This window comes from Leptodactylus fuscus, chromosome 3, assembly GCF_031893055.1.
Source record: "Leptodactylus fuscus isolate aLepFus1 chromosome 3, aLepFus1.hap2, whole genome shotgun sequence".
NCBI classification, from domain to species: Eukaryota; Metazoa; Chordata; class Amphibia; order Anura; family Leptodactylidae; genus Leptodactylus; species Leptodactylus fuscus.
In genome coordinates, this window is record NC_134267.1 from 114,322,662 (window position 1) to 114,611,019 (window position 288,358).

The following is a 288,358-nucleotide window of genomic DNA, read 5'->3' on the forward strand; positions in this document are numbered from 1 at the left end:
CATTATAGTCTATGGGGAAAAATTCTTCGTTTCAGGGGAACCCACAATTCGACTAAGGAGAGTCACCATGTCCACTATGATACCCCAGAAAATGATGCCAACACCCTGGAATGCAACTGGGACAGCATTCCTGGAGGCATCTAACAAGCCCAAGTCCCGATTATGTTGGGATCCCTGTCAGCTTGCGATATGCGGGAGCTGACTTTTTCCCATAGGAATGCATTGACCAGCGTTGATTGGCCAAATGCCATACAGAGTACAGCATTCGGCCAATCAACGCTGGTTCTGCCGGAGGCTCATCTGTGAGGAGGCGGAGTCTAAGATCGGTCCACAGCAGTCTCCATTCTGGTCTGATCTCAGATGTAGCAGTGTTGAGCGCACAGCTCTGCTACACCTGAGATGCTGTGGTCTGCTACACCCTCAGAGGCCGCAGAGCTGAGTGTGAGCTGAACCCTGCTACATATGAGATGTAGCAGCGTTGAGCGAGATGCAGCAGAGTTGACTGTGTGCTGAACCCTGCTACATCTCAGATGTAGCAGAACTGGCCGTGACTGGAGTATAAGACATGATGTAACAGCAGAATAGTGACTGCAGCTCTAGAGGTGACTGGAGTATAAGACATGATGTAACAGCAGAATAGTGAGTGAAGCTCTGCAGGTGACAGGAGTATAAGGCATGATGTACAGCAGAATAGTGACTGCAGCTCTGGATGTGACTGGAGTATAAGTGATGATGTCTCTATCTCCTCCCTAACATTATACATTAATCCCTTGAGGGCACAGCTTAAAAGTGCCTTAATGATCAGGCCTCATTTTTCAAAACTGACATACACTATGTGATCAAAAGTATCCGGACACCTGGCTGAAAATGACTTACAAGTTCGTGGCGCCCTCCATTGGTAATGCTGGAATTCAATATGGTGTTGGCCCACCCTTAGCCTTGATGACAGCTTCCACTCTTGCAGGCATACATTCAATCAGGTGCTGGAAGGTTTCTTGGGGAATGGCAGCCCATTCTTCACAGAGTGCTGCACTGAGGAGAGGTATCGATGTAGGATGGTGAGGCCAGGCACGAAGTCGGAGTTCCAAAACATCCCAAAGGTTTTCTATGGGATTTAAGTCAGGACTCTGCGCAGGCCAGTCCATTACAGAGATGTTATTGTCGTGTAACCACTCCGCCACAGGCCGTGCAGTATGAACAGGTGCTCCATCGTGTTCAAAGATGTAATCGCCATCCCCAAATTGCTCTTCAGCAGTGGGAAGCAAGAAGGTGTTTAAACCATCAATGTAGGCCTGTGCTGTGATAGTGCCATGCAAAACAACAAGGGGTGCAAGCCCCCTCCATTACCGATGGAGGGCGCCACGAACTTCTAAGTCATTTTCAACCAGGTGTCTGGATACTTTTGATCACATAGTGTATGTCATTTTATATGGTAATAACTTTGAGATGCTTTTGAGATTGTGTTTTCATTACACATTGTACTTCATGTTAATAAGACAAAAAGTAGAATGAAATACAGCAATCCAGAGAAGTTCCAGTATTTTTTTCTTAAAGCTTGCTATGCTATGAACCTTGAGTTCTGAAACTCGTAAGCTAACATGGATTGTTCTGATTGATGGTTATTTTTGTACAATGATTATTTTTTCATGCAAATATTAAAAGCTAAGCTTTAAGAAAATATTACTGGAACTTCTCTGGATTGCTAAATTTTCGTTCTAACTTTTTGTCTTTATGGTCATTGACTCCATCTGAGGAGTCAGGAATCCAGGCACAGGAGGTCAATATTCCGAAGTAAGGCTCCGTTCCCAAGGAGTAACGCGCCACGCATTCAGATATGTATACACGTGTCAGAGTGTGAGTGCTCAAAACAGATGCCATTCATTTCAATGTGTGCCACCTCACGCGCGCTACACATTGAAATCAATGGGTTAAAAAGCCTCCCATTGATTTCAATGTGTAGCGCGTGTGAGCCGGCACACATTGAAATGAATGGCATCTGTTTTGAGCGCTCACACTCTGACACATGTATACGTGTCTGAATGCACGGCGCGTTACTCCGTGGGAACGGAGCCTAAGAGATCATTCAACAAGTGAGTTGTGCTGTGTTCACATATACCTACCTGTTACTTCATGTTAGTAATAAACATAGATCAATATTTTTGTATGTATTTATTAAAAAAAAAAAAAAAAGAAAAAGAAAGAAAATTTGTGGAAAATTTGGAAAAAATTGCAATTTTCAAAATGTGAAATGCTCTGCTTTTCAGATAGATAGTTATAACACCCAAATACATTAAGTATTATCTACCATATCTCTGTTTTATATTGGCATCATCTTTTAATCTTTTACATTATTTTAGAGCTTAGAAGCCTTATAAGTGTAACAGCAATTTACCAGATGTACAGGAAAATTTCCCAAACTAATTTTTTAGAAACCACATTATTTCAGAAGGGGATTATAAAGGCCTATTAGCAACCCCCATAAATCACCCCATTTTCAAAACTAATTCAAAAATTATTTAAAAAAGCATTTTGGAATTTTTATAACCCTTTAAGCATTTCAGTAATTAAAACAAATATGGAGGTCAAATTTAGAAATTTTATTTTTTTCAATAATACATTCATTTAGCCCTAAAATTTACACATTCACAAGGGTTTAAAGGAGAAAATACATCTCACAGGTTGTTATTCAATTTCTCCCAAGCACAGAAATACCCTACATGTGGCTGTAAACTGTTGTTTGGACACACAACAGTGCACAGAAAGGAAAGAGCGACACTGGATGTTTGCATACAAAGCAGATTTTGCTGGAATAGTGTTCAGGTTCCATGACTCATTTGCAGAGACCCTAAAGTAACAATGCAATGAAAACCCCCCAAATTAACCCCATTTTGGAAACTACACCTCTGACAGAAATTATCAAGGTGTATAGTGAGCAATTTAAACCCTACAGCTGTTTCACAGATTTTATTAACATTGCGGCGTGAAAATTAAAAAAAAAAAAAATTTCCAATAAGCCATCAATTTAACCTCAATTTTTTAATTTATGATTACAATACCAAAGTTTTATTGTTTTTTAATGTGTTGTTAATTTTGCAGAAGAAAGACCCATTTGGAGGCATAAATCAATTATTTTTGTATCGTAACATGCATAGCATTTTTATTTTTCAGTCGACAAAGTTGGCTGATGGCTTATTTTTTGAGAGATAACCTGTACTTTTTATTGGTACTGTTTTGTGGTGACTTTTTGATCACTTTTTATAGCAGGCAGGCAAGATGTAAAAAAAAAATCTTTATTTCTGACCTTTTCTTCTGTTTTTTTCCCCATCGTTTACTGCATCCACGTGTATTGTAGTCTATAGAGGAAGTCAGCCTATGCATTGGTCTATGTTATCAGCAGGATCAACCATATATTAGAGGCTCCCAGCAGCCAGGGGTCACTGGCCAGACCCTGGCCTGCAGAAAATCCTTAACAACACCTCCCAGTCTCGTCGCAGGGGGTGCCGATGGGGTTCATCTACATGGCGGAACTCCTTTGATGCCAAAGTCATATTTAGCTCCCACAACTTAGAAATCAGGAGAAATGTTATGATCTGGCTATGCACATGATAGGACATGTATTAGTTAACTCCGTGTTTTAACAAAACCTACAAACAGCTCCAAATGCTAGCTAAATTAGTTTACATGTTTGAGGATATCATTTGGAAACTGGAGCACGCTGAGATTTTTGTCAGCACAAAAAAGGCAGATGAAGTTGTTAATGCAGGTATATTCTACTGCCATTGTTGTGTGGAAAACATCAAATTGGCACATATTTTGGAAACTCAGTTACAAGATGAGGCCCAGTGTACAATCAATAAAGGCAAACAAATTTGTATGTTGGAATCCAGGCTCTCGGAGAAAGACAGTTATTATTCTGACATGGAAAAAGAGCTTCTACAGTTGTACACTGAAAATAATCTTTTACCTATAGCATTGCATCCAAGGATTCGATGATAGCAACGCTCAGAAAGAAAACGGAGAATGGGACGAGGCCCATGTCTTCTATTGATACCAGTAGTTCAGTTCCAGATACTAAGATTCAGATAGAGCATATGCTACAATACTCCAATACCTTTGGAAAGGAGACGTAGTGAATGTGGCCTGGACTCAACTTGGAGATTGGGAAGCAGAAGGGAAATCGTTCAAACCACTTCCAATCTACCTACACGTCCTGAAAGGTTGTTGGAACTTTATTGTAACCATAACAAAATGGAAAGGACAAATTTCCTGTTATGGATATGAAAAGAGATCCCAAAGTATGATCCAAATATGGATCTTTTTACAGCATGCTATATTTTTGAGAGCCATTGTAACAACTATTTTGTTGCCCTAGAACATCCTACAGAACTGTATACTGTTGTGGTTGGCTATGCACCTGAACTAGAGATATGAGGCAAAAGGGGTGAACAGACCCCCAAAAACGGCCAGTTTCATGATGAGGCAACAGGAATATTACTCCAGAAATCCTGACATAATTCAAACCCACTATTTAACATGAACTTTTGACTCTCTGTGGTTGGATTGAAGCGATGTACAGGAAAATCATGAAAGATCAAGGAATTAGGCTGCCACAAGGCATGGTATGCATTCTTGTAGACAAGTTCTCGTACCTTGACACTGCTATATAGTTAAGTGCAGTGAGGGAACCATTGCTCATTGATGCAGCTATGATTATTAAGCAGTATAGACAAAATCAAATGCACAACAAAAATCTGTAAAAATTAGAAAGTGTGGGAGCGTTTATGGTAGCCACAAGATGATTTCAAACAGTTTGTTAGACCATACATGCCAATATATCCCACTGCTCCACCACTGTGTTTACAATCGGGACACATTAGAAGAAACTGTCCCCAAGGGGTTTGCATAAGTCATATGAACCCACAGAAAAATGGCAATAACAAGGAGTTCAAGACGAAACCTTATTATGCCTAACAAGCTGAAGATAGATAGGAACCAGGCACATTTGCAAGTGTGGACACTGAAATGTGTGGCACTTGTAAATGCCCCTGATAGACCAGAAACATTAATTGTGGAACCTCACAAGGTCACATAGAATATTCTAATGGAGACATTGCAGGTGGCAGTATATTTCTCAGAGTCTGGGAGTCTTGCCCACATTGACTGAAGGTCAGGGAACCCTACAAATCTGGCTCCAGTATGTCTTATAATACTGGATTCTTCAGGAAGACCCCACATTAAAGCCAGAATAAAAGATCAAGATACTAAAACCATGCTTTTTTATGTAGCTTGTGAATCCCATATAGGACTCACAAGCTACATTTTTTCCTATCAGTATGTCTTTGGAGTATGAGAGGAAATTCATACAATCACAGGGAGAACATACAATCTCCTTGCAGATATTGTCCTTGGCTGGATTCGAACCCAGGAATCTAGCGCTGCAATGCTAACCACTGGGCCACCATGTTGCCCCCACATATTTTATAATTGGGGGTGGAGACTTTATATAGGTAAGGACAATGTGGGTGGGGTGCCTGGAAAAGTGAGGCGCTAAAGAGATTTGTGCTGCAAACTTTACAGAGACTTTACAGACACCAGTTACAGCTGGAATGAGACGGGCAATATGAAATATTATAGTCAGAAACTTCACCAGTAAATCACTAAATGTTAACTGCACTGTATTCACCTCAATGATCTGTAAAGCCCTAAGTAGCTACCACTAATATTGGCATACCTAAGTTGGGGGCACACTTTGACACCTTTGTCCGGGGGCCCCTACCCCCTTCCTAGAGTGAATTCTTGATAGTGGTGGTTACGGGCACTGAAACAATATCTCAGATACATGAAAGGTATACAGCTTTAGTACTCACAACTGCAGTTATCAAAAATACGGTGAGTGAGCAGCACAGCACTCGGCATGTAAACAATACTGGGATAGTATTGCATGCTCCACAGTGGACCCAACACAGTATTACGTGCTCCACACTAGCCCCCCAAACAGTATTACATGCTCCATAGTTGCCCCCAAACAGTATGATGCACTACATAGTGGCACCTAAACAGTAATACGTGCACTACATTGTCCCCCAAACTATATTATGAGCACCACAGTGGCCCCACACAGAATTATGTGCTCACCAATGGCCCCGACATTGTATTATAGGCTCACAGTGGTCCCACACAGTATTATATGTTCACAGTGGCCCATACTCAGAATTATATGCTCACAGTGGCCCCACACAGTATTATGTATTCACCAGTGGCCTCCACACAGTATTATGTACTCACAGTGCTCCCTCAGAGCCTAAACCCCCATTCCCCCTCTTGCTCATCACAGCCTACACCCCCATATACCCCTCTTGCCCACACATAGCCTACACTCCCACGTCACCATCTTCCTCACACACAGCCTGTACCCCCATTCCCCTCTCTTACTCATACGGCCTGCACCCCTGCTGTCTCTTCTCTCCTCCTTACCTACCATCAGTCTCATTCCCAGCATCTCCCTCTTCCTGAGGAACACTACACTGTCCTTTACAATCCAAAATAACTCTGCCCACACAAGCGTCTGATCACATGGTCATGACATCTTCAAAGGTCCTTTAATCCACTAGGATTTAGCATCTACTGCAGGAAGAGACCCGGAGCACATGCTCAGCCCAAGACAGGTAAGTATTTTATTTATTTTTTTTTACACCTCCCCAGGGCTGACATTTAATGGAAAGGGGCCCAGTCAGGACCCTTTCATTAACAATATGTATAGCGGTCAGGGAACAAGGCTTTCCCCAACCACTGCCATGGTGGTGCGGGGCCCATACCCCTCCGGACCCAATTACGGTCACACTCCCTGTGACCATGATTGTTACTCCACAGATAACAATATAATCACCAGCAGGTTCTTGGACAAGGGATTGCCAGTAGATGTGATTGATATTTTCCCTCACATGCAGCTATTATGGTCCACTGCTTAGATCAGCGATTCCTAGCCGGGTGTCCCTGGAGATCACCCAGGGGTGATGTAACAATCCAGTGGGGAAATGGCCACACCTTTCTTTTTAACTACATCAGCATCCTTATGATATTGATGCAGTTGAATAGAATGGTTAATGGCTTTAAAGGGGTATTCCCACGTCGCATACTCGCTAGTCTTTGCTGCTGTAAATTCTTCTGTCTTCCGGCTTTGTTGCATCATTGGTGGGCGAGGTTACATATGCAAAGCCAGCGGCGAGAAGTCGTCGCTTCTGTGCCGCTGGCCCTGCGTGTGTGCTCCCGATGCTTAGGCATCGGACGTACAGCCTTCACAATGTAATACAGACCCGGCATCCGCTGTAATAGAGAGGCGGATGCCAGGGAGTGTAGACGCCGGCACAGGTGCCTGCAACATCGCTACGCTCCTGCCCTGCATTAAGCCAGCAGCGGCAGGAGCGATGCTTCTATTCCGCTCCTCCACACACGCACACCCCTCCGGAATGCTCCTGATGCTGCTGGCTTCATGCAGGGCAGGAGCGTAGCGATGTTGCAGGCACCTGTGCCGGCGTCTACACTCCCCAGCATCCGCCTCTCTATTACAGCGGATGCCGGGTCTGTATTGGCGGCCCCTTTCCTCCCCCCCCCCCCCAAAGTGTAAACTACCCCACCCCCTCCAGGCTCACTCCCGTGCACTTAGCCCCTCCTCTCTCAGAGCAGCAGATACATCACTTGACTTATGACCAGATAAGTCAAGGGATGTGTCAACAGAGAAATGAATAAAGTAAGATAGTGGACAAACAAAGCAGTTTTGCTGAAGCAATGTATTTAGGAAAAGACTTACATTCACATTAACAAGCAGTATAGATAGGATCCTTGTGATGGGACACCCCCTTTAACTTCCTGCTCTATCATTCAGGTATCAGCTAGGATGCCTCATGAAGACCTGCTACATCCATCTGCAGAGAAGAAACAGGAGGACCTCAGAGCTTCAGGGAACTGAGGATCAGTTATGGTGGGTTCACACCAGCGCCCGATCTCCGTTTTGCAGGTTTTCATTTCCTGCCCGAGAAACTGGAAAGGAGACGGAAACCAGCAGTGAGTTTTCAAACCCATTCATTTCAATGGGTTTGCATAGTGTCCACCCGTGAGCACCTGTGAGTCGGATATGCAGGACTTTGTGTCCGGTTAAAAAAAACTTTCGCTGTGGAGAGCAGAAGATGCTCACCGGCGCTTACCAGCGGACACTGAATGCCTGGTTTCCATCTTCTGCTGACAAAAAACCTGAAAGGAAACCTGCAAAACGGAGATTGGGTGCTGATGTGAACCCACCCTAAGTGGAATTTTTTTTATTTATATAGCACAACTACAGTTTGGGTTATTAGGTATCTGTGGCCCATTGAGGGTACATTACTACATACCTGAAGGTTACTGTGGGACATTATTAGTTGTCTGTGAGCCACTGGGGGACATTATTAATAGTCTGGGGACCTCTGAGGGGACATTATTAATTGTCTGGGGGCCAATGTAGGACATTATTGCTTGCCTGGGGGTAAGTGTAGGAAATTATTATTTGCCTGGGGGTCACAGGGGACATTATTACTTTCTGGGGTCAATTGTGGGGACATTATTACTTGCCTGGGAACTGCTGGAGGATATTATTGCTTGTCTGAGGAGCACTGGAGAACATTATTGATTTGATGGGGAGCACTCAAAGACATTATTGCTTCCCTGGGTGCCACTTGAGGACATTATTAGGTGTCTGGAGTCAGTGCAGAGCATTATTAGGTGTCTGGGGGCCACTGGGAAGCATTATTATGTGTGTTGAGAAACATTAGGGAGCATGTACTGTGTTTTGGGCCACTTGGGAACATGATACTATGTCAGTCCTCAAACGGAGCTTGCTGATGGTAAAAGGTGAATTTTTGTATGTGCTGGGTGGAAAGTATAGGATGTAACTTGGAGGGTGCATTCACATGCAATTTTGCTACAGTGACATTTGCATTAAAACTGCAAAGAAAAAATGCATGCAGTTGTGATATGCTGTTTGGTGGGGGTTTCTAAATTTACAAAACAAAATATATCAAAACTATAGGTTTTTTTGTCTTTTACTAAATATTAGGGGTGCCCCGAGGAAAATATTTTTTTCCAGGGGTACCCCAAGTCTGAAAAGGTTGTAAAACACTGAGTTATATAGTAACTAGAGATAGGAGTACCTCTCAAGATTTGTTTTGTTTCAGGTCGAGTCAGTTTATCATGAACCACAGTTTAACTTCGTATATGACACTGAAAGAGCTCATAAGACTCTATCTAGCCAATTATGAGGTCTCTAATAGAGATGAGCGAACAGTGTTCTATCGAACACATGTTCGATCGGATATCAGGCTGTTCGATGTGTTCGATTCGAATCGAACATCACGTGGCAAACTCAAAAAAATTTTGATTCCCCTCCCACCTTCCCTGGCGCTTTTTTTGCACCAATAACAGCGCAGGGGAGGTGGGACAGGAACTACGACACCGGAGGCATCGAAAAAAATCGGAAAAAGTCATTGGCTGTCGAAATCAGGTGACCTCCATTTTAGACAAATAGTGGATTTCAAATCCGGGTCATATGAGAATGTGAACTTTGTGACTAAGAGACAGGGATAGCTGTACAGGCAGGGATAGCTAGGGATAACCTTTATTTAGGTAGGAATGTTATTAAAAATAACTTTTTGGGGCTCTATCGGGTGTGTAATTGTGATTTTTGTGACATAAACTTTTTCCCATAGGAATGCATTGGACAGCGCTGATTGGCCAGAGTATGGAATTCGACCAATCAGCGCTGGCTCTGCTGGAGGAGGCGGAGTCTAAGATCGCTCCACACCAGTCTCCATTCGGGTCCAACCTTAGACTCCGCCTCCTCCGGCAGAGCCAGCGCTGATTGGCCGAAGGCTGGCCAATGCATTCCTATGGGAATGCAGAGACTTAGCAGTGCTGAGCCAGTTCTGGTCAACTACACCATGTGCCGGTCAGCCCATCAAATGTAGCAGAGCCGAGGGTGCACTAGAACCCTTATGCACACTCGGCTCTGCTACATCAGATGTAGCAGAGCCGAGGGTGCACTAGAACCCTTATGCACACTCGGCTCTGCTACATCTGATGGGCTGACCGGCACACGGTGTAGTTGAGCAGAACTGGCTCAACACTGCTAAGTCTCTGCATTCCCATAGGAATGCATTGGCCAGCGCTGATTGGCCAGAGTACGGAATTCGACCAATCAGTGCTGGCTCTGCTGGAGGAGGTGGAGTCTAAGATCGCTCCACACCAGTCTCCATTCAGGTCCGACCTTAGACTCCGCCTCCTCTGGCAGAGCCAGCGCTGAATGGCCGAAGGCTGGCCAATGCATTCCTATGAGAATGCAGAGACTTAGCAGTGCTGAGCCAGTTCTGCTCAACTACACCGTGTGCCGTCAGCCCATCAGATGTAGCAGAGCCGAGGGTGCACTAGAACCCTTATGCACACTCGGCTCTGCTACATCAGATGTAGCAGAGCTGAGGGTGCACTAGAACCCTTATGCACACTCGGCTCTGCTACATCTGATGGGCTGACCGGCACACGGTGTAGTTGAGCAGAACTGGCTCAGCACTGCGAAGTCTCTGCATTCCCATAGGAATGCATTGGCCAGCCTTCGGCCAATCAGCGCTGGCTCTGCTGGAGGAGGCGGAGTCTAAGGTCGGACCTGAATGGAGACTGGTGTGGAGCAATCTTAGACTCCGCCTCCTCCAGCAGAGCCAGCGCTGATTGGTCGAATTCCGTACTCTGGCCAATCAGCACTGGCCAATGCATTCTATTAGCCCGATGAAGTAGAGCTGAATGTGTGTGCTTAGCTCAACTACGCCGGTGGAGTAGTTGAGCTAAGCACACACATTCAGCTCTACTTCATCGGGCTAATAGAATGCATTGGCCAATCAGCGCTGGCCAATGCATTCTATTAGCGTGAGCTGAGTATGCACAGGGTTCCAGTGCACCCTCGGCTATGCTACATCTGATGTAGCAGAGCCGAGTGTGCATAAGGGTTCTAGTGCACCCTCGGCTCTGCTACATCTGATGTAGCAGAGCCGAGTGTGCACACTCGGCTCTGCTATATCAGATGGTCTGACCGGCACACGGTGTAGTTGAGCAGAACTGGCTCAGCACTGCTAAGTCTCTGCATTCCCATAGGAATGCATTGGCCAGCCTTCGGCCAATCCGCGCTGGCTCTGCCGGAGGAGGCGGAGTCTAAGGTCGGACCTGAATGGAGACTGGTGTGGAGCGATCTTAGACTCCAGCAGAGCCAGCGCTGATTGGTCGAATTCCGTACTCTGGCCAATCAGCGCTGTCCAATGCATTCCTATGGGGAAAAGTTAGCTTGCAAAAATCGCAAGCTGACAGGGATTTCCATGAAATAAAGTGACTGATATGCCCCCAGACATGCTTCCCCTGCTGTCCCAGTGTCATTCCAGGGTGTTGGTATCATTTCCTGGGGTGTCATAGTGGACTTGGTGACCCTCCAGACACGGATTTGGGTTTCCCCCCTAACGAGTATATGTTCCCCATAGACTATAATGGGGTTCGAAACCCGTTCGAACACTCGAACAGTGAGCGGCTGTTCGAATCGAATTTCGAACCTCAAACATTTTAGTGTTCGCTCATCTCTAGTCTCTAAGGCAAACACAGCTGATCTACATCATAGTTACAGTAACATGTATGTCTATGGGGAAAAAGATGGTACGTAGTGCACACAAACTGCTAATTTAACCATACACTGCAATTCCACTTTCTTTTGTGCTTTTTAAAATTTGGCCTATTCATATACACATTCCAGTTATATTAGAAAAAAACAATGGTTTTATATAATTAATTGCCAATTTAGAGAAATTGTAAGTAGGTAAGTGTTACAGGCTTGTTATTTTGAGGAAAAATTTGTGGCAATATGCCACAAATTTGTTGCTCTCGAGTCAACAATGTGGCAGAGGCAATTGGAAAATACAGAATTTGGAGAAAAATTTGTGACCTTCTACCAATGGGAGCAGATGCTTCACCATGGATCAGGGGAGTAATTAGCGAAGACTGTGCACCACAGCAAACTTTTGACTTGCCCAACCCCCCCCCCCCCCCCCCCAGTGTAGCACCTCCTTTCCTGTCCCCACAGGAGCACAACAAATACTCTTGCCACAAGCCTTCTAACTTACTTACCAATCCCCGCTCCAGCTCACAGCCACCTCCACTTTCCCTTCTTCCCTCCAGGGGGCCCCAGTGATGTGATATGAGGCCACCAGGGCCCCCTGAAGGGCCAAAGGGGAAACGGAGGCAGCCATGAGCAGGAATCAATAAGTAAATAGGGCATGTTACCTGCTGGGAAAAAGGGACCAGCAAGAAGGATACAGAGGAGGTGGATGACACACATGAAACAAGGGGGAGGAGCAGGGGTGTAACTACCGTGGAGGCGGCTGCCACAGGGCCTGGGCCATTAGGGGGCCCGGTGACAGCTGCTACCGCTGCGTTTTTTGGGTTTATTTTAAATAGGCCGTTACGGGCTCTATTCACTTGCCGATCCTGGCTGGGCCAGGATCGGCAAGTGACACCGCGGGCCCCAAAAATACTATCATTATACTCAGGGGTCTTTGCAGACCCCCTAGTATAATGATCGGCAGACTGGGAGAGGTAAGGGAACATAACAAACAGTGTTACTTACCTCTCCACGATCCTGCCAGGCCTCCTTCCTGACGTCCTTTCTGACGTCTCTGACGTCACATGAACCCGGCCTGCGTCCCGGGTCATGTGATGTCTGACGTCATTTCAGAAGGATGCCAGCGGAGAAGACAGCGTAGGAGCCGGGGGACAGGTAAGAAACAGTAATTTTTTATGTTTTTATTCCCCCGGGTCTCCGATTATTATACTCTGGGGTCTGAAAAGACCCCAGAGTATAATAATTGTTTATGGGTGTCCACTATGGGGTATAATACTGTGTGCAGGGGACACTATTGGGGATGGTATTGTGTGCAGGGGCCAGTAAGGGACATAATACTGTGTGCAGGGGCCACTATGGGACATAATACTGTGTGCAGGAGCCACTATGGGGGATAATACTGTGTGCAGGGGCCAGTAAGGGACATAATACTGTATGCAGGGGCCACTATGGGGGATAATACTGTGTGCAGGGGCCAGTAAGGGACATAATACTGTGTGCAGGGGCCAGTAAGGGACATAATACTGTGTGCAGGGCTTACTAAGGGACATAATAGAGTGCGGAGGAGGGGGTCAGTCGAGGTCTTCGACGTCGGTGTCGGTTGGGGGGGCCCCATGTCAAAAGTTCGCCACAGGGCCCCGCCATTCCTAGTTACGCCACTGGGGAGGAGTGAAAGCAATGCCTTGCCTTAGTAAGCATGGTTACATAAAACAGTCCTTAGAGGAGGATTCAGAGGAGATAGTTGAGCCCTGCATGGTGTTGGAACTGGGCCTTAACAAATGTTGTGGAATCTGCATCTGGTCTTTTTGCATTTCTGGACGGTGGATGCTGCTGCTCAAAAATTGACCCAGTAGGTCATGAAAATGCAATGTATTGTCCTTGTCTATAATTGCTGCTCCACGTGTAGACAGTGATGTGCACCTTTTTCCAGATGGGCATATTTAAAAAAAGGTCCATAGTCTCTGACAAACAGTGATATAAAGCAAGGACTGGTGGCTGGGTATTCTCCACCGAGGTTGAGCACATACTATCAGTTGGCAAAAGAAAGTGGAATCCACTAACTGATATGGCAGCGACTGCATCACTAGCAACTAGGTCAGGTGCAAGTGAAGTTGCAGAACCGTCAGATGGCTGGCCGCATATTGCCGTTTCCTGGACACATATTCCCTTGTGGATGACTGATGGCATGGAAGAGAAGAAGGAGAAACAGTTGGTGATAATAATTGTAATGACAACCATGTTCCAGGTATAGATGAGACCTGCCTACAAGGAAGATCACAGGAAGGAGTAGAACAGTCTAGCTAATCTTCCCTGCCAGTGCAACTGCCAAGTCTGTTTTGCCAAATAAAATGGTGGTGCCTTTTCACTTGATTATGTGGAGATGCATTTCTGCTTGCATATCTTGCGCATTGCCATGGATTTATTGTTTGACTATGTACTTAAAAATTCCCAATGTGATGAGCAACAAAAAGAAACGCTTAAGAAAAGAATATATTGATAGATTACCACACTCCATCAAAGTATGTACTAGGTGAGCAGAGCATATTAATGCAGACGGAATCAGCTATCAGAATAGCAGTTGGTATGTATTTAATAAAAAGAATTTAAACTCTTGTGCAAAAAAAAAATCTTTGACAAAAGATTTTTCACTAACAGTACTGATTGTCAGTAAAAATTATGTTTAAACACTATGTATACAGATGAAACTGCTCTATTGCCCAACAAACGTGGACATAATCATATTGTTGGCAGTGGGACGGTTAACTGACCATTGTTTCTGTGTACTAGCGCAGCTGTATGCTGCCATTAGGCTCACAGGTACAACAACATCATAAATATTCTCCATCACTCCCAATATCTAAGATTCTATCACTAATCTGCTTGTAATTGATTAAATCTGACTAAACTGTTCTAGTCCTAAGATTCTCTCACTCTATTTCTTGAAATTGTAAGCTTTTCAGAACTGAGTGCTCTGTATGATGCAGTGAGATGAATTACAGAACCTTCCCTATCTCCACCATTACTACAAATGTGATCATGCTTTCAAGACCTCATATAATGTATATGACATCAATAATGAAAAGTGTCCACCCAGTGGTGTAAGTACTGCCATAGCAGCTGTAGTGGCTGCCACAGGGCCCACACTCTTAGGGAATATGGTGGGCTACTGCTGCTTTATTTTTTATTTTATTTTACTTTTTTTAATACGCTGCTACCTCCTGGAGTAATCCCAACAGGTAAAAGGCTTTATTTACTTACTGATCCCCTTTCCTGCTCTGCTGCCTCCACTTCCCCTACTGCTCTCCAGGATTCCCTTTGCATCCCATATCACATCGCTAGGTCCCCCTGAAGAGAAGAAGGGAAAATGGAGCGGGGATCAGTAAGTAAGGCCGTGGGCCTGCAACAGGAGTGTTGGTTGGGCAAACCACAACAAGTACTGCTATTATTATACTCTGTGGTCTCTTCAAATCCCCAAATAAAACTTGTGATTAACAAAAAATAACAGTGTTACACACCTTTCCTGCACTCCAGCATTACTCTCTGCTGTCTTCGGCATCTATAGTGACAGATGTCACATGGGTCAGGCCGGGATCACAACGCATAATGATGCCAGTGTAACCCACATCTGTGATGTCATTGAAGAGGACCAAAAACAGCAGGAGAGGTGAGTACCACTGTTTTTTAAGTTTTTCAACTCACTTGGGTCTCCGAAATACTTGCAATATTTGCAACGAACACTGTTGGGCCATGGTGGGACATACTAATGTGTGCAGGGGCCACTATGGGATATAATACTATGTGGAGGGGTCACTATGGGGCATAATACTGTGTAGATGGGCTTACCATGGAACATAGAACTGTGTGGAGGGGCTGCTATGAGACATTATACTGTGTGGAGGGGACCCTTTGGGACGTAATAGTGTGAGGATGGACCCATATGTGACATTATACTGTCTGGAGGCCACTATGGGACATTATAGTGTGTGTAATTGGGGTGTTATATTTTTTTTGTGTATATATATATATATATATATATATATATATATGATAAGAGATAAGATAATCCTTTAATAGTCCCACATTGGGGAAATTTCAGCATGTTACAGCAGCATAGTAATACAGATACGGGATAATACACAGTGATATATTATGGAAGCAGACACATATAAGCTGAGAAGATATACTAGGAGTCCATAGCAGCTAAGGAAACACGGAAGAGAAAGAAGAAGACCTCATGGTCATCGTCATAATCATTAGTTCTCTGTGCGGAGTGATCTTTGCTTGGTTTGATGTAGTTTATACAGCCTGGTCACGGTTGGAAGGAAGGACCTGCGATAGCGCTCCTTCTCACATTGGGGTGAAGCAGACGGTCACTTACAGTGCGGCCAAGTCCCATCAGGGTCCCATAAATGCGGTGGGATTTGTTCTCCCGCATGGAGGTCACCACAGACAGTATCCTTCTGTCACCCACCACCTGTACTGGGTCCAAGGGGCTCCCCAGGACAGAGCTGGCCTTCCTGATCAGCCTGTCAAGTCTATTTCTGTTCCTGGTTGATATACTGCTCCCCCAGCAGGCCACACCAAAAAAGATGGCTGAGGCAACCACAGAGTTGAAGTAGGCCCTAAGAAGTGTCCCCTGGACTCCGAAGGCCCTCAGCCTCCTGAGCAGGTAGAGTCTGCTGTGGCCCTTTCTTTGCAGTGCCTCCAGGTGATCAGCCCAGTCTAGTTTATTGTTGAGGATCACGCCTAGATACTTATAGGTCCTGACTATCTCAATACATGTTCCTTGGATCTCCACTGGGGTCGGAGCACCTCTCCGTTTACTAAAGTCCACCACCATCTCCTTGGTCTTCCCAGCATTAATCCTGAGCTGGTTCTGCCGGCACCATTCAACAAAATCCCGGTTTATGTCTCTGTATTCCCTATCGTCGCCATCGGTGATAAGGCCTACTATTGCAGAGTCATCGGAGTACTTCTGTAAGTAACAGCTGGATGAGTTGTGCCTAAAGTCAGCAGTGTACAGTGTGAAGAGAAATGGGGCAAGAACTGTACCTTGTGGTGCCCCCGTACTACAGATCACAGTGTCAGACACTTGGGCTCTCACATACTGAGGGCGGTTTGTCAGGTAGTCTAGGATCCAGTTGGACAGGTGGTCCACACCATCAAGGTTCAGCTTCTCCCTCAGTAGCCCTGGCTGAATGGTGTTGAACGCACTGGAGAAATCAAAGAAAATTATTCTCACAGTGTTCCCGTATATTGTATGGGCCAGGATAGGAGGCCATGCCCAAGACAAAAGTTTACTATGGGGCCCAGTCTTTGCTAGTTACGCCCCTGTGTCCAACTACCACTGTCTATTGGCAGAGAGGCTGTTAGTTGATGTTAGATGAGGCTAGAATGTCACACTCTGACTCACAAGACATGTGTTTCCTCTGTATTTTTCCCGCGCAATACATTTGGTGGTTACCATTTTAGGCATTTGTTCATTTTAGTTAAAAATCAAATAATTGGTTCACTCATCTTTAGTTCCCTGTAATTCAAATAAAGTCAGCATAACTAGAGATGAGCAAACACTGTTCGGATCAGCCGATCCGAACAGCACGCTCGCATAGAAATGAATGGAAGCACCTGTGATGCCGGCTGGCCGCCGGCAAAGTCAGCGTCACAGGTGCTTCCATTCATTTCTATGGGAGCGTGCTGTTCGGATCGGCTGATCCGAACAGTGTTCGCTCATCTCTAAGCATAACCCAACACTCTAATGGCATCATCAATAGAATAGAATAACAGAATAACAACAGTCTTTTCCAACATGGTGGTATGAAAAATAATTCTCACCTAGTAAGGAAACAAGTATTTTTTTTACTCCTAACCCATCAAATCTACACCAATATAACTAACACTGCTGTGGATTGACAGGCTATGGGTAGTATAGACTTACACACAGCAGTATATAGAAAAAGGCTGTACTTTATTATTCTGTTGAGTACTAAAAAGACGTTTTCTCCTTTTTTCTCTTGTATATGCTATAGAACCTAGCTAGAGACTGTTATGACATTTTCCTTTTCATGTAGAAACATGGCCTGAAATATATCTATAGTACCTTTATGTTAAATAATCACCACAATAGGATGGAATCAAGACCTTGAAAATGTTCAGAAATACCTGTGAATAGTTAGCAAGCACCTTGGTAACACTAGACGGATGCACAAGTGGCTCCGCATCCACTGTGTAATAAACATCACAGGTGCAAAATCAAAGCATTTGTTACTTCCCACTTCACAGAGAAAGAACCAATTATTTTACTCCATACACAGAGAGCGTATACATCTTTATGTATTGTGAAGGATTCCCTTTAGGTATGGCTGTCAAAGAAAAGTAGCTGTAAATATCATAATGCATGCTTGTATCCTTAGAATTTTATCTTGTGATGATAATAATAATTATGAAATAAAAGAAGCCGAAATGAATGAAAAAATTCAAGATCTTGACAAAGATCATCAGAGAACATCAAATGTTTGATAAAACTTTGGAAACCATAAAGTCAGAAATCTTTATCTTGAGGTATGAATTGCAAAATAGAAATGGCAGAATCAGTTGGCATTATAATCCTATGAAAAAGTTTGGGCACCCCTATTAATCTTAATCATTTTTTGTTCTAAATATTTTGGTGTTTGCAAATGCCATTTCAGTTTGATATATCTAATTACTGATGGACACAGTAATATTTCAGGATTGAAATGAGGTTTATTGTACTAACAGAAAATGCGCAATATGCATTAAACCAAAATTTGACCGGTGCAAAAGTATGGGCACCCTTATCATTTTATTGATTTGAATACTCCTAACTACTTTTTACTGACTTACTGAAGCACAAAATTGGTTTTGTAACCTCAGTGAGCTTTGAACTTCATAGCCAGATGTATCCAATCATAAGAAAAGGTATTTAAGGTGGCCAATTGCAAGTTGATCTCCTATTTGAATCTCCTCTGAAGAGTGGCATCATGGGCTACTCAAAACAACTCTCAAATGATCTGAAAACAAAGATTGTTCAACATAGTTGTTCAGGGGAAGGATACAAAAAGTTGTCTCAGAGATTTAACCTGTCAGTTTCCACTGTGAGGAACATAGTAAGGAAATGGAAGACCACAGGGACAGTTCTTGTTAAGCCCAGAAGTGGCAGGCCAAGAAAAATATCAGAAAGACAGAGAAGAAGAATGGTGAGAACAGTCAAGGACAATCCACAGACCACCTCCAAAGAGCTGCAGCATCATCTTGCTGCAGATGGTGTCACTGTGCATCGGTCAACTATACATCGCACTTTGCACAAATAGAAGCTGTATGGGAGAGTGATGAGAAAGAAGCCGTTTCTGCACGTACGCCACAAATAGAGTTGCCTGAGGTATGAAAAAGCACATTTGGACAAGGCAGCTTCATTTTGGAAACAAAAATTGAGTTGTTTGGTTATAAAAAAAGGCGTTATGCATGGCGTCCAAAAAGAAACAGCATTCCAAGGAAAAACACATGCTACCCACTGTAAAATTTGGTGGAGGTTCCATCATGCTTTGGGGCTGTGTGGCCAATGCTGGCACCGGGAATCTTGTTAAAGTTGAGGGTCGCATGGATTCCACTCAGTATCAGCAGATTCTTGAGAATAATGTTCAAGAATCAGTGACGAAGTTGAAGTTACGCCAGAGATGGATATTTCAGCAAGACAATGATCCAAAACACCGCTCCAAATCCTCAGGCATTCATGCAGAGGAACAATTACAATGTTCTGGAATGGCCATCCCAGTCCCCAGACCTGAATATCATTGAACATCTGTGGGATGATTTGAAGCGGGCTGTCCATGCTTGGCGACCATCTAACTTAACTGAACTTGAATTGTTTGTCCAAAATACCTTTATCCAGGATCCAGGAACTGATTAAAAGCTACAGGAAGCGACTAGAGGCTGTTATCTTTGCAAAAGGAGGATGTACTAAATATTAATGTCACTTTTCTGTTGAGGTGCCCATACTTTTGCACCGGTCAAATTTTGGTTTAATGCATATTGCGCATTTTCTGTTAGTACAATAAACCTCATTTCAATCCTGAAATATTACTGTGTCCATCAGTTATTAGATATATCAAACTGAAATGGCTGTTGCAAATACCAAAATATTTAGAACTAAAAATGATTAAGATTAATACGGGTGCCCAAACTTTTTCATAGGACTGTATAAGACTAAAGCCACACAATGAAACACAGCAGAAAAAAAATTCATTGCCTTTCACAGCCTTTTTTTATTAAGTTTTCCTCTGCAGACTTTATACCTATATGGAAAACGCCAACATTTCCGCAGGTATAATTGACATGTTGTGATTTTCAAAAATCTGAGTGTTTTTGAAAACACAACTTTTTTACCGCGCATTGTTTTCAGCAACGTGTGAATGGGATTAACCAGAATCTCATTCACTTTGCAGGTACTGTAAACCACAGCGTTTGCGCAACATGGGGCTTCAGCCATAAGCAACATTTGCATATAATAATGAATGCCAGATTCTCATGGTCCACTTCTCAAATACAAATATGACTTTACCCCTTCAGAAGTGCAAAGACAAACATTAGGAAGGCCCGAGACCATAAATATTGGACAGATTTTCTAGATTATTTACAAGTGCCTGAAAGTGCATGTCAGCCACTTAAGTGCTGCTTCGAAGCATCAGGAATCTATCATTTGAGGAAAGCTGGACGGTTACAAGAAAAATGAGCAGAGCTAAGCTAATGCACTTACGTGTACAAATAGACTGGAGAAGTGGACCTTTTGGCATTTGCACCAACTACTTTTGGATAAATCTTCCTGGATGTGAGAACAGCTAAACAGATGATCTTAAATGAGACCAGAATGTATGTCAGATGAATCTGAGATTTATCACACAATGCCAAAATGCAGATTGTAAAATAAACCATCATGGTATTCATGAGCTATGCAGAAAGACATATATTTTGTGGGAAAAGATTCAGTATTACTTGTACCTTATTTAAGTGAAATCTTTGCTTTGTCTCTGCTGTATCACTCCATGATCATCAGTCATCCCTGTATGAGCCTACATAGGTCATTAATAATACAAATCACTGGACCCGTAATCATAAAAAGAGCAAAGATTTCAATCAGGAAGCTACAAGTTATACTGAATATTTCCCCACTAAAACTATAAATCATCTGTTCAGTTCCTTTTCCTCTGTTCTCAGATCAGACTTCATATTAACATGTAGGTAGGCTCCCTTTACGATAACCATTCCACAAGTCTATGACAAGAAAAGTTACATGTGCCAGCAATACAAGTTTGTAATTGATGACTGATAATGAGAATAATAGTGAGATAATCACCAAAGAGAAGACATCACAACGTAAAAGGAGAGGGAACGGAAACACAGCCCAAGTAAAATATTGTATAAATTTCATGAAAAAACACACTCATGGTTCCATTGGAAAAAGACGTTGCCTGGATCTCCAAAGTTTCCTCCGACCCAGGACACAGTCCTTGAGGGAAATTCAACACGAACGCAGAAGGAGAGTCCAGCAAACTTTCTTCCGAATAAAAATTTTTTCTTTTCTTTATTTAGATCATCATGTTATAAAAGCATATACACTCCAATGGGATGATTCAAAAGTAACATAGTTGTCCAGGACTGACGCGTTTCGAACTATGTCGTTCTTAGGGCTCATTCACACTACGTAAACGGCAGCTTATTCTGAACGTAAAACACGTTCAGAATCAGCGGCGTATAAAGCAGTTCCCATTCATTTCTATGGGAGCCGGCATACGAGCGCTCCCCATAGAAATGAATGAGCTGCTTTTTCACTACGAGCAATCCCATTGAAGTGAATGGAAAGTGCCCGCGTGTACGGCTCGGCATGAGCAGAGCTAGTCGTACACGCAAGCACTTTCCATTCACTTCAATGGGACTGCTCGTGGTGAAAGAAGCAGCCCATTCATTTCTATGGGGAGCGCTCATATGCCGGCTGTATGCCGGTATAGATAGGATCCTTGAGATGGGACAACCCCTTTAAACGGGTTGTCCAGTTTCAAACCAATATTAATAGACAAATGTTATTGTTTGTATAAACAGTTGTACAATTTTCCATTATACTTTGTGTAATTAATTCCTCAAGTTTTTGAGATCTCTGCGTGCTGTCATTTATTCTGTTTACCAGTGGCTAAAAATCTGTCCATAGTTATGTCATATATGGTCCATGGTCATGTGATAGACACACAGGTGCACAGCTTGTTATAGTCACAGCACAGTAATCAGACATCTGCCTGGTAACCAGTTGTGCACCTGTGTGTTATCACATGACCATGTACCTTTTATCCACTGGAAGTAAGCAGAATGAATGACAGTACGCGGAGATTTATATTATAAAAAGTCTCACTATAGCACCTTGTCACCATATAGTAGTTATATAGTGAGACTTTCTTCTCTTATGGTGCATGCCCATTTAAACATAGAGTGTGTACAACACCAAGCTATTCTATTATGGCTGTAGGCACATCCATTAACCACAATGTGCATGCTCGCGCATGCGCCAACAACCTCTTTGTTTCAACCTCTTTTTGGACACTTGACACAAGCGCATTTGAGCCTGCTTGACACTGGAGGTCTGATACATAGTATTTGAAATTATGGATTATTAACATAAAGGTGATGTATCCATTTTCCACGATAGGCAAATTTAGGTTTACACACGTGTGTTTTATATCAATTATATAATCAATTAGTTTGTTTTTCTTTTTTACACATCTTTTAATCCATAAACTTTTTATACCATGGTATGCTCATTCTGAAGTTGATTTTTTTTGTGAATTTACACTTTGATATTTTGTAAATTTTTGAATAATTGGTAGATTTATTATCATGAACACATTATGCACTTGCACTTTGTACTAATATATAATGTTGCCCTTGTCAATGTGATACTGCTTGAGAAAAGTTACTTTTGGGACTGAAACGCCAGCTTGGATTAAAGATTCACTTGATACTATACTCAGAATAATATAGGGCTGCTTCATTGTTGATTAGTTAGATAGATGGAGAGGTAGATAGATAGATAGATAGATAGATAGATAGATAGATAGATAGATAGATAGATAGATAGATAGATAGACAGACAGACAGACAGACAGACAGATAGATAGATAGATAGGAGATAGATAGATAGATAGATAGATAGATAGATAGATAGAAAAAAGGTCTGATATTTTACCAGCATAGTAAGATAAAGAATGAAAAGACTCCCCTTACTAAATGAAGAGGCAACGTTTCAACTTAAGCCAAATGGATGCTAGATAGGGATATCTCTAACTGGGTGGGCTACCTCTATTGAATAGGTACTTGAACTTTTGTTACTTTATAAATCAGAATGTTCAAGTAGCTATCAGAAAAAAAACAGGAGTGCTAATGGAGTTATTTCCTCCCTTTATGTGAGCATTAATTAAAAATGATAAATGAAACTATGTTGCAATGTATTCCTTGAATGCATGAGAATATAAAACCAAAAGAGATAGATAGCAAGTAAGGAGCTCTTAGAGCAAGCAGTGTTGCAGATCAATAGTCTCGTAAGAAGGTGATGACATGGAAAATGTTTGCTCAAGATCAATGTAGTCAGTTAGTGATGTAAACATCTCACCTTAATTGGAGTCTATGGCCTCCCCCAAGCATACTGAAATGCTTCCACGTCATTACAAAGCGCACTACAGTGATAAACAAAATTCCTTTATGCATGTTTGTATGTTCATTTAACAAAAACAACTTTGAAGTCTTATACAATGAGGCAGTTGGTGCACTTGCCGCTCAAGTAGGATGCATGATGTCATGGCAGTAGGAGGATCATAGCTCACTGCATGGAGAATGTGGTAATGGTCTGAATGGCAAGAACATTGATTTATGAGGAAAAACAGTAAACCTCTAGAGTACAGTTTCAAGCTGGCCATTGGCTTGAGATTGCTATCTATAGATAGCTTGGTATATGCTGCTGAATTTTCTATGTGCTAACAATATGATGCCTGTGGTGGTCACAGAGAGAGGATTATAAGGGGTGCCATTAAAATAAGGGAGGCCTTAAATAGTCATTGCCTAAAAGTTTCAACAGCTATTACTCCAAATCTGGCATAACAATGAAAGTTGGGTTCTGTCAATAAACAGGGCTAGTTTTAGAGAAAGCATGGTCCTGGTCAAAAGTCCTGGTTTAAAGTTCTGAAATATTACACTAAAAGAAAAGTTATTTTACTTTGTCAATGTAGAAAGCAGTGTGCAGAGGGCAGCAGCGCTGATCTGCTCTTTCAGGGGAATTGCTAGGGTGATATAAATATTTCTAAGTACATCATGCAATTTTTAACTTATGGGGTCTGAGACCTTAAGACGAAACATTGTTTTGTGAACCTGGTCATAAATGGCTACAAAATATAAGTTAATATTGTGACTTCCCATCGGTGTGTGTGGTTCTTATAATAATATGCAAGACTCTATAATCAGTGTGGTTCTGGTTTTACACTTAATGTTTGTGTTTAAAAATTTACTCTAGATTCCCATTAGAAAGATAATAAATGTTAGATCAACAGGGGTGTGATTGCTAGGAACCCCACCAATCTAAGGCCGGGTTCACACGGAGTATTGTGGCTCGTCATTTGGTACGTACACGCCGCGGGATCTTTTGCGGGCCGTATATGCTCCCATTGTTTTCAATTGGAGCCGGTACCGTACACGCGGCGCTATTTTGCGGTCGTGATTTTGCGGCGGCCGCAAAATAGCACCGCGTATATGGTACCGGTTCCCATTGAAAACAATGGGAGCATATACGGCCCGCAAAAGATCCCGCGGCGTGTACGTACCAAATGACGAGCCACAATACTCCGTGTGAACCCGGCCTAATATCTATTATTTATCCTATCTATCTATTTATCTTATTCAGAAATTATTGTAACAAATGTACCTTATGTCAGTATACCCTAAAGTGAATGTTAGCGGAACACTTTTCCAGGTTGAGAAATCACCTTCTTTTCCAGGACATAGCACATAAGAATGTGTTTTGCTATTTATGGTCACACAAATGTATTCTAATTTCTCTCTTCATTATATATCATTCTGTCTTACACTGAAATCTATACAGTATCTGCTGTGGAAGTCTCATGCTAGTAGTGTATCATGTGTGACCACTAATGCCACTGGTTGGTATGGCACATGATTGTAATACTTGCCAACGGTTTCTGAAACTGAACCAGAAAGGTTGACAAGATGTTAAGGATTCTTTACTCAGATTCATCACTTCCCAGTAAATGGTTTTTGGGAGAAGAGTAGCAGGGTGATGTCAACAGGTGAGACTACAGGAAGTGAAGCGTAAAGTCTGAGGCTCATGACCTCTGAGTGAACTACTCTGATGTTCTTCAGGAGTATCTCAGTAGAGGTCAAGTTCTCCTATTAATTACCATGCCCATACGTTTCCATTGTAATAGTAGAAATCTTAATAAATGGGCATGTGAGGGATCTGCAAGAGATTTTCATGTTGTCCTATTAAATTATAAGTGGCTACTAGTGTTTAATATGTCTCAAACATCAAATGAAGCAGCAATTAATAATAAGACTTGCTACTGATTTGCTAGATTGCTAAGATTTTAGAAGAGATTTTCAAGAGTTCAGTGAAATCTTGTAAATAATGTGGGGAGGGGGTTCATCTCAATCAAAAGGTTAATAAAAGGAAACAGAAATCTGAAAGATATGTACACACGTAGTACTGTGCAAAAAGTTTAGGAAGTTGTAGAAAAAAATCCTCCAGCAAAATAAGAATGCTTCCAACAATAGAAATAGTATATTTTTGTCAATTAACGAAATGCATAGTGAATGACAAGGGTGAATCTAAATTACACGAATATTTGGGATGACCACCCTATTCGGGTAGGAGAACAAAGGGGATACCGAGCCGATCCTCTTGTAGTATGTCAAGAGAATATTGGAAATGACTCAGATAATTGTCTGCTCACCTGGGGGGATGTGAGAGCGTCAAAACAACCCAAAAGCAACACCACATATATGATCCTGGGAAGGTAGACCAGGGGAGAGGCAGCACCTGATGGACATCCCAAAGACGTATAATGTAGCAACAAGAGAAAGACCAACCCAACCAGATAGGGCCAAAGGACAGTGCTCACCCAAATAATTCAGAAAACCTTCTTTATTGAACGACAATAAGTGGATATGGCACAATGCGTTTCGGACCCATAGGTCCTCTATCAAGTGCAAATATACTGGCCTGGATGGCTAGGAACAGAGTACAGTCCTTTGGCCCTATCCGGTCGGGTTGGTCTTTCTCCTGTTTTCCTATTCGAGTAGGAGACCTGAAAGTAATGGTATGGCCCCCACAGAGCCCAGATTTCAACATCATTGAGTCTGTTTGGGATTAAGTGAAGAACAGAAGGATGCGTGCAAGCCTATATCCACATAAGATCTCCAAGATGTTTGCAACAACATACCTGCCAAGTTCCTTCAAAAACTGTGGGAAAGTTTACCTAGAAGAATTGATGTTATTTTTAAAGCAAAGGGTGGGCACACCAAATTGATACTTTGCAGCATTTTTCTATACCTGCCTTACACTTTTGCACAGTACTGTATAGAAGAACATTTTATGTGAAGGAATGTAAAGCTCGGTTCAGAGGTAAAGGTGTCCTGGCCACAGGGATGACTACCTGTACATCAGAAAGCTATACTGTTAAATATGCAGTCTGTCCTGTCAGTTGTTTGCAGTAGTGTCGGGCCCAGTGTTTTTAACGAAACAGAATAATTTGGATTCATCTTTGCCGCTGCAGTATGATTTATGGTAAGTTATTCAAACCCCAGGGTATAATAGATGTATACCCAAAGGAGGTTTAAAAAAAATGTTAAAAAAAACATTTATACTCACCTTTCCTCACCTCTTGTGGACATCCTTGCAGTGTCGGGCAATCTCTGGCTTCCTCCTCCCTGCATATGGTGTCTCAGAAGAGTGCCAGAGCCGGTGTGTGGTGCTCTTCTGTTACATGACAACCCCTGGGGTCATCATTGAGGCCTGTGATTATGGAGATTTTCTGGGCAGTTCGCTTTTATTTAGCATCTATGTATAACTAGTGAATGCAAGCAGGCTCGTTTTTAGACAAACTATGGCCCTGGGCAAAATTAAAAGTGGGGCCCCAAATGCCGATATACCAACAACACCATCATATTTCCAATGGCAGTCCCTTTAATAACCCCTTTTGCCCCCAAAACAATAACAACCACCCCTCCTTATGCCCACGCACAATTCAAATAACCACCTTTGTACTACCTAATAAATTTTCGCACCCCCTCATCAGTTATTATAGCGCCTCCTTATAAATAATAGTCCCTGCTTATAAACAATGCCCCGTATCAGTGATAGTTCCCCCTTATCCGTAATAACCTCCCTCATAAATAATAGTGCTCCAATATAAATAGCCCTCTCATAAATGATAGTGCTCCGTTATAAATATTTTCCTCCATTAAGGCAGAATTATCTATCTCTGTATTATAAAAATTAATTTCTGTCTGTCTTTCTGTCTGTCTGTTCTTTATGTGCGACCAAGCGACTGGACCGATCTTCACCAAATTTGCCACACAGATACTTCAGGAGTCTGGGAAGGTTTAAGACAAGGCTTCATCTCGCTCGGATGTACAATTGCTGAGATACAGCATTCCCAAAACCCTGACCCCCCATCAGCCAATACAAACCTGAAAGTCTTTCACTCATATTCAAACTGCCATTCACACGGTCACTCCACATGTACAATCCAACACTGATATCCAAACTCAGATACACATCAGAGGATTAGATACACAGGTTATCACACAGTATCACACACCAGAGGATTAGATACGCGCGTCTGCACACAGTTCCACATGCCAGAGGATTAAATATGTGCTTCTGTACACAGTTCCACTCGCCGGAGGATTAGATACACGCATCTGCTCACAGTTCCACACACCGGAGGATTAGATACGTGTGTTTGAACACAATACCACATGGGGAGGCTTAGATACACATGTCTGCACACAGTACCACACGGGGGAGGATTTGATACGCACCTCTGCAGTCAGTACCACTGGTTCAAAGGACTTGTGGGAAGGAAAAGCCATCAGCCATACTACCTGCTAGATACTACTGTCCTGTGGAACTCTGCATAAGGTAACTCCCCACTCCAGCACTCCACTCCAATGTTCTAGCAGGAATGGATCCTACAACCAACAACAATCCTAGTTCTGGATTTCTCCTCCCCCTTCCTTTCCCACAGGGGCTACCGCAATGGCCTCTGTCCCTCCCTAGCGGATCCTACCAGAAATGGCTGCCTCTACATTCCCAGATCCCAACTGAAATGACTCCAGCAACCACCAGTCCTGTTCTGGCTTCTCCCTCCCGCAATGGCTGCCAGCTAATAAAAAAATTGTGCTGTGACTTGGAGTGCTTGGGGACAGCTCCTCTGCTAACCCCCCACATGTGCTTCACTAATACCACCAGGATATCACACATGGCGGGCAGCCATTAGGGATTGGCTACCCTTTAAACATGTGCTACCCCTTATGGCTGCCCCCAGATGATGCTGTGGGCCTCAGAATATAATAATTTCACTTTGACATAATTTCAGCTTCCTTATTGAGCTAGAAATATATATATATATATATATATATATATATATATATATATATATATATGCAGATAGGTTCCTATTAGCCCTGACAATGTTCTATACTATGTTTTAAGCAAATTTTAAGTTGTTCTGACCCCAGAGTATAATAGGTAGAAGCTCAGTGGTGCTAAAAAATAAAAAATAAAAAAAACCTTTATAATCACTTTCCCTCACTTCTTTTGAGTCTCCTCACAAAATCTGGCACACTTTTTATACCTCCCCTGCTCCTCCACCTATTATACTCTTAGCTCCGAAGAGATCCAATACCGCAGTGCGTCACAGTGTCCATTTCAGTTTGTCCAATTTGAGTCACCAATTGTTCGTATGTGTTAAAAAACAATTTAGAATATTTGGGTCAAATCTGGCTTGGAACAAATCAGTTCCCCTATATCTAGTTGGTGGATGTTAAGATACCACTACCCAGACACTAATCTAAGGCATCAGAGTTTGAAATCTTTGCAAAAGAGCTTTAAAGCAGGGGCAGTGGAATTATAGAACACATAAATCAGCACAATTGACACAATGTAGATCAGTATTTTACAATTTCCTATGAATTTCCCACCAATATCTCATGTACAGCAATGAAAAATCTAGCATCTTGCTCTAGAGACAGTGCAGTAGGCAATGGGATGAACTATGACACAGTCACCCAGGACTCCATAATAATCCATGGGAAACTCCATTTTACAAAACATTTTTCAAACACATTTCGCATATGGAGAAAAGAGATTCATAATTCCCAGGACATAATTCTGTCTTTTTTAATTAAATTCTCTCAACTATAACATTTCCTTTATTAAATAAAAGTTGTGTGCTCCATACACCTAACACAATACAAGCTCTGTAGGTGTGCTCTCATACCCCAGTATTCTCCATAGGCTTAATACACTAACCCTTGACTTCCCACAACACATATATTTGCCATACCTATTGATTATGTGCTGTAAATGACTGCAATACATACTAATAGTAGTCTTTGTCCATGACTACCTACTTCAAAATCTCTAGTACATTTTGATTTTCCCCCAAGCCAAATATCAGACTATTGGATGTATGTCTTATTTCTTAGTCTTGGAAGCATCCTGTAAATAATTCTACCAATTTCATCTAAACAATCAGGGGCGTAAGTACTGGGGTAGCCAGGGCCCGGGACATTAAAGGGCCCGGCGGGCCCCCAATGTTTTGTTGGTTTTTTTTAGTAGGCCATTACCTGCTGGAGTAACTTTAGCAGGTAGCGGGCCCTATTTACTTATCGATCCTCATTCCTGCTCACGGCCACTGATGCTTCCCCTTCTGTGGAGGCGGCTGTGATCAGGAGCTGGGATCAGTAAGATAGGCCGTGGGCCCCATAAACACCACTATTATTATACCCAGGGGTCTTTTCAGACCCCCAAGTATAATGATAAGAGGACCAGGAGAGGTGAGGGAACATAAGAAACACTGTTACTTACCTCTCCTGGCACCAGAAGGCTTCAGACCTACTTGGTGACATCTCGTGGGCCGGGCTTGTGTCCTTATGCATCTTGATGCACACCCAGCTCAAGTGATGTCTCTTCCATCATTGAAGGTGGTTAACATCAGCAGGGAGTGCTCTGGAGCCCAGGAGAGGAAATTAATAGTGTTTTTTATGTTTGTATCCCCCTGGGTCTCTGATTATTATAATCTGGGGTCTGAAAAGATCCCAGAGTATAATAATTGTTCATGGTTGGCCCACAATGAGGCATAATACTGTGTGTAGGGGCCACTATGGGGGATAATACTGTGCAGGGGCCACTATGGGTTATAATACTGTGTGCAGGGGCCACTATGGGAAATAATACTGTGTGCAGGGGTCACTATGGGGCATAATACCGTGTGCAAGGGCCACTATGGGAAATAATACTGTGTGCAGGCACCACAATGGGACATAATAGTGTGTGTGTAGGGGCCACAATGGGACATAATAGTGTGTGCAGAAATGCGGTTTGTGTGCGCGTGTGCCGTGGGGGCAGGAGGTGGGGGTGCAGTCTTTCAAGGGGGTCCCATGTCAAATGTTCGCCTTGGGGCCTGGCCATTCTTAGCTACGCCACTGTACACAATTCAAATGTATCATGAAAGGAGAAATACACTATTCTCATTTTCAGTATCAATATTATCATTCATTTTATCTTTTTCATTTTGTGTTTTATTCATTGCTTACATGTTTCTACATACTAAACAGAAAACCCCAGGTAAACAGTTCTCATGAAACATTGGAACGGGTTAGAGGAAAAATCATTAATTTATCCAAAGTACTTCACTTCTGGTTTTACTTGTTTTCATCAGCAGGCGGTAGTTATATAAATAACTTAATTGTAGGAATTTTGAAGGACCCTCTTAAAGTACATACGGTAACAGACAATTCTCCATCTTTTTAATAGTCTAAGCATATTTCACTGCATAGAACTGTGTGAATTACACAAGGATCACTGTAAGACATAACTGATTGTAAGGCAATGTTTGCTTCACTTTCTACATTTTCCTAACCATAAATATAGTTTTACAAAGTAATACACTTAGTATATACAATAACAAGCAAACTAAGCCATATTTAGAACAAAATAGCAATGAAAGCTTAAAGGGGTAGTCCATTTTTTTTGCAAATAAATGTTATAGTTTAAATAATGAAAAAATCTACAATTTTTCATTATACTTTCAGACTCTCTGTATCAATAGCTCACAGATTCCTAGATCTTTGCTTACTGTCAGTCATTTTGCTTCCAGTGGATGACCACAGACATGTGATCTGCGGTCCACGGACATGTGATGGACACACAGGTGCACAGCTTGTTACAGTCACAGCACAATAATCAGACATCTGTCTGGTAATAAGCTATGCACCAAGTCTGAATTTATCCTGAGGTGTAAACCGGTACTTTGTTTGGGGGTATAGGGTTTACATTTTAATCTGTTGTGGGGTCTCGTCTAGAGAATGAGAACTCAAGAACTAGGACTATGTTCAAGTATTGCAGCCAACACTTTGCAGATAAGCTGTTGTCACAATAGTTACATATATTATGCAGGTAACCTACAAAACATCCTACAACCTGCATCCTGTATAAAATATGGACCCTGATAGAATATCAATAAAATTTGTCTATTAATTTAAAACTAGGGTTGAGCCAATCTTGACTTTTTAGGATTGATTTTAAAATCCGATTTCCGATCATTTTTCATTGAACCCGATCTCGATCCTAATTCCGATCCCAATGCAAGTCAATGGGATTTTTTTATTAATCGGAGATCGGATTTTAAAAGCAATCCTATTCACCATACAGCATGGAATCTAACAATTGTTAGAATCCACGCTGTGTAGTGAATCACTAAAGTAGCCAGAGGATTTTTTTTTTAATCCTCTGGCCACTTAGTCCCCCCTGGTGTCCACTTACCTCCAGAGATGGCTGGTCCGGTGCCCGGTGCCTTCCTTCTTCTTTGCCTCGCTGCCACTCCACGCTGCTCTTCTCCCTTCGCTGCCCCCTCCCTGCCAGGTTAGGAGAATGTGGGCTGGTTAGGAGAGTGTGGGCGGGTACTGGGAGGGGAGACGTTACACTCTCCTAAGCCACAATCCCCGCCTACCTAGCGCTTTAAACACTAACCTGGGAGGCGGGCAGCGAGGCAAGAAGACTGCAGCATGGAGCGGCAGCGAGGACAAGAAGAAGAAGGGCACTGGAGCAGCCATCTCTAGAGGTAAGTAGCTGCTAGAGATGTTTAGTTTAGCCTCCCATTCGAGTGAATGGAGGCAGCCGGCGCGCAAGGGGTTAAGGCTGTGTGCTGTTTCCATTCATTCCTATGGAACTGCAGCGGAACCTTCACACTGAGTATACAGCGTATACTCAGTGTGAAGGCTAAGCAAAGCATTGTGGGAAAAGATCACCAATCTCGATCCCACATAAAAAGATCGCCGATCGGAATCCGATCTTTTCCGAACACGATCGCTCAACCCTATTTAAAACTCTTTTCCTTTGATATCTGCAAGGATTTGAATCTAAGAAGTAGCATATGTAAAACTGTTACCCTACTGACTGAGCCACAAGGTCTACTAGGTTCAATAGAGGTTTTATTCTTATACCAAGCTTATCATAATCTTATTATCATTAAAAGTACTTAATGAATAAATAGATTAACAAATGTTGTAGAAAAATACAGCCAGTAAATCAAGATAATAGGGCCAAGTACCTAAATAAACCAACATCTTAGTACCTCCTCTGCTAAAGCATCAAAGCCAAGAGAGCCTTGTGCCAGGTAGATATGTCTGAAGGTGCCAACTTTGGAACAGGTGCCACAGGTTGCTAAGCCCTGGTCTACATGAACTCCAAAAATGATAACTAGACTCCTAAGAGCCCATAGCAAATTTTAGACTGTCCCTCTGCTTTTTTTTATCACCCCTTTGTGCTGAACCTAACCATATTAGCTATATTACTATGTTTTTAGCACAGTAATAAATGTGTTTTAACATGCAGCTAAGTACAGTCTACATCAACTATGGCTGCTACCCCAGGGATTGCAGAACATAGTCAACCAGCAGCCAGCTAGCATACTTTACTGTAGTACCAACACCCCCAGCACTACCACTCAACAAATACAGACAAGTCCTTTCTTACTTTTTTTAAGAAATCCTTAGTGAAGTAGTGTAAGATGACCAACTTTGGAAAAAAAAAAAAAAAAAAATTGTTAGCATTGTAACACAAGTTTTTTGTTTTATCTTGGACCACTTTTCTCAGAATTTCTTAAAATATGTACATAAATCATATACATGATACATATATGATATATGGTATGTAAGTAGATTGATGTATATGCCATTTTAATATGTAAGCCCTAATAAGGGTCACTGTATTATGGCAAGGTTTTACAGTTAATATATATGTGTTTATTATTTTTTTTGTCAAGGCTAAAATATTGATGACCTACTGTATCCTCAGACTAAGTCTCCACTATCAGATTCCAATTCCAGTCACCCCTACCGATCAGCTGTTCTCAGCAGTTGATACACAAAGAATGGAATAGGAAGCGCCCCTCTCTGTCTAGTGGCTGAACTAAGTCACTGCAGCTAAGCATGCTTTCATGTGAATGGGAGGTGATCTGCAGTAATCAGGTCTGACCACTACATATAGAACAGGGCTGTCTGCTTCCTGCCTTATTCTCTGTTTTATTTTTAGCTTCCAAAAGAACGATAATTTGAATATTTTTATGATGGATTCCCTGAAATGTCAGATTATATTTTCTTAGTCATAGCAGCTCCCATTGAAACAAAAAACAATCCTGAAATGTGTCACTGTGATAGGTCTAGTTAAAGGGAATCTGTCAATAGGAAAAATTACATTAATCTAATCTCTGTACCTTCTAGGACTTCTGATACTGCTTCCAAATATTCCAAAATATGTTATTTTTATACTGCTGCCACCTAGCTCCATCCCACCCCCACCCCCCACAAATTGAATGGAAACTCTCTCCTTGGGTTCTGCGCATGCCTGCTGATGTCATCATCCACCCAGAAGATGGTAAAGTGGTGAATCTATAGATACCATATTTGGATACAGTATCAAAAGCCCTCCAAGGTAATGTGAATAGATTAATGCTCTTTTCCTGGTGACAGACTCCAAATCCAGCGGCAGGATCACATGACCAGATACGCAGTGATCACTGGATAACCAAGATAACCAATGGGCAATAACAAGTTGCATTGATGTCTTTACAATGTTACAAAGGTTACATCAATGTAAATATTACATTATCGTTTATTCTATGTCACTATCTGGAGTGTCACAAATGATCTATTTCATTTATTGCAGCCCTATTCAGATGTTGTGCTACCAGATCAAGGTGAATGAGAGCTCTGTTAGTGTGTATCTAGGACCGATATATATCACAAAATATTCCAAATGTTTCCATTCATGGTCATTCAATAATAATCACTAGAAAGAGCTCACTGTACATAAACTTATACAGCCACCAGAGGAACCAATAATAAATTCACATGTGGTTAGCTCCTCTAGTGGTAGGAGCAGGCAGCCGGGATTTTACCATCTACTATGAATTTGTAAAGGGATCTCTGCATCAGATAAATGGAGTTCCCTACTCATAGTTCATTTTCTGGGAATATTTACTCACAAATATTTCATTCTGAGCATCTGCGAGAATATTTGCTTCTTTCAGACATTGATGTTGAACAAGAGGGACTGGCTCACAATCTCCATTCTAGTTCACCCAAAAGGTGTTCATTGAGACTGGTCAAATAATTCCACACCAAACTCACCCAACCATGCCTTAATAGATTCTGTTCTTGTGTACTACATTCATACAGGAACAAAAATGGGCCTTCCCCGAAAATGTTTTGGTATGCTTAGTGTCAGGGTCTGGGGTTGCTAGGTGGGGTGGCATACACACAAAAGTCTAGTTTCTTTAATCCAAAACAAAGGTAGAGTTTATTTTTACTCAAAAAGGTAGTGCAGCAACAAAAGGAAACAATACAAAAATAAATACCTGCCCGGCTAGGCTCTAAGTAAACATAGAATCCTGGCATTCTCTAAGCCCAGGGTACTGCCATATAGAGAAATATGATTTGTCACTCCTTACAACACAAGTCCAATGGTGGTGTTCTTTACACTGCTATTTTCAATGCATGGCATTTCGCCTGGTGATGTAAGGCTTGCACATAGATGCTTGAATGCTTGAATAAACTTGATAGTCTTCAGTAGTTGATACCTTTTTAATGGCTAACTAATATTGATGACAGATTGCAACGTTTCGGACCTCTAGGGTCCTTTCTCAAGTAAATTCTATCCCTATGTGTCCTTTGTGTACTGTATATAAATATGCATCCTTCAGAAATGGCTTAAATTTACTTGAGAAAGGACCCTAGAGGTCCGAAACGTTGTAATCTGTCATCATTATTAGTTAGCCATTAAAAAGGTATCAACTACTGAAGACTATCAAGTTTTTTGTTTTTTTATATTTCCTACCCACTGGCTAACACGGTACGAGAACAAACATTTTTCTTATACTTGAATAAGGAAACACATGTCATGAAGCTCCTGGCACACAATTTTTGTGCTGAAGTTAATGCAATAAGAGATTTGGCTATTTTGTGCCTGGGTTGATATGGTTCCTAAATGCCCATATTTTGTAATAACACCATTCATAGTTGATAGTGGAAGTCATTTCCCAAGCTGACTTGTAGTTGCAGTGGTGGCTTCCTATTATAGTGCCGCACTGGGATTCATGAGGTCTTGAGAAAAGTCAGTTCTATCTCAAATGTTTGGAAGGCATGGCAGGGTTGTGGAGTCAGTGTCAGAGCTATTTTTGGGTGGAAAAAAAAATACCGGCTCCAAATTCAGCATCAAAGAAAATCATGAATTATTTTCTATTATATTATACAATTATTGGTATTATATAATTACTTAGATGTATAACTTTTTTGCATATTTACTTTCTTAGACATTCAATAATTGACTTTTTTTTGTGAATTGGAGTTTTGCAACTTCTGCCCAACCATGGCGGTCAGTCATTTATGAGGGTGTCAGAGCCAAAGTTGGAGTCAGGTTGTGTTATAACAGGGAGTCAGAGTCAGTGGTTTGGTTTACTGACTCCAAAACCCTGAGGGTGGGTTCACACTTTGACCATGGGGTTCAGTCAGTGACCTCAGTGATCAGTGAAGAGGGCTGCTTACTAGCGACCACTAGTTGCTCTCAAGGTCATGGGGAATACAGGACATCAAGTAACAAGGCCCCGACACGAGCCTGAACAGGCACTGGTGGTGAACAACAGAGTGCTAGGGACAGATGAGTATGCATATTTTTTTATGTTACATCTTCTCCAGCCTCTACACAAGTTACTCCAATTGTTGGACAACCCCTTTTATTTTTTTATATATATATATTAGTGGGAAAGTTGAGTGGCTTATAAGGAAAGGGGCTATGGCTTGATATGCTTTAAAGTGCCTAAATATTTGTGTAAAAATGTTGCTACATTTCGTATCCAATATCAGCCACTGCGATACACTTGGCACATCTCTAGACTGCCTAGATCTGCCCCTCTGTGCTCCTCTGTGTCCATAGCTAATGTATTCCCCCAGATTCTTATTAACTCCTCCTACTCATTCACCAATAAACAGTCACTGATATACAGTACATGCCTATTGGCATGGGCCACCATAGGTAAGGGTCAGGAGGAGGTATGAACATGACAGATCTACTTTATTGATATTTATATAACATGGCACCAACGTATAGTTGTGGTGATGTATGAATAATACTTGGTTCATACAAGCATTTTTGTCCATATATATCTTACTCTGATTTATATCACATTGCAAATTATTAATATATTTTTGCAACTTGTTTTTGCATATTTTCTAGTGTTCATAGTTCCTATGAGAAAAAACTTACCAACATGGTTTAAACTGATACACCCTTACATGAATTTACATCCAATGGAACCCATAAACTTATTAGTCTCTTTATATTTTGTTCTTTTGTTTAGTTCTTTTTGTTTATTTTTTTCTTTTTTTAAACAATATATGAAAAAAGAACCATAAAGACAAATCCCAGAGTCTTCTATGGCAATACATAATGTAATATCATCTATTATGATCATTCAAGAACCATCAGTTATTACAATCATGGTGTATCAGATGTGACCCACAATGTGTAGTGAGCTGCTATGTACTGACCATATTCATGGAGGACTATGAGGAGTATGTGCATGCCTGTATTGTACTCAATGGGTCAGAGAAAGAAATGTCTCCAACTATTCTGCTATACCTGACTATACCTTACTTCCATATTTCTATAAATCATTTGTTTATGGGACATCTGGTAATGTGACACTATCAAACAATGATACAAAAACCTTATTATCCTAGAAAATCTATAATAAATTCAATAAATGTATTGTCTGATTATTGATAGAATTAAACAGTAGCTATGTATTATCATCAATGTATTGTGTGTGATGTTCCTATATGTCCTTAAATCCATTTGTATAGATACAGAAATGTTCTTCTATTCAATGTGAAGAAGGCTCCATCTTTACAGTTTCAATCAAATCTGAAAATTTTCGATTTTATCTACAAACTGTATTTTTATACAAATATTATTTAATGTATTTAAATAGATGGATTCTAAGCAGGACCGTAAAATATCTGTTCTACCGATCCGGTAAAATCTTCTGTATAATGATCAGATGTCTTGTCAGATTTTACAATGTTCGTGTGGAAACAAATAACGCAACACAACATGTTTTACAGCATCAATACTATTTCGTTTCCAAGGGACAAACCGGAGCTTGTCAATAAGTTTATTAAAAAAAAATCGCATAACAAACTGAACCAAGACCAATAACGGTATCCACTGTACATCATTGCTTATATAAAAAAAAATCTACATAACTCTTATGATATCTAAGAGTATTTTTACAACAATTTAGTATATGAATATGGATTCATTTAATTTCGTTTCAATTTGACATAATCGGACCAAAAATTGTTTAACCATTCAAGATTTTCCATTATTTTTGTTAAGAAATTGGAAATTAAAAGGGAACCTACACCGAGCAGAGAGAGCTGCACTGTATATATACTGCACTGTGTATAAACTCCACTATGTATATACTGCGCTGTGTATATACTCCACTATGTATATACTGTGCTGTGTATATACTCCAATATGTATATACTGCGCTGTGTATATACTCCAATATGTATATACTGCGCTGTGTATATACAGTACTCCACTATGTATATACTGCGCTGTGTATATACTACACTGTATGTACTTGGCTTGTTTAAGTGTTACCTTATGTTTAGAAGAATAGAAAGGCACGAAATGTAGTGAAATATAGAATATTGGGAAGGAGGAAATGCCCAGATCCATTCCTCGTATCAAAAGTAAGAACTTGAGGCTACCAGTCATGTCCTGCAAGAGATGGGCACTAACTGTATATACTCCGCTGTGCATATACTCCACTATGTATATACTGCACTGTATATGTACTCCACTGTATATATACTCCACGATGTATATACTCCATTGGATATATAATCCGCTGTATATATACTCCACTGTGTATATACTCCACTTTATATAGACTGCACTGTGTATATAATTCAGTCATCAATTCTAAGTGAACGTGCAGCTTTATTTCTCACAGACTCTCTATACAGCCTCATACACACACTTCATCCTTTACGGAGTGCCTGCTTGGCAATGGCTAACACAAGTCCATATGTGATGGAAAGTTCCAAGAAAGTGAGAAGCACATAAATAGATATACCCTATGAAATCCTGTATACATATATACATCTGCATATATTTCTAGATAATTCTTAGCTCTCAGTGCTCCTTGCTGCCCCCTGTGTCCTGGTCACTTTGTTCATCAGTGAAGCACACGTCCACATCACTGTCATTGTCCTCACTCTTGGCTTCTGGGGCTTGGTAGGAAGGGTCACTATGAACCTCTTCCTTACTGCTGAGGCTCTGGCCAGGATGTCTTGACTTTACATGTCTCTCAAGGTCCCTTCTTCTGACCAGCACCTTGCCACAATGCTCACATCTGTATGGTGTGTTACCCTCTGCATGCAGACGAATGTGTTTATTTAAGTTACTAGGATCCCCAAAGGGTCTGAGACACACCTTACACTTGAGTGGCTTGTAGCCTGTATGAGTCCTCATATGGATCTTCAGGCCATATTTCCTAGAGTAGAGCTTTCCACAGTATAGGCACAGATGGCCTTTCTTGGGCTTTCCCCCAGCTGAGCTTGTGGCCCCAGATAAAGTCTCCAGCCGTCCAGTCCTGCTCTTCTCTGCTGCTATCTCAGAGAGCTGGTGGTTGTGCATAGCTATCTCACGGTCTATGCTAGTAGTAATGGATCCCAGTTCTGGGGTCATAGCTGGTCCAGCATTGAAGTAAGACATAGACTCTGGATATTTAATAAGGTTGCTGAAGTGGAACTTGAAGGGATAATATGGTGTGCTGTACAGGAGCTCTCCATTGTACACAGTGAAAGGCATGACTGGGATGTTACATTCCGCTGAGTAGGACTTGATGCCTTCAAACTGGGGGATGGAGAACCTCTCTGTAAAGTGCAGTCCTGCCTGGGGGATCTGGTTGTAGCGGCTGCTGGAAGAGAGACCACTATGGAGACCCCTCTCCACATGCTTGAATGCTGAGGTCTCCTCTAGGTGGGATAGAATTGGGAAGCCCCTCAGACCTGTGCTACAAGACAGGACACTGTTTGGGCCATCACTTGGTATCAAGCACTTGGAATGGTGGTTAGTGACCAGACTTTCATTCCCTGAGCGGCTTGGCTTGATGCTTCCCATAAGCTTACTAAACCCTAGGCTGCTGGACTTGGCATCCTCCCGGGCTGTATCGCTGAGAGGTAACTTTGACAGTCCAGTGGGTTTGAAGGCTGACCTCAAGCCTGGATAAAAAGTCATCCCATTCCCCCCACAAGTATTTCCCACCAGGCCTACAAACTGGCCATGGCTTCTTGCAGAGCTGACACTCATGTCCAATGCTCTGTCCTGCTCCTCCTTCCCCAGAGCCTTTTTAATCACCCCCAGTTTGTTCATGGCTGGAGACAAGGAGGACTCCCTCTTAATGGTCTGCTGATGGTTTCCTCTTAGGGTTGGGGTGGGATTGGTCACTCCATCAGTGGCTTTGGGAGACAGGTTGAAAATGTCAGCGCTTCTGATGTGTTCATTGCCGATAAATCCTCTGCCATTATTCAGGGTACAATGGAAATGGATGTGAGCCTTTAAGGTGTTTGGAAACTTGAAGGTTCTCCAACAATACCAGCAGATATAGCGTTCTTCACCTGAGAAAAGAAAGATCAGTCATTCAGTGACAACCTCTGCTTTATTCTATTCCTGCTAACGGAAATATACTGGTACAAGGAATGCGACCTAGAAGACCGTTCACACTCTCTAATCCTGCTGAACTTTGCTGTCCCTCTTCTATTAACCCCCTGCTCCCAGCACACAGCTGCTGTAATGGGATGACTGGGATCTGGCCCATCTGTTGACATTAGAAGAATAGGTAGCGTATGTTAGCTAGTTGTGCTCTCATTCCAGTAACAATGGCTTCATGTAATAATGTCCCCCCACCAACAATACAGTGCCAGAGTCCCATCTATCTGTCATCCAGAGCATCTGTGTACAGTACAAGCTAGCCAGTATGTGTCTGCTTATCTATCTCATCCACCGGATTATCTAGCCATTTGTTCATATTTTAGATATAATATTATTTTTATATAGTTATTTAGAATTGATTTAGTTATCGATTGAATAATCTCAAATATTTCGTATATTATTTATATTTTATAGATTGTTATTTTTGCGTATTTATTGGCTATTTGTTAGATTTATCTATTTATTTATATAATCTATCGATCTATTTATTTATCTGTCTATCTATCTCCTATCTATCTATCTATCTATCTATTTATCTATCGATCTATTTATCTATCTATCTAACCATCTATCTATCCTATCTATCTATCTATCTATCTATCTCTATATGCTTATTCGTTTCTGGTGAAATACACGGATTAGGCAGAGGCCACACTGATAGTTGTAATCCTATTATAAAATCTGCTGGTGTAGCCGGATAAAGAGAAGCTTCCATGGAAAGCGCTTGTATCAATCCAAATGGTTAACATGTTAGATTCCCATTCACAAAGATTATGCTGATAATAATAACATATATTATAGTATGGCAGGATTTGTAGAATAGGCAGCCGCAAAGGTACCAAAGCGGCAATAATGTCACAGTCATGAATTTAGAATTGTCGGAGCCTTGTCAGTGCAATAGACTAATGAATTATTAATAATCGAATTAACATAATTAAAGTCAATCAATAAATAAATAAATAATCGCTATCGCTACATTACTTCAGCTTGCGATACTTTCCTTTCCTACATAGGGTCACGTTTTAGAGGTTGTTTCCAATTTATAGCGATGTTATGCTACACAAGGTGAGAATTTATGTACTATATTATATATGATCATCACAATGATTTGATGTATAATATTGATATTGTAAAATATAAGTGAATAAAATACAGATCCTGCGTATCGCACATCCATTAAGCAGGGTACAACACACTAATGTCATGAGACCGATCTACAAATAGCTAAGAACATAAATAATAGTAGTAATACCGATTCTTACCTTTCTCATCGTGTGTTGGGGTAGCTGTGACAGCGATATCAAAGCACTGGGCCAGGGAGTTAGAGTACCAGGCGGTGAGCTCCTCTCCTGCCTGCACCTCCCGTATGGTCCGGTAATAGATCTAGAGAGAGAAGCTCACCTGTTACTCATCTGCTAGGAGGGATGGGAGCAACAAGTACGGCACAAAGTACTCTATGTAATAAAATATAATACCACAGTGTACACTACAAAGTACTCTACAACATATAATGTAATACCACTAACAACATAGAGTACACTAAAGCGTAAAATACACTACGACATGAGGTAAGCCAAAGCATACACAACATGAACGACACTAGATCATAAAATACACTACCATATAAATTATACTACATCATAAACACATTACCACATAAAATACTCTACCGTACATCATAAAATAGCCTACATCATAAAGTTCACTACAACATAAAGTACACAGTAATGTACAGTACACAATAACATAAAGTACATTACAGCATAAAGTACACAATAACAAAAAGTACACAATAACATAAAATACACAATAATGAACAGTATACAATAACATAAAGTACATTACAGCATAAAGTATACAACATAAAGTACACAATAACACAAAATACACAATAACAAAATTACAAAATAACCTAAAATACACAATAACAAATGACACAATAACATACAGTACACTGAGTTATCCGCTAATTATATCATAATCTAAATCAGAGAAACCCCCCAAGTGCCCCCATACTTGTACCTGTCCTCCTGGTAGATCTGAGAAGGCTTCCAAGTTCTGCTCTTGACTATTTCTTGCCGCTCGTATTAACCCTATCCATTCCGAGGCTGGACCTCCTGATTCATCCACAAGTTCTCCTCGAACAAATCTCACCTGTAATATAAATGTGTATTTTATTAATAATGATGATGATGATATTATTAATTATTATTATTAATTATTATTATTATTAATTATTATTATTATTATTATTATTATTATTATTATTATTATTATTATTATTATTAATAATAATAATAATAGTAATAATAATAATAATCAAGCAATGGAGAAATATTAATCGATAAAACAGATGAATGAGATGGAATATATTTGGTGTGAAGTTCCTAGTTCGAGCCTAGATGAATTGGGAATTAATGCTCCTCTTCTCCCCATAGGGACTAATATAGTAAAATACCATATCAATGTGTCTGAATGGTCATGCAATAAAAGTCATCAGGACAATGCAAACTAATGTGAAAAGCCAATGGAGCCAGATGATGAGGAATAAATTTGGAGAGTCTGGCAGAGCGTTTAAATACAATTAAAAGACATTAAAATCAAAGCGATATGTGTGACAAAAGCTATTGATCTGCGGCTTTTGTACATTATGCCAATTATTTACCAGTAACTTTTAGCTATTTTTACTTTTAATCTATCTTATGTATTTTTCCCCTGCTTAAAATAGCCTTAAACTATGTATCCCTAATTTATAAAGTTATGTTTTATTGATGAAATAAATAATTTCTTAATTAGTATTAAAGTGTTTGTCATATTAAGGCATACATTAATGCAAAGAAATGGATTGATTTAATAAGCCTAACATTGTTATGTCTGTGTAATATATATATATATATATATATATATATATATATATATATATATAATATAACATATAGTAATAATATATATATATATGATAATTATAGAGTAGATCAGGTTATCATATCATGTAAACATGTAAAATGCCAATTATAAATTATTTTATTATAGCCTAATTATTAATTACTTAATTAATTAATTAAAGCAGTAGAATGAGTGTGTAATGTTGTTTGGAATATAAGAAGTTGCCAAGCATGCAGTGCAGGGTGCTACTTGGGCTAGTACCTACCTTCTTCTTGGGGCCAGGCTCCCTGCGGTCTGCCAGGTACTTGCCCAGCTTGAAGCTTCCCAGTACCGGTCCCAGTCTCAGGCCGGCCGGGATGCCAGTGTCTGCGCTGATGGCCGGAGCCCGGCTGGAGTGCATGGTGACAGTGTCAGGGCTGGAGTGACAGAGGAGGCACAGCCGGGCAGCTCCTCACTCTGGCTATCTCCGCCCGCACAGTGACGCAGTGTGTGCACGCCGGCTTTTCTATGGGCTCGGGAGGGCTCCCCCTTGGCAGGCTGATGCTCTAGGGCGCAGAGTTTGGTGAGAGAGTTAGCTGCTCTAGCAGCTGCACAGCTCCATCCAAGGGGGTCACATGGACACTTTCCCTAACCCTCCTGCATAATCAACCCCCATGAATGAGCAGCAGACAATGGTCCAGGCGACCTTCCCATTCCTAAAAATCCAATTTGTCAAGGGCAGAGAAAAGCCCCTGGTGAATGAGAGGTCTGGAGGGACCATTAATCCTCAGCATGGAGCTTTGTCCCCTGGACACTTACGATATTTTAAGTGACAAATCCACTGTATAATTTCTCCATAAATTCTACCTCCCTGTATTGTCCAGCGACAAACCAGCCCTGCAGAAGAAGGGACTGTTTCAAGTCTACTTGGCCGACTCCTTTCAGCTTTAATAGACTTCAAAGATCTTTCATTCTCTTCCTTTGGCTTTATGGCAAAGGACTGTTTAACAAAGGGACCAGGAATGTTTAAGGACTTGTTAACTCCTATTGATTCCTGGCGTGTGCCAAACAAAACTTGGGCAGGTACTTGATGGGGAAACACCAGAAATACCTACAAGTTTTCCTAAATAACCATCATTTCATATGCTTCACTGACCTGAGCATTGAGGCAAGGTTACTTCTTAGGAATGGGGAGCTTATGGCAAGACGTAGCTTCACCCAAGACACTTGGAAGTAGAACATCATGCTGCAAATTACACAAATGTGAACAGACACTAATTCTACATATTTCTTACCTACCAGAAGAACCGTGAATATCACTAAAGCCATCTGAAACAAAAGCCATTTTCTCCAAATACAATTACCTATTCAATATAACAACTATATATCACTTTGCTCAATGTGAATTTGCCTACACGCGGAATATGGAAGGATATATGTGGTTGGAGTAACAATGTAGATCATCACCTTATAGATAGGAGTTCAGGGTTTTTATATCCTCCTTCAAGGCAGGAAGATTGACATCTCCTCACCTCCTCCATATTCCCTTTCGTAAGTCGTACAAAACTACATTTCATGACCAATTCTACAAGTGCATTATTGGTCTTCTTATATGTGTAGCATATAGTATGAAGATAGATGATAGATAGATAGATAGATAGATAGATAGATAGATAGATAGATAGATAGATAGATAAAGTTTGTAACGCATAAGCCGAATGTAAGAAAGAACAGGTAATATATGTTTGTACTACATGAATCCATAATAATATACATTTTTGACATCCATTTGATGTTGTCTGATGGATCTCTATGGGAGCTGCCATGTAACATTCTCCTCTTGCTTTCACCATGGGCACCAGAATACTCAGTTGACCTCTTTGATCACCAGTGTGAATGGTGCACAGAGGGCAATAAAGTGAAGCAGTGAACATGTCCTGGTAACCTCTGCCCCAGCCATTCTGAAGATGCCCCAGCTGAGGTAAAGGTGTCCTACTGCTTCATCTTGGGACAGTCTTCATCCAGGACTTAATGAGTCAAAAGGCGTGAACGACACGCGAGCCATTCTGTGAATAGGGCCATGTAAAGCCTGGCTGTGAGGAAAGTTATTTATTAATATAGCCAATTGTGGCTGGTTCCCATCCAAGGAGAATAGAAAAGGCTGCTCTGGAAGCTTTCACACCAGCTACTCCATTTTTATTCTGTCCTGTGGCTCAAAGTTGAAGTTCCCCAAGTGAAATGACAAAAGGCAATAGGAACACATTTTCTTTGCCTTAAAAAGCAAGGGTGAAAGCAATCTAATGTGCCCAGTGGAGCACAATGCAGCATGAAAGGCTGGGTGTTAAAAGTAAGGGCAGTGTTTGCAGCAAATGGGATGGAAAATTAAATGAAATTAAATAGCTTGAACGACCGTATTGTCCCTTATTAAAAAGACACATTAATTACATGGTTTCAGCTTTATTCCAGGACAATGTCGGGACTCAATCAAAACATTCCACCATGGCTTTTATAGACTCCAGCTAAGAATCTGGAAGTCTCGTTAACGCAGATAAACCTGGCCACAAAGATAACTGGGAGGGGTATTTTATTGGTGGAGTCCTGTTTATGCCAAGCACTGAACTGTCTGCGCCCCTCAATAACACACTGGCACTGGGGGCTTTTACTTAACAGGTTGCCCCCTAATGAGGCATGAACGGGAAGGAACAACAGTCAGCTACACAAGAAAAGCTGCTCAGAGCAATGTCCCACCAGGGACTTCTATTCACAGGACCAAACTGCTCCAGTACAGAGGATGCTCAGACCTTCAGAACCCAACATCCAGGCATGGGCACTAGGCAGCCCCTATCATGTATACCTCATAGGCAGAAAAGCATTGGTTATATATTTATATATACCTAGCAAGCATTACACTAGGAGAAATACTATGTATATATACTTAGCAAGTATTATACTAGCACAAATACTTTGTATATATACCTAGCAAACATTATACTAGCAAAAATACTATCTATATATACCTAGCAAGCATTATACTAGCCCTAATACATCTGACATAAATAATATAGCCTAATGTTATTACATTTATCTACTAGACCAAGTGGACTCATTCATAATGCACAATAATACACATATTATAGTACACAGGTCATCATAACATACAGTAATACATAAATAATGTGTTACAAAGCTGTCTGTCTACCTATCCATATACCTATCCTATAAATAATAATACAAAGCTATCTACCTATCCATATTCTTATGCAATAAATAATAATACACAGCTGTCTGTGTACCTATACATATACCTATCCTATAAATAATAATACAAAGCTGTCTACCTATCCATATGCTTATGCAATAAATAATAATACAAAGCTGTCTGTCTACCTATCCATATATTTCTCCATAATTTCTCCATCTTTAATGTATAATATTTAGTTATTCTACAGCCTAGATACAGAAATTGTAGAGTGTGTATGTATATATACCATATATGTAAAATACATTATATTTTCTATACAGTATAGAGCAATTATATATTTTTCTAGATACATATATGTTTGTGTGCATCCTTTATTACCCACGTTATATTGTATCCAATAGAGCCATCCCCATCATTACTAGCATTCTGTATCACACACCAGCTACCACTCTTTATATCGTGTGAATTGCGAACCTGCTAGCCATCCTGTATTAGTGGAAGGGGACGGGGGGCACACAAGAGGTTATGGTCTGTGAATAGCAAGCATATCCTGACCAACTGTGCACTGAGTACTAGAAGCGGGTGGGATATGAAGCAGCCTTTGAATAGTAATGAAGTTTCTATGGGAATCCTAGCAGATGACATGTTGAATCTGGTGTGGATATGTGTATTATTAATTGCACATCACATTAGTGCTGAGGATCACATAGGGATCCAGTGCCATAGTCATACAGTGTAACATGGGAAGAATTAGGAGGGTCATTATAAAACCTCTGTGTGCTGTGTGTATTGTGCTCTGCTCCTCTCGCTTGACATGCTGCAAATAAAAGTCAAAAGAATGGCTATGTTTCTCTGTACCTTATAAATTCATACCTCTTCTCCCCGCAGCCCCATAGAATGAGCCACTGACTCAATTCGATTTTCCTTGCTGCTGGGCACATTTAAGGGAACCTCTATTGGTGAAGTTCATTTCTAGGCAAATGTATTCAGGGTCTGATTGGGATGAATAGGACCGTGTGTCAGCCGCCCCTAATTGGGATTAAAGCACTTAGAAGCATATGCAGAGAGTGACAGAAATTCTCAGGTCGCTTTGTGCTCAGTCTTCCACCCGCCTGGACACTCTTCCAGAACTGAGATTTATAAAGATCTCAACAGAATGCTGCATACAAGAGGGGGACGGGAAATGAGCAGACTAATGGCTCTCTGTGGGGCAGCTATGATATGCCCAAGGATACTCTGCTGGAAGAAGATGGAGGTTGCTGAGGTGCAAGGAAACACAAGTTGCAGGCAAGCCACATGAAATATTAATATATATATATATATATATATATATATATATATATATATATATATAGTCAGGTGGCGGTATCTGTCAAATTTGGCTAAAAAATCCTTCTGAATGGGGATTGAAAAAATTACCAACTCACTAGCTGCAGAAATAACCAGATATGTGGAACAGATTTTTCAGTTGCAGCATCTTCTTCAACAAATCTGCCCCTCTAAATCAAAAATGGCTTCCCCTTAAAGAATGTAAACCTAAAGCAACAGATGGGCCCCAATAGAAATCTTCCACAAAAATGGCAGATAACAGTAGAAGCTATAGCAGGAGCTCTAGAAAATACAAGCACAGAAAAATCCAACAGAAGTACAAATACACAAGAAGCTGCTCCAACATCACAATCTGCTGAGACCAGCACAAAAGCTGTAACAATTGGAGACTCCTTTATCTGCACTTGATAATGACCTTAATGTGGCAGAGGAAGGGTCCTGGACTGAGGAAATGACCCTTGGAAAAGCTGCTCAAAAACAAACGCCTAGTCTTACTGTAGTAACAATGGAGGGTGCAGCATAATAGCAGCACTAAATAAACTCACTTCTACAAAGGGGTTCTTTAACTGTTGGATTCATCATTTTCTGTTTCCAAACTGCCAGCTTCATTGTATGACATTGCTGTAGTTTATATTTATGGGTTGTGGTATCTTTAGCAAATGGCTTCTGGGTGCTGACAGTAACTTTATCATGTGCAAACTAACCAGCAGAACAGATCTAAGTAGGTATACTCTCTCTGCAGATTTCCAAGACTCTTCTTACATGTGATTCAAGTATATAACTCCAAAGGTGGAACTCCACACCAATAATCAGTTGGCCTGGAAAAAGCAATCCTAAATGTCTCAACATGTTATTAAAGGGAGCCAGTCAGGTCCAAAATATCTCCCAAACCAAAATAGTGTTATTCATTAAGTAATGATTTAATATGATATGCACATCAGGCTCAAGTGCACTCAGGGTAGGCCTTGTTAGATGGGGCAGGCCCTGTTTGCTAGATTTTCTTCTATGCTCCTAATAGGCCAATTTTATGGCACTATAGGGATCATCATAAAGCATTTTTGTCAATTAAAAGAATACACTAATGCAGAGATGCTCCCAAATTTCCCATATTCTGGTACAAGGAATAAGGGTCTGGTACTTAAAAGGGCTGTCCAAGACCCACATTTGTTTTGGGGGGTTAAAATGAAGGGCAGCTATGCTGTAAATACAGTATGCCTTAATAGTCACATCTTGTGATTTTGAATATACATTGTACTACTGTTCACAGGTCAACCATAACATTAAAAATAACTGCCTAACATTTGGTACATTAAACTGTTAGGGTATGGACTCCACAAGTTCTGTAAAAGAGTCCAGCGTTAAATGGGATTTCTTACAAATAATAACATATCCTTAGGATAGATGCTTGTTAATGTGAATGTAAGACTTTTCCTAAATACATTGCTTCAGCAAAACTGCTTTGTTTGTCCACTATCTTACTTTATTCAATTCATTTTGACACATCCCTTGACTTATCTGGTCAAAAGTCAAGTGATGTATCTGCCTGCTCTCAGGGGGGAGGGAGGAGGGGCTAAGTGCACGGGAGCCAGCCTGGGGGGGAAAGGGGGTAGTTTACACTTTGGGGGACCTGGCATCCTCTGTAATAGAGAGGCGGATGCCGGAGAGGGTTAGACACCAGCACAGGTGCCGGGGCGCTACGCTCCTGCCCTGCATGAAGCCAGCAGCAGCAGGAGCAATGCTGCTATTCCGGAGGGGGGGGGGGGTGGCAGAGGTGCGGAACAGCAGCATCGCTCCTGCCGCTGCTGGCTTCATGCAGGGCAGGAGCGCAGCGAAGTCGCAGGCACCTGTGCCAGCGTCTAACCCTCCCCGGCATCCGCCTTTCTATTACAGCGGATGCCGGGTCTGTATTAGCATTGGGAAGGCTGGATAACTGACTGGTCTCACCATCTATGAGCGTGCACGCAGGGCCAGCGGCATAGAATCGACGTCATCTCGCCGCTGGCTTTGCATATGTAACCCCGCCCACCAATGACGCAACAAAGCAGGAAGAAAGAAGATTTTACAGTCGCGAAGACTGGTGAGTATGCGACGTGGGAATACCCCTTTAACACACTGGCTGTTGTTAGGGCAGTGTTCAGACCTTGATGCAGACATATCCATATACTGTGCAACGGCTGAGCACTCCTATTACAACTCAGCTCCTATACATCACAGTGTGCGGAGCCATCTGCTTCTGAATCCACACACTGTTAAAAAGAACAGATTGATGCGGGGCGTTATGTTGGGCCTCCTCCTATCTAAAATTAATGGTATTTCTTAAGGACAGGCCATTATTTACAGCACTTTGTGCTACAGTAGCTCTTCTATGGAAACCCATACATATTGGTGAGCCTTGGACACCATCATGCTATCACTTGTTTTACTAGTCGTCCTTCCTTGGACTCTTTTTGTACACAGTAACTTACGCATACCAAAAATACCCTACAAGACCTATCATTTTGTATATATTACTGGCCCAGTTATCTAGCCACCACAATTTGACATTTGTCAAAATCACTCAGGTCCTTGCTCATGGCTGTTTTTCCTTCTTTCAGTACCTAAATCCAAGAACTCACCGTTCATTTGTTCATACATTCTGTTCTCTATTAGGATTATTGTGCTTGTCTATGATATTGATGCAGACAAAACACAAGTAGCCCAATAAGTGTTGCCAAATAAACTCCCTACCTATAATTGTCTAACTGGAGAGCTATTTCTAGATCCCACTGTAATGGGGACCAATTGATACTGTAAGACCAGAACGAGCATTTGATAGCATTTTCATTTAAGCCTTCTGATTTCCTCACACTCTCCTAGTCATATATATATATATATATATATATATATATATATATACACACCTAATTGCATCTGCATCAATTTCCTAGACAAACACAATATCCCTAACCAAGAACAGACCCTTGTGCATATTATATTCATCAAGTACTAATATTGGTCACTGTTGTCTTGGTTGTACGTTATTTTTCATACATATGTGGGTACCTTATTTTAATACATTATAAAATAAAGGCTATGTTTTATTTAGTTTTCACTTCCACCATTCTGATATATCCAACTCCTTGAAAGGTGCTAATGTATTGTAATATACAATGTAATGTAATGCAGCAAGATAATCAAGAGGAAAGGCTTAGGGCTCGTTCACATCTGCGCCCGATCTCCGTTCGGCAGGTTTCCGTTTCCTACACAAAACTGAGCAGGAGACGGAAACCTGCAGGACTCTTTCATACCCATTCATTTGAAGGGGTTTGAAAGATGTCCGGTCGTAAGCGCCGGTGAGCGTTTTATGCTCCCTGCCGCGAACCCGTTTTTTTAAAATCAGACACAGAGTCGGACATGCAGTACTCTGTGTCCGGTTTTAAAAAAAAAACGGTTTCACGACGGAGAGCATAAAACGCTCACCGGCGCACAAGGCTGCACCCGGTCTGACAGCTTTCCGTCTTCTGCATGCAGAAGACGGAAAGCAAAGAACGGACTCCGGGCGCTAGTGTGAACCTAGCGTCAGTTGTGGTCTATAACTGACCCCAACCAATACAATGGCCCTGAAATTCTGGTTGTTCTTATTCTGTATCTCCAATATTCAAATCACAATGTAATACGACATACTTAGGTACTATATAGAACACTCATATGCACCACACTGTGAAATCCCAATTTGCAGAATTCTTCCTTTCTCAGGTCTTCTCACAGCTATACATATTCAATATGGTTTCTTGCAGCCTCTTAGCAAATAACTTTCACAATTTCAAGAAGCATATGATTCCTGATGGCTTTAGCTACTTTTTGGTCTGCTAACAAATAACACCACTTTTTAGTTCCTGGAAAGAGAACAGATGTGATTTGTATCATGTATTATATACCCACCAACAGTTTTCCATTGAAGGGAATCAATGTAAATATCTGGTGCAAACTATCCCACTCCTTTAATAGATGATAAGTACGGGTTCACACCAGTTCACAAGACACAGAGTTGTATTCATCTTCAGGTTAACTGGTATGGACAATGATAGTTTGAACACCCTACATACTGCAACAAAAACACAACTAAATGATATTCTATGAATGTCTCCCATTCATTATGGAGATCTGATTCTTAACCAGTAGAAAGAAAAGATCTATCACTTGTTTATGACTTTATGGGATAAAACAGATCTTTGTCCTGTCTGAAAGGGAATGTCTACAAAAGGTGGAATTGACTTCCTTTCAAAAGCCTTTAGAGTAGTAGAATGGATGATGAGAAAGACGACAGGGGAAACTTGAACCTAGCAGATGCATGCACTAATTCAGGCCTACATTTACCTCACTAAACCCTTCCTGACAGGCTTTTCTAATTGACTTCTTCTCATGTGGACATTGTAGACTGCTGACCCCATGGATCTTTAGATATCTACTACATTTTTTAGTGTTTTTTGGTCTTGGAAAGTGTTATGTTTTTCAATGTTATGTGTAGTTTTCAGGCCATGAAAGGAGACACCTAAATCACATCACGGTACTGACAGCAACAGCATTGCCATGGACATGAAGCTGTTAGATGGATATTGATGGAACAGCTCTATTTGAAACCCGATTCGGCACTATAAAGAGCTGCTAGAGTAAATGTGGTTGCACTTGTTGAATAGAGGCATTGAAGTGGCATTGTAAAGCCAGTAAGCAGAGTTACTTCCAGGCATTCAGCACCACTGACAGCTCCCTGCACACAAATAACCTCTATTCACAAGCACTCACTGCAGGTCCCTAGCAGTGGCCCTACACAAACATTGTGCCTCCACTGTGACACACAGTTAATCACCTGGTAAATCGGGGGAAAGCCTTTTAAGAAAGTCTTATTGAGGTATTCATTGGCATTTATAACCTCGAAACGCTTGAAAAAGAATGTGTTAAACCTCCCTGGCAATGTCTACAAGTGAATTAATCTACCGGTTCAATGTCATTGTCTACAACAAACTTAAGTAACCAGGGTATTAATCATTCATATGATTAAAAGGACTTCAAGAGCCATTTACATAGATGCTACATCTTCTGGCCTATAAATCACATGTATCATTATATAAGCAACATAATGTAAAAATACCATGCTGAAACAGATGGATTTTATTGGTCTGTGAATTCACAGGCTGCATATAAGCTTGGTGAGTGATTATGTCTTTTCTACATGAACATATTGCCTGAGTGGATGAAGAGCCTAGGCTGTGTGCGTGAGAAATTCTTGCTCTAAAACATCAGGGAGACTCCAGTCTTCAGCTGCTTCTCCTGAATCAAAAGCACTGGAGCATATGCGTTAACAACCTCATAGCCTCTCTGTGTATCCCTATACCATCACAAATGTCCAGACGCCTGGTGATGTGTAATTACATTGTATATACAGAATTGTACTATTCATTCTCATGTAATTCCACATTTGGTGTGTTAGCCTCAAGCACTTTCATATGCAAACATTATATAAATAATCCGAAATTATATGTTGCATCAACTAGTATAATAAATTATAAGACAGATTTTTTTTTTAAAATTTTTCTGTATTATAATACACTAATGCAATAATGCATGGATAAAAGTATTTGCCTTTATATATTGATCCCACCTATGTTACCGTAATAATATAATTGAAGGCTAATAATTTAACAGAAGGGATTGGCGGGAATAAGAGATCCCTGTTTTGCATGAGAGTGTTGAGTTTTCAGACAATGCAGGTCTCCAAATTACGGTGCGTAATTCCATGAAAAGGCATTGTGCACTATTTACACTGCTTTTATATGTGACCATCATATCAATAAACTTATATCAGATATCCATTTATTGCATTTTTTTCTTTAATTTGACCATAACACACATTCTTGTTTTATGTTTGCAGGAATACATATAAAAAGTGTTAGTAAACCAGATTTAAAAACTTGTTCACGCAAATTTTTTTTGACAAGACTATATCAGGAATTAGACACCTTTTTATTACCGGGTGAGGTATTTACAAACTGCACCGCAGTACAAGGAAGCGTCCTATTAATTCTTGGCCAAAATTGTGTTGAGTTGTGTTCCTATTAATTAATGAGAGATCCAAAAATCACACCAAAAATAACAGTTAAAAACACCAAAATTTACTTGGGTTAAGAAAACCATGTAAAAAAAAAACTTGTGGGTTTTCTTTGGAAGCTGTAAGAAGTAATAATAATAATAATAATTTTTTTTATATAGCACCAACCAATTCCACAGCACTTCACAAATCAGAGGGTATGTAGACAGACAATATCAGTAGCACAATAATTAACGTATCAAACATTAGGTGTGAGGGCCTTGATAACAAGATATTACAATCTATGATATACTTATTGAGGGCCATATCTTTTGAACAGGTGGACATATGTAAAAAAAAAAAATGTGGCTCAGGGACAAAGCAGCAATAAACTGAGGTATATAATTTAGCATTTTCTACTTAGGGAATGGTCCTCTTTAAAAAATTTTGCTGAATAAGCAAATAAACCAGCCTTCAAAGCATCTTATGGATAGTACTTTAATAAATACATTACATTTTTTATAATAAAAAATACAACAGATATAACCAAATATATCACATTAAAAATAATTGTATAGCTATAAGTCTATACCTATAATCAGACTATGTTCCAAGGTTCAAAATAGGAATTAATAAAAAATATATCCAGCTGCTGAGTACTCTCAATTGGAATTTGATTTAAAAAAAATACAAGCCAACCTCAAATAGTCACAATAAATGGGGAGATAATAGTTTGTATATACAGTATGACCTATAGTACCTGTTAGTTCCATATGTGAGTATAATGAGCTGAAATATACTGTATCTTTAAATGTCCATTTAAATAGGGCCAATGATCTGCATACATGGATCTCAAAAAGAGGCATAGTTAAAGGCTCAGCATAGGAGGCACATCATAGCTGTAGTAAGTGCACTGGAGGCCTAAAAAGACATGCAACTTACAAGAATGGTACAGCAGGAAGACATCAGCATCCTCCTCTACCATGTATAATAGCGGCATCAGTGTCCTCGTAGATGCCAATACAGTTGAAATTTCTACCTTTGTATGCAGTGATCTCAAGGTGGGCCCCACAAAGTCAGTGGACCCGGGTGGTTTTGATCCTTGCTACCACAAGTATCGCCTTGACTACTTCCCCGATTACTGATGCTGCACCTCCAACAAGTGGAGAAGAATGATCTGATTTAAGAGTAGTGTGCTATCCATTTTAAACATGGACACCATATGGATACACTCAATTCTATGTTTCCACTTACATCCATTTTTTTCACTAACCATGAAAAAAAACAGAGACATACTCTATTTTTGTCATTGTCCAGCCTTTTCATCCACATTGTAGTTTATGCGTCCATAAAAAAAACATGGTTGCACACATATTCAAAGCATTAAAAGAGACATTTTATTAAAAAGAAAGGTTGTTCATTTTTCAGTTATGTGAAAAAACAGATCAAGCATGGACAAAATATGTCCATAAGAAAAATTGTTCTGTGTGCTGACATCTGATACACTAACCGCATGCATCCTTGATAAAAAAAAAAAAGTGTGAATATCCCTGTCTTTGACTATAGAGATCTCTATTGCAGCATCATCCATACTGGTATCAATAAAAGAAAAAATGTTGACAGCGATGTTAGCAAACATGCATTTGATAACTGGTTCTATTTAAAGAGGACCTTTCACCACTTTTGGGCACATGCAGTGTTATATACTGCTGGAAAGCTGACAGTGCGCTGAATTCAGCGCACTGTCGGCTTTCCCGATCTGTGCCCGGTGTAAAGAGCTTATGGTGCCGGTACCGTAGTGCTCTATGGTCAGAAGGGCGTTTCTGACCATTAGCCAGAGACGTCCTTCTGCCTCGCGGCGCCAATCACGCTGTGCTGTGGAGCGGGGAGGAACTCCCCCCTCCCGCTCCTGATAATACTCGTCTATGGACGAGCTGTGTGAGCAGAGGGAGGGGGCGTTCCTCCCCGCTCCACAGCACAGCGTGATTGGCGCCGCGAGGCAGAAGGACGTCTCTGGCTAATGGTCAGAAACGCCCTTCTGACCATAGAAGAGCTACGGTACCGGCACCGTAAGCTCTTTACACCAGGCACAGATCGGGAAAGCCGACAGTGCGCTGAATTCAGCGCACTGTCAGCTTTCCAGCAGTATATAACACTGCATGTGCCCAAAAGTGGTGAAAGGTCCTCTTTAAGGGGACATTAAAAGAGACAGTACTTTTCAAATCATTATTACTGACGCTTCTAATAAATGCATATTTATAGGTCACATATATGACTTTATTAATTTTTTTTTTAGGGATTGTCCAGGAAAGGACGCTGCATGTAACAACTGAGGCCAATCAGCAGCCTCAGCGGTCTAAGGAAAGGTTATAGAGCATCACCCACATATGTCACCTGTGACCTTGTACATGATCATATAAATGATCACAAACACTACAACGACTGAAGTTAACGGAACTCGATCAGATATTGATTACATTCAAACAGCCAGAAATTGAAATTGCCAGTCTCTTTTACTCTTGGTTTGCATTGATAGGACAGCAATCTGTAGTTTGTCATGAACAATTTTAGTCTTAAATTGAGGCCTAACTGTAGTGAATCCAGTCTCCCAGAATCTAAAGCTGTAGTGTAGGATTTGGGTTGTCTTCTACAAGAAGCCCCCCCATTGGAATACTGTTTTCTTTGTTGTTGTTTTTGTTTCTATGCCTGGAAACATGAGGGTCACTATTAACCAGGGGACATTTGGAGGTGGACATTAAACTGAGGGCAACTGGAGGTAAATATTAAACTGGGGAAAACTAGAGATGGACATTAAAATCTGGCAGTATCTGGAGGGGGATATTAAACTGTAGGGGTAGCTGGAGGGCGACTTTAAATTATGGGTGCAGCAGGAGAGGGACTTAATAGTGTGGGGGCAATTTGGCATTATCATTATAATGTGAAGGCATATCATGTTAGGGAGACTGAAGAGGCGTTAAACTCTGTGGCTGCACAAAAGAAATGGATACATTTACTGCACATTCAGTTTTTGAGAATTGGAATGCATGGTTTAATACCTTACTAAGGATCAGGATCATCTTGCCTAAACCAAACTAAGTTGCAATTGATTATCCTTGTATTATATTGGAATAGAACTTGACATTAAGAAGTTGTTTCTCAAGCACACTTACACTGACTATTGTTAAATTATACAGATAATGAACCGTCACTCGGTGTTATGCTGGTGCTCGGAAATGGCCTCTCACCGCCATATTAGTATAACCAAAGAAATTTCCGGCACTCAATTGGTATGCTTCCAAAGGTGAAAATTTATTTTAACAAAAAAAATGAAGATCTTCATTTTCTGGATTTCCCACATGACCACATTTGGCTTCCTACTACTCATATCTCCTACCGACAAACTGACGAAGGTCTTCTAGACCGAAACGTTTTTTGTTAAAATAAATTTTCACCTTTGGAAGCATACCAATTGAGTGCCGGAAATTTCTTTGGTTATATTGTTAAATTATAGTTTTTATATATACTGGTATACATTCAATTTCCTAAATCACACAATTTTCTGTTTAATATCCCATTTCTGTAGTTTTTTTTCCTCATAGTTTGCATTTTGAGCAATTCCAAAATTCAAAATGGTCCTATAGATTTTCCAATGAATATAACAATATTTAAAATTTAAAGTTACACATTTTTTTCAAATAAACATAATTAAAAAAAAAAAGTTTTAAAGATTTTCTCTAACTATCTCAGTCTTTTTTCTTCATAGTTTGCCAATGGATACAATTGTGAATACAGGAACTTTCTATAATGTAGATGACTTCCTTTTTGTCACTAGGTTATCAAGGACATTATATGCACAATAAGATAACATGGCCTCAATAATGAAATCATGCCAAACCATAGAAAACTCCGGCATTCCTGGTTATATCCATTATCTGTCTATCCAGGCAAACATGGTTAGAGAAAACATTCAAAACTCTGAAAAATTTGGGTTATAGTTAGGTTAATTGGAAATGTTAGCCATACCTGCCAAATATGGCAAGAGCAGGAGACCAGGGGCAGACACAGACAGTTGAGGGTCCCTGTGCAAGAATAGGTATGGGTCTCTTGTTTACCAATATCTCAGTATAAATCACCCCCATTGGTCTCTGTAACAATCCAACAGTAATTGTTAGCCATGAAGTTTAATAGTACATGTATTTACTCACAATCTAATAAATTCTAAAAAGCTAAGTTTAGGCTAAGGCCCTACTTTATGGAAAAGCTGCCTTTTTGTTGTGGGAAAAAGTATTAGTCCTTCCTATACATTTCTCATTCCGTCTGTAGCCACTATTAAGTTTGGCTAAAAAAAGAAAAAAAAAAGAATAAAAATATCCAACAAAAAATCAGCATTTCCACAATTTGGGGCCTGAGTCACTGAGTCACCAGGTTGCACCAATGGTATTTCTGCCCCTGTTGCAGATCATCTAATGTGCCTGGTGGTGTCCTATACTTCCATCCAGGAGGAAAAAAATATTGAGTGTTGACGGCGCTCTCTGGTCAAAAATGGATGATCTTTATTGGAGGGTAACAGGCACAATGCTAGTATAACACCAAAGCGTTTTGGGCTTCTCTCAGCCCTTTCTCAAGTGCATTAACTTAATCCCCAGAAGGATAACCGCAGCAAAAAGTATAGAGATGCGTTCAGAACCAGCTAGTTGAATGCTTGAATCTTTTTGCCACAGTTATCCTTCTGTGGATTAAGTTAATGCACTTGAGAAAGGGCTGAGAGAAGCCCGAAACACTTTGGTGTTATACTAGCGTTGTGCCTGTTACCCTCCAATAAAGATCATCCATTTTTGACCAGAGAGCTCCGTCAACACTCAATATTTTTTTCCTCCTCGTGACTCCCATATTCCTATTGGCTAACCGGTAGATGTAAGGCGTGCTGCTCCCTCGACCTGCTTTGTCTGCCCGGTGTGACAAAAACTCTACACATTGGTTGTGAACATTCTTGTCACAACCCAAACAGGTGAGAGGCCATTTGTTTATGAACTACCTCTTTTCTATATACCACCAAAAATTGCTACACTATCATTGGTCTGCTCGGTGCGACCTTGTGTTTTTTTGAATACTTACATCCAGGGTAGATTCCAGGGAAAGAAGGTTCATGTTGTTAGATTTTAACATGTCCAGCCCTTTTGATATAAGGGGAGGTAAGTTGGTGCCAGAGGTATCTGGGATAGGTTTATTACCCTCTTCTCAATGAGAACACATGCATGCTCAGAGTACATATATGTATGTATGGTTGGAGAAATAGCTGTTGGCCTGTTCAATTAGCACCTACCTAAAGTATATGGCCGGCTTTAGTTATTCGGAATATTATGTGTCAGAGTCCATCATAATAGGTATGCTGAGTGCTCTTAGAAGCTCCATAGCTTCCAACATGTGTAAATTAACATCTACTCTAAATGTAATAGTTTTGGGTCTGAGGGGAAGAGTGGATTATTTGGAAAATAAGAGGAAGGAACTTACCAGCTCTCACAACCAGATGCCCACTCTGGGATGGAGAAGGAAGTAGAGGCAATTAAAGACAAAATGTCAGACATTGAAGAAAGGAGCAGGAGGAATAATGCTAAGATCAACAGAGTCCATGAATCAGGCTCCCTACCTCAGGAAACTCATTACAGTACTTGTACCTGATGTCCCTGTACATGTGCTGATCACAGACAGGATCCACAGAGTCCCAAAAACAAAAATAAGCATACCCTCTACTGTGTCCAGAGACTTATTGCAAGAATCCATTTTTATCATGTAAAAGAAGCCATGATGTCAATATTCAGATGAATGATATAACTGCCACACCTCTACATTGATCTATCCCAAGCCACTATTCAGACACAGAGGATCCATCCAGCCATCCAGCCATTCTGCTAAGTTGTTAAAGTTTCCAATATCAAAGGAAGAGTTAATATCAAATTATACAGTACACATGATCAGAATTCAGAGACTAACTAGAGTACAAACTAAATTAGCAGGCACCTGATTCAGGAGAGAGGGGTCTTATATATATATATATATGCCTCCTCAGCTGCTAATTGGGTAAGCTCATAGAACTTCTGACACTGCAGAAGCTTCTCAGGGTGGCACAGTAACCTTAAAGCAATAGCAGCTGAACTGAGATTCCTGACAGTATAATTGATTCGGTAGCACTCACTAGAGTTAACTTCTATGCACTGAACAAATCACAAGTTAAGTTCTTATGAAACGTGTCCACAAGGTGTGCAATGGTAAATTAGTAGGGTGCAGGGATTTCAATATTATTCCAGAGAGCAGCATCAACAGTGATATTTGTTCCCGTTTAACATGGCTACATAGAGAAGGCTTTAACGTCACCATTTGAAGCTTATAAGCATCTTCTAAGGAATACCTTTTATTCATCTTGTCATAAATCCTTCTCCAGCATAGATCTATTCTTAATTGATAGAGGAGAATTGCCCTTGGTGTCCTACTCATGGGTTGGAGACACCACTTGGTCTAACCATTCTTCAATTTATATGCAACAGAGTCTTTCACTAGCTCTTTCCCATCATGCAATTGCCGCAATAATGTTTTCCTTGTAAGCCTTCCATCTTTATCAGGCTTCTTTAGATCATAAATAGCCAGGGCTATTTAAATGACATGTGGGATATAAACCCACTCATATTATGGAATGCTCATAAGGTGGTCATTAGGGGTACCATAATGCATTGATACATTTGTCAACCCACTATAGCAGGAGTAGGGAACCTTCGGCTCTCCAGCTGCTGTGAAACTGCAACTCCCAACATGCTCCATTCACTTCCATGGGAGTTCCAAGAACAGCAGAGCAAGTATGCATGCTGGGAGTTGCAGTCTTGCAACAGCTGGAGAGTCATACGTTCCCTACCCCTGCACTACAGGAAATAGAAAGCCCACCGAATGAGTGAACTCCTAGAACGCCTCTCTATACTAGAGTCACAACTCCAGGCTATCCATAACAACAGTTAGATAATGAGATAATTGCCCTGCATCGAGAATTACAAGTGGTCTTAATGGTGGATTATAATAAATGCATTACGCATCTAAAAACCTCTCATTATGCCTCCCATAATATACTTATTCCATACATGTCTATTAACACAAAACAAAGGAATAAGACCTCTGTTCCCTACATATTGCACATGGTATCCATCAATATCAAACTAGCCCACTCTACTGAGATAGCAAATAGTTTTGCTTCCTATTATGAATCCTTATATAACCTAAATGAGAATATTCATACTTACCAACCCACACAGCAAGATATCTCCTGTTTCCTATAAACTATATATCTACCCTCTCTCAGGTTAGGTACACACATGTGCTGGTCTTCGCTGGGGTCTTCTGTTCCCCATTCCGCCTTAAAAATGCGTAAAAAAAAGTCCTGTAAGCAGGGCATTTCCCTCCGCATTTTCCTACCCTTTTCAGGCGGAAACCCGGCAGACCCCATTATAGTTTATGGAGTCGGTGAGTTTCCGAGGGTAACCGCTTTTTTATGCAGATTAGATGTGTGTTTGGGGGGTCCTTTTTCATCACGCCCATTTTTATGGACACCTTCAGTATATGACTGGGGGAAGCATTATTTTTTTAATCAGCTGCTACTTATATTATTATTATTATTATTATTATTATTGCAATAAGTAGCAGCCAATACTTTTTACTCACCCATACATGCTCCTGTCCAGGCCAGCTCTACTACCACTACAGGGTGCGCTGTAACTGACCTGGCATCCTTCAGTGTTGTGATGTAAGTGTAGCGCCACCTGGAAGGAGATGGCAGTCTGCACAGTAGCATGGATGCCCAAGCCCCAGGTGGCATTGACTCCCACACCTACGATAGTACTGATCCCCTCACCAGCCGCACTTCAGACTGTCCATTCTCATCTTTTGAACCTGTCACAGAAGAGGAAGTCTCCCAGCTACTTTCTTCATCTCGCCCTACAACCTGCAGTAGTGACCCCTTCCCCTCACACCTTCTCCAATCTCTGTCCCCTGCTGTCACTACTTACCTTACTAAAATATTTAACCTCTCTCTCTCTTCTGGAATCTTCCCATCCTCCTTCAAGCATGCTGTTATAACCCCGCTACTGAAAAAACCCTCCCTGGACCCATCCTGCGATGCTAACTATCGACCCGTCTCTAACCTCCCCTTCATCTCTAAACTTTTGGAACGCCTGGTTTATTCTCGGTTAATCCGTTATCTCTCTGCTAACTCTCTGCTTGACCCCTTACAATCTGGTTTCCGCGCTCTGCACTCTACTGAAACAGCTCTCACAAAAGTCTCTAATGATCTACTAAAGGCTAAATCCAATGGTGACTTCTCTCTTCTTATTCTTCTGGATCTCTCTGCAGCTTTTGACACTGTTGACCATCAACTTCTCCTCACTATGCTCCGCTCAGTCGGCCTCAATGACACTGCGCTCTCCTGGTTCACCTCTTATCTCTGAGACCGCACTTTCAGTGTATCATTCGCGGGCTCTGTTTCCTCCCCTCTTTCCCTTACTGTTGGGGTTCCTCAGGGCTCGGTCCTCGGCCCCCTGCTCTTTTCTCTCTACACAGCCCCCATTGGACAAACCATCGCCAGATTTGGCTTCAGGTACCATCTTTATGCTGATGACACCCAATTATACACATCTTCCCGTGACATCACCCCTGCACTCATACAGAACACCAGTGACTGTCTCTCTGCTGTCTCTAATATCATGTCCTCGCTCTATCTGAAACTAAATCTCTCTAAGACTGAACTACTACTGTTTCCACCATCTAACAGATCTGTCCCTGATATATCCATTGCAGTCTCAGGCCTTACTATAACTCCTAGGCAGCATGCCCGCTGCCTCGGGGTCATATTTGACGCAGACCTTTCCTTCACCCCTCATATTGAATCACTCGCACGTTCATGTCACCTCCACCTCAAAAACATCTCCAGAATACGCCCTTTCCTTACCAGAGATACACTAAAGACACTTATTGTCTCTCTGATTCATTCTCGCCTTGACTACTGTAACTCCTTACTAATCGGTCTTCCCCTCACTAAACTCTCTCCTCTACAATCTATTCTGAATGCAGCGGCCAGGCTCATCTATCAGGCTAGACGCTACAGCGTGCCTCCGGTCTGTGCCAGTCACTACATTGGCTGCCTATTCATTATAGAATAAAATATAAAGTTATTACTCTCATCCACAAGGCTCTCCATAATGCCGCATCTCCCTACATTTCTTCCCTCATCTCTGTCTACCGCCCAACCCGTGTTCTCCACTCACTCAATGATCTAACACTTACATCCTCTATTATCAGAACCTCCCACGCTTGTATACAAGACTTCTCCCGAGCTGCACCACTTCTCTGGAATGCTCTACCCCGGACAATAAGATTAACTCCCAACTTCTACAGTTTCAAACGCAAACTAAAGACGCATCTTTTCAGACAAGCCTATCACAATTCCTAATGCACAAAATTGTCTGAACACTGTATAAGCAATGCCGCCCCTGCTACCTCTTGTGTCACCCCCTCTACCTCATAGATTGTAAGCTCTTTTGAGCAGGGCCCTCAGTCCCATTGTGTGAAATGACGTTCTTTGTTATGTATGTCTGTATCTGAACCCTATAAATTGTACAGTGCTGCGGAATATGTTGGCGCTATATAAATAAAATGTATTATTATTATTATTATGGGTCAGTAAAAAGTATTGGCTTCTATCTATTGCAATAATAAAATAAATAGTAGCCAATTAGAAGGAGGAATGCTGTACCCAGTTTATTTCATGAGGTGCCGCCTGAGGTCATTTCCCCATCGCTTCATGGAAGATGTGCCCTTGTGTCAGACCAATAAAAATGTCAGACCAATTATAGGCTTAGTGGTCAGAATAAAATTGGCATTGATATAGATAGTGATATGGAAAAGGTTAAAAAAAATTAGATCACATAAAATGTTAATTTGATTTATATGATATAAATACACTCAGACAAGGTTGATGCTAATGTGTTTATTCAGCAAAGCCATAGAAAGGTGATATAATAAAGCTGAAATAAAGAAAACAGGTGATAGTTCACAGCACACAATAGATATAGTAGAAACCTAAGAGCGATGCACCATGGAACCAGCCCTCCCAGGACAGGACTTGCAGCAAATCACTTTTCAGCAGCACATGCCAGGTAACAATTTCACTTCCTTTTCACCTTCTTTAACTGTTGAAATAGAGATAGCATTAGAAAGCTGTTCACCTGATACTAGATTGATTATTTGTGCAACCAGAGAACAATACTCACTTGATAAGGACAGTTGTCCTTTCTTTCCGTTCCAGAGTCTGAGAAACACTACCAGTGGAACTTACGTGTGTCACTCCTGATACTTTACTGTGGAAGATTCCACCCACTGACGTAGCAAGCCTACTATCCTCTCCTTCAATAAGCTTCCTATGAAAAGAAAAGAAAATCTATTTGTCTTCATGGTTCAGATGACAAACATATCTTGTGCATACTTTTCCCTGAAGTCATGTCATACTCTCCATCATCTTTCCCCTTTTCTACTGTCTGTATCTTGGCAAAGGGAAGAGCATAAGGGATGATGAAGGGCAAAAGGAATGGTGATACCACACCTCTACAGTCTCAAATTACTCTCAGGAATTGCTTGTAGTCTGTACCCATGGTATAGAGCCAAAGTCATAGTCACTACTGCTCTGTTCTACCTTGGCATGGGTGCTGAGCTTCAGTCTATGCTTTTCTCCAGCATGTTTGGGCTATTTAAAGGGGTTGTCCCATCTCAAGGATCCTATCTATACTGGTAGCTTATGTAAATTGAAGACTTTTCTTAAATATATTGCTTTAGTGATGCCGCTTTGTTTGCCTGTATGTGAACTTATTCCTCCCATTGTTTACACAGCATTGCTATAACCATGAACCTATAGGACAAGTGACGTCACTCACTCACTGTTCTTTCTGCCAGGACAATCAGTTCAGCTAATTGCAGTTTTGCTGAGCCCTGTCTGTTATCTCTCTATGTATACACACAGATAACACAGAGTCCATTCTCTACAGGCATGTGCATATTATCTGATCTGCATAAGTATTGTGATATTTCTTAGGCCCTTTCAGCAAGAGGAAGGAGGGCAGAGAAATACAGGAAGTGAGAAGAAGAGACTGTAGGCAGACTGCTGAAACAGTGAGGTGGGAAAACCTTTTTAAGGCATCACCCCCACTGGAAGATGTCTGAAAAAGGTCCTAGCTTGGTAGCATGCTCAAAGGTGTTTCTCTGTTCTCCCCCTGTTTTCCAGTTTTTTGACCTTGGACCTGTATGCTAGCTTTGAACATGCCCTACCTGCCCTAACCTCCTACCTGACCACCATGCTGACTATTCTGTGTATGTCCTGACCTCAGCCTATCCTCTCACCATGTCTCTTGCCTGTCCTTGAGTCAGCTGTCATTGCAGAGGACTACTTGAAAGCAACCTGGTGGTTCCTGATAGTGAAGATCAGATCCCTATATAGGGGTTGAAAACCAGGAAACCACTTCGGCAACTCCCTTAGGAGTAACCCCAAGTGAAATTACTGTCCAGTGACACAGTGGTTGCACTTCACATGCAGACACGTACTGTAGGTTTGTACGGAAGCTGCATATTTAAAAGATAGGATAGGCAATACTTCTACCAAATACCCATACAGATACTTATAATAACAGAAATCATTCTGCAGTTACCTGTATGTGGCAATCTCAATATCCAGTGCCATTTTTACACTCAGTAGATCTTGATATTCCCGTAAGTGTAGAGCAATTTTTTCCTTCAGAGATTTTAAATCATCTTCTAATTTATGAACTTTCTCCTAGTTATTGAAATGGAAAAAAAGTTATTATAGAAAAGTAAACAGGATAGGAAACAATACTGCTACAAGAACCATTGACTATACCCACCTGTAACTGCTCTATCTCAAGCCTGTTCTTTTCTTGAGTCTCTTTAACTTGGGCCTCCAGTGCTGCATTTTTGCTTTTAAGAGACTCTAGTTCTGTTTCTTTGCTTTTAATCTGTAATGAAAGCTTAATGAGAACCAAACATTGCTACTGTTCTTAAAGGGGTGTTACCATCTCAGCCTTTCATGGTTTCAATTATAATACCCATCTGTCTGTGGTGAAGTATCCAGGTTTTTGAAAACAGCCAGAGAGGCTTTTCTACACTGTTGCTGTAACTGCCATAGATGTAAACAGGATTTATAAAAACAGTATCCAAAAATATAGTAAAAAATTGCAGTATAATGGAAACTCTGATGCAAACAGTGCAAAAAAATAGAAAAAAAATCAGGGCACTCACCAGCCAGTAGTAAAATTCACCAAACTTTAATAATCTTCCATAAAAATAGGTACTTGAACAGCATTTACAGACGGGGGTAGGGTAGATGGGATGTAGAAGAAATGAAGCGACGACCGTTTCGTGCTAAATGCACTTCATCAGACTTCTTCATCAGGGGAAGCCTGATGAAGTGCATTTAGCACGAAACGGTCGTCGCTTCATTTCTTCTACATCCCATCTACCCTACCCCCGTCTGTAAATGCTGTTCAAGTACCTATTTTTATGGAAGATTATTAAAGTTTGGTGAATTTTACTACTGGCTGGTGAGTGCCCTGATTTTTTTTCAATTTTTTTGCACTATATTGGACTATTTGTTTAACAGTGAGCACCACCTGAATGCCAGATCATCTAGTTTGAGATCCAGTGATTTGGTGTATGTTCACACCCACAGAACGGTGCCGCTGCTTTTGAACTTTTTTGCATTCTGATGCAAACATAAAACTTAGCTGTGCTGTTTCCATAATGTAAAGGGTACACAAACTTCTATCACAGATACTGATGTTGAGGATTAGGTAAGTTCCTGTCACTTAAAGGGCTGTTCCACCTCATAACTGTATTATTTATACTGCCGCTGATGGGCTTTTAAACATAGCAAACCAGTACTCACCTTTACTCCGGCCTACATTTCCAGCAGTGGCAGCTCTATTTGTCTGTATACAGCTGACATCACAAGTGACATACCATGTGTGCGAGGGGACTGCTACGGCCAAATACAGGTCTCAATGGTGACCTGTGGCAAGTGACTGCATGTGCTGCGGCCTATCATTGACTACAAATAGCCTGTATACAGACAAACTGAGTTGGAGGCCTGGGGAGAGGTGAGTGATGGCTTGTTATGTTTAGGGACCCTTCAGCAGCAGTATTAAAATATACAAGAGTATGGTAGAGGAAGGATCAGAGAAAATGTCTATTGTCCAAAAGCTATCTGAGTTGAAAAGGAAGAAGAAGAAGAAGAAGAAGAAGAAGAAGAAGAAGAAGAAGAAGAAGAAGAAGAAGAAGAAGAAGAAGAAGAAGAAGAAGAAGAAGAAGAAGAAGAAGAAGAAGAAGAAGAAGAAGAAGAGAAGGAGAAGACAGACAATCAGACAGTGGATACTGTAATAGGAAAAAAATCTATTCACACTGAATGTTTCCCTTCAGTAGTACAAAAATGTGGGGACTATCCAGAAAAGTGAAGGTCTCATAGCACAAATGAAGGTAGAACCATAATGCTGGACTCATACATGCATTCTTGGTATATTTTATTGAACCTACAGTAAGCCAGGGATGAATTAAAAAAGAATGGTAATATTAAAAAGGATGCATAACTCTCCACTACCCATCCATAAGGCATGGTGAGGTCTTTTGCATATATATAAATATATATATATATATATATATATATATATATATATATATATATATATCATAATATTACAGGCATCCTATTTCCTGGCTGATGTGGCTTTATATAAGCAATAATACCCTACCAATCCAAATGCACATCAAATGTAAATAGGAAATAGTGAATTGACCATTACACAAAGAACTAACCAAGAACTTTAAATGTTCATTCTTGACAAAATGTATCTTATTTGCAACAAAAATCTCACATTTGGTCTTAGCTTATTGGTAACTGTACTGTGCAAATAGTCCCTATATTGGATCTCTTCAATATGCAGAAGTTTCTAGGCTAGAGGATGTGAGGCTGTGTATAGTGCACAGCACAGAAGATAGAAGACACATTCCTAATGTTAGGGATATGACAAGCCAAGTTCCACATGAAGTGACATCAATGGGCTCCAAGGCCTTTGCAGCCCCACTTACGCTTCTCTTGCAGTTTGCCATGTCTCCTCTGTAAAGTCTCACGTTTTCCGCATGCTTTGTAGAGGCTTGACTGAAGTCAACAAATTTGCTTTTGTACCACTCGTCCATCTCCTAAGGGTAAGAGCAGCATAAGACATAATAAGCAGGAGATATAGACGTGTAGTGTCAGGTCTTCACATAGGAGAGTTCATTAAGGTCTCCTGAACACCAAACCCTTTAATTAAGCACCTTGCAGCACAATGACTGCAGCACAGGGGACCCTCAAGCTTCCCATTGCCACTAGAGGAATGAGGGTCTTGGGCTATGGAGGGGTTAATGGAGGCAGCTAGGCATGAGCTTGGTGTGCATCAATCTATGAGGCCTGTCAGGGATGTCCAATGGGTACATTCTCATCCCTCATATACGAGATAAACAAGCTTTTTTTGTTGCCACAAATATTTGTTAAGTAGAATCTGACATCTAATTCCATCTCCATTCCCCAAACAAGATGTGCTCTAATTTTAACCTGCAGGTTCTTGGCTGCAATTTCTTCATATTCTGTCTGAATGTCCCTCAGAGCAGCAGCGAAGTCTGGGATGGAGAATGCCAGGTCACAGGAGGCGCTCATGTTGTAGATCTGCTTCATCAACTCCTCGATCTCCTGCATTGACAGATACAACATGGACACTGGGAACTGGCTTCACATAGCACCTCGTACACATCAGTAGAACGTGTCCTTACCTCTCCGTGAACCCGCTGCAGAAACGCAATCTCTGTCTCTAAACTTTCCAGCTGCTTTTCCAGGGCAATCCGTCCTGCAGTCGCAGCATCCACATCCTATGAGATATCAAGGAGCACAGCAATGCGACCAGCAGCACACTGCACAATACCTATAGTACCGGTATATACTTAAATCAAAGAGCAGCAGACTGCACAATACCTATACTACCGGTATATACTTATATCAAAGAGCAGCAGACTGCACAATACCTATAGTACCGGTGTATACTTATATCAAAGAGCAGCAGACTGCACAATACCTATAGTATATACTCATATCAAAGAGCAGCAGACTGCACAATACCTATAGTACCGGTATATACTCATATCAAAGAGCAGCAGACTGCACAATACCAATAGTATATACTTATATCAAAGAACAGCACACTGCACAATACCAATAGTATATACTTATATCAAAGAGCAGCAGACTGCACAATACCTATAGTACCGGTTTATATTTATATCAAAGCGCAGAAGACTGCACAATACCTAAAGTACCGCTATATACTTATATCAAAGAGCAGCAGACTGCACAATACCTATAGTATATACTTATATCAAAGAGCAGCAGACTGCACAATACCTATACTACCGGTATATACTTATATCAAAGAACAGCACACTGCACAATACCAATAGTATATACTTATATCAAAGAGCAGCAGACTGCACAATACCTATAGTACCTGTATATACTTAAATCAAAGAGCAGCAGACTGCACAATACGTATAGTATATACTTATATCAAAGAGCAGCAGACTGCACAATACCTATAGTACCGGTGTATACTTATATCAAAGAGCAGCAGACTGCACAATACCTATACTACCGGTATATACTTATATCAAAGAGCAGCAGACTGCACAATACCAATAGTATATACTTATATCAAAGAGTAAAGCAATGCGATCAGCAGCAGACTGCACAATACCGGTATATACTTATATCAAAGAGCAGCAGACTGCACAATACCTATAGTACCGGTATATACTTACATCAAAAAGCAGCACACTGCACAATACCTATAGTACCGGTATATACTTATATCAAAGAGCAGCAGGCTGCACAATACCAATAGTATATACTTATATCAAAGAGCACAGCAATGCGACCTTCAGCAGACTCCACACTACCGTACCTACAGTATATACTTGTATCAAAGAGAAAATCAATGCGACCTTCATCAGACTGCACACTACCTATAGTATATACTTATATCAAAGAGTATAGCAATGCGACCTTCATCAGACTGCACAATAGCTATAGTATATACTTGTATCAAAGAACAGCAGACTGCACACTACCTATACGGTAGTATATACTTGTATCAAAGAGCAAAGCAATGCGACCAGCAGCAGACTGCACAATAGCTACAGTATATACTTATATGGCGTAATACTACACATGATATACTGTATTACACACCCTTGTTCATATCACTTAGATATACTACCATATCATGGCACACGGTATTGTGCTACTATAATGAGGGTAAAGGGTTGTATTGGAGCACATCTAGCAGCTCTATCAATACGTCCATAATAATATATATACTGGCACCACAACTGGTTTTCGTTATTTTTTTGGAGTGCTGCCCTATTCTTAGGATTAGATAGATACTGTATATATTACATAGGTAACAGATAAAAAAGTATTTAGATACTGCATATATAGATATATAGATACAACGATTGTATCTGTACTATATAGTACTACATGGATGGATATTTCATGGATACATATTAAATAGATGTAAAATAGTAGATAAATAGATAGTAAATATATATTACATATATAGAAGATAGCTATTACATATATACTAGATAGATAAATATAGAAATAGCAGATTTCAGTCTTCAGTTTCGATTATGCCTACAAATAACTAGTGTTTTGTAGATACACGATGTTCTAAATTAATACCTAATCATCATTCTAATGAAGCACGTGACTATTACGTCAGTTGACTCAAATGTTAATTACTGTTCTTTAGTAGGTGAAGTATAATACCAAAAATAGTATAACTTCGATTATTCCTGCTGTTATTATACTATGTTATATTCATGTAATATTTTAGTAATTGTTAATACTAACAGAAGTAGAAGTATGACTTTATTTGTTATATTCCCTAATTCCTATTATTATTATGAAGCGATTCTAATAGAGCTTTTAAAAGTAACAAAGCCTATACAGAAATGACACAATGCGATGGTGCGACAGAAAGACACTAATGTACAACGCATTCTATCCCTACATTACTTTCCTTTGCTTAGTTGATACAGACCTGGAATAAACAGGTCCCGTTTATAAAAGCATTCTAGTGCGGGTTAATTTTATTAGTCTGAATAGTGACAAATCTGTAAGGGAATATCAGTTAAGCAAAATGTCGCTTAATAGGCGAAGGTAGTATTATTGTCTCATTAGAATCCAATCGGAATCAGTAAGCAGCATTTACAATTGTGTTCTATGTATTGCCCCTCTATAATACCCTCATCATATAGTTCCCATTCGCCCCGGTAGTCATGTTAGACCCAAACTAGATCCAGCATCCTAGTCCCAGTGATTAGAATGGATTAGTAAACTCTGGGGAATCGTGTGTGGCATATTTCATTGCCCAAGGCTCTCATATTCCCCAGTTAGACAGGACTGTACAGGAGAGAAGTGGATACACGAATTGATGCTCCCACAACATCACACACTTGCCCCTGGCTGATCAGTAAAGTCTAGGGTGAGAAAAGCAGAAGGTGCTAGACCATCACTCTACATTAGGTATAGCCCTGCATTTACACCATGAGCCCCCCTCTGGGGTATAGAGCCTTAGGATGTGGCCAGCACAGGAGTCTACTGGTCCCTGGCAGTTAGAAGGTTAATGCAGCCCTCATTTCCATAAGCAGATGATGTGTGTGCTAAGACAATGCCTGGACTGTAGTATAATAGGTGAGTGAGTATGGCAAGGACAGCTCCTCACAGGGCGGAAGGATTCAATGTCCCCTTCAGCCTTTTTCCTCTCCTCCACTGCGTCTTCATAACGTTTCTTCACGGCGCTGAGCTCCTCAGACACTGATGTCTTGGCAGCCACTGCTACATCCTGTTAAATAAAGCAGAGTCTTATGCCTGGCTAACCTGCAGCATTGCCTAATGCCCCAACCACTGCCAAGGATCTCGATGCATTGCAGAAGACCACAACTAGATTCTCTAAAATATCTTCACCTCAGTATATAGAGCAGCATAGGGACTGGAAATGGAACGTGTAAGATTAAAGGGACAATAACCCTATGGTTATTTACTGGGCAGTTCTATGCAGTCTTGTGTGCTCAGACTGGGGACACTATAGTCTTTTGATAGAAAGTACAGAACTTCACTACTTTTTCTCAAACACACCTAGGTAAAATCTCGTTTTTCACACTAATTTAACATTCTGGCCCTATAAAACAAAGCCACCATTTTATATACTGATACATAGAAGGAGATTTCCCATCTCCCACCATGCAGTGTGCTAAATGCTTAACTTATTCCTTAAACAACCTGTGTCCTAGCAACAGAATAAACAATCCAAGCCAATGGGGGTAACAAGAGACAAAACATCCTACCAGTTACACAAAGCTTTCCCCAGCCAAGATCTGCATGAGGATCACGGCTGAAGACAGCTGAGGAGAAGTGACATGTGGCCCAACAATGCCTAAAACTTTCCATACACTGGCCTCACACAGACTCCCAGCAAGTCAAGATTTATAGACATCCTTATCCTCAACAGATTGAAGGTTAAAAGGCCAATGCACTTGTGTACTATACCAGGCGCCAGAGCCCAGCTCTGTGGATTTTATACGGGTACAAAGAAAGTCATGCAGATATATGGAGCAAAGCAAACCTTGGCTAATACTGGGACTCCAGCTGTTGAGAACTAGAACCTGGGACATGGAGTTGCCTAACTATATGGCAGGGGGTGTAAAGTCTTCAGGGCTTTATATTTTTTACTTGGGTACATATCAGTAGTATACCCTTTGTATCCTGGCTTGTTCCGCCTCCCTGCGCAAGTCCCGCAGTTGCTCTTCGTATAGGGCCCGCAGAGCAGAGGGTCTGTTACAGCGGGTGCGGAGAGCGTCCAGCTCCACCTGTACTATAGCATTCTGCTGCTCCAGGTCACGAACCTGCAGACAATATAGAATCAGAGGGAAATCACTATGTAGCGCCTCTAGAGGTCATCTTATGTAATGAAGACATCAATCGCATCGTGCAAATGGCAGTGCAGAATTGTAGGTTATATGGACCTGAATAGAAGCTGCTAGGACAGGACTGGAGACCTTCTATGATCTGTAGTAACGTTGTACATATTATACAGTATATTAATTATAAGGAGGATAGATAGTCAGATAGATAGATAGATAGATAGATAGATAGAGTAAGAGATGATAGATAGATAGATAGATAGATAGATAGATAGATAGATAGATAGATAATAGATAGATAGATGATAGGTAGATAGATAATAGATAGATAGATAGATAGATAGATAATAGATAGATGATAGATAGATAGATAGATAGATAGATAAAGAGATGATAGATAGATAGATAGATAGATAGATAGATAGATAGTGATGATAGATAGATAGATAGATAGATAGATAGATAGATAGAGAATAGATAGATAGATGATAGATGGAATAGAATAGAATACAATAGATTTTTAGATTTAAAGTTTTTTTGGTTCTTTCTTGAACCATTATAACTCTACTATGAAGTATCATGAAGGAAATATACCTTATATCTCCGTTGACTATTATATTATACATTATATGCTCCAAGTAAATGTACGTTACATCTAATATTTATGTATGTTATATGTCTCGTGTTTTTTTCTATCCACGGGTAATGTAGGTTGCAATATATATATATATATATATATATATATATATATATATATATATATATATACTGCCATGAACTTCTATGTGTTTCTCTCTTGTTATATACTACTGTACCATCTATGAAACTGTATCACTGAAATTTCCCCATTGTGGGACTATTAAAGGAATATCTTATCTTATCTTATGCTAATACCGGACTATAGACGATGTATTAGCGGCAGCTATGGCTGTGGGTCGGGGTCTTACCCTCTCGATGTATTTAGTCAGCCGGTCATTGAGGACGATCATCTCCCGTTTCTCATGGCTCCTGACACTCAGGTATTCTTGGTTTGCCGCACTTGCGGCTTCCAGATCCACAGGGACAAACGCAGCGGCAAAACTGTGAGCGATCATACTGAGGGGAAAGCAAGACAACCCTATAGAAAGGAGTTCTGTATGCGGCATTGTCTTATATACAAGGGATAGTAGCAGAACAAAACTAGAAGATATCTAAAGATACATAAAAGTGAGAAGAAAAGAGCTTCATGCTTATATAATAACATAAGATGTATTAATGTCCCATGTATCTATCTGTGAAATATACCGTCATATATCTAACCATCTATAGTATCAACTAAAAAATTATTATCCTCCAACTATACCAGGATTATTGTATAAAGTCAAGAAAAATTACTAGAGAGAATTCCTATATAATATGTAATGTAACACATTGGTAAGTCCCTGAGTCTCACCTACAGATCCGCCCAAATGATGTGCCCTGTCAGTCGGGTCAACATGCTAGGATATGAGGAGATGGCCATTCATTTTGGCCAGCAAGTACATCAATATAATGTATAGAGCAGACTAAAACCTAGTAACATTAGCTTTGTAACGATTAGTATGACCCCGGTGTATGTATATATACAAAGAAAAGATGTGGTAACAGCAGAGAACTGTACTGACACTCACTAGTTCTGTATTTCCAGATACTACACGATACAGAAATCAGACCTAACTATTCCTTGACTTGGCTACTAGATTCTTATCACAGAATCGAACTGAGAAATGTACAAAGCAAAGCTTCATTCCATATAGACTTTACTGGGCATCAAATCATAGGTTTCTGTGTGTTATGTAAGTGTATTACAGAGAAAATATATGTTTTTCGTACTATAAGTATGTTACACAATGTAAAGCCTCAACATAATATTACACATAAATACATATAAAGAGAGACAGACATGGGAAAAGATGGCATATTTAAGAGAGTTACATAGCCAGGTATGAGAACTGGAGACAGAGATTAAAATATATATATTAGAGATATAAATATAAATGTAACACATAGTTGTGAAATATATGGATACATAGACAATGGAATTACCTAATCCTGAACGGGAAATATCTGCAATAGCACAGACATATTGTTCTATTATGTTATATTAGGTGAAAAAAATCATAAAGGTTACACTGAAAAGTCATTTGAATATGTTACTGTTGCATGAGATTCTATATAAACTACAGTCCTCATAATACTTCTGGTCATATCATCTCATGATCTTAAAAGAGGGTATCAGCAGTACTGTATGTATTAGGCTTTAATACATCAGTTCCTGGATTTACAATACAGTGCTACAGAATGACCTATAGCTGATTTTAATGTGTATTTTTAGATATACTATAGGTCAGATTCATCCATTTTTGACGTGTTGGTATTGCACTCCAGTTGCCATGTCATTTGCTTACATATATTTATACAGACTTCAGCCTTCTTTACTTTATGGCTCTACTTCTGCAACTTCTCAACTTCTTACACATTATTATAATATACTAGATCTGAAGAATTGTAAATGTAGGGGCCTCCAGACAAATGAATCTAATGAACAAACATTTGCAGAGATCTTTAAAAAAATATTGCTACAAATAGTAGTATAATATAGAACAGTGGAATATAATATACAATTGAATGCATCCTAACAAGTTTCAGCATTTGCAAATAAAAACCTACATTGTAAACGTAAATGTAAACTTATTATTTTTTATAGTATTATTAATAAATGCATTTCACCCAGTTTTAGGATCCTAAGTTGATATTATATTAACTTTTTTTATGTCGTTTCTCCTCACATTATTCGAAGCCTGGTTTCAGATGATGGAGTTGTAGTATCCATTCCAGTGTTAGGTCACACAAGAAATAGGAGTATCTAAATTGTAGTCAGTGTGAACCTTGTTCATAGAGCAGGATCTACATGGACGACAAAATACCTTCTTGCAGGTTTAACTACAGGTATAATGAAATCCACCACTATATAGAGGGTTAACTACCCGTAAAAAGTGTATTAGCATAGTATCCTCCTTATATTCAATATTCTATTAGGTATAAAGTCCATTGTTGCTTCAGACATTTGTACACAATACATAGTACTGTGGCTTTACTTGTGTAGTTTAATGTCATACCAAGTCAAGACTCATATAATAATATATATCTATGAGCATGCTGGTATATTGAAGTCCATTCCCTTAACGTACCTAATATATACACTCCTGAGTACACCTTAAATTCAGTGGTTTACACTTACTATAAAAGTAACCTGTGTATTTAATCTGCAGGACTATATGAGGTCAACTCTGCAAGTAAAGAGAACACAAAGTCAATAAGGAATAGAAGGAATGATAACTTCTCAAGATCTACTGAGGGGCTAATTGTGTTTAATGTCCTCATAGACACTTTAGTATCTATAATTTATCATTGAGTGGTTAAATATACAGTATACAGATATTTACTCACTATTTAACATTTTATGTTTCTATTAAAAATGTCCATGTGCAAATGGGATTGTGTGAAATGTCAATAATACATAATACTGAGACAATTATTGCAGTTTTGTTTAACCTTATATTATTATTAGTGTTGAAAACTGTGGAATATAATCGAATGTAATATCTATAAAAGACTGAATGTACTTGTGTTTCCACTGGATAAAGGCAGAGTTCTCTTATCTCTGTGGGAAACAAAGGAAAAACTTGTATTCTAAACTGCTTTCTCCTTTTATCCCGGCAGCTTCTTCCAGGATAGAGCTGAGATCCTACAGAAGATAGTGTGTTGATGTGGCTTTCCACTAATGTATATGGGCATTGAGAGTGCTTATTCATAGGGTTGGACTGATCACAGGGGAGCAGGTGAATCATCAGGAAGACTATGGCAGGGTGTGCCCAGCCCCCCACCCCTGCAGTAAGTATTTAACAATACTTGGGACCTCCAATAACTAATTTTCTGGCAGTTTCTTCTGAAGTATCCCAATACAAGTACTAAGCAACAAGCTACTACTGAAAAATATGTGTGACAGCACAGTCTTAGGAATTTAAGAGTAGGGGGTCAAATAATATTTGCTGAACAAATTGTACTGGTGGAAGCCAGGTACCACAGTCCAGCCCTGTTCATACATATCATAGGCAATGCTGAGTTCTATGAGGAATTTTATATAAAATTATAGAGAAATTGATAGCATAATGGATCCCAAGGATTTTTCCCTGTAAAGAAATTATAAAGAATGTATTTCAATAGTCTTGTGTCTGTCTGAAAGTAAGAATGCATGCCATATTCCTGCCCAGGTGGGTCATCTGGCCTCATCTATGAAAGTATTTCTGGATGGGAATGACAGATCCCACACTCTTGTTATCACCCATGCGATATGTGAACACACCCTATAGATATGGATATGTAGAAGAGAGATGTTGTATTCTATTCATAAGTTCCACATCTGGCAACCTCCCAAACATTCTTACATATTCTAGCTAGCCACATCACAGTTTCCTCAAGATTTATGAAGAAATGCATAATGCCTCCTAAAACTTTCCCAGTAGAGATGCAACATACATTAGTGTGGATTTTGTTGTTTCTAGAATATTAATTGACTCCAGGACCAGTACTTTATTAGAAATAACAGCTCTAGTCATGCCACTTGTTAATATTTAGCTCATTTAGACTGCTTAGGATATACTTAAAATATTCAGGCAGTAGACAACTTTCCTTCAAGGAAAAACCAAGTTAGAATGACAGATTTTTCTCATCTGGTGAAAGGAGCTAAAGCCAGACAAATACTTAAGTATAACAATGTATTGCATACAGCAAATAAAAGTGGCACACAGAAATTCCGCTCCAACCCCCCATACCCCCCCCCCCATCTTCATGTTCTACCCTATACATCACTGTAAAAAGTCGGCAGGACAGGGGAGTTATCAAGGCAAGCTGGGACAAGGACCCCCTCCCCACAGATTTAGTACAACTTACACCCAAACTCTGGGGTGGGTTGTAGCTGAAATCGACAACAATCCCTGTCTGCCATAGAATTCAGGTCTGGTGTACACAACATTTAGAAATTATTATAGTCTGGCATTTTCCATACTGTCGGAGGAATTGAGTAAGACTGCCATAAGACATGCCAGTCTTATTAAATGCACCCCATTGTGTAAAAATAGAATACACTTTTGCAAAATGAAGATCAGACATAACAGACATAAAATTTGCTAAAACACTATTATCACGTCGGTAATAAGTAGCTAAAATGTAAAACATTGTCAACATTTGGCTGACTTTAATCTCTGTATAGTTATGTTTACACTTAGGACTTACAGGTGTGAACAAGCCACTAAGGCTGCTGCTATGTTTAATACATAGACCAGACAGTCATATACTTTTATTTATGAAGTATATGAGGACATATTGTTTACTCTGTAGTATATAAGATGAGTCCTGCAGCACTCCTATTGTATAAGTGCACAATCATCCTGGAATATCTGCACCCTTTACACCTTACATTATTGGTGTTATCTTTAATTATTATATGTTCTCCTGTCAAACAACTATCAGCTCTGCTTATACAGTATATAAGGATATGCATCAATTCTAAATACTTAGAATAATTCTAATACACCAAGAAGAGATTGGAAGTCCTCCATCCTGTACACCCACTGGTTATATTAGTAGTTGCAAATATCACATCCTACTTTACAGTTTTGACTGGCCTGGAAATTAAAATATTAATATATTTTTGCTATAAACTAAAATTAGGATTAGAACAACAATATTCTCAAAAGATAAAGTGACTATAGCGCAAACATAACTGAGATAAATCTTTTCATGCCTGTGTCATAATATTTCCATGTCATTGCTTCAGGTCATCAACTTCATGACATCAAGAAGGACATAAGAGCGATCAGATGTGATAGCTGGGATGTTCAACTGTCATAATACACTCAAGGTTATGGATTTTGGGATCAACAAGTTATGGACAAGTTATCACTAGTAGTCACATGGAAAAACAGTAACAATCTGTACGATAGATAGATAGATAGATAGATAGATAGATAGATAGATATGAAATAGATTAGGTTGATAGATATATATTACATAAAGTCATATGAGATATATTAGTTAAATAAATATGATATAGATAAGATAGATATGACACAGACAGATATGAGAGAGATATGACACAGATAGATAGATAGATAGATAGATAGATAGATATTAGATATATTTGAAAGATATGACATAGATATATAGGCAGATTACACAGACATGAGTATATTTTTTGGGCCATCTCATCAGGACCTTTGTATTGTAGCTGTGGTCTGCTATTTCTGTGTTGGTACATATAGTCTGTATATATTAGGGGATCCCCCTTACCTGCGGGGTCTTCTGCTGGCGGAGGTGGTCCTTCTCCCACCTGTATGGACCTCACAAGTGTCCCGGCTGTAGCTTGTACGTATATATTAGGGTATATATTAGGGTATATATGCATGTATATATTGGGGTGTCCCCCTTACCTGCGGGGTCTCCTGCTGGCGGAGGCGGTCCTTCTCCCACCTGTATGGACCTCACAAGTGTCCCGACTGTAGCTTGTTGACCTCCTATGGCGGGGAGGGGAAGGACTGCTCACCCGCACCCTCACCACAGAGCTGCTGGCATACTCATCGAAGTGGCGGCGGTATGAAGAGATCCTCTCCGGGCTGACACTCATATTGTCGGGCTGAGCAGTGAGCTGTCCGCGGTGCTGATGGTCTTACACGAAGCTGCTTCTTCTCCGGCCCGACTACCTTATATAAAGCCGCCGGACAGGCAGCTCCTCAGGAATGTATACACACCCTTCACTCCTGAGTGGCAAAGTCGCGGGAAGAAGCCAAATTCCCAACTCCTCAAGGATCCCTGGCATCTTGTAAAGCACTCAAGCTGATCTAATGACCGAGGCGCGCCAAGCCTGAAAATAATGGAAAAAAATGACCCATGGAGCATATATGCATCTATTTCTATAATGAGATCGGATCAGAAGCCTGTGAGGAAAATCCTACATAAAGACAATTATTCCTGAATATTAACCCGTGCACAATACATAGCAGAGCTGAGGAAACCGAGCTCCAATCTGCCTAAAATATCTCTTATGTATGATGCATCTTCTAGCAGTATTTCTCTACTTGTCTAGCTTCTATTTATGCACCATCAAAAATGACATCTAGCTAACTAGCTTTTATTATTTATCTGTTACCTATTCTCTATGATTATTTACCTTTATACATCTATTTATCTATCATTAGAAAGACAAATCACAAAGCAACGAGCCCAGCTAAAGTAGAGAAATATCCATATACCTGTATGTGCAACATTATCTATCTATCTATCTATCTATCTATCTATCTATCTATCTATCTATCTATCTATCTATCTATCATCTAGCTAGCTATTTAGTCCATTCTAGTTTATTCCTTTTTACAGCTACCTAATTTATCTCATTATCTATTTATTCAATAATGGATAGATTACCTACCATCTAATATACGTATATAAGGCAGTACTGTTAATGTGATGTACAAGAGAGGGTCAGAATCCCTCAGTGTCATTGATGATGATGATGATGATCATCATCATCATCATCATCATTATTATTATTACTGATTTCATTGTTACTATTGAATCTATAAACTCTGCCAGTATAGAACAAATGCCACATACACTGGATTTACATATAACAATCAGCATTTTATTTATAGCCAGTCTGAGTTTTTATACACAGTCTATTGTACATGATATTCTTTAATTCTATACATAAGATAAATACAACTAATTGCATATCTTCTATAGACAGTGGGTGCTGCAGCTTAACATGTCTGTGGACATGGCCTCCTAATTGATGCACTCCATCATGCTGACTAGGTAATAGCATGGGGACTGTTAGTCATATGATGAATAGATTTAACAGGCGGGTGATTCTGTCTTCACAAAATGTTTCACTAGGCATAGAACTACAATATAGAGAAAGATTCCACTGCTTCCCTGCATGGTGTATTTTGCAGGTTCTCCATGTGGTGGTCATGATTATGTTTAATCAATAAATGTATCAAATAATTTCTGAAATCCATAATACAAATACACAAGAATAAAGGATGTGCACTCACTGTGTTACAATTTTCACACTGGTATGATATAGTAAATGTTTTATATCCAAGACTTACAGGTGTTTAAAAGCCCACATATAATACTTATATACATACTTATGTAATTATTGGATACATAATTTCCATAATCACTGTCATTGTTGTCATTACTTTTAATTTGCTTTAGTAGACAACAATGAACATGCATACATGCAGAGAATAAGAACACAACCATTGCAGATACCAGGCTGGCCACATGTATGCACCTAAAGAAAGTACACAAATAATAAGTAAGTGGATGCTTTACTGGACCCTCTGGTAAAAGTATATACATATTGATAGATATTCATATATACTTTATACATAGGCTAGATAATAGGATCTGATAAAAGTTTTCTGTGTTTAAGGCCAGAGACCCACATAGTGGAAGCGTTGTGGTGGAAATGCCATGGCAAAAACCACACTGCAAATACCATGACATTGCAGAAAAATACGTGCTGTGGAAATGCTGCGATTTCCAAAATCATTGTGAATTCTGTGAAAAGCACTGCGGGAAAAACCCTGGCCCTGGTGTGTGAATTTTAAAAAGCATTTACCACTACCAAAGTTGTTTCTAAAACCATATATGTTGTTGAAGGTGCAGTGGTGGCATTGTAAACGAACTTGTTATGCAAATGAGCTTTTTGGTGCACCTAGGATGTACACTTTTTCACTGTAGATATCATACATATCAATATTTATGTTAGACGGCAGCAATGGGTGGTAACTAGAGTTAGGTGATCCGATTTGTCATGAACTGGGTTCACCCCAACTATTCCAAATTTTTACCTTTTTAACAAAATCAAACAAATTGCTGATTAACTAAAATGGCCGCTGCAACATCTATTGAGCATTAAATACAGAAGAGTGAGCCATTGCATGATGTTCTAGCAACACCTGACAGCCTCTCATCTAATACACAGTGGTAAGTAGACTCCTTACTGATGCTGATGTCATATACACTATATAAGGTGCTGTAAGCTTGAACACAAGTCATCATAGTAATTGTGGAGGTAGGAAAGGGTCTGTATTTCATCTCACTACATCATACAAAGCATTCAGTTCTGAAAAGCTTAAAATTGCAAGCAGTAGTTAGGAATAAGAGAATTTAGTCAGATTTAATCAATTACAGGCAGATCAGCATTAGGAATCATAGATAGGAGTGAAGGGACTACATCAGTGCAGTTCTTTTTTTTTTTTTTTTTTTTTTTTTTAAATGTAGATTGTGGGCCCCATATAGGGATCACAACATACTTTTTTTTCAGTCTCAGTATGTCTTTGGAGTGCAGGAGGAAATCCACGCAAGCACAGGGAGAACATACAAGCTCCTTGCAGATGTTGGTCATGGCAAGATTCAAACCCAGGACTCCTGTGCTGCAAGGCTGTGGTGCTAACCACTGAGCCACCGTGTTGCCCCTATATCAGTGCAGTTCTATCAGCAAAGAGCTGGTTACACCTGCTTAAAGCTAAAAAAAATAATAATAATAATCTGTAATTTAAGTATCTTGGGTCTGCCCACCCAATATACATTATATATACATATACCCAATATAATCTAAAAAAAATTATTGCGTCTTGCTAATTTTTCTGTTTCTGCTCATATATACAGTATTGCAGGTGGCACAAATAAAAAAAATCTATTAGTCTGAATATTGGGTGAACAATAAAGGAAAATGTTTAACAGCATGCACTACTCTGAAAAAACCCTCTTGTTAATTTTTTTTTCTGCTCACCCAATATACAGTGTGACTGAATGTTAATCTGAAAAAAAAAAAAATTAATTTATTTCTTTTCTTTCTTGTATTATACAGCAGAGACCCAGTGCTAATGCCCAGGGCATTAACATCCCCTCGGCACCTTGGTTAAAGCTGACTGTGGTGCAATTTTGCCAAGGATTGCCAGAACAAGGAGGAAAGTCCAGGGCTGGTGTCCCGTTGTCATGATAGCCTCCTGGCATGATGGTGCTCAGTATAATGTACCGTACATTGACTTCAGTGGGATCTCAGTTGCAGTATTGGCGTCCCACCACTATACAGGCACTATTATGTTTTTAAGCCATACCACTTAATAATATATATATATATATATATATATATATATATATATATATATATATATATTTCAGAATGGAAGAAAGAGGTTATCCTAAACCCATCATGCTGTTGTCTTATGTAAGAGAAAGGACAGTAGCATTTACTTGAAATTATTGAAGACTCTAAAGTCAACCGAATACAATATACAATGTGTTTAACTTGCTAGAGTTCACTCTAATTAGAATTTATGGCTCATTGGGGAACTAATTAAAATGACATATTTTTCTGACATCTACAGAAAAGTCATACAAATCACGATGAATATAGAAATACTTAAAGGGATGGCTAATATTCCTTGGAGTATAACATTTATGGGTCTTGAGGCTTCACTCATCGGGTTTGGTCCCTGCAGGATTGCAAATGTGCCATAGGTATGTTCAGTATTATGCTGCAGCTGATGTCAGGAGCCAGAGGGAAAACATACACAGACAGATGGAGAGGAGGTCCCTGTGATATGCTGGTCCCAGTCCCTGACTGTCCATGGTTTCCAGTCTAGTACTGCAATGCTCACTTGTTGTTTAACCCATTCACAGTGAAGAGAAGGATGTTATGTAGAAATGTAAAGTTAACACTGAAACTGTAGCAAATCTATATATCCCTATTCGCTGAAGTCAACTGCATGGCCAGGGGGTCACTGATTCTGTTGTACACTAACTTGTCATCTGTTCTCAGTTTTTATATTGCAACACAGAAAAAAATTTTGAACAAACTTACTTCTCATGATGTGATTTGTCATCTGTCGCATCATAGCTTTTTCTGTAAATAAAAAATGTATGACAATTAGACTAAGACCCCATGTAGCGAGCTGCAGCAAGAAAGTGATGCAGGAAAAACTATGGGGGAAACCATGGAGGCAACGCAATGGTTTTCACAGAAAGTCTGCAAACTTCTTACTTACATTATACCTATAGTTTTCCGCAGGTATCCTTGACATGTTGCAATTTCTTTTCTTTTTTTTGTTTAACTGTATTTTTATTGAAAATTTTAACATAACAAGTAAGAAAACAATTGCGAAGGAGAAAACAGAAATAAGGGAGAGGCCACATCACCAATCCCATGGCAGGTAACCACATAAAGAACCGTAATAAGAAGGTGCAATGAAAAACAAAAATACAGGGGGAGACAGATACATAAAGACAGAGGGGGAGGGGAAGGAGGGGGGGATGAGGGGGAATACTAGGTCACAGGCCTCGCAAGGTGCAATAGGCATCCCAAGGGGACCAAATGGAGTCAAAGGCCTCCAATGAAGTTATTGAGACTGGCCATCAAAAATTCAAGGCTTCGGGCGTCCTTGATGCGGGCCAAGAGTTCAGTACCAGTGGGGGGATTTGGACTCTTCCAATGCTTAGCAATAAGGGTCTTAGATGCGGTGCAGAGGTAAAAAAAACAATCTGGAGGTCTTACAGCCGAAGTGCCTGGGTGGGAAGTTCAAAATATAAGTGAGGGGATCTAGGGGGACTCCTTGAAGAAAAAGGGAGTCTGTCAATGCACTAACTTCTTGCCAAAAGCCCAGTATAAGGGGGACGGTCCAAAAAACGTGATACAGAGTACCCACAGCAGTGCTGCAGCGCCAGCACCCCATGGGAAGAGCAGGGTTCAGCAGGGCATGTGGTACCAATGCATCAAAAGTTTAAATTGTGTTTCCCTAAAGGTAACGCACTGGGAGGATTTCTGAGCTCGCGCCAAACAATATGCCATTGTCCCGGAGAAATAGTTACACCCAAAGCTTCCTCCTATTTCGACAGATAACGGTGTTGGACAGGGGAGCCAAGCACCTGACAAGAGAGGAGCCGGTAAACAAAGGATATAAAGCCCTTAGTAGAGATGCCTGCACGGCAAATTCTCTCGAAGGATGTGGGAAGAGAGACCTTGGAGGATCCGTGGAGAGATCGGACGAAGTGAGCAACTTGAAAATAGTGGAACCATTCGGCCTTGGGGAGACCTACATTAGCCACAAAATAATCAAACGGGCTGAGCTCCAACAACCCCGGATCTATCACATCAGCAATGCGGAATATACCCGCTTTAGACTACAACTTGACCATATCAGAGGACAAGCTAGAGGGTAGAAGGAGGTTATAGAGGATGGAGACCATCGACGACCGCGGGGACATTAGAAAAAATCGGGTCCTACAGGCCGACCAGACGGAGCAGGTAAAACGTATAGGGCCCAATAAGTAAGGAGAGGGGGAAGGCCACCCATAGGAACGCAATGGGATGCATGGGAGCCAACCAGAGTTTTTCAATCTCTACCCACCTGGTGTAAGCCAGGGCTGCGGCCCAAAATGTGATACAACGCAGGTGGGAAGCCTAACAGTAGTGCAACAGGTCTGGGGAAGCCAGACGCCCACACCCCCTGCCCGCCAGCATAACCGAGCGCGGGATACGGTGACGCCTAGCCTGCTAAATGAAGTGGAAGATGGCCTTCTGCAAAACACGAAGTTCAGCACGTGGGGCCGCAACAGGAAGGGTCTCAAAAAAGTACAAAAGTTTCGGGAGGAGGGTTGACATGCTGCAATTTCTAAAACCACTGCACGTATTAATCCACAAGGTGTGGATGGAATTCACTAGAGCTTTGCAGGAACTGTAATATGCTGCTGTCAAACTATAGCGTTAATACCACATGGGTCTCTGGCCTTAAAGAGGCTATCAACAACTGGAAAAAGTTCCATACCTGTCTATAGGTTCAGCATAGTTTAGCAGTTTTGAAACAATGAAGTGGATTAGGTTAATCGGCAATACCACACACAACCTGTAGACAGTTCTCGAGCTGTTTCCTAAAGAAAACTGCCACAGGTTTCTAATCCTTTACGTAATATGACTGAACATAAGTAGCTGTATGCCTGCAAAATCCCATTGTTCAACCAATATAACTTTATGTATGATGCTTGTATGAGTTCATGAGAAAAAATTTCCATTATTTTGCATAAATAATGGATATAAGGTTTTATAGAACTGCCCAGAAATCTCTGTTATCAGAATTATGAAATATCCTATTTGGATCTAAAAATGGTTTTGTCATTCTACAGTTTAGAAAAGCAAGAGAAACATAAGGCCCATTGGTGCAGTCTTCTTCTTTTCTCCTAACCAATTTTTGAAAAAAACAAAAATAACTGCTTCCCCCTTCCCTTATTTGCTAATATGGAGGTCTCTTTGCAGTGAAATCCTTCTAAAGCTTCACAAAAAGAATAGGGATGAAGGAAACTTAAAGGGGTATTCCTGTCTCAAGAAAACCATCTATACTACTAGCTTATGTAGATTCAAGAGTTTTCCTAAATACATTGCTTTAGCAATGCTGCTTCTTATGCCTACTATGTTAGATTATTCTTCCCATTGTTTACCCTGCGTATCCTTGGTGCAGGGCCTATATTGGATAACACAGGACGGAGGATAACTTGCTGCTCCTCGGGCTGAGTTCTCTCCCTGTTATCTACAGCTCTGTGGTCAGGACAACTAGTTCAGCTAATTGCAGTTTGCTGATGAAGGCTCCAACAGTGTCACACTCTACAGTGGCGTTACTAGGAATGGCGGGGCCCCGTGATGAACTTTTGACATGCCCTCCCCCCCGACCGACACCGAAGACCTCGATCAACCCCCTCCTACGCATTCCTGCGCACTCTATTATGCCCCATAGTGGTCCCTGCACACAGTATTATACCCCATAGTGGCCCCTGCACACAGTATTATGTCCCTTAGTGGCCCCTGCACACACTATTATGTCCCTCAGTGGCCCCTCCACACAGAATTATCCCCCATAGTGGACCCTCCACACAGTATTATGTCCCTTAGTGGCCCCTGCACACACTATTATGTCCCTCAGTGGCCCCTCCACACAGTATTATGCCCCATAGTGTCCCCTCCACACAATATTATCCTGCATAGTGGCCCCTGCACACAGTATTGTACCCCATAGTGGCCCCTGCACATAGTATTATGTCCCACTGTGGACACCCAAAAACAATTATTATACTCTGGGGTCTTTTCAGACTCCAGAGTATAATAATCGGAGACCCAGGGGGAGAAAAACATAAAAAAACCTCTGTTACTCACCTGTCTCCTGGCAATTACGATGTCGGCCTCCGAAGTACTCCATCTTCATGACCCCAGGACACAGGCCGGGGTCATGAGATGTCAGACGACTAGGCCGAAGCCTGCCCGGATTGTGGAGAGGTAAGTAAGAGTGTTTTTTATGTTTCTTACCTCTCCCGGGCCGCAGATCATTATACTCGGGGGTCTGAAAAGATCCCCGAGTATAATGATAGCAGCTGTAGCGGCTGTCACCGTGCCCCTAATGTCCCGGGCCCTGTGGCAGCTGCCTCTGCTGCTATGGCGGTAGTTATGCCACTGTCACTTTAAATAAACACAAACATTGAGTTTACTGCATGTCTGTTCTCTCCTCTGCAGCAACTAAGTTTTTTACCCTCCAAACCTGTGTAATGTAATATACATTTACTGTCCATATTAATTGATCTGTATTTATATTAGATTTCTTGGAATCATAAAAATTATCTTTCATGGTAAAGGCAATGGCTATATTTACTGTGGTACCTCACAGTGTCATATCCATCAAACAGTCAAAGTCTTTCCACTGCATTACATTTATTTACGCAATGCTTTTAATTGCGTTTTTACTGCATTTTTCTCTGCAGTAATTCAGATGATGTCAGGATGAGACATATTGTTGAGAGAAACTGGAGATTACAATAGGTAAGGATTAGAGATGAGCGAGTAGTCTAATATTCGAGATTTGATATTCGTTTCGAGTAGAGCCTCAATATTCGACTACTCGATCGAATATCGAATTCCATTATAGTCTATGGGAAAAAATGCTTGTTTCAGGGGAAACCAATATTCGACTTTAGGAGAGTCACCAAGTCTACGAGTAGCAGGAGGAGAGTGTTTAGGAGGAGCGAAGTGCAGTTAAAGCGTACGGACCCCATAGGCTATTAGCGCTTGCCTCCCGTCCGGAAGGAGTCCGCAGGAGGACACCCCCCCCCCCCTGAATGGAATGTCAGCGCAACTGCAAGCGCTGAACAGTTAAGCACACGGACCCCGTAGCATATAATGGGCTCCGTGTGCTTGCAGCACACTGCCCGCATGAATGACCCAGCATTGATTGGCCGAATGCTATACACTGTCCTTTTCTCATAGGAATGCATTGACCAGCCTTGATTGGCCGAATACTATACAGTATACAGCATTCGGTGAATCAACTCTGGTTCTGCCGGAGGCTCGTCTGTGATTAGGCGGAATCTAAGATTGGACCACAATGAAGACTGCTGTGGTCCAATCTTAGACTCCACCTCGTCACAGACGAGCCTCCGGCAGAACCAGCGTTGATTGGCCAAATGCTTTACACTGTATAGCATTCGGGCCAATCAACGCTGGTCAATGCATTCCTATGAGAAAAAGTCAGCTCCCGCATAACCACAAGCTGCCAGCTCTCCTGATTAGCAAAGACGAGACTGCTGCAGAACCAGCGTTGATTGGCCGAATGCTATAGCTCTGAATGCTAGTTCTGAATTTAATCTTTACTGCGAATAAGAGTAGTATTCGATAGAGTACAAGTATTTTGAATACCATAGTATTCGTTCAAATGCCTACTCGATCGTATACTACTCGCTCATTTCTAGTAAGGATCAGTATCAGGAAGTCAACCCAAGTTGGGCAGAATTAATATAAAGTAGTTTTGCATGCCATACTCAGAACATAAAACTGAAGATGATGCACAACTAAAGCCATGCATAAATAAATTCAAAAGTGAATACATAAAATATAAAAGACAGCATTCAATAAAATAAATTTTACCTTGTATAGATATATGGTTTGGAAGGCATAGTTTCTTCAAATACACAACCAATTACTGACTTTATTGGGCCTCCCTGGTTTCCATGGAATGGAGCTCTAGGGTGGCTGAATACTGCACAGCATAGAAGAGGGAATCTATATCATCTTTTGCAGAAATTGAAAATTGTGTCAGAGGGCTTTATATATATAACTTCTATGTATGCTGGGGTTGGTTTACTTATCCTTTTTAACAGTTAGACATTGTAAACATAAAATGGCCATATACATGAGATGTTTTATTGACTGAATCCACCAATTTTAACAGGTTCAGCTGATCATCTAAGTTGAATGGGGGCATTTCCAACTGTTCCTTATTGGCAGATGTTAAGAGAGATAAAGACCTGACAGCTGGATATTTACTGTCTGATCCATTTGTTCACAGTGGCTTGTACTGGATAATATATATAACGCAATTTTAGACACTTTCTGCCAAAATTTAAATTTTTTACAGCTCTTTTCACACTGGTAGAGCTACATAGATGATTTTCCCCCAATACCATTCAGCTACTGGAAATCTAAACCACATGTAGTTTGTTTTCTAATATATGTTAAAATATTATTTGAGCTTTTTCTCCTTTAAAAGTAAAAGTCACTTGTTGTATGTACTAACATCTGTATTCATGCATAGAAATTCCTCTAGCAGAATTAATCACTAAATAGCTATTGAAGCATATGTTCTAGTGCGAAGGGTAGAATCTGTTTTGTCTTTTGGGAGTGCTTGCTATATACCTGACATGATTCCATTCAATGTGCCATGTCAGAAGGCATTGTACTAGAAAATAACTGCACATCATTAGGTAAGAAAATACACAATCAAAGTCAAAACAAGTGAATATGAACACTATGATAAAACCAGGAAATCTGGTGTTGTGCATCTCAAAGACTATTACCGCAACCTGAAATTAAATGGAACATTTTTTGCATGTTTATATAGAAGAGTAATAAAGTCACTTTTTTCATAATTTTTACAACTCTTACAAGTAATAAAGTAAAGTTATATTCAAATCTATATTTTAATGTCAGCATTAAACTCGATGTCTGTGAATTCACATGACTATTATTTTGACGGTTCAGTGTAACAGACTGTCAAAATATACAGTAGGTTATGTCCTATTTTTGTCCATTTTCACAGATCCCTCCATGCACCTCAGTTGTGTGAATGTAGTATAAGAGTCAGGCCCAGACAAGAAATCCAATAACTCAGTCTTTTCATCCACCCCCTCCCTAGACATCCAGTTTTGCATTACACCAACTGTTCATGACTGCAGTGAAGTTAACTCTCTTGTACACATCCTCAGTAACATGCAGCAATAGAGTAAATAAAGGTTATCTTTTGTACTAGTCCATTGGCCTGGCCAGTCCATATATGTGAACAGTGTCAGATAGGCTGGCTAGAGGATCCTTTTGGGTCCCAGGCTCTTAAATGGAAAAGCTGATCCATAATACCCCAGGGTACCAGAAGTCCAGCAGAAGGTGACTCTATTTGGAGTTAACTTTGGAGTCAATTACTTGCTACTATGGTCTATATTTTTGATGTATTGGATAATTAGAGCTTACACTCATACTTTACTGTGGTAGACATTTGGTCCAACAGCTACTCAACATGCTAGAGGTCCCGGTTTAATTCGGCAGCCTGTGGTACCTGATCCCTAGCACATACCTGGTTGATCCTGCCCATAATGGAGGCTGTGAGACTTTACATTTGCACAGCTTGACAGCATCCTATACACTGTGTATTGTAGTGTATACTTATTAAACCGCTTGTTCAGGCCCCTATTGTCACAAAATATTTTTTAAAAAGTAAAAAAAAAAATGTTTACAGTATATACTCGAGTATAAGCTGTGTTTTTCAGCACAGTTTTTGTGCTGAAAAAGTCCACCTCGGCTTATACTCGAGTCATTACGGCAATATCATAGTTACAGACCTGGCATCCGGACCCAGCATACAGACACCGGGGCGGGTGCCGGGCCGCAGCATCGCCACGCTCCTGCAATCTTAGGGGCAAATGTGCCATGGAACTTGAGAATGATTCTGCCATCCAAAAGCCTAATCCCTCCCTGCCTTCTTTGCCCTGCTGTGTACCAAAACAGCATTTTTCCTCCACGTGAGGAATTTCCGTTGGCAGAAGAAATTGCGTGACAGATTGTTAGATACATTTTCTCCCTTAACTGCTTTTATTACCTTTATTGCAAAAAATATAATTTTTAATTTTCATTGCCAAATGTTAATAAAATCTAACAAACAACAGTTGCATCAAAATGCAGTATAGCCCTTGATATATTCCTTGAGGGGTGTAGTTTTCAAAATGGGTTAATGTTTTGAGGTTTTCTGTTGTGCTGGCATTTAGAGTCTGTAAATCAGACATAGCACCCAAAAACTATTCCACCAAAATCGGCCCTCTAAAACCCAATTAGCCTTTTCCGTTCTAAGCTCCACCATGTACCCATACAACAAAAACATATAGGGTATTGCCGTGTTCAGGAGAAATTGTGTAAAAAACTGTGCGGTGATTTTTCGTATTTAACTGAAGGAATATCAAGGGAACCTGAGATATTGTTGATTTTCTAATCTGGTAATCAATACAAGCTTGGAGAAGACATACAGTAAGCACAGTGTTGTGTCTATAATAAATTCTGTTTATTGAGAACTGTCAGGGTATCTTTACAGGAAAATAGTGGCTTTATGCCAGCTTACACATCACACACTACATCATATAAGATAAGATAATCCTTTAATAGTCCCACAATGGGGAAATTTCAGTGATACAGTTTCATAGATGGTACAGTAGTATATAACAAGAGAGAAAAACACATACAAGCTCATGGCAGAAAGAAAGAAACACAGACACACTGCAGGATCATTTAGTTCTCTGTGCGGAGTGATGTTAATAGTACAGCCGAATGTGGTTGGAGGACACGAGGAGGGGATCACAGCATGTAGATATAACAAGCAGAAAACCATTTTTGCAGAGGTGGGGGACATATGCAGCTATCATGATAACATGTGGTAGTTCTTTGGTAGGTAGTGAGATCTCCTGCTCACAGCTGATAGTTCGGCATCTTGCATCAGCACTATTGTCCATTAACCACAAAAAATGCCCCAAATGTCCTTCATCACAAGCCCTCTTCCTTTCTTCTTACCACTGTGTTCTACTGCCCCAAAGAAGTCAGAAACCATCCAGGTGTACATGGTGCTGTTCTCTTGCCAAGCTTCCATAACTCATGGGATAGGTGGGTGATGGTAGGTTCCCAGGTTGTAACAGAGTCCCACGTGTCCACAGTAATAGAAAGAAATACCAGTCGGCTGTAGCATCTTCACATAGCAGCAATAGACTCCAGAAATCATCTCCTTGAAATAAAAAGTCCACACTTCCATGTAGGTTTTCTCCTCCATGCCGCATGGTGTCCATGCTGTCCTTAGCTGGGGGGATGGTAACAGGCACATGTGTACACACAGGAAACCAGCTAAACCAGGTCTAGAGTCATTGTCCATGCTTTACAATAGAAACAAAAGGAACAAAATACTCCACAGGGTCTTCCATTCGATTTATAGTTGCTAATTCATAGTGCTAGTTTGCTTGGTTACAGGATTTTTGAAGATACAGAGAAAAAGAGTGAGAAAGGAAACATGAAGGTTGCTCCCAGCTTGGAGCACTGCATCAAGGCAGCCACTAAGGGCGCCAGGAAGGAATATAAAGCACACTATACAATTGGTTAAAAATTGAATGGGCATTTTGCATGACTAGCACATGAACATCGCGTGCACTTCTGGTATCCGCCATCTTAGCATCTGAACATATAAGCTCAGATGGCCTTGGAAATCTCAAAACATTTTTAATAAGATTGAGTTCTTAACACCATACCGCCAAAATTTTTAATCACTTTAAACATGGCTTTTAGGGGAGACAAGATGGAGGACAGACAAAATGGAGTCAAATGATACAAGATGGTATCTTAACTCTAATATTAACCTTTAGTGAAAATGAGAAATTTGGGCCTAATTTTTATTGGGAAAAAAAGTAATTTTTCATTTTCACATACCATTGGTAGTAAATTCAGTGAAACAGCTGTGGGTCAAAATGCTGACTATACCACTCGATAAATTCTTTGAGAGGTCTAGTTTCCAAAATAAGGGGGCATTCACACGGAGTAACGCCGGGCGTGTATCACAGCCGTACACGCTGGCGTTACGGCAGACTGCCGAACACTTCCCATTTACTTCAATGGGAGCGCTTGTAAACGCCGCTGTTACAAGCGCTCCCTTTTGAAGTGAATGGGAAGTGTTCGGCAGTCTGCCGTAACGCCGGCATGTACGGCTGTGATACACGCCCGGAGTTACTCCGTGTGAATGCCCCCTAAGATCATTTGTTGGGGCATTCCACTGCAATGGTACCTCAGGGGCTCTGCCAATGTGACATAGCACCTGAAACCAAATCAAGCAAAATCCACCCTCCGAAAAACTCAATGGTTCTTCTTTCCTGCTGTGTGTCAATACAGAAATTTATATCCACATGTGGGGCATTTCCATAGTTGAGAGAAATTGCTTAACAAATTATGGGGTGCATTTTTCCCTTTACCTCTTGAAACATTTTGGGTAAAAGAAACATTTAATAGATAAAAACGTCATTTTCCATTTTTTTGGTGCAATTCTGCGAAAGGCTTGTGTAAGTTCAAAGTACTCACGATACCCTTGATAAATTCCTTGAGGGGTCTAGTTTCCAAAGTTTTGGCCTCTACAAATGGGACATGGCGTCTGAAACTTATTACAGCAAAACCTGCCCTCTAAGCCTGGATTTACACCAGACCTTGGTGTCAGTTTGGGTATTCCATCCCCCATTCCTCTTGAAAATTGCAGTGAGAAAAGGCCAGCAAGCAGGGCTTTGCTCTCATTTTTCATGCGGAAACCCAGCGCACCCCATCATAGTCTATGGTTTCCACTTTTTAAGCAGATTGTGTTTCTGTTTTTCAGGCCCCCAAGCGGACCCAAATAATGGAAACCCGAGCACAAACTGTGACCCAAGCGTAAGGGAGCATTCAAACTATTGTTATTAATGTCCGTCGCAGTCTTCCATCATAGGATGACAGCAATGGACATTAAACTGTTGCAGAGAACAGACACGCACTGATTTTGTGTCCGTTCCCATTGACACTAATGTAATCAAATGTTGCAACCAGACCCCCTTCAACAGACCCTGATGGGACTTGCATCATCTTCCCTCCTGCATATGCATCATAGACTTTTGTGTTGAGAGATTCATGAATCAGGGAGCTCAGGATAAACAGTTCAGTAGGTAGAGACATGCAATCTCTGAGGGCACAGAACAGGCTGGTACATCTTTTTGTCATATATACGATGCTGCATGTAAATCTGACTCATAGACAAGCACACAGGACATCTCTTTAGAAGTAAATACATGATTGCTTCGCTGTGTAATCTTTCTAGCAGGGCAGCGTAAAGCAGAAACTCTCCGTAACAATTAGTTCCTAGGCGCGGGTATTTCCAGCCGGACGCATTTGAAGGTTGCGCGCCGGCTCGCTTCCTTGATTCATTCCAGCGGCTCTTTGCACTTTGTAGACAGCGCAGAACGGTTTCCAGAGCTCGCAGTGACGTCACGACTGGCGCTTTCCGCTTAGTTTTATTGCTCCCGGTTTCGCTTTCATGGCGGGGAATTTCTGGCAGAGCTCTCACTAGTAAGTGCCGCAAGTTCTGGTCTGGAGGTCAGGCCTCATTTGTGAATAGTGTCCTGGCACTGCTCAGTGTGTGGGAGCGGTGCAGTGTGAACAATCCTGTATTGTAGGTGTTTTATCTTATGAATGTGGTGTTAGCAGTACTATATGGTTTATGTTGGTGTATTGCATGGGTGACTTGTGATGTTAGTGTGGCTGCTGACAGGTGAGCATGACTGTATAGCCCTGTCGTATGTTCATAGCCTTCTATACAAACCATTGATTAATATTAACTGCTGGGTAAAAGTCATCCCCAATATCTGATGGACCATCCCAGCTGGTTGAGTGACTGTTATCAATGGTCTGTGTATGACTCTATTCAGATACACTGTGTCTGAGCTTTATTGTCCCACATTATGTTTAACCAGCAAATGTTAAAACATAACCTTTAATAATTCCATATCTAAATCTATTCAAGGCAATGTAAACAATGAAACAATAACATGCCTGATTATAAAAGCTATCCATATCCAAGATGAATATTCTAAATATAGCGTGGCTCAACATATGTCATGGGGTGATTCAGAGCTCCAGTCAGAGGCAGCCTGTATCAGAATCGCACCCCTTACCTGACACAGCCCTCCTGACAGTACAGAGCCTGTATAACACCAAAAGGAACAGCAGTGGGGGCTAGAGAAAAAATTCCAACTGTGCCAGAATCGGTGGAGCGGCACCTATTAAATGATGTAAAGAACTGGACTTGTTGGAGGTCATGAAAGGTCCTGTTTAAAGGAACCCTTGTGATCATGAGAATGAAGGTCTGGAGTGCTCATGTGAATAGATCTGTTTTGAGAGTGCATCACCATTAGATACTTTTAAGGGTTTGGCAGAAAGTCTTAAACTGGCCATACACATAAGGTTTTATTGCAGATTTATATTGGGTTGGTTTTTGGACATCATGTCATGTTTACGGAGATCTTAAAATGACCCCTACAAAAAGGGGACTTCCAGTTTACTGGCACCTCCGGAGCTTTGCAAAAACAATATCACACCCAAAAATCAGTCCCTCTAAATCTATACTCCAAAAGCCAAAAAGCACAGTGCTCCTTCCCTTCTAAGCCCTGCTGTGTGTCCAAGCAGCAGTTTACATCCAAATAAGCAGCTTTTTTGTACTCAGGATACAACAATTGTGCACTGAGATGGCATGTTTCTTTAAAAAAAAATCAAAATTTTCACTTTGCACATAAAAGGGGTTGTCTAGGATATATTTTATTTATAGTTAGAGAGGTGGAAAAAAAACCAAAACATGCGTGCCCCGTTCTCCAGTGCCTCCCAACGCGGTCTGGTCCTGCTGCGCTGATGTTTTCTTCTGGCGCTTGTAAGCGCTGAGGACAATCAACAGACTCTGTGAAGGACACGAAACGTCACTACCTGTGATATCCCCGGGTCCTTTCCTTAGGCCGCTGAGGCCAATTGGTGGACTAAGGAAAGGGACCTGGGACGTCACAACCAGCAAGGAATTCCGCCACAAGAAAACAAAAGAGCAGCAGAACCAGACCGCTCTTGGAGGCAACGGGGAGTATTGAGGAATGCAGTTACTAAAATGGGGTCATATTTTGGGGGTGAATTATTTATTTTATTTCAGGGCCTCTGTAAATGCCCACCAATGCAGTGTAAATGTCTAATTAGACCTCAAATTTACACGGTATTCTTTTACTTCTGAACTCTTTCGTATTTCCTGGCAAAAGATTAGGGCTGCATGTAGGGTGTTTCCAAAATCAGGAAACAGAGGATAATAACTGAAGAGCTGACCTTTCCCATTGCCCAGTGAAATATGGGGCACTGAAGTAGCAGATATCTGGGAACATTTCAATTTTCATTTTGCACCATCCAATGCGCATTTCTTTTTGGAACCCATCTCAAAATGCTCATTATACCTCTTCATAAATTCTGTAAGGCTTCCAAAATGAGACATGGCATCTGAAAAATTATTCCGGCAAAAACAGTACTCCAGAAGCCAGATACTGCCCATTCCAAGCCCCTCCATGTACCCCTACAGTACTTTATGACAACATATGGGGAATTGTCGTTTTCAGGAGAGATGGTGTAACAGACTGTTCGTTGCTTTTTCTCCTTTTATTACTTCGTAAAAATGAAATATTTATTTCTTATAATATATTTAATTTTCATGTCACAATGTTAATAAATTGTGAAACCGCTTTGGGGTCAAAATTGTCAGAATACATTGATAAATTCTACGACGTGTAGTTATCGAAGTGGAGTACATTTTTGGATGCTTCCATTGTGTTGTTACTCTAGGGGCTCTGAAAACATGGAACCTGAAAACTATTCCAGCAAAATCTGCCCTCCAAAAGCAGAATAGCTCTTTTTTTCATTCTGAGCCCTGCCATGTATCCATAGGGCAGTTTATAGTCACAAATGGGGTATCGCTGTATTCAAGAGAAATTGCGTAACAAACTGGTGGGGTGCTCTTCTCCTTTAATCCATTGTGGAAATGAAAACAATTTTGGATAAAGTTTTAGTACTCTTCCACTTTTATGACCCAATGTTATTAAAATGTGTGAAACAGCTGTGGGGTCAAAATGCTCACTATACCCCTTGACAAATTCTTTGAGGGGTGTAGTTTCCAAAATGGGATTACCGTACTTTAGGAACTCTGCAAATGAGACACTTTGTTGAATTCCGCTTACTCTCAGTTTTGCACGTATGTGCACTAGTACCAGAGATATAAGTGCCCTGTCTTCTTTGCAACAGTATATAATATGTTACATAGCAGAGGACATGAAAGGTCCTCTGTAACCCCTTCCCGATGCTGCACTGCATCGTTATCCCGTTGCGGCCAGCCGCGTGGAAAAGTCACACGACAGAAACCTTTTCTGCCGTGTGAACTTGCCCTAAGTAGTCCGACAACATGACCCAAGTAAACTTTGATTTTCTATTATTCAAATATTTATGTACTTTTATCTTTTCCAGTTTGCAGTGGATATTGGATAAACAAGACTTATTAAAAGAACGACAAAAAGACTTGAAATTCTTATCTGAGGAAGAGTATTGGAAACTGCAGATATTTTTTACAAATGGTAAACAATTTTTGCTATTTTGGGAGGGTGATGAAAAGTTATACTAACTACATTATGTTCCTCTCATCTGCTCTGGTGGACAGTATAGTCACCCAAATCTATATAAAACATTGTCTTAGGCGAAAATACGTGCAGCAGAAAAGCTGTGGTTTCCAAAACGTTGTGGCAGCATGTCAATTATACTTCCGGAAACGCCGGCAGTTTGTGTATAGGTATAATCGAAGCAGAAAGGGGCCTTAGCCTAAAATGGTATTTTCATCTCTTAATGAAATAACACTAGGATATACTTTTATGCACAGTGTGAGCCTGATATCTAAGAATTCCACTAATCTTGGGAATGGAGGGACTATACTACTGATTCAGTCTCTCTATTCTGGTACCCCAGCACCCTAGCTGTGTATAGGAACTGTATTACAGCTCCATTCAGGCTGGACAGACAGCATTTCCCCAAACATTCAGGTGCATCAGTGTGCAGGAAAGTACACTGAAGGTGAGGCAGTACTGCACAAATGTTGCGGCTCATCATTGCAAGGATCAGAGTGGATCCTGGATGTTTGAGCAGAGAAGTATGTTACCACTTTATGAGATGAGTGGAACCCTTTAAATTAAAGTTGTTTATATTGTATGTTATTATATTTGTCTTTTTTGGGGGGTAATATGAATCTAATTGATTCTTATGGTACTGTTATTCCTTTACAGTCATCCAAGCTTTAGGGGAACACCTTAAATTAAGACAGCAAGTCATAGCGACTGCCACTGTTTACTTTAAAAGGTTCTATGCTCGGTAAGTTGAGCTACTCTTTATTCTGCGCTTTTTTCATTTGTTTGCTTTATGGTTATTGTTTCTTATAAGTCTTGACAGGATAGGTAAAAAAAAACAAACAAACCAGAACTACTCCTCTGGCATCTTGAGAAAAAGATGGAAGTCCTTTAATCGAGGTTACACACATCGACACTTGCAGGTCAATATGTTGTGATATTTGGCCTCCTATAAAGGACTTCCATCTTTATCTCAAAATGCTGGCGGAGTGTTTTTTTTTTTCTGTATCTATGTGCTGAAAGGAGACTGGGTGCTGCCGTGCATAGTGAGGGGAAAGTATCTCCCCAATGGTTGGTACTCTAATAACTTTTGTGGATTTGTGGGACAGGGCAATAGTTACATGTCAGTGGGCTATCCTACCATACATAGGGTATAGTTAGTTTTAGATAAACTTTTGTATTTTGACAAAGATAAAAAATGTTTTGGGTTAGAAAGTCTACCCACAGCCCATTTATTATCCCTTCTGGAAAATGTTTTGCCTGTCTTCCTTTATTTACCTAACTGTACTGACTGGTAGTGCCATGGACTCTACAGTCTTCCCAATTTTATTGTACTGAAAATAGTAGTACTCATTGTGTATTTGCAACCAGAGCAAAAACTGTTCTGTACATGTCATTTAATGAATAAGGGTTCTCAGCTATGTTCCTCCTGCTCCACCTCACCGCTTGATACCTAGGAAAGCACTTCATTTTCTAATAGTGCAGCTCCACATTTCTGTGATGCCGCATCATTAGCCCTTAACTATACTAAGCAGCCAATATGGCATCCAGAGAAAGTGACAGGCGGCAAGGTGTACGGTGTAGTTTAGTGTTTGGATGTTAGAATGTAATCTTTGCATTTTTGCCTCTCTAAGTACTGACACAACATACAATAATGTAATGTAAGATGCTCTGACACTTTTTTTTTTTTGTTAAACTTTCTCAGGTATTCCTTAAAAAGTATAGACCCTGTATTAATGGCACCAACTTGTGTCTTTTTGGCATCCAAAGTAGAGGTAAGAACATTAGGAAATGTTGCTTGTGTTACACTAATATGTCCCTCATGAGGTCAGAAAGCCCTCAGGGTTACATGCACACTTTAAATAACGCTAGGTTCACACCTGTGTTCGGATTTCCGTTTGTTGGCCCGCTTGGGGACCCCATGAACGGAAACCTAATCCGCTTAAAATGATGGTTAAAACTATAATGGGGCCAATGGGTTTCCACCCGCAAAATGCAGAGAGAGAAGTTTTCTCTCTGCATTTTTTTTAAAGTGGAATGATAGAGAGGCGTGAATCCAACCTTAAAGTTTTTTTTTTTATTCCCATTTAATTTTTTCTTCACTGTAACTGGGGCATTTTTAAGAACCTTAGTTATAGGTCAAAACAGTCTGTGTTTGTGACAGTAGGCAGAGCTGATCTGGGTTTATGAAAACCCAAAGAGCTTTGTTACTCTGTGAGACACTTGCATTCACATGACTGTCCGTTCCAATAGGGGTAGAGGCTCTGGTTCTTCCTCTATTCACTACATAATGGTCATTGAGCACTATGTAGTATGTAAAGATGGAGACAAAAGCGGTACTGAACTGCTCTTATCTTTTTCGCTGGGTCACTATCAGGTTAATATATCTTAAAACTGGTTGTTGTGATTGAACTCCTATTTGGTTCATAGTAATGTTCTAATTTCCTTTTCAGGAATTTGGTGTTGTTTCAAACACAAGGTTAATCTCTGCTGCTACTTCTGTATGTAAGTACTCATTGGTTATTATAAAGTGGGTTATCTGGTAAGGAGCGCTTCTTAAGGTGCATACTTACAGCGGAAAGGAAGGGGAATTAAGAGGTGGACTTTCTCGGCTATTGGCCGCGGCTTTCACTTGATTAAGTTAGCTGAATGGGCCTTATCCGTAGAGTGTTTTCGTGCCGTAGGTCTTGAGGCTGAAAGCTAAACTTTCATCTAAATCGAGCAGGAGGCTTATTTTTTTTTTTTTTTTGTCCTGCTTTGATTTGTGGGTCAAATTTCACTATGTGAACATACCCTTACTCTGTATGTTACTCATTGTGGATTTATCTACTGATCTTAAGGTTCCAGTAGTGTGGCTTTTTTTTAGTAGAATATGTGACATATGTATACCCTTAGCCCTATTCTTTAAAAAGTATGACTGTTTGACATTTAGAACAAAAATGTATGCAAAATCAGCTGGAACACCAATGGTGGAAAGAGCTGGAAATGAACATATAAAGAACTTATTGAATTGCCATTTTACTTATAATTAATAAAATGAAGATGCTAAACTGAGAACTGTGTTTTATTTATGAAACAAAAAAATTGGATTAGGTTGGAAAAGACTATAGGGTTTTGTTTTGTTTTTTTCCTTTCACTCTGACATACGAAAGTCAGTCTGGGTGCTCCACAGGTAGAATCTATTACAGCCATATAATGACAATAGCCTTTCCAGTTCATGCGTGTTTTCACATGGTGTAGCCAAGATTACGTTTTTGGGTTTTCTGTCCCTGATGTTACAGTACTTTAGTGACTGAATTAGTGTTTTGTAAATGCACCATCATACCACCATTGACCCAAAATATTTTCTTATCTTTACAGTAAAAACTAGGTTCTCTTATGCATTTCCTAAGGAGTTTCCATACAGGATGAATCATGTAAGTAGGTGATCAGGTTTTTATATTGTTCTGTAAGCAAAGAAGTAACCCAATGTGTTTTGTCCCTTCATTTTATAAGGGCAGACTAGATGGACCATGGGCTCTTTTTGTGCTGTCAGTCTATGATGTGTTCACTGTGCCACTAACTGACCCTGACAAGTGGTTTTTGTAAATGCTGCAGAAGAGCCTGCACACCAAACAGTATATCATGTTAATACATCAAAATTCTTATGTTTGTGGAGAATGAAAAGGGGTCCGACAACTGATATTTACTGATAGTAAGCCACCACAGTCTCAGATCCCATGCACATATGCAAATATGGTTCCTGGACTGAGTATGGTGCAGAGACTGGGTCTCCTTGCATCATAGTGATCTGTAATGGTAAGAGTCTTTCTCCTCATGTCTCCACTGTCCCACATATATGCACTACAGGAGAGAGGAGCTGCTGGAAGCCTAGCAACATAGATCATTGTGATGCAAAGAGTCATGGTCTCTGGATCATATTTAGTTTCAAAAATGTGTCCGTTTTACTGTCTGGATTCTCCAGACCATATTTTCTGAGGCCCCATGTAGACAGTTTGATGAGGTTACAGTGTGAGCTATCATTGTAATTCTTATAGACTTCAATGGAGAGGGTCGCATGTAAGCAAGCCTGGCCAATTTAATATTTGTCTAGATGTTGTGCGCGCTCTGCTTCTGTACTGGGACAGAAATAAAGCTCTAATCCTTTTACATAGAACACCTGAGGCTCCTTTCATACTTACTATGTATAGATAGAACAAATTGTAGACAACAGAGTGCTGTCACACACTCGAGCCGGCACATCTTGACTATTTTCATCATTCTTGTCACAGGAAACTTTGATTAAATCTTGTAGCCGCTTGTTCTACTATAACATGATTATTATTATGATGTACATTTTATGAGGAAAATGAATTTTGATACATATAAAAAAATTGAAATTGGTCACATTGACCAAAAAGAAACCTGCACTTTAGGCTAATATGTTTTTATTTATATTTTTGAAATGTCACTACTTTTTTTTTCTTTCTTTTTAGATACTAGAATGTGAATTCTATCTATTAGAGCTAATGGTAAGTGGTTGTGTGATAAATGTCCCCAAGTTGCTGCCTCCCCCACTTTCTCCTGTCATAAAAAAGGAATGTGGTGCCAAGTCAACAATATGGTTGATTTTAAAGCTAAATATGTTTGATGATATAAAGCTGGTCCGCAACTTATCCAGGTTCCATAAAATGTAACTTTTAATTAGCCATTAAAACAAAAAACACTCCACACATTCAAAGAAGTGAAAAAAGTTGATTTTACACTAGAGAGTCTTGGACATGGATTCAGTCTATCTGTATGTTGGAATAATTGACCTGTACACTGCGTCAGGAGATGGACTTAGGGGGTTGCCCGGGATAACTATAATACCCTACACTAATCTAAACCCTCTCCTCCTTTCTAAATTACATAATTAATCAAATTGGATAGTTACCCATATTCAAGGGGTGGTCAGGTGACCGCCCCAGGGACATTTTCTGATTATCCGGTGGCGATCCGTTTCCCCATTTCTGGAAAAAGATCATCACCACTACTGCCCCCTCGCCAATCCATTCCATCATACTTATCCATCTTCTTCCTATCTAGGCTTCCTTCTCCAGGTAACGGCACCTCTTCCTTCTTTGACGTCAGCACGTGAATGTACAATAGAGCCAGAGTTCGGGCTTAGCGCTGAAGCCTATACTACATCTCTATTGCGTAAGCTGGGAGTCTGCACAATTGAAATGTATTGTAGGTCGCCTACCTGGACCACCAGGAGGACATCAGTAGCCATGCAACCTTGCAAGAAGCCTACCATTCTCTTCTTAGGGTAGAGCGTCACATTCCAGCTCTGTCAGCGGTCCACATTTCAGGCATAGACAATTGGACGGCAGACTTCCTAAGCCAAGAAAAGCTCAGCCACCATTTGAAGATAAAAAAAACTTCTTCTTTATTTGAACATTCCTTGTAAAGCACTAAAAGTGAATACAAGCGTCAGACTGCTTTACAAGGAATGTCCAAATAAAGAAGAAGTTTTTTATCTTCAAATGGTGGCTATGCTGGATTCGTTTTATCTAAAGATGTAGTTGTTGGTGCTCTGAACCGAGGGAGCTGAATATCCGTGCACAGCCACAGGACAGTAGAAGTGGAGAAGTTCGGTGGAATCAATGTATCGCCTGGAAGTGGCTGAGTATTTCCTTTCCTTGTTTTCCCTGCATGTCAAGAAAAGCTCAACTTGGGCAAGTGGTTACTTCATTAGAAGATCTTCCTACATTTGTCCTTCCATTGCGGCGTGCCCAATATCAACCGCTTCGCCTCCTGTCTGAACCACAAGCTCCCTCGTTATGTGGCCAGGTCCCTGGGGACCCTTGAGCCATCACCACCGACACTCTCGTGATTCCCTACTTTGGATTTCCACTTTCTCTACCTGTTTCCTTTTCTTCCACTTCTCCTTTGGGTTCTCAATAAGCTCAAGATTGAGAGGGTTTCAGCCATCCTGGAAGCTCTGCATTGATCCCGCTGAGCCTGGTACATGGACCTCATGTTCCTGCTGGTGGATGCTTCATGGTCTCTTCCTCTGTCAGTTGGCCTTCTTTCCTACTTTCTCAAGGCCCGCTGTCTCCCTTGGCGGTTGAAGCCAAAGTTCTGAGGCGTCATGTGTTTTTGGAGCCTGTTATTCAGACCATGGTCAAGGCCTGAAAACCCCAGTCAGCTACGATCTACCATCGCACTTGGAATGCATACGTCCACTGGTGTGAGAGAAACTATTTTTCTCCGCTCTACTTTTCTCTTCCCAGAATCCTATCTTTTCTCCAGTCTGGCCTGGACCAAGGTCTCTCTTCTCTTAAGGTACAGGTTTCTGCCCTTTCCATGCTTTTTAACTGCCCTGTCCCGGAAGCCCCCTTTTCTTGTTCTCCACAAAGACAAGGTTTCCTTCGTACACACAGTCTTTTCTACCTAAGGTGGTTTCTTTCTTCCACATTGCAAACATAGTCTTACCATCTTTCTACCTGGATCCCAAACTCCCAGTGAGCGTTCTCTTCCTGTCTGAAAAGTTGGTGACCAATTAAGGGTTCCTGCCCCTCTCCACTACATACTACCCTTTATTTAGAGTGGTGCTATCACGCCTAGCATCAAGGATTAATATAATGCTAGCAGGTCATCTCCCAGCATCGTGTACAGGCCATTAAATTCATTGCACACACAGACGAAGTTGCACGTGCAAGATTTGGTACTGTGAATCTAGCCTATAATAATAATTTCATTTACAAAATTGCACCATATCCTGGGATTTAGAGCCCTTACCATTTTGTAACACTTTTTTTTTTTTTTTAATATAGGATTGTTGCTTGATAGTTTATCATCCATATAGACCTTTGTTACAATATGTGCAAGATATGGGACAAGAAGACATGCTGCTTCCACTGGCATGGTAATGCTATTATATTAAAGAATATGTAATAGTTCTTAGTCATAGTCACTCTGTATGTGATGCTGCCCCTACGTAAGATTCTGTTGTACACGCTGAGGTTGTGGGTGTCTAGTGTATTGGATAAAACACCCTGATAAATAAAGGGCACATAGGAAGGGGGACTAGAGGACAGAAACTAGTGACCGTTAATGAAGCTGTTATCATTGAGAGAATTGCTTACATCTGCCACATATGCTATTGTGCAGTGTCAGTGTTTTTGCTTCCATAGTGACATAATGCCACGTGACACCTCATGCAACGGCTTCCTTGAAACATTTTGTCACTATAGACTTAAAGAGGACCTTTCACCATATCTGGGCACATGCAGTGTTATATACTGCCGGAAAGCTGACAGTGCGCTGAGTTCAGCGCACTGTCGGCTTTCCCGATCTGTGCCCGGTGTGAAGAGCTTACGGTCCGGTACCGTAGCTCTTCTATGGTCAGAAGGGCGTTTCTGACCATTAGCCAGAGACGTCCTTCTGCCTCGCGGCGCCTATCACGCTGTGCTGTGGAGCGGGGAGGAACGCCCCCTCCCTCCCTGATAATACTCGTTTATGGACGAGCGCTGTGAGCAGAGGGATGTACCTGGCTAAGTGTCAGAAACGCCCTTCTGACCATAGAAGAGCTACGGTACCGGCACCGTAAGCTCTTCACACCGGGCACAGATCGGGAAAGCCGACAGCTTTCCGGCAGTATATAACACTGCCTGTGCCCGGATATGGTGAAAGGTCCTCTTTAACTGTGCCAGATTCATAACACTGCATTTAGACGTCTCTACAATATTATTTTATTTCAAATAAAATATAAATTGGGCAACCTTGTAATAATAGTATAATAAACTGAACTTCTTTGCATTTGCACTCTGTGGGTTCCACACAATTGATATTGGTTTATTCTGTTCTCCAGGAGAATAGTGAATGACACATACAGGACAGATCTTTGTCTACTATACCCTCCTTTTATGATTGCTCTCGGTAAGTGTAAATGCCGCTATTTTCACCATATTTATCACAAAATTAAAATCTTGATCTTATTTGATGCTTAAATGGGTTAAGGGAAACCTGTCGCTGGGGTTCTTTTTGGTATATTTTTCACTAAAAGGGCTGGCTTTGCTTCCACCCACTAGAGTGCTCCCTCATTTGAGGATGTGGAGCTCCAACATATGTGTTTTGATAGCAGCCATTATGGGGTATAATTCTGCAGTGCCATAAACATCACAGGTGCAGAATAGTAGCTGCATTCAAAATCTTGCAGCCATAAGTTGGGTGTCTGGTTGTCACCCAACTAGAGAAGGAAAAACCTTATTAGAATTTATTAATTTTGGGGAATATGCTGCCAGTGCTGTCAATATTAAGTTTGGTGAACTATGGGCTAGTTTACACAGGGTTTTTTCGGCCGGATTTTGACACGGAATTCGTGTCAGAATCTGGCTCAGAAAACCGCCTCTCATTGAAATCAATGGGAGCTGGTCATTTCCTTATTCCGCGAGCGGTTTGTTCCCACTCGCGGAAAAAAGAAACGATATGCCCTTCCTTCAGGCGGATTCTTCAGCAGCAGACATCCGCCTCGCGACACCTCCCTTCTGACTAGACCCATTCATTTGGGCCTAATCTGGATCGGAGTGCCACGAAGGGATGCCGATGCAGCGCAGCAGCATCCAGTCACGGCTAGCTGTTTTTTGAAAAACAGAATCTGAGGTGGCCTCTGCATCAAATTCCGGTCCAAAAAACTCACGTGTGAACTAATCCTAAGGCCAAGTTCACACAGGGTTTTTTGGTCCGGAACCTGAGGTGGAGGCCACTTCAGGTTCCGGTCCAAAATACAGGTAGCTGCGACTGGATGCCGGTGCAGTGCATCGGCACCGGCATCAGTCACGCACTCTGCTTCATATTAGGCCCAAATGAATGGGCCTAGTTGGGAGGAGAATGTGTCTTCAGGCAGATTCGTGAGGCAACTCCGCCTGAAGAATGAACATGTCCGTTCTTTTTTTTTTTTTCCCCCAGGAGCCGGAACAAACTGCTCCTGGAAAAAAGAACCGACCGGCTCCCATTGATTTCAATGGGAATCGTCTTTTTGGTAAGGATTTTGAGGAGAATACGGCCTCAGAATCATGACCAAAATACCTCGTGTGAAGTCAGCCTTAGGTTCCCCCACTGTATCAGTTGGAGGGTCTGATTGTTGTTTCCATGATACAGCTGAGGAGGGAAGAAGGGAGTGGAGAACTCAAAATACAGCCACTGTTAAGATTACCTTTATTTTGGCTAACATCATGTAGCTTTCTAACCGAGCAGAATACATTTTTGTTGGAGTGCTACTTTAAAAATAGTTTCAATGATGACCCGAACACTTTCAGTATCTGTCACTCTGGTAGTTCTAATATCCGTTATTTCAATCATCAGGATAACAGATTTTAAAAAAATGTAGTGTGTAACCAGTCTAAGAACCTGGGAACAGTCAGTGACATGCGGTCTATATTATAAAAGTGTCCATTCTCTTTCAGCCTGCCTGCACGTGGCATGTGTTGTTCAGCAGAAGGATGCACGCCAGTGGTTTGCAGAACTTTCCGTAGACATGGAAAAGGTGTCTCATTTCACTTTCTTTATTATTGTCTATATTTGATTTGATTTATTTTATTTATTTTTTTATTGTAAATCTGTTGCCTGGGTGTCCTGACTTATAATGTGACATTTGTTTTGGTTGTCAGATCTTAGAAATTATTAGAGTTATTCTGAAGCTTTATGAACAATGGAAAAATTTTGATGAGCGGAAAGAAATGGCTGCCATTCTTGGTAAAATGCCAAAACCAAAGCCACCACCCAACAGGTAAATTGAAATATGTAATGTTTTAGTATGAATGTTTCTTCTAGAATTAGTTGCATGTAGGGTAACCTATATATTACAGCTAGAAAATCCAAACTAGATGCTTTTCCAAAAGATTCTTGTTTAGGATGCAGTAATCATGATTTTCACAGGAATTCAATGAGGTAGGGCTTTGCAACACAAACCTCAGAGATATGACATGATACGAATGCCTGATTGGAATGGTTCCACCCATTGGGAGAACAGGTCATTCGTCCGGTTCAATTGCTAGGAAATAAAAAGTATCACTGTGTGCTCAGCATATATGAGACAACATAGCAAATAGTCTTCATACACTAACTCAGGAAAGACTGACAAAAAAAGGGGTTGTGCTGGACTCAAAAACATGTCTGCTTTCTTCTTCTCAGGAAGTGACCTTATGTTAGTCACATGGTAATGCCACATTAAATTGAATGGGTCGGAGCTGCAGCATGGCCAGGTGACCAACAGATATGATGTCACTTCCAGGGAAGAAGAAAGCAGCCATAATAATAATACATTTTATTTATATTAATTTCAGTGGGTTTTTCAAGGCGGAATCCATCTAAAGATGGGTTTATGTTGCTTTTTTTCCCCCTCTATCTGATTTTTTTTTTTTTCCTTTTTTTTTCTCCTAACTGCTGCTGACTCCCATTGAAATGAATGGGAGGTGGATTCCGCCTCAAAATCAGTCTGAAAAAAACTCCATGTGAACATACCCTAACTAATTTTCATTATATATATTTATGGCATATTTCTAAAAAAAAATCCCTCCTTTTGATGTCTTATCTATGCATATGCTTGTGTAATGTAAAATGTATAGTTTTATTATACTGTATCGTTATCACTTATTGTCTGGTTAGGTAGGGAACCTTGTATCCTAAGATGGGAATACAGCATTCTTTTTTCATTCTTTTGCTCTTTCCCAGTGAAGGGGAACAAGGACCAAATGGAAGCCAAAGCTCCAATTACAACCAGTCCTGAGAATCTGTAATCATCCAGTACTGGACCAAACTGGATCAAGATTTTGCCATAGTGATCACCCACCATCTTTACTGAATTAGTATTCTTGACCAGTGGGCTGCACAGTCTGTGTTTTTGATTCCAAGAGAAACTTTTTGGACCTTTTTTCTTCTATTTTTACGAGTAAGGATCTACAAATGTGAGCACACTGTTGCTGAACCTGGATTTCAGCTCCAAAATAATTGCACATTTTGTTTTTATTTTTTGCCAGCAGTTTGGTATCAAGATTCAGTATCCAGATCTTGGGCATCTGGAAAGTAAACTTCTAAGTGTATTATGATTAAATGATATTGCGATATGTTGGTCTCTTGCTCTTTTTTTTATTTTTTTTTTATTTCATACTTCATCTTGAGAATGTATTATCACATTAGCAAAAGGCAGTTTTTAATCAAATAGTGAATTATGTAAAACTATATACTGTATATGGTGCCAAAAAGTAGATCAGATCTAGTCAGACAAGAGCAGTAAAGTGTTTTCCTTTCACGTGGACCATTAACATGGCTGCCTTGGTTTGTTTGAGTGTTTTTTGTTCCTTCTCTTACTGATGTGTATTTTATTTTATTTGTCAATAAAGATTGAAAAAGGACCACTAGAAGTCTGAACATAGCCTTCAGCTAGATGTATACAGAATTTTGCTGTAAGCCACATGTTTGTTTGCATGGGCAATAAAGGACATTTTGTTGCCTGACCAACCTTTCAACTGCCCCCTGATGTGAGATCTCCATGGAAAAGATACTCAACGCATCAGATTAATATATAATGGCAGCATTATATTAAAAATCGAATTTTCTGACTAATTTAAAGGGATTGTCAAAGACCTGAAGATTTTTGATACTGATAACCTAGCCACAGGTTGTCATTATCAGATCAGTTGGGGTCCGACATCCAAACCATATAACTGATCAGCTGATGTAGCCATCTACTACATAAATGGAGGTAGCCTGCTACTATTCAAGTGAATGGGGCTGCAGTTCCAGGTCTCACCACTACACTGTACAGAGCTCAGTACACTCTATCAGTGGGGCCTGGAACTGCAGCCCTGCTACCATTCACTTAAAGAGGACCTTTCATCAGATTCCATATACTGCTGGAAAGCCGACAGTGCGCTGAATTCAGCGCACTATCGGCTTCCCTGATCTGTGCCTCAGGTAAAGCGCAGTCGGTCCCGGTACCGTAGCTCTTTACAGTCAGAAGGGCGTTCCTTACAGTCAGTCAGGTACGTCCTTCTCCACAGGAGCGCCTATCCCGCTGTACAGTGTGAGCGGGGAGGAACGCCCCCTCCCTCTGCTCACAGTGCTCGTCCATAGACGACTATTATCAGGAGGGGAGGGGGTGTTCCTCCCCGCTCACACTGTACAGCGCGATAGGCGCTGCTGTGGAGAAGGACGTACCTGACTGACTGTAAGGAACGCCCTTCTGACTGTAAAGTGCTACGGTCCCGGGACCGATAGCGTTTTACCCGGGGCACAGATCGGGAAAGCCGATAGTGCGCTGAATTCATCGGCTTTTCAGCAGTATATAGAACTGCCTGTGCCCAAATCGGTGAAAGGTCCTCTTTAAATAGAAACAGGACTACCTCCAGCCATATACTTAGTGCATGGTCATCCGTGACAAACCCTTACCAATGTGATACTGATGACCTATCCACAAGATCAAAAATTTTCCGGTCCTGGAAATCCCTTTTAAGGTAACTAATGTGAAAAATGCAAGTACATAAAGCTTTATTTTAACTTGTTTGATAATAATTTCTACGTTCCCTAGTCCTGCAGTATGTATCTCTCATGTATATATCTTTTTTTTTTTATGCAAACGTTGTGCTTATTATACAGATGAATATTTTTGTATACATGGCTGCATAAGGCATCTTTAGCAAAAAGTAAAAAAAATTAAGTTTTAATGTGGATTTTTTTTACAGCTGGAACCACATCACAACTGCACTGTATCTTCAAAGCTACACCATCCTATACTTTCCACCCAGCACACACACAAATTCACCTTCTACCATCACCAAGCTCCCTTAGCAGACCCACATGATATCATGCTCCCCACTGGCCCCCAGATAAGTAATAATGTCCAGCAGTGGCCCCACACTGTAGCTGTGCTATATTAATTAAAAAACAGTACTTGCCTATCCTCGGTCTGGAGATCTGTGATCCTCCTATGAATATTGATGCAGCAGGTCTTCAGCAGGCATCACTAGCTAATCCCTGAGTAATAGAGAAGGAAACTAAGGGCTATTTCACACGGGGGCCAAAGGGGCGGATTTTGACAGCGGAATCCACGTTATAATCCGCCTCTTTACAATGGTGGTCTATGGAGACCACTAGGTTTATTCTGCAATTGGCAACTGCCGATAGCGGAAAAAAAGAAGCGAGCTGCCCTTTCTTCAGGCGGATTCTGCGGCTCGCTGACATCGTGGCAGGCGGGTTTTGACTATACTTTGGCTCCCCGAGTCAAAATCTGCCCCCCGTGTGAACGAGCCCTGTAGCCTTCCTGCTGTATCATTTTATTCAACTACATAGGCAGGATGCCAATGTAGAGACAGTATTAAAGGGGTATTCCCACGTCGCATACTCCCCAGTCTTCGTTGCTGTAAATTCTTCCTCCTTCCGGCTTTGTTGCGTCATTCGTGGGCGGGGTTACATATGCAAAGCCAGCGGCGAGATGCCGCTGGCCCTGCGTGCACGCCCATAGACCAGTCTAGCCTTCGCAATGCGAATACAGACCCGGCATCCGCCTCTCTCTATTACAGCGGATGCCGGGTCTGTATTCGCATTGTGAAGACTAGACTGGTCTATGAGCGTGCACGCAGGGCCAGCGGCATCTCGCCGCTTGGCTTTGCATATGTGAATACAGACCCGGCATCTGCTGTAATAGAGAGGCGCATGCCAGGGAGTGTAGACGCCAGCACAGATGCCTGCAACATCGCTATGCTCCTGCCCTGCATGAAGCCAGCAGCGGCAGAAGCGATGCTGTTATTCCGCTCCTCCGCCCCCCGATATAGCAGCATCGCTCCTGCTGCTGCTGGCTTCATGCAGGAGCATAGCGATGTTGCAGGCATCTGTGCTGGCGTCTAACCGTCCCCGGCATCCGCCTCTCTATTACAGCGGATGCCGGGTTTGTATTGGCGGCCCCTTCCCTCCAAAGGGTAAACTCCCCCCCCCTCTCCAGGCTCGCTCCCGTGCACTTAGCCCCTCCTCCCTCAGAGCAGTAGATACATCACTTGACTTATGACCAGATAAGTCAAGGGATGTGTCAAAAAAAAAAAAAAGAATAAAGTGATATAGTGGACAAACAAAGCAGTTTTGCTGAAGCAGTGTATTTAGGAAAAGTCTTACATTCACATTATCAAGCAGTATAGATAGGATCCTTGTGATGGGACACCCCCTTTAATGTTAAAATGCCGTGTTGGCACTTTGCAATAATTTAGTTTTTGTTTGCAGTTTGGGTATTCCGTCTCTTAAAGGGATTCTATCTTTAGAATCCCATTTTAACCCCTTAAGGACCAGGCCTCATTTTTCAAAACTGACATGTCACTTTAAAGAGGACCTTTCACCATATCTGGGCACAGGCAGTGTTATATACTGCCAGAAAGCTGACAGTGCGCTGAATTCAGCGCACTGTCGGCTTTCCCGATCTGTGCCCGGTGTAAAGCGCTATCGGTCCCGGTACCGTAGCGCTTTACAGTCAGAAGGGCGTTTCTGACCAGTAGCCAGACACGTCCTTCTGCCTCGCGGCGCCAATCGCGCTGTGCTGTGGAGCGGGGAGGAACGCCCCCTCCCTCTCCTGATAATGCTAGTCTACGGACAAGCTGTGTGAGCAGAGGGAGGGGGCGTTCCTCCCGGCTCCACAGCACAGCGCGATTGGCACCGCGAGGCAGAAGGACGTCTCTGGCTAATGGTCAGAAACGCCCTTCTGACCATAGAAGAGCTACGGTACCGGGCCGTAAGCTCTTCACACCGGGCACAGATCGGGAAAGCAGACAGTGCGCTGAATTCAGCGCACTGTCAGCTTTCTGGCAGTATATAGAACTGCCTGTGCCCGGATATGGTGAAAGGTCCTCTTTAAATGGCAATAACTTTGAGACGCTTTAACTTACACAAGTGATTTTGAGAGTTTTCTTGTGACACAGTGTACTTCATGTTAGTGTTAAAATGGAATCAATATTTGCGTATTTATTATAAAAAAAAATAAATAGGAAATTTGATACAAATTTGCAAAAAAATCACAATTTTCAAAATGTGAACTGCTCTGCTTTTCAAGCAGATAGTTATATCACACAAATACATGAATAAATATTATCTCCCATATCTCTGCTTGATATTGGCATCATCTTTTGATTGTCTTTTTAATTTATTTAGGCTGTTACAAGGCTTACAAGTGTAACAGCGATTTTCCAGATTTACAAGAAAATTTCCCAAACAAATTTTTTAGGAACCACTTCAGTTCTGAAAGGAATTATAAAGGCCTATATAATAGAAACCCCCATAAATCACCCCATTGCCAAAACTGCACCCCTCAAATAATTCAAAATAGCATTTGGGAAGTTTTTTAACCCTTTAAGTATTTCATGGCAATTAAAACAATATGGAGGTGAAATTTAGACAATTTCATTTTTTTTCTATAATACATTCATATAGCCCTAGAATTAACACATTCCCAAAGGGTTAAAGGAAAAAATGCATCTCGCATGTTGTTAGGCAATTTCTCCGGAGCACAGAAATACCCCACATGTGGGTGTAAACTGATTTTTTGGCACACAGCAGCGCATGAAAGGGAAGGAGCGACGCAGGGTGTTTGAAAAGCAGATTTTGTTGGAATACTTTTCAGGCACCATGTCTCATTTGCAGAGTCCCTAGAGTACTAATACAAAGGAAACCCCCCAAAAGGACCCCATTTTGGAAACTACACCCCTCACCGAATTCATCAAGGGGTATAGGGAGCATTTAGACCCCACAGCCTTTTCACAGATTTTATTAACATTGGGATGTGTAAATGAAAAATTACTAAAATGTCACTTTATCCCCAAAGTTTTAATTTTCATAAGGGGTTAAAAGAGAAAAAGCACCCCACAGATTGTTACACAATTTCTCCTGAACACAGCAATACCCCATATGTGGTCGGAATCTGCTGTGTGGGTACATGGTGGGGCTTGGAATGGAAAGAACGCTATTTGGTTTTTGAAAAGCAAATTTTGCTGGAATTGTTTACAGGTGCCATGTTGCATTTACAGGGCCCCTAGTGTACCAAAACACTGGAAACACCCAAAAGTGACCCCATTTTATAAACTGCACCCCTCAAAAAAATTATCAGGGTTCTAATGAGCGTTAGTATCCCAGACATGACTGCACAGCGGATGGTGGAGCGTGAATATATAAGCTGTGCAGAGTGCATTGAGAACACCAAATTTCCCCACTATATCCCCAGTAGCTCCTAAGATTGGGGGTCACTTTGGTGGTCAGTTCTGGTATATTTTCCCTCGTAAGCTCTAAATCTGGGGTGTCTGCTGATATACGCTTATACACAACTTTTATACATTCCCTTCCTGCCGCAGCCAGTTGTGTTCTAATGATTTGGTGATTTTTTTGGGGGGATTTTTGTCTTCACATTGTAAAAGCTGTATTTTTTTTGGTTATGTGGCCATATAAGGGTTTGTTTTTTGCAGGATGAAATGTATTTTGTAGTGACAACATTTCTGGGTGCCTATAGAATAAATTTTATTAACTTTTTTTCTTGGTGGATTAAAAAACCTCCCCAGCAATTCTGGTAATGCTTTTTAGCGATTAATTTTTTTTCCACCCAGTGTAGTGTATAAGTAACATGTGACCTTAATCTGTGGGTCAATACGATTATGGCAATACCTCATTTACATAGTTTTATTTTTTTATGCGTTACTAGTTTTGCAGAACAAGAAATAATTTGGGGAAAGAAATCAATTTTTTTTGCATCGCCGTCTTCTGAGATGTGTAGCATTTTTTTTTCCGGTTGACAGAGTAGGTTAAGGGCTTATTTTTTGCGGGACGATCTGTGCTTTTTATTGGTACTGCTTTGGGGTATGTGTGACTTTTTGATCACTTTTTATAGCATTTTAAATAAGGTGAAATGGCAAAAAAAATCATTATTTCTTTGATTAATTTGTTTATTTTTCATAGACTTAAATTCTTTTTTTTTAAAACTTTTTATTGATGTCCCACTAGGGGACCTGAACCAGTGATCCACTGGATCGCTGATTCAGCATTATAGACGTGCAATACACTTGTATTGCAGTGCAGGCAGGATCAAGCAGGTATGTAGATGCTTCATGCAGCCAGGGGTCACTGGCTAGACCCCAGGCTGCAGCTACTTCATATGGCACCACCCGATCTCACTGCAGGAGGTGCCCAGAGGCTCCTTAACCCGGCGGAGCCCATTGGATACGGTGCACATGTTTGCCCGCCGTATCCAAAGGGTTAAAACCCCCGATTGAAGCGCAGCTTCGATCGGGGGTTAAGAAGTAGGATGTTAGCTGTGTGTTACAGCTAACTCTGGCTCCTGATGCCGCTGGCATATTTATCCATCACGTACATGCACGTGCAATGCGGGAACTAACCACATTCCCTGACATGCATGTACGTGAAATAGCACAAAGGGGTTAAGCTAAACCCACGTCAGAATAACCTTAAGAAAGGCTATTCTTCCCCTACCTTTAGATGTCTTCTCCGCGCCGCTGTTCCTTAGTTATCCCGATTTTCGTCCAAATGCTAATTTAGTTTTCTCGCACGAGATTTATCAGTAATCGAACATCTATGGGACCAGTCAGAATGCCAGCGCACATTCCAAGCTCTGATCTTACCTTCTTTGGTCTGTGTTGTTTGCATAATTAGGCCTGTCTGGCCACCTAAGTAGCATGGTATCGTTACAGCTATCCACTATATTTCATAATTGTCTCTATGGTTGTGTTATACTTTGCTCCCAAAACAACAATGTAAGTTCAGTGTGACGGGTTTGCCTGTGACCAGTCTGCATATTCATTCATACTTTCCTTTATTTATTCCAGCCAAATTGCAGTGATAGTGTGAAGCTGTGTGCTGCTATTTTAAGACTTTATTGTGAATTTTAGGTACAGTAGAAAAGGCAATTGTATTCAATTCATTGGTGTAGACAAAAAAAAACAACCCCAAAAACTGATTTATTTTTTGATAAACAGGATAAAAAGATATCTGAAATATTAGCATTAGTAGCTATTAACATGTTTCCTGAGACGTGTGGTTCAATAGCGCCCCCTTCTCCCCAAATATAAAATAAATTGTATTAAAATACCAGCCATGTATGCAAGGACAATTTAACAAAGACATGTAAGCCTCATACATAATGAAAGAAAAGTTTTTAAAAAAATTCCACAAAATTTGTTACAGGTGCATGTATGCATGAGGTAACAATCAAGTAACAACAAAAATCAGAATTATACAGCAGTGAAGCGTCCATTGAAAATCTTGGTCCAACATAATATAGACTTACAGTACATTTTAACTGGAACCTATCAGGTTTAGGGAAATAATCACCAGCAGGTCCTTATGCACCACATACTAAATCTGTCCACCCCAGTGGTGCTTAGATAAAACCTTTAAAGGGGTTATGTGAGGAAAATACATTTTACTAGAGTTGCAGACTCTGAATCCAACTGCTTTACATAGAGTAGAACAGAGTCATGTGATGGAAATCTTATATTGGGACACAGGAGATTCATCTATAAGAATATTTATTCACTGTCCTCAAATAAGGGTAAGTTCACACTGGTTTTTTTTGGACCGGAACCGGAGGCAATGCACTGCATCCAGTTGCGCACTCCGCTCTGGATTACGCCCAATGAATGGGTCTAGTCGGGAGTGCCTTCAGGTCGAATCGTGAGGCGAATCAGCCTGAACAATGAGCACCTCACAAACTGACTCTCGGAAAAAAACACCTGACCGACTCCCATTGATTTCAATGGGATCCGTCTTTTTGGTCAGGATTTTGAGGCGGATACGGCCTCAAAATCCTGACCGAAAAACTCCGTCTGAACTTACCCTAACTCTTTTAACAGACCAGGCTAGGTCTACATGGCAACCTTGGTCACAATTTCCATCTCACGATCAAAGATCGCAGTCATCCTGTGACTCCTTCACTAATGTTAGTGAACGACATCACATTTTTACCCCTAGTGTGCTGCGACCTTGAGTCAAAGTTGCGGATGTGACAAGTTAATAAGTTCATGGAGCTCCAGGCACATGCAAAGTTCTCCAATGAAGCCAAGCTCAGTACGCCTTACAATTTTACTACTGTACATACACTCAACACGCAGTGCATGTGCAGGGAAATGAGGTGTACGGACCTAGGCTTTTTTTTTTTTTTGAAGAACCGTGCATGTTTCTGGAAGCACCATTCTGCTCTTGGTCAGCTACATAAGGTGTACAACTAATTATGAAACATTTCTATTTCATAAATGAATAGTGCAGGTAAATATAAGAAACTTTGTTATGGATCTTATTTAAAGAGACCCTTTCACCACCTCCACCAAGACTAGTTCTTAGTATGTGCTAATAGTCGCTGCTCCACTGAGTCCAGCACAATGGAATTACATGTATTATTGATTTATGATGATTTATTAAGTAGATGATATGCTTTAAATGTATTGTCCAGGATCTGAAGATAATTGGTACTGATGACCTATCCACAGGACACCATACTGATGAGTTGATGCAGATGTATATAAGGTATTTGACTGGAAGGAGTACTGTATGTGATATGTGGGGGTCCAACACCCGGACAGCAAACACATCAGCTTTTTTGGCAGCCTCTTGGTGATGGAAGTTACAGCAGTGGTTGGGGAAGCATGTGCAACTGCTTCTATTGAAGTAATGAAAGTGGCGAAGTAGCCCCAGCCACTGCACAGTGGTGATTCTAGAAAATTGCATGCACGAGCCCAAGATAAAACAGAACAGATGATATCCATGCTTTCCAAAGACCCATACATTGCTATGAATAAGCCTGGACCAAAAAACAGACATGAATATGACTTGGCCCAAGTTCTGTCTCCGAGCTAACAGCCCCCACACGGACCTGGAATAAAACAGGTCCATGTGTATGGTGCAATATACTAGAATGGCTCAGTGCCCTTTCAAAAAACAAAAGGGAAAATAATCCTAGTCGAGAAAAGATTTTTCCATGTTTCACTTGTGGGATTCATTCTCGGCTCTCTCTTTGTGTCACATCTCATGCTATAAAATATATATATAAATTTTTTTGGTTTATTGGACATGGCTGGAGTAGTAAGTTCACGATTGTTTTTGTGGCAACTGGTGTTTTGACCAATCCTCAAAACCTCCTGAATAGTTATGGACTCTAAAAAGTAGAAAAAAAAAGAAATATTTGAAGGAACTGTAAAATGTCATTTGTATTACTGTTTGTTTAAAGTCTGCAAACTACATTACCGTACTATGGTTTTATCTGCTAGAGGTATTGGTTTTACAGGAGAATAATAATACAAAGTCTACGTACATCATCTTACTGCTCCACACAGAAGCTCTGCCATGTGCACTAGCCCAAAGCCTCAGTAGTTCTTACTTTTGAGCAAAATACCAGGGGTGGATTCAAATGGAAAATATAAAGGAATGACATACTTTTCCTTTCTGCCGGATCCACTTCTGGCTTTGGCGCAAAAACCCAATTGAAATATTGCCTGTGTTTCTAGATGGACAGAAGAATGCACTACCCCACATTAAAAGAGGAATTCAACTTGCAGTTCCCCATATCGCGTCATCCACTACAGCTTCTAATGGGAGACTCCCATCATTTTGTAGACAATCATCTTGGCTATCTCATACATAAATGTGACTAGCAACTATTTAGCATATGATTAGTTATGCAGATTCTTGTGGTGTAACTTCATTGTTACTGTTTTGCTCCAACAAAAAAAAACAAACCCTAAATTTTAATTTTATTAGTATTTTGTAAATCCACCTTTGGCTTTCAACACTGCCTGAATCCTTCTGGGCATGCTCACAATCAAATTCAAGCATGTCTCAACCGAAACCCGATCCCAGGTCTCTTGTACACGTTCCCAATGTTGGTGCATACTGGTCGACTCACTTGGGTACACATACAGCTTTTTCTACAACTCTACCCACAAGTGTTTGATAGGGTTGAGGTCTGGAGACTGTGGAGGTCTATCCAGAACTTCTATTTCATTGTCACAGAACCATAGTACCCATAGTACTCAAGTGTACAAAGTAACTCGTCTTGTAAGATATTCCCAAATAGCTCAGCATTGAGACTACCATCAATCCTGGTCAAGTATGAAATGCCTTTGGTTGTGAAACAACCTTATATCATCAGGCCTCCTCTACTACACTTGAGAAAGTTCCTTCAATTTCTCAATCCATCAGCCGCTTTTCTCTCGTTTCTTCAAGACCCATTTGCACCCATCACAGTCCAGTCTATTGTCTTTCGTCTTACCACTCCAAATCACCCATTTCCAACCTTGTAATGTCCATTTTTCGTTTTTACAATTCAAGGCTTCTTTATCTTTTCTTTAGGCCACCATCCCAGACTTGTAGAATCAGGGGTGAACCTGGGCTTTCTGCCGCCTGAGGCGGCGCCAGAAAGCCGCCTCCCCCCCCTGAGGAGGGGCGAAGATGAGGGGCGGGGTCACAAGAAAGGGGCGGGCCGCGTGGAAGGGGGCGTGGCCGAGTGGAGCGAGTGGCGTTCGCAGGCAGGGAGAGGACCTGCTCTTTGCCTGAGTGTGAGGGGCGGCCGCTGGAGCAGCGCTGTGTCCAGCAGGGCCGCCCCAATACACCACTCGCTTCCCATGTCGGGCTGCAGACACGGTGACGCTAAGCCAGTCCAGGACAGCTTGTCCTGGACTGGCTTAGGTCAGCAAAAATGCCGCCGTCCCGAGGCCCTGGCATAGCGCCACCTGAAGCCGTCGCTTCAGGTCGCCTCATGGGAGGTGGGGCGCTGTGTATAATGTATGACCTTTCGCTTGAGAATCAACCTAATAACACACTGAGCTATTGAGAACAGGTTGTAATTTGTAGTATACAAATTTATGTATGAGATACCAAAATGATTGTCTATAAAATGATGGGAGTCGCACGTTCAAAGCTGTAGTGAATGGATGGTGGGATACGGAGTCAAAGTCAAAAGATCAAAACATTGTTACCCTTTTGTTAGTCAGTGTATAAATAATGACAGTGTAATTTGTCATCTGTTAGTGTTCCTCTGAGGTTTCTTTTTCTCATGATGGCATCTATAAATGTGTTTGATGTAATTTTTACAGAAAGCCTTTAGCCCAGCAGAACTACTCACCTACTGTAACCAAGTGAAGTTGCAACAGCTACAGCTTTACCACTTCGAATCCCAGCTAGACAAGAAAAGACCAAGGTGCTGGATTTCTCTGGTAGCTTCTTTTCATATTTCTCTGCAAAATCCTCTGGAGTCATTTGAAGTGCAGGCAGTAGATCTCCCACTAATGGCACAAAACCAGTTAATTAGAACAGGCTACCACTATACAGAAGAGCCAGCTTGGATCACTGGGCTGTGACTGAAAACAAGCTGTGCACTTTTGTGTTCATCACATGACCATGGACTGATTTTTATCCATTGTAAGAAAACATTGAATGACAAAGAGCAGAGATATAGAAAACCATAAGACAAGAATTTAATAAATTAATGCCAGTTTGCTGTTACAAATTTTGAGCTATTTCACATTTGCAATAATTAGTGCTTTTTAATTTATCTTGCCACTATTACCCTCTTTCTGACATCTGCGGAATAGTATAGAGGTAGATGTCAGGTATTTAAATAAGACGGCCACTCAGGAGCTGAGCAGCTGCAGGGTCTCTGCTGTATTATACAGCAGAGACCCAGTGCTACTGCACACGATCAGGGGCCACCCTGAGTGTGGGCATTAAGGCCCTTGGTCATTTTCCCCATGGGTGCTGCCATTTTGGGTAAGATTACCAGCACCTGGAATGAATTTTGGGCCTGACGATCCGTTGCCGTGACAGCCTATCAAAGGCACCCGAAGTTCAAATCACCCCCTTTTCCCTAGAATACATATAAAAGTAGAAAATTAATGTGAAACACATACACATTAGGTATTCCTGTTTGTGAAAATGCCCGGTCTACAAACTTCTAAAAATATTTTTCCCATGTGGTGAAGAAAGTGGGGAGAAAAGAAAAAAAAAACAAAACAAAAAAACCAAACAACTCATAAGCGCCAAACCGCAGTTATTTCGCTATTTAGTTCTACAGCTTTTTGAGTGAATTTTACTCCCTGGCAATAGGAATTAAGTTTTTTTTTTTTCTAAGTAGAACTACCCTGTCCAGAGAAAAGGAATATTATATGATAGATCCCTAACTATCAAACAAATTTGCTCTGCCCTCATGGTGTCATTTATACTTGGAGATTTATTTATATTTTAATAAAAGTTACATTTTAGTTTTATCTTTTCCATTCAGCGTAGAAGCCCCCTAGATGTGAATGCATCACAGAATACAGTCCTATGTCATCAGACTGCATTCCAGGAAAACCCAGCCCTCAATTTGGATGTACACATGGTTGTGTGCATAGACCCTTAGGATAAGTTCACACAGTGGAAAATGAAGAAGAATTTAAAGCAGACAAGTTTTCTTTAAGTACAAAATCAGCAGCAGATTCCACCATGTGAACGTTCCCCAATACTAGTATATGAAATGTCTATTACCTCATATCTCTAAAGACAATACATTTCATACATGGAGACTGATGGGTTCTTGTGCTTAAATGACTTACATGGGATGTGCAGCGATCCTTTAATAATGCCATATTCTTTCACTTCCCATGGCTCCCGAACATCTATGAGTAGAACTCCATCCTTTTTCAGTAAGTCTTTCAGTTCTTCATAATTGATGGATGTGCCATAGCTGACAGAAAAGCTGCGGCCAGCAAGCCATTGTGGATTCAAGGCTGTGATAAAGGGCACAAATGACAATGTGTAATCTTTTACAGTAAACTGCATGAGCTTGTAGAAAAACAAATACAGTTTAAAACCAAAAAGTATAGTTTCCTGATGAGCTAGCTGCACAAATATAATGAGAGATATCGCTCTTCCTAGATGGTCCCACTGAAATGAATGTAGCAAGGGCAAACGTTTCTGACCACAGCTCCATTCAGACTGGGGATCAAAAGTAAAGAAGCAGTTCAGAAAAAAAACAAAACAAAGAAAACAAACTGTCTGTCTCCAGCCTTCTTTTCTGTATACCGGATTGAGATCCAAGGGAGGTGTTGGAATTAAAAATGCATTTATAATGGGACTTGGTGATTATGGCCCAAATCATAATTGGAATTAATCGGGCATTTTACCTATATTGCGAATAAAGGTCATTATTTAGGACATGGCGTTTTTAAATATTGTACATTTTGCAGTATGATTAAAGGGATTCTACAATTAAAACCTTTTTTTGTGGATAAGACGTCAGAATAGCCTTTAGAAAGGCTATTCGTCTCTTACCTTTAGACGTGGTCTCCGCTGCGCCGTTCCTTAGAAATTCCGTTTTTTTACCGGTATGCAAATGAGTTCTCCTGCAGCGATGGGGCCGTCCCCACCGCTGCCAGAGTAGTGTCTCCAAGCACCGCCACGTCATCTTCAATGCCTTCTTCCGGCGCAGGCTACGAGCAGAGCAGAGCAGACTGCGCAGGCCTCGGTAAAATGGTTGCTAACAATACTGTGCAAGCGGCCATTTTCCAGTGACCTGTGCGCCAGCGCGGTCTGCTCTGCCCAAGGCCTAGAAGTTAGGATAGAAGAAGATATTGAAGATGATGCTTTCGGAAGAAGAAGGAGACGGCGCTTGGAGACACTTCTCTGGCAGTGGTGGGGACGCCCCATTGCTGTTTGAGCATTGGGGCCCGCCCCCATTGCTGCGAGAACTAATTTGCATACCGATAAAAAACGGTATTTCTAGGGAACGGCGCAGCAGAGACCACGTCTAAAGGTAAGAGACAAATAGCCTTTCTAAAGGCTATTCCGACATCTTATCCACCAAAAAAAAGGTTTTAATGGTAGAATCCCTTTAAGTGCTGGGTGAACCCCGAGAGATTTGTCTTGCTTTTTATTTGTAGGAAAATAGAAGGTGCACACAGGTTGTATATAGCATAGCCATAGCAACTGTAATCCACCGTGCCAGTTCTCTAAAGGTAAAGGCTAACTATGCAGTTCAACAGTGGGGGAGCACTTCAGGGTCTCTATTACTGTAATAGTGGCTCCCACATAATAGTGCTATTATATGGAGTATAACATTCCCCACATAAGTTATACTATTACAGGGGGATAATGGGACAGGACTATTAATAATCTGAATTCCGCGCATGCGGTGGAGTGGCGCGACTGTAGAAGATGGAGACTTTACTGGAGGGTCTTTAGGCAGCACAGGGGAGGCCCCCTATCCTGTTTGAGTACAGGGGGGCACATTCCCTGTGCTGTCTAGAGACTCATTTGCATATCGGGAAAAACCGGTATATCAACAAAACGGCGGTGTGGAGCAGAATTATAAAGATAGGGGAAAAATATCCTTTTTTTTGTTTTTTAAAGACTATTCCAATGTGATATTACCTGAAAAAGGGATTGTAATGATAGACTCCCTTTGAAGGATTGTAGGCCTAGCCCTGAGCCCAGTTACCTTGCCCACTTACATGCCAGGCCATACCAATAAGGAGTCTCAGCCAGGTACAAGCAAATATCTATACGGATAGCAGTAACCATGATATGGCAAGCAGATAGTAATACTGCAGCTCACCCCGGTGCCCTGCCGCTACCCTGGGTACGGTGCCTCTCCGGTACACAGCAGCCCGGGCACTGGCTGCCCTCACTGTGAAGAACAAACGCCCGAGCATAGCGGACACTTCCCCGGTCACTAGTGTCACCTCCAGCAAGCAGCGGACGGAAATGTCCTGACAGAGGGCGGGGAGAGGCCGGATATGGCGCTGCCTAGTCTATGTATATTATACGTGTGTAATAATAATAATAGCAGACCTGGGCCAGCCGTGTGCGCTGATCCAATGATACAATGCTATAGTATACGGCATTCTCGTTATACACACAGCACTTGTCATCACTGGCTTCTCCCAGGCGCGATACACAAATGGCAAAGCTAAATTGGGCTACAGCAGGAGGCATTTGACACCTCTGCGCTTCCGTAGCTATGTTGTTGCTGCAGTCGCAGGCACTTCCCCAGTAGAACACGTGGGTAGTAGGTACACAGGCAGAAGCGGAGTGCGTACCATTCTCTACCGGCCGGTAGCAGCATTGTCCTGTGCTGTAAGTAGCAGCAGGCGCCGTGCGCCCATATATTGCCCACTGGGCAGCTTGTAGTCACCTGTCATTGGCGCCAGTTATGTTACTACATGGAATAATTTCCTTCTGTGTCTGTAGAAGTGCAGCCCGCTCGGTGCCCGCGTACCAGCAGAGGTTATGTAGGCACAGGGCACACTACATGGAGGCAGTGCTGCAGTACAGTATGTGCTTGTTGCTTTTAGTGTTGTCATTTGTAGTTCCAAGTCATTCTATAGCTTGTGTTATACTGCTGCTGCACATACAGTATAACACCTTTGAGATACAGATTTTGCACTAGTGTTGCATTCATTCACAGAAGGACTTACACTAGGTTCACACGTGATTTTTTTGATTTTTTTTGTGGTTCATCCCAGGATGAGAAGAACTAAAACAAATACAGGCTCTGAGGTGTAAGGGATGGCACACTGGGCTTCTAGAAGAGCTGTAAACAGTGCTTCAAATGACACACAACAATGGGTCCTAAGTGACCACATTCAAGGGCTTGTCCCAGTTATTTATTTTTTTATTTATTTTTTTAAACTATGCTGAAAAAAAAAAACAACCCATACTCGCCCGTCCCTGATAAAATGGCGACCCCAGAAAGAAACTGTCCTATGCCCGTTGCCTCCCAGCATGGTCTGGTTTTGCTGAGTGGATGTGTTCTTCCGGCGGACGTCCCCACTGCATGTGATCATTGAGGCCAACCTGGAAGTTACAGCCAGTGAGGACTTTTGCCACAAGAATACTTTGAAACAGCAGAACTGCACCGCACTGGGAGGCATCGGGCATAGGAGAGTTTTCTTACTGGTTCACCATTTTATATGATGACCCTCATTTCTTTTGGTGCTCCTGGGCCTTCTTTGCCCTTTTGAGCAGCTCCTGTTGGGGAGGGCACCCGGTTTTCCCCCTTTTGTGTGGGGACCCATTTTCTGGCCCCCCGGTACCCTCTCTGGGCCTTCCGGAGGTCCAGGGGTTTTTCCCGCCTGCCGTGGCTTTTACTTTAGTCCCAGGCCTGAAGGGGACTATGCCACAACTAAGTCTGCCCTCTCCCTTGACTTTTAGGACTCCTTTTAGCCCTCCTATTGGCCTAGGGGAGGTCCTATCTTCTTTCACTCCCCTTCTTCAGGTCCTTGCAGGAATTCCTTGTAGTTCCTTCCCCCCCTTTTTTCTCCTAAGGGCTCGTTCACATCTGCGCCCAGTCTCCGTTCTGCAGGATTCATTTGAATGGGTTTGAAAGATGTCCGGCCGTGAGCGGCGGTGAGCGTTTTATGCTCTCCGCCGCGAAACCATTTTTTTAAAATCGGACATAGAGTCGGACATGCAGTACTCTGTGTCCGGTTTTTAAAAAACGGTTTCGCGGCTGAGAGCATAAAAAGCTTACCACCGCTCACAGCCGGACCCACTCTGACAGCTTTCCGTCTTCTGCCAGAAGAAGATGGAAAGCTCAGAACGGAGACCCGAACGCTGGTGTGAACCTAGCATCAGCAGTGTTTTTTCTTCTGAGGCTGTTTTTTTCTGGGCTAGCTTGTTTCCAGCAGCCTGCTGGCTTTTGCATTTCCTTTTTTAACCAGCTCCTTGTGGGACACAGCCTGAGCCCCTCTGCTCTCTCTGCCTTCTACCTAAGCCATCTTAAGATCTTCTTGGCCCCTCCCTCGGATTGGGCGGCTTCCCTTACCTGGAGCATAGGCGACTTTTGCCACTTAAAGAGTTTGTCTAGAATAAATCGAACTTTCTAATCTAAGTTACCTAAACCTACCTACCTACTTACTGTACCAAAAGCTGTATTTATGTACATTGGCGGACTGCTACAGTAGCATTCTCCGATTTTTCTGAAGATGTTTGGTTTTTGGACAACACAAATACTAACCCCTACCTACCGCAAATCATACTTACCTGTTTTCCTATGTGGATCTTCTGGGCCTCAGGCATCACGTTTTTTCACAGCCTATTTCCAAGCCCTTCTCAAGGCTCGAAATCTCAGTTTGCAAAGATCTATCATCACATGTGGCAATCCTGCGTGTGTTGGTATGAGTTGTCTCTTCGTCATTTTTTCTCTTTTTTTCTTCTCAGGATTCTGGCTTTTTTCCAGTCCAGATGACCAAGAACTTGGTTTTTCTTCCATTAAGGGGCAGGTTTCAGACCTTTTCATTCCTTTTCAGAAAACCTTGGCCTTCTGGACTCAGGTCTTTCCTGCAAGGAATGGCATATTGTGCTCCTCCCTACCGTCCTCTCTTGGAACTGTGGGACCTTAAAGGGATTCAATCATTTGAATCCCATTTTTACTCCCTAACCCGTAGGAATAGCCTTAAGAAAGGCTATTCTTCGCCTACCTTTAGACGTCTTCTCCGTGCTGCCATTCCGTAGATATCCCGATCCCCAGTGCTGTGAGAAAACTCTCCAGCGCCGGCCTCTGTCTTCTTCTGGCATGCCTCCCCGTGCTGTATTCTTCCGTCAGCTTCTTCTGGATTTAAAATTCATGCATGCAGAAAACTGGGATATCTACGGAATGGCAGCACGGAGAAGACTTCTAAAAGTAGAAGAATAATAGCCTTTCTTAAGGCTATTCCTATATGTTAGGGAGAAAAAATGGGATTCAAATAATTGAATCCCTTTAACCTGGTCCTTGAGGTGATTCAGGCTCCCCCCTTTGAGCCTTTGGTGAGATCTCTCTTTGCCTTCTGTCCTGGAAGGTTGAAGGGTCTTGGCACTGGCTTCCCCGTCTCAGAAGACTCTTTTTCTTGTTCTCCACAGAACAAGGTTATTCTTTGTCTGCCACCTTCTTTTAGTTTTGTCTAGGGTGATTTTGTGATTTCTTCCTTCCACATCAGCATGGATATTGTCTTGCTGTCTCTCGGCCCACCCCTAGCACTCACATAAGTGCTCTCTTCCCTGCCTGGATGTGGTGCGGGCTATCTGGGTGTATTTTTCTTTAGCTGCCTCTTCCATCGTTCAGACACCTTGTTTGTTTTCCTGATGGCCTTCGCAAGGACCTGTCTGCCTCCAAAGCTTCCATCTCAGGTGGATTCGGTCTGCTATTAGGTGTCGGAGTCCTATATTCTTATGAATAGTCCACCGCCTCTCCATGGGATAGCTCCCTCCTTGGGAGCCGTCAGACCTTCTTGGACTGTTCAGCATCAGGCTTCTGCCACCCAGGTCTGCTAAGCTGGCACCGTTGCCTCTGCCCAAACTTTCTGCAAGTTCTACTAGGTTCTACCATTCTTTGACCTGTGCGCTAGGTTGCTCGCATGGCCATGTAATTCACAGATCCCCAATACATTTGAGTCTATGGAGGAGTATGTGAAAACAGACAAAAATAGGACATGGTCTATATTTTGATGATCCGTCAAAACATTTTTGTAGTTAAAATTAATGTGCTACCTATTTTTTTTAAAACACACACCGCTGTGTTTTCTTCAGCATCTTTCCATAGTGTATGGATGAAAATGAGTGAAATCTTCTTTACTTTGTTGGGACTGTAAAAGGATGCATTTTTAACACTTGTATTTCTGCCCATGCTATGTTGCGGAAAAACTGCTTTTTGTTGCAGATTTTGCTGCAGGTTTTTTTAGCCAAAGCCAGGAGTGGTTTTAGCACAAGGGACAAGTATAAGTTCTTCATATATATATATATATATATATATATATATATATATATATATATATATATATATAGCCTTCCTGGAAGGGAAGGAGAGACCTGTCAGTCAAGTAGTTGAAGGTGGAGCTCAACTGAATACTTGGGAGAATAACCTAAAGTGGAGACTGAGTCGAAGCCAGGCAAAGTCGTGCCCCCAAATTGTATTTCTTCCGTTTGCATATGAGTAAAATAATTGATTTTTATGAACGTGGGGTTGTAAAGCTGAATAAGAGACATATTTGCAAACTGTGGAATGACATATACGAGGGACTATAATTAGTTTTCTAACTAATTTACTGCCAATAGTCTTTTTTTCTGTCAGCTGCACTTAAAGGAATGTAAATGATTTTTGTTCTTGTACTGTATGTGCCTATGCTTACCCCTTGCCCTTTGCATGTGTGTGCAGTGTGACCTTCAGATAAAGTAAAGGGTCACACTTGAGGCTCTTCATCAAGTGTCAGGTTGACTATTCCTCCTGCATAATAACATCACCTACAGATGATTCTTGAACTAATTGAGATAAAATTACAGCTTCAACTGTGGTTCCAAATGTCCAAACGTATATGGTACGATAAAAATTAACTTTTATTTCATTCCAGAATAAAAAGTCACATCTTGGCTAGGAAATCCGCATACAAAGGGCATGTATAGTATAGTTGTTGATTCTTGAACTACTTTGAATTGAACATAAAAGATCGTGACAGTAGGAAGATGAAGAAATCTTTATTTTTCTTTTTTGGCGTCATTAAGTATTTGTTAATAAAATTAAAGGGGATTTGTCAGCAGTCGATTTGTTATAAATATAATCACCATACATTGAACAGATAATTCTGCAGTTTCCAAAAATGTCGCTGTTATTTAGCTTTTGCAGCCCAGTTTTCAGATAAATCAACTTTTTATTCCTACCCAAATGAGGAGAAAGTGTTTTGAAGTGTGCCTTCCCATGTTTCAGTCTCCAGTCTAGATTCCCCCTACCTTGGAGGTAGAGGGACACTTCTACTGTAAGTCCACACAGAGTTTTTTGGTCAGGGTTTTAGCAGAAATCCGCCTCCAAACCCTGAACCAAAAAACGCCTCTTCATTCAAAGTATACAAAACGCTTCTGAGTCTTTTCCGCTAGTGGCAAAAAAAGAAGCAAGATGTCTATTCTTTTTGAAGCCGGGAGCGTTTTCCGGTTCGTGGCTTCAATGGAAGTCAAAGGGAGCCGGTTTTTTGGTCAGAAACCTGAAGCGGAACCTGAAGTTTTTTAAAAATATTATTCATGACCACATCCCAAAAGGGAACGGATCAGGAAACTGCTCGAAAAAACACCTCAAAAACCGCTTCAGGAAATGCTTCAAATGGCAAAAAACGCCTCAGGAAACTCCTCAGGTGTTTTCCAGTCTGGTTTTGACAATGGCAAAACCCTGACCAAAAAACTTCGTGTGAACTTAGCCTAAAAGTGTGTAGGCAAGAGGCATATATAGTTGAGATGGACACTTGAGTCTACAGCTGCATCTTCTTGGATATTCTTCAGTTCTCTTTTTTTTTTTTCAGACAAAGGTGGTCATCTCACAGAGACCCTCTTTACTTTTGGTTGGTGGGTGCTGCAGGCCCCATTTTGAGACCTTAGCCTTTGAAAATTCAAGCCTGTCAGAAAAATAAAGATCCAATTTTTTTTATTTTTTTTAATTTAATTTTATTTCGTCATATAAACACAAGGTGTGTAAACCCTGCACTATGAAGTTCCTTAGACCAAGGAAGAAGGTTCTCTACATGATACCTTTCTTTGTCGTGTATTACATGGAAGGATTGTATCTGAAATCTCTGTTCTGTACTGCAGTAACACTCAGTGCCTTGTGGAGTTTTTCAGAAAGAGACCAATTTTATATGAGCCTAATGTGACCAAATTTGTGTGCGTGTAGTATGGCTGTAAATCCCAGGTGTACTATGGTCTGATCATTGAAAGGCAGGGCTGAGGCATCCGGTAGGCCAGACAAATGATTTCTTTTCACAGTCCAAGTCCGACACTTGCTCCAACTGCTACATAAATGGCTGACAAGGAGATTCAGTCAGAAGCAGCAAAGTTTGTCTAATGCAGGAAAATAGGCAGTGATTAAAGAGAACCTTTCATGTCCTCATGCACATGCGGTTTTATATACCGCTTATAAGCCAACAGTGCACTGAATTCTGAAAATACACAATAGGCAATGCAGCCAATTATACAATATCAATAATTGTATGACTTATAATAAACATTTTATTTTGAAGTTGGAGTCCGTATCTTTTTGTGATTTTTGACTCCACTCCAAGCAGTCCCTTACTCCGACTTTGCAACCCCGGTTCCACAGCCCTGTTGATAAGACCCTTGGTTGAAGTACAAGTGCACAAGTTGCCTATGCTGTACTTGTTTGAAATGGGCCTCCTGAGCTGGGTAATTTATGGTTTATTTTAGAAGCAAAGTGGAAGGTACACCTTAAGTGTATGTACATGACTGCATGCTTTGTCAGTGTCTTTCCGGGCTTGCACACTGACCCACTAATATCTGTGGCCTCTTAAACATGGCCCGTGTATGCGGCAGATAGCCGGTGCAAAACTCTGGACATATCTCTGCTTCGTCTGTTATCTCTAGCAGTCCCTTCAGCCCTGTGACAGTGAGTGGAGTTGTGGTCCTGCAAGTGACCTGGTGCTCCATTCACAAGGTGGCTTTAGGGTAACTTTCAGTCCAACTTTCTTCTGGTATCTGGGGGACACAGTGGTTGAACCCCAACGATCGAACAAATATCCCTTATCCTGTGAATGGGGATAAGTGTTCTTAACAGGACAACCCCTTTAAAGAGGACCTTTCATCAGATTGGGCACAGGCAGTTCCATATACTGCTGGAAAGCCGACGTGCACTGTGAGCAGAGGAAGGGAGGCGTTCCTCACTGCTCACACTGTACATCGCGATAGGCGCTGCTGTGGAGAAGGACGTTCCTGACAGAGTGTCAGAAATGCCCTTCTGACTGTAAAGCGCTACGGTACCGGGACCGATAGCGCTTTACCCGGGGCACAGAAAGGGAAAGCCGATAGTGCGCTGAATTCAGTGCACTGTCGGTTTTCCAGCAGTATATGGAACTGCCTGTGCCCAATCTGATGAAAGGTCCTCTTTAAGTCAATTTGTCATGTAGTAGTACAGCTACGGGTCTGTGTACCAAAAAAGACAAAAGATTGTTGTTGCAGACACACTGTGCTCATGACAACTACTGTTCTTCTCCCACTTCTTGTCTCTTTAGGATGGTGATTGATGGTTTTTGTGTACGGATCTATAGCTGGCATACATTGGCCTTACATAGGAATGTATATTAAGGTGAACAATCAAATTATAGAACTTTGTTTACTTTACCTGTAAATAAATGAATGGACATACATGAAGACAGTATTAATAGCCTTCACAGCTATATGTGTAAATATGACTGCGCCTTGATAAAATGTTAGTATTTCACATTGTGTTGTCATGTTCTCTGCATGTATCGCTTGTTTATATAGCATTTGTCTTATCTCCCTTCATGACAACACCACGGGAGGATGAATATCCACCCCCTAATAGGGGCTAAAAGCAAACAAGAGGTTAAAGAGCCCTCTCCTGCGTGTTATTCCTGTCTTTATTAGGGGGCATGCAAGAGGCTGCCTGCTCTGTGCCAGTGACAGAGTATGGTTTAACCTTTACAATTCACCAGACATACAATATTAGGTTTCCATGCTCATTTTTTTGTTGGGATACTCAAGGTGTCATAACCATGAATTGTTTTTTTTATCCCTGCTCCTGCACCACTGGCAAAGCTGGGGAATCCGCTGGCTATGTGGCATGTCTTCAGAGATGTGTTCTGGTACTCGTTTGGACTTTCTGGAGCACAATCTTGTGTCACTTCTGGTGGCACCTATACTCTGTGGTCTGTGGCAATTCCAGTGCCAGTAGATGGAAGCCCCCCCCCCCCCTTGGAAGGCACTTCCGGTGGGTAGTTACATGACAATGTAAGTGTTCCTTTTCTTAAGGGGCTTGTATTGGGATCAGGTCTATTGCTGACTTCTTTCCCTGTTTGTTATCTTACACCCAAATAAGGAGGCCTCCAAATCTGTAAAATTTCAACCTGTCCAAAAATGTGCTATTTGTTGGGAAAAAAAGCTTTCATCATTTGGGAAAGAAAAACCTTGTTGTCATGTATGCACAGAGAAAGTCTTTAAACGGGTGTAACCATCCTTTATGGATGAAATTAAGAATATGGTGCACCAGGAGTCCTCTTTATAAATTCATTCAGTTCTTCATTCTGAACCTGCTCCTCTTCCAAAACAAAAATTGCTGAAGATTGTTTGTCTGTTTCTGAAGACTATTTGGAGGAAGAATTACCCTCTAATATTTACTTCTTCAGAAGTAGTACTAGTTATACTTTAATATATGAAGAAGTTACTCAGTTTAAGGTCTACTATTCAAGTGGAAGAGGTTCTACTGTAGAGACCCACAAGATACAAGATGAGATATATGTTGGAGTAAGAACGTAAAAGAAACAAGTCTTCTCCATTCATGAGAATCTGAAGTGCCTTATAGTAGATGAATGGAGATTTCCAGAAAAATGCCTTTTTCTGCAAGTAGAATAAAAGACAGGTTTCTGCTAGAAGGAGAGAAGGTCAAAGGCTAAGAGTGACATTTAAGTGGCAAATATATGCAAAGAAGAAAAAAATTGTCTCAGCCCGTATTACAAAAATGATGAATGTCTCTTACTGTTAATGCAGGAGTAGTAGGTGCTTGTAGTCATCCGGATGCCCGGGACGTCATGTCCGGCACAGACACAATAGAAGCAACAAATTGAAGTAGTCTCAGCACGCCGGATGATATGTTTTTTTAAAAAAATGTCCAAATTTTATTGTGGAGACATGCTCCAAGTTAAAAATATATATATATATTGTTCTTGGAAAAGTAGTTGATGGATATGTCCTTGTGCAGACGGGACAGAAGGACGAATAAGCCTACGCGTTTCGGGGATATGACCCCATAGTCATGGCTTAGTCTGCAAGTATGTGCTTATCATATATATATACTAAAAGGTAAAGTTAAAAACAGGACCCCTCCCGTCTGCACTTGGATGGAAGTTTAAATCAAGACATGATTATACAACAGGTGATAGAGCTATACAACCAAGGCAAATATACACCAGCAACTTAGCATAATGTAGAAACAAAAACAAAAGTTATACATAGTCAATGTTAAGGTAAGTATGTGGATACAATCAATGAAAAATATATATTATTGCAAAAAACATCTTGTTTTCTTTGGAGTTTTTATATATCATTATATTATAAATCTATTAATATTAGGATAGTTCATGTTAAAGAGACTATCAATCCAGTTTTCTCTATATCATTTCTCTATATCATGTATAAAAAAGCTATATTTGAAATATTTCAAACAATATTTTTCCTGTTCGGTAAACGCGGGAAAAATGGTCAAAAGTGCCAAACCGCCATTTTTTCACTGTTTTGATTCTGATAAAAATTTGAATAAAAAGTGATCAAAGCAATAAAATTTCCCGAAAATGGTAGAACTACAAAGTACACCCGGTCCTGCAAAAAAAGACGCCCTATACATCCCCGTACACGCACGTATAAAAAAGTTACGGCTGTCGGAATATGGCGACTTTTCAAAAAAAAAAAAAAAATTAACACAGTTTTGCCTTTTAAGGGGTCAAAATGTAAATAAAACCATATAAATTTGGTATCCCCGGAATCGTAACGAAACACAGAATACAGGGGACATGTCATTTTGGTTGCACAGTGAGTGCCGTAAAACCAAAGCCCGTAAGAAAGTCGCAGAAATGCATTTTTTCTTCAAATCTACCCCATTCTGAATTTTTTCCCTGCTTCCCAGTACATTATATAGAATAAATAATGGCGGCATCATGAAGAAAAATTTGTCCCAGGAAAAATTAAGACCTCATATGGCTCTGGGAGCGGAGAAATAAAAAAGTTATGGGGTTTAGAAGGAGGGGAGTCAAAAACGAAAATCAAAAAATGCCATCGGCGGGAAAGGGTTAACCACTTAATTTCTAATCAGCCAATCACATGGCAGCAACTCAGTGCATTTAGGCATGTAGACATAGTCAAGACAATCTCCTGCAGTTCAAACCGAGCATCAGTATGGGGAAGAAAGGTGATTTGAGTGCCTTTGAACGTGGCATGGTTGTTGGTGCCAGAAGGACTGGTCTGAGTATTTCAGAAACTGCTGATCTACTGGGATTTTCACGCACAACCATCTCTAGGGTTTACAGAGAATGGTCCGAAAAAGAAAAAACATCCAGTGAGCGGCAGTTCTGTGGGCGGAAATGCGTTGTTGATGCCAGAGGTCAGAGGAGAATGGCCAGACTGGTTCGAGCTGATAGAAAGGCAACAGTGACTCAAATAGCCACCCGTTACAACCAAGGTAGCCAGAAGAGCATCTCTGAACGCACAGTACGTCGAACTTTGAGGCAGATGGGCTACAGCAGCAGAAGACCACACCGGGTGCCACTCCTTTCAGCTAAGAACAGGAAACTGAGGCTACAATTTGCACAAGCTCATCGAAATTGGACAATTGAAGATTGGAAAAACGTTGCCTGGTCTGATGAGTCTCGATTTCTGCGGCGACATTCGGATGGTAGGGTCAGAATTTGGCGTCAACAACATGAAAGCATGGATCCATCCTGCCTTGTATCAACGGTTCAGGCTGGTGGTGGTGGTGTCATGGTGTGGGGAATATTTTCTTGGCACTCTTTGGGCCCCTTGGTACCAATTGAGCATCGTTGCAACGCCAAAGCCTACCTGAGTATTGTTGCTGACCATGTCCATCCCTTTATGACCACAATGTACCCAACATCTGATGGCTACGTTCAGCAGGATAATGCGCCATGTCATAAAGCTGGAATCATCTCAGACTGGTTTCTTGAACATGACAATGAGTTCACTGTACTCCAATGGCCTCCACAGTCACCAGATCTCAATCCAATAGAGCATCTTTGGGATGTGGTGGAACAGGAGATTCGCATCATGGATGTGCAGCCGACAAATCTGCGGCAACTGTGTGATGCCATCATGTCAATATGGACCAAAATCTCTGAGGAATGCTTCCAGCACCTTGTTGAATCTATGCCACGAAGAATTGAGGCAGTTCTGAAGGCAAAAGGGGGTCCAACCCATTACTAGCATGGTGTACCTAATAAAGTGGCCGGTGAGTGTATATATGATAAGCACATACTTGCAGACTAAGCCATGACTAAGGGGTCATATCCCCGAAACGCGTAGGCTTATTCGTCCTTCTGTCCCGTCTGCACAAGGACATATCCATCGACTGCTTTTCCAAGAACAATATATATATATTTTTAACTTGGAGCATGTCTCCACAATAAAATTTTTAAATTTTTTTTAAAAAACGTATCATCCGGCATGCTGAGACTACTTCAATTTGTTATTTAAGTGGCAAAGACTGGTTAAAAAAAAAAAGAACTTAAAGAACCACTTGATAGAAAATCATACAGCCTCCTAAAGAAACGTTGGGAGACCTTATCTGCTCTCATACAAATTAATATGGGGACCACTTGTAGGTAAATCAGCTTGAAATACCACTTAAAGACGGTGTTCCCAGAAAGGATTTACAAAATTCTTTCTTTCTTTCAACCTGGTTCCTTCCAACAATATTTCTAAGAATATTATTGGATTCTCATCTTCAGATGTCCTTTCTTGCAAGAGAGGAAATACTGTCTCTTATTGCAAAAATACCTTTATTTCAGAAGAAAAAGGTGGTGACCATGAGGGAAAACATGTTGATCCTGGGTTTAATGATGGCTTGCATTAAGACAGTTCCTTGGGCCCAAGCACTTTTTAGAATTCTTAAGAAGTTAATTCTTTCTAGTCGGGACAAATCTTCCCTATAGCCAGACAGGAAGATTTTCATCTCTACATAGGTAAGGAAAAACCACAAGAATCTAAACCAGTGGTTCTTAACCTTGTTTGACGTACTGAACCCACCAGTTTCATATGCACGTTCACTGAACCCGTCTTTAGTGATAAATCAAATATGATTTTTTCCAAATTCAAGACATAGGTATATGTTTTTTTACTGGTACACAAAATGAACCGTGCATAGGGCCTAGGGTTCGATCGAACCCTGGTTAAGAACCACTGATCTAGACAAAGGTCTACAGTGTCATCCTTCTTCAGTTGTATCAGTTCTTAAAGATTCCAGCAAAAAAGGAAACCTCTGGTTACTTTGTTTAAGGGTCACATGTTAAGATATATTCTGCCAACGTGACATCAGTAGCTTTCTTATGACACCAAGGAACACCATAGGATAGAATCTTTCAGCCTAAATATTTATGCGCGCACAGAAACCCCTTCTGTTCTTAACGGTAGTTCACCTAGAAGGATCCCACAATATGACAAACATTTGTTCTGCACTTTTCTCACACAAGGGACTCAAAGAGCATTGTGGAGTACGGGAGATGATGGTTGCTGTACAGGTGCTCAACCCTAAAACTGGTCCGCTGTATTTATGGAAAGCCGATTTACCTAACCACAAACAGATTTGTAAATCACCTACTTGGTCATCTTTCCGTACACCCAATAAACGTTATTGTTTAGATGTGCCTTTCAGAATTAGTCTTTTTTTTTTTGGGGGGGGGGGCAGAAAAGTCCTTCATACTTTGATCCCTTCTTAAATTGCTATGGTTTATTTGGTATCCTGTTGTGCCATCATGAAGGATGATAAAAGTAAATAGAATGAATTCTTACCGTTAATTCATTTTATAGGGAGCCGTTTATGACAGCCCTTACTATCCTCCCTTTTCTGTACTTGTTGACGTGAAGTAATATTTGTTGGGTTGCATACCTTGTCTGTTGAAAGGGGAAGGGGTGTTTTACCCTTTTATGTGTTTCCTGTCCCTATTAGGGGTGGAGGTTCTTCCTCTTGTGCTATTATTATAAAGGTCTCACTTGAAACTGAATTAATGCTAAGAATTCTATTTGTCATTCTAGTTGGCATCAACTGCAGAATTTGAACAGTGTGTAAATATGTACATACTGCTCCATGTCTGGACACATAAGAATCACGATTTTTGTCTTATAGGTGCAGATGAGAGTGAAGGAGTCCTATTCACTGGGAGGTGCTGAAAAGACTAGGAGAAATAGGAGGACCAGTCGTCCTCCTGATGAAGATTCCTCAGATGACATTATCGGTATGAACAAATTTTTTAAGTATACATCGGTTTCATTTTTTTTCCTTCAGGTCTCTGTAAAGTGGAGGGGGGTGGAGGGGAGCTGTGTGGACAGCATGAATATAAACAAACACTGCAGCCCCTTCAGACAGCTTATCCACTAGGATGCAAATAATAGGACCCCCACCAATCTAATATTAATGAGCTAACCTGAGGATGTGTCATCAGTATCCTGAATTTGGAAAAAGCCTTTAAATAGTATAGTGTGTGTGTGTGCATGTGTATATGAGTATCTTGGGAGATGTATTTATTTGCTTTCAGTAAGGGCGGGTTCACACCTGCACCCGGTTTCCGCTTTGCAGGTTTCCGTCTTCTGCACTGGAAACTGGACAGGAGACGGAAACCCGGCGGTCAGCTTTCAAACCCATTCACTTGAATCTGTTTGCAAAGTGACCACCCGTGAGCGTCTTCTGCCTCTCCGCAGTGAAACAGTTTTTTTTTTTTAAATGAATGAAGTTAACGCTCCATCAAGCCCAAGCTGTAATCCTACCACCATGTTGATTCCATTCCAAATTCAAGTCTGGATTAAAATCCTATCTCCATCTGTAAGATTATGTTCACATCTGTATTAGGATTTCCATTTTTTTGTGTTCTATTACATGAACAGAAAAACGGAAATGCCATTGGGGATGAATCCGTCATATGAAAGACACAGACAGATTCCAGTCGACTCCATTGACTATAATGGGGTGTTTGGGGTGTTTTGTATGTTTTCCGTCATTTTGCAAGATAAAAATGTTTTGCTGTGGATGTTGTACCCTTTAAAGGGATTTTCCAGGCAAAAAATGTGTGTGTTTTTTTTTTTTTTTAAAAGGTCTGTTATTGCTATTGATGGGTTAATAAATGCACCCATATACCTTTAGATGTGTTTTGAGTGATTTCTGGGACCTCCTGGTATCTTCTGCATTTGTTTACATTCAGCTTCCGGCTATGTAGCTTCCACGCTAGCTACCGCTCACCTCACTTGTCCCACCACTTCTCTTCCTCCCTCCCATAAACCCCTCCCTGTCTCTCTAGCTATCGCACACACTACTAGCTCTTCCCTACCTACTCAGCCTAACTCCCGACTCCATTATGTACTTACCTCTCTTCCTTCCTTCCAGCCTTCCTCCTACAGGACTGATCCTCCTTTTTTTTCTAACTGCTGGTGCGCAATCTTGTCCCAGCGATGCTCTGTGCTCTACAGTGACAGTAGAGGTGGATTATTGGTAGCCGAGCACTGAGCAGCGCTGGGAGAAGCAGCGGCAGTCAGAAAAGGAGGAGGAGCTGTCCCGCAGGAAGAAGTCTGTAAGGTAAGTATGATAGAGTGGATGGGGTGGGAAGCTTTTGGAAATTTATGTATTGATTTTTTTTTTTTTTTTGGTCATGCAGGTCTTACTTGCCATCATGTGAGTCGAGCAGTGGATGTCACTCGGGTTAAGAAAGCAGTGTCTCAGAGTGTGTGGTCCACATGCACAGAATGCATGAAGGAGAGAAGGACTAAGGATGGAGAGTTTGCTCCTTCAGTTGATGTTTGGCTGTGCCTTAAATGCGGCCATCAGGTGAAAGTGTTCTACAAAATACTAAATTCATAAGGGGGTTCCTAAAGCTTAGCTTTGCTTTGGAAATGCTCTTTGTTTTTTGTTTTTTTTTGTTTTTTTTCTTGTGCTTAACTAGATTTATATGTCCTCACCTCTGTTAGAATTCCCAGTCTGCTGTTTGATTGTCTTGGTTTACCTTGGTTCTACCATCCGTTAATGAGCTTCCATTTCTTTACTATGTTGTGTTATGCCTTGCAGAAAACAATACCCCTACCTCTTTTTTACTCTCAGTATATTACGCTCCTGCTGTGCTCAATCTTACTTTTGTATCAACAAAATGGCTGCTCATTTAATAAGGTTTACAACTTAGTTCAATCCTTTTCACACTACCAAAGTACTGCCCGTGATCCATGAAAATCCGTACAGATGATGTCCTTGGCAGGATTCGAACCCAGTACTCCAACGCTGTGCTAACCACTGAGCCACTATCCTGCCTAATGGCTTGGTTTTCATGGACATTTATTTCTCATTCAGTAGGTCCGAGAAAAATAAAGGATATTACACTGGTGCTGATTCAGCTCATACACTCATACAAAGGCTTGTCCCAATATTGAGTCTGTGTACCACTGATCACCTGATCATTGATCGGGTGATCACTTGCTTTTAGTAGGACAAAGAATCTTTGTTCACTGGGAACACATTGCCCTGAGTAATATGGCCTGTGCTTCTGGCAAACAATGGAAGTACATGCCATAGAAAATCACTTTAGCAATCATCCCTCCTGCATATGCTCTGCATTAGCCTGCACACCAGCACAGGGTATAATGATTGTTGGTTGGCATGTTTTGTTGCCGATCTACATTAGTTTGCAGACATTGAAAACTATCAAGTCAAAAAATAAATAAATAAAATTTGATTAATATTTCATGGATTTGAAAAATGGATCAAAAGCAAACAAACATCCTGAAAATGAGCAGAATAGTTTGCTGGTAGGCCAGGTAACCTCACTATTTCATCCTGGGAAAAACAAACAAACTATAGATCATCAAACACATTGATGTACATAAACACACACGGATAATGGCAACTGTTTAAAACTAATAGGATGTAGATATGGTCATATTTGGTGATCTCCATGACCGCTGTGCACTTGACAGACTGCGCTACAGAGAGGTTCTAATGGGCAGTTGGGTGGTTCAGTGGTTAGCACTGTAGCCTTGCAGCGCTGGAGTCCTACGTTCAAATCCAGCCAAGGACACAGATTCCTGCCTGTGCTTTTTAGACAAAAATCATGCTTGAAATTAACATTTTAATTTTAATTTTGATCTACCTATACTGTCACTACACATCTCCAGCAGAAATTTGAGAGATCAATCTCAGATCTTTGTCACAAATCTTATTATAAGTACAGGAGGCTTCTCATGTGAACATACCCTAAAGATCCAATCTTAGATGTACATATGGTACCTTCACAAAAGGAGGGGTGAGAATAACTGAGCGCCTGCAAATATATTTGTACAAAATGATTTTTTTTGTGGTACCCTGACTCTTCAGAGTCTTTGCAGAATCTATTTTGTAAGTTCCCTGTCCAAACTCTTGTGAAGGTAGCATTATTATTTATATAATTTTTTTTTTGTATATTTAGGGCTGCAGTGCTGCCTCTGAAAGCCAACACTCCTTGAAGCATTTCCGATCTCCCCAAAATGAGCCTCATTGCATTGCAGCTAACCTTAGCACGTGGGTTATTTGGTAAGTAATGGATGACATATTGCTTCTGCTAACCGCTACTTCCACAAATGTATTTTTTTCTTTACTTTCAACATATCAATCTAAAGCACAATTCCCATTCTGGTACAGTAGTCCTTTAACCTGTAGTGAATTAAAGTTTATGTAGGCTCCGTGCTGTGCTTTATCCACTAACTGCAAACCACTTCTATTTTTATTGGGCACTGTTCACGACTGTATTGTGACCTCTGTATATAGTGGATATCACAACTCATATCATGGACAACAGTGGTGCTTGACTGACAGGACAGTGGGGTCTTTGGATTCCATACAGGTAGTGTCCAATGCTTTGCTATGAAAGATTGCACAATATGAAATTGGCTGTAGGGCCTTCATAACCTGAGGAGAGTGAGCTGCAGTCTGTTTGCCACAGCAACTGCTATGATCAGAGAAACTCAATAGTGATCACATTGCCGTGAAAAGAAGATGCGTTTCCTTTGAACAACAATTACTGCCTGGAATTCTATTTGGGGAAGTTGCCAGTCATATTACCAAAAGCCCCCATGTCTGTCTAATTCTGATTCCTCTAGAGAACACTGTACCTGGGTTCAGTGTATGTAGGCAATCAGCAATGTAATGTTATACAGAAGTTTTTATGATATAGGTGGAAACTCCCCTAAAAGTAATATTTATATTTAAAAAAAAAAAAAGTCCATAAGAATACAATAAATTGACTTTTTGTAAAATAATCACACTGCCAGTATTCCGGTATCCAGCATTCATTGCTCTCCTCTCTCACAGGATGAGAGCAACGAACATTAAAGTGTAACTCCTATTTTATATATGTGTATATGGCGTATGGCTCTCTCTCAAGCTGAAGAATTTACCAAAGGGGCAATGGTCACTTCAGATGGCTGTATCTCTGGTTTTATACCACCTACAAAAATCTGTTTTTGATATCACAAGAAATCTGCTATTTGTCTATTGTCAAGAAATAAAATTCACATTTCTGACTATATTTTTAACTTGTGATATTTTCACAGTTGCAATCTTGACCACATATGCAAGCTGAAAATATCAGAACCACATAATACAGCTATTTGAAGTGACCCTCCCCCATTTGGTAAATTCTTCAGCTCTACATACTGTATTGAGTACAGCTGTACTGGACAGACTGTCCTTGGCAATGCTTAGTTAGAGCATTGCTAGTGGGAACAGCTATTACAGGCTAATTTCTATTGAAAGGAAGTTTGGTTACTTTAGATATATTACATGATGGACGCTTTCTTTTGACATGTATTTTACTTTTGCGATGAAAGAAAAAACTTGCACACTGGATTTTTTTTTTTCTTTTACAAAAGTGATCAAACATGATAGAAGACAGTGTCCCTCATGTTGTTTTACATTATAGTCAACAGGAAAGCACACAGACTCTGCTACCTTTAATGTCTGTTGCTGTCATCCTATATCAGCTTTTCTGTGTCGTTTGAAGCAGTGTTCCAGGCCTATAGGTCGTGTATGAGATTGGTGGGGGTCTCACTTCCAGCACCGCACACCAATCTGAGAGCTGTAGTACTTTACATTAGGGAATTGCATTTTGCCTTTTTTTTAAAAAAAAAAAATTCCACTTGTATATACCCCAATATGGTGATTAAATAGTCTGCAACTCTTCTCAGAGATAAAATCAAAGACTTAAAAATCTTGCAGAAATGAACTTGTTTCTTGCAGAGATTATTGAAGTCTTACAATTAATAACCTATCTTTTCAATAGGTCATTATTATGAGATTGATGGTGGTCTGACATTAGGGACACCCACCGACCAGCTGTTCTCTTCACATGGTGCGTAGCAGGAAACAGACAGGTCTGTACACTGTTCAGTGGTCAGGCCCATTGCATCTGGCTTTGTCCCATTATGGACACTTATCTTCTATCCATAGGACAGGAGAAGAGTGTCTGATTGCTGGGGAGCCCGATTTCTTAGTACCCCAGTGATCAGAAGACCGAAAGACAAGGTGACATTTATGCCCTGTCCTGTGGATAAGGGATAAGTGTTCATAACAAGACAACCCCTTTAATTTTAAGTGTTTAATATACTCTTCAAATGAGTTATCAAAGATCAACAAAATTGGGGTACAGACAGGGGTTGGTGTAAAACAGCAAAATATGCCTTACTTACCTTTTGAAATCCCAGCTGTTTCAACGTGGCCTCTCCAATGCTCCCTACTTGTCATTCTGAGCTTAGTTGTCAAGGGGGCAGTTCTGCTCGTTTTTTTTTTTTTAATGTAAATTGGGAGCCCGATTTAGGGATCACAGTGACATTTTTTTCCTTATCAGTATGTCTTTGTAGAATGGGAGGAAATCCACGCAAATATGGGCAGAACATACAAACTCCTTGCAGATGTTCCTGGTTGGATTCGAATCCAGGACGCCAAGGTTGCAGTGCTAACTCTCTTTACAGGGCAAAAAAAAGTACTGTGTGTGAGTCTGAATTTATGTGTTTTGGGGCAAAGCACTTACTAATATCTCAGTTATTATAGTCTTTTTTTTATTTTATTTTTTTTAATTTAGTTGTTATGAATGTGATGAGGAGCTTTCAACTCGTTGCAACAAGAAGGCTCTTGCCCAGATACTGGACTTCCTTCAGAAACACTCATCACGCTCTGAGAAAGGTAAGGCCTATAGTTTTTGAAGCATTAAAGAGGACCTTTCATGGATTTGGGCACAGACAGTTCTATATACTGCTGGAAAGCCAACAGTGCGCTGAATTCAGCGCATTGTCGGCTTTCCCGATCTGTGCCCCGGGTAAAGAGCTATCGGACCCGGTACCGTAGTTCTTTACAGTCAGAAGGGCGTTCCTGATAGTCAAGTCAGGTACGTCCTTCTCCACAGCAGCGCCTGTCGCGCTGTACAGTGGAGCGGGGAGGAACGCCTCTGTCCCCTCCTGATAGTACTTGTCTATGGACGAGCTGTGTGAGCAGAGGGAGGGGGCATTCCTCCCCGCTCACACAGTACAGCGCTATAGGCGCTGCTCTGAAGAAGGACTTACCTGACTGACTGTAAAGAGCTACGGTACCGGGACCGATAGCGCTTTACCCGGGGCACAGATCAGGAAAGCCGACAGTGCGCTGAATTCAGTGCACTGTCAGCTTTCCAGCAGTATATAGAACTGCCTGTGCCCAAATTGGTGAAAGGTCCTCTTTAAACTCTTATCCATTGTCATACTGGCCACCATCTCTTTGGATTGTAAAGTCATTGTTAAACGGGCTGTATGTTTTAGAGGAGACCTTTCTAAAGCAAGGACAGATTTTAATCCCCTGGAAATAGATTCTGAAGATTCCTGTTGAATGACAGCAAGGGTTCTTACAAAACTATAAAAAATTTATACATAGAATATTCCGCAAGATTATTAAAAGAAAGCAAAAAAAAAGTAACATTTATTTGCTGAAAACAGAATATTTTTTGTATTCATGAAAATTCTCATTAAAAAGCCTGTAACTACTAAATGGTTGCTTTGTGTCCCTATTGGATTTTCTCATGGACTGCCCTTTTACATTTGTAAACTTAAATTGGCACACTTTTTATAGGTCAATTTAAAATATAAATTGTAATTATATTAACTATTGTTATACTGATCTTATACAGAAAAACTCCAAGTCCTTGCTACGAAAGCTTAAATGAATTCTTCTTGACAGTGGTAAAAGTGTGGGAGCGGCTCCCAGCATTTCAGCCATTCCTTTCACTTCAGCTGTAAAAATGTGCAAATGACATTAGTGCTGCGTGAGAGACTTCAGTAATTACATTAAGCGGCAGGGATAAAGATGAGTGCTGGGTTCCCAAAAGAATGCTTGCAGCTGTGAGAGTCTCACAGCTGATCCTGTGGGCTGCCTGGCCCACCAATCCCATACACTGATACAAGGAGCATGTCTGACACACTGGAAGAATAAAGGAAGATTGCTTTCTAGGGAGAACCACCCAGGAAGTTGTTGTACATGAGGTTAACTGCCTGTGAAGCTTTTCAGGGAGTGGCAGGTGTAATTAGAATCTTTGGCAGTCTCCGGGACTTGCATAGATGTGTTCATTTGTCTAGTACGCAGCATGCCACCTGCATTCACTTGCTTCTTACAGGGCATATTAATATGTCATTGCAAGATGTCTGCGCTGAAGCTTTTTGCATAGGATCCATGCACACGGCTATATTATTTTTCTATTTGCTGTCTGTTTTTTTTTTTTTTAACAGATAGCAGACAAACTTATTAATTTCTATTGTCCCATGCACACAGCCATGTTTTTCAAATGCAGGCCGTAATCATGGGACGCAAACACTCAGGGCAGGACCTATTCCTTGTGTGTCATCCGTACCATTTTTTTTTTTGCATGGACCCATACATGCGCACAGACTTGGGCATGTAGCCTCAGTCTCTAACCCCTCGTTCAACTCTGCGTTTGGTAATCCGTTCTGGGAATCCGCATGGGGACCCCCAGAACGGACTACCAAACGCATTTGGTTTCCTCTCCGCATGTTCTGTGTGGAGATCTCGTAGGAAGCACACGGACCTCATTATAGTCTGAGGGGTCCGTGTGCTTTTACTGCACACCGCTTGTTTGGTATTCCATTGAGGGGGGGGTCCCCAAGCAGACTCCCTCGGACGGAATACCAATGCAGATGTGAACGAGGGGCAAGAATGAATCCTATATGAGTTTTACCTATATGAGTTACTTTTATGTCTGCAGATATCACTTTTATTTTATTTTTTTTTATTTTAGTCAAGCATTTGCTTTCTTGCAGCACCACATCAGTTTTGTGAATATAAGTAACTAAAAATTTTGCAGACTTTTGTAGATTTTCTGTAAATATCTTCGTGGTGACAGCCTGTTTTCTTGATAGTTAACCAGTGGATATGACCATGAGTGCAGGAACTTTCTACTGCCTGACACTTGTGTGAAACCCAGGTCTGATTTCTTTACTGTGGACAGGTTATCTTCTTGTGCATGCATTGATCCTGCCTAATAACCTGTCCACAATAAGGAAATCATGGTTGGATTTCTGAAAAGTGCCAAACCATAGATTGTTCCTGCATTCATAGTCATGACCTGTGCACTTGGCCTGATCCAGTCGCACCTCATCCCCAACCTTATAGAAGTCTTTAGTCCCACCTTAACCTATCCTTCAACCTATCTCTAACCAGATGTAACTTCCCTTCCGCCTTCAAACACGCTACTGTCACACCTATCCCTACAAAACCATCCCTTGATCCTTCCTCTCTAGCCAACTATTGTCCCATCTCATTGCTCCTGTATGCCTCAAATCTGCATGAACAACATATCCACTCTGAACTATCCTCCTATATTTCGTTCAACTCTCTCACTGACAGATTACAGTCAGACTTCAGACCTCATCACTCCGCAGAAACTGCACTTACCAAAGACACAAATGACCTACTAACTGCCAAAGCCAAGCGGCACTAATCTGCCCTCCTCCTGCTTGACCGTTCCTCTGCCTACGACACAGTTAACCATTCCGTCCTGTAACAAACTCTCTTGACTTGGCCCTTTCCTAGGTCTCCTCATACTCGTTTCGTAATCTTGCACCACATCCTCACTGTGCCCTCTTTCTGTAGGTGCTTCCCAAGGCTCTGTCCTAGGACCCCTCCTGTTTTCCATCTACAACCTTGGCTTTCATGGTTTTCAATACCATTGTTACACTAACAACACTCAAGTATATCTCTTTTGACTAGACATTATCGCTCTGTTGTCCAGAGTGTCTAGCAGCTGTACCTTTCTTCCTCTCCTCCCGCTTTCTCAAACTCAACATGGAGAACACGGAGCTCATCATTTTTGCCCCGCCTCACACGGCCCCCTACCTGACCCATCTATCAAGTTAATGGGACCACAGTTACCCAGTCACACTGGCCTGCTAGTTTAGCTCTGACTTATCCTTCAAACCACACATCCAAACCCTAAACACCCTCTGCTAACTCCGACTAAAGAACATCCATCTTCTGGACATTACAGTGAGGTATTGATCTGCTTTATGTTGGCTTTCATAAAGATGAAATAATAATCAATGATTTCTTGCTATAGTTTTTCCTCTTACACTGAAGCTGGCCGCACCCATAGTACATGGACTTCTTCCTTTTTGTTTATGTTGTCGGGTGATTCTCACATCCTTTATCAACATAGAATGGTTTCCATCCTAAAGTTTCATGTGTTTATTTAGCACAACCCTCCCATGACAACTTTCTCCAAATGTGCCAAGTGGAAACGTGATCCGTTATGCTTTTCGCTCTGCTCCAACAGCTATGCAGAGGGATCTATGATGTAGTTAGCTGCTCTCCTGAGTCTAACTAAACATTGCAAACCTAACACTAGGTTCAAACTAGCCAGACCATTATAACAGTGGTTACACACAGACACCAGCTGACCACATTGACTATAATGGAGTCCACTGGGTGTCCGACATTTGGAGAGACAGAGCGACTGAGAGAGAAAAGTCCTCCATGCAGGACTTTTCTCTCCGCTGATTTTCTGCGGTTTCTGTGACACAGATGTGAACCAAGCCATAAAAGTCATTCAAAACAACATTCCTTATAACAGTTACAACTGCTAGACATCTAGGCAAAATACTGGCTCTTGCCATTAAAGACACACAACAAAATTCGCCCCTAAAGACTATCCTTTTAACTACAAGTCTCCACGCAAGATAAAGTAGACACAACAAAAAAGAATTGTGGAGAACAAGTCATAGATCGCATATTAAATCCTTAATCATTGGTGCCTTTGTTCTGTGTGCAGTATACGCTTGTGAGATATATTCTGTATCATTCTCTTTGTTTTTTGTACATCTTGCCCTGCTGCTTTTTTTATGTTTTGTTATATTTATTCAATAAATTTGATATACTTTTTTATATATTGAGGATTGTCCATCCTTTCTAATCTTGAGGATTTAATATGCGATCTATGACTTGTTCTCCACAATTCTTTTTTGTCTTGCCATTAAAGAACCATATCTTTGTATTCAAGATGATGGATTGATCCTTAGACTAGATCTACCTTCTTACCAAAGCTTGTGTCTGATTTTCGTAAGCAACAGGAAATCCTTTTTTTCTTTTTTTTTTTGCTCTAACAGGAATTCCACATTCTAGAGGTTCTAAAGTATTTGGAGGTTTCTAAGCAGTTCAGAAAGGATTCCAATTTTGTGCACCTTTTGGTGATATGGTCTTGAAGGCAGTGGTTCCTTCCTTAGCTTCTTTTTGAGAAGACTGCAGTTATGGCCATCATGAAGGACAACATGGAATTATTCTCACTCTTAATTCGGCGGTGCCTATATTTCCCTCCCATTTTACTTATGTTGATTCATTTTGTAAATATAATTTGGAAGCCACTGGCCCTTTTAAAACCCTCTCTATCTCCTGTCCTTATGGAGGTCAAAGGATACATCCTCTAGGTGTGGCCATCATGACTGACTCATGGACACCGTATAACGGTGAGAATAATTTTTTCCCTCCATCTATAGATTAAGACTTCAGGTAGCTTTTTCTATACTCTTCTATGGAACTAGTACATTTTTTGTTTAATTGAAATATGTAGAGATGAATAATGGAACACAAGACACGCTATTAACTGTGTTCTTAAGATGTAGACCTTCAGCTTCATGTTTGCCCTTGATTCAGCGGTTGCCTTTGCTGTACTTAGGGTGCAGAGAGCACAATGACAATACACAATAGTTCTGTATGAAAAGTGCTTTGAAGAGATGGACAAACGCTTAATTTTGTATGACAATGTGTTTTATTCTGTAAGTTGGAAATGTTTGGAATTACAGAGCAGTGACATAAAATAACCAGCAGTCTAACACAGGTAGTGACAGATCACTCACAGCCATGACGGAAAGCTTGTGGACAAACAAGAATTAATTGCTGTGCTATTGAAATTCCTACTGAAGGTTAAGATAGTATTGTGTAAAATAGTGTACTTTGTACTTAGGGTCTATATACACTTTCATTCCTTTTATGCTACATTTTGATGAGCACAACATTGTGCACTGTTGAATTCAGAAAAAATAACATTGTAATTTGATTTGGATTTGAAAGAAAAAATAGATTCATGTTGTGTTTTTTTTTTTTTTTTTTTTTTTTTTTAATATCAATCTTGAATCCAAGAAAAATGGAATCTGTAACACCACTGTAAACAGACCACTAAAAATGGGGACCATTCAGACCACTGCTCATTCCTAGAATTGATGGATATCCCAGCTAGTAGATTTCCACCTAATTTATTGTTTATTGATTACTATTTATGACCAAAATCAAAATAACGATTAATTGAACATTTTACCTTGATTCCGATTTATAAATGATTATTTTATTACACTCCCTCTTTACTCACCTCTCCCTAGATTTCTGCTTACTATAGCAGCATGTCCCATCTTTCATTTAGAGGTCCCCAGGCTGTTTGTGAAGAACGGGAAAGGAAGAAGGGGAAAAAGAGGGGGTATATCCTTTGGGGGATCCTGTACATAATTTAATGCAATGTAAGGACACATTTTATCCACCATTTTAATAAAGGGCCAACCTCTGTCAGTCAGGCAGAAGAATTCAGGTCCTTTCATAAACTATTGCCAGGGATAACAAAGCTTCAAAAGGCCTTGGAACGATCCTGCTCCTTTTTGAGGATCTCACTGAATGCATTAAAAAGCGATGAGCAATGAAAGCACATGGACCCCATAGACCATAATGGGGTCCGTGTGTTTTCTGTGCCGTGTTTGCAAGAGTCATACAGAGAGAAAAGTACTTCAAGAACTACTTTCTCCTCCGCATGACGCATGCGGATACCTCGTGGAGAACACAAGGAACCCATTATAGTCTATGGGGTGCACTTTTATTGCTCACCACTTTTTAATGCATTTGGTATTCCATTTGGTGGGACCCCAAGCAGACTCCCCGAACGGAATACCGAATGCAAAGGTGAACCGGGCCTAAGTGTTTATTACCCTGATAGTAAAATGTTATGAGGTATATTTACTTTTCTGTGACATATTTGAGCTAATCAACAACTTATTTAATAATATTTTTATAGTAAATCCAAATAAATGCTTGTTGTGTTTTTTGTTGTTTTTTTTTTTCCTCATTGCTTCACACATCAGGGAAGACAAATGGAATGTTGGTACTTGTGTGAAGCCGCCATTTAACTATGAAGTGAAATGCATTTATTGAGTTTTCCCTGAAGACATGGTCCGTAGTGGCAATGCTGTCCATATTTGGTGGCCAGGCAAGGAGAGCCAGGTGGTGCTGCAAAGCATAGCACAGTCAAGCGTGCTCACATCTATGTTTGACATTTGTCATCCTGTACTGCTGCAGGGAAGAGAAAAATCTGCTTTTCCATATGCTTCACATTTCATTTTGCCCGCAGTTTTGTCCAGATGGCTCCTGAACATTGTTTCCTTTAAGATACATTCCCAGATGTTTTGTAAAATGCCAATGGAGCTAAGGCAACAACTGTGTTACACCGATATTTGGAAATGCTTACACACTTTTAATATACACGTGTATGTATATGTAAATACAGAATGTAAGGGTTAAACGTCTTTTGCTTTTTAGTTTTATTGCCACATGCTTCCTATTATCTGAGTATAATATCAAACTGTATTATTTATTTACAATGTTTTGAATAGGAGATTTTACCCTATACATAGTGATTTATGTTTTGTATGCTGCATTGTAATTGCATTTTAGATGTTGTCCAGGCAAAAAAAAAAAAAAAAAAAGAAAGGTGAAAATAAATTATACTCACCTGTCCCCGGTGGTCCGGTCTTGCTGTGAGTGAAAATTCTCACTAGTTGTGATGTCCCAGATCCCTGCTGCTGATAGGCCTCAGCGGTCATGTACAGTGGGGACCCCCACCAGAAGACAAGAATGGACCAGCAGGATCGGACTGCATTGGGAGGCAGCGGGAAAAGGTGACTGTGATTAATTAATTTTTTTTTTTTCACCTTCCCCGGCCTATTTAAAATATAACATTTTTGCCCAGACAACCCCTTTAAGGACCATGGACCATACCTTACAATTACACAATCAATTATACAACATATTGCAAAATCTTGAATAGTTAAATTAAGATGCAGTTCCCGTAAGTTCAAACTATAACCCTACAGCGTTATTGCAGAGGGAGGCACAAAAAGCTCAATTTGGTGGATGCCAGTTACATTATAATGGGTGGGCGATTCCTTTCCAATTTTGCAATGAAATATCAAGATCACTTTTGACTAAGGTATCACGTAGCGACAAAAGCATAACCTAACAAAAATGTGCTTCGTTGTCTTTATGCATTTTACCTTATTCTATATGTTTTAGCTTTGAAATATGCGATTTCGAAGTTTAAAAGTAATATGCACATTTTTGAAAAACGCATCTTTGGAAATGCATCTTTTCTACAGCTCTTTTCCTGAAATGTGTTTGAGATGAACCAGAATCTCATTCACCTTGCTGGTACTGTATAATGCCAAGTTTTTTTTTCTATGCGTTTCTAAAATCGTTGCGTTTACTCTGTGGGTCCTTAGCCTTAGTCTTTGTTGGTAACTTAGTGTTGTGCTTCTGTATTCTAGCCATAAGTTGTTTTTGCAGTTCAGGTGCTGATTTCCCTACGTTTCTCTGACCGGATCCATTCCTAGTGTTGATGATAAATACAGTATATGACTTTTACACAGAGCCATTAATATGTAGCTGAATGAAAGCCTTATCCCTCTGTAGAGATAAAATCCCTCCATTTGTTCTGCTCCAGTGTTCCTTTGGCAACACTTTCTGTTCTGCTATATGAGGGCATTATTTGGATCCATATCACTAGCCACTTAAATACTTGGAAAATAGGAAAACTGGAATTTTTTTCACGCAGACTTTTACACAGGGGACCTGTAGGATTTTTACTTGTAACTTTAAGCACTGATGTGTCCATATATTAGTAATGATGTAAAAGCTAAAAAAAAAAAAAAAAACACTTTGAGGTGCAGTCACACTCCACAGTGTATTGTTCAGTTTTGTTACATTTTAACAGCCTTTTTTTCTGCAATAATTTCTTGGCGCCAACATACTCTTGGGGTATGTTCACGCGTAGTAAAAGGTCATGGAAACCTTTTCTGCTGTGTGAACACTCCGTGCCGCTCGCGGTGACGAAATGCTGATGCAGCATCGGCATTCTGTCGCGGCATCCCGCTCCTGTATAGGCCCGAACGAATGGGCCTACACTGGAGCGTGTCTGGAGCCATGGAATTCGCGGCAAAATAGAGCATGTCGCTTTTTTTTCTGCTACTAGCTAGCGGAAAAAAGAAGCAAACGGCTCCCATTGAAGTCAATGGGAGCGTTTTTGGCAGCGGATTATGAGGCGGATTTCGTGTCAAAATCCACTGCCGATAAACTCTGTGTGAAGTTGCCCTTAGGATTGTTTCACACTAGCATTTGTATTCTGTCTGGAAGGAGTGCGCATGGACACCCCTCTGACAGAATACAAGCGCAATTGAAAGCGCTGTGCTGGTAAACCACACGGACCCCATAGACTATAATGAGCTCTGTGTGCTTGCCACGCATTGCCCGCACAAATGATTTGTGCAGGCAGTGTGCGGCAAGCACACAGAGACCATTATAGTCTATGGGGTCTGTGTGCTTTAACAACACAGTGCTTTTAATTGCGCTTGTATTACATCCCGGGGGTGTCCATGCGGACTGCTTCCGAACGGAATACAAGTGCTAGTGTGATCCAACCCTTAAGCAGTCACATTTTCTTTCTTTTTTTTTTTTTTTTACTATTTACTTCTGTATCAGACATAAAAAAACAAAAACAAGAAAACTCTTTTTTTTTTGTCCTAAAAAAAAAAAACCTACAAAGAAAATTGTAAGAAAAATAAATGGGCATTTTTAGCATCAACAAAGACTCCACAAATAAAACTGTGAAGAAAACAGACATTACATAGGATTTTTTTCCTCTATACGTGTAAAAGAAATGAAATTCTATCATCTGTTGTAAAACACATTTGTGTGCTGCATACCAGAAGTGACTATATAAAATAATAATCTCTTCCAAATTCAAGTGCACCTTTTAATGTATCCTGCAGATGCAGCTGTAACCTGGGAAAATGTGTCTGCCTGGACAGCAGTATCTGATCATTGTGCCGGAAAATATTCCATACGACTTGTCAGTCTCGTTTTATTCCTCTTTAATTAAATGTAGGGTTTTGGAACTTTAATTACGCATTTGTCTTTGGTTCATGGAGGATATTCACGAGAACTCCCTGTGGAGGAGGCTCCTTCCTTCTGCTCTTCAGTGCAGCAGAACCTTTGGCATAAACATTCTATTAACGTAAATTGGTCCCTGCCATGTCCCCAGAACTCTTTAATGAGACTCGCTCTTTAACTCATTAGTGCAAATGTGAGCTCATATGTCAAAAGTCTACATTTCAAGAGTCACCATTCCTGGCATTTATTAAGTCCATAACTTGTTTGCATTGACATGCTGTGTTAATCAATATTTTTATAGTCTGAATATGTCACTAATGTTCTTATTTAGTGCAGTGATAGCGACAGCAAGGAAGTTGCCAGTGGAATTGCAGACTGCGTGGAATATCTTCATATCTCTGTTATCTCTAGGCTATAAGTTAATGAGAGTGTGGCTCAAATGTCCACATTTACAACAATTGAATAAATGTGCATATGTAATATATTGGAACAGAACAGAAATACTAGTTCGACCCCACTGGTTCTGTTTTTTTCTTCTTTTTTTTTTGGGGGGGGGGTGTTATTACATTTAGAAGCTTGACTGTCTTTCAGGGTCTGTCTTCTAATTGCAATTCATTTTATGTTTCTATAAGGGGTTATAACTCTATACAATATTTTGTAACATATTATCAATTAAAAATCCTGTTTGTTAGCCTTGTGTACCAAAAGGCATCATCGACCACCATACATTTATACAAGATACAGCTAAGATGCCTGCAAAGTGTTCTGCATACACTTTAAACTATACAGTCTAATCTAGATTCCTGTATATTAATTTATTATTATTATTATTATTATTATTATTATTATTATTATTATTATTATATTTTGCTTTTTTTTCATACAGCAATAATTGTTTACCACTCGGACTATCATATCATATACATATTAATGTACATGAACTTCTATTGTTCACATAACCATACGAAGATATTCTGCTGGCATGGCAAAAATATAGTGGCATCTGGTGCTCCAGATGTTGTGATGTTTCCAGATGTTTGTTTGCATGGGCTTTCTTGTATTTCCTGCAATATTCACCTTTTTTTAATAGCAAAATTATTCAAAAGTTAAAAAAAAGAGATCATGTTAAAATATTAAGGATTTTTTTTTTTCAAAGACATGTACAAGATAACCATATCATGCTGATAATACACGTATATGTGAAGTTATTGCAATTGCAAGGCTTGAAATAAGAGAAGATTGATGATGATGACAGCAATAAAAATGTGTCCATTCTCTAGACATACGCAGGTTTTATCCATAAGTATCTGTTTAAATATTTGTATAGTACATGTGGAGAATCCTTTCTTTGTCCCTAATGGTCATGTGCCAAAGTCTCAAAATTATTACTCCAAAATTTCCAAAAATTCATTTATCTGTAGCTTCAAAGGTCTCTTAAAAGTTCATGGACTTGTGAGTTTTTCTAATTGTATTTGGGGTTCAGTGAAACTTGAGGAAAACTGGCATAAGTAGACAGCAAGACGTTTCATTAAAATGCTGCACATATGCACAGATCTTGGTTTATAGTTTATGTATGTTTCTCATGGACATAGAGTATCTTGACTTGTGACACTTAAGAAACATGTTTTTCTTCCAGGTTCCTCTTCAAAGATTATTAGCTTACAGGAACAAAGTGGTGAAGTTATTAGAGAAAGAACGGCTCTTCACATTACATCTGTCCCTGTGAAAGGAATAACAAACTTGGGCAACACTTGTTTCTTTAATGCCGTCATGCAGGTCAGTGCCTGATCAATTTTATGTATAAATCAAAGAGTATGTTCACACAGAGTTTTTTGAGGGCGGATGTTGACGCAAAATCCGCCTACGAAAAAAGGCTTCCATTCATTTGAATGGGAGCCACTTGCTTTCTTTTTCCCACTATGTTTTTTTTTTTTTTCTACTAGCAAGAAAAGGAAACGTAATACCCATTCTTCCCGTGGATTCCGCGGCTGAGACAGCCGCGATGTCCGTGGGGCGAGATTCCATCCTGATTAGGCACATTCATTCGGGCCTTATCAGGAGCGGAATGCTGCGACTGAATGCCGATGCACTGCATCGGCATCCCGTCACGGAAAACTTTTCCGCTGTGTGAACTACCCTTAACAGAGCTGAATGGAGCAGAAAACTGAAGGCTCAACACTTGCTTCATACAATTTCAACTCTCTGTGGTCTTGCAAGTGGGGACTAGTATCAGCCATTCAAGCAATCTGTGGGGGTCTCAGTGGTCAGAGCTCTAGTCATCTGACATTGATTAACATATAATAATTATAAAGGACTGTACAGGGAATGTGAACTTTTCTATAAAGAGAATTGCATTTCAGAACTGTAGGCTGACTGAATTTTGTCTGCTCATAGAACCTTGCCCATACACACATGTTAACAGAAGCGCTGTCTGCAATGAAAGAAAAGAACACAAAATTGAAGATTTGCCTTAATGAGGAAAACTTAGTAAGTGACCTTCTGATGTTACCTATATTGTTGTCCCTCTTGCATTATGAATATAAAGACCTGTGCATAAGATGGTATTACGCCAAACATATAGTCATGGTGTCGAGTCCCTCTATATGTAGACTTTATTGACTCCTCTATAGACACTATTTCTATTCTAGCTCTTTTATAGTAAAATATATACAGTTCTTATTTTTCTTAAAGCAAAGCAAAATATTGGTTAGTTTATTAGGGTATTGAAAAAATGAGCAGTCCCTAAAATGTTTTAATATTCACCTTCTTTGCACCCCATAGCAATACTTTACCCAAAGCTTTAAGGAGTGCTTTAAGTTCTCTTATTTGCTGAGCAGTCTTAATAATACTGGTACTATTTTTTGCAGTCTGTATTCCAAATGCATAAAAACATATTAAGGTATTTATATATAAATATAGCAAATCTTCTCGTGGCATGCAGAATAGATTTATTTTCCACTTCTATGTCTGTGGACTGTAAGCTCAATACCACAGAAATGTAGATTTAAAAAAAAAAAAAAAAAAAATGTTCAAGGGTAGACATTCGCTTTGAAGGAAGCTTAGCACATATATTGAAAATGCATTGCAATCTGCAGGCAGAATTCTATAGAGCTGGAAGAGCTAAATTGATAGCTTCAAGTTCAAGTAGTGGGAAAAGTTTCAACTTCCCAATACGCTATGCGGAATATTAAATTGTGCCATTAGGAACTGCACAAGATCCTTTGAATTTTTTTTATTATTATTATTTATTTATTTATTGTAAAGTTCTGCATTGGGGTTATAAGGTATTAAATGTGCTTACTACTGATTCTATAGTCCCGTACATTGCCATTTCCACTTGCTGAATCTCATCCTCTTAATATCCATCAGTTAATAATGTAACCATTAGTATAATAATTCATTACTATGTGTGTTTTATGTATAGGACCAATTAGTGATCACCCTCTCTAATCCTGGACCTCTCACATCAGCAGTGGTTTTGTTCTTGCATAGTATGAAAGAACCAGGGAAAGAACCTGTGACTCCTAAAATGCTTTTTACCCAGCTCTGCCAAAAGTAAGTCATTCTGAAAAGAAACATTTCCACCTACTTGCATGTTATGGGCACGCAGCACCCTTATACAAATGTATTATTGGGGGTATGATTTCTATAGATGGTGCTGACCAGTGTATAGGAGAAAACAGTATGTTTTCTCCTATACACTGGCCATGAGTGCAGTTTTCTCTTGGAGCACCCTATATATCCAAGACTCTGTTTGCCATTGCTGTTTCTCTGGTGTTACTTTTGACTTAAGATTTCAAGAGTTTTTTGAGTCAGCTGTAGACATAAAGGGATTCTACCATTAAAATCAAATTTTTTTTCTCACTAACACGTAGGAATAGCCTTAAGAAAGGCTATTCTTCTCCTACCTTTAGATGTCTTCTCCGCGCCGCTGTTCAGTAGAAATGTGTAAGTGGCCGTTTTTCTTGTGGCTGTGGGCATGCGCAGTCGGCTTTGCCCGAGGCCTAGAAATTAGACTGCCAGTCTCGGAAGAAGACGCGTGAAGAGGCTGTTCCTAAAGAAGATGGAGGTGGCGCTGGAGAGTTTTTTCGCAGCATTGGGGGCGCCCCTAGTGCTGTTTGAGCGCTGGGACCCACCCCCAGTGCTGTGAGAGAACTCATTTGCATACTGGCGAAAAACGGGATTTTAACCGAACGGCAGGGTGGAGAAGACCTCTAAAGGTAGGAGAAGAATAGCCTTCTTAAGGCAATTCTGACGTGTTAGGGAGAAAAAATTAAGTTTAAAGGATAGGATCCCTTTAAACCAAGATCCCCTTTTGAGGGCAACTCCTACCTTTATATACTATTTAATTATAAGGAAAATGTTGGTTGTTGTACCGTATTAGCCAGTGGGTTGGAAATATAAAAAACAAGAAAACTTGATAATCTTCAGTAGTTGATACCTTTTTAATGGCTAACTCATAATGATGACAAATGGCTGACGTTTCGGAACGCTAGGCTCCTTTATCAAAGTAAATTTAAAACATTTCTGAAGGATGCATGTTTATATACAGAGCAGGCACAAACGGTGTTAGAACTCAGGAGGAAGGGGGGGGGGGTGTTAGTAATTGGTAGAGACAATGTAAACACTTACAGGTCCTTATCAGTTCACACGTTACTGTAAAAAGACATGAAACTCTGTGATGCATTAAGTCCACACTCGAGTGTTAGAAGCAGTGTCATGAATTTATACTCATGTATGCGTCTTTCTCTCTTTGATCTGAAATTCCCTCTCAAAACCAAAATTTTCATGTGATCAGTGATATTGTGGTCCCCACTACAAAAATGCTTTGACACGGGAAGGTCAATTCTTTGTTCTTTAATTGTATGGCGATGTGAATTGATTCTCATTCTGAGTTGCTGTCCGGTCTCTCCAACATACAGATTATCAGTGGAACATTTGGTACACATAATTAAATACACTACATTGGATGTGCTGCAGGTGAACGTACCTGGAATTTTATATTCCTTGTTCGAGTTTGGTATCTCTATCCTGTCAGTGGTCAGTATGTGGGGCAGGTTTTGCATATATTTAATTATATGGCAAGACAGAGTTCACTAGTTTTCTTCACATGGACACAGAGTCATCCAATGTAAGGTAATAGGCTTTCTAGCAAAAAAATGATTCCCGCAGAAAAATATGAGGATGGTGCGGCCACATTTCATGAATAAAAAAAACAAATCATTTAAATAGTATCCAAGCATATTCACCCAAAGAAATAAATCTGATACCAACCCAAAAGTTGTACATAGCTAAAATGTACTCTTAATACCCCAAAATACTATATTATTTTGTTACTATTGGACATTTTGGCCATACCTTTTATAATGTCCATATACCATACACAATAGTTTCAAACCAAATAGGAAAAAAATTGCAGCTTGTACTTTCTCAAGGGGTATCTCAGTGGGGCATCAAGGGTATACTCCCTTGAGAAAACATGTGAAACTTTTTAGGACTGCAATTCCTTTCCTGACTAATCTGAATCTATTGTATATGGTATTTGGACATTATTATTTTGTTACTGTTATTCAAGAGACATAACAAAGTTCCTGGGCCCCAATGCAGAATCTGTACTTGGTCCCCTTCCTACCTTATGGTATGTAGAACAGTGGTATATTTCATGTTTTGACATATTGAGACCTCAGAGTTCAGGTCCTGGTAACAACTGCCACCTCTGCACGCCCTATAGCTCCTGTATTGTACATTTTTTCCATTTATTTTATCTAGTATTTTGGGGTATTTAGGTTATATTTGGGCTATGACAATTTTTGTGACTTAGCCTTTTTTAATCCTATTTATTTCCACGTGTGAATATTGTTGTATAAGATTTTAAATATTTTTGATGGCTTATGTGCTTTAATAAAGATGCTTCATGGTTTTGCAACTTTGTTCTTCTGTGTTTTAATTTATCATGGGGATAGATTTTATTTTGTGTATTATTACATTCTTCTAACCTGTAAAAAGAAATATTGTAAGCCTACTAATACATTCAATAGCAGAGAGCTGGAATTGAGCTGGTCATTATACTATAACTGATGCTAGCTAGAGAGACACAGTAATGTTTTTCCTAGGCTTGCGTCCCCTTACAGCAATATCTAGATGTTTGAAGATATAAATGCAGCTGTGTCACAATTCTTGATGCATAGGGAACTGACGTTGTTTCTTTCTGCTATTATAGGCACCGAAGTAGCATACATTTCCAGTAATAATCTGTGTCTATGGTCATCTTTATTACTCAGTGTACACTTGAGAATACCATACACAGTAGGTGAATCTTAACGGAACCAGCCACCGTTGACAATGTTGTCCTGACTTTAGCAAGCATGAGAGTAGTGAAGGGTTGGGCATGTTGATTTTCTTCATATCTGGACCTTTGTTGTAAAGGGATTTAAGAGAAGTCTGCTAGCAACTTACTACTTTTCCCCTTTGGATAAACATGCACACTTGGCCAAGACATGGGGAGGGGGTTTGAAGTAATTGCTTTCCACTGTATGCTTGCTCTCTTGACAGCTGTCTAAATGGTATGGCCACCTTTGCACAAGCAGTGCTCCACAGTGTTCATCTTATTGGATTATACCCGTGTTTCTTGGAAAATAAGACAGGGTTTTATATTATTCCTTTCCCCAACATCAGAGCAAATCGGAATCTTTTCGGAATCGATGTGAATTTTGTAAAATGGTTAGGGTTACTAACCCTAACTTGAATTGACAATTGATGGTGCAGTGTCACAGGGTTTTAAACTTACTGGCACTTTGTCTCTCTAAACACTTTAAGGCAGTGGCAGCATGCCCTCTCAGTCTCCTCTCCTTTATGGTAAGGTGCTGTAATAGAGTGGCTGCGTCTGTGGGGGTGAGCAGTGGTGACACCTTACGTCTTGTCACATAGGTAGCTAAGTCCACAGCATGATAGCGGCCTGGGGGTGGGACCCAGGAGGTGGTATTCAAAAAGCAGATTTGAGAGGGAGATCTGGGAGGCAGGAGGCGGCACTTGAGTGGGTGAGCGGATTTTGCCCTGCGGTGGCGGGAGGCAGCGGGGCACTTGGGTTGGGAGCTATAGTATGGCTATTCTCTGTCTCGTGACATAACCTGGAGGTGCTAACTAGGGCTTATTTTTGGAATAGGGCTTATATTTCAAGCCTACTCCAAAAACCCTACAAAATCAAGCTAGGCATTCTTTTGGGGGCACAGATTTTTTTTTGGAGAAACAGGGTAATATATCATTGTACTGTATGTTAATGTGATGTATAGTCTTATGTACTTTGAAAAATGCTGTGTAAATTGGGAACTTGAAGCAAATCTCAGACAAATTGTATGATTTTCTTGGGCCAGACCTGGTGGTGATCATTTCATGTAAACTACCAGAGCATGTAGTTATTGAATGGCTCTTCTGCAGCTTGTGTACTGAGTTCATTTAGCTTGTAAGTCCTATTTTATTATTTCAACAAAACTAGGCAGAAGATGGCTAATCACTTAATCACCAACCTAATTATGTGCTCTGCTGGCTCACAGATGTGGTTCTTCCTGACCGAGTGGGACGTTTTGTTCTCTTAAGAGGTTCTGCTGCCAAGCAATAGTGCTTTATTGGTGCTCATTTCCTTCAGGTCAAGTGACACTGTGCAGATAGCTCCTGTTAAAAATGGTTGTTGCTAATAAATTGTGCTCTTGTGGTGCGCTTTGCTAAAATTACAGACAAAAAAATTAACATAATGGTAACATTAGTAATCAGAATAATCAGTAGCGGTTTTAACTAGTAGTTCTTCAAGAAGCTTAATCGGCCCTTTCCACAATAGGATCTTCTGAACTAGGGTCTCAGCTGAACTAATGGGCCCAGGTCCTCGCTTACATAAGGGAATTGTTTTGGCATGAGAAACCTCCTCTCCATTGAAACCAGTTGGCTTTATTAGAGGGATGGGTCTCTGTTTAATTTGGTGATGGGACCGTTCATCATGGACACTATTAGGCCGGGTTCACACAAAGTATTTTGGTTCGTAATGTGGAACGTAAACGCCGCGGGAGTTTTTGCGGGCGGTATACGCTCCCATTGTTTTCAATGGGAGCCGGTACCGTATACGTGGCGCTATTTTGCGAGCGCCTCAAAATCACGGCCGCAAAATAGCGCCGCGTATACGGTTCCGGCTCCCATTGAAAACAATGGGAGCGTATACGGCCCGCAAAAGCTCCTTCGGCGTCTACGTTCCACATTACGAACCAAAATACTCCGTGTGAACCCAGCCTTACTCAGGTTACAATTTCTCTGACCAACACTTCCGTGTGATCAACATATCAGCAGGTCCCCTTTCTAGTGATAACATATGGTCCTGTAGTCAACAATTTGTCCAAAATAGAGAAAATTTTGACATAAAGCCGCATATTGTGTATATATACCGTATATTGTTTCACCTAAATATACTTGACATGTTGGCAGTCACTGACAAGAAGCTAAATGAAATTTGTCAGCACGTGGAACACAGGTAATCGAATGTTGTGAATGAATAATGGACCACAGACTCCAAAAATCTATGAAACAACCCATGAGAAGCATTTATCACCTATCATTTGAGAATCCCAATGATCTTGAAAACAAGGGATCTAGGTTGCCCATGGGAACAGTAATGTGCAGTGTAATTCTATGGGACTGACTGAGCGATGTACTCAGCTACTCAGTTTCTCCTTGACATTAGTTGTCTGTCAAAAAAAATGATTGAAGATGTTTTATTTATTTAGTTTACTTATATAGAACTGATATATTCCACAGTACTTTACTGTCCCATGTAGGGTTCACAATCAACTCCCTATCAGAATGTCTTTGGAGGGTTTTGAGGTTCGTGCCATAGGATTTTTTTTCCCACATTGCTGATTTTGGAGGAAACAAAATATATATCTAATAATGGATTCTCAATGTAAACCTTATGTTTATTACGTGCAGAATGACTTCCGTCTTGATATTTAACTGCTACATTTAGTTAGTGATTGTTCTTCTTCCATATTTGCTATATGGGCCTGCTGGGGGAGTGGCATATCAACCAGGGATAAGAATAGAGTCAACAAGCTGAATTAGAAAGGCCAGCTCTGTCCTGGGGAGGTGGTAGGTGACAGAGGGATATTGTCCGTGTTGAGCTCCATGCTGAGGAATAACTCCCATTCCATACATGAGACCGTGATAACACTGGGCAGTACTGTCAATGACCGACTGTGTGATCATAAGTATGAAAAGGAGCGTTATCGGAAGTCTTTCCTCCCCGTTGCAGGTGGCTGTGCAACCAACACCCGGGCTAAGCGTAGATGTCTTCATACAGAGAACTGAAAGATCTTTAAGTCGTGATATCTCCTTTTCTAACTTTTTTTTAATTTTATTATTATTTATTTTACCTTTACAGTGTACCTACTCTCTCTGCAATGCCTCTACCATGGAGCTTCTGTATTTGTATTTTGTATTATCTTTGCTGCTGTAACACTGAATTTCCCCATAGTGGTATTATTAAAGGGATCCTATCATTGGATACGCTTTTTTTCTGACTAACACATAGGAATAGCCTTAAGAAAGGCTATTCTTCTCCTACCTTTAGATGTCTTCTCCACGACGCTGTTCGATAGAAATCCTGGTTTTCTTCGGTATGCAAATGAGTTCTCTCGCAGCACTGGGGTCAGTCCCCAGCACTCAAACAGCACTGGAGGGCTTCTCCAATGCTGCGAGAGAAATCTCCAGAGCCGCCTTTTTCTTCTTCTGGAATGCCCTCTCCCTGTGTCGTCTTCTGTCCTGGGTTTCAATCTTCTAGGCATGCACAGTCTGCTCTGCCATCGGGCCTCAGGCAGAGCCGACTGCACATGCCCATGGCCACAAGAAAATGGCCGCTTACACCAGCTTACTCTGTAAGCGACCACAAGAAAATGGCCACTTACACAGCTTACTGTGTAAGCGGCCGTTTTCTTGTGGCCGGGGGGGCATGTGCAGTCAGCTCTGCCTGAAGCCTAGAAGATTGAAACCCAGGACGGAAGACACAGGGAGAGGGCGTTCCAGAAGAACATAGAGGTGTCGCTGGAGAATTCTCTCACAGCATTGAGTACGCCCCCAGTGCTGTGAGATGGCTCATTTGCATACCAAAGAAAACCATGATTTCTACCGAACGGTGGCGTGGAGAAGACATCTAAAGGTAGGAGAAGAATAGCTTTTCTTAAGGCTATTTCCACGTTAGTCAGGAAAAAAGGGTATTCAATGATAGGATCCCTTTAAAGGATTATCTATTTATCTATAGCAGTCTGCAGTATAGGCAAAAAAGAGAAAAGTACACCTCTAAATACCGCGTTCACCTATCCTGTCAGACACATTCAGATGCTTACGGCAACCAGTTTCTCCGACATGGTAGTTGGGTCTTGCTGTATGTTGTATTACACAACACTAGCTGACCTTGTACATGGTTCTGGTGTTCTCCGCACGCACTAATAGAATGTCAGGTACATTTGGTATTGCTATGGCTAAAGTAACCAGTCTTATTAGTTCGAAACTTTTTAGGGTTTTTCCCATAATCTAAAATGGTATGATGACATCAGGATATGCCATCGCTTTCTAAACAATGGAAATATTATTGCCAAGAGCCCTACTGAATCTGAGCTTGAAGTGGCATTTCAATTCTGTGGCAACAACACTCTGTAATAGGATGTTTTGTTTCCACAATATCAGACTTATGTGATATGACAGGGTTAATGTCTTATCTATGGATAATTTCTGTTACTGATCAGTTGCTAAGCATTCCTTTACCGTAATTTCCTGTTCTCCCGTAAATGTTAATTTTACATCCACAAAGCTCTTCAACCCCATTCCAACAGTACTATAAAACTCTATGGTCTGTTGTGCTAGTCTGCTTCAGCTGGGACCATGACTAGGTGTCCAGTACCCTGCGGATGCATTGAACAAGATAGATGTATATTACAGCCTAATATGTGGCGGGGCTCCCTCTCTCAACATGTCAAATATTTCATAATTTGTAACTGCAGCTATTCATTTATTGAACACCTATTATTGCACTGTATACTGTAACACTAGTAGACGAAGTTGATAAGTAATATAATTTTCTGATTATTTTCTGCGATTAATGGTACAGTGTCAGCCCTGGTCCTGCTGTGACCCGGTCACCCATACTAGTGGTATGTTGCAACTGGTCTCTTCAGAACTCTGTCTTTAATTTGAATGAGTCTCAAGCTGCACACCAGGCCTGTCTGATGCCAATGCTGAACAGACCGTGGTGAAATGGCACAGTGACAGTGCCCCCACCACAGCAAGCTGCAGTCCCCACCAGGGTTAGCAGGAGGTTTTATTACTTCCGCCTGCTGACATTAGATAGAAGTTGGCCAGCAACTGCCAGTCTGTTGCTCTTCATCCTTTGGAGGCATACATATTTTTTTTTACTAGCTGCTGAAGCATTACATTCCTTCTATACCAGAGGGACTAGCCATGTATATGAAGACAGTGTGTTGCAAGAGGGGAGGGTAGATCAGAGCAGAGACGCTGTTGACATTTATATTTTGTTGTGTAACTAACATTTATTAAAACTAATGTTTAACAGGCTTTAGATTCTGGATAAACACGGTTAGTAATGTTATACCTGTGGACCATTAAAGGGCGTCAATCATTGGTTATAGCAATTTTCAACTAAGCATATCTTTGCATAACTTTTAGAAAAACTATTCCAAGCATACCTTTTATTCATTGATCGTCGCTGCCGTTTTTTTTAATTAGCCTGCTTTTATTGATATGAAATTATCCATTACGGATCACCGGAAGCCTTCGTGATGTTCCCTGAGCGCCACTTGTGTCATCAGCCTTCTCTGATTCTCACCACCCCCTTCTTTACACATGATCATGCAAGCAGTGCTCAGGGAACATCGCAAAGGCTTCTGGTGCTTCTTTCTGGATAATTTGCATGTCAATAAAAGCGGGCTAATTAAAAAATGGCGGCACCGATCAATGAATAAAAGGTATGCTTGGAATAGCCTTTCTAAAGGCTATGCAAAGATAAGTTTAGTTAAAAATTGCTATAGCCAATTGATACCCCTTTTAATAGGTGACTTAGCTACATCATAAATAAGGTGTCAGGACTATTTTTCAGCATCAGGTTAGCATTGCGTCAAAGATCAAATTGAGTTGACATTGAAACAAAAGATTGCATGTGCCACCATTCTTAGTCGCATTTGTGACCATTTAGTGACCACCCATTATTCTCAAAAAAGCATATGAATATTGCAAGTCGCCCTATATCATCAGCACAAGTTCAGACCATAAAGAGGTTGTTGAGGTTTTTAATATTGATGACTTTTCCTCAAGATAGATCATTATTATCTATAGTACGGATGCTGCTTCCACACCCCTTCTAACCCACCTATCGCACTAGGTTAGACAGGAGTGAAGCAAGCTTCTACAATTACACATCTACACAAATAGCTGCCACCACCCACCACTTTGATAGGCGAGACACCAATATACCACTTGCAACAATAACAAACGAGTAACAAGCCTAAGTGATAAATATTCTCATTGGAATTGTGGGGACATTTAGAGCTAAGGACAATCTTAAGTTTCAGATTTAACATACACGGGGCCACACGGTGGCTCAGTGGTTAGCACTGCAGCCTTGCAGCGCTGGAGTCCTGGTGTTCAAATCCCACTATGGGCAAAAAAAACATCTGCAAGGAGTTTGTATGTTCTCCCCGTGTTTGCATGGATTTCCATCCCACATTCCAAAAAAAAGACATACTGATAGGGAAAAATGTACATTGTGAGCTCTATGTGGGGCTCACAATCTACATTTAAAAAAAAAAAAAAAAGATTTAACATACACAAAAATGGTTCTGTTCATTATATAGTGGCTGTGCAGAGTTAGCTAGTGCAGGACCAAATAAGCCAGGGCTATGTCAGAAATATTGTAATTACAAAGTTACTAATTGTATTATGCATACAATAATAAAGAGTGATGGGGAAATCTTTTTATTTTCATTTTACTTGCTGATTTGATGACAAGTGTATACATGCACCAAAATTTCTTTAGGCCTGGTTTACATCTATGTTCAGTATTTTGTTCGAGGAGTCCGCTTGGGGATCCTCCGAACGGAATACCGAACGCACTGGCAAGCGGTGAGCTTATGAAAGCACACGAACCCCATAGATTATAATGGGGTCCGTGTGGTTTCCGCGCAGTGTCCACTCAGAACATGCGGAGAGAAAAGTACTTCATAAACTACTTTCCTCTCTGCGTGACTCTCATGTGGACACTGCCTGGAAAACACACACACACCATTATAATCTATGGGGTTCATGTGCTTTCATTGCTCACCGCTTGTCAATGCAGTATTCCGTTCATGGGGTCCCCTAGCGGACTCCCTGAATGGAATACCAAATGCACATGTGAACATATGAACCAGGCCTTACAGTGGCGACTTTTAGTCTTGACATTATGATCATTGCGACACTGAACTAATATAATCTGGAATCTCACAAGGCCAGAAGCAGGAGACTGAACAGAAACAACTAATTATGAGTCTTCTGTGCTTAATCTGCAATTCTTATCTTCCGCAGTTATAACATATCAGTATGGGTCCTATACCCCTGGTCTGCACATGCTTCATTGAGGTCCATGGGAGTTATAAGCAGTACTTAAGCTTGCAACACAGCTACTTTTCCATTGAAGTGAACAGAGCAGTTTAGAATCGGCAAGAGAGTGACCTGATCCCTGTTCTTGTTGAGGGTTATGGTCTTTAGAGCCTTAGTTGGACAGTTGTGGAAAAATGTATAATTTCTGAAGAGTCATAATAAGATGTCTTTTCTGGAGTGGCTTTTTTTTATCTGTAAATTCTATAAATTTTTCTGTAACTATCTGATAATCTGGAATATTTAATGTAACAGAAAGTATCAGGTTTCTATAATGCTATATTAAAATACTTTTCCTCAATGTGTTTTGTGCTCTCGAACAGCCGTTTACAAAAAAAGGGAAAGGAAATAAATTAGCAATTTCCTTAAATTCAGTATTTCTTTTTTGCTTTAATAGTCATTCTGATATGTGTTAGTGTTTGTTGCCAAGCACAGGTTTTTTTTTTTTTGTTTTTTTTTTAATTATTATTTTGTCATTATGAGCCTTGTATTGATATTGTGCTTTGCAAATTCTCCTTTGGTATTTCTTCTGCAGACCAGAGTCAGTGTAGGTGTATGCACACAGTGAATCTATTAAAGATATTTCTATATAAGAAATAGGCAACAAATATTTAATTACATCCACTCGAAGGATGAAGAAATAATTTAGGGTGCCAATTTGCTTTTTCCTCTATGGTATTCTCTACTCCTACCCCCTACCATGCTGGAACCTAAAACTAGGAGGATGATTCTCTCCATGGCAACTGTTTAGCGTCTGGTACTAATTCATCCACTGTTAATTTTGTTAGTGTTGCAGCTGTCAGACGTTTTGCTGGGACAGATTGGATATATCGCTACAGGGCCCGTCTGTTTGTTTTCCACTGCTCTGAATATTAAGAGCGCAGATTTTAATTTTTACTTATCTGGAGAGATAGTGCTTAACATATATTAACCTTTTCATGCGATGAGCCAGCTAAGAGTAAATTTAGGGCCTCAACCTACAGCATTTAGTGGGTTAAGATTTTTACTATGCAACCGAAATACACTTCATTGAACTGATTAAATTATAGAGTTGCTACTGCCAATAATCTGTTGAAGTTTTGCATAAATACAGTAATTCCATAATGCCACGCATTGAAATACAAAGTCCACTCTTTTTTTTTTTTTTTTTTTTTGTTAAAACGGTAGATGCTATTGAAAAGTTGGTTTGGGTCTCACACAAGATATATTAGACTTCCTGTCTATAAAAAGGAGAACTTCGCTTTCACACTCCTTCCAACCCACCTATCACACAGAAGTGAAGCAAGCATCTACATTTTCACATCCACGCAAATAGCTGCCACCACCCACCACTTTATGATGGGTGAGACACCAATATACCACTCGCAACAATAGCAGACAAGGGTATCAAGCCTATGGGCGGGTTCACATCTACACCTGGTCTCCGCTTTGTGAGTTTCCGTCTTCTGCCCAAGAAACTGGACAGGAGACGGAAACCCGGCAGTCAGTGTCCGTCTGTGAGCGTCTTCTGGTTTCCGTGACGAAACCGTTTTTTTTAACTGGACACAAAGTCCTGCATGTCCGAATTTGTGTCCGGTTAAAAGAAACGATTTCACCGTGGAGAGGCAGAAGACGCTCATGGGTGGACACTTTGCAAACACATTCAAATGAATAGGTTTGAAAAGTGACTGCCGGTTTCCATCTCCTGTCCAGTTTCTCAGGCAGAAGACAGAAACCTGCAAAGCGGAAACCGGGCGCAGATGTGAACCCACCCTAAGCAATAAATACTCTTATTGAAATTGTGGAGACATTTAGAGCCAAGGACATTCTTATTAAGTTTCAGATTTAATATGCACAAAAAGTACTGTGCTTATTGAAAAAAGATGTAACAGGAAAGCCTATATATATGAATTTAGAAATAAAATGGAAATAAAAAGATCAGACCTGTTTATAAGCTTGGTGGTGGAGCACCGCAGAAGGAAAGGACAAACTCCACATTAGGCTGTAACTCCAGAGAATCTGACAAAGAGTTCATGTACCTCAGGAATTTTTTAAGGACTGTCAGCTCTGATCACTTCTTGTACTCTCCCACCTGTCAAGTCACCAGTTGTATTTGTCCTCTGGTGTACAAGACTTTGGAACAAGTTTAGAAATGAGACAATGTAGGTGATAACCTTGTTAAAGATTTTGCACAGATGCCCATGATATTCATGGTGATATCAGGATATCTAAGGCCTGATGCACATCTGGGTTCGGGGAGTACACTTGGGAACCCCCCCCCCCCCCAACAGAATACCGAAAGCATTAAAAAGCGGTTAGCTAAGAAACCACGCGGACCCCATAGACTATAATGGGCTCCATGTGGTTTCCACACGAAAAAAAATTCTGGCAAGGTTTGGCAAATTGGTAGTTTTAAGCCTAAATCCGCCCCCTTGAGTAGGTCCCTGATTAAAAGCTTGTGGAAATGAGACCATGACTTACTGTATATCCTATTAAATCCACCATCATGGTGGAGCTAAAGTGAACCTTTAGTGTATCAAATTCTGAGATTTATATATAGACGTATGTTCAAAGAAAAAGCTCAGAACTATATAGTGGCCAATATGGTGCAATAAATTATTACTTTATTATTATTATTATTATTATTACTACTAATCTGATGGCCTAATTTGACCATTTGAAGAAAAAGTAGAAGCGAAGCCTATGAGGTAAAAAAAATTAGGAAGAATGTGACACAAATGGTATATAGTATCAGTTGGATATTGGAGCCAATAACAAAAAAGACATGGATTGTTAAAAGAAGTATTGAAGGAGGAAAAAAGGTGTGTTGGGAGTCAGGTGGGGAATAAAAAGCTAATAAAAGAGTTTGAGGTGAACCACAGAATAGAATAAAAAGCATCAGCTGATTAAATGTGGCCCTGACCACCTTTAGTTGTTCCATCTTCATGAGGTTCACCTTCTACAGCCGTTACTGTATGCATGGTATATTTGAGGAGTTCTCCAATCAGTATCATAGTATAGTCGAAGACATGGCCACAGTCAACAAGGACTGGAGTACAGACTAGTTTATCCTTGCCAAGACTGAATTGGAGAATTGCCAGTTCTGAAGTGTTTATTGTTTCTATACCAACCTAGCTATAAGCTCCAAATACGCAATCTCTTGGCATGGCAACATCAAAGATGGAGCACATGAGTGGATTACGAGAGAGTAGCTATACCAGCAAGAAAGAACATCTTCAATTCATTTCCTGAGCTCTGCATAAATGGGACCCTAAAGGGGTTTAGCAGCAAAATTTTTTTATCATTCATCCACACAACTCCAATCAATCCTAAAAATGAGAGTGCTTTACCTCCATTGTGAGTGCGACAATGGATCCAGTATGCATGCAACTGCTCCATTCACTCCACTGGAATCTCTGAAAATAGCAGAAATACAGTGCTCGGCTGTCTCCGGCACTTCCATCAAAATAAACGGAGCAAGGTCATGCATTCTACAGCCAACATTATATTCACAATAGGGATAAAACACTCCTATTCTCAGGATCAGGGAGTCTGTGCAAGAAACCACCACCAATCAGCCATTTATCCCTATCCTATGGATAAGAGTTAAAACATTTTTGGACAGTATTCCCTTTAGGGCCCTTTTTACGTTTTTGTGGAGAAAGACCAGAGGATGGAAGGAACACTGCGCTACTCCGTAAGTCTTCAAACAAACACGCACTTTATTTAGGATTTCAAACACACGACGCTTAGGACAGCGTTTTGGGGGAATACCCCTTTATCAAGTGTATAGCAAATACACACGAGTATCCTATTGATACAAACATAAAGATCAACAATTACAATCAGAATTTTTAAAAAATTTGAATATTAGAACTCTTACAAAGTCCAAAAAATGAAAATAACCAGTCAAAACAAAATAAAGCAAAATCACATACATTCAAAAAAAAAAAAATGTAAATGTCTAAAAACTTGTACTGGCTAAATCATGGGTAGAACTGATATTGCCAGATCACTGCTGCCCGCTTACCCACATACTTAATAAGGGTCATATTAGATTAAAGAGGGCATGGAACTAGGTTCTAAGTGCCAAAAAGATACAAAATGATGCTAAATTCAGCTAATCGCGTGAGTGAGAACAAATCTCACTCGGTTGGGTTGGTGCAGGACATCCGTGCATGCACGTTCGAAATGATATATGCTTCGGAGCTTTCCGCCAAGCTCTGGGCGCCTCCGAAGGAACGCGCATGCGCAATAAGGTACTTTACGTTTTTGTCTCTAATCATTGACCTATGTTGTCATGCAAAAAAATAGGCAACACTAATTTTCCAAAGTCACCCACCACTTGTCTCCACAATATTATGTGCCGCTCCTACCAAACAAAAAAAACCCAAACTAATATTTTCCTCTCCTTACTCCTTACTAGAGATGAGCGAGTACTGTTCGGATCAGCCGATCCGAACAGCACGCTCGCATAGAAATGAATGGACGTAGCCGGCACGCGGGGGGTTAAGCGGCCGGCCGCCGTCAAAGCGGAAGTACCAGGTGCATCCATTCATTTCTATGGAGCGTGCTGTTCGGATCGGCTGATCCGAACAGTACTCGCTCATCTCTACTCCTTACTCATCACATCACGCCTGTACTTCCTGTGGATGAGAGGGGATGAATGGTGAAGCAGGGACTGGATGGCTCCCTACTTCATTATTGTGTGACTGATTAGCGTCCTATGCACGCCGATGATCTGAAGTTGGGGCAGGACAGCAAATTCACGACTGTGCCAAGGGGGGCCTTCCTCTACCATATGGCCCGACGCAAGTTCACTGTTGGCCTTACGGTTAAAGCCTCCTTGGTTTCAGGACCAAATCTTATAAGAATGTGAATGAGGGAATGGAGCCATCACAAATGACATGATATGGTAGAGTTGCAAATTTGTTTCTGTTTTTCTTTTGCACAAAGACTATTCAAAAAAATGAGCCTTCTATTGGATGAATTATGTCTGAGGACAACCAGGCAGAGAGAAAGTGGGGAAGAGGCTTTTTTTTTTTTCCAAATTAACCCAAACTTTTAAGGGTGTGATGAAACCAGTTGACCATGTTAATGATTAATGGAGCCCAGTAGTACAGGAAGATATCAAAGTAGTGGGCACTGGAAAGCATAGCACTGGAAAATAGTTGTTTTGTGCAATAAAAGCAACGGTGACACCCTGGTTGCTTTAAACAGTTCATTATTAGATCAGTAAACAGGCTAATATCTCAGCAAAGGAAGAACAAATCCTGGCAATCTGACTGCACTTATAGTTCTGTTCCGGTGGCAGGCTCCCTGTAAGTACTACATGTTACGCTTCTTCCCAAGAGAATATAGTTGATGAGTATGATTAGATATGAACATTGGAAATGGTAACATTTGCAGCTTTTATTTTTCATATTTTTTCCCCATGGACACAATTTGGGATAATTATGGAAATGAGACATATATTCTATTGAGTTACTTGTTGCGATATTTCTAGTTAATCTTGATCTTGTCCTTTTATTGGCAGGAGCTGTAGATATGTGCCAGGGAATCATGAGTTAATACACACACGTTGTTCATCGAGAGCCTGGGTCGTCGGCAGTGATTTCTTAATTGTTTGGTTTAACCTTTGAAGTCTATTATGTTAGACACTTTAAATGTGAAGACAACAGATAATATGGTTCTCTTCATTGTGCATCTCTGAACATGAAAAGATGTCTGATGCTGTAGTTTATTACCAAGGCTTCTTTTATTTAAAGCAATGCCATTGTGAAGGATCTTTTCTAAGGGAAACATGTCTCTCTCACATGTATCTCTTACTGACAGTTGCCCTTCACTTCATGTCACCATTAACCAGGGTCCAACCTGTTCTGTCATTATACTGCTGACACTGTACAACAGGTTGTAGCTTACTGGCACTGGCTCCCATATGTCTTCACATCTGTGAGTGGTCAAGTCAACACACCATCCCAGCAGTCCAGTCCTGGTAAGCATCTTGCTTGGAGCGTAATTTCAAGGAGAAAAAAAGTACACATCTTTGAGCTGTCATCTTTCAGTGAATTGAAGCTGAACCTCTTTTATTCTAATTGTAAAAGTTCCTTCAGTTAAAAGATAATTACCTTACCTGCTTAATGCCTTAAGAGTAAGGCTTATTTTTTTATTTTTTTACTTTGCATAACGTTATTCCAGTAGCTATGACTTCTTTATTGGAGTAGCTGTACAGAGGATTGTTTTTGCCAGCTGAGTATTTTTCATTGGCGGAGTTTTAGAGTACACAAAATTTGACTGACGCTGGGTTCACACCTGCGTCTGGGGTCTCCGTTCTATGGTTTCCGTCTTCTGCATGCCAGAAGACGGAAACCATAGACCGGGTCCGGCCGTGCGCGGCGGTGAGCGTTTTGCACTCTCCGCCGCGAAACCGGATTTTTTTATCCGGACACAGAGTACTGCATGTCCGACTCTGTGTCCGGATTATAAAACCCGGTTTCGTGGCGGAGAGCGCAAAACGCTCACCGCCGCGCACGGCCGGACAGCTTTCTCACCCATTCAAATGAATGGGTGAGAAAGTCTCCTGCAGGTTTCCGTATCCTGCCTGTGTTTTAGGCAGGAAACGGAAACCTAAGTACGGAGACCGGGCCGCAGATGTGAACGAGCCCTAATCCTTAAAGGGATTCTATCATTAGAAATCCCTTTTTTAACTAAATACACGTAGGAATAGCCTTAAGAAAGGCTAATCTTCTTTACCTTTATTATTCTGATCTGCAGTGCTGTTCCTGAGAAATATCTTCTTTCTTCCATATGTAAAACAGTTTTCAGACAGCACTGGGGGCGTTCCTCTGCTCTCAAACAACACTGGGGGCATCTCCTGTACTGTCTGAAAACTCTCCATCGACGTCTCCATCTTCTTCACCAGACCGCCTCTTCTCTCGCGTTTCCATTGCATCTTAATACAAATGCGCCGACTGACCATGTCTGTTGGCCGTTTTCGCTTACACAAGCCTACTGTGTAAGCGGTCACAAGAAAATGGCCACAGGCATGTGCAGTCGGTTCTGCCCAATGGCAGAGTCAACTGCGCATGCGTGCCATCTAAAGCCAGAAGAAGCAATCGGAAGAAGACATCGTGGAGAGGGCGTTCCAGAGGAAGAAGAGACCATCGCTGCAGAGTTTTCTCACAGTACCGGAGATGCTCCCAGTTCTGTTTGAGCACTGGGGACCGCTTAAGTGCTTCGAGAATACCCATTTGTAAACCGATGAAAACCGGGATATATACAGACTGGCCGCGCGGAGAAGACATCTAAACGCAGGAAAATAGCCTTTCTTAAGACTATTCCTACATGTTAGGGAGAAAAAGTTTAGTTTTAATGATTGAATCCCTTTAAGGATTGCAGCGTGGTTTGCATGTTAATGCAATTTTGACTTTTTTCAGATTTTTCTCTCTACTTTCCAAAATTCGTAGAAGTTTTTATTTTTCTGTTGATATTGGTAAATGGATTGGGAGGGATCCAAGAAGGGGAAAGGGATGGGGAATCTTTTCCCGAAACCACCCAGAAGCAATAATGGCTATTGATCACATCTGTGGGGTTAAGCTGCGGAGCCCTGGGTCTCCGCATGAATGTTTTCTTCTATTACAGCGCTGAGCGTTAACTATTATGTTGTGCTACGTGTATAGTTTGATGCAACGCAGGATGCGGTTAATCATAATTGCAGTAAAATTTGCAATGAATCTTGATAAATTGTCAGCAACACACCCTTATTTACACAGGGCAAGATGCTACCAATAATCTGCCATCTTCTATGCAACGTAGAGGATGAAATTAGCTAACTGTGAGCCATTTATTAGAAACAAGCTTTCCTGTAAATGTTCCCAATAAATGGACTGTGTGAAGGAGCCTTTAGTTATTTAGCTGCATATATGTGTGTGTGTGTGTAGAAATGTGGCAAAGTTTATCCTTACAGTTGTCATGTTAAACAGTTGTAGCACACTGTAACTTGATTTTTTCGATGGTGTTGTATGATATAGAGCTGCAACATGTTATCAGATTCAGATAAAAGACCTCTACGTCTAGAATCCTGTTGTCATTGAAGGACTTACATTTCTCATAACCTATCCTTAGAAGCTCATCTATATCAGACTGGTGGGGGTCTGAGACCCAGCATCCCCACCAATCATCTGTTCTCAGCAGCAGACAGCTCTGTTCTCTGTGTAGTGGCTAGGTCAGGTACTGCAGATCAGGTCCCATTTATTTGAATAAAAGCTGAGCTGCAGGAAATGAACATGACCATTATACACAGAACCTTTGCAGTGACTGGTACACAGTGAGTTTCTTGGAGTTATTTATTGCGCTTCTCCATTCCTCAATGTACCGCTCTTTGTCTCTCTCAATGGCCCCTTTTATTTTAGCCTTGTTCAGGGCATGTTGGGGGTTTTGGTTTGGCAGACGGCTGATGCTTGGTTGGGGTGCCTCGGGTTTGCACAGGGCTCTGTGGCTCAGGTGGTGGTAAGAGCCGGGGCTGCTGTCCTGTATGTGTGTCCAAAATGATAGTGCCCTCTTCTGCATGGTGAGCCATAGGGGGAGCCTGCCTAGCTCTGCCCGGCATCCCATGTTGGAGGTGCTGCGATGGACATGGAGGAGGTACTTGCAGAACTCCAGGTGGAAGGTCTCTGTTGGGCTGGAATCCCAATTTGACTGGTCTGGGTAGGTGGCTGGGCCCCAAACCTCCTCACTTCCATAGAGAAGGATTGGAGCGATGACTTAGTCAGATATCTTCAGTCAGACCCTCACTGGTGATTTGAGGTGGTACAGCTGTCTTCTGATGGCATAGAAGGTTCTGCAGGCTTTTCCTTTCAGGGTTTTTATTGCTACTTTGAAGCTCCCTGATTGATTGAACTCCAGCCCCAGGTAGGTGTAGTTGCTGGTTGTGGAGCCATTTAGTGTGGTGCTGAATTTTTCCAGTACTGCCAGGCTGTCTTGGAGGTCTTTCTCGGTAGGGGACAGAAGTAGGGGTTCTTCGGCGTGTAGCAGAAAATTCACCTTGCAGTCGTTGAGGGTGAGGCCTGGTGTTGGTGAGGCCTCTAGGGCCAGCTGATTGTTCGGGGAGCCAGATCCCCTCCAGTGTGATATTGATGACCTATCCCAGTGATGGCGAACCTATGGCACGCGTGCCAGAGAGGGCACGCAGAGCCCCCTCTGCTGGCACGCGTGCTGTCGCCCTGATCGCTCACTAACGGCGAATCCAATGCAGGATTCCCCGTTAGTGAGCGATCGCTGCCTTCAGCTGGTTGTGCAAATGCGCATCCAGCTGAAAGCTGTCAGTGTAGCTCAGTGTAGGCCACGCGTACTACGCGGCCTACACTGACTACAGAGTGTGACCTCTGAACAAGCGCGGGCGTGATGACGTAAGTCATCAGCGCGCGCAGTGAACAGAAGAGAGAACACCCGGCAGCTCTTCAGGTAACTATATTGTGTTTGTTTGCACTGTCAGGGGAGGGGGGCAACGGTAGACATTTCATGTTGTGTAGGAGGGGGCTACTGTAGACTTTCATGCTGTGTGGGTAGGGGGCTACTGTGGACCATTTTATGCTGTATGGGAGGGGGCTACTGTGGACCTTTCATGTTGTGTGGGAGGGGGCTACTGTAGACTTTCATGCTGTGCGGGTAGGGGGCTACGGTGGACCATTTTATGCTGCTACTGTGGATCTTTCATGCTGTGTGGGAGGGGGCTACTGTGGACCATTTCATGCTGTGTGGGAGGGGGCTACTGTGGACCATTTCATGTTGTGTGGGAGGGGGCTACTGTGGACCATTTCATGTTGTGTAGGAGGGGGCTACTGTGGATCTTTCATGCTCTGTGGGAGGGGGCTACTGTGGACCATTTCATGTTGTGTGGGAGGGGGCTATTGTGGACCATTTCATGTTGTGTGGGAGGGGGCTACTGTGGACCAGTTCATGTTGTGTGGGAGGGGGCTACTGTGGACCAGTTCATGTTGTGTGGGAGGGGGCTACTGTGGACCAGTTCATGCTGTGTGGGAGGGGGCTACTGTGGAGTATACAGGTATAATCCTGTGTGGGGGCCACTGTGGGCCAGATTGTACTGTGTGGGGGGCCACTGAGGGGCAGATTGTACTGTGTGGGGGGGCCACTGAGGGGCAGATTGTACTGTGTGGGGTCCCCTCACTATGTATATCACACAGTATTTGTTTTATAGCAGACGTGAAATTAGTACAGGATGTAATAACATTGCACGGTAACTATAAAACAGATCCTGTGCGATGTAAATAGTGAAAATTAATTGTTTAAAAGTACAGAATGCAGAGACCTTTACCTTTCAGTACAAGATCTGTAAAGCCCCAGTCACATGACTGTAATTTGTGGGTCCGCAATTGTGGACCCACAGAGTTTTAAGGTTAAATTGCCGTGTTGGCACTCCGTGATAATTTATTTGGTTTTGGGTTGCAGTTTAGGCACTCGGTCTCAAAAAGGTTCGCCATCACTGACCTATCCTATGGATAGTTCATCAATATTCATAACTCTGTTTTCATAAAATAACAGTTTATCGGCTTCAGAGCGTGCCAAGTACTGGAGTCCTTATATTGATGAGTTGGATTCCCCCCACCCTCCTATGACTGAATGACAACCTTCTCCTTATATAGGAAGCTGTCAACATTGAACACTCAATCACGCTCGGCTAGGCGGTACCTAATAAAGCCCGAATTGGGGTCTCTGTCACTACTCTATGCAGACAACCTGCTGACAGATTCCTTTTCAGTCTGCCAGTGTTTTCGTGTGCTCAAGGACAAATAACAATGACGTTCAAATTGGGTGATAAACTGTATAATTCTGTAGCTAGTGTATACATTAATTCATTTAGGAATTATTTGTCATTTTCTTTGCACACACTAGATTTTGCTCTTGAAAAACCCAATCTGCCTCAAAGAAGATTTTCACAATATAATGTGACTTTATTTTATATTGTAGGAACTATAATGCCTCTGAACGTACTTGCTTAAATATGGTACAAAACTGGTTGCCAAGTTAACAGGTTTTCTAACATGAGTAAGGAGCATAGCATGTATTTTTCGGTGACTGTTGCCCTTCACTTCATGTCACCATTAACCAGGGTCCAACCTGTTCTGTCATTATACTGCTGACACTGTACAACAGGTTGTAGCTTACTGGCACTGGCTCCCATATGTCTTCACATCTGTGAGTGGTCAAGTCAACACACCATCCCAGCAGTCCAGTCCTGCCAAGCGTCTTGCTTGGAGCGTAATTTCAAGGAGAAAAAAAGTACACATCTTTTAGCTGTCAGAATGCTGCGAATCAGTTCTAGTACTGTCTGGTACATTTCCTGACAGATACTAATATGCAGAGCTCAGTTTAGGATATTTCATTTGTAAATTAAGCCCTGCATATAAAAAAAGAAAACTTTTTGCCCCTTTTATTTAAAAACTTAATGGATAGATATGATCCAAATTGAGATATCGCAATGAACACACAATTCTAAATGCTTTTTCTTCTTTACACTGTAAAACGTATGAAAGACTTCATTGCTTAATAGATATATTTGTGATATCCATTACATTATCCATTTAATATTCAATATTCTGTATTTTTCTCTATTTTTTATTCATCATATAAAGTCGTTCATATATTTTTGCTTTTATAATTTGCACCTTTTGGTTTGGTGCCTAGTCCATTTTTCTAGCTATTTGTTTCGATAAGTGTGCACCATGTTAAAGGAAATTTATATGATAAGGGTAAATAAAGTTTCTGCTCACATTTATTTGCCAGTCACCTAATTGGTTGCTACAGGCATTTTTTTCACTTTACCCTGGAGAGATTTGTTCAGATTTTCAGCTGACCTCTCTTCTTGTAGTCCTTATCTCTGTCCTCCTAAGAGATTATAAGTAGAGATGAGCGAACACTAAAATGTCCGAGGTTCGAAATCCGATTCGAACAGCCGCACACTGTTCGACTGTTCAAACGGATTTCGAACCCCATTATAGTCTAAGGGGAGAAATGCTCGTTTCAGGGGTACGCAAAATTCGATAAAATTATAATTACCAAGTCCACGAGGTGACGATCGGGCTGGATTCTCCTTGAAGTCTTTCCTTTTTTTTTTTTTTTTTTTTTTTTTTAGGCGCCGCCCCCCTGAGTGGCTGGCTGCCTTGATGCAGTGCTCCAAGCTGGGAGCAAACTTTATCTTCCTTTTTCACTCTTTTTTCTCTGTATCTTCAAGAATCCTGTAACCAAGCAATCTAGCACTATGAATCAGAAACTATAAATCGAATAGAAGACCCTGTGGAGTATTTTGTTCCTTTTGTTTCTATTGTAAAGCATGGACAATAACAAGACCTGGTTCAGCTGGTTTCCTGTTGTGCACACATGTGCCTGTTACCATCCCCCAGGACAGCATGGACACCATGCGGCATGGAGGAAAAAACCTACATGGAAGTGTGGACTTCTTCTTCAAGGGATGATTTTTTGGCATATATTGCTGATGTGTGAAGATGCTACAGCTGACTGGTATTTCTTTCTTCTACTGTGGACACGTGGGACTCTGCTACAGCCTGGAAACCTACCATCACCCACCTACCCCAGGAGTTATGGAAGCTTGGCAAGAGAGCAGCACCCGGTCTACCTGGATGGCTTCAGACCTCTCTGGGCAGCAGAACACAGTGGTAAGAAGAAAGGAGGAGGAGGGCTTGTGATGAAGGACATTTGGGGCATTTTTTGTGGTTAAAAGGACAATAGTGCTGATGCAAGATACCGAACTATCAGCTGTGAGCAGCTGCATCGGGGCCTAGGCAGAGCCAACTGCGCATTCGCGGTTGGCTCTGCCCGGCCTGACGCCTGAGCAGAGCCGACTGCACATGCGAGGGCATGCCCGAGCATGCGCAGTCGGCTCTGCCTAGGCCGGATGCCTAGGCAGAGTGAATTCCAGCCGGAAGATGGCGTGAGGACGCTGCACGGAGAAGACTTGTAAAGGTAAGAGAAGAACCAGCGTTGATTAGCAATGTATAGCATTCTGCCAATCAACGCTGGTTCTGCATCGAACCTTAAACTTCGAACAGCTAGTAGTGTTCGATCGAGTACGAGTATTTCGAATACTGTAGTATTCAATCGAACACCTACTCGATCGAACACTACTCGCTCATCTCTAATTATAAGTACTCATCAATTTGCTAAGAATTCAGCTTAAAGGGAGTCTGTCAGCAATGAATTGGTTATAAATCTAATCACAGTACCTTGTAAAGGAGATTATACAGTTTCCAAATATGCCTCTGTTATTCAGCTTTGAAGACCCATTTTTATGTTAAGTGATATTTTATTAATATGCAAATGAGTGGAAACATTCTTTTGAGGGTGTGTCTTAGCTTGCCAAGGCTTCAGTCTCTGCTCTAGATTCCCAGTCAAAACACCTTCCCTTTAATTTGCATATGAATACAACAGCAATTTACCTAGAATTGGGACTGAAAAGCTGCTATATATATATGCAAGCCAAATAAATAAATGGAGTCTGTAGAATCACCTCAAAATACTGTGATTAGCTTTATAACACATGTACTGACAGACTCCCTTTTAAAGGGACAGATTTCACTGAGAACAGAATATAGCAGCCTGCAATATACGTGAAAATATGCATGTGACAGAGTAATATTGGCTAAAAAAATATTAATGAAGACATATGGAAACATAAGTAAGGCACTAATAATAATAATAATAAACCTTTTAGAAGTTTCCATGGCTTTTATGGTTCGAGGACAGCATAGGTGGACCGGTGAAATAGCAGCTATGCACAGAACCTGATGGACCTCCTTGGCTTTAATGGGGTCTATAAGGTGTCTATTATTTTTAAACTGAAAGCAGCAAATGAAAAAGCTGTTCATGCAGGACATTGCAATAGAGTCTCCTACGGACAGCGACTGCCGCAAGTGTGAACTTTACCTAAACCATTGAAGCTAAAGTATGAAAGTCAGGGGCCAGCATACCATCTAGAATCATTGTTTGATGTTTTGCTATTAAATAACTAGGGTCATCATGTGTCATCACTAAACTACCCAGAGGACCTACCTACCTGATGAGTAGTTCCCCTGGAAGCCCCTCAGTACTTAGTCAATGTGTGATGTCTCTGCTCACATGTTTTATTTATCTGCTTTCTATACTTAGTTTTTACATATTTTTTTAATAATTGTAAGGCACACTTTTTAGCAAGTAAGAAATATAGAGTGCATGCCTTTTGGGGGACTTGGTGGGACCAGATTCTTTGTCTAAATGAGAGAACCGTGCAGCTGTTTCCCCTGTTGGGCACTGTTTTGTATGATCAGTACAAGACAAAGCTGAAGGCATCATGTTCAGCTTCCTAATAGACAAAACTCCTCATGACACATCTCTGGACCCAGACCACCAATTTTTACTCCTTTATTTTATTCCAGACCAGGTAAGGTAAGTCCTCACGGAACAGTCCCAAAGCAACGATTGCAGGGCTACTGACCACCACATTGGGTAGTGCTATATCTATACATTTACGTCAGTGGTTAAAAACCTGTGACTCTTCCACTGTCATGAAATTCCCAGCATGCCATTGAAGTCTCTGGTGGGCCAACTGTTTTTTGTTTTTTTTCCTACTTCTTAAATACAACACTCATCAATGAAGTGCTACTTTTTCTCTGATAGTAATGTACCATTAAACCTATTATATGAATTTTCATCATTTATAGGGCCCCTCGATTTAAAACGTTCCAGCAGCAAGATAGCCAAGAACTACTGCACTATTTGCTGGATGCTTTGCGTTTAGAAGAAACAAAGGTAAGGTGCCTTTTTCCCCCCATTTGCTTTTTAATAGTTTAATGCTCATGGGTCCGGGTGCAAAAGTTCTGAAAAGTTAAACAATGATCAGCTGATGCATGACTGTTAGCACTTTAACTTACTGAAAACAGTAAAAAATAGGACTAATTGTGAGTCAATTCTGCTTGTTGGCTTCAGTATTGGAAAGAAAGTTGGATAAATCTGTGTCTGAAAATCTATTCATCTCTCACTTTAGGTATATACCATCTATTATAGTCTTAAAAAAGAATAAGGTTTGGAAAATAGGCACTGAGAGATAAGTAAATGTGTTTAAAGTCATTGGGGTCCTTGGGTAACCGCGGTTTTAGGAGTCCGGTTCTTCATTGTCCGGTTCGCCTGGGGGACCCAAAGGACTGAGAACCTGGCACAGATGTGAGCCTACTGTAAGTGAACAGAGTACTGACACAGCTGCTGTGATACCTATGCACCTATGCTCTGCTGTGTATATAGAGCAAATGTGGCACGATATTAACAAAATACAGATGCAGGTGCTCTTATACCTGTGTGGCTATGCTCCATCGTACGTACAGAGGACTCTGTCGAAGTGACTGGCTTGCGTAGAGATTAGAGATGAGCGAACAGTGTTCTATCGAACTCATGTTCGATCGGATATTAGGCTGTTCGGCATGTTCGAATCGAATCGAACACCGCGTGGTAAAGTGCGCCATTACTCGATTCCCCTCCCACCTTCCCTGGCGCCTTTTTTGCTCCAATAACAGAGCAGGGTAGGTGGGACAGGAACTACGACACCGGTGACGTTGAGAAAAGTAGGCAAAACCCATTGGCTGCCGAAAACATGTGACCTCTAATTTAAAAGAACAGCGCCGCCCAGGTTCGCGTCATTCTGAGCTTGCAATTCACCGAGGACGGAGGTTTCCGTCCAGCTAGCTAGGGCTTAGATTCTGGGTAGGCAGGGACAGGCTAGGATAGGAAGGAGAAGACAACCAACAGCTCTTATAAGAGCTAAATTCCAGGGAGAAGCTTGTCAGTGTAACGTGGCACTGACGGGCTCAATCGCGCCAACCCAGCTTTCCCAGGATCCTGAATGGAATACACTGTCAGTGTATTCCCGTATACCCGATATATACCCCCGATACCCGTTCCAACGGTGTGCCCCCCCACCTTCACCCCAGAAATACCCTGCAAGTCCCCTAGCAATAGGATTGGGGCTATATACACCCACTATTTTTGCTACTGCCATATAGTGCCATTGTCTCACTGGGAATTCAAAGAATATATTGGGCTTACATATAACTTCAATTCCAGGGAGAAGCTTGTCAGTGTAACGTGGCACTGACGGGCTCAATCGCCGCAACCCAGCTTTCCCAGGATCCTGAATGGAACACACTGACAGTGTATTCCCGTATACCCCATATATACACCCCAAATCCCCGTTCCAACGGTGTGCCCCCCCACCTTCACCTCAGAAATACCCTGCAAGTCCCCTAGCAATAGAATTGGGGCTATATACACCCACAATTTTTGCTACTGGTATATAGTGCCATTGTCTGACTGGGAATTCAAAGAATATATTGGGGTGACGTGCACCCACAATTTTTGCTACTGCTATACAGTGCCATTGTCTCACTGGGAATTCAAAGAATATATGGGGGTTATGTGCACCCACAATTTTTAATACTGGTATACAGTGCCATTGTCTGACTGGGAATTCAAAGAATATATGGGGGTTATGTGCACCCACAATTTTTAATACTGGTATACAGTGCCATTGTCTCACTGGGAATTCAAAGAATATATTGGGGTTATGTGCACCCACAATTTTTACTACTGGTATATAGTGCCATTGTCTGACTGGGAATTCAAAGAATATATGGGGGTTATGTGCACCCACAATTTTTAATACTGGTATACAGTGCCATTGTCTGACTGGGAATTCAAAGAATATATGGGGGTTATGTGCACCCACAATTTTTAATACTGGTATACAGTGCCATTGTCTGACTGGGAATTCAAAGAATATATGGGGGTTATGTGCACCCACAATTTTTAATACTGGTATACAGTGCCATTGTCTGACTGGGAATTCAAAGAATATATTGGGGTTATGTGCACCCACAATTTTTAATACTGGTATATAGTGCCATTGTCTGACTGGGAATTCAAAGAATATATGGGGGTTACGTGCACCCACAATTTTTGCTACTGCTATACAGTTCCATTGTCTCACTGGGAATTCAAAGAATATATGGGGGTTATGTGCACCCACAATTTTTACTACTGGTATACAGTGCCATTGTCTGACTGGGAATTCAAAGAATATATTGGGGTGACGTGCACCCACAATTTTTGCTACTGCTATACAGTGCCATTGTCTCACTGGGAATTCAAAGAATATATGGGGGTTATGTGCACCCACAATTTTTAATACTGGTATACAGTGCCATTGTCTGACTGGGAATTCAAAGAATATATGGGGGTTACGTGCACCCACAATTTTTAATACTGCTATACAGTTCCATTGTCTCACTGGGAATTCAAAGAATATATGGGGGTTATGTGCACCCACAATTTTTAATACTGGTATACAGTGCCATTGTCTGACTGGGAATTCAAAGAATATATGGGGGTTATGTGCACCCACAATTTTTACTACTGGTATACAGTGCCATTGTCTGACTGGGAATTCAAAGAATATATTGGGGTGACGTGCACCCACAATTTTTGCTACTGCTATACAGTGCCATTGTCTCACTGGGAATTCAAAGAATATATGGGGGTTATGTGCACCCACAATTTTTAATACTGGTATACAGTGCCATTGTCTGACTGGGAGTTCAAAGAATATATGGGGGTTACGTGCACCCACAATTTTTAATACTGCTATACAGTTCCATTGTCTGACTGGGAATTCAAAGAATATATGGGGGTTATGTGCACCCACAATTTTTACTACTGGTATACAGTGCCATTGTCTGACTGGGAATTCAAAGAATATATTGGGGTGACGTGCACCCACAATTTTTGCTACTGCTATACAGTGCCATTGTCTCACTGGGAATTCAAAGAATATATGGGGGTTATGTGCACCCACAATTTTTAATACTGGTATACAGTGCCATTGTCTGACTGGGAATTCAAAGAATATATGGGGGTTATGTGCACCCACAATTTTTACTACTGGTATACAGTGCCATTGTCTGACTGGGAATTCAAAGAATATATGGGGGTTATGTGCACCCACAATTTTTAATACTGGTATACAGTGCCATTGTCTGACTGGGAATTCAAAGAATATATGGGGGTTACGTGCACCCACAATTTTTAATACTGGTATACAGTGCCATTGTCTGACTGGGAATTCAAAGAATATATGGGGGTTATGTGCACCCACAATTTTTACTACTGGTATACAGTGCCATTGTCTGACTGGGAATTCAAAGAATATATTGGGGTGACGTGCACCCACAATTTTTGCTACTGCTATACAGTGCCATTGTCTCACTGGGAATTCAAAGAATATATGGGGGTTATGTGCACCCACAATTTTTAATACTGGTATATAGTGCCATTGTCTGACTGGGAATTCAAAGAATATATGGGGGTTACGTGCACCCACAATTTTTGCTACTGCTATACAGTTCCATTGTCTCACTGGGAATTCAAAGAATATATGGGGGTTATGTGCACCCACAATTTTTACTACTGGTATACAGTGCCATTGTCTGACTGGGAATTCAAAGAATATATGGGGGTTATGTGCACCCACAATTTTTACTACTGGTATACAGTGCCATTGTCTGACTGGGAATTCAAAGAATATATGGGGGTTATGTGCACCCACAATTTTTACTACTGGTATACAGTGCCATTGTCTGACTGGGAATTCAAAGAATATATTGGGGTGACGTGCACCCACAATTTTTGCTACTGCTATACAGTGCCATTGTCTGACTGGGAATTCAAAGAATATATGGGGGTTATGTGCACCCACAATTTTTACTACTGGTATACAGTGCCATTGTCTGACTGGGAATTCAAAGAATATATGGGGGTTATGTGCACCCACAATTTTTAATACTGGTATACAGTGCCATTGTCTGACTGGGAATTCAAAGAATATATGGGGGTTACGTGCACCCACAATTTTTAATACTGGTATACAGTGCCATTGTCTGACTGGGAATTCAAAGAATATATGGGGGTTATGTGCACCCACAATTTTTAATACTGGTATATAGTGCCATTGTCTGACTGGGAATTCAAAGAATATATGGGGGTTACGTGCACCCACAATTTTTGCTACTGCTATACAGTTCCATTGTCTCACTGGGAATTCAAAGAATATATGGGGGTTATGTGCACCCACAATTTTTAATACTGGTATACAGTGCCATTGTCTGACTGGGAATTCAAAGAATATATGGGGGTTATGTGCACCCACAATTTTTACTACTGGTATACAGTGCCATTGTCTGACTGGGAATTCAAAGAATATATTGGGGTGACGTGCACCCACAATTTTTGCTACTGCTATACAGTGCCATTGTCTCACTGGGAATTCAAAGAATATATGGGGGTTATGTGCACCCACAATTTTTACTACTGGTATACAGTGCCATTGTCTCACTGGGAATTCAAAGAATATATGGGGGTTATGTGCACCCACAATTTTTAATACTGGTATACAGTGCCATTGTCTCACTGGGAATTCCACAAATAATTTGGGGATTCATTCACCCTACATCTCAGGCTCTTGCCATATTTACCCAGGTTGTCAGTGCTGCACCAGCTCGTTCCCAGACAGCTCGGCCCGAAAAACACGTTACCTATATAGAGGATTTGGACAATGAAGACAACATGTTCTAAATCTAATGTCTGCACCTTCTCCAGAATTAAAATAAAGGCAGCGTTTAACTTTCAAATAGCACTGCACAAAGGAAGAGCTTATCAGCTTGTCTCATGACATGCTACTGAAAAGTTTCATTTGTGTATCTTAATGTAAATATAGTTGTATAAGCTTTTTGGGTTTTAGGCACTGCCAAGTTATTTATTACCACCCGCTCCCTTATAATGATGATGACGCCAAAGTCACTGTGGGTGTTCAGAGCTCACAGCTTTGGGTGACATTTGTCTTGCTCTCTGTCGGTACCAGCTGTCTTTTTGGATACCGTAAAGTTATGTTGACTTTATTAACAGCTATAGAAGCTTTAGCCAGGTTGTGACGGTGTGTAACCCTAACAACACTAAGTGGGATACACATTAATAGTCAGTCTATGTACGCTAAACGTATCACTGAAGTAATTTTTTTTCCCTCTCCCCTAATATAAGAAAGGAACAGACATTAGACCTAGACCGGGGTTCGAGGCTTGAAAAAATCCAGTATTATTTGTTCTTCATGATGTGAAATATGTGTTGAAAAGCAACCCAAGATGAAGTCAGCCATGTGTGCCAGTGTGTTACTTGGCATGCCTTTGCTGGCCCCAACTGTAAGGGTCACTCTCCATTTCCTCCATTTTCCACTCCCCTTCACACCATTTGTGGTGAAGCAATGGGATGCACTGAAGTGCACCCTCTAGCCTCGTGTGGGATAGGGACATCAGATGCCACTCCAACCCCCTCGTCTTCCTCCGCCAGCCAACGGTGCGAAGATGAGAGGAGTGTGCTCTGAATGTTCTCACTTACGAAAATGGCCCCACTTTGACCTGTATATCAGGCACAATGGTGTAGGTTTCAAAGAAACATGGCACCAACAAGTTGGAAAACGTGGGCCATGCGTGGACCGTGTTTGAGTCTGGCAAGCTCCAGATCTGCTACCAGGTTCCAGCCATTATCACAGGCGCAAAAATGCCAGGCCCCAGGTGTAGCAGGGAAAAAAAAATGCCATCTCAGCCAGGATGGCATCCCTGACCTCGGAGGCACTGTGCTGTCTGTCCCCCAAGCTGATCAGTTTCAGCACGGCCTACTGACATCTCCCCATGCCAGTGTTACAGTGTTTTCCGCTAGTAGCTGGGGTGGAGGTTGCAGCTTCGTAGGGTTTCAGTCTACTCCTGCCATGAATTTTGGCCTGGGAGAGGAGATAGGCCACCCCAGTTTGCACCCGGGGAACAGACTCCACCACATTCACCCTGCCTGTCATTAAAGATAAGCACTGCAGCATCCCTGACCACAGGCGCTTGTCCATGTGTCGGTGGTCAAGTGGACCTTGCAGCAAAGCGCAGAGCTCTGGGCCCGACTGATGTTATGGGACACATGCAGGCGCAAGGCAGAGACAGCACACCAAGAGAAGTAGTAACGGCTAGGCCCAGCATAGGGAGGTGCCCCAGCTGCCATCTGCTGACGGAAGGCCTGGGTCTCCAGAAGCATAAACAAACACCAACATCTCCAGGGCCAGCAGTTTATCGATGAGGCTGTTACAGGCTTGGGCATGGGGGTGGGTTGTATTGTACTTCTGCCTGCAATGAAAAGCTTGGGAAATGTGGAGTGGCTGGGAAGAGGCGCATGATGGTGCAGGCCAAAAGGGCGCATGAGGGTGAACTCCCCAATGTGTCAGAGATAGGTGTGTAGGTGTCCTTGCATCATATACTTGCACCATATTTGGCTTTGGAAGTTAATTTTGTGCCAAAAAGTGGTTAAGACAGCGATCCCTCAGCTACTCCCGTTACACTGTCTATTGAAGTTACCATCTGTGGAAGTGGACCACCATTTCTAAGATCCCAAAGGAAGCAGGCAAGAGATGTGCAGTTCAGAAAAAAAGATGAGAAAATAAGTTTAGGCTGTAGAGCACAGAGGGATCGGAGAGGACAGAGCTGGTGTCGGCCAGGTATTCCCACAACATGCGCCTATACTTGTCCCTCCTGGTGACACTAGGCCCCTGAGTGGCAGTAATTTGTCCAGGGGGGCCATTAACGTGTTCCAGACCTAGGAATAAGTCTTCCAACAGGGTAGAGTTTTGCATGCCTTTGCTTCTACCCACTGTTTTTGCTGCTTAGCTTCCCTCCACATCTACTCTGCTTTCACCCCTAAACATCACCCCAGTTTATGCCTTTGCTTCTACCCAGGTTTTTTGTTGATTTAGCTTCCCTCTACATCTACACTGCTTTAGCCCCTAGACATCACCCCTGTCCATGTGGGGTCGGTGGCCTCGTCATCCACCAACTCCTCTTCCAATTGCGCACTGCCCCCTTACTGCAAACCGCACATGACCACAGCTTGCCTTGATGGCAACTGTGTCTCATGATCCCCACTTAGGTCCAGACAAGTCGGTGGCGGGTCCAAAACCCCAAAATTGGAAGGAAATGGCAGATGCTGCAGTATTTCTAACACCTGTTCCTGGTGCTCGGGCCTGGTCTGTGTTGTACCCTGCACCCTGCTTAACGCATCTGCCATATCCGAAGTTGTGCTGAGCGCATGCTAATGTTTCGTGTCCAGTGCAATGGATGGGATGGGATTTCACATAAGTCTGCCACCCATGGCCACTCATGGTTGAGCAACTGAGGGAGTTGACTTTGACGAACCCGAGGGTTTTGGAGTTGGAACTACATCAAAGGTCTGTGCTGCTCACACACTCTGCTCAACACATGATATGTTTAGTGCCAGCAGTGTGGAGACGTCGCACAACAGCCGTTGTTCCAGCAGGTACAGGCGTTGTAGGAGTGCATAGAGGCTAGCAGCGGCAACTATACACTTTAAAAACTATCCGCACAAGCGCCACACTTTCACCAGTAGCTCAGGAACATTGGGGTACCTTTTTCAAAAGATTAGCAGCAATGAGTTAAAAACGTGGCCCAGGCATGGAATATGTTGCAGGCTGCCAAGCTACAGAGCCAATCCCAGGTTACGGCCATTATCACACATGACAACATGCCTGGGCCCAGGTGCAGTGGCAAAAACCACATTGCCGTCTCATCGAGGATGGCATGACTCACTTTGTAGGCAGTGTGCTGTCTGGCCCCCAAGCTGATGAGCTTCAGCACGGCCCGCTGACGTCTCCCCACACCAGTGTTGCAGCGTTTCCAGCTCGTAGCTGGGGTCAATTTAACAGCGGAGGAGGGTGGTGTTTCAGCCCTCCTCCCAGGAATGTTGTGTGGGGAGACAAGTCAGGCCACCACATTTTGCGACCCGGTCCACGCCTCAACTACATTCAACCACTGTGCCCAAATTGAAAGGTAGCGTCCCTGTCCGCATGCACTTGTCCATTCGTAACTGGTCACATGCAACTTTAGGGCTAAGCGCTGAATTTAGGGACCGCCTCATGTTTGGGGGAAAGTGCTGGTGTGGACGGCACAGTGCGGTGGCGCAGTAGACACTCTGCCCAAAAAGGGCAGAGTGTCCCCCAGCCGGGATTCCAACATCTCCTGGGCCAGATTTCTTGAGATGAGGCCGTTGAAGCCTTGGGCATGTGGGTGGGTTGCGCTGTACTTTAGCATGAAATGAAAGGCTTGGGAGATGGGGAGTTGCTGGGAAGAGGCGCATGATGGCGCGGGCAAAAGGAGAAATGGCAGGAAAAGGTGAGGATAAGGGTGAACTCCCCAAAGTGTCAGAGGCAGATGTGGAGGTGTCCTGGCTCCTGGTCTGGACTGCAGCGCCAGCCCTGTCAACAGTGGAAGAGGCAGTGGCCGCCAGGCCAAACGACGATTATCCTGCGCTTGCTCTCACCCACTGAGCCCAGGGCTTGCCTTCCAAATGATGGCACCCGCAAGAGGTGGTGAGATTCCTCTCCGCAGATCTCCAAACCATCTTGGACTTGCAAATTGCACTAAATTTGTCATGTAACTGACATGTATATGATGAGTCTATCCATTGTCTGTTCATTTTGGTGAAAGTCAGCCTGTCAGCTGACAGACAGCTGTGCTTGTCAGTGATGATGTCACCGGCTGCTTGTACCCCCAGTTTTTGCTGCTTAGCTTGCCTCCACATCCACACTGCTTTTGCCCCTACACATCACCCCTATCCATGCCTGTGCCTCTAGCCATAAGTCTGCCACCCATGGAAACTCATGGTGCAGAAAGTGAGGGAGCTGACTCTGAGGAACCCTTGGGTTTTGTAGCTGGTACTCCATCAAAGGTCTCTGCTGCTCACACACCCTGCTGAACATACGGTATCTAGGGTTAGAGCGTGTGGTGACCTCGCACAACAGTAGGTGCTTCAGGCAGATGTAGGCCTTGCTGGAGTGTATTGCGGCTAGCTCCAGGTACTGTAGACTTGGGAAAGTGGGTGTCCAAGTGCCGCACTTTCACCCTTAGCTCAGCTAATTTGGGGTATGTTTTTAAAAATCATTGCACCACTACATTGAACATGTGGGCCAGGCATGGAACGTGTTGGAGGCTGGCAAGCTCCAGAGCCCTCCAACAAGCTAAAAAACCTGGCCCCAGGGGCAGCGGGGATAAACAAATTGCCATCTCATCCAGGATGGCATCCCTGACCTCAGAGGCAGTGTGCTGTCCGTCTCCCAAGCTGATGAGCTTCAGCCCAGCCTGCTGACGTCTCCCCACACCAGTGTTGCAGCGTTTTCAGCTCGTAGCTGGGGTAAATCTAACAGCGGAGGAGGAGGAGGGTGGTGTTTCAGCCCTCCTCCCAGGAATGTTTTGTGGGGAAACAAGTCAGGAAAATTCTTGAAACGGGAGAGTTTTGCATCTTTGCCCTTGCTGCCTATGGACATCCCTTTGCCTCTAGCCACCATTTTCCCTGCTTTGCTTGCCTCCACATCCACACTGCTTTTGCCCCTAGACATCACCCCAGTCCATGCCTTAGCTTGTACCCCCAGTTTTTCCTGCTTAGCTTGCCTCCACATCCACACTGCTTTTGCCCCTAGACATCACCCCAGTCCATGCCTTAGCTTGTACCCCCAGTTTTTCCTGCTTAGCTTGCCTCCACATCCACACTGCTTTTGCCCCTAGACATCACCCCAGTCCATGCCTTAGCTTGTACCCCCAGTTTTTCCTGCTTAGCTTGCCTCCACATCCACACTGCTTTTGCCCCTAGACATCACCCCAGTCCATGCCTTAGCTTGTACCCCCAGTTTTTCCTGCTTAGCTTGCCTCCACATCCACACTGCTTTTGCCCCTAGACATCACCCCAGTCCATGCCTTAGCTTGTACCCCCAGTTTTTCCTGCTTAGCTTGCCTCCACATCCACACTGCTTTTGCCCCTAGACATCATCCCTATCCATGCCTCTTCCCCTAGCCATAACTCTGCCACCCCTGGAAACTCATGGTGCAGAAACTTTGGTTGCTGACTTTGAGGAACCCTTGGGTTTTGTAGATGGAACTCCATCAAAGGTCTGTGCAGCTCACACACCCTGCTCAAGATATGGTATTGTAGGGTTTCAGCGTGTGTGAATGACGGACAACAGCCTGTGTTTGGACAGATGTAGGCCTTGCTAGAGTGTTTTTAGGCTAGCAGCGACTCCTGTGCACTTGCAAAAGTGGGCGCACAAGCGCCGCATTTTCAACAGTAGCTTCGGTACATTTGGGTATGTTTTTAAAAAACTTTGCACCACTAGGTTAGACGTGGGCCAAACATGGAACGTGTTGGAGGCTGGCAAGCTCCAGAGCCGCTACCAGGTTCCAGCCATTATCACAGGCGTAAAAATGCCAGGCCCCAGGTGTAGCAGGGAAAAAAAAATGCCATCTCAGCCAGGATGGCATCCCTGACCTCGGAGGCACTGTGCTGTCTGTCCCCCAAGCTGATGAGCTTCAGCACCGCCTGCTGACGTCTCCCCACACCAGTGTTTTAGCGTTTGCCGCTAGTAGCTGTGGTGGAGGTTGCAGCGTCGTAGGGTTTCAGTCTACTCCTGCCATGAATTTTGGCCTGGGAGAGGAGATAGGCCACCCCAGTTTGCACCCGGGGAACAGACTCCACCACATTCACCCTGCCTGTCATTAAAGATAAGCACTGCAGCATCCCTGACCACAGGCGCTTGTCCAAGTGTCGGTGGTCAAGTGGACCTTGCAGCAAAGCGCGGAACTAAGGGCCCACCTGATGTTGAGTGACACGTGCTGGTGCAAGGCGGGGACGCCACACCGGGAGAAGTTGAGACGGCTAGGGACGGCATAGTGAGGTGCCACAGTTGCCATCAGGTCCGGGAAGGCGGGAGTTTCAACAAGCCGGAACGCCAACCTCTCCTGGGCCAGCAGTTTAGCGATGTTGGCGTTCTAGGCTTGCGTGGGTGGGTGGTTAGCGGTGTATTTCTGCCGGCGCTCCAATGTCTGAGAGATGGTGGGTTGTTGTAAAGAAGCGCCTGATGGTGCCTTTGATGGTGCAGGAGAAGGAGATAAGACAGAAACAGGGGAGGATGAGGGAGAAGTCAACAAAGTGGCGGAGGCAGATGAAGTGATGTCCTGGCTCGTCCTCTGGAGTGCATCGCCAGCACTGTGAGCAGAGGCAGTGGCATGAACGGCGGGCGACGTTTGTCCTGCCGTTGCTGCCTGCCACTGATTCCATTGCTTGGATTCCAAATGACGGTGCATTGAAGTGGTGGACAGGTTGCTCTTCTCAGGGCCCCTACTCGATTTCGAGAGGCAAATTGTGTAGACGACACTATATCTGTCCTCGGCGCATTCCTTGAAAAAACTCTACACCTTTAAGAAACGTGCCCTCGATGGGGGAGTTTTTCTGGGCTGGGTACAAAAGGGAACATCTTCGGACATTCCGGGTCTGGCCTGGCTTCGGCAAAGCAGCTGACCTCTGCCTCTGGACATGTCTCTGCCTCTAGCTACCCTTTTTGGTGCTGCACCTGCCTCAACATCCACACTACTTTCCCAGCTTGACATCTGCCTTGTCCAGGTGGGGTCGGTGTCCTCGTCGTCCACCACCTCCTCTTCCAACTCCTGTCTCGCCTCCTCCTCCTGCACAATGCGCATGTCAACTGGCTGCCCTGACAGCAACTGCGTCTCATCGTCGTCGATGAGGGTGGGTTGCTGGTCATCCGCCACCAAATCGACCGGAGATGGAATGGAGGAGACTCTAGTGTTTGAGCATCTGGACACAGATACTCGTCTGTTAGGTCCGTGGAATCGCGAAATGGAGGGGCAGGTTGCGGTACAGTCAAAGGAAGGGAGAACAGCTCTGGGGAGCAGGGACAGTTGGGGTTATTGTTCTGAGAAGATTGGGAATTTTGGGTGGAAGGAGGACAAGACTGTTGGGTAAGAGGAGGTAGAGGCTGACTGGCTGGTGGACAATGTGCTTTAAGCGTTATCCGACAGCCATTGCAAGACCTGTTCCTGGTTCTCGGGCCTACTAATCTTTGTACCATTCAGCCTAGTTAATGTGGAACTTTTGTGCAAAGCGCAGAACTTAGGGCCCGCCTGATGTTAAGGGACACACGCTGGTACAAGGCTCAACTCACCCTAAGTGCCAAAAACACTGCTGGTGCAAGGCTCTACTCATGCCAAGGGCCTCAATCTCTGCTGGTAGCTCAGCTTAAGGTCATGTAACTTTGTTTGGAAGGGCTCATGTTAAGGGCTAGAAAAGTGAATTTTGGAAGGTCTTACCACATCACACACACACACACACACACACACACACACACACTCAAAATGACAGTTAAGGGTGAGGGCTTTTGGAATTCCCATTGCCTATTCCATTTGTGGTTGTCATGGGGAACGTGATTTAAAGGGGTGGTTGTTACTGTTTGTTGAGCTTAAATTGGGGTTTGTGTCCATCCATTTGGGGAGTAAAGAAGGTTTCCAGGTATTTTCCCACTTTGATAGAGGTTTTTTTGAATGTGGAAAGTGTGTAGTTGTTAGGCAGTGATGTTGGGGTAATAGAGGGTCTTTGGTGTGTTAGATGCCCCCAGGCATGCTTCCCCTGCTGTCCCAGTGTCATTCCAGAGGTGTTGGCATCATTTCCTGGGGTGTCATAGTGGACTTGGTGACCCTCCAGACACGGATTTGGGTTTCCCCCTTAACGAGTATCTGTTCCCCATAGACTATAATGGGGTTCGAAACCCGTTCGAACACACGAACATTGAGCGGCTGTTCGAATCGAATTTCGAACCTCGAACATTTTAGTGTTCGCTCATCTCTAGTAGAGATCATTCACTGCTGACTCTTAAGGAACGTATTCACACTCAGCTGGGATGCAACATAGCAGTAGATCATAATAGCTAGTTGAGATGTCACCCTTGATACCGTGGATTGAGGAAAGATTACAACATCTAGTTTAGATATCACTGTCTTTTTTTTTTTTTATTGAGTTCTATAAAATTTATATTTCCTATCATATCCCAAATCAATACCAATTGTGTTACATAACCATGGTACATTGATACGACCTGTTTTATCACCTGCTTGTGCTCTGTATTCTAACATGGTATTGGGAAGATACATATTAATGGCTGGATAAATCCAGTATACAGAGGTCACCTCCATGGTTTGTGAACGTGAGGAGAGAATGGCTGGTGACCCCATTTATACTTCCAGTGATCTTGACGTCTGTCAGAAAACTACATGCTAAACTTCTGCACTCACCCGTGTATGAGTCATTTGGAAAAGGGCTTTGTGCCTGCGTTCGAGACATTGCCAATACTGGTCAGATAAAGGTTGGATTCCACCCTCTGCCACAATTACAGAGCCTGTTTTACAATAATGGTACATTAGTATAAGCATCCTCTTCATCACCCCAGGCCAGCACAGCAGGGGAGCACCACTATTAAAAGCTCCGCTCTGTTCTTAGATTTTTTTTTTCCCCCCTAGCCCCTTTTTCATGGCAATAGACGGTGTGACAAAATTAGGATGTCAGGTCTGGGGGTATGTCAAGGCCCTTAAGCACTGTCAGTTGTGTCGATCTTATCCAGCAGTACCTTCGTTGTGGCTGCATTGTCTTCCATGGGAAATCCACAGCTGTGAACCATGCAATTGTAGAGGAGTGTCATAACCATGTGTTTCTTGATGTTAGAATGCCTGCAGCAATATGTCTGCCACCAGGATGCTTTTAAAGACATTTACTGTCATGCATAGTTTTTTGTTTTATTTACTGGCTTTGGGTGTTATGGGCAGACTATGATGACTTAGTGAGTTATTAGGCAAGTTGATGCTTCAGTACATTGACATTAAATAACTTCTTATTTGTGTACAGTCTTTACACGTTACATTATTGTGGGGCTTTGTCTTGCTCTGTAAGTTTATAACATAAACATGATTAAAAATTTCCAATAATAATAATGTCTGCACAGAATCGATGTTTACTTGAAGTTATCACTCCTATTAATAAAAAAGTAATAATTCCAAGAACAGTGCTTGATGTTTTAAAGTTCTCCAGTGACCTAAAGTTTTAGGTTATTTGTTCAGAATTAACTTAAAAAAAACCTCAAAATAGAATATCTTCAGACCCACCTAACCACTTTAGACCACATAAAAAATATAGGGAGGTCAATTGTACCATTACTTTAGTTTTGTGGAGTAGAATTATAAAGCGATAGAGGGGGTTGTTTTAGTGTTTTTAAAGAGATATTCCTATCTCAAGGATCAAGTGTTTTACCCAGTATATTGCTTTATCTATTTTATTCTCTTCTCAGTGTTTGCAGGCCTTGCATACAGACCTTCTACAGGTCAGAATGATGACTCGGTTCTCGCTCCTATTGTCTTTTTTCCCCTCGCTCTGCATATAGCTTAAAGGCCCGATTCACATCTGCGCTTGATAATCTGTTTGGGGAGTCCGCATGGGGACCCCCCAAACGGATTACCAAACGCATTGGCAAGTGGTGAGCAGTGAAACCACACGGACCCCGTAGACTATAATGTGGTCCGTGTGCTTTCCGCGCAGTCTCCGCACGAGTCATGCGGACAGAAAAGCAGATCATGAAGTACTATTCTGTCTATGGGGTCCATGTGCTTTCATAAACTCACCACTTGGCAATGCGTTCGGTAATCCGTTCGGGGGTGGGTCCTCATGCGGACTCCCCGAACATATTACTGAACGCAGATGTGAACCAGGCCTCAGTTTTTGAAACCTGGTAAAGACTAGATAAGTTTCTTAACCCCTTCCCGCCGATGGCACTTTTTGACTTCCTGACCAAGCTCGATTTTTCAAAACTGACATGTGTCACTTTATGTGGCAATAACTTTGGAACGCTTTAACTTACCAAGGTGATTTTAAGATTGTTTTTTCGTAACACATTGTACTTCATGTTAGTGGTAAATTTTGGTTGATATGTTTTGTGTTTAATTATAAAAAAATTGGAAATTTGGTGGAAATTTTGAAAAATTTGCATTTTATAAAGTTTGAAATGATGTACATTACATACAGATAGTCAGACCGCCAAAATTATATCATAAATCTCATGTCCCAGATCTCCGCTTTATGTCGGCATCAAACTTTAGTCACCCTTTTAATTTTTACGGACATTATAAGATTTACAAGTGAAACAACAATATTCAAAATTGTCAAGAAATTTCCAAAACCCATTTTTTAAAGGGCCTAATCCAGTTATGAAAGCGTTTTGAAAGACCCCTGTATTAAAGCCCCCCATAAATCACCCCATTTTCAAAACTGCACCCCTTAAATAAGCCAAAACAACATATACCTAGTAATTTAACCCTATAAGTGCTTAACAGGAATTAATACAAAATGGAGGTGAAATTTTCAAATTTGAATTTATTTTACTAATATTTTCGTTTAGCCCTAGAATTTGCACATTCACAAGGGGTTAAAGGAGAAAACGCATCCCACAATTTGTTAGGCAAGTTCTCCCGACTACCATAGTACCCCACTTGTGGGTGTAAACTAATATATGGACGCACAGCGAGACGCAGGAGGGAAGGCGCGCCAAAGAGCTTTTAGAGGGCAGATCTGGCTGTGATCAGTTTCAGGAACCATGTCGCATTTACAAAGCCCTTGAGGAGTCAAAACAGTGGAAACCTCTAGAAAGTGACCCCATTTTGAAAACCGCACCCCTCAAAGAATTTATCAAGTGATGTAGTGAGCATTAGTAACCTCGAAGTGAATATGTAAGCTGTGCGGAGTAAATTGGGTACACCAAATCCCATTCTATTTTCCCACCAGCTCCTATGACGCGGATGGGGAAGAGGGGCATTCTGGGGGATCAGCGCTGCTGTATTATCTCTCATAAGCTCTAAATATGGGGTGTCCCCTGAAAACGCTCGCACAGCTTACACATTTCCTTCTAGTCGCAGCCACTTATGTCCTAATGATTTGGCGACTTTTGGGGTTTTTGTCTTCACATTGTACAAGGTAGATTTTTATTTTTATTATCTGGCAATGTGGCCATATGAGGGCTTGGTGTTTGCGGTATTAGATGTACTTTTCAATGCCACCATTTTGGGGCCTGTAACTTATTGACTACATTTTATTAACTCTTTCTGGGTGGGATGTAAAAGGAAACATCAATTCTGGCATTGCTTTTTAGCATTTATTTTTTTTCCCGTGCAGAGTACAGCATAAGTAACATGTTACCTTTATTCTGCGGGTCGGTACGGTTATGGCGATACCTCATTTATATGATTTTTTAATGCGTTGCTATTTGTGCAGAATAGAATTCAATTCAGGGAAAAAAATCTATTGTTTTTGCATCGCCATCTTCTGAAAGGCATAACGTTTTTATTTTTCGCTAGACAGAGCTGGTTGAGGGCTTATTTTTTGCGGGAAGACCTCTTCTTTTTATTGGTACCGTTTTGGTTTTCACCTGACCATTTGATTACTTTTTATTGAACATTTTGTAAGGGAAAGGTGGTGAATAATCATTATTTTGTGCGGTTTTCTACGTTGTTTTTTTTTTACGACATTCGCCGTTCGGGTTAAATAATGTTTTAATTTTATTGTTCAGGTTATTACGGACGCGGCGATACCAAATATGTAATGTTTTTTTCTATTTTTTCTTTATTTTACATAATAAAACATTTTATATGGGGAAAAAGGGATTTTTGGGGCTTTATTTATTTATAATTTATTTTAAACTTATTTAAACTTTTTTATTTTGACTTTTTTTTTCACTTTTTTTTTCTGTCCCCAGGGGGGATTGAAGCAGTGATCGGCTGATCACTGCTTCAATAGAGATACGCTGCAATACACATGTTACACGTGTATTGCATTGTATAGGAAGCTGTCAGCCTGTGTGGACGCACAGGCTGACAGCTTCATTTACGGCAGGATCGGCCAGGCGCGAGGACGGGGTAAGTGAAGGGGCAGACCCGGGGTCACTGATCAGACCCCGGGCTGCCCCCTACGAACACCGGCACCCCCCGAAACCGGCGCGGGGGGTGCCGATCGGCACCATATGACATTGTAACCCCGGAGGTGCCGGTGGTCATGTTGATCACCGGCATCTCAGGGGTTAACACCCGCGATCGGACCCGGTTCCGACCGCGGGTGTTACGGGGCATTGTCAGCCGTGTATTACGGCTGTCACCCGCTGTGCATGGTGCGCACACAGTTTCTGTGTGCGCACCATGCATCCGCAGTAATAGTACGGCGGTTTGCGGGAAGCCCTTCCCTGCAGCGCCGTACTATTACGGCGAATGTCGGGAAGGGGTTAAACAGAGTTTCTGTTATTTGTGTATATAAGTCTGTATATAACTGTGTCATTTTACAACAGACACAAGCTCTGTACTTAAATCTGTTGAAAATCAGAAAGTGGAGGGAAGAGGAGACAGGATGGCAGCTGAGATCCTGAGATGAGAAAACCCCCTTAAGCCTGTTGCAAGTGCCTCTCTGCCTGTTATTATATGCATTTTTTGTTATGATTTTTTGTAAGGAATGAAAGATAGCATGTCAGTTCCAATTCTACAGAAGACCTGCTGTTCTACAAAGCGCTGAAGAAGTTAACACTAACTATGAGACAAAGTTATTAGAGCACAAAGCGTAGCACAGCTTGCAGTGTAGGTAGCTGTGTAGCTGCAAACTGGTCAGAATGAACACAAAAGCATTAAGGCTCGACAAAGGTGCAATGAAAAGAAGATAACCTGGCATGATGAGTGACACTTAGTAGTACTTCTTGTGGACCACTAGTTGTGTGGAATGCTTACTTAGGAGAGACGTGCCATCAGGGTGCACTATAGGAAAATGGCAAGTTGGTGAAGATGTGCATTAAGGTGATGTTCTGGGTGTTCAGATCTTAGTCCAATTGTACATCTGTGGAATGTGCAGGATAAACAATTCCGTTAATTCCATTCCCCATATAACCACTTACAGAACTAAGGCCCCACATTGTAGAATTTGCTGCACTTTTTTGAGCCAAAGTCACTAACTTCCGTTATATTTTCAAAACCTTTTCAACCCACCCCCAACTTTTGCTAGAAAAAAAAAACATTGCAAAGTTTGCAACAAGAAAAGCTGTGTTTGCAATGTGAAGCCTTATCCTTAAAAAAAAAAAAAAAAAAAAGTTTTCCCATCTCCTCTGTTTGGGTATTTGATGGACAGGATGCTATTAAGTACCTAAATAGATATAGATATTGCCTTTACCATGAAAGATTATTTATTATCATTACTAGATATCTAATATAAAAGTAAATCAAATTATCTGCACAGTACATGTATATTACATTACACAGGGTTGGAAGAAAAAAAACAAATATACGCTGCAGAGGAGAGAGCGAACTTGGAGCAAACTCAGTGTTATCTTTTTGTTCACAAAGAAAGATAAAATACTCTCTGAGCCTTTATTAGCAAAATGCAATTAGCTGAACTGATTGTCCTAAGGGCAGAGCAACAATAGAGCTCAGTCTCCCCAGAGAGCAGTGCGTCACATCATCTGTCTTGTCATCAGAGGAAAGGACAGGACTGGGGCCAAGGGAACAATAGGAGGAATAATCTCACTTAACAGGCAAACAAAGCAGCATTGCTAAACTATTTATTTCGGTAAACTCTTGAATTTGATGAACTCTAAGTGAGCTAGCAGTATAGATATGATCATTGAGATGGAAAGGATGGCTGCTAATACTTTGATGGATTTTACCACAGGAGACCTTCAGAGATCCCGTGGAGTCCACATTTCAATGTGTCAGAGTAGTTTGATTCTACCTGTCCATTATTGTGTAGGACCCTGTTGTGTCACCAATGATCAATGTATATTTAAGAATATGTAATTAGGGCTATGCATTTAATCAAATAAATTCAATTAATTCTCCATTTCAAAGACTCAGGATTCTGATTTTCGTCTGAATTATAAAATTGTGGTTAACCCTGCGCCTAAGGGCTCGTTCACACGGGGCAAGAGGGGGCGGATTTTGACGCCGAATCCACCTCATAATCCGCCCCCTCACAATAGAGGTCTATGTAGACTGCTAACTCCTTTTTTTTTCCGTGAGCGGTATGTTCTGGCTCACGGAAAAAAGAAGCGAGCTGTCCTTTCTCCAAGCGGATTCCACGGCTGATTCAGCCCCGGCGTGCGACTCGCGACAGCACCCTCTGGACTAGGCCCATTCATTTGGGCCTACTCCGGAGCGGGAAGCTGCGATTGTTGGAAGCCGCGGCAGGCGCATTTTAGTCCTTTTCTGACGCAACTTCCCGCATCAAAATCAGGACCAAAATATGCGGTCCCGTGCCCCGTGAGAACTAGCCCCGAGGTTTTTTTCTTCCCATTTCTTCACTGTAGTCAATAGTTGGATGGTAGGACAAGGAAGCCTGCATTAAATATAGCTGATTAATTCTCACTGTGGTAGTTCACTGATTTTTTTTTTGTTTGTTTTTTTAAGCAAAACCAAGAAAATCAAGAATAGTCGTTAAGCTTCAATTAAAAAAAAAAAATATATATTTTTTTGGGGGGGCCAAAAATCGCCTAGGCTTCTATGTAATATATTGCATTATTGGGGACATGTTAATACAGTATCTGTGCCATGAATCTTATGTTAGATGTATTGAACTGAAAAACTCTGCATGTAACAACATTATGTAAAATGTCAATTCTGAATAATTTAGACAGTTTCTTAAATAAGAATATAGATATAGTATTGATGTAATTAGCTATATTCATGTTTTCAATCCATTGTTGCAATTGCTAAATATGTTTTTACCTTTGACTTTCCCATTGATAGTCTTGTCTTTTTCATTGCTTTGTGAGTCCATGTTGTCTTTGGTTGTAAGATGACGGCGTGTTACAGACCAACAGATGACACTAGAGTTTATAGACCACTGATGTCACTAATGTATTGTTCTAGCATCTTTCTTTCATATGAGAGAGAATTGTTTCTGTCACTGCTCTATGTCCTCCCTCCCCCATTACTATTCAGGACCTCTATTTATGTTTGACCTAAATAAATGGTTTAACTCACTAATCCCACCAGAGGGGGTTAATTATAGCCCTAAACCCCATTTAGGTTATTCAACTTAGTGAATTGCCTATCGATTATCTCCTTGGTAAATTTTTGACTTAAATCCAATAGAAGGGGAGGTTAACTACTAATGGGTCACGATTCCCAACAAAAACACATAATTGAAGAGTTATTTTAATATTGCTTCTGTAGAGTCTCTAACATTTAGCTCCCGACAAAATGTCCACGCTGTGTATGGCGGATAAGCAGCCGTACAGCTGGAACGCTGCTTTATTCATTTCAAAGGGTATTTTACGTCTTTATTTGGGGCCAGGACCTAAGCCGCTGGAGTGTTCATAAAGCGTTGGTTCCACTGTGCTCACATTTTTAACCTATTGCCATCCTAACAGTGTGCAGTCTCTTTTCCAGCCAATATAAAATATTTAGAGGTTTTCTGCTCATAGTTTTTTTTGGCTTGTTTTTGTTTTTACAGTCATCTTCTTTAATCTAAGAATAGACTACAATGGTTTTGTTGACCAGACCCTAATTTTTTGGTTTTCAATCAGACATCTCACGCTTCTTTGCTTGTGTTCTAGACATCGACCTTGATAATGAGAATATGATGATGTATCAATACTGTTGCGTGTGTGGATTGTATATGAAATAAAGCAGCTTGTTTCAACAGAAGGCATGACAATGTAGCATATCACTTAAAGAATAGGGCACATGTATCAAAGTTGTGACTACAAAGAAGGTCTTGCCTGTCATTCTCAGGCTTTGTTTTCTCAGCAAAAAGAATTGCTATATCAATGTGATAAATCTGTTACAAGACAAGTAAATGACTAATGATGTTCCTTTCTATTGCGAGCTGTTCTAGAAAATGACATTCTTTCTCCATTTCAAGGAGTAAACCAGTGTTTACTTTTCCAGCAAAGTACCCCAAGTAATCAAACATGCCAACTGAATACCCCCAAAGTAGTGGTCACTTATAAATATTAATAAAACCAGACTTACGGTAGGTTCACACTAGCGTTTGAGCCTCTCTGCAAGACTCTATCCCCCATCCCCCCTTCCTTTTAATATTGGCAGAGGGAAAAGTCCTGCAAGGAGGCTTTTTCTCTCCACTATTTATGGCAGAAACTGGGCAGAAACCCAGCAGACCCTATTATAATCATTGGGTCTGTGGATGACTGCTTTTTAAGCAGGAAGGATTTCCATTTTTTCGGGTCTCCAAGTGGACCCAAAGGACAGAAACCCAAATGCTAGTGTGAACCTAGCTTTAGTTTGGAGCCTAAGTGAAGAGTTATATACTGGCCCCTTCACTGGCCAACCATACAGTGGTTCCTGCATTAATCCCCCTCCATATAGTGATCCCTACACTGCCCCCCCCCCCCCCCCCATACAGTGGGCACTTCACTGGTCGTCGTCCCCATACAGTGACCCTTTCAGTGTGCCCCCCCCCCCCACATACTGTATGGGAACCAGTGTTGGGGTCACTGTATGAGGGTACAGTCATGATCTCACTATGTTGTGTGGCTGTAGTGATTGGGACCAATATCCTGTAGCGGTAACAATAAAGTGTGTGGGGCAACAGGGAGTTGGAGCAACCCCCTTGTCCTGCACTAGTGTCTGTTCATTCTCATGCCAACTCCTCATTGCTGAAAGTCCTGCACCTCATGTCAGCACTGAGAGCTATCAGGGGTCACTGGAGAGGGACTAGTGACATCACTCACCTACATCACCAGTACCTTAACCGGCTACTAATTGATCTCAATGGTCATATGAGGTGCAGGCTTTATGGCAAGAGGTGGCCGACACAAGACCGAATGGACACTGGTGGTGAGCACTAGTTAAAGACAGAGTCGAGCTTCCCCAGCACCATTATACTTACCATTTCCTCTGGATCCAGGCGGACGCGTCATCCGGGAAAGTCCGCCTCCTCCTCTTCTTTCTTTATGTGCCGGCTTCCCAAGAACGTGCACTAGTGCCTGGGAAGCCAGCTCATAATACTTTCCCAGCTTCTCTTGATTCTGGTCTGGAGCTGAACCGTAATGTTACTTCCGGAAGTGACATCGGGTCTGGCTCCAGGCAGCATGGGAGGCCTGCAGCGCAGAGCCAGCATCTCCTCTGTTCTAGACAGACATCAAGAAGAGGAGGAGATGGTTGGCCACTTTCAGACCAATATTGACAAACAAATGTACAATAAAAAGATATACAATTTTCCAATATACTTTCTGTATCAATTCCTCACGGTTTTCTAGATCTCCGCTTGCTGTCATTCATTCTGTTACTTCTAGAGGATAAAACTCTGACCATGGTCATGTGATTTACAGTCCATGGTCATGTGATTTACAGTCCATGGTCATGTGATGAACACACAGGTGTACAGCTGATTACCAGGCAGATGTCTGAATATTGTGCTGTGACTATAACGAGCGGCACTTGTGCGCTCATCACATGACCATGGACTGTAAATCACATGACCATGGTCAGACTTTTATCCACTAGAAGTAACAGAATGAATGACAGCAAGCAGAGATCTAGAAAACCGTGAGGAATTGATACAGAAAGTATATTGGAAAATTGTATATCTTTTTATTGTACATTTGTTTGTCAATATTGGTCTGAAAGTGGCCAACCCCTTTAAAGACGGGTAAGTATGATGTGAAGTAGGACAAAGGAGGGACTGAGTTAATTGAGAAGGGCTAGTAGTGAGCGGACTATCTAGGGAGACAGGGAGGAGGTTAGAAGGAGGGAGTGAGAGACGGAGAGGGAGAAAGGCATTATGGTAGTTTTAGGCTAGAAGTACAGGAAGCTGCACCACGGAAACAAATGCAAAAGATGGCAGGAGCTCCCAGATAAACACAGAAATCCCTCAAAACACTGCTAAAGGTATTTGGGTGCACTTATTAACCCATTAATAGCACTAACAGACCATTTTTTGTAAAAATAACTTTTGCCCAGAAAACCTCTTTAATATGCAGCAGTTCATGCTGACTACAAAATCACATTCCCAACTGTGTTTTTAACTAGTGATGTCTCCAATTATGTTACAGCTAGTACTTCAATCTTGGCAGCACATGGTAGTATAAAACTGAAGATACACAGCCATTTGAAGTGACCATTCCCCTTCAGCTCTACATACTGCATTGAATACAGGTGTACAGTCAGAGTCTCACAGGCTTTGCTTAGTTAGAGCATTGCTAATGGGAACGTCACAGCCTCTTTTCTATAACAGGAAGTTTGATAGAGTAATAAAGGATATTACAAACATGTTCACTGCAACCCCTTGAAACAATAGCAAAAAAAGTAAATGAAAGAAACCTCTTATTGATTTTTGCTTTAAAGGGGTTGTCCCATCACAAGGATCCTATCTGTACTGCTTGTTAATGTGGATGTAAGACTTTTCCTAAATACACTGCTTCGGCAAAACTGCTTTGTTTGTCCACCATCTTACTTTATTCATTTCTCTGTTGATACATCCCTTGACTTATCTGGTCAAAAGTCAAGTGATGTATCTGCTGCTCTCAGGGGGGAGGGGCTAAGTGCACGGGTGCGACCCTGGAGGGGGGGTAGTTTACACTTTGGGGGAGGGAAGGGTCCGCCAATACAGACCCGGCATCCGCTGTAATAGAGAGGCGGATGCCGGGGAGTGTAGACGCCAGCACAGGTGCCTGCAACATCGCTACGCTCCTGCCCTGCATGAAGCCAGCAGCGGCAGGAGCGTTGCTGTTATTCCAGAGGGGGGGGGGGGGGCGTTGGAGCGGATGCCGGGTCTAAATTGCATTGTGAAGGCTGTACGTCCAATGCCTGGCTGCATCAGGAGCGCACACGCAGGGCCAGCGGCATAGAAGCGACGTCTTCTCGCCGCTGGCTTTGCATATGTAACCCCGCCCACCAATGACGCAACAAAGTCGGAAGAAAGAAGAATTTACAGCATCGAAGACTGGTGAGTATGCGACGTGGGAATACCCCTTTAAGTAGTTTACTTATTCCAAAGAGTTCTTTCAGACTAAGTGTTCCATTTAAAGAGGACCTTTCACCTCCTGGGGCACATGCGGTGTAATAATGCGGTGAAAACATGCAGTGAATTCATCGCACTATCGGCTTTCACGTTCTGTGCCCCTGGTGAAGAGCTATCGGTACCGGTACCGTAGCTCTTTAGTGTCAGAAGGGCATTTCTGACGGTCAGTCAGCATACCTCCCAACTGTCCCGATTTCCGCAGGACACTCACAACTGTCCCAGTCGGCGGGAGGTATGTTCTGATTTCAACTCATCGGCATCCTACGGACGCCGATGAGCTGAATACATAGGCCAGGGGTCCTCAAACTGCGGCCCGCCAAGCACTTCTGTCCGGCCCGCCAACAACGCCAGCAGGCATGCATTTATAATGAAGCTCCTGGGGAGATCGGGCCAGGCCATGGAGCACACTTCACTTTACCTATTGGAGGGCACTGCTCCTGATGTCTGTGCAACCTGCGCTGCCTCCGGTGTCCGCCTGTGTCCTCCTACCACAACGCTTGTATGCGATGTAAGGAGGATACAGGAGGCACCGCTCCTTATGTCTGTGTTGCCTGATCTGCCTCCAGTACCCTCCTTACATCACATACATGCGATGTGACAGGCGGACATCAGAGGCAGAGCAGGTCCTCACAGTAGTGTCTATAGAACTTTACTGTGAGAGGGGGCGTTGCTTACCGCCCAGAGATGACGCTGTGCGGTGAGGAACGCGCCCCCCCCAGTACTCATCTGTGGATGAGTACTATCAGGAGGGGGGCATTCCTCACCGCTCTCACAAACACTTTTCCACCCCAAACCAGCCTTGTCAGTAAAGAAATCCTCACTTCTCCTACCTCACCATATAACTTTCTCTGCACAGCTACTCACAAACCTGCAGGCTTTCCGCCCCAGACACATACAACCCCCCCCCCCCCCCCGCACCCTCTCCTACCTACACCTGCTGTCCTTCTCCCTGCTCCTCCTTACTTCTGGTGACATATCTTCTAATCCTGGACCTTCCCAGCAAATCTCCACTGTTGGCCTTTTCCCCACACCTCGTGTTAGAGCACAGAATCCCCAGAATCTCAAACTAAATCTCACCCGTCCTCCCCCTGTCCTTTCCGGTGCAGAGCGAGAAACACCTGAAATGATTGGATTAGCCCTAACTTGCTGAAGAAAGGGTTCAAGGGTCAAAACAAAGATATGGGTTGATAGGGGACATCCCTGTCTGGTACTGTTTAGAATGGGAAAGGGCTAAGATAACAACCCGTTCACCCTGACCATCGCTGTGGGGAGAGAATACAGGGCCAGAATCCAGCTCACCATATTATCCCAAAGGCCAATATGTAACAAGGTTTCCTTCATAAATCGCCAAATAACCCTGTCAAAGGCCTCAGCCTCCGTGGAAAGAAGCATGAGAGGCGAGTTCGACATCTAGCCCCATGAATGAGATTTATAGTCTTGGTATTGTTGTCCCTGGCCTCACGCCCGGGCAAGAAGCCAGTCTGGTCAGGGCAGAAACGCCCTTCTGACAGTGAAAAGCTACGGTACTGACACCGATAGCTCTTCACTGGGGGCACAGAACATGAAAGACGATAGAGCGCTAAATTCTGTGCACTGTTGGCTTCCTAGCGGTGTATTACACCACATGTGCCCCAGGAGGTGAAAGATCCTCTCTCACGCAATTCCCTAAGATGATGTGCCTCCATACTTCTTGATATACAGTGGGGCAAAAAAGTATTTAGTCAGTCACCAATAGTGCAAGTTCCACCACTTAAAAAGATGAGAGGCGTCTGTAATTTACATCATAGGTAGACCTCAACTATGAGAGACAAAATGAGAAAACAAATCCAGAAAATCACATTATCTGATTTTGTAAGAATTTATTTGCAAATTATGGTGGAAAATAAGTATTTGGTCAGTAACAAAATTTCATCTCAATACTTTGTTATATATCCTTTGTTGGCAATGACAGAGGTCAAACGTTTTCTGTAAGTCTTCACAAGGTTGGCACACACTGTTGTTGGTATATTGGCCCATTCCTCCATGCAGATCTCCTCTAGAGCAGTGATGTTTTGGGGCTGTCGCTTGGCAACACGGACTTTCAACTCCCTCCAAAGGTTTTCTATAGGGTTGAGATCTGGAGACTGGCTAGGCCACTCCAGGACCTTGAAATGCTTCTTACAAAGCCACTCCTTCGTTGCCCTGGTGGTGTGCTTTGGATCATTGTCATGTTGAAAGACCCAGGGTGTCTCGGGCATCTGTCCCTTAACAAGCACTTCCACCAGTGCTTACCATCATGACTACAGGTAATGATTGTGCCATGTTTTATATCATGCATTTGCATTGATCATTCCTCTAGTGTGCAGTGCAGGTATTTTTCCACTCAGCCTTGATAGCTCTGCTATCCCCCCTATTGATACTCTTTGTTATTTACTCATATGAGTCATCCTGCTAGTGTATACTATATGTTCTAACTGTGGGAGGTATATGTATACTTAATCTTTGATGTATTGATACACTTTTTCCTTCCACTCAGTGGTTAGATATACATAGTTGTTATCATATAGGGATACTTATTTGTGGCTGTATGCACTGACACCTAGCATATTATTATATATTACTAGCTGGCACATCAGTAATCCTGATATATTTTCTACATATTTCTCATGATTCGATGGTTTTGCATTTTGGAGGTGTGTGCTTGTTTTATGTCTTTTTGTGTCTTTCTTTGGCAGTTTATATCATCTGCCCCGCTGTATAAAAATTCATGTATTTTTATGATGTAAACAATAAATATTTATTATATTTTATACTATACTCCTAGTGTTACGCATATATTGCTTTGCCTTCGGGCTTTCTTCTTTGGTCGTGTTTTCCTGGCTTGTTCAGCCTTTTTTGATAGATAAATTGGTATGTTTGAGGCACTTTCTTTATGTGACATGTTGAAAGACCCAGCCACGTTTCATCTTCAATGCCCTTGCTGATGGAAGGAGATTTGCACTCAAAATCTCACGATACATGGCCCCATTCATTCTTTCATGTACTCGGATCAGTTGTCCTGGCCCTTTGCAGAGAAACAGCCCCAAAGCATGATGTTTCCACCCCCATGCTTTACAGTAGGTATGGTGTTTGATGGATGCAACTCAGTATTCTTTTTCCTCCAAACACGAAAAGTTGTGTTTCTACCAAACAGTTCCAGTTTGGTTTCATCAGACCATAGGACATTCTCCCAATACTCTTCTGGATCATCCAAATGCTCTCTAGCAAACTTCAGACGGGCCCGGACATGTACTGGCTTAAGCAGTGGGACACGTCTGGGACTGCAGGATCTGAGTCCCTGGCTGCGTAGTGTGTTACTGATGGTAGGCTTTGTTACATTGGTCCCAGCTCTCTGCAGTTCATTCACTAGGTCCCCCCGCGTGGTTCTGGGATTTTTGCTCACCATTCTTGTGGTCATTTTGACCCCACGGGGTGAGATTTTGCGTGGAGCCCCAGATCGAGGGAGATTATCAGTGGTCTTGTATGTCTTCCATTTTCTAATTATTGTTCCCACAGTTGATTTCTTCAATCCAAGCTGGTTGCCTATTGCAGATTCAGTCTTCCCAGCCTGGTGCAGGGCTACAATTTTGTTTCTGGTGTCCTTTGACAGCTCTTTAGTCTTCACCATAGTGGAGTTTGGAGTCTGACTGTTTGAGGGTGTGCACAGGTGTCTTTTTATACTGATAACAAGTTTAAACAGGTGCCATTACTACAGGTAATGAGTGGAGGAAAGAGGAGACTCTTAAAGAAGAAGTTACAGGTCTGTGAGAGCCAGAAATCTTGATTGTTTGTAGGTGACCAAATACTTATTTTCCACCATAATTTGCAAATAAATCCTTACAAAATCAGACAATGTGATTTTCTGGATTTGTTTTCTCATTTTGTCTCTCATAGTTGAGGTCTACCTATGATGTAAATTACAGGCACCTCTCATCTTTTTAAGTGGTGGAACTTGCACTATTGGTGACTGACTAAATACTTTTTTGCCCCACTGTATATTATATAGCTTATCTAATAAATATATTTGCTTCTGAATCCTTGTATCTGTTGCCTTGCCATATAAAATGTCCTGATAAGTTGCACCTACATATACGCCTTTCTGATCAGTACAATCCTCTAACACTTCATTTACACTTTGCTTTTGGAGTAGAACAGGCAATTTCATTTTTATAAAGGATGGTTTTCTGTACCAAAGCTTCAATTTAGAAGGTTGCATACCTGACATACACCTCTTTGCATGAGGACAAACTGATTTTGATTTCATTTAGCATTCCTTTTATTTCCAAGGGTAGGTCTTGAGGTCTTCCCTTTTACAAATAAGCAAATTGAACCAGGTGTCAGACCTTGAGACCTAAGGTTTCAGATGTAAGTGACAATTGACCCTTAGCTGCATTGTACCAAACATAACACTAAATAATTGCTTTCCTTGAAACCCCACATGTCTGTTCTTTTTCTATTTCTTACTTGTAAAAGCTATTATATGCACTGCAGAGCCCACTTGTCACACAAGTATAAGAGCTTTTCTGAAGGAGGCTTGGATTTGTAGTTAAGGCCAGTTGCTCTACTACGTTTTACCTTCTAAAAGCTACTGTTTTGCTTGTCTTTTTCCAAACCTATTTTGCTTTGAAGATTCATGGGAAGACTGACCATGAAAAAGGTTTTCGAGCTCTCCATGATGCAGTGGTGTCATCTTTTGCCTGGCCTGTTGAAGAACTGAAGTGCAGGAGGTTAAGAGAATGTGTTGTTAGTCTTTCTGTTCACATTAGAAGCCATTTGTGGTATAGCAGCACTTTATGGAATATCACAAATCCTGACCAGACAGTGGATGCCGATGATGATGATAATTGAGGTCAGAAATGTCACTTGGCAATTTCATTGCTTTAAGTTTCTCTTAAAAAGTAGCCCGGAAAGTCTGCCTATTTACTTTCTCCGTTTTCAGGCTTCTGCTAGGGGTCCAAATAATAGCTGTTTTAAGGAGCTATGGCAGTCAAATGAGTGCTGCAGCCTTTTTATTGTTTACATTGGTCCGTGTACATGTGGGCCGTCAGCTTTGTGTTTCTGTAGGGTATTTCAGCTTTTTCCCATTCACTTAAATGGAACAAAGCTTCAATACCCAGCACATATGCCACTCTGTTGATGGTGTGAAGTTATATGGAGCACTGCATACAGTATTGAGCGGTCACTGTATGCCTGACCACTTTGGACAATCAGCGGCTTCAGCTGAACTGTAACCAAGTTAAAGGGGTTGGCCACTTTCAGACCAATATTTACAAACAAATTTACAATAAAAAGATATACAATTTTCCCATATACTTTCTGTATCAATTCCTCACAGTTTTCTAGATCTCTGCTCGTTGTCATTCATTCTGTTACTTCTAGAGGATAAAAGTCTGACTATGGTCATGTGATTTACGGTCCATGGTCATGTGATGAGCGCACAGGTGCCGCTCCTTATAGTCACAGCACAATATTCAGACATCTGCCTGGTGATCAGCTGTGCACCTGTGTGCTCATCACATGACCATGGACCGTAAATCACATGACCATGGTCAGAGTTTTATCCACTAGAAGTAACAGAATGAATGACGGCAAGCAGAGATCTAGAAAACTGTGAGGAATCGATACAGAAAGTATATTGGAAAATTGTATATCTTTTTATTATACATGTGTTTGTCAATATTGGTCTGAAAGTGGCCAACCCCTTTAAGGCTATGGCTCTACATAGCGTGCCACAGCAAAAAAAGCACTGCAAGAAAAACCATGGAGGTAATGCATACTGTTTTTTTTCTGTAGTGCTTCTTACACAAAAAGTCCACAGAGGTTTCTTCAGCAGAATTTCTGCTTCAATTATACCTATAGAGAAACCACCAGCATTTCCGTTGGTATAATTGACATGCTGCGATTTCTAAAACATCAATAGTTTTTGAAATTGAAACATCCGCTGCGCGTATTTATCTGCAATGTGTGGATGGGATTCACAATGTGGGGCCCCGGCCTATCCCTGATATTTCCATTTCAGTCTGCAGTCTTGCTGTTATGTATGCCCGCTGCCTTGAGGTTGTGTTTCTCAGAACTTTCCTTTAACCTCTTTATTCATTCACTTGCACGCTCATGTTATCTGTATTTCAAAAACCTCTCCAGAATATGCCCTTTCTTTACCATGGAAAGATCACAAACCTTTGTCACCTTGATTCACTTCAGACTCATCTACTGTAACTCCCTACTAATCGGTCTTCCTCCTCTACTATATATTCCAAGTGTGGCAGCCAGGAATAAGAAAATAAACGTGTATATCAAAGTATGTGTAATTTTCTGGGAGAAATACTTCATTTTCTGTAGAAATTTTAATGGTGCCAACAATTACGGCCAAGTCTTTATATACAGGTAACAAATGTATGTGCATATACATACACACACACGGGATAAGTCAGCAATGGTATGTATAATACATTTTATATACTTACTATTGATGACTTATTATCTTGTCATCAATATCAGATCAGCGGGGGCCGGAATTCTAGTACCTCTGCCCATCTGCTCCATGGACTGTGTGGTAAATGGGGTTTGACACCTGGTACCCCATTCAGTCTAATAGTTATGATCTAGACAAAGAATAGGTCATCAATAGTAAAGTCATGGATAACACCTTTAATTGGGGTGGCCTAAAATAGAAGGCAGTACAGAGAAAGATAACAGTTTTGCGAAAGTCTGTTAGGTGTTTTATTTCATTGAATAGTAGCTTCATATTTTATATAGTTTGAGTTTGCTACTTTATATATTTTCTGCTTCTTATATTGCAGCGTATACAGTCTGGTATTTTGAAAGCCTTTAACAACCCAACTACTAAAACTGCAGATGAGGATACAAGGAAGAAAGTCAAAGGTATTATATTATACAAAGAAAACTTATAATATACAGTATTCCCAGCCTGACTTATTTTCTTTGTCTCACTGGATAAAGAAAAAAAGAACTAGGCTTGCCAATGTGCTTCTGCTTTAAGAAAAAAAGCCTTAACCCTATCAGACATTACTAACGGCACGACTCCGAAGTGAAGGAAACAGGAACGTGGTGGGCCATATAGCTGCTGAGCCTGACCTCCTCTTGTGGCTTTGACTTTATAGTCTCTTCACTCCTGTATGTGATCTAACCTCCCATCCTCAACTTTCAGCCCGTACAGAAGCTTGTCGCATGTAGCCGCAGCCTAATGCTAGGTTCACACTAGGGTTTGGACACTCCCTCCCAGACTCCACTTAAAATCAACAGAAAGAAAAGTCCTGCAAGCAGGACTTGTCTTTTTGCCGATTTCAGTATAAAATCGGCGGAAACCCAGTGGACCCCATTATAGTCTATGGGGTCTGCGGGTTTCTGCGTGTAAACTCTTTTTAGGCAGATAGTGTTGACGTCTTTTGGGTCATCAAGTGAACCCAAAGGACAGAAACCCAAACGCTAGAATTAGCATAAGGCAGGCTTCATCCGGGCGGGCTCAGTCTGTGAGATAAAGCATGGATTTTATTTATTTATTATGCTTACTTGTATAGCGCCTTCATATGCTGCTACACTTTACAGATATACACTTTATTTCCCCCTGAGATGGACCAAACACCCAGTATCATAAGATGTGTAAGGGATCCTAGCATCAAAGATGACTATGTTGCCAAGAGTCTGGGTCCCTACTCAGGGTCCATATCTCCGGGGATAAACCTGCCTGTGTGAAGCCAACCTCACACTGGCTTTATATGGTGTTATGGAGAGAAATAGAATTTGGGTAGCCATCTACTTCAAATCCATCTTAAAGATAAAAATGCTCCCCATTCATGCAATCATCTCATTTGAATGCATTGGTGCTCAAGTTTTAGCAGACAAAAACATTATGTTATTACTGCTCTATCAATCCCAGGGTGAAGGAGCAGCATTTCTTAAAGAGAACCTTTCATGTCCACAGGCACATGCAGTTTTTTATACCGCTAGAAAGCCGACAGTGCGCTGAATTCAGAGCATTGTTGGTTTTTCTGTTATGTGCCACAGGGGAAGAGATATCGGTACATGATTCCATGCTACATCAGATAGAACAGGTCCTGTTCCTGTCCTATTTTGTGGCGCGTGCTTCCGTGGCACCCATTCATTTAATAAAAGGAGCTGAGGAAGCATGGGCAGCACACGGGAGACTTCCCCGTGTCCCCCTTATGCAGCCTGTGCTTTTAATACACAGCAGGCCAGTTGCAGCATGGTCGTCTGCAACTGGCCTTAAAGTTATTAAGTAGAGATGAGCGAGTAGTATTCGATCGAGTAGGTATTCGATCGAATACTACGGTATTCGAAATATTCATACTCGATCAAATACTACTAGCTATTCACAGTGAATATTCGATTCAGAACTCAGTCTAAGATCGGACCACAATGGAGACTGCTGTGGTCCAATCCTACACTCCGCCTCCTCACAGACGAGCCTCCGGCAGAACCAGCGTTGATGGGCCGAATGCTGTACACTGGCCAATCAACACTGGTCAATTCATTCCTATGAGAAAAAGTCAGCTCCCTCGTAACAGCAAGCTGCCTGCTCCTAGCAAGGACGAGCCTGCTGCAGAACCAGTGTTGATTTGCCGCAGGTTCGTCTTTGCTAGTAAGGAGAGCTGGCAGCTTGCGGTTACGAGGGAGCTGACTTTTATCAGCGCAACTGCAAGCGCTGTGCAGTTAAAGCTCACGGACCTCATAGACTATAATGAGGTCCGTGCGCTTTAACTGCACAGCGCTCCTCCTAAATACTCTCCTTCTGCTACTCGTGGACTTGGTGACTCTCCTTTAGTCAAATAGTGGTTTCCCCTGAAACAAGCATTTTTTCCCATAGACTATAATGGGATTCAATATTCGATCAAGTAGTCGAATATTGAGGCTCTACTCGAAACGAATAGCAAATCTCGAAAATTTCACTGTTCGCTCATCTCTATTATTAAGCTTGATGACCTTCAAATATATTAACATCTTTTGGCCCTAACTACTTAAAGAACTTCCTAGCCCCCCAAATCTCTCACATCAGCAGGAACAAATAAATTGTCCATCGCCAGGATCCACCTTAAACGATTTGGAGCCGGAGCCTTCTGCCATGCAACCCCTCACTCTCGAATGTATTACCCGGACCGATCAGAGAGATCACATCCTTGGATCATTTTAATTCAAGACTCAAAACACGTTCAGTCCAGCATCTGGGGCAAGTAACGCCCTCCCTTTACATAGAATACTGCAAAATACCAATAAATAACCATTGGACTGATTTTATTGTGAGAAAAAAGCATTATAAATGTTTGCCGTTTCTTTGTTATTCTGCACAAAAATCTATACAAAATGCATGCACATTTGATTGGCATTTTATACAGAAAGGTATCATGTAAACCCAGCCTGTGCACGAACAAGGTGCTATTGAGGGCAATTAAAACTCCATTGGAAAAGTGCTTGCAGTTTATTCATTTTACAGGTAACATTTTTAACATGTTTCACTTGTAAAATGACCAGAAACCAATGTTTTTTGTTTTTGCATTTGCTTGCATACTAAGGCCCTATACACACTTGGTTTCTGCACTGAAAAATCTGGTCCAAATATCAGCTAAATTTAGAGCTGGATCCAGTCAGGAGACCATGACCTATTGTACTATAATGCCTTGTTATGCTGGGAGTCCCAGCCTTCTTGTGACTCTGCTATCTGTACCATACATGGGAAAATAAAACCATGGGCAGACAGGGACTCTCAGCATCATAGATCAATTATCTATCTATCTATCTATCTATCTATCTATCTATCTATCTAACAATTGGAAATTCTATTTGGCCCCTTTATGGCTCCTAGGTAATCCTTTTAGTTTGGAACACTGTACATGTTGCCCAATGTCATCAACATATGATCATTTTGGGGCTTCCAGGATATACTGTAGGCTAGTGCTACTTAGTGATTCTTGTATGCCATCTAGTGGTCACTTTGCATATATTTGAGTCATTCATGAATGCTTTAATTCTATACTGTTTTAAGAACATGTTAGACATGCATCATTTTATGCCATTAATGTCAGGTTTTTTTGTATGTCTAGCTTATGGAAGAGAAGGCATCAAAGCTAACTTTATTGATACAATATTTGTTGGTGAGTTAACCAGCACAGTCATGTGTGAAGAATGTGAAAATGTAAGTACATTTTAGTATTTTATCGGTATAAATCACAGTTCTGAAGCATGAAAGAGGCATATGATGACTGTACACCTTGGGGTGGAATATGTTAAATGGGTTGTCCAGCAAATACGAGTTATTGTTTGTATAATGAAAAGTTCTACAATTTTCCAACATGCTTTCTTTATCAATTCCTAATGGTTTTCTAGATCTCTGCTTGCTATAATGTTAACGTAAGAAATTTTGCTAACATAACCGTTCACAAGGACAGCAGGGTCAGTAGAGTTCCTGATATTACTAACATACGGTATATTCATTGGGGACTGTGCTAGGTATAAAAGTGACTGTAGAAGTATATGTAAATTCTGTTCATATTAGCATTATGGCTTCCTTTTTCAACATAGAAAAGACTGGTGTAACAGATTCTTTTTCTGCTGGACTTTATTGACTTTAATGTAGTGGCCACCAAGTTTATGGTATTTTTGACAGCTTATATGGTTGCAAACTGAACTTTTCTTGCTGTCAAAAAATACCAGAAAGTCTGCTCAAACACTGATGGAACCCACTGCACAAGCGATATGCCAAGTCATCGTATATCTCGATATGCCAACACTTTGAGATGGGAGTACTACTTTAAAATATAAAAGTTCGGGCTGCCTGCATCCACTACTAAAGGGTGTACCTTACATGTAAACTTACACTAAACTGTAATCGCCCCCTAGTGGTGGCTGTGGGCAGAGTTTTAACATATAAAGCCGCTATACAAGATTGTTTGGTCATCACCTATTTAGACCAACACCCTTTATACACATGCATGTTTAGTTCAGCCAAGCAGTGCAAGTGTAATGAAGTGAGAGGGGAGAAAACCATTTGTATGTTACTTATTAGAGATGAGCGAACACTGTTTGGAACAGCCGTTCTGAACAGCACGCTCCTAGCACGCTCCCATAGAAATGAATGGAAGCGGCCGGCACACGGGGGGTTAAGCTGCCGGCAAAGTCAGCGTCACAGGTGCTTCCATTCATTTCTATGGGAGCGTGCTGTTCGGATCAGCTGATCCGAACAATGTTCGCTCAGCTCTATTCCTTATCTGGGAAGAGTCGGGAGGCTCCTTTACAAATTTAAAGGGGTTGTCCCATAGCAAGGATCCTATCTATATTGCTAGTTTATGTGGATTTAAGACTTTTTCTAAATACATTGCTTTATCAAAACTGCTTTTTTGGCCGATATCTTAATTTATTCACTTCATTGTTTACATTGTATTTCTATGACCACAGGCTTATCTGCTCAGTCCCCAAGTGACTAGCTGCCTGCTCTCAGGGGGGAGGGAGGGGCTGTGTGCTGGAAGTATGTCTCAACGGAGCTCCTCAGATAGGGGAGGGGGGAGGTGAGAGCTCAGAGATTTTTGAACTTTTTATCTCCTGCTCTTCCACTTATCAGCCGGTTTAATTGAATTTGGCTGATAAGGGCTGAGATAGGGAGTCCGGTACCTCTGTATGTATTACAATCTGACTCAAATCCAGCTCTGCTACATCAGCTTCTACTTCAGCTTCATGCTGTTGTAATGCATTTACAACCAATCCCTCATTACTGACTGCAAACATAGCAGATAGCAGAGCAAGTGAAACCCCGGCCACCAATGTGCCGAGAAAACCAGGAAGTGAACAGAGCACAGAGTCTGCAGGTTGGTGAACAAGGGTTATGGGAATACCCCTTTAATGTATATAGGCTGATTAACAGTGGCTGCGAGATGGAAAGCAGAGTATTTGTAGCTGTAGTAATAAAGACAATGTAACCCATCTGATCCCTGAGTCTGTTGACAATCTGAAGGCTGGTTCCTTGAACCTGAGCAGAAAGGTTTAGTGTTGGTGTAACGCCACTCAGCAGGACGTGGATCATAAAGAGGGGTCAATTTGTTGCTTCAGATTCAGCGCAGTTTTCAACTATTGCAATGCAAAGCTAGTAAACCAGCCCAGTCAAAGGGGTAAGACCCTAGTCAAATAGATTTCTGCAGGTTTTTTTTTGCTGTGGCTGGGTCTGCTTTGGAATGATACAGCGGGTTCACTACGTTTAGCCTTATTATTAGAGTGTTTTCCAGTTTACAAACAAATATTCTGCTGCCCTAATAAATATCTTTGTGATTCTTTATCCAAACCTGTCCTGTACTGTCCACACACTGAGTGCCCATGGGATTCCTTTGGAACGACTTGCTGCTTTCTTATGCTTTATACTTGAACCTGGGCTCATATTTGTGAAAAAAGATAACTATGCATAAATATATTACATAAAACAGTAGATTATTTTTTCTTATGTAAGTAAAATTTAGCATGAAATGTATAGTAATATGGCAATTGCAGGGCGTTATGTGGTTAAAATCAGATTTACTGGTGAGCATTAACTAAAAGACTGTAAATGTATATGGTTTCTTCCCTTTAGATTTCATCTGTAAAAGAAGCATTTATTGATCTCTCTTTGCCAATTATCGAAGGGCGGGTGAGTTGAGCTTCTTAATTTACTTCACTTCTGGCCTAAGCTTGGTGGTTATCTAACCTATGCACCCGTATCTGTCTTGAGAATGAGGGTCACCAAAACCAGTTTGCAACTGCAGTGTAAAGCGAGACAGTCGCGAATAAATAAGTCTCTCTATTCACTTGTATGGAAGTTCTGAACATAAATTTCACTTGCCTTTCACTTCAGCAATGAGATAGAGTGAAGGGATCTCTGTTCTTTAGGTAGATGTAGGTGCCATAGGGGGATATAACTATATCCTTTAAATATAGCTATAAATACCCAGATGGGAGTACTACTTCAACTCATGTGTGGCTTTAAAATGTGGCTGCAAAATATTGCAGAACATCTAGGACCCTCTGTAGCCTTCCATTGTTCTTGTATGGTTGTCTTTCTCTCTCTTTAACAGATATACCTTTCCTAGGGCTTCGTAAAGACGCAGGTCCAATGTATCTGTAGGTATATATGCACCTGCCTTTAGGGTTTCCTTCTTTCCAATTACATTGATCTTCGTGTGAGGGAACAGTTTAATAAAATGTTGTCTCTGTGGTTACAGTAGATGGGTTCTCCCAGTCTTGGCATACTGCCTTCAACTTTGATCCCCAGATTCTCCCTGGGCCCCCAACTTGCATTTTACATGGCAAGTGTCTCCAGCTTTCCATATCCATGTGCAGTGTTTTTGTTTGTCATTCTTATAGGTTCCTTGAATTGTACTCTGTATTCCACTGTCTCATTCCATCATGTATTTATTCCTACTAGTGTTTAAGGGTTTGTATGATACCAAATGCTTTTTTTCTTTTATCGTGATGCAAACTGTGCTTGTCATACAATAAATACCCTCTTGAAACTAAAATTATCTAAATGTGAAAGACATCAAGAAAATAATTGAAAAATGACAAGGAAAATGCAGATGCATGTATGTTTGGGCATGGCAGGTCCCTGCAGAACATTTTCTGTCCGGTTGGGCAGTATGCCATACTTCCACAGTGCAGACCCCAGGTAGTCCATCAAGAAATGCTGTGGCACAAAAAGGAAAAAAAAAAAGTGGTTTTCAATGGAAAGTACTGTATATACTCGAGCTCAGGGAAGGGGCAGACAGAGAACCAAAACACCCCCTCCCCTTCCCCAGCACCTACTGCACCAAAAAACTCCGACCATTTTAATTTTTGAAATTTTCAAGTAGCTGCTGCATTAACCCCCCCCCCCTCGGCTTATACTCGAGTCAATAAGTTTTCCCAGTTTTTTGTGGTAAAATTAGGGGGCTTATATTTGGGTCAGCTTATACTTGAGTATATACAGTATGTAATTTTTTATAAAAATCCATCATGCCCTTTCTCAGTCCTCACTTTTTTTTCTTTTACTAAATGCTTTTTTATACTCACTGTGTAAGTACTGAATTTGCATCTGATATTTAGCAATTGTCTAACCTTGTCATGTTGTTAACATAGGTCTCTAAGCCTGTTATCTGTGGAAAGGGAAGCAAAGCAAAAACCACAGAGGATAATATACCATGTCACTGTAATGACAACTCAGCAGGGAGTATATACACCACTGACCCTGGAGTGAACAGCAATGTAAGGACATTTTGTTCCTTTTTAAAACCTCTTGTTCAATACACTGTGACCGAACACGTGTGCGCCGAATGTTACATTCATTTTCTTTTACATACTGATGTTCACATACATAGAATTATATTAGAAATATTGTGTTTATTACACTTAAGATGTTTTAATATTTTTTGGTACTCATTGTTAGCTCCTCTGACATGTCTGTCTTATTAAAGGATTATTCTCTCATTGTAGACATTTGTTGTATAACCTTAAGGTATAACTTAAATATCTTATAGTTGCCCTTGTTCAGCATTATAAGGAACAAATGAATGTCTACATGTGCACATCTCTCCATTAATTTTCGTGATATGCTCAGCCACGTTATCACTTGGGTTGTGGTACCCATTAATTTATCCGGTCCCTCCCGTACCCTTTTTTTTTTTTTTTTAATCTGAGAGGAGAGGTAGGGGGCTGTTTTTATTTTTTGGATTCTCACCCCTTCAGGTTAGGTTTCCTTGCAAATTACTAAGGTGTGTTGGGAGTGTGGTTTTATCTGTCTCTAGATTGGAGGTCTCCTCGTAGGGGTGCTTTCTTGGGCTTCTAGAAAGACAATTACAAGTAAGAGTAACTGCTTTTTTTTGTACAGGAGTCAAAGCCCATTATCAGAATTGCCAAGGCTGGCAGCCAATCAAATGGCAGCGAAAGTGAAAGCCAGCTGGAGAGCAGTGGAGACGCGGATAGTGAGGCTTCAGACTGCGAAAATTCATCAGCCCAAACAAAGTCTCATAATCATAAAAAACAAGTAACTCTGGAAAGTTCTCTGTCCTCAAATAATAACATTGACCTTGATGCAGTCAGCAGCCCAATGTCCAAGCTCAACCTCAATGAAATGGCAGAGAATTTGGACTCCTGTAAAGATGTCAGCTGCATAAGTAGTCAGTCTTGTTCTTATGCAAAGTGTGTGCTCTCCCAGAACCCACAAAATGCTTTCCAAACACTCTCTCAGGGCTACGTAACCAGCTCGAAAGAATGCTCTGTTCAGTCCTGTCTTTACCAGTTTACATCTGTTGAGCTTTTAATGGGAAACAACAAGCTGCTGTGTGAGAAGTGCACGGAAAACAGGATGAAGTATGAAAGGAAGGCTCATTCTACAGGTAAAGTCTGTGCTGTAATATACAGTGTTTCCAGGGAGTGTTATGTGACCGCTCTCAAATGTGCTAGTCTGTGTGACCCAGTTCCATGGTTTCTATGTTTCATATATAGATGACGCCTAAGCACATCATAAATGAAAAGTAATGCAACTTTCTTATTTTCTTGATGTTACAATTCTTCACCTCCATGGGGATGGCATTGTCACTACAATATATACAGTGCCCAACCTTTTTTGGACCAGGGATCGGCTTCCAGCGAGACCATTTTTCCATGGCCTGGCAGGGTCAGGCATGGGCAGGGATTTGGTCATATGGGGGCGGGGTTATAGACTGTCTCCATTGTGTGGACAGGAAGGCTCTCCGCTGAGATGATCTGTGGGGCAGGTGGGTGTGACATGAGCATCTGAGCGGACATGGCGAGTCTCTAGACACTGGATACTTCGCGCTAGGCCACGTTGCTATGGTAAGCGACACCAAAGCTGTATACTTTGTGCTAGGCCATGTTGCTATAGTCATTAGCAACTACAGGATGCAGCACTACCCAATAGTTTATACATTACCATAGCAATGTGGCCTAGCTCGACGTATCCAGTTAAGGGCTCGTTCACATCTGCGCCCGGTCTGCGTTCCTACAGGTTTCCGTTTCCTGCCTGAAAATGGGTTTGAAAATTGTCCAGCCGTGAGCGCTGGTGAGTGTTTTGAGCTCTCTGCGGCGAAACCGTTTTTTTTAACCAGACACAGAGTCGGACATATAGGACTTTGTGTCCGGGTTAAAAAAACCTGTTTCGCCGGAGAGAGCTCAAAACGCTCACCGGCGCTCACGGCCGGATCTGGTCTGACAGGTTTCCGTGTTCTGCCAGCAGAAAACGGAAACCTGACTACAGACTCCGAACGCTGGTGCGAACCCAGCGTAAGACTGAGGCCAGCCCTATCCGCTCTCCAGAGGCCGAAACAGCTTAGGGGTGAGTCACTCCCTGACCTACTTCTCTATTATTTAGCGGGGCAGCTCCATTTTATCAAACCCTGGCTCTCACCGACCCGGCTCTCGGGACCTGAGGCGCACCTGGCTCACCACCTGTTCTTACGCGTATTGTGGCTGGTTCTGGACCAGTCTCGGTTGTTTAGAGGTCGGCTGCTGCCCATCCATGCCTTGGCAACACAGGCCTGGAAACAGGCTCAGAAGGTATCCTCATATTCAGACACCCCCGTGAAGACCCCTTTTATGGGACAATCCTGGGCTGTCTGATTTGTTTGAACTACCCAATGCCAGGTCCTGGTCCAGATAGGGAAAACTATGTTTGTAGAAAATTGCACGCAAATCCGTCCAGGCGTTTTAGCGTGATTGAGGAACAAACATCCAAACTCACAAACATCCAAACACACAAACTTTCACATTTATAATATTAGTAGGATTTGTGCTTCCATTCTATTCTCTTCAAATGTATGATTTGCTCTGTTATGCACTCTTCAATAAAACGAGTTTTAAAAAAAAAAAGACCGAGGCCAGCCCGTCACCCCGCCCTGCGGACTAGCAAAAAGAACCCAGCAGCCTGGTACTTGTCCACGAACCGGTGGTTGAGAACCCCTGTGCTAAACGTTGAAAAAGATGTGGTAGTCACCAGTACTAGGCATTGTCACTACAATATGTACAGTGCTTTATCTGGTAAAAAAATGAAAGGGGAGGTGGCAGTCACTAGAGCATGGAGAACTGGCAGATTGTCAGAATATTTGTAATAATGATGTTGATAGTCTACAGTTGAATCTCTCTGATTTTTCTCTTCCAATGCTTGTCCTACATTTGGAATTTTTGATGTAATAAATTAGTTACACTTTTAAAGAAAAAAAGACATGGCCCACACATCGCAATCTTATACATTGTTCTAATGCTTTTCAGCAATAGCTACAAAAAATGAACATGAGGTTCTTAGTATACATATTAATCAACATGCATAAGCCCACTAGCCACTTCACGGCGACCACTGTATAGTGTGTCCCTACTGTACTTGGTGTGGCGCTGCACACAAACTACCACCTCCGAAATGCAGCGCTCACAAGGGATGTGACTCAGACCAAGCCCCCAGGCTGTGGAGCACCCCACAGGCACAGCACCAAAGTAGCGTCAGACACCATGAAGCACCGCACTATGTGAACAGATTAAAAAATAAATCACCTTACCATATTGCTTCAGTCAGAGGACTGAGAGCTAGTAGGTCGGTGCCTATTGCAGTCTCCTGCTATTTAAAAACATCTGGGCCAAATGAGGGGAGTGCTGATACCAAGGTAAAACAAAAAAAATGAGGGGACAGACTTTGACTCCATATGGTAAGGCAAACGTTTTTGTGATCTGCTCACATGGTGCAGAGCAGTGAGATGTCTGCTATTGCTGTGGTGCGATGTGGCCCAGAGTCTGGGGGCTTAGCCTGGCAGCATGGGTGTAGCTAGGCTGCTGGGTCGCTCCCCCTGTGTGCGCTGTATTGCGGTGGTAGTGGTTGCTGCTCAGTGCCGCACTCAGTAGAGTAGGGACCCACTATAAAGAGGTTGCCGTGAAGTGGCTAGTGGGCTTATACACTTTGATCAATATGTATATTAAGAACCTCATGTTCATTATTGTAAAATTTGCTGAGAAGCACTAGATCAATGTATAAGACTGGGATGTGCGGTCCATGTCTTTTTTCTTCATGGCTATTGTTTATAAGCCATTTACTCTGATGTATCATTTTATTCCCTTCTTTTAGAGGAGAAGCGAGACAGTGTGTACACAAATGCTCGAAAGCAACTCTTAATATCTTCAGTTCCAGCAAATCTCATTTTGCACTTGAAAAGATTCTGTCAGGTATGATGCAAACCTTGGACATGCTAAAACACATTTTTATATGCAAATGCAATGTCAGCACAAATATGCATGGGTGTAAATACAAAATGTAGGTGAGGCTGTGTTAATGATTCTGTTGGGAGCCTCTTGCATGGATTTTGTCAAAAATCACAGACATAAAAGTCCTGCAAACTCAGCGTTTTCATCTAGGAAAATAGTGGCCCCTGCATGCCCTGTTATGCCTCATAGTGGCCCCTGCACACATTATTATGCCCCAGAGTATAATTATCGGAGACCGAGGGGAGATACCAACATATAAAACACTGTTACTTACCTCTCCCTGGCTCCGAAGCACTCCTCGGTAGTGTTGGCCATCTTCAATGACATCCGGGATGTCACATGAACCCAGATTCAGGCCCTGGTCATTTGACATCAGGGACGTCACACAAGTAGGCCCGAAGTCTGTCTGGAGCCCGGAGAGATAAGTAACAGTGTTTTTTTTATGTTCCCTTACCTCTCTTGGGCCTCTGATCATTATACTCCAGGGTCTGAAAAGACCCCTGAGTATAATAATAGTGTTTGTGGGGCCCGCGGCATCACTTACTGATTCCGGCCCCTGCCAGGATTGGTAAATAAATAGGGCCCGTTACTGTCTGGAATAACTCCAACCGGTAATGGCCTATTAAAAAATAAAAAATGCAGAGGTAGCAACTGTCGCCGAGTTCTTAATGTCCCGGGCCCTGTGGCTGCCACTACCGCTGCTACCCTGATAGTTACGCCCCTGCTAAATCTGAAACCCCATTATAGTAAATGAGATCTATCAGGCTCAATTGGATTTCCAGCATCTAACAGATCCATCTTTAACATCCATTCAGTTTCTGTGTTGCTATGATAGAACAGAAAAACAGAATTTCTTTTTAATATTATTGGGGAATACGGCAGAATGGGGTATAGGCTCGGCCACTAGGAGACTGACACTAGGTATACAAAAAGTTGACTCTGGCCTCCCAAGCCTATACGAAATGGGCTGAGATTGAGAAGCTCTGGCTAGCTTCGACTCACCCCAAAGCCTTTTTGTGGTCCCGCCCCCCCCTTCCCTCGGCTCTCCTTTTAGGCCCTATTCGTTTCACACGCGCAATTTGGCTCACCTGCTCTAAACTATTCCCCCTAGCTTCCCCGTCCTCCTCTATGGTTTCTTTTCTGTACAACCCACTCCTTCCTACTGGACTAACAGCAGTGATGGTTAGGCCATGGAGCTGCTTAAGTATTTTCTGATTTGCTGATTTAGTTGACCCGAGGACTATGGAGCTCAGGCCCTTTGCTTACTTTACCTTAGAACTACACTTACCTCCCTCAGAATGGCTTCATTACCAGCAGATAGCTCACTTTATGGTCTCTCAATTTGGCTCTCTTAGAGTTTCCCCACCGATCACCTTTAAAAGGTTATGTCGTGCGGGCACCTCCACAGTTGGACTGATATCTTTCATTTATAGGCTTCTCTCCTCCCCTGAGGGGCGGCCCTCGATTTCCCATAAATGTATGACCAAGTGGTCTGAGGCATTGAGAAAGCAGATCTCACCTGGCCAGTGGCAGGTTATATGGTCTCGTGCAGCTAAATCCTCCACCTGTGTTACGTTTTGTGAGACCCAGTACAAAATACTCATGCACTGGTACTATACTCCTACGTTGCTTCACTCACTCAATTCTAGATTGCCTCCCCAGTGCTGGCACTGTCAAACTAAACTGAGCTCACTTTATCACATTTTTTGGGACTGCTCCCTCATTTGCCCTTTTTGGCAGGAGGTTAAGTCTCTGTCGGATGCTCTCTTTATCCAAGGTGTTGAACTTGACCCAATTGTATATTTACTTAACCTCCCTCAAATCACCTGGGTGGGCAGACCTCAAAGTTGTTCCTCTATATGTGTATAGCTGCTAAGATGCTTATTGCTCTCCATTGGAGATGTTCCTCTCCCCCCACAGGCCCTGATCTCATAGCCCTTCTGAAAGACATACGCAGTTTAGAATACCTAACCGCCTCCCTGAACAATGCCCTTGATGCTTTCTGAGCTGTATGGTTTTCCTGAGATGCCCACTGTGCTTTGCATGGTTTGTGACTCCTCCCTCCCCTTTCCCTCTGCCTCCCGCCCCTCTCTGTTGTTTTCTCACTGTTGGTTTATTGTTTCACCTTGCAGTACTACGGTTTAACTTTTCCCTTTTGTTCTTGTTTGTAAAAAATTATGAAAACCTTCAATAAATATTACAATTTAAAAAAAAAAAAAAAAAAAGAAGTTGACTCTGCTCGGGTGGACTACACGCTCTCCACAGTGCTCACAAGTAGAAACTGTTGCAGTGGGCTCAGACATACAGACTTGTTCAGTGATGAGTGCTGTGCAACCGTGGATAGTCTAGGTGGATGATTGGTGGATGGAACATGCGGAGAGAAAAGTACTTCATAAACTACTTTCCTCTCTGCATGATTCGTGCGGACACCGCTCAGAAAACACACGGATCCCATTATGGTCTTTGGGGTCCGTGTGCTTCCATTGCTCACCGCTTGGGTATACCGTTTGGGGGGTCCACAAGCGTTTCCTCAATGAATTCACCAAAAAAGGGATTTTACAGTGAGTATAAAAATCCAATTGCTTGCTACAGATGTGACCATAGCCTTAAATGTAGATTTAACTTCACCGTACATTATGAAACCATGCTTCTTTCTATTTGTCTTCTACATACTAAAATGTATAACAGCAACATTTGTTTCATTGCAGAATGGGTTAACGCTCCGTAAAATCAATAGGCATGTGGACTTTCCTTTCCTATTAGACTTGGCTCCATTTTGTTCTGTGACCTGCAAGGTATGTAGTTGTAATTCACTGAGTTGCATATGATTTGTTGCTTACACTGCATATTTTGGTGAATGTAATCTTCCTTAGTCGAGAATTGCATGTTTCACAATTATTTAACATATATCAGTAGTCTTATAGCTAGCAGTGGCTAAGTATAACCTGTGGTATATGACACCAACAGCAGATAAAACTACTGATAAAGACGATGCTTAGAAGTTAAAGGGATTTCCTGGCTCCAAATCAAATTCTCATACTGATGGCATATTCAATAGATAGTTCATCATTATGTAATCTGTCGCGGTGCAACACCATGACCCCGCACAGATCACCTGTTCTAGTGGTCTCTGGTTACCAGAAACTGCTAATGGACAGGCAGCATGCGCAGTGCCACTCCTATTCCACTAATAGGACCAGTGTTGCAGTTCACCTTAAGCACCACTGTGCAGTGGTCGGAACTGCTGAGTTACTCCTATTACTTTAATAGGACTGGCAGTAGTTTAATAGGACTGGCAGCAGTTCAATAAACGATTAGGTTAGGCCTAGTTTGGCAGTCGCTCCCATTGTGCAACCAAAGATTGCTGGGTTGCCCTGCTACTCCTTCATTAATGTTAGAGAATGGAGTTGCACTGCTCCCCTAGGGGTGCCTCAGCTGTGACTTGTAGTCACAAGAGATTGAACATTGCTCACTGTGAAGCAGCTAAGGAGGGGAGAGAGCAGGACAATGAGCGCTGCCACAGTGTGTGGTCCCGAATGGGGTTTACAATTACATTCATTGGTTATAGTTGGTGGAGAACAGGTTAACAAGAACTAAAGCATTGCAGTTTTCTGTTAACCTGTTCTCTGAAGCTACCATTGGGGAACAAACTATACTGAAAACTTGAGTCTGCAGTTTCATTACATTATTTGTTTATAGTGTTTTTTAACCTGAGTTACCAAAATAAGGGAACAGTCTGAGCTATGAAGAATTTACACCCTGCCAGAATCACACACTGTAGTACCTTTCTGTACAGGTTGTCCGATTCATGTATACTGTTGTGTACATGCTCGGTGCTATACACTGTTGTACTAATACAGTACTGATGGAAGCACTCCTTGCTCTTCTAAAGAGGGCATGGTGCCCCAGCCATTTCTCAGGTACCCATCCTGGTCATGGGGGCCTGCATGCAGTGCAACATGTACTATAGACTAGTGGTTCTTAGCTGCAGGGATAACCCCCAGGGTATGCTTACTATAGGTTGAGAATCACTACTGTAAATCATACAAATAAATGTTCTTAATATGACAGCTCTCATAATCATATACAGGAAATATATTCAAAATTAAATCTATAGTCTGAAAATAATGAGTTTTGTCACCAGGGGAGGGACTGTACCCCCAACTTAGTAACATAGTACATAAGGTTGAATGACGACACAGGTCCATCAAGTCCAACCTATAACACTACCGTGTTGATCCAGAGGAAGGCAAAAAATAAAAAACAACCATGAGGCTGATGCCAATTGACCCATGTCAGGAGAAACAATTCCTTCCCGATTGTTCCTAACGTGTTTGTTCCCATACCGTATATTCCTTTCCAGACCGTATTTAAGATGTTTTTAAAAATATCCCATTCCATGTGTGTACTTTTGTTTTAATCCCTTTGCAGTCAGGCATTTTTCTTTTTTTTTTTTTGACTCCCCACCCTCTAAAAGTAAAAAAAAAAAAAAAAAAAAAAAACACTTAAAAAAAAAAATATATATATATATATTTTTTTATGTTGAGGGCCATATCAGGGCTTTATTATTGTGAGGCAACTTGTACCTCTTAGTGGTATCATTTAACACTCTGTACAATGTACTGGGAAGCTGGGAAAAAATTATTATAATGAGATGGGAGTGGAGAAAATCTCCATTTGGCAACTTTTTTTATGGGCTTTTTTATGTGTTTTATGACATGTCACCTGTATTCTGTGGTTTGGTATGGTTATGGTGGTTCCAAATTTCTATTGTTTTATTTGTTTGTTTGGTTTTTTACCATTTAAAGAGGACCTTTCACCATTTTGCCCATAGGCAGTTCCATATACTGCCGGAAAGCTGACAGTGCGCTGAATTCAGCGCACTGTCGGCTTTCCCGATGTGGGCCCGGTGTGAAGAGCTTACGGTCCGGTATTGTAGCTCTTCTATGGTCAGAAGGGCGTTTCTGACAGTCAGTCAGAGACGTCCTTCTTCACAGCACAGCCAATTGCGCTGTGCTGTGAGAGCCGGGAGGAACGCCCCCTCCCTCCCTGATAATGCTCGTCTATGGACGAGTACTGCGAGCAGAGGGAGGGGAGCGTTCCTCCCGGCTCTCACAGCACAGCGCGATTGGCTGTGCTGTGAAGAAGGACGTCTCTGACTGACTGTCAGAAATGCCCTTCTGACCATAGAAGAGCTACAATACCGGACCATAAGCTCTTCACACCGGGCCCAGATCGGGAAAGCCGACAGTGTGCTGAACTCAGCGCACTGTCAGCTTTCCGGCAGTATATGGAACTGCCTATGGGCAAAATGGTGAAAGGTCCTCTTTAACTCCTTAAAAAAATTCCAAAACTTTGTATAAAAAAAAAAAAAATAATAATTCTTGGAGTCATCAAATTTGTAGTAGCTTTTATTTGCTTGTTTGGGGGATGCATAAAGTGTTGTCTTTTTGCTGGGTGAGATGTACCGTGCTTTTTATTTCTACCAATTTGGGCAATGTCCATTGCTTTGATAGGTTTTTATCCACATTTTTATGGGAGGCGGAAAAATTGTCGTTTTGGCTCTTTAGTGTTTTGCTTCCCTTATGGGAAAATTCTCTTTGTAAGTTTGTTTCTCCTAATACTTCCAATCGTGCAGTTGCAGAAGCATGACTACTGCTAGAGCTCCTATAGGAAAGGCAGAGATGGTTTATTTTGTATTTATTTATTTATCCCTGCCTTCCCAATCATTGTATACACAGCTATGGAACCTACTATGATACGGCTTCACTTTCAACCCTACAGTCACATGGACCACAAGGGGCTGGGGAACTGCATGAGCTGCTAGAGGACCCAGATCCTGCAGCTTATAAGAGGCTGCATTCCTTATCCTCCTGTCACCATCTATACTCTTCTCCCCTTCTATATCATTTGTGAACTTCCACCAAACTTCCTAGTTTAAACATTCTGAATAGCCATCTCCTCATCTCCTCCAACACAGCTGCACTCTCCTCATTGAGGTGCAGCCCATTCCTACTGAAGAGCCTGTAGGCAACGTAGAACTCGGCTCAGTTCTACAAGAATCCCTCCTACCTGCACCAGCTTGAGTCACTTGTTTAACTCACTAGTCTCCCTCTGTTTCTACTGTGTAGTCGGTGGTTCAGTTAGCATTTCAGAAAATACTACCTTTGAGGTCCTTGCCTTAAGCTTTGTCCAACTCCCTAAAATTCTTTTTTTTAAGACCTTCCACCTACCTGTTTGTCATTCGTGCCAATGTGTACCATGACCAATGGGTCTTCACCAGCCACTCCCAGTAATCTGTCAACACAATCTGTGATATATTGAATTTGAAGCACCCAGTAGACAACAAACTGTTTGCTATTCTTAGTCTTATTCTTCCAATAATTGATTCCCTTGATTCCTTACCAGCACCTGTCTGGGCTTTCCTACCCTCAAATTTTCTTTTTGCTGGAGCAGACATTCCCCTGGTTGCTAGAGGAACACCTACTATGGCCACCTAATGTGCTTTATTAGGTAAACAGATCTGTGTTGTATGAAGATAACACACTGGGGAAATTTATAACACTGTTTTATATCAGTTTTCTGTTTAGAACTGTTTGTCGGAATCCGTTTTCACATATAAGTTTTGTGGGGGCTTATCAATAGAGGGTCTGACTGCCTGTGACCTAGCAAATTTACTATATTTTATGTCCGAAACGTGCATAAATTGCATTTCTGCAAAATTCCTATGGATTTTGTTTTTATGGCATTCACTGTGTAGCCTAAATTAAATGTCCCCTATATTCTATGGGTCAGTACAATTCTGGCAATACTAAATTTATATAGGGCTTTTTTTTTTTTTTTTCCAAAACTGCAAAAAAGAAAAAAATCTTCGAGTCGCCATATTGTGACACCGATTTTTTTTTTTATATATCTCTGTGTATGCATAAGGCGTCTTGTTTTGCAGGGGCCATGTGTACTTTTTAGTTACAACATTTTGGGGAATGTCTATTGCTTTCATTACATTTTATTTAAAAAAAAAAAAAAAAACGCCTTGACACGTTTGATTTTTCCATTGATGGCATTCACTATATAGAAAAAAACATTTTTTTAAGTTTGTAGACCAGGCTTTTTCAGACACATGATTATCTAATGTGTATATGTTTAAAATATAGCTTTTATACATTTTTGCTATACAGTTAGGATATGTTTGGTGAAAATTTTTATATCTGTAGCTTTGGTTTTATGCCACCTAGAAAAATGTTTCTGTTATCTTAATAAAGCTGAGATTCTCAGCTTTCCTATGCTGCCAAGTACTAATCAACCCTTTCACTGCCAAGGGTCTCTGGAAATTTTGCACCTCCAGTAGCCAGAGCAATTTCCACAGTTTTGAGATGGATAAATCAAACCTAAATTGCAACATTGAAAGTCATCCAACCCCCCCCCCCCCATACCTATATATTCTCTTAAAGTAGACACCTGCAGCATTGTCAGAATGCCACTTGGTACTGTATACAAACAGGCACCTTCATGCCATTTTGATTTAAAGTGAATGTTTTATGAAAAAATGCAAATAAATGTATATTAGTTGCTAAAAGCGGAAACCAAACCAAAAATTATATGCACCAAAGCTCCTAAAAATGAGTTCAACATGTGCAGAGTTAATTCATATCACTATAGCCTACACCCGCATGCACTTGTCTTCAGAAAATCACCAGAACTGGAAGGAACAAAAATCTGCTTTGAAGCTGGAAATGTTACAAAAGTATCATCCTATAAAATGTAGGGATTACGCACCATGAAAAGTAAGTGAACCCCTAAACCCTATATATTTTTTGAAAGTAGACAACCTGAAGATTACAAATGTCTTAATGGGTCATCGATAGCCACATCTACCTTCATGCAGCTTTGTGACAAACACAAAACATTTTTTAAAAAAATGCACTAAAACACATATTTTCACCTAAAACTCATGTTCAATCTCACATTCATATACAAAATACATTTAAAATAATAGCTTAAGGTGTATACAAAGTGTATATATACTATATGTACCGCAAACATCAACTACAACAAGAGCTCGGACTCCCAAAAACACGAATACAGAAGGCAAGCAGGATTTTGCTGTTATTCACTAATATGTTCAAAAGCTATACTGCACCTAGCAAACTGTGACACCAAAATCTAACACAACATACCGTATATAAAAACACAACTTAATGTTTCATATATACAACCACCTTCATGCAACATTGCGGCAAACAGAGATTGCTAGCAAAAATTGCACAAAAGCTCACATTTGCCACTAAAGTGCAGCTCAAGCAATTCCTTTCATCAAACAAAATGTACTTTCCAAAAAACTGCAATATGTGAGGAGTTCATACATACCACACATGTATATATTTACAGGTGCGGGTGTTAAAGAAACACCAAAATCGCAGAAATGCGCCATCCCATTTTGTGCATGCAAATTAAATAGGACTTAAAATAAAATGTACATAAAAATATTATTTTCCATCTCCCTATAAAAATTTTTGCAAACTATACGTTCATCTCTAGTGATAATCGTTATTACTATTATTTTAGCGTGTAACGGATATCACTAGAGACGTATTTTACTGTAGAAAGCTCAAGTATAGACAGGACAGGGATGGGGTGAAATGTAAACTTTATTCATGATTTTGTGTATAAGTTGTGTGTTTGGTCAACATTTTTTTTAGCGCTGCGACCTGGACAATGGTAAACATCTGGGTCACCGCGCCAATAAACTTCCTGGTTATGTTCAGAGGGTATAGCATAAGAATACCCCTCTAGTAAAGCTCAGGGGGAAATTACATTATACCTGTATGTGACAATCAGAGACAAAAGTATAGTATGCTCTCTGATTGACAGGAGGGGGGAAATAGGGACTGAATCCCCTTCTCCTGGGGTCACATACAGGTTGTGCAGAAAGATCAGATTGCTTCTCTGTCTCTGTGCACGCTGCACCCTCCTCCCCCCTCCTCTTCCTTTTACAGTTCGTAAGTTGCTTGTTTAAACAGGAGGGGGAGACAATTTAGAGCCCTATATCTCTGGGATGCATGAATATATCTTGATGCTCTAAAATTAATTTTAAAGAGGAGAATCTCCTCTTTAAAATAACAAGCACTTGATGATAGAACTTATACTTCTGGAGTGATTCACTGTTAAAACGCTGTCGGGAATTGAGATCTGCAGTTGGATCTCTATGCCAAACAGCGTGTTCAACAGTGAATCACTCCAATAGTATAAATTCTATCATCAAGTACTTGTTATCATTTTAAAGAGGAGATTCCCCTCTTTAAAATGCATTTTAAAGCATCAAGATATCTTTATGCAGTCCAAAGATATTGGCATTAGTAGGGAGGACGTAGTAGCTACGTCCTCCGCTACTGTGGTGCCACCCTGGGAGGACGTAGAGCTGACGTTCTTGGCGAGAAAAGGGTTAAAGTACTAATTGTAAAATAATTAGAGACGTCACTGCCACTGGTTTAAAACACAGTCCAGAATGTTATTTTATATTTGGCATGAACTGCTGAATATTAAGTTCAAATTCCAAGTCCAAGTTTGTGCGATTATGTTACAGGCTTTGTTTTTATTTTTGTGTTTGCTCTGCAGCCAAACATTATATGTCACCTGTATTCTATGTTTTGGTACAATTCTGGGGATAACATATTGAATAGGAGACATGCGTTTCTATAGGCTCCTAGCTGTCATGGTAACAGGATGCCAACCCCACAAAATTGTACACCAGACAACTTCAACCAAGGTGCTGGCGACCTTAATGCCTGCAATCAGTGCAGGCACTGATTGTGGGCATTAGAGCCGGGTCTCTGCTGTATAATAGAGCAGAGAATCAGTCACCATGGTGGCTGCTCAGCTCCTGATCAGCCAGCATATTTTAAATACTCTACCTCTGCCATATTACATTGACTGTTGAGAAGGAATTCATTTGAATTCAAGTTAATTTTTTGTGTGTGTATAGTAAGCTAATAAAGTATTGTAAGCCGATTGCTGGTCAGGTAATGGAGGGGGTGTACATCTCACCCAGACTACTAAGGTGTGTGAGATGAGAAAACTCAAGAAAGAACGTTTCTCAGCAGATAACTATTGTCTGCTGAGGGTTATTTCAGAGTTCCGGTTACTGGGCTGTATTTTTAGGAATGGCAGGTAAGTTGTGGGACCTGTCATTCCACCCCCCTCCAGTCCACATTTTGGGGATGTTCCAGCAGCGACTCAGCTGCAGAGAGTCTGCTCATCAAGGAGGCTTAAGAAGTCAGCTCCAGCAGCAGACTTTGGGCAGAGCTTGGCTATTCTATGTTTAGTTAGAGCCTAGCTGAGCAGGTATTTATTTTTGTAATGTTACCTTTTGTTGCTGCACTGTATTTTTGAGTGATAATAAAACTCCACCTTTGTTTTGGACTAAAGAAACTGGACTTGTGTGTCTATGCCACCCCGCCTAGCACCCTCAGACTCTGACAGTATATTCACCAAACGCCCATGACTTAATAGAAAAAAATTAACAAAAAATGGAAGTTACACTTCAAGGTTTTTTTTATATGTGGTCTAGGGAAAAGAGGAGAGATTTGAATTTTTAAATTTTTTTTTTTTTTACTTTTAATTTTTAGACCCCAGGGGCTTTTATCACTAACGCATTGTAAAATACTGGCAATTGTATTACAGACTGCATAGAGCAGCCTGTAATAGAAACATATGCCAGACAGAATTTTCATGTAATAACTATTTTTTTTCTTCTTTCTATAGAATGTATCTGAGGAAAAGCGCATTTTGTACAGTCTTTATGGAGTAGTAGAGCACAGTGGATCAATGAAAGGAGGTCATTATGTTGCATATGTGAAGATCAGAATACCTTCCAAAAAGACATTTGAACACATCAGTAGTGGAAAGCATTCATCTGGTTAGTTCCTTATGTTACTATCCTATTGACCCTGACTTAAGAGTCCCTAAGAGTACCCATGAGGTTTGGGAGAGAAGTTTGGGGGTTAGTGAGGGTTAGAAAAACACAATCCGCAAAGAGGCTAATTTTAAACTCAGTCACAAACTGCAACCCCAGTAATATTCAGATTAGCCCTAATCTGGGGACTCCAGCAGGTAGCAGCCTGTTAAAAACAAAAAAAGATATCCTCACCTACCTGCAATCCCTTGATGGAGCTGCCGCCACGTCTCCTCTTCTTCACCCGCACATAAGATGTCTGCGTATCAACGCAGGAGGTATGATGACATCTTAGCATCGCCGCCTGCGCTGAGACACAGAGGTCTAAGCCAGCCCAGGACAGCTCCGCTCAGTTTTATTTTCAGAGTGGCCTGTCTTGGACTAGTTTAAGTAAAAAAATAAAATTGTATTATAATTGTCGCCCCTCCAATATTGCAACCTGAGGAGGCCGCCTCACTCCACTTCATTAGTGGTGCACCCCTGGAGGTATGTTTTCGGGTTCAGAACATATTACAATTTTGACAAAAACATATTATGCATAGGACAGTAGGATTGTGTGTTTTTGTGTTGTGACACTTGTGCAGGTTTGTTGAGAAGTAAGGTATATTTCTCTCATGTTCCTCTCCAATGTGTAGTAGCAGGCACAGGGCCTCACATGCCAGTTAATATATTTGTCAGGGTGGGTATTTAAAGGGATTGTGCAGGCCTTTGAAAACTTAGCTACTTTCTTCTTGTTAGCATGTGACGTCACGTCCGTTGTCCACATGGCATTTTGACATCTCCATTTCATTAAAATGAATAGGACAGAGTTGCAGCATAGCTATATGAGCAACAGACATGACATGTTACTTCCTGAGAAGAAGAAAGCATCAGGGTTTTCAAAATCCTGCACAACGCCTCAAACACAGCTAAGGTTGATTAATGTCTAGTAAGTGCCGGACAGGCAATGATTTTCTATTGTTGCGGTTTTCTTTTCTGTTTACCAGCTACGTGACCAGTGTCAGCTTACACCTATCTGCTGCTGTGTGCTGTTTTGATAAAACAGACACATGTCCCTTGACCCCAGCAAAGGCAATCTCAAGTATAATCTCACAATATAAGGGCTAGCTCACACGCAATTACGCGTGTGCATATTCCATCGCGGCTGCCGTGATGGGATGCCGGTGCAGTGCACGGCATCCCATCTCGGCTTTCCGCTCCGGATTAGGCACAAATGAATGGGCCTAGTCCGGAGGGTGCTGTCGGTGTCGGACACCGCGGCTGATGAATACACCTGAAGAAAGGGAAGCTCGTTTCTTTTTTCCGCTAGTGGCAACATGCTACTAGTGGAAAAAATAACGCTAGTGGTCTATATAGACCACCATTGTGAGGGGCGGATTATGACGTGGATTCTGCGCCAAAATCTGCCCCTTCTTGCCCCGTGTGAATGGGGCCTAAACCAACCTACCTAAACCAACCTACACCTAAACCAACATAAAGAGCTACGTTATTTATGGCACAATGATTTACCTTTCTTTTTCTTTGCAGTATTGAAGGATGGAGCCACATCGTCTTCCAGTCAGTGGGTCTACATCAGCGATACACATGTACAAATGGTTTCTGAGTCTAGAGTGCTGAGCTCACAAGCATATCTCTTATTTTATGAAAGACTCTGTTAGATAAAGCCTTACATGTTACACACCCTAGTGTGCACTTTACAGTACAGACCAATGCAAATGATGGAAAAGCAACAGTTCTTCATCTGACACAAGAGGAGCAAAGAATGAAAAACTTTCCTTTGGTTAAATGAAAGGTGCATTTGTATGGGGAATGGAAGGAACTGTGTGACCGACAGATAATACATAAATGAATCCGTATAAAATCGGTGCTTTACTAGTTGTTCTCCACATCAGTAAGAAGTTGCACTTTTTGGCATTAGGGTTTTATTTCACCTTTTGCTGGTGTGTCATTCAGAAAATTCCTCTGATGCCATTTTCTTTCAGGTGAATATGTTAGAAACCAGCTCAGCATTCATTATTTTTATATGGTTTGGTGCCTTAATGAATCGTTCTTGTAGAATGGCACCTGTTCATCTGCATTTGGGTCTCTAATATGTATATGAGGACACTGCAATGGTAGTTCAGTGGTTTTCTTCATGGAATCTTATAATACATAAGCAGAGGAGTCACATGTTAATGTGAGTACCTGAGAATGTAGTTATTTCATTCACTCACAGAAAGGGTTAACATGTGGTTGGTCACACAATTCAATTTGTTCTTAGAGGAGTCCAGTCTGTCATTTTCTATTTTTATCCTGGGGACATGTACAGTATAATAGATTTGGAAAACCCATTAAGGGGTTTATTGACTATGGCTCAGAATGGGGGTGCCTAGGTGTCTCTGGATACACAGGCTATGCCCCTCCGGTCTATTCTCTGACTGAGGAGGGTCACCACTATGGCCAATGATTTGTTGGGTGCCTTTTTTTGTGTGTGTTGGAAGAAATTTGGAAGTGAAAAGCAGTGAGGAATCAAAAACTGCACAGGGATTGGTGAGGGTATCATATTTTTCATTTATTATGTTAGTACCCCCGTAATTAGGCCTGTCAAATATACATTTTAAATCCTTGGAAATTCTTTGGAAAGATATTCCAAAGAAAAGTGCCCTGAATGAGGGATCTTAGACCTGGTTTTCATGTAGCAGTCTGATCATGGCCAAGGGAGGATAAAACTGAAAATGGCAAAGACAGCTCAACACCCCTGACTCCTGAAGTGAGCCAGAAAAACAAACAAACAAATGGGAAAGCGCTTAGGTAAGTGCTACTTGTACTTCACAAGCCAGTGATGTTGCATTCATCAGTCACTAGGCCTTTTTGAAGCTCAGTCCTATTTAAGTGAATGAGGCTGACCTGCAGTATCAAGCATAACCATTACACAAGGTATGGCATTGTTCTTGGTAAGCAGTGAAGGAGCCGAATGCTGTGGCTTCTTCATTCAGCTGATCAGTGAGGGTGCAGGGAGTTGAACACATATCAATCTGACATCAGTACAGTACCATAATGCTGGAAAACCTTTGACTAATCTGTAACTACTGTCTAGTTATCACAGGATGCAATATGTAAGCAAGCAATGTTATGTCTGTAAGAGAAGCTGCTGTATTTTAAACTTTTATTTGAAAACGATCAGCCTCATAAATTATCATCTCGTAACTAATAATTTTTAGAGGTGGTATATGAAGTTGGCAAATATTGTATTTACATTGCTTTAATCATATATCTTGATGCCAACATGTGATGTAAATAAAAGTTTATATTTGACTTAAAAATCTGTTTTATTGTTCTTATTTAAAGAGAACCCATATATTATTCATTGTGAGCTTGTCTATGGCTAATTATGCATCTTCATAGAACTTCTGTTATCTTATTTCTGTCTGGACAAGCAAGGCAAGCAGTACCCAGACTACAGACATGTTGCATATACAAGGCCAAGGTAAACAAAGATCCTGACCATTCCTGCACACTGAAAAGGGAGAAGGGTGTTGCTTTCTATTGAGGCCATCCTGTTCTGTCTTACAGTTGGTTGATTGTTCAGCTACTAAGTATATGTGGCAGACAATTAATCTCTGTTGTTCTGGTCAGATGTCAGCATGAGAGGCATCACAGTGGTCTATTTCCTGCAACTGAAAACCTCTAGATCCAGGTAAATTACAGGAACCAAGATTTCCCAATAGAACATATCTCCGAGCATAGCTTGCCTTCATCCCACAGTGTATCCTGGTGCAGTTGTTTTAGCAGGTAAGTGGTGCAAATGCATCTGACGTCCACATGATGATTTTTTTTTTTTAAAACCCTCAAATTCATCATATCAGGCCACCTTCTCATGTTTCATGGTCCAGTTCTGATTCCTAAATGTCCATTGTAGGTACATTTGGTTGTGTATGGGATGATCATGGGCACCCTGATAAGTCTGCAGCTAAGCAGCGATACAATGTTAGTTTTGACTTTAGTTTGAAGTTTCTATCATAGTCTGCATTAAATGGGTATTCAGACTCGTAATTTTATTTAATCCCTTCACACTGTGTGCCATACTATCATATCGAGCCAAGCTATTGTTAATGTTCAGTGCTCTTATAGTACAGCTTGGTAATGCCATAGGCTCAGGAGCTGTGCCTGCAGCATTACCTTCGGCACTCGTGACTAGCCAATGTAGTTGGAAAATACTCCAACTGTGACGAACCCCTTGGGTGCTGTGAGCAGTAGAGATCACGACATCCAGGGAGTCTAGTAGCAAGATCACGCCCCCCACCCTTCCCATCACCTCTCTGATTCCCTGTGCTCCTATTCAAGGACTTGTCATGAGGAACGGGAATGGCCTGCTGACTGCCGTTCCCTGTTACACATAGGGAACCTATGTGCAATGTGCTGTATTGCGCTGGGGATCAGCGATCACAGGTCAAATTCCCTTTACAGGACAGTTTAAAAAAAAATCTTTACATTTAAAAAACCCCACAATATTAGATATCCCCCCATTATCCAAAAAAATCATGTTATTTATCCCGTTCAGTGAGCGCTGTAAAGAAAATATATTTTTCGCAATGCACAAAATAACATACTTGGTCACCTCACTTTTCTGAAAAAATAGCAATTAAAAGTGATCAAAAAGTCATACATCCCAAATATTGGTACCAATAAAAGGTACAATTTTTCCCTCAAATAAAGAGCCATTACATATCTCCGTCACCAAAACTGTAAAAAAAAACAGTTATAGGCATGAGAATACGGTGACCCCTGGAAAAATGTACATTTTACTTGAAAAAGCAGTAAAACATAATAAAAACCAATATGAATATGCTATATCTGTAATTGTAATGCCATTTTTAATGCAGAGTGAACGCCATAAAAACAAAATGCAAAAAATTATAATAGAATTGTAACATGGACCCGCAAAAAACATTAATAAATGCTAAATAAAAACATTATATATACCTCAAAACGTTGCCAAATGAAAGTACAACTTAACATGTAAGGAGTAAGCCCTCACTCTAAAGAGCTAAATGAATTCCAGTGTGGCACTGTAATAGGATGTCAGCAGGGGCAAAGTTATAGGGGCAATATATAGCTATACTGTAGAAGAAGCAGCCACTACTGAGCCATGGACCATGGAAGTCCCAAAGGTCCCTCTCCCAAGTAAAATTTACTACCATTCTAAATAGCACAAGGTAAGTTGGGGCACAGGAGCTTCAAGTAACGCCTCTGAAATGCCATTGTTGCAAGTCAGTGTATGAAATTTCTTCCATCCTAGATATTTCCACAACTTGAATGATATTATTAAAAAGTGAAAGCCAACCAACTAGCAGGCCACAGTTACATAGTGTCATCGAGTACTGAGACACAGAATGGAAAAGACAAAAATGTTCTACTGACTTAAACGGGTTGTCCAGAGAGTTGTAATTAACTTTCTTGGTCTCTGGATCACTGTTGCTGGGTCATGTGATCCAAAGCAACGCTGGGGGGGGTTTGATAGGACAAAATGCTGCTTTGTGTCACATAACCAGGTTATTCAAATATAACTCCCCAGGCCATAGAACATGTGCAAGATTATAGTGAGGGGTCTGTGATGTCTGCCTTGCACATAGGGCTGCCATCACAAATTTTGTGGCCCCATGCTGACAAAATCTGTGGTCTCCTCTCCTCCCTGACGTATCTTAGAGTTTCCTATTCTGTGACCCCCAAGTGTTCCCCACACAGTTTAAAGCTCCTCAGTCATCACCCAACACAGTATAATTCTGCACGTGCTATATAATGCCCCATGGTGGACCCCACATGGTATTAAAAGCTTCCCTTATCACCTACAGTATAATATACTCCCCAAAGTTGTCTTCTCCATTATAATGCTCCACAGTGGACCCACTCAGAATAAAGTGCTCTACAGAGCCCCCTCCCAGACCCTAGAGAAGTAAGAAGAGGCCCAGAAGAGGGTGAGTAAAAATAAGAAACCGTTATACTCCCCGTGCCTCATCTCTCTTGGCCATCCTCACGGTGTCAACTGTTTCCAGTGTGATCTTCAGGTCTGCGACTGACATCACACACTGAGGCACCTCACGTGACTGCTGAGGCCCAATCACAGGCTTGGAACGCGTGATGTCAGGATGGATGAGGCAAGAAGAGGATGCTGCAGCCCACCTGATGCCCAGGAGAGCCAGTCCAACGCTGGATTTATTTGGGGTGTAATTAATGGCTATAGCATAGGATATGTTATAAATACCTGACAGACGCAGGTTCCAGTGGTGGAATGCACATCTATGTTCAGATCAGGTCCCCATTTTTGCATACAAGTGAATAGAGGAGCCATGCGAGCATGCGTCTCTTCTCTCAGCAAATATGGAAATAGCCAAACAGCTTCAGGTTTCACTCACTTCGTGTTCTTTACATCCATTAATCAGATCTGTTTAATTGTTGTATAAAAAAAAGAAACAGATACAGTTCTACCTACCTTTCAAGATAAAACAGGCTGTAAAATTGTCCCAAGCAAAAATCTAACCGAGCTATAACCAGAGTACTGTGTACACAGAAGCATAATGGGGTTATGGGGTTTAGAAGGGGAGAGTCAAAAACGAAAATTGAAAAATTCCTCTGGCTCGAAGGGTTTAAAGGCAATGATGGGAATCCCTTTCAAGAGAAGGAGTCCTCACATTCTGGTGCTCAATTAATCAAAAAAAGGGGTTACTAGACTTCATCTGAGGCTAAGTTTACATTGGCTGCAGAAATCAGCGGAGAGAAAAATCCTGCATAGAGGCCTTTTCTCTCTACTGCTTTTAGCATGGAAACGGCAGACCCCATTATAGTTTATGGGGTTTGCCACTGTCCTTGGGTAACTGCTGTTAGTGGTCTGGCTCGCCATTGTTCAGGTCCCCTGGCAGACCTAAACGTTGGAGAACCTGACGCAGATATGATCCTAGCCTTATTCTAGTAACCCCATCACATGAGACACCATTGGCTGCTTTATTCCATGGAGGTCTTTTATAATATATATATATATATATATATATATATATATATATATATATATATATATTAGAGATGAGCGAACACTAAAATGTTCGAGGTTCGAAATTCGATTCGAACAGCCGCTCAATGTTCATGTGTTCGAACGGGTTTCGAACCCCATTATAGTCTATGGGGAACAGATACTCGTTAAGGGGGAAACCCAAATCCGTGTCTGGAGGGTCACCAAGTCCACTATGACACCCCAGGAAATGATGCCAACACCTCTGGAATGTCACTGGGACTGCAGGGGAAGCATGTCTGGGGGCATCTAACACACCAAAGACCCTCTATTACCCCAACATCACAGCCTAACAACTACACACTTTCCACATTCAAAAAAACCTCTATCAAAGTGGGAAAATACCTGGAAACCTTCTTTACTCCCCAAATGGATGGACACAAACCCCAATTTAAGCTCAACAAACAGTAACAACCACCCCTTTAAATCACGTTCCCCATGACAACCACAAATGGAATAGGCAATGGGAATTCCAAAAGCCCTCACCCATAACTGTCATTTTGAGTGTGTGTGTGTGTGTGTGTGTGTGTGTGTGTGTGTGTGTGTGTGTGTGTGTGTGTGTGTGATGTGGTTAGACCTTCCAAAATTCACTTTTCTAGCACTTAACATGAGCCCTTCCAAACAAAGTTACAGGACCTTAAGCTGAGCTACCAGCAGAGATTGAGGCCCTTGGCATGAGTAGAGCCTTGCACCAGCAGTGTTTTTGGCACTTAGGGTGAGTTGAACCTTGTACCAGCGTGTGTCCCTTAACATCAGGCGGGCCCTAAGTTCTGCGCTTTGCACAAAAGTTCCACATTAACTAGGCTGAATGGTACAAAGATTAGTAGGCCCGAGAACCGGGAACAGGTCTTGCAATGGCTGTCGGATAACGCTTAAAGCACATTGTCCACCAGCCAGTCAGCCTCTACCTCCTCTTACCCAACAGTCTTGTCCTCCTTCCACCCAAAAGTCCCAATCTTCCCAGAACAATAACCCCAACTGTCCCTGCTCCCCAGAGCTGTTCTCCCTTCCTTTGACTGTACCGCAACCTGCCCCTCCATTTCGCGATTCCACGGACCTAACAGACGAGTATCTGTGTCCAGATGCTCAAACACTAGAGTCTCCTCCATTCCATCTCCGGTCGATTTGGTGGCGGATGACCAGCAACCCACCCTCATCGACGACGATGAGACGCAGTTGCTGTCAGGGCAGCCAGTTGACATGCGCATTGTGCAGGAGGAGGAGGAGGCGAGACAGGAGTTGGAAGAGGAGGTGGTGGACGACGAGCACACCGACCCCACCTGGACAAGGCGGATGTCAAGCTGGGAAAGTAGTGTGGATGTTGAGGCAGGTGCAGCACCAAAAAGGGTAGCTAGAGGCAGAGACATGTCCAGAGGCAGAGGTCAGCTGCTTTGCCAAAGCCAGGCCAGACCCGGAATGTCCGAAGATGTTCCCTTTTGTACCCAGCCCAGAAAAACTCCCCCATCGAGGGCACGTTTCTTGAAGGTGTAGAGTTTTTTCAAGGAATGCGCCGAGGACAGATATAGTGTCGTCTACACAATTTGCCTCTCAAAATCAAGTAGGGGCCCTGAGAAGAGCAACCTGTCCACCACTTCAATGCACCGTCATTTGGAATCCAAGCAATGGAATCAGTGGCAGGCAGCAACGGCAGGACAAACATCGCCTGCCGTTCATGCCACTGCCTCTGCTCACAGTGCTGGCGATGCACTCCAGAGGACGAGCCAGGACATCACTTCATCTGCCTCCGCCACTTTGTTGACTTCTCCCTCATCCTCCCCTGTTTCTGTCTTATCTCCTTCTCCTGCACCATCAAAGGCACCATCAGGCGCTTCTTTATAACAACCCACCATCTCTCAGACATTGGAGCGCCGGCAGAAATACACCGCTAACCACCCACCCACGCAAGCCTAGAACGCCAACATCGCTAAACTGCTGGCCCAGGAGAGGTTGGCGTTCCGGCTTGTTGAAACTCCCGCCTTCCCGGACCTGATGGCAACTGTGGCACCTCACTATGCCGTCCCTAGCCGTCACAACTTCTCCCGGTGTGGCGTCCCCGCCTTGCACCAGCACGTGTCACTCAACATCAGGTGGGCCCTTAGTTCCGCGCTTTGCTGCAAGGTCCACTTGACCACCGACACATGGACAAGCACCTGTGGTCAGGGATGCTGCTTATCTTTAAGGACAGGCAGGGTGAATGTGGTGGAGTCTGGTCCCGGGGTGCAAACTGAGGTACCCTATCTCCTCTCCCAGGCCAAAATTCATGGCAGGAGTAGACTGAAACCCTACGACGCTGCAACCTCCACCCCAGCTACTAGCGGCAAACGCTAAAACACTGGTGTGGGGAGACGTCAGCAGGCGGTGCTGAAGCTCATCAGCTTGGGGGATAGATAGCACAGTGCCTCCGAGGTCAGGGATGCCATCCTGGCTGAGATGGCATTTTTTTTTCCCTGCTACACCTGGGGCCTGGCATTTTTACGCCTGTGATAATGGCTGGAACCTGGTAGCGGCTCTGGAGCTTGCCAGCCTCCAACACGTTCCATGTTTGGCCCACGTCTAACCTAGTGGTGCAAAGTTTTTTGAAAACATACCCAAATGTACCGAAGCTACTGTTGAAAATGCGGCGCTTGTGCGCCCACTTTTGCAAGTGCACAGGAGTCGCTGCTAGCCTAAAAACACTCTAGCAAGGCCTACATCTGTCCAAACACAGGCTGTTGTCCGTCATTCACACACGCTGAAACCCTACAGTACCATATCTTGAGCAGGGTGTGTGAGCTGCACAGACCTTTGATGGAGTTCCATCTACAAAACCCAAGAGTTCCTCAAAGTCAGCTCCCAAAGTTTCTGCACCATGAGTTTCCAGGGGTGGCAGAGTTATGGCTAGGGGCAGAGGCATGGATAGGGATGATGTCTAGGGGCAAAAGCAGTGTGGATGTGGAGGCAAGCTAAGCAGGAAAAACTGGGGGTACAAGCTAAGGCATGGACTGGGATGATGTCTAGGGGCAAAAGCAGTGTGGATGTGGAGGCAAGCTAAGCAGGAAAAACTGGGGGTACAAGCTAAGGCATGGACTGGGGTGATGTCTAGGGGCAAAAGCAGTGTGGATGTGGAGGCAAGCTAAGCAGGAAAAACTGGGGGTACAAGCTAAGGCATGGACTGGAGTGATGTCTAGGGGCAAAAGCAGTGTGGATGTGGAGGCAAGCTAAGCAGGAAAAACTGGGGGTACAAGCTAAGGCATGGACTGGGGTGATGTCTAGGGGCAAAAGCAGTGTGGATGTGGAGGCAAGCAAAGCAGGGAAAATGGTGGCTAGAGGCAAAGGGATGTCCATAGGCAGCAAGGGCAAAGATGCAAAACTCTCCCCTGTTTCAAGAATTTTCCTGACTTGTCTCCCCACAAAACATTCCTGGGAGGAGGGCTGAAACACCACCCTCCTCCTCCTCCGCTGTTAGATTGACCCCAGCTACAAGCTGAAAACGCTGCAACACTGGTGTGGGGAGACGTCAGCAGGCTGGGCTGAAGCTCATCAGCTTGGGAGACGGACAGCACACTGCCTCTGAGGTCAGGGATGCCATCCTGGATGAGATGGCAATTTGTTTATCCCCGCTGCCCCTGGGGCCAGACTTTTTTGTCTTGTTGGAGGGCTCTGGAGCTTGCCAGCCTCCAACACGTTCCATGCCTAGCCCACGTGTTCAATGTAGTGGTGCAATGATTTTTAAAAACATACCCCAAATTAGCTGAGCTAAGGGTGAAAGTGCGGCACTTGGACACCCACTTTCCCAAGTCTACAGTACCTGGAGCTAGCCGCAATACACTCCAGCAAGGCCTACATCTGCCTGAAGCACCTACTGTTGTGCGAGGTCACCACACGATCTAACCCTAGATACCGTATGTTGAGCAGGATGTGTGAGCAGCAGAGACCTTTGATGGAGTACCAGCTACAAAACCCAAGGGTTCCTCAGAGTCAGCTCCCTCACTTTCTGCACCATGAGTTTCCATGGGTGGCAGACTTATGGCTAGAGGCACAGGCATGGATAGGGGTGATGTGTAGGGGCAAAAGCAGTGTGGATGTGGAGGCAAGCTAAGCAGCAAAAACTGGGGGTACAAGCAGCCGGTGGCATCATCACTGACAAGCACAGCTGTCTGTCAGCTGACAGGCTGACTTTCACCAAAATGAACAGACAATGGATAGACTCATCATATACATGTCAGTTACATGACAAATTTAGTGCAATTTGCAAGTCCAAGATGGGTTGGAGATCTGCAGAGAGGAATCTCACCACCTCTTGCGGGTGCCATCATTTGGAAGGCAAGCCCTGGGCTCAGTGGGTGAGAGCAAGCGCAGGATAATCGTCGTTTGGCCTGGCGGCCACTGCCTCTTCCACTGTTGACAGGGCTGGCGCTGCAGTCCAGACCAGGAGCCAGGACACCTCCACATCTGCCTCTGACACTTTGGGGAGTTCACCCTCATCCTCACCTTTTCCTGCCATTTCTCCTTTTGCCCGCGCCATCATGCGCCTCTTCCCAGCAATTCCCCATCTCCCAAGCCTTTCATTTCATGCTAAAGTACAGCGCAACCCACCCACATGCCCAAGGCTTCAACGGCCTCATCTCAAGAAATCTGGCCCAGGAGATGTTGGAATCCCGGCTGGGGGACACTCTGCCCTTTTTGGGCAGAGTGTCTACTGCGCCACCGCACTGTGCCGTCCACACCAGCACTTTCCCCCAAACATGAGGCGGTCCCTAAATTCAGCGCTTAGCCCTAAAGTTCCACGTGACCAGTTACGAATGGACAAGTGCATGCGGACAGGGACGCTACCTTTCAATTTTGGCACAGTGGTTGAATGTAGTTGAGGCGTGGACCGGGTCGCAAAATGTGGTGGCCTGACTTGTCTCCCCACACAACATTCCTGGGAGGAGGGCTGAAACACCACCCTCCTCCGCTGTTAAATTGACCCCAGCTACGAGCTGGAAACGCTGCAACACTGGTGTGGGGAGACGTCAGCGGGCCGTGCTGAAGCTCATCAGCTTGGGGGCCAGACAGCACACTGCCTACAAAGTGAGTCATGCCATCCTCGATGAGACGGCAATGTGGTTTTTGCCACTGCACCTGGGCCCAGGCATGTTGTCATGTGTGATAATGGCCGTAACCTGGGATCGGCTCTGTAGCTTGGCAGCCTGCAACATATTCCATGCCTGGGCCACGTTTTTAACTCATTGCTGCTAATCATTTTAAAAAGGTACCCCAATGCTCCTGAGCTACTGGTGAAAGTGTGGCGCTTGTGCGGATAGTTTTTAAAGTCTATAGTTGCCGCTGCTAGCCTTTATGCACTCCTACAACGCCTGTACCTGCTGGAACAACGGCTGTTGTGCGACGTCTCCACACTGCTGGCACTAAACATATCATGTGTTGAGCAGAGTGTGTGAGCAGCACAGACCTTTGATGTAGTTCCAACTCCAAAACCCTCGGGTTCGTCAAAGTCAAATCCCTCAGTTGCTCAACCATGAGTGGCCATGGGTGGCAGACTTATGTGAAATCCCATCCCATCCATTGCACTGGACACGAAACATTAGCATGCGCTCAGCACAACTTCGGATATGGCAGCTGCGTTAAGCAGGGTGCAGGGTACAACACAGACCAAGCCCGAGCACCAGGAACAGGTGTTAGAAATACTGCAGCATCCGCCATTTCCTTCCAATTTTGGGGTTTTGGACCCGCCACCGACTTGTCTGGACCTAAGTGGGGATCATGAGACACAGTTGCCATCAGGGCAAGCTGTGGTCATGTGCGGTTTGCAGTAAGGGGCCAGTGCGCAATTGGAAGAGGAGTTGGTGGATGACGAGGCCACCGACCCCACATGGACAGGGGTGATGTCTAGGGGCTAAAGCAGTGTAGATGTAGAGGGAAGCTAAATCAACAAAAAACCTGGGTAGAAGCAAAGGCATAAACTGGGGTGATGTTTAGGGGCTAAAGCAGTGTAGATGTGGAGGGAAGCTAATTCAACAAAAAAAAAACAGGGTAGAAGCAAAGGCATAAACTGGAGTGATGTTTAGGGGCTAAAGCAGTGTAGATGTGGAGGGAAGCTAATTCAACAAAAAAAAACAGGGTAGAAGCAAAGGCATAAACTGGGGTGATGTTTAGGGGCTAAAGCAGTGTAGATGTGGAGGGAAGCTAATTCAACAAAAAAAACAGGGTAGAAGCAAAGGCATAAACTGGGGTGATGTTTAGGGGTGAAAGCAGTGTAGATGTGGAGGGAAGCTAAGCAGCAAAAACAGTGGGTAGAAGCAAAGGCATGCAAAACTCTACCCTGTTGGAAGACTTATTCCTAGGTCTGGAACACGTTAATGGCCCCCCTGGACAAATTACTGCCACTCAGGGGCCTAGTGTCACCAGGAGGGACAAGTATAGGCGCATGTTGTGGGAATACCTGGCCGACACCAGCTCTGTCCTCTCCGATCCCTCTGTGCTCTACAGCCTACACTTATTTTCTCATCTCTTTTTTCTGCACTGCACATCTCTTGCCTGCTTCCTTTGGGATCTTACAAGTGGTGGTCCACTTCCAAAGATGGTAATTTCACTAGACAGTGTAACAGGAGTAGCTGAGGGATCGCTGTCTTAACCACTTTTTGGCACAAAATTAACTTCCAAAGCCAAATATGGTGCAAGTATATGATGCAAGGACACCTACACACCTATCTCTGACACATTGGGGAGTTCACCCTCATGCGCCCTTTTGGCCTGCACCATCATGCGCCTCTTCCCAGCCACTCCACATTTCCCAAGCTTTTCATTGCAGGCAGAAGTACAACACAACCCACCCCCATGCCCAAGCCTTTAACAGCCTCATCGATAAACTGCTGGCCCTGGAGATGTTGGTGTTTGTTTATGCTTCTGGAGACCCAGGCCTTCCGTCAGCAGATGGCAGCTGGGGCACCTCCCTATGCTGGGCCTAGCCGTTACTACTTCTCTTGGTGTGCTGTCCCTGCCTTGCGCCTGCATGTGTCCCATAACATCAGTCGGGCCCAGAGCTCTGCGCTTTGCTGCAAGGTCCACTTGACCACCGACACATGGACAAGAGCCTGTGGTCAGGGATGCTGCAGTGCTTATCTTTAATGACAGGCAGGGTGAATGTGGTGGAGTCTGGTCCCCGGGTGCAAACTGGGGTGGCCTATCTCCTCTCCCAGGCCAAAATTCATGGTAGGAGTAGACTGAAACCCTACGATGCTGCAACCTCCACCCCAGCTACTAGCGGAAAACACTGTAACACTGGCGTGGGGAGATGTCAGCAGGCCGTGCTGAAACTGATCAGCTTGGGGGACAGACAGCACAGTGCCTCCGAGGTCAGGGATGCCATCCTGGCTGAGATGGCATTTTTTTTTCCCTGCTACACCTGGGGCCTGGCATTTTTGCGCCTGTGATAATGGCTGGAACCTGGTAGCAGATCTGGAGCTTGCCAGACTCAAACACGGTCCACGCATGGCCCACGTTTTCCAACTTGTTGGTGCCATGTTTCTTTGAAACCTACACCATTGTGCCTGATATACAGGTCAAAGTGGGGCCATTTTCGTAAGTGAGAACTAGCCTCTGCTAGGCAGAAAACATTCAGAGCACACTCCTCTCATCTTCGCACCGTTGGCTGGTGGAGGAAGACGAGGGGGTTGGAGTGGCATCTGATGTCCCTGTCCTACACGAGGCTAGAGGGTGCACTTCAGTGCATCCCATTGCTTCACCACAAATGGTGTGAAGGGGAGTGGAAAATGGAGGAAATGGAGAGTGACCCTTACAGTTGGGGCCAGCAAAGGCATGCCAAGTAACACACTGGCACACATGGCTGACTTCATCTTGGGTTGCTTTTCAACACATATTTCACATCATGAAGAACAAATAATACTGGATTTTTACAAGCCTCGAACCCTGGTCTAGGTCTAATGTCTGTTCCTTTCTTATATTAGGGGAGAGGGAAAAAAAATTACTTCAGTGATACGTTTAGCGTACATAGACTGACTATTAATGTGTATCCCACTTAGTGTTGTTAGGGTTACACACCGTCACAACCTGGCTAAAGCTTCTATAGCTGTTAAAAAAGTCAACATAACTTTACGGTATCCAAAAAGACAGCTGGTACCGACAGAGAGCAAGACAAATGTCAACCAAAGCTGTGAGCTCTGAACACCCACAGTGACTTTGGCGTCATCATCATTATAAGGGAGCGGGTGGTAATAAATAACTTGGCAGTGCCTAAAACCCAAAAAGCTTATACAACTATATTTACATTAAGATACACAAATGACACTTTTCAGTAGCATGTCATGAGACAAGCTGATAAGCTCTTCCTTTGTGCAGTGCTATTTGAAAGTTAAAAGCTGCCTTTATTTTAATTCTGGAGAAGGTGCAGACATTAGATTTAGAACATGTTGTCTTCATTGTCCAAATCCTCTATATAGGTAACGTGTTTTTCGGGCCGAGCTGTCTGGGAACGAGCTGGTGCAGCACTAACAACCTGGGTGAATATGGCAAGAGCCTGAGATGTAGGGTGAATGAATCCCCAAATTATTTGTGGAATTCCCAGTGAGACAATGGCACTATATACCAGTAGCAAAAATTGTGGGTGCACATAACCCCAATATATTCTTTGAATTCCCAGTCAGACAATGGCACTATATACCAGTAGCAAAAATTGTGGGTGCACGTAACCCCCATATATTCTTCGAATTCCCAGTGAGACAATGGCACTATATACCAGTAGCAAAAATTGTGGGTGCACATAACCCCAATATATTCTTGAATTCCCAGTGAGACAATGGCACTATATACCAGTAGCAAAAATTGTGGGTGCACGTAACCCCCATATATTCTTTGAATTCCCAGTCAGACAATGACACTATATACCAGTAGCAAAAATTGTGGGTGCACGTAACCCCAATATATTCTTTGAATTCCCAGTGAGACAATGGCACTATATACCAGTAGCAAAAATTGTGGGTGCACGTAACCCCCATATATTCTTTGAATTCCCAGTCAGACAATGGCACTATATACCAGTAGCAAAAATTGTGGGTGCACGTAACCCCCATATATTCTTTGAATTCCCAGTGAGACAATGGCACTATATACCAGTAGCAAAAATTGTGGGTGCACGTAACCCCAATATATTCTTTGAATTACCAGTCAGAAACTGGAACTATATAGCAGTAGCAAAAATTGTGGGTGCACATAACCCCCATATATTCTTTGAATTCCCAGTGAGACAATGGCACTATATACCAGTAGCAAAAATTGTGGGTGCACGTAACCCCAATATATTCTTTGAATTACCAGTCAGAAACTGGAACTATATAGCAGTAGCAAAAATTGTGGGTGCACATAACCCCCATATATTCTTTGAATTCCCAGTGAGACAATGGCACTATATACCAGTAGCAAAAATTGTGGGTGCACGTAACCCCAATATATTCTTTGAATTCCCAGTGAGACAATGGCACTATATACCAGTAGCAAAAATTGTGGGTGCACATAACCCCCATATATTCTTTGAATTCCCAGTCAGACAATGGCACTATATACCAGTAGCAAAAATTGTGGGTGCACGTAACCCCAATATATTCTTTGAATTACCAGTCAGAAACTGGAACTATATAGCAGTAGCAAAAATTGTGGGTGCACATAACCCCCATATATTCTTTGAATTCCCAGTGAGACAATGGCACTATATACCAGTAGCAAAAATTGTGGGTGCACGTAACCCCAATATATTCTTTGAATTACCAGTCAGAAACTGGAACTATATAGCAGTAGCAAAAATTGTGGGTGCACATAACCCCCATATATTCTTTGAATTCCCAGTGAGACAATGGCACTATATACCAGTAGCAAAAATTGTGGGTGCACGTAACCCCAATATATTCTTTGAATTACCAGTCAGAAACTGGAACTATATAGCAGTAGCAAAAATTGTGGGTGCACATAACCCCCATATATTCTTTGAATTCCCAGTGAGACAATGGCACTATATACCAGTAGCAAAAATTGTGGGTGCACATAACCCCCATATATTCTTTGAATTCCCAGTGAGACAATGGCACTATATACCAGTAGCAAAAATTGTGGGTGCACATAACCCCAATATATTCTTTGAATTCCCAGTGAGACAATGGCACTATATACCAGTAGCAAAAATTGTGGGTGCACGTAACCCCCATATATTCTTTGAATTCCCAGTGAGACAATGGCACTATATACCAGTAGCAAAAATTGTGGGTGCACGTAACCCCAATATATTCTTTGAATTCCCAGTGAGACAATGGCACTATATACCAGTAGCAAAAATTGTGGGTGCACGTAACCCCAATATATTCTTTGAATTCCCAGTGAGACAATGGCACTATATACCAGTAGCAAAAATTGTGGGTGCACGTAACCCCCATATATTCTTTGAATTCCCAGTGAGACAATGGCACTATATACCAGTAGCAAAAATTGTGGGTGCACGTAACCCCCATATATTCTTTGAATTCCCAGTGAGACAATGGCACTATATACCAGTAGCAAAAATTGTGGGTGCACGTAACCCCAATATATTCTTTGAATTCCCAGTGAGACAATGGCACTATATACCAGTAGCAAAAATTGTGGGTGCACGTAACCCCAATATATTCTTTGAATTCCCAGTGAGACAATGGCACTATATACCAGTAGCAAAAATTGTGGGTGCACGTAACCCCAATATATTCTTTGAATTCCCAGTGAGACAATGGCACTATATACCAGTATTAAAAATTGTGGGTGCACGTAACCCCAATATATTCTTTGAATTCCCAGTCAGACAATGGCACTATATACCAGTAGCAAAAATTGTGGGTGTATATAGCCCCAATTCTATTGCTAGGGGACTTGCAGGGTATTTCTGAGGTGAAGGTGGGGGGGCACACCGTTGGAACGGGTATCGGGGGTATATATCGGGTATACGGGAATACACTGACAGTGTATTCCATTCAGGATCCTGGGAAAGCTGGGTTGCGGCGATTGAGCCCGTCAGTGCCACGTTACACTGACAAGCTTCTCCCTGGAATTTAGCTCTTATAAGAGCTGTTGGTTGTCTTCTCCTTCCTATCCTAGCCTGTCCCTGCCTACCCAGAATCTAAGCCCTAGCTAACTGGACGGAAACCTCCGTCCCCGGTGAATTGCAAGCTCAGAATGACGCGAAGCTGGGCGTCGCTGTTCTTTTAAATTAGAGGTCACATGTTTTCGGCAGCCAATGGGTTTTGCCTACTTTTTTCAACGTCACCGGTGTCGTAGTTCCTGTCCCACCTACCCTGCGCTGTTATTGGAGCAAAAAAGGCGCCAGGGAAGGTGGGAGGGGAATCGAGTAATGGCGCACTTTACCACGCGGTGTTCGATTCGATTCGAACATGCCGAACAGCCTAATATCCGATCGAACATGAGTTCGATAGAACACTGTTCGCTCATCTCTAATACATATATATATATATTTCAATAAAATGTTTTTTTGTTTTTTTTTTAACACTCCACACAATCCTCATTAACCATTTTAAATGTCTGTGTTGTTTGTTTTATTAATATTGCTGTAGATGGAGCTTATTGTTAGACATACGAGTAGACCCTACTCTGACCCACTTCTACAGACTACACTGAGACCATGAACCTATCAGCAGCAACTCGATCTTAGTTAGGTCAGTAGTGAGACAGCTGTAAGGAGGACCAACCAATAGTAACTACAGAATACACCGAGACCATGAACCATACCTCCCAACTTTCAAAGGACAGAAAGGGTGCATTCACACGGAGTAAAGTGGCGCCCCGAGTGCACAGGGAGTACAATGGAGAAACAGGAGGTGTCCGCGGATAGCTCTGCTTCATTCGCTATTGAAGTCAACTCATCTGCGGCCGGAGGATGCAGATGAGTTGAATCCAGGTCATGCCTCCCACCAACCGAGACTGCGGGACCCACATTCTGGGACGGCTGGGAGGTATGCATGAACTTATCTGCAGTAACTCCATTCTAGTCAGGTTTGTACTGAGACCGCTAGAATGGAGTTGTTGTAAGGAGAACCTACATACATAAGAATTTAGATCTAAATCAGCTATGAATCGCCATAGATTTCCATAAATCACAAGAAAGTGCCGCGACTTATAAGAAATACGTCAGGCCGAGGCTGCACGTTGCTGCAAGATATTATATATATATATATATATATATATATATATATATATATATATATATATATATATATATATTCATTGTAAAACTCTATGTATTAATGTCCCTCTAGACCAGTTATGACCATACTGCAGGATCCTCCCTAAAGAGACACGACTCCAGCCTCCTGTATTCAACTCCAATCTAGTCACCTCAGTAATGAGAGTTCCTCCTGGTAGCTCCTTCCTGCCGTTCACTAGTGAGGTGACTAGATTGGAGTTGCCAGAGAGAGGACCTGCCAGGAACAACTCCATTAGACGTAACCCTGCCCCTACAGTCTGTGGTAGATTTGCCGCTTCTCCAGTTACAATGACAATTTGTCTCCGTAACATACAAGTCTCCAATAACCATGAATGCGATGAACCGCGAGGGGGCGATGTGGCAATCACTTCCCGCAGCGCCAGTGACCGCCTCTCCTCCGCCTCTCACTGATGATCACTTCCGTTCTCGAGTCCAGGAGCGCCATATTGTCTGTCTGCAGCGCTCGGCCGCCATAGAAGGGTCTGGCTCTATAGGAAGAGCGGCAGTAAACGTGCGTGAGCGGGTGGATTGCCTTCGCTAAGGGTCAGTCTATAGAAGTATCGGCTATTTTGCATGTAAGTGAATGGAGGGCACTGCAGGAGCTAGCCGCTATGATTCTCGGCAGTAATGGGGCCTAGCACGCAGGCGCGGGAGGCTGAGTTGTTGCAGATCATGTGTCGTCCATATACTGGATGATAACGTGTGTAGCAGCGCTACGAGGCGCGGGAAGGACAGCCTGTGTGTAAGTAGCCGTGCTGCGCCAGCTTACATGTGTGATCGTGCCTGCTGAGGTAACACTAGGAGAGCAGGCCGCTACTAGAGAGCAGCAGCACTGCGAGTACTCAGCTCGTCTGTCTACAGCAGTCCCATAGACTTAGGACCCCCTTCCCCTCCTTGTAGTTAGGAAATGTCCATTGTGAAGATCATGGTGATAGATCTAGTAAATAGAACCGGATGGGCGCGCACTGCTTTGCCATATAAGGTTAAAGCTGTGTTTAAAAAGAAAAAAAAAAGTGAAAATACACATATAAAAAAAAAAGTCACATTTTGTGTAAATCTGAATAATACAGCCAATATTACCAGGCAGCTGGCTCAGTTCTTCAATCCCACTTACAATCTAAGCATCCACTGTTGTCCCCACACATGGTATGTTCTCCCGTTACCAAGCATAAAGGGGCTGGACACAATAACACATTTTATATAGTCCTGTCTGACTCTTCCATACTCACATCCGTAGTGCAGTCACAAATCACTTTGGTCAAAAGTTAAAGTTTGACCTTAGCCGTAGTAGCCCCCATATGAATTTCTATGATACTGGTGACTGACTGGCATACTGAGAGGTGATCATGGAACCAGTAACTGCAAAAACACCTATCGGCTCAGCAACTTGGATTACAGACACTCCTACAGTGCAGTGCATGGGGTGATGAATCAGTGAGAGGGGCTAATAGCATAAAAACCCTTTACTCCCCTCTCCCTGGGACTTCTTCCTTTTGTCTGTATACAGATCACAGGCTGGCGGTGCCTTTTGACTGCTGTAGGCAGTCACAGGCCTCAACGGTCACCACTTCTCAAACAAGGTGTCACAGCAGTCGTGTTCTGTTTATGAAGAGGCCATCGCTGGGGCTTGTGATTGAGCCAAGTGACTAGTGCAGCCAAACGGGTCACAACTGGTGACGTCACCTGGGGGATCTGTATACAGAAGACCAAAGCTGCCACCAGTGGAGATGGAGGCCTGGGAGGATTGATTAACGGGGCTCCGTGTGAACACATTCAGTCGCGGCTTCCCACTCCAGATTAGGCTCAAATGAGTGGGCCTAGTCCGGAGGGTGGTGTCGCAAGGCGGACGCTGTGGCTGAATCAGCTGCGGAATCCGCCTGAAGAAAGGGCAGCTTGCTTTTTTTTTTCTGCGAGCCACTCCCATTGATTTCAATGAGAGGCGGCAGGATTTTGACACGGTCTCAGAATCAAAATCCTGACCATTTTGCCCCATGTGATTTAGCCCTTACACCGATGATTTGATGGTCAGTGTCTGATCAGTTCCTATCTTGCATGCATCACACATTTTTATTAAAATATCTTTCTCAACCTAGTTTTTTATGCCAGGAATTGCAAAATCATCTTAGCCCAGGTAATGCAGACTGGTTACCATGCTGTAGCCAGTGCTGAATAGGTTGTTATGAAAATTTCATGTATCTAAAAGGGGTTGTGTCATGAAGACAAGCCTTGTCCATTATATAATAGAAAGGGCGCTTTGTGTGGGGTCCATGTTTCCCTTCTGTTTATGGACTAGAAGTGAGCATGCATGACAACTGTTCCATTCATTTCTGTGCTGTACTTGGCCATTTATAGAAGTAAATGAAGCAGGGGACATGGGCTGTATCATTTTCCTAATCACTTCCAAAGTTCAGATGCCTATCCTCTAGGGGAGAACTGTTTATGGACTGAATATAAAGATATTTACGTTCCATTAAAAAAAAAAGTTACAAAGATGAACTATCCTTTTTATTATGAGTGGACTATTTTTTTTTCACATTCTTACAATTTCATATTTTTAATAACCGTAATCCCACTTTTCTGTGCAGGCAGTGATTTGCCATTTACGTGGCAGGCATGTGGGATCAAGGCGGACAGCCTTGGCAGCAATGGCCCTTAAATCAGCAACAATGGATGGAGTCATTTCAGCACCAGCAAGATCCAAGTAAGTGCTTAGCAACTGCTGCCCGCGTTTATTATGGTAGATTCACAATTGCGTCGGCTCACAAGCGAACCTCTAAAACGTAGGTCACATATGGAGCTCGAGGGACCCCGTTGCCTATAATGGGGTCTGTCAAGTATTCCTTTATTTTAACCTGAAAGTGGAGGAGTAACTAAAGTGTGTGCAGGCCATTTTCTGTCGCTGATTTCAGGCAGACACTGCGACTGAGTCTCCTAATGGGGGCGCCACACAGATGACAATTTAACCGCCTTTTCAGTCGCCAAACTCACATGATCTCTCTTAGGGTGCATTCAGACTACGTAACGCCGGGCGTGTATGAGAGCCGTACACGCCGGCATTACGGCAGACTGCCGAACACTTCCCATTCACTTCAATGGGAGCGCTCGTAACAGCGGCGTTTACGAGCGCTCCCATTGAAGTGAATGGGAAGTGTTCGGCAGTCTGCCGTAATGCCGGCGTGTACGGCTCTCATACACGCCCGGTGTTACGTAGTCTGAATGCACCCTTAGCCAGTTAGTAGCTTTGAAAGGGTTCATGTGTTGCAGACTGAATTTTGTTTCTCTGGCGTTGTAGAGTTACAAAACTGTCAGTCTAAGGGTGCATTCACACTGAGTAAACGCTAGCTTATTTTGTAGAGTAAAATTACACTTGTAAATTTTGCTATCCCATTGACTTCAATGACATTTTACAGGCGTATTTTTACAGGCGTATTTTTTACAGGCGTATTTTTTACAGGCGTATTTTTACACTTGTAAAAAAATATCATTGAAGTCAATGGGATAGCAAAATTTACAAGTGTAATTTTACTCTACAAAATAAGCTAGCGTTTACTCAGTGTGAATGCACCCTAAGGCTGCATTCACATGGAGTTTTTTGGTCAGGAAGCTGACTCAAATTCCTCCTCCTAAAAACGCTGCACCATAGGACTGTATGTTGAGGCGTTTTTTGGAGGAGGAATTTGAGTCAGTTTCCTTACGAAAAAAACTCTGTGTGAACGCAGCCTAAAAAAGAAGAAAAAGTACTGCTTACCTTTCAAATCCCATCATGGACCTTTTTCATGCAGTTATTTAAAGTGACCACAGAGGCACTGCTTTTATAACAGGGGAGTTTCTTTTCTGTGTTTACATGTTCGTTTGTAAATAACTTATTAATTTTTAATAAACCTTAAGGTCAAATTGATTGGGCTGCATTAGCCCAGGCATGGATTGCACAACGTGAGGCTACCGGGCAAGGAGTGGTTGAACAGCAGGTGATAATGCCCAATGGACAAGATGTGCCCCCAGTTCCACAAATAGAGCCTGTTGCCAACAACCATAATTTTCAAGGGGATCCCAGTTTTAACCGAATGTGGCAGCCAGGTAAGTAATTTTGCATTACCATCTTTTAATATCCACTTTTATGGTCAGACTTTAATTTGGTGCCTGTTTTATGTTTTTAAACGCAGTGATGCTAGGTTCACACCTGCGTTCTTCTTTCCGTTCTGTGCTTTCCGTCTTCTGCATGCCAGAAGACGCAAAGCACAGACCGGGTGCGGCGGTGAGCGTTTTATGCTCTCCGCCGCAAAACCGGATTTTTTTAATCCGGACACAGAGTACTGCATGTCCGACTCTGTGTCCGGATTAAAAAACCCGGTTTCGCGGCGGAGAGCGCAAATCGCTCACCGCCGCTCACGGCCGGACATCTCTCTCACCCATTCAAATGAATGGGTGAGAGACTCCTGCAGGTTTCCGTCTCCTGCTCTGTTTTATGCAGGAAACTGAAACCTGCACAACGGAGAGGGCAACGCAGATGTGAACGAGCCCTAAGCAGTGTTTTAAAGAAAAAAGACATATAAGGTATGACCTGATTTGTTTGTGATTTTGCATCTGTACAGAATGGGGCGGAATACACCACCAGCCACCACCTCACCATCCTCCCCCAGAGCAGCCATGGATACCCCCTGCCCCTGGGCCAATGGACATTGTCCCACCATCTGAAGACAGCAATAGTCAAGATAGTGGAGATTTTACAAATGACAACAGACACATGTTTAACCAAAATAATCATGGTTTCAGTGGACCTCCTGAAAATTTCTCAATGGCACCAGTAAATCAGTACGATTATCAGGTACTTTTTTCATTTCTATTTTATTATTTGTTTACTTGAGGAATAAAATGTTTTGTGTAAAGCCACTCATTTGTTAGACTTACATGAGTGTTTGTTTTTGTTTTTTTAGCATGGTTCTGGAGGGTATGGACCACCTCAAGGTGGATTTCATCCGCCATATTGGCAGCAAGGACCACCTGGACCACCCGGCCCGCCTGCCCCCCCTCCTAATAGAAGGGAAAGGCCATCATTCAGGGAAAGGCAGCGTTCACCTATACCAATACCACCCAAGCAAGAGCCTCTACAGATTGGTATGTATATGTTTCAGGGGCAGATTTTTACAATATGTTGCTCAATATTGGTTCATTATGAAAAGAAAATGCTTCAGCATCCCTTTGAATTTCAATAAAATTTGTGAGTTGTTTTTTTTTTGTACTGTATTTAAAGAAGTTGTACAGCATTAGAAAAACATGTCTGTTTTCCTTCATAAATAGCACCACATCTGTCTGTGGGTTGTATGTATAATTTAGCCCTATTTACTTTAATGGAGCTGATGTGAAACATTGGACACAACCCACTGACAGGGTGGTGCTCTTTTTTAGTAGACGTCATTTATGGTTTTCTATATAATATAGAATAATATTGGATATCCTTTGTCTCGATTTGACATCTAACCACAGGAATTGTGGTAATTGTCAGATCTATGGGGTTCCTGTGCTGGAAACCTTACCAGTCACAGGTTGAAGGGGATTCCTTTTACCCACATCTATATGGAGCAGCAGTTGCACAGATGTTCTTTTAGGTTATACACAGAACGTCTCTTCTTCCCCAATAATGATTTTCTTCTTCCCCAATCTGTAGTAGGTATTTTTCCAGATTATGTATATGGTTGGTTAATGTTGGTAGCTTTGCAATTTTTTTTTGTCTTTAAAGAGGAGGTCCAACATAAAAAGAAAAAAAAAAATCAAGGATTATCATCATTGTTAGATGGAAAGGTCAGACCCAGCTGATTCCTGCACCAAAGGAAGTGCATAGATAGATATTTCCATAATTTAGTTCTGGATTTTCCCTTCTTTCATTGCAGATGCCGTCAAGCGCAGGACCTTGCCTGCTTGGATTCGTGAAGGTTTAGAGAAGATGGAAAGAGAAAAGCAGAAGAAATTGGAGCGTGAGAGGATGGAACAGCAGCGTTCCCAAATGAAAAAAGAAATAAAGGAGCAAGAAACTGAAGAGGGGGGTGACGGTCCACGTTTGCCACAAAAAAGCAAATTTGTAAGTAAGACCCAGAAGTTAGACATAGAGAACAAACAGTCATTTTCACCTGTACTACAAAATACATGTGGAATGTGCAGTGCATTGCAATTTCTTCTTGTAGTGCATTTCAAACCTATTGTTTGTGGCTACTGCAAATTTTTAACACTTGCACTCATGAATTTACTACAAATTGCATATTTGCACCTATTTTTGTTTTTTAGGACAGTGATGAAGAAGATGATGATGATGAGCATGAAGAAGACGAAGCTAGTTCAAAAGTCAGCCGCAGTCCCTCTCCACCTGTGCAGGAAGAGAATAGTGAGCCAGAAATAACAGAAGAGGAGAAGGCATATCAAATGGTACATGTTTTATCTCAGTTGTACAACAGCTGTAATGGGAAATGTTTAAAATGTAACTTTTGAACAACTTTAATTTTCTTGCAACATTTGTTAATGTTAACAAATTTAGCCTCCTTTATTGTCTTTCCCTTGTTTCTCTGTTGAGAGCTGTACACTGCTGTCACTAGGTTTGCCAGATTCTTGTATAATGCAAGAAAGCTGAGGCTGGAGGGATCACTTCAAAAAGACATGGCAGGCTTTGTTAAACCTAGAAAAGTGCTTTTAGTGTCATGTAATATCGGATTGTCATCCAGTCAGACCTCACCAGTTGAAAACGGTCAGGATTGGCATATTTACATGCAGCTTCTCCCAATCCTGTGCTTTCAACTGATGAGAATACAAGTAGGACTGCAACTTTGGTGTGATAAATGTGTCCAGACTGTGCTTCTCTGCCTTACAAGAGTCTGCTCCTCCCACCTAATGAATGCTGTGTACAGATTTCAGCTCTCAATAAAGAAGCGCAGTATTTCACAGAGAGTCAAAATTTATATGGTGTATTACAAAATGTAATAATGACAAATGTTGCCAGAAAATCAAAAGTTTAGTTACACTAGCTGAGATATGCTTTAGATTGAGGGTGACTGCTTTCTTCACTTCAGGTCGTATGTCACAGGAGGTGATCCGATATCTGCTGCTAATATACATTTTGATTACATCTGTCTTTTGAGGATGACTTGAAGCAGCTTAATCCATTTAGCTTTATCACAAATGGAGATCAAGCTAATTGTTATGGAAGCACTCCACTCATAGAGCTTAGTTTCTGCCAAAAGTTATCAAGGATGGCTACTGTATTTGTCAACATTGTATCCATAGAAATAATGTTTTGTTCCTGTCTAGATGCTAATGACAAAAACGCTGCTAACAGAAATTCTCTTGGATGTCACAAATGAAGAAATCTATAACGTGGCCAAAGAGACTCATCGTAAAGCAACTAAAGGTAGATGTTTCTGTTTTGTTCTGAACGCATGGCTTCTTATTTAGTGTGAAGTGGATGAGTTAATCTTCCAAGTAGCTAAACATTATAACCCATAACCTTTATCTCCACAAGGTAAAGGTTTATTGTACAGGTTCATTATAATTCAGAACCACCATTCTGACTGCACAAATTTACCTGAAAAGCCCCTAAGTGCGTGTCTCACATTTTGTTTATATGAAGTATGCCTATTTTATATCTTAAGCCCCCTATTGAAGTTTACGTTTTAGCAAATCAAATTGAATTAAGTTTTCGTTCTTATTCATTGGCTGTTTAGGAGTATTGCAAAGACTGCATGTTTTTTTCCAATGGATTTTGTATTTTAACCTTTCTTCTCTCCCCCCAAATAGCAGCACTAGTAATTAATTTTGCATAGAAGCTCATGACTTTGCGGTCGTGGCTATGTGTGTTAACATGTTGTTCCTGTTGTTGATGTGATACAAAGCTCCTGCAAGGCAGCTGGCACAGTCCAGTGCATTGGCTTCCCTTACTGGACTTGGTAAGTACGTTTCACTATTAATGGCTGGGTGGGGGTTAGTTGGTTCATCTAGTGTGCATGGTTTTAACTAAAACATGTCCAGTATTCAACATTAGAAAACAGACTCTTAGAATTGTGAATGCAGCTCTTTCATCAGCTCATTGGAATATACCATTCAATCTGTTCATTGACATATCTGAAATATTGTGTAGTTTGTTTTTGTATTTCATTGCATACAACATACTGGATATGTTTTGCAGTGTAACATACTGTGTGGTTGCTACTGAAATACGTTTTACACCTTTTAAACACTAAAAACATCTTTTGTTCATTGCTGTAAGTCATTGTAAAATAAGTTCTATATTTGGGTTACTTAGACATTGTCCTTTAAATCCAACAGATGACCTTTTCATTATATTGGCTGCAGTTTCCTGCCGATTCTGTGCAGTAAAGTGAAAAGGTGCTGTAATTTTGGCTCCACTACTTTGGCACTATATATGATTGTTGTCATGCAGATGACGTTATGTATAGTAATACAACCAAATCTGATGTAAACAAAAGAATAGAATTTTTTTATATAAAATGCTTCATTTTATTGTCTTCTGAGTACAGCAACGTGTCTTATTTGACATGCTTTCTTTGGTCCCTCATGCATCCATTGACCTTAAACCATGTGCTATAAAGTTTATAGCTAATTGTGAAAATGCGTTCAGAATTTTTTTTAACCATATTTTTGGCTTTTAAAAAACTGCATTGTAAAAAATGTTTTTAAATCATATAGAGAATGTCCTCTAAATATATGTCAGCACCAGACCAGCAATAAAGTCTTAAAACCAACATCTTTTCTTCACTTGTTGGAAACCATATTCAGAAGTTGCAACCATCAGAACAGCGTATATTATGTGTCTCATTCTCACACAACTTTTCCAGTCTATTGATTGGCAAATCTGCCTAGTCAACCACTATATGAATGGATTTTTCCATTTAGAACTATGGGAAAAACTATTGACCTGTACTTGTGGAAATTGTGCTGGTGGTATGAATTGTTTTCCAGCTTCCATAGAAACACACAAGGGTTAACGGTGTGCCCATCTTACAGAGTGATGCAATATGATCAGTGTAAGTTTGTCCTCTGAGACCACCACCAACCCTGAGAATGAAGAGTTGCAGTCCTGGTCTGTTTCTGCGTTTCTTCCGCTCTTTGTTCACTGCAACTGGCCTTTATTTACTTGAATTGGTTTTAAGATCACCAGCCCTAATGGAAGCAATTTAAATAAACAGTATATTAGGAAAATGCCATTTATATGATTTTCTAATAATAAAAGCATGCCTCCGGTTTCAGGCTCTGGTTAGTGGGGTACAGTATTCAGTGCAGGAGACAGCACCATAGATTCTGTTTTTCCGTTTGCCGAGCTGAAGATCTTAAACATAAGAAGCAGAGCAGGACACTCTAATTCAGTGCAGCCCATGATAGACTTCTGCTGGTCCATTCTGCCCTAATACAGTGATTAAAAAGAAAAAAATTATACAGCAAAATCCTGAAATTGGATGTTGTATTTCATTTATTTCAGATTACACATTAGGCAGTTTCTGAAAGGGTCAATCAGTTATGTTTTGTGATATCAGTATGTATATTGGTTGCACAAATTCTTTCCTGGATATAGAGAAGTCATAGTTTTATGCACAGTAAACAGATTTTATGTGTCTGAGATACATGGGAAGAAATCAAAGTGCCAGTAACTGTGGTGGTTGGAGTCGCAGACCACAAAGCTCTTGTGGTCTTTTGTAAGCCCATGACGGCTCAGAGGTAACCTCTGATGGATTCTGGACATTTAAAACACTTGACTTGCAGAATTTGTACTCAAACAAATTTGTGGCAAAACTCCTATTGCTGCGTCATGATGGACTGGGATCTATATATGCAGGTGGACTGGGTGGTTACGGGTCAGCTGAGAGTGAAGATGAGAGAAGTGACAGAGGCTCAGAATCTTCTGATACAGATGAAGAAGAACTCCGGCACAGGATCCGACAAAAGTTGGAAGCATTTAAGCGAAAGGAAAAAGAGCAACAGATACTTGAGAGACAATTAGAAGGTAAGGCAATCCATATGTGTCGAATAATGGCATTTGTTTTGTGTTTATTTGTGATGGTTGGAAGGTCACCCACAATACAGTGGTAATCCTGTTCACACTACCCTTTATTAATGTTGCTTTTACCGTGATCAAATTATATTAGAGGGATTTCAAATATTTCTTAGAGGGATGGCAAAAAAAAAAGTCTGTTTTGCCATCTTATTTTGCGTTCTAAATTTTGTGTGGTGCACTGGGCATCATAAATGAAGTGACATTCTGCCAATCAGTACAATTACGGTGATAAATTTATATTGTCTGTGTTTTTTATATAATTGCATCTAAATGAGAGCTTCTTTTATCCAGGAAAATATTACAATTTTAGTTTAAAACTAAGGAGGGAGGAGGTGGAGGCACACAGAGACCCCTTAGATGCCACCATCTATGGTGGCATCTAAGGACTGACATTCCCTCCCACTGGCTCCATCTCCTGGCCCAGCGCCACCTTCATGAAGTACTAATAGTCATAAAAAACAAAAAACCCGGACCAAAAAGAATATATCAAAAATATATAAATTTTATTAATATAAAAAAACACAAACATGTAAACATAAATAATCATAAATGGAGGAGCTGAAGTGTCCACACTAAATGAGCAGGTGAGAATGTGGCATGTAAAAATGTACATTGCAATTGTATATATAAGTCCCCTAAGTGCTGTTTTACATATCCGGAACGTTATATTGAGGAGACACTTACCTTTTGTTACACCGACTTGTTCAGTAATCTACTATACAGGTTTTCTTCATAGACTGGTACGGCGATTGTGCGAATGACGAGACTCCGCCCGAACCACGCCCACTATGATGTTACCCGACCAGCATCAATCATGATGGTCGGTCTATGGTGGGCGGGTCTCGAGGGGGAGGAGCCACGACCGGATCGCGGGCTTTATAAACACAGCTAAAACAGCAGTCAGCGTCGGACTCGCTTGCATGCTGCAGCCCACCATCAGGGCTGCAGTTTTTGTGGTTTTAACCGCAATTTATTATTTTTGACGCTCTACTGAAATACAAATATCACTCTCCTGAGGAATCATAGATGAAACGCGTAGAGGGATAGATTGTTATATCTAAAATATAGTGTTAAGCCCTGGCTGTGAGCAGTGCCGGGGCTTGCCTTACTGAGTCTATGCAGCCTGAGTATAACCATCCTAGCAATAGTGAGCTCCCCTATATTGTTTGAAGGGTTTACAATAGAAGCTCGCAGCGGGGGTTTAAAAGATTAGAGGTGACATACTATCTTGTTGGATACTACCCATTAACTATGATTGGGATTACAATGTATCCCTGTCATCTCTATTAAGTACCTGATCCACTTGACCGACCATGCCATATAGGCTATGACTGCATAGTCTCTGTATTGAGTGTCAGAGGGGAAACGGAGTGGGGGTCTCATATGAGTTCTGATGTTAAGACATCGCCAGTGTGGATTTACAGGCAAATAACACAGAAAGAACTAGAGACATCCTCACCCTCCCCTCAGTTGCTATTTTGTCCTAAACATAGGGTGGGGAGGTTGTGCGGCTACAAGACCCCCACCCTCTATTTTGTTTTTTCTTTTATCTTTATTGTGGGGGGAACGACTTTTGTAGATTTTAATTGGACTATTAAAAGCTATGTTTTAGCAATTTTCATAGGGGTACCTTCTCTTGTGTCAAATGTAAAAATGTACTAAATCAGCTGAAGTGCCAAACATACCAAAACAGCAAAAATATATAAACCCATATATATATAAAGAAGAGTGAACAACAAATGCCTGAGTGAATGTGAAAAATAAGGAAATGAATATCACATAACTGCAACGTGCAACTCTAAATGGAAAAAGTGAAAAAACACTGAGGTAAGATATAAATTACTGTGAAACCCAATGAATACCAAACGTAGGATAATAAAGGTATGCATGAAACTCCCTGTAAAGCTGTTACCTATACCACATACACAGCCTGCCCACGCCCGACGCGCGTTTCGCTCAAAAAGAGCGAAACGCGCGTCGGGCGTGGGCAGGCTGTGTATGTGGTATAGGTAACAGCTTTACAGGGAGTTTCATGCATACCTTTATTATCCTACGTTTGGTATTCATTGGGTTTCACAGTAATTTATATCTTACCTCAGTGTTTTTTCACTTTTTCCATTTAGAGTTGCACGTTGCAGTTATGTGATATTCATTACCTTATTTTTCACATTCACTCAGGCATTTGTTGTTCACTCTTCCTTATATATATATGGGTTTATATATTTTTGCTGTTTTGGTATGTTTGGCACTTCAGCTGATTTAGTACATTTTTACATGCCACATTCTCACCTGCTCATTTAGTGTGGACACTTCAGCTCCTCCATTTATGATTATTTATGTTTACATGTTTGTGTATTTTTATATTAATAAAATTTATATATTTTTGATATATTCTTTTTGGTCCGGGTTTTTTGTTTTTTATGCCTATATTGCCTTGGCTGTTTTGTTATTGAGTTGTTTATCAAGTACTAATAGTATTTCATAGGGCAGGAATCAGTTATACACAGACCTGCAAAATTAGTGCCTAGTGTATGTGGCAATGATTCATTTGTAGCACATGACAGTGGTAGCTAGGAGTTCACGATGGATTGAATGAATTCAATAAACATTACTAGTCCACTGTATTAATTGAACATCACAAAGCATTAAAAGTGTTTTCCATTAAAACAAGTTACTACTCTTTCTATTGATAGAGAATAACATGCAGATCGATGGTGGTGTGTCTGCTCAGACCTCTAGTGATCAGGAGAATGGGGTGCATGTTGTCCCCCGTTCTAAATGGATCGATGGTCAGGCAGTGCACACACAGCTCTGTTTATTTCAATGGGAGTGTATAGTGTTTATCTCTGACCCTCCTATTGAAATTAATGAATTAGTGCATGTGCTGTCAGAACACTGCTGTCTTCAGAGAAAAAGTCCCCTGTTCTACTGAACAGTGGGAGTCTGAGCGATTGAACCCCACTAATTTTTAAGTGGATAGTATGTTTTCATAGGAAAAATCCCTTTAAATAACAGATGTTTGGTATGGACATAACCCAGGCTGTATGGTAAACACAATATTTATAGTAAAAATGCAGAAAACTGATTGTATTGTTTTAGCATTGAGAATAGCTAGACTACACTATCGGTATCAAACTCAAAATGTTGGTACCTTGACAACTGTAGTGAGTCCAGTATTATAAGGTAAATGTACATATTGTGGTTTTTATTGGTCTACATTTTCCCTCAGGCCTAAGTTTGTATCATCACAATATGACAAGTAATTTAATTTCTGCTTTCAGAGGAAAAACAACAAAAGGAGGCACATGATGATGAAGCAAATGAGCCTGTCACAGATCTTCCAATGAATGTAGACGTGCACGAAAAAAGAAAGATTGAGGTGGATTTGGAGATTGATAAGAAAAAATTGAATAGTGAGGCATTACCCTTAATTGATGTTGGCAAAGAGATTAAGGAAAGGACAATTACTAGTAAATCTAGGAGCTCAAGTAGTAGCAGTAGCAGCAGCAGTAGTAGTAAAGACCGTAGTAGTAGCAGCAGCAGTAGCAGCATGTACAGCTCTAGTTCTTCAAGTAGTCGCAGTTCATCTCCCTCTTTACCAAAGAGGAAAAAAAGACGGAGTCGTAGTGTGTCACCATCACGAAAGACCAGACGTAGCAGAAGTAGGAGTTCAGCACGCAAGAGTCGGAAGGAGAGGAGCAGAAGCAGGGGAAAAATTAGTGAACGTAGACGGTCTAGTAAGAATAGTATGGAGAGAGATTGGCGTAGGGATCATAGTCACAGCAGAGAGAAAAGAGCAAACCGCTCCAGAGACAGGCATGGTCGTAGTAGAAGCAAAGAGCGGCGTAAAAGCGATACATATCGTAGGAGCTCTAGCAGGAACAGGCACAAGCATAGAGGCAATAGCCGAGAGAGGGAAAAAACTAGGAGTAAAAGTATTGAAGTGGAGAGAAAAAGAAGGGAGTCAGAAAAGGACAGGAAAAAGGAAAAGCTAAAGAGGGAAGAGAAGTATATCTATTCAATTCAAGAAGAGGGCAAAATGAAAAGTAGGAGAGAAAGTCAAAGGACATTCTCCCGCAGTGAGTCTTCCTCCTCAAAGATGTCTCGGCAGGATTCTAGGCAAGACGGTAAAAAGAGCTCTACCAAGGAAAGTAAGAAACGGGCCTCCTCTAGTGGAAGAAGCAGTTCAGGATCTCCTGTCGTTTACAAGGATAAAAAATCCAAGAAATTAAAACGTAGTCGGTCACGATCTCTGGAGAAATCTCAAAGGTCTGGTAAGAAGGCAAGCCGCAAACACAAGTCTAAGACCCGATCAAGGTAGTACACTTTTTCAATCTATTGTTTAATATAATGAATTGTACATTTTCTGTGTGTAATGGGAATGGGAAAGGTTATGGCTAGTAGCGTTAGCTTTTACATTCTTCTACCAGCAAGCTATGTGATTGATACTCATACGGTTCTTATATTTGTTTTGCAGATCATTGACCCCTGTTCGTCGTAAACGCTGATGGCTCACAGACCATGACATTATTTTTTAAAAATTCCATGAGTTTTAAAGGCTTGTCTCATTCTAGAGGCACATTACGGCTACGTAGGTGTGACAAATGTATTCTTTTCTCTTTCCATTTCCCTACTCCCCACTTTTTAAATATGTATATTTTCCGTTTTCTTGCTCCTGGAAGTAAAATTACTACTAAAACTACTTTGTATGGCATATTTTCAACATACTAGGAATGAATATCTTATTTTTAGCTGTAATGTTCTACAAACAGTTACCTGTTCTGTGATGTTAATAAAGCACTGTGCTAAATTTTTTTGGTTAAAAAGTTTCCATTACCATTTTGTAGGTTGTATCTTCCATAAATCAAGGTCTATTCCTATAGAAGGGATCTTTACCAGAGATCTGTGCCCCTGCACTTTAAAAACTTTTGAGGTGTTTTCTGCAGAGTTTTAGCTTTCTGCTTTATATTGTAAATCACAGCTAAGAATAAAATCAGTCTTGGGATCCGGGTACACGACTGTAGTTGTTTTCCAATTTTTCTATATAATGATCCGTCACTCGGTGAAAGCTAGGTGCTCAGAAAAGGCATCTCACCGCCATAATACAGAGAACAAAATATTTCTGGCACTCAAGATGGATGTTTTTTTATGCGTTTATTGCAAGCATCCAGAGTTATACATATATAAACGTTTCGGTCCAAAAGACCTTCATCAGTTATAACGGATGCAGCAAAGGTAGATGTATGGAAAAAGGTCCAGTGTAGAAGGTGGGGACCTTTTTCCATACATCTACCTTTGCTGCATCCGTTATAACTGATGAAGGTCTTTTGGACCGAAACGTTTATATATGTATAACTCTGGATGCTTGCAATAAACGCATAAAAAAACATCCATCTTGAGTGCCAGAAATATTTTGTTCTCTGTAGTTGTTTTCCATATATCTTCCACAATTATGGGTAGTATATGGAGCCATTAATTTCTAAGACTCCATACACGTTCATAGATGTTTCAGATCAGTGTCTGGGTCCTATTCCTGTCCATATTTGCAGCACAGACTCTCCCATACAAATGAATGGGATCATACAAGTATTTTTGCGGATTATGGTTGATGTCTGCATTGAATGTGGACAAGTGCTATGTGGAAAGCTGATCTGTTTTGCGGACAGTAGAAACTACTATGCTCATGTGCATGTAGCCTTAGGCCTTTTTATAAGGGTGTTGCAGTTTTTGTTTTTTGTTTTGTTTTTTTAGATAGACTTAAAATAATCAGTGCATAGTTGCCTGGCCATGGTCCGGTGGGGAATTTCAGTTTGGGTCCCCAGTCTTAGTCTACAGTTTGCATGTGCATAAACACGTCCTCCAATTAGTACAATTAGTAGCTCTCTTTGATAGCATCACTGCTTAGCCCACACGCTTATGTTCACACCACAAGTCAGGAAGACCGGGGAACTGATACAGATACTCTGCTGGATCCTTGTCTGAACGGACAGATGAGTGTGCTTTGTTTTATTTTAAGCCTCCCCAGGTGTTAATGAACTGGAACATTCCTTTAGGCCAGGGCCCCACATGGCAGAAACGCTGCTGAAAAAATCACAGCGTTTTACAGTCAGAGCAAAGTGGATGAGATTCTAGTGAATCCCATGCCCACTATGTGGTAAAAACCTCACTGTGAACGCACTGTGATTACCAAAACTGCTCGCCTCATGTCCATTATACCTACAGAAACTCTGGCTGTTTCCCCATAGGTATAATTGAAACAGTCCACAGAGGAAACCCCTGTGAACTTTCTGTCTAAAGTGTTGTGGGAAGAACCACGATGGGTTGATGTGGTTTTTCCCATAGTGCTTTTTTTGCTGCGGGACGCCACGTGGGGCCTTAGCCTTAGGGAGTCTTCACATGGAGTAACGCAGTGCTCATTTTGTCCCAAATACATGTGTAAAATCTAGTAAACCATTCAGTTCAAAGGGTTTTGTGTTTTTTTCGCATAAAGCGCGTAATTTTACCTGCGTTATACAGAAAAAAGAAAAAAAACATTGAACTGAATGGCTTACTAGATTTTACACATGTATTTGGGACAAAATGAGCGTCGCGTTACTCCGTGTAACGGCTCCCTTAAAGGGGTTTTCCAAGATTTCATCTTGTCAAAAAAACAGACCAGCTCTGAACACCGTGCAGAAAAACACTGAATGGAGGAGGTGATAAGGATTCTAATAATAGAATCTTTTTAAAAAGAACTGATTACAATGGGAGCTGTCTTTTTGATCAGGAGGCGGATACGGCCTTATAATCCTGACCAAAATACCCCAGGTGAGCTCAGCCTGAGTGTTTTATAAGGCAGTGGGAGAACCATTTTACCCCTCTTTCGGCTACACCCTGTTATTATTCAGATTACACCTTACCACTTGCAGCAATCTGACATTTCTGTATGTATGTCTTTTTACCACTTAACAGCTTGAACAGTTATTTAACCAAAGATCACACAAATCAGAAATATAATGAAACTTAATTTTATTAAGTAAAAATATCAGAAGAAATCTAGAAAAGAATACAAAGTAAAAAAAAATAGAGCCCAAGTGACAGCAACCCAGAGGGCTGCTAAGTATGCCACAAAGAGTTAAAGAGGATCTTTCATCAGTTTGGGCACAGGCAGATTCATATACTGTTCGAAAGCAGACAGTGCGCTGAATTCAGTGCACTATCGGCTTTCCCGATCTGTGCCCCGGGTAAAGCGCTAACGGTCCTGGTACCGTAGCGCTTTACAGTCAGAAGAGCGTTCCTTACAGTCTGTCAGGAACGTCCTTCTCCACAGCAGCGCCTATAGTGCTGTACAGTGTGAGCGGGGAGGAACGCCCCGCTCCTGATAATACTCGTCTATGGACGAGCACTGTGAGCAGAGGGAGGGGGCGTTCCTCCCCGCTCACACTGTACAGCGCGATAGGTGCTGCTGTGGAGAAGGACGTTCCTGACAGTCAGCCCTTCTGACTAAAGCGCTACGGTACCGGGACTGATGGCGCTTTACCCAGGGCATAGATCGGGAAAGCAGACAGTGCGCTGAATTCAGTGCACTGTCGGCTTTCGAACAGTATATCGAACTGCCTGTGCCCAATCTGATGAAAGGTCCTCTTTAACAGTTAGTATACATGGTATGCAGCCAATCATAAACAGGAATAATATATGCAAATAATACAGAGTGTGAAAGCTGCGGTACTCCCAGAGGATACTGGTCTGTATTGCGCTTTACTATACCTACCTGTGTCCATTTAGACCATTGTCTATGAAATCGACTGAAAAATGTCACGTGACGTACAAAATTGCCAAACACTCGTCATCCAGGAGAGAAGAGGATAGAAATGGAAAAAGACTAGAAATCATTTTTGTTACGATCATTACATTTTGTGAAATGGTGCGTTTTTGTTACCAACATTCGCAAAGCCCATGATACATACAGGTAAGCTACCAGTTGTGACATTTGTATGGTTTACTTGCTTTCTGCACAGCACACTATCTATTGGCATATGCATATTTATGAAAAACTAGTGCCAAAGTGACAAACTATTTTCCATGGCAGCTATTTGGGTCTCTGTTCTCATATTATAAAAAAAATGAAGCTCTGTAGGCTGGTTTCTGTGAATCCTCTGCTGCACCTTCCTTGTGCTCTATTTATTTAGAAGGCAGTTTGCTATAAAACTGCAGTTACAAACTTCCAGAAGAACAAAAGGACCTTGCCCGCTGACCCTGGAGCATGGACACATTGTAATAATGTCATTATGTGGCCACCTAGATACAAACATCCTGCAGATGCAGCTGAAGTTGGGGCATGGACTCTTGCCACCAGAGAGAAAGATTTGAAATTCAGGATAATTGGGAGCTACATTGATACCTTATAGCGCTGGAGTCCTAGGCTCGAATCTGACCAATCTGCGTGGAGTTTGTACATTCTCACCATGTTTGTATGGATTTCTTCTGGGTACTTTGGTTTCCTCACGTACTCCAAATATATGCTGATAAAGAATTTAGATTGCGAGCGCTATATGGGATTGACAATGTTTCTAAAGCACTGCAGACTATGTCAGTGCTATATAGGGGAAAAAATTACATATTTTCATGTGAAAAACATCACAAGTGACTTGTAGAGATTTTATAACTATCTGATGTACATACCCAAACAATGGTGTGATGTCAAGTTAGTGCAATCCACAGCTTGCAAGTAGAGGTTCACTGAGCCTGTCTTGTTGCCGCACAGAGCAGAAAGGTGGCAATGCTCGTCTCCATTCACTGGTTTAAAGACCTGAGATGAGACTACTTTAGGCTGAGGCCCCATGCTGCGGAAACTCAGCTTTTTGTTGCGGTTTTTGAGCCAAAGCCAAGAATGGTTACAAAAGGAATGGGAAATATAAAAGAAGTTCTTATACTTCACCTTCTGCTCATACCACTCCTGACTTTAGCTTAAAAAAACTGCAACAAAAAAAAGTTGTGTTTCTGCTTCCTTCCTTAACCACTTCAGTACCAGGCCAGTTTGTGGTCCAGGACCAGACACATTTTAGGTTTATTTTGTATGTGCAGTTTAGAGGGCTGTAACGTTTTTCTCATACGTCTCATTCAACTATTTTCTGCGTCTTTTTTCGGGGACACATAGGACTTTATTTTTATGTTGTTTTGATTTTCAAATGTGTTTTAATTATTTTTTTTTTTACCGTATGTTTCGGACTATAAGACGCACTGGACTATAAGACGCACCTAGGTTTTAGAGGAGGAAAATAGGGGAAAAAAATTTTGAAGCAAAAACTGGTAAAATATTTAATATATGGGAGTTGTAGTTTTGCAACAGCTGCAAGGCCACATTGACAGGTGACCCTGCAGCTGTACGGGGATGCATAGAGCGTTTTTTTTGCGGGGCCAGCTGTACTTTTTAGTTATACCATTTTGGGGGATATCTATTGCTTAGAACACCCTGCATTGAAAAAAAAAAAAAAAACAGGAGGTGATTTAGAACTTTTATTTATTTCATATTTTTAAAGCTTTTTTTTTTTTTTTTACTATTTTATTCCCCCCCCGGGGCTTGAACCTGCGGTCACTTGATCGCAAGTCCCATAGACGGCAATACAACTGTATTGCTGTCTATGGGACATTCTGTGTATTAGTATTACGGCTGGTCATAGACCCAGCCGCAATACTAATATATAGCAGTGACAGGCCTGGGAGCCTCATTAGGCTCCCGGCTGTCACCCGAACAGGTCGGCTCCTGCGATATCGCCGCGCAGGAGCCGGCCTGCAACTTTACAGGTACGGGAGAAGGGGCCACCGATACTGACCTGGCATCCGCTGTACTAGAGAGGCGGATGCCGGGGAGGGATAGACGCCGGGGCCTGAGATATCGCTACGATCCTCTGCCCTGCATGAAGCCAGCGGCGGGGGGACGGAGGAGCGGAATAGCATCACTCCTCCCGCTGCTGGCTTCATGCAGGGCAGAGAAGCGCAGCGATGTCTCAGGCCCCGGCGTCTATCACTTGCCGGCTTCCGCCTCTCTATTACAGCGGATGCCAGGCGCCACCTTCAGACTATAAGACGCACCCTTCTTTTCCCCAAAAATTTTGGGGAAAAAAAGTGCGTCTTATAGTCCGAAAAATACGGTATATCTGGGAAAATATAAACATAATAGGAGGGAAATTGTGTCTGGTTTTCACTTTTCTTTTTTTATTTAATAACACAAAGTGTCACTGAAAAACTTTCTAAAATAGTTTTTCCTCTCTGTTAAGGTAATTTTTATTTTGTATGGTGTTGTGGGGGTGGGGCTATAACCTTTAATAGTGGCATTTTATTGGTGTATTTTACTTTTTTTTTCTTTTTTTTTCAGATGATGTCCCCATAAGGTCATAAGAGACCTTTTGGGGGCATCTGATCACTTTTTTTTTGTATTAGAGATGATTTCCCCTGTAGCCCCAGTTGCAGGAGGAATACTGCCTCCTGCACATTGTATATACTGCTTGCAGAGCCGATCTGGGTCTTGTAGGACCCAGAAGCTGTTGTAAGACACTGACACTGGCGGATCACGTGGTCAGAGGGCGGCCGCATCATGGCGGCGCACATAGCTGTGTATACAGTGCTCATTAAGCGCTGTATGCACAGTGATCGAGAAGGCAGGGAAGGGAATAAACCTTGTAGTCTTCTCTCTTGGAGCTCCGGCTGAAGTTACAGCCGGCTCCTAGTATCAGCAGCTGCACGATCTCGTGCAAAAGCTGCGTTCTGACAGGACGTACCAGCACGTCCTGTCAGAACAAGGCAACCACTATCCGGACATATAAAGTCTATGGGCGGTCCAAAAGTGGTTAAATAGTCACTAACTTCTCAATTTAGTCTCATTTCATAGCTCATGTGATTCTGGACCAAAATACAATTTATTTTACTTAAAAATATGGCTGCTTTCTGTTTGGATAAGACCCCATGTGGTGGACCTCAGCAAAAAAAAAAAAAACACCTGCAGGAAAAACCACAGTAGAAGGCATCGTGGCTTCATCTGCAGCGCTTTTCACAGCAAATCTGCAGAGGTTTCCTCAGGACTTTCTGCTTCCTATAGAGAAATCGGCTTTTTGTAGGTATAATTGACATGCTGTAGTCTCCAAAATGGCAATGGTTTTGGAAATTGCAGTGTGTGTGCGCTGCGCATGGTTTTCTGCAGTGTGTGGATAGGATTTGCCATCTTCTCCATGTTACAGGGTATGTAAAACGCAACGGCGTTTATGCCATGTGTGGCATTGGCCTAAAAGGGTAAGTTCTAAAGGGAGAATTCTCTGTCCCAATGTTTTTAATAGGAGCCAGGGATCACAGCAGGATGATGAAGAAATTGCTATCTGACTTTATGTCCATACAGAGAAGCTGAATATGGACACGTGTGGTTTGCTTTAAAAACCCAATGGGAAATTGCTGTCCCCAATCTATATTTGTGCAATTTTCGGCAGAATCACGGTGGGCGGACAGCAGCACAAGTGTGAACGCTCCCTTACAATGTAACGTAGTGTTGGGTTCTCTATTGAGTCCACCACTAAAACAAGTTACCCACAAACACTGCAGACCCCATAGACTATAACGGGGTCTGTCATGTTTATACTAAAACTAGTACAGAGAGAGGTCCTTGGTCCCTGACTTCCTTTAGCTACTGCTGCATCTTACTTTGAAGGAAGTTTTGTGTGAGGCCTTACAAGACACACAATAGCCACTATTGTAAGGTATGAGACACTGCCAAGTGGCAAGGAGTTGTGTGAGCAGCAGCAGGCACACAATAGTTCACTAGGAGCAGACTGCAGCTTTATCGCCAGAGAAGCGCAAGTCTCACAGAAGGAAACAAACACAACCTGAGCCGGGCCCGCCCACTCTTGTATTCATGTTCCGGGGCACTCTTCGTCCTGCAGCGCCTTCCTCTGCCCTCATGTCGGTGCTTCCGGAGGTGTCACCTATAAAGTTCAGCCTGTGTACACACTGAGTGAGCGGCATGTCTGCTGTGTGGAGTCTTGTGGGGGTTCTGCCCTGCCGGGCCGCTGGGCTGTACAGAGCTGTGCACGGCGGATACCGCTCAGGTAACTGGCTGCTACCGCTCCACGTACTTCACATAAGGAGAGGACTTGGATGGCCGGGGCTCCATACAATAACAATGCAGTGCAGAGCTCTATGTACTGTGGGCTGCAGTGCTACAGGCGACTATGGCAATGATTGGTCAGTTGTGAGAGTGAACTGTGTAACAGCAGTGTTTCTTCTATTGTAAAATAATCAGCTGCCTTTAATAAAAAAAAAAAAAAAAAATTAACCCCTGACTAAATAGTATATTAACCCTTTAGGACCAAACAGATAAGTCAAATGACACACAAATATTGGGCATGGATTTATTAAGGAAGTTTTGTGGGTCTGGTGGCTTAACATATTGTTTGTGGTCCAACACCTGGCACCCCCACAGATCAGCTAAATGGAGATCCAGAGCTATAGAGTGCAGACACACCACTTACTGACATCCCGTTACTGTAGCTCAGCTCCCATCCAAGTAGATCTGCGAAAGCCTGGACACATTGACATATTTCAGTAGAGATGGGTATTAGAAGTGAGGATACATCTACAACTGTGCGTTCCAAATTCTCTTATCAAAAGGGCGTATGTCTATGCAACGTGGCACTGTCCGCACTGATACAACACTATAAGAGTATTCAAGAACACCCCCTTCCCCAACTGGAAACACCCAATTGTCAATTTATCCACAGAGTAAGGGAGCCTTCACACGGACTAAACGCGTGTGTATTTTTGCAAAATACACATGTAAAAATAAGACTCCCATTGACTTCAATGACATTTTACAGGCATATTTTTACACGTGTAAAAAATATCATTGAAGTCAATGGGAGTCTTACACGAGTATTTTTACTTGTGTATTTTGCAAAAATACACGCGCGTTTACTCTTGCTCCCTAACAGCACAGTGTTATAGGAAATGGTCCGTTAGATTATTTATGATCTAAAAGATCACTGACCATGAGGATGTAATGTTCCTGTTTTGCACACAGACTTCACAAAGGGTGAACAAATCAATCCCAATCCTGAAGCAATCTCGCTCACGTATTTACCTTGGTTTAGGGAGTTAGGGGTCTATTATAGGGACAGCAAGTCCATATAAACCCTTATATCCTATTTGTTTAGTACACATCCCAATATTGGAGAACATTATCTGGGAATGCCCAGCATGTTGAGTGGTCTGAATATGGCTTTTATTGACTTTAATCATAGTTTTTAGTTTGAGAAATAAAAGTGAAGCTTTATCTTAGAAGGCAATATTTGTGTTTCTTATTGGGATTGAATTGTTCACCCTCTGTGAAGTAAATATGATCTAAGTTCAAAGAACAGGGTTTGGGAATGAACATTATAGACTATAGATTATAGTCTATATAGATTATAAATCTTCCCGTTGTAAATTTTAACTAGATTTTTTTATATTTGTATTTTTATTGCTAGCTATGTGCCTTGCTACTCCTGGTCAAAGGTTGTCGGAAATAAATGGCAATATATGTGCTGTATCTGGAGAAAGAAGAAAGTAAGCATTTTGATTCAGTTTTTATGTTTGTTGTTTATGAAGTAATCTAAGACTAGGTTCACACCTCTGCCTCTATTCCATTTGGGGTTTCCATCCCCGAATCTGCTTGAAAAAGGCAGAGAGAAAGTCCTGCTTGCAGGACTTTTCTTTAGACTTTTTTCTGCATTTTTCAGGTGGAAACCAGATGAACTCCATTATTTTCTACGGGGTCCGCAGGTAACTGTTTTTTAAACGGATTAGGTTTCTGTTTTTGGTCCCCAAGCGGACCCAAAGAATGGAAAGCCAATCGATAGTGTGGACCTAGTGTAAAGGAGTTATCCAGTTTTAGGTATAGATGATTCAGAGTTGCATGTTTGGCACCTGTACTGCTCAATATGAATGTAAGTTAAAAGGAGTTATATGCCTCCAGACATACAATCAGAGGCTGTCAGGACGACAATATGGACTCAAAAGTAAAAATTTGTGTAACTGTACATTTTTTTTTATTATAACACAAGTAACTTTGAAAGATACTGCATCTTATGTCTAATTCTCCTGTAACTGTCTACAAACTCTGTTCCTCAGTTGTTCCGAATCCACCTCTGTCCCTAACCTAAATAGTTGGGGGGGGGGCTTGTAATCTCGATTTCTTTCCTTTTAATAGTCAATGTGGAGATGTTATCTGGGTGGAGAGTTAAACAAAGTTGGAAAGCATCAGATTGACTAAGGCTCTTTTCACATGTCAGTTTGCACGTATGTGAAACGTGGCTGTAATGGATTCATTGAAAAAAAAAAAAAGCCTGTATGCCATGTAGTATATATTTTTGTATAGTACTTCAGTATTTTTGTATAGTACTATAGTATTTTTGCACAGTATTGTAAGCGGCCATTTTCTTGTGGCCTGTGGGCATGCGCAGTCTGCTCTGCCCGAGGCCTAGAAGTTACAAGCCACCGCCGGAAGAAGAGGATGAAGATGACGCTGCTGAAGAAGATGGAGGCGGCGCTGGAGAGAGCTCTCTCGCAGCATTGGGGATGCCCCCAGTGCTGTTTGAGCGCTGGGGCCCGCCCCCAGTGCTGAGAGAGAGCTAATTTGCATACCGACAAGAACCCGGATTGTAGGCGAACAGCGGCACGGAGAAGACGACGAAAGGTAGGAAAAGCCTTTCTTAAGGCTATTCCGATGTGGTACCTAAAAAAAATAATTATGTCTGAGTGATAAGATCCCTTTAAAGTATGTCTTGACGCACATATCAGTAGTGTGGAAAAAAGCCTAAGAATGCCAAGGAATTATATCGCATCAAACAATTTAAAAAGAACCAAAAACACAAGTTAGAATCCTAAATAGTCACTGTCGTTTCAATAAACTTAGGATCAATTAATCATACAAACTTATAAGAAACTTTGTAATATATCTTAATAGAGAAAAATGTTATGTTCTCCACATATCAGGCTGTTTTTCTTCTCCTCCCATTCCTGTTAAACTGACTTTTACTCTAAAAATCTTTGCTATTTCGCTTTCGAAACAGACTGCTTGTCACATCAGATTACATGACTACAGAAGTCTATTTAGAGGGGAGGGAGGAGCAGAATCAGTGGCTTAGGCTCATGCCGCAGCTAAACTGTTAAGGAGGACTGTTCATGGTTTGGGCACAGGCAGTTCTATATACTGCTGGAAAGACGACAGTGCGCTGAATTCACCGCACTGACTGCTTTGCCAATCTGTGCCCCGGGTAAAGAGCTATCAGTCCCGTTACCATAGCGCTTTACAGTCAGAAGGGCGTTTCTGACACTCTGTCAAGAACGTCCTTCTCCACAGCAGCGCCTATCGCGCAGTACAATGTGAGCGGGGAGGAACGCCCCCTCCCTCTGCTCACAGTGCTCGTCCATAGACGAGTATTATCAGGAGGGGAGGAGGGAGTTCCTCCCCACTCACACAGCACAGTGCGATAGGCGCTGCTGTGGAGAAGGACGTTCTTGACTGACTGTCAGGAACGCCCTTCTGACTGTAAAGAGCTACGGTACCAGCACTGATAGCTCTTTACCCGGGGCACAGATCAGGAAAGCCGACAGTGCGGTGAATTCAGCGCACTGTCGTCTTTCCAGCAGTATATAGAACTGCCTGTGCCCCAAACCATAAAAGGTCCTCTTTAACAATCCCCAAGTGCTTTATCTAAATCATTACAGGTTAGCACTCCTCTATGTCCTGCATGATCTTGGGGCTGTTTCTGTGTGAAGGAGTGAAAGTTAGGTAGCAGATTCTTTTCTACTTACTTTATGCAGTGTATAGCAGCTAGTGTCCACCTACCAGCTCAGGGAAAAATGACATTGCGAGCCTGCAGAGTGGAAACTACCAAATTCTACAATATATGTCATATAATGGCCATAAATTGTTTTATTACTCATGTACACTCCCATGGCAGCTTATTCTGAAACATCACCAGAAACGACTGTGACTTTTTAATTTCTGGAAGCACTAAGTTTCATGTAATATACTATCGTGTGCATGTTTTTTACAAGTGACCATTACTGGTTTATTTCATGGCATTTTACTGTCTGCTCGCTAAGATTTATTAATCAATATTGTAATATTTGTGCAGTTATTGTTTAAAGCGACCATACAGTATCTCACATACTGTGGATCCCATGGAAATGAAGAAATTCCAAGTGTGGTCAGCAAAATGGTGGGATGAGGAAGGAGTATATTCTGCGCTTCATGCTATGAATGATATACGAGTGCCATTTATAAGGTATGAATTGTTTATAAGGTTGTATAAATATGAATTTTATCCTGTGTAAACGTATGTGAAAAGTATCATTTTTCAGGAGCTGGCACTTGAAAGTTTTCCTAGAAAGATCATGGTTTAGGTTCCCTTGCCCAGACCTCCCCAATCCTACTAATATTACTAATACTACTATTTACAACAAGCTCATTATATGGCATCCCAGCAAGCTGCTGACATGCCAGAACAATCACAGGCACAGAGCGAGGAACAAGTTCAGCGGCAGGCCAGCTTGAGAGCTACCGAAACGCAGAAGCAGGCGAACCATCAACGGCAACAATTTGCTGAATATAGGTGGATCAACACCAACAACATGCAGACGAAGTCACGGGCAGAAGCTAGTAAAATGATATGTTCAGATTTGATAAGCCTGTGTTAGTAGCGTAACGATTGGGAACACAGGGGTTGCTACACATCTCAAGCTGCATAAGTCCTGCCGACTGTGGGGAGCTACAGCTCATTGAGGCAACCATGAATGCCAACATGTACAGTGACATTGAAGCAGAGCATGATCCCCTACCTTTCGGAAACTGGGCCGCAGGGCAGTATTCCAACATGATAGCGAACCCAAACACACCTCCAAGATGCCTTGCTAAAGAAACTGAGAGTAAAGGTGCTAGACTGGCCAAGCATGTCTCCAGAACTAAACCTTATTGATCATCTGTGGGGCAACCTGAAAGGGAAGGTGGAGGAGCGCAAGGTCTCTAACATCCACTACCTCTGTGACAGCCTGTAACATTTTAGTATTCTCCATGCCCAAGGGGTTTAAAGTAGTGCTGAAAAATTATGGTGGCAACACAAAATATTGGCACTTGGGGCACAATTTGCCCTTTTTCACTTAGGGGTTTCGTCACTTTTGTTGCCAGTGGTTTAGACACTAATGGGTGTTGAGTAGGGTTGAGCGATCGTGTTCGGGAAAAATCGGATTCCGATCGAGAAAATTTTGCGATCGGAATTCCGAACACGATCTTTTTAGGTGGGATCGAGATCGGTAGTATTTCCCACAATGCCTTCACACTGAGTATATAGCGTATACTCAGTGTTAAGGCTCCGCTGCGGTTCCATAGGAATGTATGGAAGCAGCCATCACACAGCCTTAACCCCCTGCGTGCCGGCTGCCTCCATTCATTCTAATGGGAGACTAAAGTAGCATCTCTAGTAGCTACTTACCTCCAGAGATGGCTGCTCATCACCTCGCTACCGCTCCAGCTGCAGTCTTCTTCGCCTTGCTGCCCCCTCTCTGCCAGGTTAGGAGAATGTGGGCGGGTTAGGAGAGTGTGGGCGGGTACAGGGCGGGGAGATGTGACGTCTCCCCTCCCAGTACCCGCCCACACTCTCCTAACCCGCCCACATTCTCCTAACCTGGCAGGGAGGGGGCAACGAGGGGAGAAGAAGACTGCAGCTGGAGCGGCAGCGAGGCGAAGAACAGCGGAGCAGCCATCTCTGGAGGTAAGTGGACACCAGGGGGGACTAAGTAGCCAGAGGATTAAAAAAAAATCCTCTGGCTACTTAGTGATTCACTACACAGTGTGGATTCTAACAATTAAAGCATTCAATTGTTAGATTCCATGCTGTATAGTGAACAGGGTTGCTTTTAAAATCTGATCTCCGATTAATAAAAAAATCCCATTGACTTGCATTGGGATCGAGATCGGGTTCGAATGAAAAATGATCGGAAATCGGATTTTAAAATCGATCCTGAAAAGTCAGGATCGGCTCAACCCTAGCGTTGAGTGATTATGATGGCACACCAAATTTGCAATGTTATACAAACTGTACACTAACTACTTTAGATTGTATCAGAGTGTTGTTTCTTCATTGTTGTCCAACATACTCATCACTATTGCTAAGTCCAACTCTGCCATGTCTGTAGTGAATAGTTTGGAGGGAGGCGGATCTGGTATCTTTGGAATTTGGCCCAGTGGAGTCTGTTGTGAGATGAGAGGACCCTTATAAGCCAATCTCTTCTTTTTACATAATGTTAAGGAATGGCCAAGGTTCCCCAGGATACAGGTTCGTTTCACCTTTTATTTTTTAAAATATGGGATCAATGCACATACGGCTGCTGCTGCCCTAAGGGCTTTTTCCTTGCGAGTGAGTGGGTGAGTGTGGCATGTAACAGAGTATTTCTAGATGAAGTTCAATCAATATTGCTTATATGTGCCGAATTTTTACTCTTCTCTATATGTATTTCACTTGTATTTTCTTGCTATAATTTACTATGCTGGACTTCATGGGCCTTCTTTGTATTGTTTTGCTGTTGAGATGTCTTATGTTTGATTGTGCTCTTGTCTGGTTGATTTCTTACATTCCAAAAAGCAAAACACTATGAAAAAATAGTACAGGAGAAGAACAAATACTAACCTTTTACATGTGTGTGTCTTGCGTAAGGTTTATGGGCACATTAGTGGGCAACCTGGTTTCAGAAATGATCATTTATGTTCCTGCTTCATAGCAGTGATTGAAACATGAAGGTCTGCATTGCATGTAATGCTTTCTAACCTGTTTTGCCCATAGAGACATTCTAATGAGCAAAAATCCTAACCATGATGTTGGGAGCCCTCTGTCTGGCATGAAGCTACTGGATGTTGGCTGTGGTGGAGGACTGTTGTCTGAGGTAACTTCATACTATTTTCTTACTACTATCTTTGTAACACTCCTCTGTTATTCTTCCTTGCAATGTATGAATAACAACTATTCCCCTTATTAATATAATGTGTAGGCACACACCCCAACGACAAAGGGAGTGGTAATACCTAGTTGTCAATTTCATGCATTTTCAGCAGGAATAAAGAGAAATTTGCATTTTTAACGCCTGGAGACTGCAACTGCATAAGAGGTAGCCCCATCATGTCCGGAGCTCTCTGAACAGAACGCCTCCTGGACTGAGCCCTTCTTCTCTGAGTAACAGCTCTAACAGTTCCTTGATTTGTCACTAGAGTCAGGAGACACTGACAGCTTTGACTCCAGTTAGACTAAGCTGCAGTAACCAGACACAACCACTACTCACTGCAAAATGCTGTGCTTTCAGCTGCTACACTGTACCCTGTTGCCTATTGATAGGCAAAACCTAGAGCAAATCGCCACCCTACTTAGATCTCCCCCCCTCACTGTCTTTGACCATATCAAGTAGCATGACTGGCTTCACCCAGACAGTCACTTACCTTCCATTAGAAGTCAGCATTCTGTTTCCTCCAAATTGTAAGGCCTCCCACGGTGGACACTGCTAACTGTGGCTTCTGCTCTGCACCTGGCAGATTCCGCCTGCTACAGGTATCCCTTGTACTGAGGGTGGACTCCCTTTCTAAGGCAGCCTTAGTAGCAGTTGGTCTTCCCTTGCTGCTCCTTGGGCCAAATAGCTTCAGGACTTTCCACTGGAGTCCTCTTCCTTTTCTGGAGGGGGTTCCGCTTACAGCTGATGCTTCCATGTATCTGTCAGTAGCTTGCCACTTTGCCAAACAGCAGCCAACGCAGTGACCATAATTACTCTGTTCCATTCAGCAGATTCAGCACTCCAGGTCATGGAGTGCTGAATCTGCCTCTAATAGAGTGGTCGTGTCCCTTCCCTTATCCGGAGCATACAGGACAGAGCTTTTTATTTTTTGGGCGGTCTTGGGAAGCTCATCTCTGCTGGTACCAGGGGTCCCGCAACAGTGCTATGTGCCAGCCATCCTCATCCAGCTGCTCTCTGTGTTTTTGCTCTTTTTGTGCTCCACCTCTCCTGAAGGCAGTCCTCCCAAGACGTCCACTCCAGGAAGCCCTCCTTCAGAGCCAGGCCTTCCTGTTGTAGTTCTAGGATTCCCATGCTATTCTGCAAGATGATCTTCCCCCATTCGGGACTGAGAGTTGTCCTGCTGCCTCAGGGTTTGCATGTTCTACCCCTCCTTACCTCAGCTGCGCTTAAGGGCTGTTGGAGCCAGGTTCTGAGGCCCAAAAACTCCAGTCTTCAACCACTATTGTCACATGTGGAGGTCTATGTGCGGTGGTGCTGTTTTGGCTTCCATCCGCTTTCTTTTTTAAAAAATTTGACTTTCCTGGTTTTCTCCAATTGGGTCTAGCCAGGGACTTTTTTTTTCTTTAAAGGCAGTTTTTCAACCTCTTTGCCTTTTGCCACCCAGGTCTCACTTTTGCTAAGTTCTTTCAGATCCATTCTGTGGTTCTTGCTTGTCCAGCTTGGTTTGTAAGGTTCTGCTTGTGACAGTGTGCTAAGTTATGGAATGGCTGTATCTTTCCCACCCTCAGGGACTGATTTAGGACATCCCATGGTGCTGTCCCCCCCTTCCCCTATGAAATAAGTGAGAAAATAGATATTTCATTAGGGGTTAGGTTAAATGCACTTTAAACATGGCAAATAAAAAGTATTCAATGAAATATGTCCAATGTTGACCCTGATCTTTTCCATTTCATACCACCTGCTCATTCTAGTTCTGTATTATACATTTTGCTATTATTCTGTCTGTTCATCTGTCTTTTTTCAATTTCCTCTGAAGCCTTTAGGCAGACTTGGCGCAATTGTCACTGGAATCGATCCTTTAGAAGATAACATTAAGTCTGCAGAACTGCACAAATCATTCGATCCTGTTCTAGACGGACGTGTCCAGTACAGAAATTGTTCCCTAGAAGATATGGTGCAGCAGAGCATGGAAAGTTTTGATGCAGTTGTGGCCTCCGAAGTTGTAGAACATGTGAACAACGTAGAGGCTTTTATTCAAAGCTGTTTTCAAGTACTGAAGGTATAAGAGTTGTCTTTATTGTAGCATGTTTTTTTTTATGAGATTATACTTCAATATATTATTTGTGTACGGAAAATAGTAGCTTAGATGTTTCAGTTATTTACATGGAACCACTACTGGTACATATAAACATACCCTTGGACAATACATTTGCTAATCTTCAATGCTAATTGATTTTGATTCCATATTTTCTTGCCCATATTTAGGAGGTTTAGTTTACTTTCATATACTGTAATATTCTATCAAAATTCACTACAGTGGGCTGTGAAATGCTCCATATTTAATTTGTCGGTTACATAGAAGACCCACATATAGTATATTCAGTATATTAGGGTGATCTTTAGTATTTGGCAGATAACTGAAAAGTGTCGTCCATTTTGGGATTTCAATTTCTAGGTTAGAAATAACAAAAGACAAAGCTACGAGTAATGAAGCTGTGATCGCTGCAGGGGTACTTGCTTACCTTTAGGTCTTTTACTCTAGGCTTAAAACCTCAGAATGCATGTACAATATTTGGCTGTGGCCATTAGTCTTCTTCCAAGTTCGCTCATCCGATTCACATTGGTCCGAAATTTGACAAATCTAGTTATGCTGCTGCTAAATTGAATACTCTGAGGACATATGAATATTTAGTAGCATGTATGAAGATCTTTCACTGTTGATGAAGTATCCATTTTAGGAGAGACTTATATGATGATAATGGGTGATGTTTATCAAGTTCTATGCTCCAAAATTCTGTCATCAAAAAGTCACAAAATAGGTTTGTTTGACTTTCTGGGCATATTTGTATATTTGTGCACAGTTCTAAAGTGGGTGGGAATATGAGGGTGGTAAGCTGTCCATACACTTGATTTATCAAATGTGATTGTTTAAAATGTTACAAATCTTGTCCAAATCTCAAACTTTGTGCGGCGTTTGATACATTTGGTTCAAACTACAGCAAGGCAAAACTGACTTGAAAAAAATGATTTCATAATATATCTCCTCCAATAAGTATTGACTTCTACAAAAGCATTTTATCCGTAGTCCACCAAATATAGTCGAGTATAAGCCGAGTTTTTCAGCACAGTTTTTGTGCTGAAAAAGCCCCCTCGGCTTGTACTCGAGTCAGCCACAATAGTAATGTATAGAATCTCCCATAAAATAGTGAAAAAAAAAGAAGCTATAAAATAAATAAAAGTTCTGAATCCCTCCTTTGCCTAGAATACATATAAAAGTAAAAATTTACTGTGAAACACATACACATTAGGTATCCATGTGTCTGAAAGTGCCCGGTCTACTGAATATAGGGGATCTGCAGTGCTCTTGTTCCATCGGGAAGGGGTTAATAGCATCACTGCAGATATCCTATATTCAGCCAGACTGAATTACAAGCGGGGGAAAAAAACCCAGTCCTCAAGCTCAGGGAAGGGACAGACAGACAACCAAAACACCCCCTCCCCTTCCCCAGCAACTACTGCACCCAAAAACTCCAATCATTTTAATTTTTGAAATTTTCCAGTAGCTGCTGCATTTCCCCCCCCTCGGCTTATACTCGAGTCAATAAGTTTTCCCAGTTTTTTGTGGTAAAATTAGGGGCCTCAGCTTATATTCGGGTCAGCTTATATTTGGGTCAAGTATATACGGTATTAATCCAACCTTTTTTTGAGTTGCATATCTGTTTCTGCTAATGTACATTCATCAGTATGTTATGCAATGTAGTTTCTCATAGAGGATGACCATATAATTAGTACATGGTACTGACAAGTCTATGTCTCCTTCCTGGAAGCCAGGTGGTTCACTTTTTATTACGACAATCAACAAAACAAAGCTATCTTACTTTCTTGGAATATTGCTGGCTGAGAAGGTGATGTCTCTTGTACCAGAAGGAACTCATGACTGGAACAAGTTTATCTCACCTGTGGAGTTGGAGAGACTACTAGAATCCAGTAAGTTGATTAAACGAAATTAATCCACTTTGGGGAAAACAACTTTTTTATATAGTCTAACAGAATTATTTGCCTTAGTTTGAATTTTAAAGGCAACCTGTCTCCAAGATCATGGATTAAGTTTTCTAAGTAAACATAGAAGGGCGTTTTTTACTGTAAGATGTGATCTAGGGAAAGGGGGGTGATTTGAACTTTTATATTTTTTGCGTTTTTTTTTTTTAAATACTTTTAACCACTTCCGGACCGCCCATAGACTATATACGTCTGGAAGGTGGTTGCCTTGTTCTGACAGGACGTACCAGTACATCCAATCAGAATACAGCAGCTGCAGAAGATCATGCAGCTGCTGAAACTGGGAGCCAGCTGTAACTTCAGCTGGAGCTCCCAGAGATAAGGCAGGGAAGTTTTGTGTATACAGTGCTCAATGAGCGCCGCCATGATGCGGCCACCCTCTGACCTGGCGGTAACATGATCCACCAGGCTCAGCGTCTTGCGAGAGCTGCTGGGTCCTACAGGTATAGTAGCATGCAGGAGGCTGTATTCCTCCTGCAACTGGAGCTAAATGTAACAGCCACAGTTACAGGGGAAATCAGTCTCTAATACAAAAAAAAAATGTGATCAGATGTCCCCAAAGGTGTCATGACCTTATGGGGGCACAATCTTAAAAAAAAAAATTAATCTAAACGTTTAAAAAAATGTAAATTGTCATTAAAAGTTATAGCCCCACCCCTGATGTCTCCATATAAAATAAAAATTACCGTAACGGAGTGGAAAAAATATTTTATAAAGTGTTTCTGTAGCACTTTGTGTTATTAAATTTAAAAACAAAAAAAAGGAAAACCAGACACAATTTCCCACCTATTTTGTTTATTTTCCTGGATATAAAAAAAATGTAAACACATTCAAAAATAAAACCCTATGTGTCACCGAAAAAACTGCACATACAAAAAAACCTGAAATGTGTCTGGTCCTGGACCAGAAATTGGCCCGGTATTGAAGTGGTTAAAAAATGTTTCTTTTACTATTGTTTTCACACCCCTAGGGGGTCAGATCGCTCATACTATTCACTGCAATGCTAATATATTTGGAGTGAATAGTAAAATAGATTCACTTCTATTACACGCTCCCATAGCCAGCATGTAATATAATATATATAGTGATATAATGACAAGCCTGGGAGCCTTCAATAGGCTCCCGGCTGTCATGGCAACTAATCACCCATGGCCACTGCGCACTTTAGATGCCACGGTTGCATTTAACCACAGCATCTAATGTGTTAACAGTTGTGATCAGTGTTGGCACTGACCGCAGCTGTTAGCGGTGGATACTGGCTGTATTATACACCCGGCATCCGCTGTGTATGGAGAACGCTGAGCTCCTGAGCCCTTTCCCTAAGTCCCTTCCCGCTAATGACGTAAATGAATGTGATTATTTGTGAAAGTGTTAAAGGAATTTTTCCCTAAGATTAGAAAAACTAACTTCTGCCTCATGGGATTGTTGCCTTTCTCTGGATCCACATAGCATGATAACAGGCTGAACCGCATACATTAATTCATTTTAGCCTAACACATTGTGTTGTTTTCACAGATGGATTTGTGGCCAGTACGTTGAGAGGCATGCTGTACAACCCATTGATAGGTTCCTGGCGGTGGTTTGATGACACAAGCATTAACTATGCTATTCATGCAGTCAAGATGGTTGCACAAGAGCAGTCAACAGACTTGGAATTTGAGAAAGAACAGGACTTGTTGAAGACAGCGGAAGCATCCAATTAAGCAGGGCATAGTGACTTCTGTTGAAAAAATGAAATAGACATTCTATTCAGTTGTTGGCCTGTAATGAATTATGGTGTTGATGATAATGATATGCTTATGTTCACAATAGTACACCG

The 288,358-nt window shown here is 41.8% G+C and overlaps 7 protein-coding genes across 8 annotated transcripts in view; 4 read left to right on the top strand and 3 right to left on the bottom strand.

Moving 5' to 3' along the window:
- Positions 1-38,515: 38,515 nt before the first annotated feature.
- On the bottom strand, positions 38,516-43,622 carry PRDM13 (PR/SET domain 13). The gene is made up of 4 exons (XM_075268178.1): positions 43,462-43,622; positions 42,333-42,464; positions 41,573-41,693; positions 38,516-40,216 (listed from the first exon to the last, which is right to left on the bottom strand). Exons 1-4 carry the CDS (start codon positions 43,594-43,596, stop codon positions 38,730-38,732), a joined length of 1,875 nt encoding a protein of 624 aa, XP_075124279.1. The 5' UTR covers positions 43,597-43,622; the 3' UTR covers positions 38,516-38,729.
- Positions 43,623-63,907: 20,285 nt separating this feature from the next.
- LOC142196672 (desmin-like) lies at positions 63,908-79,794 on the bottom strand. The gene is made up of 11 exons (XM_075266655.1): positions 79,384-79,794; positions 73,822-73,969; positions 72,707-72,856; positions 71,677-71,796; positions 68,669-68,764; positions 68,454-68,588; positions 67,949-68,059; positions 65,713-65,823; positions 65,500-65,624; positions 64,075-64,221; positions 63,908-63,993 (listed from the first exon to the last, which is right to left on the bottom strand). Exons 1-11 carry the CDS (start codon positions 79,575-79,577, stop codon positions 63,990-63,992), a joined length of 1,341 nt encoding a protein of 446 aa, XP_075122756.1. The 5' UTR covers positions 79,578-79,794; the 3' UTR covers positions 63,908-63,989.
- A 14,720-nt stretch (positions 79,795-94,514) lies between these two features.
- On the top strand, positions 94,515-108,829 carry CCNC (cyclin C). The gene is made up of 12 exons (XM_075266656.1): positions 94,515-94,655; positions 97,626-97,732; positions 98,432-98,516; positions 99,477-99,546; positions 100,225-100,276; positions 101,132-101,187; positions 102,247-102,282; positions 104,572-104,663; positions 105,609-105,676; positions 107,203-107,282; positions 107,407-107,525; positions 108,470-108,829. The coding sequence occupies exons 1-12, from the start codon at positions 94,624-94,626 to the stop codon at positions 108,522-108,524; spliced, it is 852 nt and encodes a 283-aa protein (XP_075122757.1). The 5' UTR covers positions 94,515-94,623; the 3' UTR covers positions 108,525-108,829.
- Positions 108,830-115,697: 6,868 nt separating this feature from the next.
- LOC142196674 (thiosulfate sulfurtransferase/rhodanese-like domain-containing protein 3) lies at positions 115,698-123,499 on the bottom strand. The gene is made up of 4 exons (XM_075266657.1): positions 123,357-123,499; positions 121,357-121,530; positions 119,889-120,048; positions 115,698-117,923 (listed from the first exon to the last, which is right to left on the bottom strand). The coding sequence occupies exons 1-4, from the start codon at positions 123,451-123,453 to the stop codon at positions 117,857-117,859; spliced, it is 498 nt and encodes a 165-aa protein (XP_075122758.1). The 5' UTR covers positions 123,454-123,499; the 3' UTR covers positions 115,698-117,856.
- A 306-nt stretch (positions 123,500-123,805) lies between these two features.
- Positions 123,806-236,923, top strand: USP45 (ubiquitin specific peptidase 45). Its single transcript, XM_075268193.1, has 18 exons — positions 123,806-123,877; positions 136,638-136,746; positions 138,157-138,326; positions 139,951-140,054; positions 142,600-142,700; positions 153,886-154,025; positions 154,644-154,736; positions 155,674-155,804; positions 180,641-180,728; positions 211,775-211,856; positions 215,051-215,142; positions 217,561-217,617; positions 219,081-219,206; positions 219,829-220,336; positions 223,069-223,166; positions 225,914-226,000; positions 233,967-234,120; positions 235,684-236,923. Exons 2-18 carry the CDS (start codon positions 136,644-136,646, stop codon positions 235,812-235,814), a joined length of 2,265 nt encoding a protein of 754 aa, XP_075124294.1. The 5' UTR covers positions 123,806-123,877; positions 136,638-136,643; the 3' UTR covers positions 235,815-236,923.
- A 16,939-nt stretch (positions 236,924-253,862) lies between these two features.
- PNISR (PNN interacting serine and arginine rich protein) lies at positions 253,863-268,183 on the top strand. Of its 2 annotated transcripts, XM_075268188.1 has the most exons (12): positions 253,863-254,005; positions 256,016-256,131; positions 257,319-257,507; positions 258,023-258,255; positions 258,365-258,545; positions 259,319-259,506; positions 259,710-259,847; positions 260,724-260,823; positions 261,305-261,358; positions 263,263-263,430; positions 266,763-267,798; positions 267,959-268,183. In XM_075268188.1, exons 2-12 carry the CDS (start codon positions 256,044-256,046, stop codon positions 267,987-267,989), a joined length of 2,406 nt encoding a protein of 801 aa, XP_075124289.1. In that variant the 5' UTR covers positions 253,863-254,005; positions 256,016-256,043; the 3' UTR covers positions 267,990-268,183. The 2 variants fall into 2 exon arrangements, 1 of the variants encoding a protein (XP_075124289.1); XR_012715329.1 differs by lacking the exons at positions 266,763-267,798; positions 267,959-268,183 and having other exon boundaries at positions 261,305-261,797; positions 263,263-263,368.
- Positions 268,184-275,434: 7,251 nt separating this feature from the next.
- COQ3 (coenzyme Q3, methyltransferase) overlaps positions 275,435-288,358 on the top strand; it is a 14,147-nt gene continuing 1,223 nt past the window's right edge. Inside the window, exons 1-7 of the mRNA XM_075266658.1 lie at positions 275,435-275,552; positions 276,969-277,047; positions 279,624-279,773; positions 282,324-282,423; positions 284,297-284,539; positions 286,308-286,467; positions 288,055-288,358. The exon at positions 288,055-288,358 is cut by the window's right edge and continues 1,223 nt beyond it. Coding sequence (XP_075122759.1) covers positions 275,468-275,552; positions 276,969-277,047; positions 279,624-279,773; positions 282,324-282,423; positions 284,297-284,539; positions 286,308-286,467; positions 288,055-288,242 — 1,005 coding nt within the window. The 5' untranslated portion in view covers positions 275,435-275,467 and the 3' untranslated portion in view covers positions 288,243-288,358. The remainder of the gene's footprint in view (positions 275,553-276,968; positions 277,048-279,623; positions 279,774-282,323; positions 282,424-284,296; positions 284,540-286,307; positions 286,468-288,054) is intronic.

What these genes read in the sequence shown, in the direction of transcription:
- PRDM13 (XM_075268178.1), bottom strand. Translation starts at nt 43,596, where the DNA reads ATGCACTCCAGCCGGGCTCCGGCCATCAGCGCAGACACTGGCATCCCG. An exon ending in AGCCTGGCCCCAAGAAGAAG is followed by an intron (nt 42,465 to 43,461) that starts GTAGGTACTAGC and finishes TTTATATTACAG; the next exon opens with GTGAGATTTGTTCGAGGAGA. An exon ending in CAGATCTACCAGGAGGACAG is followed by an intron (nt 41,694 to 42,332) that starts GTACAAGTATGG and finishes TTCTCTCTCTAG; the next exon opens with ATCTATTACCGGACCATACG.
- LOC142196672 (XM_075266655.1), bottom strand. Translation starts at nt 79,577, where the DNA reads ATGAGTGTCAGCCCGGAGAGGATCTCTTCATACCGCCGCCACTTCGAT. An exon ending in GCCAGCAGGAGACCCCGCAG is followed by an intron (nt 73,970 to 79,383) that starts GTAAGGGGGACA and finishes CTTTCCCCTCAG; the next exon opens with TATGATCGCTCACAGTTTTG. An exon ending in TTGAGATAGAGCAGTTACAG is followed by an intron (nt 65,625 to 65,712) that starts GTGGGTATAGTC and finishes TTCAATAACTAG; the next exon opens with GAGAAAGTTCATAAATTAGA.
- CCNC (XM_075266656.1), top strand. Translation starts at nt 94,624, where the DNA reads ATGGCGGGGAATTTCTGGCAGAGCTCTCACTA. An exon ending in GCAGATATTTTTTACAAATG is followed by an intron (nt 97,733 to 98,431) that starts GTAAACAATTTT and finishes ATTCCTTTACAG; the next exon opens with TCATCCAAGCTTTAGGGGAA. An exon ending in TCTATCTATTAGAGCTAATG is followed by an intron (nt 102,283 to 104,571) that starts GTAAGTGGTTGT and finishes TTTTTAATATAG; the next exon opens with GATTGTTGCTTGATAGTTTA.
- LOC142196674 (XM_075266657.1), bottom strand. Translation starts at nt 123,453, where the DNA reads ATGCTCGGGCGTTTGTTCTTCACAGTGAGGGCAGCCAGTGCCCGGGCT. An exon ending in GGTAGCGGCAGGGCACCGGG is followed by an intron (nt 121,531 to 123,356) that starts GTGAGCTGCAGT and finishes CCTTTATCACAG; the next exon opens with CCTTGAATCCACAATGGCTT. An exon ending in AGGATCGCTGCACATCCCAT is followed by an intron (nt 120,049 to 121,356) that starts GTAAGTCATTTA and finishes TTGTGCCATTAG; the next exon opens with TGGGAGATCTACTGCCTGCA.
- USP45 (XM_075268193.1), top strand. Translation starts at nt 136,644, where the DNA reads ATGAGAGTGAAGGAGTCCTATTCACTGGGAGGTGCTGAAAAGACTAGG. An exon ending in GCCTTAATGAGGAAAACTTA is followed by an intron (nt 154,737 to 155,673) that starts GTAAGTGACCTT and finishes TTTTATGTATAG; the next exon opens with GACCAATTAGTGATCACCCT. An exon ending in TAGTGGAAAGCATTCATCTG is followed by an intron (nt 234,121 to 235,683) that starts GTTAGTTCCTTA and finishes TTTTCTTTGCAG; the next exon opens with TATTGAAGGATGGAGCCACA.
- PNISR (XM_075268188.1), top strand. Translation starts at nt 256,044, where the DNA reads ATGTGGGATCAAGGCGGACAGCCTTGGCAGCAATGGCCCTTAAATCAG. An exon ending in TCATCGTAAAGCAACTAAAG is followed by an intron (nt 260,824 to 261,304) that starts GTAGATGTTTCT and finishes TGTGATACAAAG; the next exon opens with CTCCTGCAAGGCAGCTGGCA. An exon ending in GGCTTCCCTTACTGGACTTG is followed by an intron (nt 261,359 to 263,262) that starts GTAAGTACGTTT and finishes CTATATATGCAG; the next exon opens with GTGGACTGGGTGGTTACGGG.